Below are 209,817 nucleotides of genomic sequence, written 5' to 3'. Positions count from 1 at the left end.
AAGAGAACAAGTGTTGGTGAGGTCCAATTAAATAAACTGAGCGTCCGGGTTTCGGATTCTGCCGTTTACTCTTTCATTCTCACGAAACAATTCAGTGTTTCCGTTTTAAATTGAATCCAGTCGTCTCGCTCAGCCATCCGAAATCAATACGGACCAACTTTCTACGCTGACTATCTCGAGTGAGCTGCCTCGTGCCCGTCAATACAAGTTACTCCAGCGAAACCTGTGCAGTGCTTAACGGGGAATTACTCTGTGAGGGGTGAAACATTCTAGCTCATTCACACAGTTTGCCCCGAAAGCAGCATTTAAAACGGAGCTGAACGTCTCAAAGACGTGCGGGAGACTGCCTTCGCCCTCCTCATTCCCCCTTCACTGTTGAAATCTTCAAATGGAAAGTGTGCTCAGACAGTCCATCCAGCTGATTAAGCAGTGGAACATTTGTTAATGAAAAGCAAAGACAGGTCGCTGGCGTGAGTGCCAGTTTCACCATTACCCTTATTAAATCTTCTGGGAGCGATGCCAGAACTGTGCAGCCCGGCTCCCTTCTATTGGGACACGTACACACACACACACACACCGTTTCATTGCCTTTAGAGTTACCCTTGACGTAGCAGTGACCACGCAGTGCACAGCCAGCGATTAGTAGCAGCACCACCAGATGAGTCAGAGATGCTGCATCACTAAAGCATGCTGTCTTTTTTTTTTTTTTTTTTTTTTTTTTGTCTTATATGAATTTTATGTCCCGCTGCGACTATTTGCGTTTGCTCCTGCTCGAGGGGGAGAGCAGCGGAGAGAAAACTTTTGACACAATCCAATTATTGAGCCGGAGGAAATTTGGTGATTGCCTCGCGCTCAACTCGATGGCAATAAACTGTAATAGATGAAAGGGCGGCGCAGAGGTAATTCGGCGCGGACATTAGAAGCATGATCGTGTGCAGGAGGCAGCTGAGGAGCAGGAAGTCTAATGAGCCTCACACGTGAAATGTCATAGTCAAATGAACATAGACACGGCAACGCTTTAAGCCAAATGCGAGGATGTGCTTACAGAGGCGACGCGGACGCGTTTAGTTAACGTTTGCCCGATTAGAGCCACAATAGCAGAACTGAGGCTGGAGACAAAACACTTTTTTCCCTCATACTCAACATCTGACATCTAAGAAGGGACCATCCTCTGCTCTTCATTTCTTCCATTTGCTTACATGTATACAGACATAGAGGTAGATGTATGAGTACAGTATATTCCACCAACTATTAACATACTTTTAGTTATCTGTGTACAGATGTATGAATATGTACACAGAGACGGTATTTGCATATAAAATGGTAAAGCCGGCTTCTCCCTTGTGTTTGTTCTCAAATTAATAAAGTGCCTAAAGCTGCAGGAAAACATCATTTTCATCCATCATATATATATCATTTTAGAGGGTTACTGTATGTAGGCTACTTACAGTACATTACACACCAGTGATTTAATAATGGATTTCATAGTGGGGCTTGAAACCTTTTCAGTGCAGGATCTAAATTAGCAAGGAAGTCTCTTTCACCATGACCCTATTGCAGCATGTCAGCATCCAGGGACCAACCAGAAGTAGGCCTGAGACCCATTAATGCTCATAGCCCACAGGTTAAAGCTGCACTATGGAAATGTACCCAAAAAAAAGAAAAAGAAAGAAAGAGTCAGGAAGCATTAACGTATACATGTGAGTTTAAATTAATATAAATGGGCATCAGAATGTGTTGATATGTCTTCACCGCTTTATTATTATTATAAATATTTAAATGCACAGCGTATGAATGGATTTCAGATGTGACACTCACTCCTCCCATTTTCAGTGTCTGCAGATGTCATTACCCAATCGATGCACCAGAGGGGGACAAACTCAAAGATCTTTTCTCGCTCCTGCTGCAGAGCTGGGTCATTCTGCATCAGGCTCTCAGCACTCTTCCTTTCTATTTTGACACAGTAATACCAAGGATGTCCACAACTGGGAATCTCTGTCTCAAAAATCTGATTAAGACAGTCTGGGGACTATTTTAAGATAAGGGAAACACTGCTGCTAATAATTATTTAAAATCCTGGTTGTATTTTCCGAATCCTATCTTCAATTTCTATCTCCCTCTCACAGGTTCGATAACATTTTGTCAGCTGAGCCTCGCGTCCCTAAAATATCCAGAGTGAAATGGCGCACAGAGGCTAATTCTGTCACCCTCCTCGTGAACCCATGCATCTCTGTAACCTGGATATCTCTGGCATCCTGCCTCGTATCACTATGCCAGTAACTCCGAGACCAAATACTTACAAGATCAGTATTATAGGACTGGTATTATTATTATTGAAGTCCTGGCATACTGTGATGCGCTCTCTGGTTCGGTATGAGCCAAATGAATAGTGCTGCTGTCTCCAGATTCTCACTGGTGTTTTGCCAAAAAGCTTCATACATTCAGCAGCTGGATGGGACCGACTGTAGTGAGCGAGTAATAAGATCAGCCTGCCCATACATTAAGTCTCGCCACCGCACTCAGCCCTGTCAAAAACCTACATCTCTCAAACAATGCGTTAACATTTTAATGCGAAAAGATCTTTGAAATGAAATACTCTGTTTAAACTTGCTATAAATCCGAAATGACAGCTTTATAAAATAAAGTGTTCCTTGTTTAAATATATAACTTCGGCATAAACCGAAGCGAAGAAATGCAACATCCGAACAAACTTAACTGCTCTACTTGCACGATAGCCCCCGCTTCACTTCATTTTATTTAGGAAAGGGAATTAAGCACAACAAAAACCTTTTTCCACAAAACAGAAGCCTTTACATGACCTTGACAGTGCACTGAAACTTACAGAAGACGCCGCATTGAAAAAACAAAACCAGAAATTAAGAAGTTTATTGGTATAAACACGTAGATGTTACATGTAGTTCTCCTATGAGGAACAGTAAATTCACGCTGCAGAGTTTTTTTTTGTTGTACACCTACTATGTCGTTAGCCTGACAACTAGTGAGGTACACTATTTGGGTATGTGATAATTTAGTTAACATAGGCAGCACTGTTGGGAAAAAAAAAGCTGATTGTGGACATGGATGTGGACTTCTTATTGTAGTTGTAGGCATAAAGCGGTGATAACAACTGTTCTTCTTAACATATGTCAAAACTACACGGCTTTATGTGGTAGTGTGGTCACCAGCCATATATACATGTTCTTGCAGGAACCCAGCACCTTCCTGTAGAGATGAAGAAACCATTTAACATCTTTTTTTTTTCTCTCAACATTGTGGAAGGCTGTTTTTAGGAACACTAAAAGTGTCACGCACCGTATGCTGCGAAGGCCTCATTCCTTCAGCTCCTAATTTGGGATGGGAACAGATGAACAAATAACAACAACAGGTGTTAAAAGGGAGTCAGAACCTCAGCTGCAAGAAACGACTCAGAATCACATGAGAGGAAATATTACAACTAAACGGACAGTTTTTTTTTTTTTTTTTAAATGCATATGTTAAGAATAAGCTTTGTAAACACTTCAGCGCTGAAGGTTGAAACGACAAATCTTTACACAAATCAAAGCTCCAAAATCTTTAAACGCCACCAGTGTAAAGAGAGAGCAACCTACAAATAAAATGCTGTGCCCCAAAGGAAGCTACTGCTGCTGCTGCTGCTGCTGCTGAGTCGTGGAAATGTGATTAAGGGTCCTAGTCGAGCACACGAGGAGCCATCACAGATTTAATTTATGGGCGCTACCGCTTGGACCCTTCCAGTGGCAGAGGCCAGCTTTTCCAAGTTTAGTGCTCTCCATGTATGGAAAGTAAGTCATGGAGAAAGCAGGTGTCACTTCAGGACTCGTATATATCAACCTCTCCGATAGATCCAGTTTAATTGGTAGAGGCATTCATTTTGCAAAATGTCCAACGACAACTGCGAAGACAAACTGATTCCACAAATAAAGCGACTTTAGCGCATCTAAAAAACGTAAAGTCGATGAAAGTGTTTTGACTTCACAAGGAGAGAAAACACACTCTGTATGACAGATTTTCTGACCTGTGACGATGAGAGTGTTGACCTATTTCTTATCCGCATCTGCAACCGCTGGCTCTGTTTAACAGAAAGACGGGTTATTGATTTTTTTATTTTTTTTTAATCAAACAAGCAAAATGCTACAATGCTACAGCCTTAAACTTACGTTTGACCTCCAGCTTGCAGCTGACAGTTGCTTCTCCGTGATCGTTCTTGGCTCTGCAGGAGTACACGCCTCCGTCAAAGTTACCGGGCTTTCGGATCTCCAGAGAGCAGATGCCCTGGACGCAGATCTGCCTGTACTTGGGGTCGTCTCCGATAATCATCTGGTTCTTCATCCATTGAACCCTGGGCTGTAGAATAACAGATTTGTACGATAAAGATTGAGTTAAAGAAGCAACTACATTAAAAACACAAATATACAAGCAGTGGTGTTTCTGTTTATACTTGCAGAATAAGAATAAGCCCCTTTTTGACTGAAGTGGACATAAAGAACACCATACCATGTGGGTATGGTGGCAGTTTTAATGACACCGACATGCTGGGGACCTGCAGGGAGTGCGACTCATGTGACCTGGTGACCTGTCACCTTCATGGCCTCTCCTCCTCCTCCCCTACTTCAAAGAAGAAGAATACCATTCCTAGCCATCTCATAAAGCCCACTTATGCTACGTGGAGTCGGTGACCCAAAGGATTATGAGCCCAAAGTGGAGATGAGAGGCTCGGATAGCAGGTTAACGTGGGAGGGTGAAGATCCTCTGTATCGTCAGCTCAACGCCAACACACTGACAGATGTGTATAAGCTGCTGCTGCCAATAAACAGTTTAAGTAAAGCTCTGGTCTGTTTACACCACAACCTAATCTGATGCTGAATGCACCTTGCTGCTTCAAGGTTTCAGAAACCAGGACTAGGTCAACTTCCTCATGTTTAAGTTGTAAAAACAAATTATTGATGGTGAATTCAGTGACTCACATTTAAAATGTTGAGATTTGGTGGCTGAAAGATCCTAAATTTAAAAGCTACGGTATCAAGAAACCCATCGTTTTAGCAGGCAGTGGTGCTTTTTTAATAAAAACGTGTTTTCAACAGGAAGACACTGTACGTGTATTATGTGCATGTACTGATTGTGCTGTGTGCTATGAATTCTGTGTCTGTTTCCACTAATCTTTGGCGCAACGGGATGTTACGAGGTATAAGAGATGTCACCGTACTTTTGGGAACCCTCTGACGGAGCAGAGCAGCTTGGTGCTGTAGCCGACGGTGGTGGCTCTGTCGGTCAGAGATGTGGTGAACTTGGGCGCCTCGCTGAAGTCGTGCTCCTTGTACTCAGGGGGCTTGTACTCAATACCTGGGGAATGGAAGAGAAACAGACAGGACTGCAGTGAATACACCTTTGCAGATATCCTGTAAGTTAGCTTCTCGAATTGTTTAGAGAAACTGAAGGGATATCCTGAAAAGTCATGCGATAAAAGGATAATCTGGTCCGAAAACTCTGCTCCTGCAGACTTGCAGTAAGACTTCAGCTTTGTCACTGAAGAGAACTGCTGTATGCCGTGTGAGTTCATGGTAATGTTCTGTTACTAATGGACAAATTTCCTCTACTGCACACAATGCCTTCTGTTGTTGACTGTTTAGTTCCCAAAGGATGAATTCCAATACTCAACTTTAAATCAGTTTCATCTGTTCTGTTGTAATCAGACGACATCAGGGTCCCAGAAATAACATTTAAAACCTCAGGAAAAAATCGATGAGTCACGATGATACTGACAATTGCGATCCTAGGTTTTCCGGGGCCCCAGTTTGGATCGGGCTGATATCACATGTACGTGTCACCACCCCAATCCAAACTAGCAAAATCTGCCACGGTATAGAAGGGGGGTCATAGGGGTGGTTGTGGAGTACCTGTCTTCAGGATCTTGGCCTCCTCCTTGGTAACAGCGGCGCTCTCGCTAATTCCACACTTGTTTTCAGAAAACACTCTGAACTTGTAGGTGTTGCCCATGATGAGGTCAGAGATGGTGGCGTTCAGTCTGTGGTAATGCTCCAACACAGTGAACCAGTCCTGTGAACACACACACACACACACAACAAAGACACGTTGGATCAGCTGATTTGCAGGATGTCATTCATCAGGGGGATCCGTCCGTTAATAAACATTAAGTAGTATTTATGAAGACGTGGCAGCCAGCCACTCTCTGGCGCTGAGAACTTACTCCAGTCTTTTTGTCGGCCTTCTGGATTGTGTAACCCGTGATTTCTGTGTTTCCATTGTCCTTGGGTGGAGTCCACTCCAGAGCAACATTGAAGCCCCAGGTATCTGCAATCTTCACGCTGGCAGGAGGCCCTGGCAGCTCTGTGAGAGAACAAGCACGAGACTGACTGAGTATCAAGTGGCCCCCTTCTAAATGTCAACACATCAGAGTATCAACAAGTTTCGCTCACCAACAATCTGCAGGATGAGGGAGGCCTTGTCCTCAAAGTCGTCCACCTTCACACACATCTCGTACACGCCGGAGTCGTCTCTCTCGGATGTACGGATGAACAGAATGCTGTCTCTGTCTGTGCTGCGGACGTTCACCCTCTTCGTGTCCAGGGGCTGCCCGTTCTTTGTCCAGGAGACAACTGGTTTGGGTTTGCCCTAGTGAAAAAAAAAGAAAAAGGGTCGTGAGTGAATTGGTATGCGTTATTTATCGTCGATGTTGGGCGGCATGAAGAAATCTTTAGCTCACTGTGAAGGGGATGGTCAGGTTGATCTTGTCTCCAACGTAAGCGACGTATCTCTGCCTGAGGAAACGAGGCAAGCGGACCTTAGGACGGTCTAGAGAGAGAACAACAAACAGAGTGATCAGTGATCCATATTCATATGCCACCTATAGAGAGATTCCTTTCAAGGTCTTTTATATTGATCAGTGACAGACTGAAACGGACCTCAAGAGGATTTATTCGATCTATTCAAAGATGTGAGAAGAAAACAAAAACACAGAAGCCCAACAACTCTCAGTATTCAATCCATTGTGAATCATCGGGATGTTTCCAAACTTTAACTGGACCTAAGTTTAAGTCCCGTATCCTCTATGCTCTGTGGTGCACAGCTTTCAATTGTAGGTTATTTTTATTCTCAAGATGTGTTCCACAAAAACAAGTAGGGATTTTGTATTTGATGTGTAGACATAGGACAGACCTGTCAAGATGCAACATAGGTCCGCGACCCCTGCACCATCCAATGCTTTTTTGTTTCCTGTTTTACTGCGTGTTTCGTTTGTGCAATGTCACACACTATAACCTATTACAGGGAAACAAAGAAGTCCCCCCCCCTCATTAATCCCAGTAAAAAAAAATCGAATGTTAGGCTCTTCGAAGTGTTTTGCTCGGGCTCTTTTGTAAATCTGTCTGAGAAGCACCATCTGCTAAACGCAGCACAGCAACATTTGTCAGGACTCTAAATAAAGCTGCTGTACTGTAGTTGGTATATCACCTCTCTGCATGATTTGGAAATTCAGTGATTGGAAACACTCCCACTCACTCACCTACATCACAAGGTATTAAAATTCCAGATGTACAAAGCAGGACGCGGGAACTGTTGGACGGCTCCGAAAAGCAACCAATCCGTAAAGGGAAAGAGAGCAAGATGGGCTGAAATGCATCTGCCTATTAGAACGAATAGACTGCATGTTAAGTGTCTTATCACTTCGTACGGAGAGGATTAATGGACATTCTCTCTGCAAAGTCTTCGGCATGTTTCAAAGTAAACAGTGAATCTCTGGAAGTGTCATGAGATTCGGGCGTCATTCGAGAACTTGGATCCATAGCCTCCACCCCCTCTCTACGCAGAGGCAGCACGCTTTGGAATTTACCAACCTCCCCCTGCCCCCGTCCCCCTTTCCCCTCCCCGCAGCCCCCCACCTGCTTGCAGTCGGATTACTTGACACCATCGATCTTTCGGAAAGGAGCCTGACAACCCCCCCAGCATGAATCCTGTCAGGGATCACGAAGGAATGCCAAACCTTCCAAAGAAAAATCTGCGATAATAACGGCGGACATCCCAGATATTCTCTAATGCTCTGCGACGGTTTAGTCGGAAACCACTCATAAGTTGCTTCTATATGTGGACCACCAGCTATGGCGAACACGATTGGTGGGTGTGAATATCGAAATCCTGCCAGTCCAGCTGGGATCAAGTTGCCTTTCCTCCCTGTCGGACTCTCCATTACGCATAACGAGGATTTGCGAGGGAGCCAACGTCAAGCAGCTCCTCCTTTTAAAGCCCCCAGGGTCCATCACCATTTTACAGCGAAACACTTCAGATATACTCTCCATGATTATCGTCGTAACGTTCACACCATCAGTAAAACCTACTACTTAACAAGTGTGTAATTAGCACGCTGTGGCCAGGCTTGGGGATCAGTGCTTCAACTGAAAGTGGAAACGACGGAGACGACCACAGTTTTATACAATTAACGCCGCAGGTACGCGCCAACTGGACAGCTGAGAAGAAGACGTTGAAGCGAGCTGGTTCTGCTTGACTCCTGCTATTTACAGCTCCCCTCGCTTGAGACGAAAGGCCCTGCAAGTTTAAGGCTAGACCTGTGACACATGATAGGGCCCACATTTGCTTTTAACATACTTTACAAATAGGTTAAGCTCGCACTTACATAATGTTAAGTGGAACATTGGCGCGCATTTGTTGTTTCTTTTGTGCACTAGGTTCTTGGATCTGTCCTCACCTGACGGACTCAGTGAAACAATACAAGAAAGAAAGCGGCCTACTGATGGATCGCCATTTGTGTCTCAGGACACTTTGTTATTCGTACTTATGTATGTATGGCTGGTGTGTTAATTTTTTTCCCCTGTGTTTTATCACTCACAATTGCTGCAAATGTCTGTTCCTGTCGCTTCTGTGACAATTTACCTCAATAAAATTTGTCGAACTGGACGTTTTGGGCAGTTTTAATGGGACTTTCGTGCACTTCTTACCAGCGACCTCCTTCACCAGGACGGGCTCTGGCAGGGTGATGGGGGGGCTGCGGCCGCCGGCGTTCACAGCCACCACGCGGATCTTCAGGCGGTCACCGGTGGTCAGGTTCTTGATAACGTAGCGGCAGGACTTCTGCAGGTCCTCATTGACAGCTTTCCAGTCCTCGGCTGCACGGGAAAGTTACACATTGCAAAGGTTGAGTTGACAGAGTCGCTGTGATTAATGTGTGCAGGATGTGCAAACGGCAGGCCGAGTGGGTGGAACTAATGTCATTCACACAAACAATGAGAATAAATCACGACAGGCAGCGCCGCTTGTTTTGCAGCAATCTCAATTATCCTGTATTAGATGTGAAATTGCCGCGTGCCCATCTGCTAAATCAAGCCTGCACTGAACTGCTGCTGATATTAGCTTAGCGCTGTAAGTCTAAAAAGAGGACCTCCAGCCAGGACCACAGCAGCTCCTGAAATGCCTCTTGCCTTGTAGGGAGAAGTTAGGTAGCAATGATATAACTCTCCCACTGACACTTCAGGGACAGCTGCAACTGATATGGCTGACCCACATTAAAATGGGAATTTAACATTTTCCTCAGTATATTTAGGTGTCATGTCAACGCTGTGTTTCAAACTGAGGTGTAACAACACACATAAACCCAAAATTAGACACCGAAATGAAAGCTTTTCAAAAGCAATTCAAAAGGGCGGCAGACATTTTTGACATGGTGTATTAATACCACTATCTGACCCCTTCTGAACGCATGCCAGTACATGTTGCACCTGGTGCAAAGCGCAGCGGGACTTACTTCCATCCTTGCAGACTTCAATGGTGTATCCGTCCAGGCCGGATATTCCGATGGTCTCTGGCTGGCTCCAGATGATGGTAACTGAAGTGTCATTCTTGTCCTCAATAAACAGATCCAGGGGAGCACTTGTGGGCTCTGCAGGTGCCGCAAAGTAACATACAGTTATTCAGTGGGCATTTGCATGAAGGCGTAAAATCATTAAAGTGCAAGTCCAGATGGGGTGGTCCCGTATTTTAACACTGTTACCAAAAGAGGACAAGCAACGAAAGGAGACTCGTATCACTCTGAGATCAAGTTTTCTCTTTAAAGGTTACCTTTGGGTGGAGGAGGTGGAGGTGAAGGTGCTTTAGGCTCTTCTGGTTCAGGCGCCTCAGCAGCTTCAGCTGATGTTAAACAGGCATTTGCGTTATTGTTGGCGGCATATAATGAGCAGAGCGACAGCATCAAATATAATCCAGTTATGTACTTCACAGCTCTCTGTCTCTTCGGAGGAGGTCAAAAGATTCACATTGCTATTACACTGGGAATATCTTATCTAATTAGTGTCAAATGACAAAATCATCTTGGTCATTGAAGAGAGAGAAGTGAACAGGAACATGTTCTATTTTTGCAGGCTGGTTTACCATCAGCAGGTGCTTCAGAGTCTGCATGGAGCACAGCTTCCTCTGCAGCTGAGGCAGCAGCTTTTTTTTTTTTTTTAGTGAATGTTAGACATTAATAATTAGTGCATCAGGTTGGTGTTGTTGTAGTTGACGGTCTAATATTAGAACAGACAGACTGTAGAAAGTGTTAAAAAGAAGTAAGGTCGTGCTGTTAGCTTTGTCAAAAGGTCAAAGGTTCAAATTTTAATTATAGTCATACTATAAGACAAGTGTTGTAGCTCAAGTTTTACCGTCAGCAGCTGCTGATTCCTCTGGAGCAGCTGATATCAGAGTTTAAAAGTGACCAGCTGGTGCACGAGTTCAAAAAGAAGTTAAAGTGAGTGAACTAGGTGAGTTAGAGGGGAACGGGGAGACTCATCTCAGGCGGTACCATCAGCAGGTTCACCAGTGAGAACAGCTGATGTGGATGTTAGATCAGGTCCAAGTTAAATATTAGAAATTATATATAGGTATTTATTTATTTTTTTGCAGTGAAAGAGATGCAAGTGTGGGTGACACATTTGTTTACAGTGTAAGCACAGCAGTGATTTTTATTTCTAAAGCTTTTAGGTATTTTGCGTTCGTTAATACAGTGCCTTCACAAATTGATTAGCAGTGACCATTCAAAGCACTCAGTCATGCAGTTTGTTTGATTTCAGCGTCTACAGCTCCTCACCAGTAAAACACGGCACCTTCACACCGAGTGCGCACAGGCGCACCTGCGTAAAGTCTAGCGCGCGCTTACCATGAGTCGAACCAAACAACTTCGGCTTTAATTGAAAAGTTAATCAACTTTTGTCAAGGTTCATCCGTCGAGGAAAGAAAATGAATAAATGTGATCTGTATGCAGTAAAAATCGAGGGTGCATCGTGGTTCACGCGCCGCTTGCGCACTGTGCATTACCATCCGCGGGTGGAGGAGTTGGGGGTTTGGGTTCCTCCGCTGCCGGGGCTGCCTCGCCCTCGGCGGGGGCTGCCTCCGGGGCGACCTCAGCGGGTGCGGCCTCTGCGGGAGCAGGCTCCGGGACGGGTTCAGGCGCCGGCTCTGGAGCCTTCTCCTCCTCCTTCTTGGCTGGTTCTTTCTTAGCCGCCTTCTTGATTGGGGCAGGCTTGGACGGCATGTTGGAGGTTGCAGCTAATTCCCAACGGGTTAAGTCCTTCAAACTGTATCCGATGCCATCATTCCTGCGGGGGTGGCAGGCTTATATAAGGCTCAGCAGGTTCTGACACCGCCCCCTAATGAATTGCATGTAATGGATACTGAGCGCCACGCATGACTCAGACCACCGTGTCTGTTTGTATCACTCATTAGCACTCACTGTACATAATTAACTGTTCCATTGCTCTGTGGGGTCAGTAAAGTAGAAACATATGGGAAAACTTTTTTTTTAATCTTAGCTAATGGCATATGTACCACATTTATAATTAATAAATTATCAATTTTAATAAGCTTCATATCACCTCTGAAACATTTCTTTAGGGTGTTGCAAAATGAGCTTAACTGCTGTATGAAAAGATCAACACTCTGTAGTTGGCACACAAAAGGCAACAGAGTAAATATAACATGTATTTTATTAATTCCAACAAATAGTGATAAGTGGATGAAAGCCTTCAGAAGCATGCCTTATCCATGAAGTGGACCCAACTCTGAATGAATATACCTTCCCCTCAAGGACGTTTTGTTTTCCCTCCTCAGTGATTGTTGCCGCATCCAGAATGCCGACCTATTTACAGTCTTTACAATGATGTTCTGTACAAAATAGAGAAATGAAGTTTTACAAAGGATTCCTTAGAAAAAAAAGAAAAGAAATATCAAAGATCTTGAGTATTAAAAAGGAAAACATCATCTAGAATGGGTTTTCTAAACAATACGTTAATGCTAACCTCTTTTTTTCCTCATCACACAGCAAGTTTACATGCATTTACAACACTTAGAAACCCTTAACATTTGCACATCAGCAACATTAGATATAGCATGACACTTTTTTTTTTAAATCTTAGTTTTGTCCACAAGAAGCTTTGCAAAAATATGACTATTCAGCAACCTGTAGTGGCCTAAGATTTGTCTGCTTTCATTCTATTTACGCAAACTGTGAAGTGCTTATTCCTGCTAACTATTTCAGGCTAACGGTTTGATTTTGAATCTTTTCTTTATCGTCATTAGACCATTTACAAGTCCGGTTACTTCTTTTCCCTTTCGGGAAGACGACACACGTCAAATTTCTTTACGAACCCTGTCTTAAATGCCACACCAAACAAATCTCCTTAAGGCTCGGTATCACCCTCTGAAACAAGCTCCCACTTTTACCTCGCGGTGCAGTTTGGCCCAAATTAGGATCTCAAAGACAGACCATAACGCACTGCTTTTGCTGATTGCCAACACCAGTAGAAGTTGCTGCATAGTCCTGACACGCTAGTAAGCAAACACAAATCACAGCTACTACAGAGCAACAGGCACAACAACCAGTGAATGAGATGAGGAGATGGAGCGGATGGCTTTAGTTTAACCTGCAGTAACAGATCAGAGTGTGGCCGGTAATACCTGAAATATTTACAGTAATGGAAGTTATTCTCAGTATATGACACCAGTGACAGAGTCACTAGTGAGCTGACATCTTTTTTTTTCTTTTTTTTGCTCTTTGATGTCTTAAATTCATTCATTTCTCAGTTTGCAGGTGACCAGTCACAGCTGCAGATTAGCTTGAAATTGGTTAACAGCCTTAAGCAAACAGTGCAATACCAAAGCAAGAAGCAGCTCAGAAACTATTTAAAATGTTAAACTTTCTTATTAAGCTGTCATTAAAGTGGTCCGACATTCATTTACAGGATCTGCTTCACGTGAAGGTTAATCCGAGCGGTGAAACTATGACACGGTCTGGGATGAATTATTTCAACACCACTTACACACAACCATATATTTCATCTGTCATTTACTCTCTGCTTTACAAAAATCTACAAAGTATCTTAGAAAGCTTTTTTTTTTAAACTTTTACTTCTTACTCTTTTCCTTGGAATATGTGCTCTCCGTAATGTGTTTCTGTGTCGTGCACCCAAAATGTTCTCAAACATGAATACTGTACGATATCAACATGGGGTTACACCATACAACGTCTCACGTGACTTCACCGTCTCCACATAAAGTCTTCAACACCTCCTACAAAATGTCAGAATCTACCGTCAAAATCTATTTCAAAATTCTCTCGCCTTTTGACAGAAATTACACCAAACTCTTTGCTATCCTAACCTGAACGTCTACAAGATTATTTTATTTTGCACTAAAACAGTTTGGGACTTTTTTTTTGTTTTTTTTTTTAAAAGAGCACCTAAGTGATGATAACAAGCATGAGGACGAGAGATTGCGAATTTTGTGAAGTGCATGAACCGTAGTAAATGAAATGGGGATAGGTAGCTTTAAAGTCACTCTGCTCAGCTATTGTTAAGTGCTGCCATGGAACAGTGATAAGGCTTCCCCTAAAAGCACCTACTAGATGACTCATATAGTTATAAGGTGGTTTTCTTTATAAGCGTTTTCTATACATTCAAAGTTGAACTTAAACCCCTAACTTGACAGTCAATATGCATGATTAAAGTACAGTATTTGGTTCAGTATTAGATATTTGCACCAACTAATGTAGATAAAATAACCGCAGTGTAGCCTGACTGCATGTCCATAATATACATGGTAACTACTTTGAATGTCGGGAGAAAGACTTGAAGCAAACACACTTTTTCCTGAACAAACTTTAAGGAAAAAATCTGAATCTGATTCAAATAGCGTTGGCTCCATCTGTTTTCATCAGAGGATGTTTGTTATGCTATATTGTCCCTGTTTATCTAATACCTGATATATATGGCAACATTGGCAACACTATTATTTAACATAAAGCAGTGGATAAAAAATAAATTAAGTGCATGGAAAAAGCGATGTATGCAGCGCCAAAGTGATGAACTCCCGTAACTGATAAACATGTTTTGTTTTACGTAAAAGAGTATGACAGCAGGTTTAGTGTCTCCAACTTAAAAACCATGAGAAATGAAAATTAGGCTGCAAGAACGTGTATATTGAAAAACCAATCTTATAGTATTGAGCAACTTTTGTTTATGAAAAATAACCACGATTAATTGAGATAAATAATAATAATATGAAGAGCGTAAGGAACTGTTTTAAGATGATATTGATGAAAGCACCAGTATATTCTGCTTCAGTTGAGGTGACATTGAAGTCTTGGCTTTTAAGGCATATATTATTTGTTTCACCTGCTCGGGTTGTAAAGTTCAGGATTGCATATGTATAAGATTTGGCCTTCAGAGACTTATACAGTAGATATGTACCAAAGAACTTTGCGGTAAACAATAGCATCTGTCATGCTGTCATACTCTTTTCCACACTGATTGAGAATAGCGCCATTTTGACGAGCACTACATATCCCAAAAGCACAAAACAGGATGGACAGCGTGTGTTGTTGCAGAAATCCCCTGATTTCATAGCGATCTGTTAGCACCGATCTTAGAGTACTGAGGGCTAACATGGTACTAAAAGGATCTGAAATGTGCGACGTGAATGCTGAATATATATAGTTCACTAACAGATTATAGCTTTTCATTCAATACTTGTGAAAATACTGGATGTGTTAAAATGATTTTGAGTTCACAGGTAAAACGTTTAACCTCCCGCTGCGTGAATGACCGTTTAAAAACACCCAACAACCACTTCTGACGGTCCATTTGTTCCCGAATGTGCACAGCGTGAGTAATGCAAACAGAAATTTGAAGTGCTGTGTGTTAAGTGTAAGCTCTGTGTTCAAAGCTTAGGCAGGCTGGGGTCTTCCTTGTCTGGTGACTCAATGTAATTGGCAGCCTCTTGAAGCTTCAAAAGCATTGCCATCTACAAAGAAGAAGAAGAGAGAGTTGAGAAATCAGAACTTTTGCAAACCATTAACGATTCATCCAATAAAAGAAAATATCTTGACACAGTAGCTCGTACCAGAGGATCAGATTCCATGGAGCTGGGAGGGGTCTCTTTGTGAGGCCTCTCCTCGCTCAGCTGACAGGGGCTACCGGAGCCAATGCTGGGAGGAGGGAGGTGGAACAATTTTGCCTGGTCCTGTTGGGCAGACGGCCATGGCAGAGTGCCCCTCACCCACTCCACTGGGTCCTCCCATACGGCCTTTTGTCCATGGACCTGATGCGTCAAACCATACCAGAAAGTCTTTAGAACACAATGTTTCCTTCGAAAGCGACGTGCCTACTGAGACAAATGAAACTGACAATTGCCAATTGTTTTCCCTCTGCGTCATTGTGCGCTGCACAAAATAGTTGAACTGCGAAAGTGTGATGGAAGTGAAGGGTAGAGTTACTGGTTTTGTTTTTTTTGCTCTGATGATCAAAGCTTAACTTTTTAACAAGAAGTTCCAGTAGTCTCTGAGATCTCACCTTGATACCATCCTTGGCCCCCTCCTGCAGATACGGAATAATGGAGTGATTCCAAAGGTCAATGAACCACGATCGAAACTCATCCACTGTGACCGGACAGGACAGGAAAAAGCAAGGGCCTGAAGAGCAAACGTGAGGAGAAAGAAGAACAGTGAGGACTGAGGAAAACCTCACGAAGTCACAGAACGCTCTGACCTGAACGTTTCATACCGATGAGGAAGTCTGATGTGCTGTGCTTCTCCAGGAAGGTGTGCAAATGATACCACAGTTTAGGAACCCAGTCCAACACCCTGATAAGGTCCTCATTGGTCAAGCTCCTCTCATCTTCTGACTCCATCATCTTCCTGTGCAAATACCGCACGAGGAAGCCATTGGCAGGCTCCACGTTGTTGGAGAAGGTCACCATTCTGAGACGATGGAAAGCGTGTGGAAAAAGTCAGAGCACAAGACAGCCGTCAGTGGGCTAGACTTTTAGACACATAATGCATTAATTATAGTAAATTGTTAGCCCCTTTCTCGATAACAACATTAGATTCATGAGTTTATGTGAACATTTTAATACATATCACTCTATCAAGCTGGGATAGGCTCCAGCAACCCCCGCAACCACTATCAATTTATTATACACATATATATAATAAATTAAAGTGATAGAAATTGATTGGTTAAAGCTACCAATACTTAATATTACGGTTTTCATTTCACAAGGTTATGACTACACTTCTAACCCTTTGTTGCTTTGATAGTATATAAAATATATCTCATCATTAGTGGTTTGGCAACAGTTCATTTACAACCGACCTGAAGCTGAGATGCAGGCCATGGTTTGCTGTCATCTTCACCGGCTGATTGCTCGTTCCAATAATGTAAGGACTACATAGAGAAAAAAGTATGACATAGTTTAGGTTCCATTAAACTCTTACAGAGTATTTTTGCGGTTCATCTTTCAGTGCAGAATTTACCATTTATGATATTTGCAGGTCAGAGCACCGTTGACAAGTTCACTCAAGGAAGGAGTATCATGAATATCATCCAGAATAACTACTAGCGGTATTTCTGATGAACTTGTTTCCCGATCTATTTGGTTAGCCAAGTTAGAAAGATAAAGCTGCAGATCCTGAGGAGAAAGAGAGTAAGAGACGGGGAGATGAGAAAAGGAAACTGATAGATCATGACAGATAAACGCACCACTGTACGGACAGTAACAGTTTATTTTACCTTGCATGACTGGCGGTGCATGTTGAAAGTGACCACAATGCCGACTGTGACTTCGCGGGCGCTGCGGTCCACCAGGTACTCAGCCAGCCGGGAAGCCAGGTAGGACTTACCCGTCCCGCTCGGTCCAGACAGGATGAGACGGCGGTGTTTGAGCAGAAGACTGATGTAGTGTTGCATCATGGGTTTGGGAATGAGAGTTTCAAATACCAGGCTGTCCACACACTTTTCCTTCAAACCTGAGCATAGTGAAGGGAAATTGAGAATCAGCTGTGTGATGATCTGCTGCAAGAAACCACAGAGTATTATCTGCCAATTACCCAGACCAAATTAGAGTTGGTGATACGGTGCAGTTTCACACTGGATATTTAAGTGCTTGATAAGAATTGTGTTAATAACTAGGCCATAAAGAATTTACAGCATAAACTGGAAGGGCTTTAGTAAGAAGATGTTGTGAAGGCAGATTTGCCACCTCGAATGTCCTTCATAAGCAACATTCAGCTCAAGCGTTTCGCTCTGAAAATAGCTTCGCATCAAGCGTAGGGAATATATGCAGCCCCCAACCCCCAGGCAGTGGAAGCCTAGTATTCCTTAACATCTATGGGGCCCATGTGTCTGACGCTGGTGGACCAGCTGGGCCTGGCTGCTCCGAGATCAAGTTACTCAGAGCCCCGTCTGAGCTGCCGCTGCTTTCCCAGCTTTCCGAGCACTTCGCTCCATGAATTCCTACATGCACATGTGCAGAAGGGTTGACTGGCAGAGCAGGACTGCGACTCTTCTCCATGATCACAGGTTTAGAATCGCTGATGAGCTCCACATAGTTACAAACTAAAACAATGTATGGTATCAATGCAATTTACAGCCTATGGAACACTTTCATTCTAATGAGATCATAATGTCATCTCTTCTGCTCTCTTTCAAATCTATGACAAACTCAAATGTTAAAGTTAAAAAGTTTCTTTGTCGACCTTTCAGAGACACAGTGATGCTGCTGGGGCCTCGGGACATGCAGCGAGAAGGCTGAGTCTCAGGAGCTTCTCCTCCCAGGACCCTCTTAATGTGACCCATACTGTAACTGTAGATGGAGTCTGTAGACAAGCCCAGACTGGAGGTGGGGTCCACCTTGGCTATGTACACCTGGCACAAAAAAATAAACAAAATCACTGAAAGAACTGAGTAAAATGATCGAATGTAAATCTGTTGTTTGCAGAGAGAAAATATGTTACAAGAATCAAGAAACAGGCTTTCAGTGATGTTTATGAGCTAGCTTAGCATACATACTCCAGGCTGAATCATATTTCCGTACTAACAATAACTGACAGTGAATGACCTTATCCCACTACAGTAAAGCCGGAAGTTCACAGAGAACGTAAATATAATTTCTGGGTCCTAGTTTTCATCACAGAGCCGCAGATGAACTCTTTCAAGGATTAAGATGCTATATTTAATATGACAGCTGGATCTCAAATGTGTGTTCATGCAAACTGTACATTCAGGTCTAGACCAGGCCACAGTGAATCAAGTTGTCAGAAGGAGGCATTTCACCTTGAATGCCTGACTGACTGCTGAGTCCAGCATGACCCAGTCCATCCTGCCGTTCACCCTGACAGTGCCGACAAAGAAGTCCTGCTGCTTCACCTCCTGCTGAGACAAAGTGAAGTCAATAGGAGATACGACTCATTTAAGAGGAGGAAGGTTTAGAAAAGTTACCGACAAGAAACAATGTTCTTACATCTTTGAAAACATGTAGATCCGCCACACAAACCACAACCCTAACACGGTGATCATCTCTCTGTGAGGAAAGGCTGAGAGAATCTGCAGAGTGGACGTCTGCTGAGGAGTAAATAAGAAAATAGAAACAAAAAAGAAAGAAAGTGGTTTATGAAGCATCTCTAACACAAGTTGCACCAAGCAGTATACAGTATATATATTTCACTACCAAAAATTTATAAATACAAATGTGGATATCTGACCTTCAAATTAAAAGCAGGTAATGTAATTACAATTAATTACTTTCATTTAATTTTCAACACGTCAGACAGTGAACTGTACCTGAGCTGCTCCCTTCACTCAGCCCTCTGCTGTAGCTTTTGGGCATGTGCATGGCTACTGACTGTCGAGGTGATGAACTTCCCAGAGCAGTGAGACCTGAGGACTGGGAAACAGAGCTTGAGGGTCCGGGAGATGGACAGGGAGACAGACTACCTGTCTTCAGCTGGTCATTCTCAGCCTTCAGGTTCTCCACTGTCCTCTACAAACCAAATTGTAAGTGTCACTGCACTGTTCACTAACGAGAAAAAGTGCTCTTTACAAAGTGCTACTGTGCTGCAGATGTTTGTGGGTGTGAGCTGAAGATGTATTTTTATACGTATAATACAAGAGGGAAACAGGACAGGACCAAATCCAACATGCATTCAACTATTTAAACCGGCGAATCTATTACAAGGCAAACCTCCAAATATTTAGGCCTGTTCATTTTTGTGAAAGTGTCAAAAAGTAGCACATTACACGTACCTGCATGTTGTTCATGGCCTCCTGCAGCTGCTCCAGCTGATGTGCAGAGCTCAGAGCCTCCAGGCGGATGTCTGTCAGCTTACGCTCCTTCTCCCACAGCTCCGAACGCAATTCAGTTACAACTTTGTCATCCTCCTCCTCACCCCCTTCACAGAGTCTGTAGACATTCAGTTCATAAGATAAAGCCACAGAAGTGCAGGAAGGATCAGTTGAGTGGCAGAAAGAAAACATTGTATTAAAATTCTAAATAATGGACCACTTCATATACAGATGAATCAGAAAAACAAACAGGTAGAACAATACGCTTATATACAGCATAGTTTGGAAAACATGTATTTACTCAACAGTTTTAGACAGTGATATCAATTTATTCTCGTTACAATGTAACATTAATAATAAGATTTGTTTTTGTGCAGAAAAGTTTACCCAGATGATGATGCAGAGGCGGCAGATTTCATTGACGACGGAGGGTTATCGCCATCATGATGCACCTTGGGAGAGGAAGGTGCTGAGGATTCTGGGGTGGCAATCTCTTCAATGTCAGCATATGGGCCTGTGGGCTTGGAGCCCTTCTTACTAAAAGCCTTGTTGAAGGAGCTCCGCAACTGTTGAGAAAGCAAATATGAACCCAATGATTAACAACAAATTAGCTTAAAAACAGACCAAACTGGTGCTTCTTTTGTTATGGAGTGATGAAATGAATATCCAAAATCCTCACAGTAAGATCTCTAATAGAGAGAACTCCTGTGTTCAGGGTTACATCTGTAAATACACTGGTAGTGTCTTACCCATACATATGGATTATTATATCAAAACACCACATGAATCTACAAATCAACATTGACAGTGTTCACAGTGATTTAGTCAGTTTACAAAAACAAGGATGACGAACTGTTTCCGAACAGGCATGACTCATGAACTGCATGCAGGCTGGAGAGAGTTGAAGGGGTTTAAAGTTTATTTACTATAGCAACATCACTCACCTCAAAGACCTAAAATAAAAAGCAGGGCAGCATGAAGAAGAGACCAGAGTCATACTTATTAACAGAATTGGAATAAGATAGGAGGAGAATCTCGCACACACACTTACATGCAGGGGTATAAAGTAGGACTCAACGGACTATTTTACACATTAAATGCAACATAAACAGAAAGACCACAGTCAGTGGGCACTCTGGGTCAACATTTACACTTCATCTATATCTTTGATGTTTTATGCAATTGGTATATATCTTGATTTCAAACACTTAAGAGTACGCCACCATTTCAATACAGATACTGTATGATGAGTGCGCGTGACATAAAAAACACAATTGCCACCTTGTGGTTGTTTGCCTCCATCAACTAGTAAAGTTGCAGCATCACACATTTATGTGTGCCCAGACTGCTACAGTGTATGTAGTAAAGACTTTGAAGGAATATTTCTGAATTTATGATATTTTGAATTGATGAACATTATGATGTCATAATGAAGTTGGACCTTTAACCTTTTGGATAAGACATGTCTGTTTTTTCCTGTCATATCCTAATGTTGTAAATTTCAGACTTCTTGCCAACTAATTAAATCATACAGAAAGTCACAAATCATTGTGATCATCGTCCTCCATTCCCTCACCCAGCTCTTCTTTTTCTTCTTCTTGGCCTCCTGCTCCTTAAGACTCCCCATACTTGAGTGGCTGGTGGTGCTTGTCAGACTGGAGATGCTTTCTGATGAGTTCTGGCGATTGATCAGCAGCTCTGAATGTCAGAAAGAAACAGTTGTTGAATACTGAGTTTTAGTCTTTTGGGGGTCCTAATTGTATTGCATATTCTCGGCACGTTCTGTACCTTTAGGCGTGATGTCTGGATTACTGAGAGCACCGTGGATGATTTCCTGGGCTTCTGTGTTTTTGACCTTCAGAATCTCAATGGTGTCTTTCAGTTCAGTGAGCTCAGAGTCCTGAAGAAGGGAAACGTCCAAATGTGTCCGTGTTAGCAGACAGGCTGGTAACTGAACCAAGACTCTTCTGAAGCAAGGATGTGGAATGACTATTAGCTTTCACAGGGGATGTCATGTTGTGTTGAGCAGCTGATAACAGCATGGAAATCCCACCATGCAAACCTTTGACCCACATCTCATTTCCAGAACAATTATGTCCCTTGGTAGTGTCTATTACACTGACAAATGCAACAGTAATCATTTTGCATTGTTGCTTATGTAATAACACGGTTTCAGTCTTTATTTAAGGGAATCTGTTAATTTCCACATTATACATAATTGAATAAAACTAATCAGTGACACATCTCAGCAGCAGTGCTGTATTTTAAGTATCATGACATTACCTTTTGCTCTGAGGACACTGACAATGTCTGCAGGCGTGCCGTCATCAGCGCCAGACTCTGTTCGAATGCTGCTACCAGATTAGCCTGTAAGAGAAAGACATGGGGGTAAAAAGTCAGCAAGAGGCAAGAGAGTGTGTGTTGGAGAGGGCGAGGGAGCAGACAGGTATGAGTCACCGACTGAATCAAATTGGTCTGCAGCCTCACACACTCACTGAACGTCAAACAAATGGCTTTCTCCATCTGCTGGGAGAGGAGGGAGGGGATGGGATAGCGGACAGCTGTGGGTGATGTCAGAGATGAAAGAGGACTTTGGAGTAATTGTGGTGACAGAGACCAGCGGAGTGACAAACCTCATCATCCTCATGTAGCATGTTTGACCTTTAGGTGCTTAAGGCATTACTGCCGACAAGTGATAAGTAGTAGTTTGGGGTGATTGCCTATTGTCAACGTTCCTTTATATTATGGTTTACACTTATCTAAAAATAAAATACTATAAGATAAGATATCATTTCACTGTGCCTTTAGTGTTGAATTATCTGTTTTTTTTTGTATTTTTCTCCATTATTACATTTGTCTATGTCCATCCTATGTATTGGAATGTTCAGGATGGTATGGCAACCAAACCTGCAAATTTAAACTGAAATGATCAGGCATGTTTTGATAATTGTTAAACGATTTGACACTTAAGCAAGGGATTTTCTATGAAAAATGAAAAATAAAATAATAGTCTGAGCTCCAGTCAACATGCTTCAGAGTGGAAGGATTGGCCATGACACCCCATAGCGTAAGCACAACACAGAAGATGAGATGATCACTGGTGATCCACCAAGCACCGTGAGAGAACACATGGTTCTCTGGAAGTAACGCTCTAACAAACCTGGCCTAGCTGCTACACCAGACATCCAGAGGTGTGGGTCAGTGGGAGGCAGGCAGGGGGGGCAGCAGTGAATCCAGCAGTCAAAACAGCCAAGAGTGTAAAAGAGAGGGACAATAGTGTTAGGTGTGGGAAAAAACTTCTAATGACAATAAAGAGCTGGGCCTCATATAGTCACTTCACATGTCCAGAACACCCAAGATAGCAGATAGCAAAGCCAGTTGGGAAAAGGTGCAAAAGAAGACTGGTTATCTATGGGATCAGGATCTGTGCTGTTTAGGTAGAGGCTGTGTCAATAAAATGTCCAGATTCATGCATCATAAGCTGCATGATGAGAGCAAACAGGGAGAGGAAAGCTGCAGGTAACACTGATAGAAAGAAAGAGTTATGAGCCAACAGTTAGGTTTAAGGTTAAACAGTACAATACATGTGAAGGTTTTAACGTGTGTGTGTGTGTGTGTGTGTGTGTGTGTGTGTATGCATGAATTGAAGGGAGAGAACTGGAAATATGGCATGGCGCTAGAGTGTTAGTAGGGTGGCAAATCTGAAATTACATTTTATGACTGAGTAGTCCTTTCTTTTGTTCTTTTTTGTTTTCTTTTTTGTTATTTAGTCAAATCCCATAATGTTTCAATACATTAGCATATAAGCTTAGAAAAAAAGAACATGTGGAAGTCATACATACATTGGCAGAAAGCTGCATGGTCAGGTTGGCAACCTTCTCCTGGGACGACTCCAGCTCTCGCCTCAACTTGCGGATTTGCTGCAAAACAAATTACAAATCAAGCCTACGAAGTACTGACATAGTATTACACAGTACGCTGGACAAAAAGCCTCATTTGTTGTGAGAATGATGAAATGGAATGTGTTAAATGCATTGGTTTGATTGGTTATCTGCACAAATGTGAAAACAACAAAACAAATGAAGGTTATGGCTCCACAAACGGTAAATACACTGAAAACCAACAGAAATGGGATGAAAGCCATTTTTTCTCATGCACTGAGAATTATACAATGTCTTTTATGACAGTCTTTATTAAAAGTTAGATGTTGGTGAACACAGACTGTCAGAGATAAAACAAAATGAACTGAGTTACGAGCTCCTTAGATAAAGAGTCATGGTCACAGACTGTCTGGACAGATAACAGCATATGAAGACTGGGTCTGTTTCAACAGGAAATGATGGACAGTGGATGCAGAGGAAAGGCACAATGTGATATGTGATTTGAAGACTTTTGGCACGTTGGCCTTACCTCCCCTTGTATCCTCTCCTCATTCTTAAGGATGCATGGCAAAAGCAAGAAGGATAGGGTAGAGGGTTAACTTTAGAGGGACAGTTGTGAAAACTAAGCACTAACAGTAACAGTTTAGACGACCCTGAAGCCTGTTTGATAAAATACAGTCTTAAAATAGAATACCCACAGGCCATGAAGGGATTTTAATCACCTGGAGAGGAATTAACTTTTTATACAATACATGTCAGGCTCTTTTTCATGTCAAAAAAGTCAGTCATTATAATTAAGGCAGTTAGCAAGGATTTTCAGAAGGTCAAAAGACCATAAAAAGAAGACCTTAAGTTGGTTAACACTGGAATCCATCTCATCGGGCTTAAAGCTCTGCTCATGTGACTGTACTACAGTGGTCGGATCTGTGAGGAATAACTGGCAACTGAGGGTGTGTTTTAGGTCTATGCTAATGGCACAGAGAAATGTTTGTCTATTCAAAAACAACACTGAATGTACCTTTTATGCAAATGTTTGCCTCAAAAAAACATACTTTTTGAAAGTGTGTGTCCTTTGCCAAATAGTTTCCCAGAATGACTTGTCAGAGGTTCAGTCTACTTACCGCGGAATAGCTGGATGAAGCATTGGACGCCAAGGACAAAACAGAGCCATGCACTGAAACGGGATAGGTGAGAGATATGACTTATTATAAATTAGAGTTTCATTCAAAATAGGTTTCATGTATTAACACCATAGCATAACATAAGGGTTTTAAGAAATGTTGGTAATTAATAAATTATCTTTGCCTGCAATTTCTACATGCCCTGTCAAAAATAAATGAAAAGTATTTCAATTTTATGGCTGACAATCCAAAAATCAAACACCTCAAAATTACTGTACATATCTATGATGTTTTTAAGATTGTGAGTTTATTCATTAAAAAATACAGTTTTGATGTATGTGATAAAGATGTACCGAATAGATGTTTTTTCAAACAAAACAAAACATCTATGGCACCGAAATACACTATCTCATCTAAGTGGTAGTTTAGTTCTTTCATCTCTCAATTATCTAAAACCAGGTTTTAAACCATCTGCGCCTCGTTTGGAATGTTTTGACCACAGACAGTGGCTTTAAATCTTTGAATAACTCACTATTAGTCGAAAATACTGCTGCTACAAAGACGCCTCTGCACTTGTCTTGTTCTTAAAAACATATGTCTTTTTGACATTTTGCCCAACAGAGAAAACTTGGGCCAGACTCTGAGGCCATGTTGGGATTTTGCCCTGCAGGGAGACAGGCTCACCATCATCCCCCGGCTCACGGAAAGACCCGGACCGCATCATGCTTTTTGGCCGGTCAGCCAGGGACATACTGCTGCCCAGGGGGGAGGATCCATAGAGATCGCAGGCTGAGTCACTGGGGGGGCCTATGCTGTTGGAGCGGGATATCCTTGGGGTGCCACTGGAAATTGGGGCAACTATGATAAAACACAGACAGAGACAACTGTAGGGTCCATCCAACACATACACACAGTATGCCTTCTCCGTGGTATAGCCCCCTTATTCTGATGACTCAGTGTAATGCAATACTGAGGTTCCACAACAGTCAAAGTGATAAATATAGCCCAGCTTGACCCCATATTGCCTTTATCTTCAGCATATTTCAGTCTAGAACTCAAGTCTAAAAGGTTGTAGACATGGAATAATCATATTCACTTGAATAAATCTCATACTACATTATTTGGCCAAAATTATGCAAACGCAAATTCCCCTATTGATAATCTGTGTCAGCGCCGCTTAACTTTAAAAATGGGACTTTCCTTTAAGTGTGAACTCAATCTCCCTGTCCTAAATAATCCTCGACGATAAGACCGGTGGCTTATAACAGACCGAGTCTCGTTAGCTTCAGACGTGAGAGTTTTTAGAACTTGGCAGCCACATGGAACGAGCAGACTCACCCACGTTAGTGAGAGGAGCCTTGCTGGAGGAGGGGTGGAGAGGGCGGGTGGGAGAAGGCAGCTGAGGGGGGCTATCGCTCTCCGTCATGGCGACTATAGTGTGGGAGTGGCGCCTTCCCGGCTTGCTGCTTTCACTCTCTGACAGGCTTGAGCTGTAACGTCTGAAGAAAAAGAGGTCATTTTATTTTTGGACAATGAGGTTACATTACAGAGTGAGATGTTTGGACAATAATTGTTTTGACGTACTCTAAGCCTTTCTTCGGCAGAGTATTACGGTCTGTTTGCAAGCTGTAGAGAGGCGAGTGAAAACAGAATTAAGGGAATGATAAAACACCATCATTAATATATTTTAGGTTTTGATGTAAGACTTGAATAACACAGGGATAAAATGTTAATCTTATAATCCTTTTTTATACATGTAGTTTATTCAGACACTGGACAGTTTCAGAAAACACTGCGTGGGATTAACTAAATGTACATTTTTTGGCAACAAAATAATCTGGACCATCTCCACCTTGATAAAGTGATTTTTTTTTTTCCATGGATCCAGCTCTTCATCTTCAACGTGAGAGCTAAGACTTTCCGTTCTCAGAGCTGGCACACAGTAGGTGGGTGCGTTGGCTGCCAAGAAATTTACAGTCTAATCTTCACACTAAAACATTGGCTCATCGGGAAATTCCGCTACTTCTACCTTCACTGGTTCATGAAAAGACAAAGGGACATTTTTAATAAATTACTGAATTCCTGGGCAGTGTGCATGTCTTGTTTTGTCAAGGAATCCTTAATTGATGCCCAAAAAGTACCCGTCACAAGGTATTTGTCTTACTTTCACGTCAGATAAGAAAGTCAGATCAAATTTGTGAGTACTTTTTCTTAAAAGGAACCCAGACAAATATTAAATGTGGACACAGAGGACACCGTCTTCAAGACACTTACCTGTCAGTGAGGTTGAGGGATGTCCTACTCCCAGCCCCCCAGGTTCCTGTACCCCTCTCATCCTTATCACGCAGGTCTGTTGTAACAAACCTCGATGCACTGGAGGGCACACTCATCTGTAGGGGCAGAGACTCCAGGCTGCGGTGCATGCCGGATAGTTTGGGGTAGAGGATCGGCGATCCGCTCAGACTCAGGCTTTCACTGGTGTAGGAGCTGGGAGAGTCGATGTGTAGGACAGGCGCCGGGCTGGGGGTGAGACGGGCACCTGTGTGAGAACCGGCCAAGTCTTGAAGCTTGGAGTATGGGGGAACTTTGGGCGGAAGGTCCTGGATGGTCACGCAGGAGTCAAGACTGTTAGAGTTGACCTTATCCAGGTGAGCCAAGCTCGGGGGGCGGCCTAGGGACTTTGTGTTCAGCATCCTAAGAATCAAGCAGAAGAAAAATATGTCAAAAAGATTGAATAGGTAATGATGAGTGATGAAAGCATTACTGATGTGTACTATTCATTTAATTTCAAAGTCTTTCACCGAAATTCCAAAAACAATTGTTGCATTTAAACATTTAGTGCTAATCACCCACACAGTTACGGACGAGAACATTTAGGAAAATTAGAAGTGCTAGATAGCAATCAAGATCGGAAACACGTGTTTTTCTTTTTTGGAATTTGGGTGGATCAGCATTTTGCAGGACTACTTAAACAGAGACCTTGGTGTGGTTGGTGATGACAGTTCAGGGTATTTACTGCTGCTGGTCCGTCTCAGGCCATGCAGCTTCACAGCAGACTCTCCTGCAGTCTTGGACTGGGTGTCGTCCCCTTTCAGAGAAGCACAGTCCATGTCAGCACTCACAGCCTTCGCCTTGGCCCTTTCCTTTTCTTTTTCTCTGTCCGTCTGGTTCACTGGGCCTATACTTGTTCGATTGGTCATTTTACTGCCGCAGCTGCTAGGTTCTTTAACCCTGGGGCCTGTGATTGGTACAGGTTTCAAACTTAACAGACTGGGGTCGATAGTGCTACTGACAGGCCTGTTTGCGGGGCGACCGATCACGCTGAGTGTGCTTGATTTGGCCGGTCGAGGCAAGCTGCGGTACTGAATGCTGTTTCGGGCGTTTGGCCCTAGAAAGCTCTGCTCGCTGCTGGCATCAAAACTGTTCTTTCTGCCGGAGGGTGTTCCTCCGCCCACAGGCTTCACAGGGATGCCAGATGACTTGGGGATTTTCCCTACAGTGGCAGAGCCACTGGAGATGGTGGCGCCCCCTGCTGTCATAACAGTTGCGGTACCGGTGGCGGTCGGTACTTTCTTGTAGCCAAAGGACGCTCCAGCAGTGGGTTTAACTAATCCTGACGGGGGCTTGCGGTGCTCTCCATGATGGTCCCTGCCAGCATCGGAGCGAGACCGTTGTAGACCGGCAGCTTTGATGGAAATTCTGGATTTGTCCAGTGGCTTCTCGCTTTTCGGTGCTAAATAAAGAAGACAGAAAGACAAAAGAATGGCATTATGAAGTGATTAATGACTTCAATAAATATGCGGTAAGAAAGCTCTATGGTCCTGTCTTGATACTAACATGGCCAGACCAGAGGAAATTACTCGAAACCAAAATGGAAGGTTCAAAAACATATTGATAGGCCAGTAAATCCTGTAAACGTAATCTACAGTGACATGTAATTTCTCACATAAAAGTATTATGCCATTATTATTTTGTCCTTCGAAATAAATAAAGTATCTATCTATCTATTCAGATCAGATAAACACAAGCATGCACATCTGTTTTTACTGAAAATTCTTGCGTCACACCAACTGGCTCTGACCGTGAAAGGTCAAAATTTAACTTTTTCAAACTGTGTCGTAAGTCTTATCAATGTAATCAATCAAAGTATGAGAAGAGGCTGGAGGACATTTTAAAAGATGAGGACTTTTTTTAAACTTGGGAATGAGGCTCAAGGTAAAGTTACAGTTACACAACCATCTTAAAAACAAATACAACACATTTTACTTATAAGTCACTGTTAAATATAGTGCAGCTTTAAAATGCATCAGGTATGAGAATGTTTTTTTTTCCTCTAAAATGCGGCCAAAATACATACAGTTGGACATAATTTCACAAAATCGCTTACAGTTTAAGTTAAGATTAAGTCAAAGAAACGACAAAAATCAACAAATTCTACCAAGTTGTTCTTGGAAAGCAAAATTAAGCTATTGTTGAATTATGCTGTGTTTTGTTGGGGATTAGAGGGCATTCAAATAAATGTAGCTGCTGCAGAGGGCAGATAAAGCGTCTCTGCAGACATGTACAGTAACCTGTATTCCTTTAAGTTAATGGAAAAAACATGTGTCTGTGCTTTAAGTGTTTTTTTCCCCTCAATAAGATGGATTCCATGCTCCATTTCTTCTTATGTATATTGTGCTATAAAAATCCCAGTCTGACTTATGGCAGCTAGTACACCTATGTGTTCATCTTGACACCATGCAGATATCTGCCTAGCTGTTATATAAACAGACAGTTTTTTCTACTTGGATTCAGCATACAGTGAGATAATAGATGACATAGATTTTCAACTTAACAATAACAGTGATCCACCAAATTTCTACGTGATAAAAAGGAGAAAGATAAGGACCGAGATTAAAAGAGTTATGGATGAAAAGTGAAACTTTGCTATCAGGTCTCACCTGCTGCAACTTTGAGCATACTCTGTGATGTATGCGTGATTGGAGAAGTCACACCCACAGGAGGATTTCTGCCCTTCCTGAAATTTCCTGGTTGACCCAAGTTTTGTGGTTTCTTAAATTCCCCTTTACTCCCCAATTCTTCACTGAGGCTTGGTGGCTTCTTTCTCCACTTGCTCGGTGCCTCCGTCTTGAGACTCCCAGTATCATAGCTGCAGCTGTTAAACTTATGGCTGGCTTTGCCCTCCTCACTGTACCACGAAAGTCCACTTTCCACCAGGGAGCGCTTCTCTGCATCAGTGCGGAGCTGCGTATATAAGAAGAGGCACAGTGTGGGTAACCAACTGTCAGACATGGTCTTTGTTATCTATGGAAATGGCTGTTCTCTGTAATCTCTGTTCCATCTAAGCTGCATTCCACTGGGAACGAGAAGAGATAATAAGTTGGACCCCAAGCACATATATAAAAAAAAAACATGGAGGAAAACAAAGGAAGGAAATCTAAAATAATGTTTATGGTTTTAACACTTTCAAAGATAAATCATCACATTAGATAATAATCAAGGACACGAACGGTCCGAACAATTATGTTATAATAAAAAAGCTAAAATCATGTGATGCATGAGGTAGCACAGAGGACAAAACTGGGCATGCTGTTTCTTGGCACCCTATTAATACAATAGAGAACGACAGATGGCTCATTGAGTAGCACTAATGTTCTTTCTATTTCTTCCTAGAGAGCATCCTGTAAGATAGAAAAAGTAGGAAATCATTTAAATGTGGAAAAAGTAAAAGCCATTTTTCACATTTGATTAAATCTCCTTCATGCATATGGCATTTCAAGAGATAAACAAATATTAATTCTATCTCTGAATATGTAAATTGTGTACTAGAAGTTTAACTAGACACCTACAGCTTTTCTACATTCGCATATCAGCATCAGCTTGTGTTTACCACCAGCTTTGCTTCTAAGCTAGTTATAATCTTACATATGGTATGTACACATACTGTACATGTATTGACAAGAGATTTAAGGCAACACCACCAGTCAAACTCTGCACATACAGAGGTCAGGTCGGCGGTGTTCTTTGTGGCCTTTGTCAAAACAAAGGACTTGGATTTAACAAAGTAAATCACATAGTGAGGCTTTGGAAATGCTTTGAGTAAAGGCCTAACCTGTAATCTTCAGCAACGATTCTACAAACACAACACGTTAAGGGAAAGAAAAGCTTTGACACATGCTGTATTACAGACCCGTACAGTATCATTTGAGCTCACCATAGCAGAAGAGTTGCGCCTTGATCCCAGGGGTGTACTCGGGAGGGAGTTAAGAGATGAGCTGGCGTTGAACTCCTCCGAACTGAGATTCTCTGACCCATCGCCGTCACCATCGCTGAGCCCACTGCTGATGGAGCTGCTCTCATCCCAACTGAAACAAGACAGGGTGACCATTAAGAAAACATGTGGTAAATAGCAAGAATATGAAAGTACAGTGTGAAAACAAGCAGAACACCGTTTCAATGGGGGGAAATGGTTAAGAGCAGCCTCTGCATGTCCATCTGTCTGCAGAAGAATATCCCCGGAGGTGGCCACATGCTCAAACAAGCAGGTAATTCCAACTTGGCTACAGCTGCTTTGATTCAACTCATTCATCAGAACTCAAAGCCATATGGTGATCAAATCCATGGGAGTGTATCCAAGAGATTTTCTTGAGTCGAGCTTATTGTAAATCAAATAACTCCAACTGTAAGATTTACAACTGAAAGACCAAACACATTTTGATGAAAAGCATTTTTGAGCACGCATCCATTTGTCTAAATGGCCCGTTTCACACAAGTGTGCCAGATTATCAATCAAGACATCACCAAAGTTTCTTAATTTTGTTAAAATATGTCTTTCTTCGCCCAATAAATTCCAATTTCAGAAAGGTGCATAAACCTTACAACATACCACTGCAACCTAAGTGGGAAACTCCCGTCTGGCAGTCATGATAAAATATTCGGTCTGGACAGTTATCTTTACATTATGAAAACATTAAGCATTACTATAATTGAATAAATCTCAAAGACAGCAGAGCTTGCAGTTTTTGAACGCAGACCAACAGATTGCAATCTTTGACTTCAAGGGAAACTTCACAGGATATGCAGATAAATCACAGAAGATAAACCGTGGAGCGACGGACGGTTCAGAGTTTAAGATGTCATGCTCCAAAGGAGCAGGATCAGGGTAATCAGAGTGACAGACTCCTAAACCCTCCATGACCCTTCCCTCTGTCTCTCAATGAAGTTCTGCGTCGCCCTGAAACAGATGCTGCCAGACTGGTCCCCTTTCCATGAAGACAGCAGGGATGTCGGACAGTTGAAGCACAGCCACAGAAGAAAATGCTTACTGGGCATAAGAGCGTTCATACTCGAATTCATTTAAAATCCAGCTCAGTATGTGAAGTTCAACAAGCAGTGTAGCCTATCAGTCACCCAAAAACAAAACAGGAAGATAAATCAGTTCAATGTAAGGGGAGAGGTTTTTATGCGCTTCGAAAGAGCAATAATGTCTTGTTGGATTTAAAAGGGATATATCCAGAGAACTAAATGGGAGTCCAGCACAGCTTTTGCATAATTACGTTCCCCGTCATTACTACTGGCAACCACAGGTGGTGATCAAATTTGTATTGGCACACACAAAATGTGGCACAGTGGAAAAGGTAAATTAATATGAGCCTTTTAAAGCTGAGTCACTGCTTCAGCTGAATCAGTTCTTTTCCCTTTCTTTGGTTTCCCCACTGAGCTGAAAATGCTCTTTGTGGCTCTGCAGTCTGCAATTAGCAGAGGCATGGAACATGGAATTGCACAGAAAAATACAGGGAGACAAAAATGGCTTATACACATTCAAGACTGGATTTAATCACATGGCTAGAGTTGCAGTCACAGTTGTACAACAGAGAAGAAGCGTTCCTCAACACGGGGGTTTTGAGCATTTCGACGGATGAAAAAACAAAAGCGTTGCGGCGACAGATACGTGACTCAGAGGTGGAGTTTGACCAAAGCGGGGTAAACCATAGATACATGTTTGACTTGTGAATCGAAAAGTTGTTTCCAAACACCATCAACAGCGTGAATAGTTGCATGATTTACATTAAGTGCAGATGTTCGTGGTATGTTTGAACAATACCTCTTCTGTCGGGGGCGACAGCGGGGCCATGAATAACCCCACAGGGATGTCAGCCTAAGAAAAGGCAGGAGGGCCTGTGGGCTGTTGATATTACAAGCCAAGCTGTCTGCGCACAGAGGTGAAATCCAGACAGGGAGAGGGTGGGAGTACACCAATGTAGCGCATATTTCATACATAGGGTGGCAATTAACTTTTTGTTTTCCGTGGCACGACTCCAGCCTCTTTCTGATTTGTGCGTCCACCGAGTTGGTGCGAAAATGTTTTGGTTTAAAAAGAATGAGGGGCGGTTGGTGGGCTCATAGCAGGGTGGGGTCGTTGCAATCTCTGTCCGTACTTGGAAGCAGATCTAAGAGCAGCACTGAGGCTGGTTCAGAATCAGAATCAAGATCAGATTTATTGCCACATAAGCCCACACAAGGAATTTTTCCTTGGCGTTTTTCTGAAATATATTCAAAGAATATATAAAAAAAAAAGCCTGATTTGAAACAGAAAAATAAGTGGAGAGATTGTGCTGTGCAAAAAAAAAAAAAAAAAAGTCAGGTAGTGTGCAAATGCAAGTAAGAGAATGTGCAGGCTATACTGTATGTGTGGCTTCATATTATTGTGATGATATACTGAGTCATAGACGTGGATATAAGTCACTATGTTACTGAGACTTTAACAGAGTAGTTATCACTCATTGTTTGAGCTGGTAGCTAGACATTTTTTAACTGAATCTAGAGAATTTGACTCAGGACTTACTGTACTTTTTTATACATCTGTACTATATCATCAGGTGTGTTACCATTATATCTTACAAATTTCTCCATAGTGGAATGATAAAGGATAATCTTATCTCAAGAAATAAAAACAGATGTTTGCATTTCTCAGTTTAAATGAATGCATGACATTATAACTACATTAGTATAAAATGCAGATTAAATAGCACATAGTGAGAATAATGCATTTTACATGCGTCGATTTTCTGCATGAAAGAGAGTGAAGATTAAGCTCCTGGGAGTACACGACTGCAGCTACATCCCTCATTATTACAGATAGCTGTGGTAGCAGCACCGCACTGTCCCCCCCGAAAAATAAAATATGTTTCCACAGATGTTTTCATTTCCGCTGCCAAATCAATGTCAACATAGGTAGATCATATTCAACTTTATGTCACAATAATTCATACGTGAAATTCAGCAGATGGGGGAGAAACGCAGATATTGTTATATAATGACTTTTATAATCGTTTATTCAAGTCGAATTGCTGATGTACAAATTAACATAAAATCAAACTCATCCCTTTTCCCCCCGTTTTTACTCCGCTCATTAAAGACAATGATTTTTTTTTTTAAACAAGGATTTAAATGCATTTTAACTATCAACCCTGAAAGAAAGTGTCTTTAACGTTACACTTGCGAGCAAATAAACAAAGCCAATTAAATATAAGACTTGGAAAAGGTAGAGATAAATATCACCATTAAGTTACCTTGGTGTAAAAAGTAAAGTCCTTCTTGCTCCTTTCGCCGACTGTAGCGGAGGCACTTTGCCGACCAAAACACGACCGCTCATTTGGGACTTTTTGCAGTTCACTACTTCCTTTAATTATCCGCGAGCGTTTTAAATTCATACCATCTGCAAGCAAAAGACCCCCTTTTCTCCTTTTCTCCCGTTCTCCCATTCACCGAGCTAAAAAAAAAAAAACAAAAAAAAACGGAAGAGCAGTGTGGCTCTCAGGACTCAGGCAACACCCCCTCCCAAAAAGACGACAAAAAAAGAAAAGAGATGACGGAACCAGAGAGAGACCCTGATGAGACCAGCTGAGTGGGAGCCATGGCAACAGCCAGCTCTCTGCAATGGAGTAATACGTTACTCAACGGTAAGTAATCTGATTACTTTATCGGATTTATGCTCTTAATCCAGATAACTTTACATCACTATTCTCATAAAAAAGCATTGTAAACTATTTTAATAACGTCGGTTGCGGACATTTCTCTCTAAAATAAGTAGCATATTAGCTTAGCATTAGCCAAACAGATCGCTTAGTTTTCCCAATTAGCTTAGCATTGAAGAACAAAACCGAGATGCTTGCTGGTTTACCGGTTTGTAGTTTCACTTTACAGATGGCTGGGGGCAAAAGCACATTAAAGGGAAGCTCCATCAGCTTCAAAGGCACAACTGAATTTAGTCTGCTTCTTAAATAGAGCCAAAATGAAATCAAAGCTTCCAGGTTTAATTTCAGAAGTATAAACACTTGTATGCAAAATAGCACTGGCACGTGAAGTAATGCAAACAAACACAAAACAAAAGTCCTGGGCCAGAGCCTTTCTTCAAAAAGACACAAAAACTCGAAAGTCCATCTCTTGAACCAGTCAGTGTTTTGTCCACTCTGGGGCACTGTAGAGACAGGACTCCACTGATAATCTGATAAAAACAGCAATACGTGACCATTTGTAGCTGTGTATTGAATGCTGTCTCTGCTAACTCATCCCCCTAAATCCTAAACTCTGGTCTTTTAACAAACACCATTTGCTATAAGCTTATAGCGAACAGAAGAACATTGCTGCATATAAAACAAAATGTACTACTTTCATAGATTAAAAATGAATAACACAAAATGTTTTCCTTGTTTTAAGGTCGAATGGTGCACAGCAGATTTTTTTTTTTTTTTTTTAGCTACACTATCACGAGTGACCACTGGAACAAATTAGTAGCAAGCTACTGTGCCCACAGAAATGTGTGGGGAATTTGTGTGAATAGGGGACATAAGACTTGATGACTCAAGACATAACAAAAAAATAAACAATTTAAATCTCACCTCCTTTTGTGGTTGCCACAGATGAGAATTCAAAATTAGCCATAGTCACGGTGGTAGCCCAGTGGAAACATTCCCGTTATAGCCATAAGAAATACACGACAGTTTAATAGATTTTTCATGAATGTTTCATGAATAAGCGCGGTTTTAAACAGAGCTACTAAATGGAGAAAGAAAATAAAACCTCATACAAATAAACCTTTCTATAGTTGGACCTTCTTTTTGCACTCAAGAGTGGATTACCATGATGGAGTTTGCTAAAAATAAAACATACTCCATCTTCATGCATTACCTTCTTGGGGCCTAGCTGGAAAATCTCAGTCCAAGGTAAGGCCTGAATCACAGGGAATGCAACCACAAAACCACAGATGACACGAGGACCTCCAGTGAGGCATGAGTAGCCTTGGAAAGCCTCCCTCCCTCTTTCATTAGCAGTGGAACAGTCTCATGGTGATGATCTCACCAGATCTCAGCTCTGTGAACCACTCCAGGAGGCCAAAGCTCTGTGGGCTGAGAAGGTCCCACACCCTGTCCCAATGTCAGACAAAATTGGTTCAGTCTGTGTCCAGATGAAATTATTTACATTCAAACCTTAGCAAAAGAACTGTACGTGACTAAACGACATGATCCTAGATCATTGCATTCTCCTTGAGGTCCATTTTAAATCCAGTTCTCAGTCCATTTAAAAAGGCTTTTACAGGCATTCCTCGAAATATCTTTAACACAATGAGATGCTAGTTTGATAAAGCCTTGTTGTGTCTGCCTCCATCCTGTCATATCTGCACTGTCATCATATGAAAAGGAGCAACCATTTTCTTTTCCCCCTTTTGTTTGGCCTCACAAACATAAAACACTGTTTAAATACCTGTTGGTTACTTTAAACCTTTATTTTCCAATACCAATACAGAGAGGAATACATTTTTTTTTCTCCAGAACGGGGAGAGCTCTAAATTGTTTACAGTACAAAAAAAAGAAGTGTGTTGCTCACGTCTCCTGTTTATCTCAAGCAGGCCACAGTGCTACTAAACAAGCCGCCATCCAAAAAGCCTTAAAGCCATGTTTGTACTGTACAGCAACAGCTGTCCTACACTGATAACCAAATGGCCTGTGTCAGAAACATCCTCTGGGTGTTTGCTTAGCCATTGAGTTATGCTCCCATTACTGTGTTTGGGTTGTTTACAGACCATTAAAGCGGAGATTCAACCCATCTGTGAGGAGTCAGAGCACCTTGTTCTTATTGAGACAGACAGACAGACATTTGCAGGATATGACCTTTATTGTTTTTGGTCTTGCGCGGTTGTGCTCTCCCTCTGGTGCAGTAAACTTGGCTGCATCACATGGGCCTAGACATTGAAAAGAAATCAATGCAATACTGGAGGCAGTCAAGGACAGAAAACAGAAATCTCACATTTTTCTAAGGGCCATTTCATTCATTTGACATAATTAGTAAGTGCACACTGGCAATTTGGTAGTAAATTAAATCACAGCTCAACACTGGCTGGATGTCAAAGCGAGCATTTCTATATTTCCATACTGAGCGACAGCGCAAGGCGAATACACTGTCAAATAGATTATAATGTCTAAAATAAGTGGACAAGCAGCTCAGTGACATCCATGTAGGTTTGCTTAAAATTGCTGTAAAATGAATGATATGAAAACGTAGCCCCAATCTTATGAAAAGGATTTCAAAAATATGTGCAAAAAGCTGCTAAAGATGATTAGGGGCGGCGATCTGTGCACATCAGTGTGTGTTTGGGGGTCCTTTCTGTCAGGGGTGTCTCTGTACTTGTGGCCACATTGTGCAATGTTTATCTTCAGTCTCTGGAGGTCATCGATAAACAACAGTATTTCATTATTACTCTTACTCATTCTGCACTGCATCCAATAAAAACTAAAATTAAAACGAATAGTAATTGGAATAAACCTGGATGATTTTCAAATCTGTGTCGAGGTCATGCAGGCTGTTCTCATGTGGTGCAATGACATGAGATATCCTGCAGGAGGCACAATGATTTCAAGCTGTGCCTGCCGCGCCTGCAGTTACATGTACATGCTCTGCAACCGAGCATTAAAATGAGGCACCACTTGACATTTAGAGGAAAAAAAACCTTTTGAACTCTTTGGTGCAGAGAAAGAGCAGACACCCGTCTATTGTGTGCATTCAGTTCAGAGGTACAACGTGGGAAATCGCTTCAGAAAGACGGCATCGGAGCGCCTCAGTGTGTTCGCCGATTTATGTCTGCTTAAATATCTTTCTTTCAGAAAGCCTGGGCACACATCTTTGATCTTCTCAGTGTCTAATTTAGATCTGTATTGAGCCTGACCATAACTAGGCAAATAGGATGGGGCAGCCTTCATCACAGTGCAGTGAAGTAAATGGGTCTGTGGCCGCCCCGTCTCTGCAGAGTCCCAGGAAATGGACTCATCGTCTGATTATTGGACTGGAAAATTAATGCACAGCAACTCTCCATCATCCTCAGGTAGATAACCCCCCCCTCCTCCCCATAGATATAGCCTACACTCTGATGCATACTCATGTGGTGCCACCCTGACAACCGGACTGCCTGGAAATCAGTGCTATTCTGGTATTGTGACGCCGTGTTGTTTCGTGCTGCTGTCCTGATTGATATGGCACTCAGTATCCAACTTGAATTGCTCGCTGTCAGGATGATGCATCCGCATCAGGAGAGTTGAAGCAGAGCCACATTTGACAAAAGCAGTCCATTTTGAAATGCACTGAACCACACAGACTGCATTAGACATACTTAAGACAAATAATCGGACATTTCTGTTGTATCTCCGGCAAACATACAATGACAACGGGAAAGGACGGATTAACGCGCAGCACATGACTCACGCTTTTAACAGAATATCACGAGAAACAGTAGATGCATCACATGTTCCTTGGGTCATACCACTGTCGGAATTCAAGCTGCACACCCAGACGACCACACGCAAACATGATACAGCGATGATTCATGGTCCCTGGGGTGCTGCTGTAATGGTCCATTATTCACATGGCTGAGGATGCTGGTGAAGGTGGAAGCCCATTTGGTGCTGGGGGGGAAACTTTGCAAGTCAGTATTTTACTGACCCTCATTGGGGAATGAGAGCTACATATTGACCACAGATGTGTCTGGGCTGCTGACTGTGGGAGTCTGCGAGCTCTGTGTCTCTGGTTAACATAAACACATGGTACAATGGAGATTCCGTCTTTCATTGTTCCCTCTCTGTCAGCCATTTTGAAGTTAATACAAATGAACGCGAAAGCGCATTTGATTTATGCGTTTGTGTATATATCTTTGTGTACTGCCCAGAATCTTGAAAACAACATCCTTTTTTTTTTACTGAGCTGCATCCCATAAACGACTGACAACCATGCAGCGCCCTCGCTAAACTGTAATCCCGGCAGCCTGTGGAGAACAACGAGGTCAAAGACCAATTTTCGTGCAGGTGGGTTTAAGTGGGTCAGAAAACTTGTGAGGCTTCAACAATCAGGGAAGCACTCAGTGCCTAAAGAAAGGTCCAAGCCACACAGGAAAGGGAAATTGAATGCAGACTGCAAGAGGCACGGGTCCAAGATCAGATGACTGCAGCAAATCCTTTATAGAATGGGTTCGTCGATACACGTACAGTAGTTTCCCTGAGTGAGGCTGTAAAGTATTACGGTATTAAGAAATCTGCAGTCACTTTCATATGGTATTTTCTTTAACATGGACACGCTTTATTATGGTTACCATGGAAATGACATTGCCAGAGAAGCAGATTAAGCCAAAGGCTCATAGTACATACAGTAATGTAGACAGAGACGGCAATGACATGCACTTGCATGCATGAATACTACTATTAAAAAAGGACAGATTCTTGCTGAATCTGTAAACCCCAGCAATCCAAGAAATGGAAATACAACCACAGCTTTATGTGCAAATAGCTTTCCCACTAAAACTATACAACTACAAACCAGTCTAATAAACACATATCATGTCTTCTTCACATCAGCCTCTCTCTTTTCCGCCCATCCGTCTCTCTCTCCATCTCCCACCAACTAGCAGTCGATGCGCACGCACACACACACACACACACACACACACACACACACACACACACACACACACACACACACACACACACACTTCTTCAGAAGGCTATCACACTGACACACAAGGCAGCCCATCAGTGGGTCAGTGGAAGACGGTTGCCATGGCAGCACATCCCGAATCCCGAGCCATGTTGCTGCATGATCAGAGGTGTGATGCTGCTGAACCAGCCCCCTTCCTTTGCTCTGCCATCGCTGCCGTCTGCATGCTGCTATGTAGAAACAGAAGCGGCTGCGGCGTAAATCCCCAGATGTCCACATACTGTACTTGCCCCAAACCCCATGTTACCTTGCGGAGCACAGGACGGAAGCATTTGAAAAGGATGAACCATTTTGTTTCACCTCATTTTTTTTTTCCTCCTCTCAGCGTGCCATCTATATGAAGCTGCTATACTCACACTACGCCTTGTTCCTGTGTAATATGCAAGGCTGTGAAAAGCGTGGTAATGATGTGGTACCGTCTTTAGATTTAATAGATCTGCCTTTTGAATGACCCATGAATAACCCATCCAATTCATATGCATATAAGTATGTACTTGTCAAGAAATATTTGATATCAAACCATGTTCTATATCTTAAATGATGTTATAATAGCTGTATATTTTATGCCAACAGCATCAAACACGCAAATATCATGGCATTAGACATTAGCAGTTACAGGAACACATAGTAGATACACAGATGTTTCAGGAAAAGCTTTACAACAGGTAAATTGAATAAATAATATTATCCTCTATTTGTCATCCCTTAAAAGCTGCTTCAGTCAATATTTCTGTATTAATAATGGATCAAATGACTGTGTGTCATGTGTCATAGTAACAAACTCACAGGGCTTTATCATGTCGTCATTATCCGGCTCAACAGTTTTGGTAACTGCCTCCCATGAAGAAGCTTTGAGGAATCAACTGTACCTGCCCTGCACCAAGCACCAGACAGAACGAAATGATTCTGGTTGACCGGTACATGACTCCGGATGAATGCTAATATCGCACTGTATCAGCTGGAGGTGTAAACCTGCAATGCTTTGCTAACATGTTTGCTGGATCAACTTTATGAAGTGATAATGTATCAATGTCTATCCAGCTGGCTGTTCTGCTCCTGAGAGATCCCGAGTAGCCAAGCGGATTTATAACGCGTGCAAATTGTGGAACATGACAGCAGATCTAAACTTGGCTAGTGCGCCCGCTGCAAAATATAACTTGGACTGTGCGACAAAAGCATGGAGGTAAGTTAATTAAGGAAATCTTTGGCTGAACAAATCAAAGGCAACACATGACTGATTCTTTTGTTCTATTAAGGTATCAAAGCTTTCTAGTATTCTTTTTAGGTTGTAAGAGATGGATTTCTGAATCAAAAACACATTGTGGAACAAAAGGTAACCCTACACTGATGCTTTCCTATTCCTAAGGCACTGCACTCATCAAATGTTTTTTATTACAGCTAAGTGCCTTTCGCTGATTCCCTCCTCAGCCAACCAAAGAGACTGGAACATTTGGAGGCAAACCAACCGCTGAACGAATATTTTTTTGCAGAGGGACGTTCCAATTTTTAGGTTTTCAAACTGCCAAGTAAATACGTAAATCTGTCAGATACAATAAGCATGTCCAGGCAGATGAGCCCCTTGTGAAATTCACATATTCCGTTGCAAACATTATTCTTTCATTCATCCCATCAGCTAAACAACATTGTGGGAAAATAACAAGTTATTTTCCTTGTGAACATCTGTATCAGGCATGAAGAGTGCTTACATACACCGCAGCTGAGCGCCTGCACAAGATCAATCACAACAGTCTTAACACTGAAATGACACTGAATGCTGAATAATAGTCATAAGTTAAACACCAGATATGGAAAAACAGTCAAAAAGAAAAGGTATACAACCAGCAATATGAAGCGATTACTGCTGAGCTTGTAAACCGGCCCCTTAAGTAGGGCTTGCAATAGGATGATATCATTTGAGTGATGGTTAAACTATGCCAGTGCGCTGTGCAGAATGTGACCACAGGAAACATTTATGATTCCAGACGTGGTCAACACTAAATACAGTAGTAATCCACACCAGCGCTTGAGTCACTCACTTAGTGGTGGTAGTCAGTCTGGTAGATGACAAAAGTGCAAAAATGTTTGTCATCTTCACGCAAGCTGACAGTGTCTTCTGAGGACAAGGTTGGAAAATGATGTAGAATTCCAACATTAGACTGTATATAATTCTGTGTAGCTGTAAATGGTAGAAAACCTGCAACACCGTCCAATACAACCAATCAAGAGGCAACTCTGAGGCAATATCCGAGCGTGGGCTTCGTGCTGGATTGCAACCTATTGAAATCTTGATGAACCCACCGCTTAAAGCCTCCGTGCGCAAATGTAATCAGCATAACTTCCAGTTATCAGCAGTGACCAGTTTCCAGCCAGCAACCTCTCATAAACCGCAACCTACCCAGGACCAAACTGCAGACGGACAAACGTGAACAGCTGCTCAGCAAAGTTGCCTCAAATCCAAAATATTTTTCTCAGGACGTGGTGGAGATCAATTCTCAGCCAAAATTAGAGCGAATATTGAACCCGAATCCAAACACCGATGCTGCTCTGTGTCCGCTGGATGGGAGCTTCATGTGCTAGTGATGATTAATGCTGCACTGTGTTGGAATATCTAAATAGGCAACAAATGTTTACACGATGATACCAACAGTGGTGTCAGGCCCCAAAAAGCTTGGTTCAGAGTTCTTCTGCACTGTACAGGATAACTAGTGTATTTACTGAATACGTTTTATTCATTACAGCTGTGTGAGCTGTTAAACACTTGCGACATATCTTGGGAAGGCTGTGTGTAATAGTAATGAAAAGGCTTTTTGTATTCATTCTCATTTAAGTGGGACAGAACAGATTATTATTAAGCGCTTTGTTGCTGTGAGAGACACTATTCCTCTGTGATGGAGAGACGGAGCTGATTCGGAGACTTAAATGTGTGTGGTATCAGGTTATTGATGAGAAAGACACACAGTAGCAGTGATTACTGTCAGTGTGCACACATTTAGCCTTAGATTTCCAGCGCTGTCCGGTTTTGAAGGAATCAATATTCATTACACGCTGAGCAATGTGCTGCAGCTCCATTTTGCTAGACAGTTTCATATAAGGGCTGATGAGCATTCCTAATTATATTATATTGTATTATAAATGTAGATAGTTAAACATCTGGATTGTTTCAAGCATTTTATATTGTATGCTGCACCATCACCATTCAGATGCAGTTAATTATATCAGAGCGGATTTCAGCTCAATGAAATGTGTGAAAATGTAAAACTGGGTCTTTACCAAAAGGGAACAGGAATTGTGCCTCTCCTCACTGTCGATTTTCAGCTGGTTTCCATGGTTACGCAACAGGAGCCTGATCTATTTTCAAGAGCTGGTAGCTAATGGTTTTCAATGAGCTGAACGGTGAGTGTGTGACAGGGGATGTAGTAGAATACTGTAAAAAAAAAAAAGAAAAAAAAAAAGAAAGAAAGCTGGAGCATGTGCTCCTGCGCCCGCTTCAAAAACCGGATTAGCCGGTTATCTACACCAAAGGCTTCCTGCATGTTTATGAGGCAGCATTAATTTGAGATATAGAGCATCCCAGTATTTTTGCATGGGAATCGAGTTTGCTTTCTAGTGCAATGACTGAGAGCGGTTTCAACATTGCTGCGTTTTGTATGCAAACTACTTGAAGTTGGAAAGAAAACAGCAAGCGATAATTCCATATCTTGGTGTGTTTGGACAGGCAAATGACTTGTTATTACAATAGCATGTTTATACGCAAATACACCCATGCTATAAAAATGTTTTGTAGAGACCAATTGTTCCCATCTGGGAGTCGGCTTGTCTGGGGACTGCCTAGTCTCAGGGCCCATCACAGAGCATGATGAGGCATTTTTAAAAACCATTACATAAAATGATCAGCACCTTTGGTCCCTGTGGTGTTGAAAAGCAGATGCAGGTTCCCTGTGTTCACCTCTCTCTTACATCCGAAACAGCACAGCTGAGCCCGTGCAGAGAGGGTCGGTGCAGATTTAAATAGATTTTGAGGAATGGACCCATTCGACCTAATCCCTGTTTAATCCTTACCTTATCGTGATCCTGCTGTCTGATCCTTTTTTACCCATCCCTTTCCAAAAAGTTAAACCTTTCCACGTGCAACTCACCGTCCATACGAATCATCCTAACTCCAGCTAGGACTGAACTCTACTTCGGCTGACCCAGTTCCATTTCACACTTTTTCTTAAACGCTCTAATTCCTAAACTGTGTCTCTTTTTTTCCTCCTTAATGCACATGGTAAGAATGTGACCTGGCATGTGGGGCCTAATGAGCGCTCCAGAGGCTGAGCTTAAATCCCACTGCATGTGTGACTGTGATAAAGCAGCTACACCACACTGCAGAACTGTCCTTGATCTGCTCTCTCCGACTCTGACTCTCACCGTCGGCTGTCAACTTGTGAGTGGGAATGAGATAAAGACACTCAGAATGTGAGGTGACGTGAGCGAAGCAAGGGTAAAGGCAAAGAGTGAGAAGATAAACTGAGAAAAAAAAAATCCAAGGTGCAGCATTTCACATCTGTGACCTAAACTATTTGTTGCAGCCGTACCTGCAGACAACAATCTCAACGAGATTCAAACATCAGTTCGAGGTGAACGTGCAACTGAAAAAACACCTGATGGCATCTCTCCTCAGAGTTTCCACTTGTAGTCAGCAAAAACCGACTCTGGCAATGTCAAAGGCACTTTGGGAAATCCTTCTGGAGCAAGGATTGATGTGTATCTGCAAAGACTGCAGAGGAAAGCTCCGTGGTAGGCCTGACAAATATCAGAAGTTGGCATGACAAATTTCCGCCACGGATGCATTTTGTATTAAATGTGAAGATTCAAATATCGTATAAATTAATGTTAAAATGCAGCCTGAAGCAATGTCCAGCATTTCAGCTCATTGCTCAGTGTGAGTAAAATGCAATTTGACAACAACTTCTCAGTGACCTTTTCAAGTCACGCAGTAGAGGCCGACCTCTACTACGATTGGTTTAGATCGTCAAGGTAACAAGAGGTTTTAAACCCAGAGCTCGTCTTCAGAGACTCTTACCCATTAGCCAGGTTATCGTCGTCATCATCTGGCAAGCTCTTTCCCAGAAGGTCACTGTCGCTCAGGTAACCAGACTTGAGGTCGGTGTCGTCGACATCGAGGCTTTCCATGAGCTCGATGCGAGACGTGCTGCTAAGGCGGCTGGAGCAGCGAGCTGGCATGGTATGGGCTGTGTACTGGGAGCCAGACTTGCTCCCCTGGAATCCACCGCCGGTGGAGGACGGAGCGTCACCCGCCTGAAGACGAGGGCTGGACTGGCCGTGGCGCCAGGAAAGAGGTGATGAGCGGTTGGACAGGCTGGATATGCTGCGAGCGTTGGTCTCATCACTGTCATAGCCCACATTAGTGCTGTCCAGACAGCTAGGGAGACACATGGGTGGAGAGTCAGCGTGTTTTAGAACATTTATTCGAGGCAATTAGATGACCGTCTCGTCTGGAATGACACTGAAGTTCATAAGAATCAAAAGGAGAACAGTGCAAGGCCTCAAAGAAACCCACAGTGGCATTGAGTTGCAGTTGACCTAGATACAGCAGTTGTGTCGTATCATCTTCAGGGACGCTCTAAAGCTAGAAGCGTTGCCTCTCAGAACCCAAAGACAAGCAGAAGAATGGCCTGGTATCTCTGCGTGACAAGTATTTCTTTCCGTCTCCACAAGTTATACATTCACAGACACCATAGATTTCCCATTTTATGACCAAAGACACAAACAAACAAGCAAGCTAAGTATCAGACCACCTCTCATCATTATTCAGTCTGTTTATGTTTTTCCTATTTTTTTTCCCTGTAAGTGGGTCAGGGACGTTAGACACGTCTAACAAATGACTGGGAGCGCCTTCTGTGTCTCTGTTGATTACATAACTACATGAACTGAGTCGCCCAAATAAATATTGCAACATGCCTACGACCACGCTGGTATTTTTATCCATTGTTCATGGATAATTCATCCACGTGGAGCCTAAGATTTCTCTTTTTGCTCTCACCGGTGTGTGGCGGACAGACTCGTTTAAAACACACCTGAACGTGTCTTATCAAAACTGCATGTCAATCCATAAACCTTTAAAGGTTTCTGCTGTAGTGATTTCACACATGATCGAAGGAGTCGGCGTGACGATGGTTTGAAGACTGTAGATGATGACAAACATTATCTGAATATGGTCTTTAAAATGAGACCAAGGTATCGCTCTGACACAAACAGTTTGTATAATAAAATATTGACAATAATACTACAACAACCATCATATTTCAAAAGGGTTGTGCGCTGTAAATACATTACACCTAATGACTTTAGTGCAACATCACTTAATTTCTGCTAACAGATACACAGCGACTTCTACTATATCATCAGTTTATTTAATTATGATGTCGAGTAGTCGGAAAACTACTTTGGTGTTTACTTTGTTATCTTGTCGTCCAGCTGTGATTTTTTATGGCATAACATATTACTAATGCTTTAGTTCTGGATTGGAAATTAAGACTTTTTGTGCTAAGCTTTTCTTCATCTTGTAGCTTTGTCCACAGCTATTTACATCCTGGCATGCTGCTTATTATTATTATTATTATAATTACATCAGAGCAGCGGGGATGCAATAACAGCAGACAGTAACGGTTTACTAAAGGAGGATGGAAAGCTCAACAGTGCTTCAGGAATGAATACAGATTTCCACAGCGCACACAAAATGAAACTCAGTTTCAGTATTCGGTATCAATACGAAAACACTTGCACGCCTCATGATCCGAACCTTGAGGTCAAAAATGAAATTGTCCTGTTATCTCTGAGTGTTTGGTTACATTGTGTTTGCTGAAACAAGTTCATGTCAGGGCCTCTTGTCTCAGAGCCAAACTCAGAGATTCCTAAAATGATGTCATGACCATGAAACAGAGATGGGCCATTTAAGAAGGATGGAAGCCAGATGTGCACCAGGTGGCAACCCTCCAAGCGGCCACGGCGCAACTGTTTACACGTGACTGCGCCGTGCGTCGGTCCGGCGAGCCTGTGTTTGTGTGCTTTAAAAATACATTTAGCAAATGATTTCATCTGATGATTTTATGAACAAAGCACGCGGCGAGGCATGGGCGGTGTGTGACGCCAGCAAGCTGTGATATGTAGACATACGGAACTTACCTATGGCTTAGCTGGGAGCCCCGTAGGCTTGACATAGTATCTTCCAAATTTTGGCGGAGGTCAAGGACATTCTGCACAGTTCGCTTCCTCTGGGATTCAGGGTCTGTGGGTGCAGAGCAAATGGTTATAAAAATATGGAATATCAGTGTTTATATATATATACTGTATATATATGTGTGTGTGTGTGGTCTGTGTATCTGCACACACATGTTAATTGCCTTCATATGGATGTTCACGCTTGCATTATTTGTTACTGGTCTGATTCTGCCTTCTCCATAAGAACACATGTAACATATGTTCACATCATTAGGCAGAGAAATTTCACTCCTTGGGCTTCTTCACCATGGCAACCTTAGCCCAACCCCCCTCCTCTCCACTGACGTGGTACATCTTTAAAATGAAATACTGAAAGGTAGCCTGTAACTCAAATTGCCCACCAGGGGGATTCATGCCACACCAGCACAGCATCCATTTCAGATAAGAGCTTTTGTTTTCTGAGTCATTCAGGTCAAGTCGCTGACCTGCAGCCAGAATCAATGTCACTGCAGGTCAGCTTATTCGGACCGGGCCTTTGTGCGATGTGAAATGCGCAGCCTGTGTGTGGGTCACGGCCGCGACGAATCAATATTACAGTACAATCAGGAGTCTTGTTGTGTTAGCTGCAACAAATGAGAGGAACGTCTCAGAAACACAATGAGCTGAGGTTTTCCACTGCAGCGCTCAGACGAAAACCCTCCGGGAGGAAGAAATTAACATTCACTGCATTAATGGGAAAGGCTGGCCGGAGGAGAGGCGACGATGTCAGGGGACCACGCGTCAAATAATGTGCTGTTCTCATAAGATGTTGAGCTAACATTCGGATGGGTGTACAGGGAGTGTGAATAGCAAAAACATTTACATATAGCTCACATTAAATGACATCTTTTAATACCCTTATATGCACATTAGTAATGTACATATAGGAAACACAAAGCTGGATGAATGGGTATTTATTGAGAAAAGTAAGAGACAAATGTACAGTCCATGTGTTCTGTAACTTAAGCAGCTGGACACAGATCATTTGTTAAACTTTACCATTTAACACTTTGGAGGAGGCTTGAGTGTTAAAGCAGAAGCAAAGTTTGCTGCGAACTATTTAACAGTACTCCAATCAATGGCTTGTTCACCCATTCTATCATCTATATAATGTGACAAAACAGCAGAAATCAGATAATCCATAAAGGAGACAGTGAATCGTGATTTGATCCAAAGAAAATTCCGCGAATCACAGCGGAAAGATAAATCTGTGATGGATACCCCCTATAGGATGACTGTGATAGATGGCCGCCAACATTTGTGAATCTGGTTCTGTCATTAAATATCCTCCCTTTCCTTCAGTAGTCTGTCTCTCTTCAGTCCAGAGGTCTGGCTCCAACCTTCTTGTCCAGCATGTACTTGGAAAGACACCGGTATCGTGTGACCCAAAACAATCCGAAAGAACTGCAGATGACCAAGTTGCAGAGCAAATCAACATCACCGTGATCGATTCCTGGAAATGCACCCAGGAATTCTAGACACACACACACACATGTGAATCTATATTGAGTATAGTGTACACTGTATGTAATAAGGACTGTGCTCTTGTATAGTGACTGACAGTCTTCTGGCACGCTGCATTGCAGTGATGCCTATGTTACAGGAGGAAAACTCGGACAGAATACTGAAGCAGATCTGAATCGGTCCTTCATCCTATGAATGATGCAACGCGTTCTACATTCACATAGCGCAGCGGCAGACTGAAGCATGTGATCCAAAAATTGTGTTATTGGAGCTCAGTGATTAACTGTACAAACACTGATAAATCAAAAATTCCCAAGACATTTCTACAAACTATCAAAAACACTGACAGCCTTTATGTGCATGTTTTATTGGCCAGATTTCACAAGGAGCTTTGAGACAAAACAAGAGGAGGATTTTTGGGCTCAAACGAAGCCTTTTTCCTACAGAAGCATGTGATACAGTGGGAAAATGACAACGTCAAAGATATGAAAACAGTGAGGGATGATGGGAAAGAAAGAGGTTAAAGGATGTTATTCAGAATATCCACAACCAGCAGTTTTCAACTTGTGTTTCTTGGGAAAGAGACCATTTGTTTCACTTTGAGCTGAAACCATAAAACACTGTGCAAGAAAGGCAGCAATTAAAACGGCAAATGTCATTTTTACAATTTAGAAACACAAAGACGACTGAGGTACCTCCAGCTTCGAAAGTGGAGGTTCAAATGCCACAGTTAAACAAATAACCTGAGCATCGTGTTTATCTTATGCAAGGGTTGACATCTGACCCTCGCGTGCTTCTGCGGCTTGAAATAACAACAACTGTGACCGTTGCTTCCCGCGTGCACAGTGACTCTTTCTGATCGCTGCAGGCCACTTGTGGAGATCTGGCATGACGGAGCCCGTACAATTAGGATGAGATGAGGGTTGCTCATCCCCTCAATATCTAGAAAAGACGTCCGAAGTAGTTTGTACTCTTATGCTTTCTTCATGAGTATGAACTCATTTGTAACATCCAAGTAGAATCTGATTGTCATAGTTCATGCTTTACTTCCAGCATGACTTTTCAGTTTATTATACAGCACACTGTACAAACTCCTCTGTGTGGAAAAAGAGGAACTGAATTGTGCAAAAGTTGTCGATGTCTATACTTAAAATCTAGATTTTGATTTTCTTCTCTTCTACAAATCCTAGTCTTGTGATGGTTGGTGCTGTCCCACTGTTATCTAGTACATAGGCTTACATGGTTTAATAAATGGGCCTATTAACAAGTTGAACAGTTTTGATGCCCTGTTGGTAAACAATGAGACCCTCTATTTGAAGACATAGAAGTTTCCTTTCAGGGCGGTTATAATGAGGTATGCTGTTGAAGCTATGCACTGCATTAAACATTAACCAGCCTTGAATGTACTGCAGACTATAAATAAAAACCATCTATTTACAGTAACAAGCATGGCCTCTGCACAATTACAGCAAGGATATGGAAAATGTTTCGGTCAGAAATGCACAAACTAATGCTGCTATAATTAAAGCCTATTGCTCTTTATGGCTTGCAATCAATAAAAAAAATAAATAATTAATGCTGGAATTGTTAATTATGTGTCCATCACTACGTTCCCATTATGGGGGGAGGGCTCTTTTTCCTTTAACAAGCACAAAGCACTCGATACAGGATTATAATTTTAAATGGTTATGAATAAATCATTAAGAGGGTAACACCCTCCTTAAAAAAAATAAATAGTGCAGTTGGCAAATAATAATAATAATAATGTAGCTAGGGTGGAGTGTGAACTTCTACACAGCTCATAGCAATTGCGTTCAGGGTTCCACACTCACTCATACAAATGAGATGCCAGGTGCTGTCTAATGTTCCCTGCGTTGCTTACATGTTTTACTTGTCTGTACAGTAGATTGTCCACACAAGCTAATGAAGCATGAGATCAAATCACCACAGATGTGTTCATTAACATGAAACATGCTCCCCCGATGAGGCTGAGTGAGAACATGTAATGCGTGTTTAAAATGAGTAAAGGGCAATTTCTTCAAATGGCCAATGAATGCAAGTTTTTAAAGGTTAAATAACAATATTAGATGTAACTGCTCCCGAAAAGACTGAGAGTAAGATTATATTTAAAGCCTGATATGCTTTTGGTCATGCTACACCTAAAACACTTCAAATGAAAATACTCTCCTCTTCTCATGTGAATACACGTGACAGTTACAAACATACTGGATGCATGGATTAAAAAAAATAATCACATCACACAATGACAGCACCGTCACGAATTACCAAGCCACTCCAAACACTGAACCTGACCTTGACCCCCATTTTCTTTGCAATTTGCACTGTAGTAGTAGACAGGGTGTAAACCATCTGCCAGAGCTCTGCAGATGAATGGAGCTGGGAGGAGGCTAAACGTGCATGTCTGTTCCTAAAATCAGCCCAATGTGGCACGCTGTCATTCTCATTTCTGGCTTTCGGGAGCCTACGTGGACAAACGGATGGACCTCTGAGTGCATCCACACATGTTGAAGCAAAACCAGCGCTTTTCAAGAGCAGATCAGGTCCGCCCGTGATAATACACAGCCCTCAGGCTTCGTGCAATCAGCCGGGCAGCGTTATGAGCGCAAGCAAGCGCATATCGCATCATGGAAGCCACCAAGCCTCAGACACTGGAGTAAAATATGAACAATAGAGCGATGCGATGATAAGCTAACCATTCAGTGCTATGTAAAAAAATAAATAAAAAATGACAAAGGAGCAACATTCAATAAAATAATATAGCAGCATGCTATATTATTTTTCAGTGAGGCGCGTAAAATCCTTTCTGCAGCAGCAAGTGGTGCCATGTGGTGGCTGTATTAGAGGGGGCGTGCTGCTGCCAGCTAATTATGATTTAAAGTGCAACACCCAAAAATACTGTAGGGGTTCAGCGGTATCAAGGCTACTCTGCTGTACTCACCTAAAATCTGACTGAACAGCAGCTGCTCCAGGTCGCCCAGCACCGTCACCACCAGCTCTGGGTCCACCTTCAGGAAGGGTTTGTCACCCCCTTCCTCTCCTTGGCCTTTCGTACCAGACTCCCCTCCAGCCCCGGCCCCAGCCTTTTTTGCGTTGGCCTTCGCCTTGCTGGAGAGGATCTCATCGTCTGACTTTCCATCCTCTGGTGCCTTGCTCAAAGGCTTCACCTCGGCATAAGGACCACGAGGTATGCGGCTCTGCTTGCTGAGGGCAGAGGGAGCAGCGAGAGGGCTGAAGGGCTTGGGTTTGCCCTGGAACAGCGAGTGTTCAGATTTGGACAGGTTTCGAGAGAGGGGCGCACCCCCTCCAGCACTGTTGCCACCCCCCGCCGTCTTTGGCTTGCCCACCTTGGTCTGCCCTGCTCCAGGCTTGGCCATGTCATCACACCACTTTGGCTCGTAAAGGTGCAACTTCTTCTCAGCATCAGTGAGTACAGCCAGGTTCGTCATAGACCTCTGCTTTCGGAGACTGGAGGACACTGGTAGCCTGCCCTCAGAACTACCTGCCCGGTAAACCTTTAGTTCACCCCGCTGTGTGCTCTGGGGCACTCCAGATTTGGCCCTCTTAGCTGCCATACCAACTCCTTTGCCATCTGCTTGGCCGTATGCCTTTGTGCTATCCGTCCTTTCCATCTTGAAATCTCCTTCTCTTCCTTTCACACTATTTCCAAGCATGCCTCCTGCACGAGACCATATCAGAAAGCATCAGGAGGGCGAAAACGGGCTTCCTTACTCAAAACCTCCTCCTTGTGCAAAAAGCATACATAAATATTCTTCCTTTAAGGCAATCCTGCAGCCTTCTCTCTCCTCCTTTCTTCCCTGACAGGCGGCTGCAGCTGCAGCTGTTGCAGTGCTGCCCAGGCGCTCCCTTTCTCTCCTTCCCTTCCGTCCTCCTTTCCTCTGTTTTTTCCACTCTCCTCCCTTCAGCACACCCTCCTGCCGCTGAACCGCGCAGCAGCAGAATGACAGCGGCGGCAGACGCAACAGCGCTCCCTCCTCCCCCTGCTTTCTGCTGCCTCTCCCTCGCCTCCGCCTTCCCTCCCATCCTCCCTCCTCCCCCTGCTTCCTTCCTTTTTTACCCTTCATTTAAAGATGCTTCGCTACGTCTCAGCAGAATACGTGAAACACAAGAGTCCGATGAGAAAGGCTCGTCCATGGCTTTTAAAACAAGCAGCATTTCTCCTCTATCACACCACGTTTCCCTACCACCTCCTCCGAGTCCTTTGTTCTTCCCCTCCCCCTCTTTCACCTCTGGTGTTCACTGTTCAATACTCTCAAGTGATGCTCGAACTGTGTTAGTGGAAGAGATATCAATGTGTGACGGTATCTACACATTTAGATATGTAATTACATCGCATAGCATGAATTATGATCAATGTCACAACCCCACACAGTGCAACAACTGGAGCATCCAGATTATCTCTTGATCCTGTCTGAGCTTCCTTATCATATCTATTCCAGATCTGGATAAATAATATGCTTAAAAAAAAAAAAAAAACTGCAATGTGGTGCCTTGCTATAAATAGACAACTGTGTCAGTCTAGTCAGTCTATACAAACAACAAGGTAAGAGAATCATGGATAAATGCTAATGAAAATAGATAAAATTATGAAAAAATATAGTATAGTTTTGTTCACTGCTTGGAAAAAAAAAATTAAAACTTGACTTCAAATCCAGTTTATTGGTCAAACGGGTGACTTCACTTTAAAAGGCTGAGCGAGGGACAACGCATGCCAATGTAACACACCCAAAACCACATTTTTTGGAAATAGATTCAAGTCCGTTCAAGATGCTCTTACTCATAAAAACACACAAGGACGCACGTGATTCTGTTCAATTAAGAATCCAGCCGCACTGTTTTGTGCCGAGTTTATTTGCTGACATTCGAGTATGATCATCCTTTTAAGATATTCTTCACAGGCGTCTCAGAGGAGGATTCAGGAGGCTCTGCAGAGCTCGCATGCAGGGCTGCTCCATGGAAACCGCCCTCTCTCATCGCCTGCATGTCATCTGCACCAGACCTCACCGCTCTGCACTGACACAGCTGCCAGAGAAACATTACCTTTTCCATAAACTCATCACCGTGTGGCCGCCTGTGCGATTTCTTTAATCGTACTAAATGCAATGCTTCTGAAGTAGGCTGTCCCGTCTCACACACTGAATAGGGCCGTGTTAGCTGGTGCAAATCCACTGGATATGATTGACTAGTTAGCTACAATGTCCAGAGAGCACCATGCTAACTCTCACAAAGAATTGGCAAAACACTCCACTGCCTATTTTATTTGGCTTTCAGGGCACCTGGGGAGGTTCATGGACCAGAAATGCTGCTTAACCGGGCAATTTGTTCCGGGAAACAATGTCACGTCTTATTCGTCCTCATCACGAGTCCCCTGCTGACTCCAGATCACTTCTTCCCATGATGCAGTGAATAGCTGTATTTGTCTTAATGGATCATAGGGTAAAATTTTCTGTATGCCCTCTATACATGAAGCTCAAATGAGACTGTGACAAATTGAATGGAAAATTAAAGTAGGTCAGACAATCGATTGGCCAGTTTGGCTCCGGATAGAAATATTTTACCAACTATTCAATGAAATTAGAAATTATCCTAGCTTCCAGACGATGAATCATAATGATTTAAGATACCTCTGTGACAACTACTGGAAAGTTTGTACAAACATTCATGTTTTCCTGAATTCTAACTTTACATTTAGCGCTGCGTCAACATTTCCATTTGCTCATTACTTTGATTCTTGACCAAATATATAAACATAGCCCTAATTAGCAAATGTTGGTATGCCAACATAGTGATAGTGAGCACACATGTTAGTGATTAACCTAAGCTTCGTTTAAGGTCTAAACTGATCAGACGTCTAAAGTCTGATCAATCGCCAATAACTGTCATCACAAGAGAACGGACAAACAGAAAACGTAGCCTTCAGTCAGTAAATGTACAAGTGTTCGGTCACCACTAATTCTCAGGAGAAGGGAGGGTGGAGCTGAATCTTTCATTTGGTTTCTTTTACATGTGGGTCTGATTCATTTTCTCCAGCTGGCCATCCATCTGAGTGATTGTTGCTGTGTGTGTGTGTGTGCACACATGGTACAACAGTTACACAGTCTGTTTTGAATTTCCCAAGTCAGCACATGTAATATTTTTTGGGCTGCTCAGCTGCAATGATGCAATGTCCTCAAGAACATCAGGAAGACCTCCACATGTGGTCCAAGGAGGGAAGCGACCAAGAATGGAGAATGTAAACGTGTACACAGAAACATGTGCAAAGGCTTCAGTACTATTAAGAATGGGTCTGAGAATCATGCTAGGAAAAACATCTAACATACTGCCAGAAACATAAAAAGCCATCTCCAGTGACAAGAATAACAAGGAGTCCTGCGATAGGTGGTATTATAGCTTCCACAGAGTCCCAAGCTCAACATTATGGAGTCAGTCTAGGATTACTTGAATAAATGGAGGCAATTGGCAGAGCCTATTTCTGGAGAAGAAGTCTGACAAATTCCTCAAGACGCTCAAAATGCTCAAGACAATACCTTCCACTTGTACCAAGGAGAACTGGTACAACTTAAATGAACTTTCCGTGGAGTTCATTCACGAAATCCGTACTTTAGTTGTAGTACACCACATCCAACTTTTGCACAGGGCTGTAGGTTGACCCACAATGTGTTACAGGCACGTGTAAAGATTCTTTACGAATGGCGCAGGAGTCATGCGGTAATTAATGCAAAACAAAAACATCTAAGAAAAGATCTAATGGAATCATTGTGCTGGCTGGAATGTGAGCAGCCTAAGGGATGAAGACTTATGAGGGTATTTTTTTTTTTCCACCAAAAAAAAAAAAAAAAAAAAAAAAAAAAAAAAAAAAAATCCCCTCATGTGCTGAGAAATAGTTTACGCATGATGAACTCAAGCTGCAGGGAACCATAGCCAAATGAAGAAGCATCTTCTCTATGTTATTTATCAAAGTGATTCATTTGCCTTCTTGTACTGAACCGAGACCATTGAGACGACCGATCCTGAAAGTTGAGTGATTTTAAAAATATGATTTCTCACCAGAAATCCTGACTTGTTCCCACTGAATGGGACAACCATTAAAGCAACCCAATATTTCATCTTCCACCTAACATGTATTTGAAGCCAGACAGCTTACCAGGAGACATCGCTCTGCTCCACAGTCAAAAACCAAATTTAAGCGTCCCCCTGGGTTTGTCCAGTGTGCACGAGAGGAACTCCCAGACAGGAGGCGAAAGCTGATCCTCCCATCAAATCACTCAGTCTCTCATTCCAGCATCTGTCCACCCTCTGCAGAAGACCACTCAGTCGCTGGCCTGTTCAGTCCCATAGGAGGATGGCTGGAGACTCTGACCACTCAAAGTCATTAAGATAATTAAGAACCCAGTTAGACGGTTTCACAATAGCCTAGTGCGATAATGGGGGGTCATTTTTTAAATTCAGAGCATGCTGGGTTATTAGTTGCCAAAGAGATGAATAAATCAACTTTTTGAATAGTACTTTTAAACATTTAAGCTGACAAATGCTAATTGCTAGTAGGTGGGTGGTACATGTCTAAGTGCACATGAATGAATGCCTGGTCCAAAAGTTTCCCAGCAGAACACTGTATTCATACAAGATGGCCAATGTTATTTACTTCTTCTGTCAGTGGTTTCATTGTTGTGGCAGTGTACACTGTGTTGTTTATTCTTTTAGGCCAAACGGATGGTTGGGCGTTTGTCAGTGTCATGCTATGGGTGGATGTCGGTGAACCTAGTTTTTGTACAGATTTGTCAGCAGGTTGACCTTGTTGAAGTGGAAAAAAGGGCAACGGTGAGCGAGATCACTCTGATTGGCTAATCAGTTAATTGTGGCTCGTCTGGTTTTGACTGATGAATACAGACTACTGCCACCTGCTGGTGCTCCCAGTTATTTCCTCTTGTGAAGGCGCAAAACACAATGCCAACTGGCCACTGGCTGTAGATGGATGTATGGTCCAGACACTAGACAACGTGAGGCGTCACCACAGTCATCCCTTATCGCTGGTACATCTTTCATATTGGTCCATGTTGTACATACCCTTAGTCTTCTGTTGGGTGTGTGTGTCTAGCTTAAAAGATGAACAGGTTTATTGCAGTCATATGGTCTGAGGTCTGAACCTTCTCCAGCGGAGGCCAACAATGATGAAATTTCTGAATATGTACCAGTTTCATGAGAAACAGCAGTGTTTGTTCACTTTCCCAACTTCATGGTACTCCTTAAGTTTCCAAGATTAACATAATATTGACAAAGCTTAGAGTCTGTTCTATGGCGCACATACTGTAAGTATTGTTTGTACTACAGTGGAGAGTCGCGCTGACATAAATGATGGAAGTTCGATTATCATGGCACATTCAAGACTCAAAAAACATTTAGAGACAGTGCAGAGTTAACGGCGCCGTGTGACTTGAGAGAAGCACTCTCTGCCAAGAATCTGTTTTCCCACATGCACATAAAGAAAGAAGTGAAGTACTTCAGGAAATCCTGATGCACATAACAGGTGGCACACACAGTATGAGGCTTTCGTTGCGAGTTGGCGAAAGACTCGGTGAGAACAACTGCCACGCTGAACAGAATCCAGTGTCAACAGTCAGACATATTAAAGCTTGGGTGTTACAGGATGCAATATAATACAAATGGAAAAATGTGTTTTGCACAACTGGCTGCCTGACCTCTATTGAACTGTGGGAAAGAGTTTGTTTTTCCCAAGGTTTAAGTAACTTCTAATGATATTACAGATGGATGAGAAGAGTTTTTATGAAATTTAAGAAATAAATTAATTCGGAGTCAAAGAGTGATTTAACACTCTTGTGCGTGCACTCAAACTTTAAGTCTCTGAGAAAGGATATTATCCTCCTTTATAATTTTTTTTTTAGGTGTATTGCAGTGTCTCCAAGCTGGAGACCTCAAGAAGAACAATTTTCAGGATTTGGCAAGACAAGAGCAAAGACCACAGAATATTGAAAAGTCTGTGAGAGGGAGAAAGAAAGAAAGAAAAAATAACTCACCTAGATCATCACAGCAGAGCTCCATAGAGTCAGAGGAGCAGTCACTCAGATCGTCCACGGTGCTGTCAGTGTCTCCATGGACCTGAAACCTACACAAGACAAAAACATGAGAACAAAATACATATTTCGATATGCCAGTACATCTTTTTTTACAAAGACAATTTACCAGACATCTTAAAAGGTGAAACATTGCCTTACCTGAACCTGAAGGGAGCAACAGTAGCCATGTTGACTCTTCCCGGTTCGCTCCCTCTGCGCTGCAGGTTGAATGTCTGACAGGGAGGCTTTGATTTGTTACCGAGCACGTCTCTATCAGAAGACCCCAGATCCTGGTTGGAGATGTTCCTCAACTCTTTTTGGAAGTTCTCCACTCCCGGTGACGACGCGCCTGGAATCTCATTTCCATTTGCACCTTTCGTATAAAGGAGGCGCCCTCGTCCTTGGCCTGACTGAAGATTGGCCGAGTGCCGACGCAAGGCTTCACCTTCTTGTGCATTGTCCACATTTTTTTGACGATACTTCCCAAAGGTCCAATTCTTGTTGGTGTTCCTTCTTAACTGGAGGTCTCTCAGAGCCCTCTGGGTCAGCGTGCTGCTACGGAGGTCTGATGTGTCTTTAGACCGTGGGACTTCCCTCTTTGGTATCTGAGGGCTGCTGTATGCTGAGCATGTGCCATCAGTTCTCTCTGTAGCTGCCGGGCTTCTGTGAGTGTACATGCTGGTCTTCTCCTGCAGCAGGTGGTTCTTCAAAGCTGCACCTCTCAGCAGCTCTGCAGAACCCGGTGAAGCCGACAGTGACGAGTATGAAGGCCGTCGTTTGGCGGCGTGCTGATACTGTATTGTGGGATTGGGGAGGCTGCTGTATTGTTGTTTGGGATCCATCCTTGAGAGAGACATCGTGCTTCGAGGTAAAGGCAGTCTCGAGTTGACACCTGTGTCGCTCTGGCTCTGAGACAGGACTTTGATATTCACTCCACCACTCATGGTTGTTGACAGTCGGTGGATGAGATCTGGAAGACAAAGCAGAAACATCAGATATGGTGCAACGGTCCACATTTTTATGACGTTTCTCAAACTATAAAGGTATAACAACAAGAAGCTTCAGTAACAGTAAAAATAAAAAAAAAATAAAAAACAAGTATGGTATTCCATGTACAAATGTGAAACGTTCAGTGTTTTGAGAAGAAGCAGCAATGCAAAAAATAGATTGGGCGAATGTCTCCTAAATGGTAAGAAGTATCCAAAAGACCATCATGAACCACCCAGTATAGTATGAAGTTTTGAAGAAATGCTACAAAAACCTGATGATTCTCAAGTTTGAAGACACATTACTGATCAAATTCAAGGTCAAGATGTTGGAATCTCTCATCAGAATAATTTCTGTCAGATTGAAGAAATGTTGTCCATGCAATTATAACTAATGAGAGCTACTCTTTGTATGTCATTCATCCTTAACTCATACAGTAGTTTATATCAGGGCTGGCGATTAGTCTATGTCTGGCATGTACATTTAACACGCAAAGTGATATGTAAAAAATATAGTTGTTACTGCTATCAAAGAAGAGTTGACCTACTCATTTTGTGGAAGTATCTTAACTTTTACCATACATACATGAAAGAAGCGTAGTGAAGAATACGATTAAAAAAATAAAAATTTCTGCGAGCCTGTGTTGATCAGATGAAGATGGTGTGCAGGACTTATGTGACGTTTGCTATAGGACTGCTAACAGCCACTATATTGTATATTGCACCAAATACTGTAAAAATAGCTGCACATTCCAGGACGTCTGCTTCACAGCAGGAAAGAGAGATATCTTCTAACCACATGACCTACTGAGTGAATGCAAGCTTGAGTGAGTGGGAAAGACGAAAGAGGAGAAGATGGTTTGAGGGGAAGGTCCATTATACCATTACGTATCAATTACAACTTCAAAAGGAGACTAAAGGTTTGAAAACCATACTAGTCATCAGCCTGGAGAAACTCAGATCACAAAAGCAAAGCTGATGTTGTTTATGTCACCCCCCCACCCCGACTTTTGCACTTTTAAGTTAAGCAGTGAAGCAGCTGATCTCAGACAATACAAAAAAAAAAAAAAATAAACCTTGTAAATAACAATTAAAAAGACCAAAGCTGCCATGTTCAAAGACAGATTAAAGAAACAATCAAACACTAAATCAATCCAAGTAGCGTCCATGTGCATCTCAAAAGGTGCCATATGTTTCAACAGCTTTGCCTAATATATTCGTGGTCCTTTAGCCACAACCTCCAGTGCGAAGCGTGCTGTGAAAGCCAGCGGCAGACTGACACCACTTGGCACGTACAGCAGGAGAATGGCTCCTTTCAGGCCATGCCAACACCGTCTGTTCCCACCAAGGCCTGCAGGCAGCACCTCTCCTCCAAAGACTAAATGTGGGGGCTTCAACTGTCCAACAACCCCCATTCAGCTCCATCAGGTAATCCTCTTGTTTCAAGGACGTAACTGATACAGTTTTAAAAGCTGATGTTTACACATGTAGTTCAGAGTGTGTGTGTGGGGGGGTGGAACTGAAAGGAATGTAATACATTATACATATGAATATCAACATATTAGAAATATAGCCATGGAATATATGAATATATGAAAAGATGACAAAGTGATTTATATGAATAGGAATAAAAAAAAGAGGGATGTGTCTGAAAACAAAAATTTTCCAACTTTACATGTGACAGTGTACAAAGAAGCGCTACCATTAGAGGACTGAAAAGTCTTCAACACACTGGCTACAGTAGAAGAAAGCTGAATACACAGAAAGAGAATAAAAGGCAGGCCTGGTTAGATATTACAAAAACAAAATCAACCAAGAAATGAGTCAACTTTAGCTTCAGATGACGAGTCAAGTCAGCAGTATATATCATATCAATATATATGCGACTATAAACCCCTCCTATTTTGAGGAATGGAAAGGATGGATCTGTTTCTGAAACAAACTTGACTAAACAAATTTTCTCGCCCTATTTTTTTGGTTTTACTTTCAGTAATAGTCTGTGGTTAACAGAACTGAAATTTAAAACAATTACATTTCGCATACATTTGCTTTAATCTTCACAAAAACATGTCTCCTACACATGAATTCTTGAATAAAATCTGACTCAGATGTGCAAATGCATGGACTCACACAAGCAAACACAACGTGGTGCAACATGAATGTACCATATCACAGCCAAGCAGTCAAATGATAATATGCACATTTTGTGAACTTTTACTTACACAACTTAATTCAGTGAAATAAAAGCAGAATGAAATGAAACATCATTGCCTAGTGCTTCCTTCTTACATTTATGACCTCAAACAAAATGAATTCTGCTCGTTTCTGACAGGGTTAAATGAGTTAGGCTGTTTTTCATCTTACCTGAATAGATGCACGTCCAACGTAAGTCATTTTTCCACACAGAGACAGTGAGGAGACAACAGTATGGTGCGGTGCAGGCTAACTTGCTCTCCGCAGAGACAAGCCACACTTAGCAGTATGATGCAGCTTACAGTAATACAATTTAGACCCACGTGCTGCTTTACAGAGAGTGGGGGCAAATGGATGCTGGACGATAACAAGCCAGTCAAGAAACTAGAGGGAAACTACGTGCCTTCATGTCTCCTACAGATTTTCCTTTCTTCCCCGAGGTCAATCTCTCGCAAACATTATGACCAGACTCATATTTCGATCTTTCTCTGGTGACATCATGGGTCTTTTTCCCCCTGGGTCTTATGATTGTCACAGCCCGAACGGGACTTTCAGCTCCTTTTCAGCATGTCAGTCTTTCAGCATGCCTTCATCAAAGCATCAGTGCTACGAAGAGCTAAAGCTGCCCCACTCCACCAAACCTATAATCAGCCTGAGGGCCAGACTAAAGATACTCATACAGACCGACATCATGTCGGCACAGGATCACTTTCCTCTGGTGGAGTCTCCAGACTGCTCACAAACCCTGTGCAGCTGTGCCAGATGGTTTGATAATGTACTCAGAAGACTTCAGAGGAATCAATTTCCATCATACTACCAATCCATTTTGGAAAATAGATGAAATATAGATGACCAAATCTGGAAATAATCAGCATTCAACCAAATACTCACGGGCTTAATGATGCCATTCGTAATAAGCGTTTTATTCTGGGCCCACTGTCGTTTTGTGTTATGTCAACTTATTAAACTGGTAACTGTTTTATTTCACTTTCGAAGGCTTAATTTTGGCCTAGCAGAGTCTCAGACTCTCAAGTTTCTCTTCACCGTAGCCCAGCGCCAACAGATAACAGAGGTGAACGAGTACATCATTACATTATCGACATAATTAAATTTTCTCAGGACTCTCGTATTATCTAGTTTTACAAGGGGCCTGATCCAATTTTTATATATAGCACCGAGTCCCAGATTCCTGTTCACCATTTCCTCTCGTGCCCCAGCTTTGTCAGGGAGAAAATCCGCCGGGAGAAACATGGACGGAGGTCAACTCGCACTGATCAGTGACACACACACACACACCTCCAAGTGTACAAATGAACATAGAAGTAAAGATGTCTCCTCCTTACATTTGGCTGAAGGCACACTGCTAATATTAGTTGACTTCAGTCCAGACATGTGGTGTCGTTGTTTGTGATGCCTAAAAGCCGCATTTTGTGTTGCAGTTCCCCTCAGGTGCAACCATATTTCAGGTACTAACATAATATACTTGGGTTCGGACGTGTTTGTTTGGCTAACAAGGAATCAAACCAGTTATTTATGAGAAAGATTACAGTAATATTAGATTAATCTTGTTTGTTCACTGAAACATGAAAATATCGCAACCACAATCTGATTAAATGAAATGAATGTTGGACCGACATTCATCCTGAAGATTAATCCTAATGACTTTGGTCATCCTCGGATTTTGCAAATCACGTCACTAATATTTTAAGTTCAGATTAAAAACTACAACTGTTCGATGGGTTGCCATTAAATTTGGTAAACACATCAATTTTCCCTTTTGGTTGCTGCACTCCTGACTCTCAAATCTTTTTTGACAAATACTTGCAAAAGGAATGCCTTCCCAACCTACCGTTTAAGTCGATGGTTTGACTACAAAAAAATCTAATTGGTTTATGAAAAGGTATAGCTCTGTGCCTTCTGAGGTCATATCAAAGAATCACAGTCAAAGCAAGGCTGTAGACTAATTCACCTTTTCAGACATAAAGTGCTATGTCGTGCCAGTGATAGCCTGCACGTAGCTAAGTTGGGTTATTATCAAAATGTTAGTCTGGTAACACATAATTTAGATTTTATTGTGAAGCATGTTTCAACTGATACAGAGAAAAATACAGTGCCCCTGCTTGCAACTGGATAGTTCTTCAACCAATCAAAGCAATTTTGCTGTAAACGAATTAAACTGTGCGGCGCTCAGATGACGTGTATGACTATGTTACTATGCCGTTATTCTTCTGCCAATTACCACATAAAGCCCATCCAAAAGATTTAACTGGACAGGCAGACCTTTGCCAGGGGATAACCGACTCCAAACAGAGTGACTTCAGACGCACATTAGCCCACAAAAATGCTGTGGTCGGGGGATGTTCAGGCTGGCTTACTGTAGTAGCGTGAGGCATATGATGGCAAAATTCTGCTGACAATGCAAACTCATACACTATACTGCCAAAAGTATCTGCTCACCTGCCTTTACACACATATGAACTTAAGTGACATACCATTTTTAATCCATAGGGTTTGATGTGACGTTGGACCTTCACAGTTGCAACAGCTTCAACTCTTCTGTGAAGCCTTTCCACAAGGTTTAGGATTGTGTTTACAGGACATTTTAACCATTCATCCACATTTATGAGGTCGAACATTGATGTTGGATGATAAGTCCTGGCTCACGGTCTTCATTCTAATTCATCCCAAACTCCCTCATCCATGTCTTTATGGACCTTGTTTTGTGCTCTGGCGCACAGTCATGCTGGAACAGGAAGGGGCCACCCCCAAACTGTTCCCACAAAGTTGGGTACATGAAATTGTCCAAAATCTCTTGGTATGCTGAAGCATTCGGAGTTCCTTTCCCTGGAACTAAGGGGACAAGCCTAGCTCCTGAAAACCAAGCCTACACCATAATTCTCCCTTCACCGAACTTGCCACAATGCAGTCAGACAAATAACGTTCTCCTGGTAACCTCCAAACCCAGATTGGTCCATCAGATTGCCAGATGGAGAAGCTTAATTTGTCACTCCAGTGTCCAGTGGTGGCGTGCTTTAAACCACTGCACCAGACGCTTTGCATTGCTCTTGGTGATGTTTGGCTTGGACGCAGCTGCTCAGCAATGGATCCCATTCCATGAAGCTCTCCACGCTCTGTTCTTGAGCTAATCTGAAGGCATAACGAAGAGCTAATGTGTCTCAGCATCGGCTGACCCTGCTCTGTCTTTTTACATGCCCTGACACCTCGTGGCTGAGTTGCTGTCGTTCCGAGTTGCTTCCACTTTGTTATGAAACCACTTATAGTTGACTGTTGGAATATTTGGTAAGAAATTTCACGACTGGACTTGTTGCTCAGGTAGCAGCGACAGCGAGCAGTGATTGAAACACCTGAATTCAGTTATATGGATGGACAAGCAAATACTTTGAGCAGTGTAGTGTATCTTTTTGAGTAGTCCCTAATCGCTGGGTTTTCACTTGATAACTAGAGAATTATATGTGAGTTTGCACAGTAATGTTTTGTTGCAGTGTGTCCAGTATCAAATGAAGTGCTTTCCCTAAATCACATCGTCTCTCTAATGTCAGTACTTGAGCTTTCCCTCCTCGATCCTTCACACATCCTAACAATATTACAGCAGTCTGCAGCAGCACTTACTTATAGCGTCTCATGAAGGCCTTATTCAAGTAAACCGCATCGTCTTCTCCTGCCTTGTCATCACCTACAGATCTTACTTAATGCAATTTGTCCTGTGATGTTTCCTGAATGCCAATTAGTATTTAATGGGTTTATGTTAATCTTCCTCTAAACAATTGTTTTTTTCCCCATCAAAGTCAAGTGTACTTTTTATGGCATATGAGATTAGAGTGGGCATTTAAGAGAGAGTGTTAATCTGTCGGCCCATTACAGGGATTTATCCATTCTAAGTCCCTTTGAGTGATTAACCATGGTCAGTAATGCCATGATGTCATCAACACCCTAAATAATACTCAACACTATGTATTAAGGCATTCAAGCTTTGAGTCACACCACATTAAGTGATGTCACAGCAGGTGATTTTTCCCTAGAGTCAAAGACTTCTTTAGATTTATCTGCACCTGCAGATGAAGTAATGTCTCTTCAGTGAAGGTATCTGCAATGACATTTAACCACTGGCCTTGCTTGCACATTTAATATCTCTTAGCTTGAACTTTCAGATTCTCACAGTAGTTTGATGGCAGAGCTGGAGCTCCTTTCCTCAAACAAAGACCACCTCCATCAACATAAAACACAAAAAAATATGTAAAAGCTAAGATGAGTCAGTACAGAATATATAATTATCTAATGAATTAAAATGAGTATTTCGAAATAATTGCAAAATGTATAGTATTTTCACACAACCAAAAACAACAAGGTGGTTGGTATTATTCTATTGTATTTTCATTGTCTTATGCTGATCAAAAAGCATTTGATATGTCTGATGTTATAACGGTGACATTTTATCAGTTTTATCTTGCCTTCATCGTGTTAGAAATAATTTCCAGGCCTCTGAATTTGGTCTCTGCAGGTTTCATTCTAATATGTTGTGAGCATCTGTTTTACACAGGATAACTGGAAATGAACTTAAGTGCAATGAACCAGTTGTGGCAGGTGACCACACTGAAATACATATATAATATAACAGTATGCATACAATATCTTGTTTAGTGCCACCAACATTAAGTTCATCAATAAGTAGGTTGTTTACAGTCTGGTTAATTCAAGTTAACATACAGTAGTAAAGGTATTTCAATAGTCCAATGAGCTAATTTTCTTTTTAATCAAACCTTTATGTTTTAAATAAATGAACTGTAGGGTCTCCAGCTTTATAGCTGAATCAGGGTCAGTGAGGATGTTTAACATTTTAATTCCAAGGTACTTTTCTGCTCTGACTTACATGATTTCATTTATCCGGAACCAGAATCATGGGCCTCGAAGGACCAGAGAACTATTGCGTGCAGTTCAATATGCTGTACCGTAAATTCCTCTATGCGCACTACAACAACCTGCCGCTGCAGTTATGCTGCCGTTATGCAACTGGCACAGTTCTCCAAAGTGAACTGACGCCTGTGTAGAAACAGGACGGCATTTGCACAGCACACTGCAGTGCTGTGATGAGTCAAAGTGTGGGCAGATGTCTGTGGTGGAACATCATTCTTGTGAACTGGGTCATCGGAGCAGGTGAGGAGGAAAAGAACAGACTTTATTGGACGTTGCCGTCGTTTGGAGGGCGAGAGTGATTCCACTCAAGCATGACCAAATAAAAACATGCTTTTTCACTCTCACCCAAAAAAAGACTGGTCAGTAAAAAGCTTCAAGTTTCTGTTCTTTGCCTGCATCTTACTGAACATAGATTTAGCAGATGATCTGATTTAACTAATTTATGAAACGAATAAATGAATTATTTGACATTTACAAGCAACAGCAGAGAAATAACCAATAACACTGTCACGGAAAAAGTATGCATTGTTGTCTCATGTTAATATTATTCATATTTATATAAATAAAAGCTATAAAATCGAATAGTTTATATAGTCTATACCATTGTTTGATGTTGTTAAAGAGGAACGTTTACCGTTTTCATATATGTATAAAATAATATAGTTTTAAATAAAAAAACAAAAAAACAAACAAACAACACTTTCTCACTGGAGTCCTTCCTTCAGCCGTTTATTTGACAGACTGAGCATCTGTTCGCCTCATTCCTGAAAGCCGTCACTACTGTCATCTTGTCACAAGAGTGGCGGATGACAGTAAACACAGGGCTTTTCTTTCTTGCCCCCCTTTCCAGACTAAAGAGCTAAAAAACAAAAAAACCAAAAAAAAACTGAATGGCATGCCGAGGCGTGGCAGTATTGTAGCGCCGTGAGTAGGCTGACAATAGCACCCTGTCAGCCTTAACGGATGGAGTGAAAATCTGCATATGCATATGTCGATGGTCATCTGTTTGGCAGGACTGGACCAGGGCTTGTGTCTCTAGTTTTTGCATCCAACACCGTCACCATTAGTCAGAGCTGCTGGAGGTCTTTTCAGCGGTGGAGTGCATTAGTCAGAGAGATGACTCTGATTGGTCGTTCATCTTAGTGAATCGATGAACGAGCGTACATTAGTTTCTCATTTAAACGTTCAAATAGACGTTTTCAAAAATACGTATTGCGTGTTTGTCACACTTAAATGTTTCAGATCATCAAACTGATTTAAATATCAGTCACAGACACACAAGTAAACACAAAATTCAGTTATTAAATGAATTATTGAGGGAAAACAAAATCCAAAACGCGGTCGTCCATCAGTTCTTTGATGTAGATTTAGTGCATCTGAACCTTCAGGAAGCACTTTGGGCAATTCTAGTTGAATCATCAGCAAACTGGACTGTTCCACAGACATTTAAATGTTTCATGCAAAGCACAGTCAGATAAACCAGTCGTGCTATTTTCTATCATTCAAAGTATACTGTACACATCTGGCTTTCAGACTTTGTGTTCGTTTCCTGGTAAAGGCTGATGCTGTTTAACTTAAAACGCAGTCAGCTGTTTCAGCCACACACCCGACAGTGTAAGATCTCCACTACAGCCGGCCAGATGCTAAACTACTGCACAGACAGCGAGCGAGGTGGCAGATGAGTAAATGTGATTCATAATTTCTGAAACAATGAACATGTTTTTCCACCGACAGCCTCTTGAGTTCTTTCGACAGCTCGGCCTCTGTTCCCTGAGGGGGGGGGGGACTGCACTGAAATGTCAGTTCTCTGAGGAGGTGCAGTGGCTCCAACATGTCATTCAACAGCCGACAAGATGTTCACAGTGACATAAATTGTAACCTGAAGACTTTCCTCAAGGACTACTCTAGATCCAAGACAAAAGACTTCAATGTATATCTGACTACGCTTCGAGCAAAAGATTAACCATGATATATTAACCTGCCACTTGTGACTTTTACTTTGCAAAGCAAGTCATATTTATATAACATTTAAGACATGCTGCTTTATTTTTCTGAACTGACACACAAGTGTAGCAGAACCAAACTACGGCACAAGGTCAGCATCTGACATTTTCCACCAACGACTGCTCATGTGAGACATGTTTGCCTCCGGCGGCCATTGCGGACTTCACATCAAAACAAGATGAAGCCAGACCAAGCTAAACATGGGAGGAGTCACCTGCAAATCATGTCACACCTCGTGCCCATTCTCCCACAAAGATTTATTCTGAACACCCATTATTATACAACAGCTTTATATGGAACATATGAAATATGTACCAGGTTTTCCGAGGCCAGCACATGTGCCATTGCGGGTTAGCCAAGGTGGAACATGTCTGCCACTGGAGCGTGTCTGTGGACAAGACTTTCCAAACCAGACAAACCACATGTGCACGCACGCACGCACGCACGCACGCACGCACGCACGCACGCACGCACGCACGCACGCACGCACGCACGCACGCACGCACACACACACACACGCACACACACACACACACACACACACACACACACACACACACACACACACACACACAGTTGGATTGAGGATGCACCGAGACGTGGCATTTAGACGGGAGCAGTAATCGCCCTTTTAAACACGATGATCTCCAGTAAAAGTGAAATCACTGTGCATGCGTATGTGATTATCCTAATTATTTGGATGCATGTGTAATTTAACATCAGCTACGGATTTACTGTGCAGTAGTGACCGCAACGCCTGCAGTTCACTTCTTTGAAAGAACGATGAAAAGCTACATCTGCAATTGCAGCATGTCTCAAAGTGTCTTGGACATGAGTCACACAAAAGAGACAAAATTATGCCCTATGCAGTTTTTTTTTAAACCAAATAATAAATGCTGTCCTACCACAGGACACTATTTCTGTGTAGTTATACTATAATCCACACTGACATTGAAATTAGTTAAGTTCAAAAGTGCAGTATGTTGTGATAGATCATTCTTATTGACAATGACATCACCTACCATTAGTGGTATTCCCAGGGCCATGCATGAACTCCCAGTGTAGAGTTGAATTACTCTATGGTCTGTATTGTGTGCATTAAGGCACGGACATGGAAGTTCAATAGCTTTTGGCACGGACCATGATGCGTTTGTAGCAACATATCAAAAGTTCTACCGACCGTGAATCATTTTGGCAGGTTATAGTTTACTTATTAGCTCAGACCGTCATGGTTTCAGCAGGACGTATCCCACTGAGTCTGGTCATCCTCTGAACATTTAACATTCAGATTCAATAATCAGATGTCTCCCAAACTAATATGACTCCCGTCAGCCTTGGCTACTCTGCGTGTGTTGATTAGCAAACACTAAACCAAGATTGATGATGTAAACATTCACATATTGGCACTGTTGATACATTTGGTAGCGGCAATATGTGGCTACAATTTCAGATTCAATTTTTACACAATTTTAAATATCTGTTTTTATGAGAAATATGTTATCCTTTGTTCAAGCCAGGTTTGGCCTCCTTGTTTGACAACTGTTTGTCAAAAAAAAAAAAAAAAGTTGTTGAATCTAATTTTTTAAAATTTATCTAAATGCAAGAATCACTCTTCTTCCCTAAGTTCTGTTTTGTTTTCAACCAGCCTACCAAACGCTCCCTGTGTTTACCAGCTAGCTAGCTAGGTTGTGTACAGTGATTTTTATATAGTGCTTTTACAGTGTAGATCCTGACATGTGACAATGAACCAGAACAATAAAGTTGGGAGCTAACCAAAAACGAAAAAAACTGAAAGATGCTAAAATGCTTCATGAGATCAGAGCGCACAGCTTGGAAAAAAAACAAAAAACAAAAAACTTTTTTTTTTTTTTTAAGTAGCGTTTTGTAAGATCCAAAACACAGATTAAAGAAAACATTTCCACGGTCTATGCAAATCACATGCAAGTCTAAATGAAACTTCCTAAAGCCTAAAGCAAACATTTCAAGAGGCGAACTCATTCTGATTCAGTCTTTGATGCAGCCATCAGATGCCAATAGATGGACCCAGTGTATCTCAGTGTAAACCGTGTCGATTAGTAATGTGAAGCATACGCTTAATGCAGAGGACGCCCGAGTCATAAATGGGTGAGTCAGCAGTACATCCCAGGCAATTACTGAGCATGTGACTCCCCAGGATGTTAATTGTTCTGCCTGGGACCGCAAAGTCTTTGCAGGAATTAGTTCAGCAGCCTGAAGGTTTCCCTCAGGTCTCCTTCTCCTCCTGGGGCAATTCAAACGATTGAAATATCTCTTTTAGAAAGACTGCAAAGTCTCTCCGCGCATGATACAAACACTACAGCGGAGTGCACTTGTTGTAGAGGAGTCATTTGACTGAGATGTTTTGCGCACCAAGGTCATGCAAATGGAAAGTTGACATCAATAAAATGATTTTAAAATCAGTTAAATCAATTAAAAAAAATAAATAAACTACTTTGTTTCCTACTGAATATGGATGCAAACTTACCTGAAAATGATTCTGACAAAACTTGGTGCCTGGATGGAAGCTCAAATCATTAGGACACTGAGTGCATCATCTGGGTGTCCATCAGTCCATCCCCACTCTACTGTCCCATAAGCAAATTCCCTGATGGGACACTAAGCAGCAGCCTCCAGCTTCGAAGCATCTCTGCCTCCGTCCAGCGTCTGGATCAAAGTGGGACTGCTCTCCTCCCGCTTGCATAACAACACTCTCGACAGATCCTCTGCTGCAGTTCGCTGCCTGTGGACCAGACTACTTAGCCGGCATGCGCTCTCTCTGCCTCGCAAATGGATCTGGCACCGCTCCAGTCGTAGCCGCTCTGAACAAAAGTGCTCAGCTAAAATTGAGCCATATACCTCGTGAAACGCTCATAAAGCTGCCTCACTTCTGTCCTCCTCCTAGTCTCCGGCGCCCAGTCTCTGTCACTGCCTAGCTTGTGCGGCTTACGTACGCATCTTTTTCCGCCTGCCGCTCACTGTCCTGAGTCACAGCCAGAACCAGCGAACTGGACTAATTTGAATTGTCACTGCATGTTTGTAGCTGGCCGCCTTCGGGGGCACGGGCTCCCTCAGCACGACTCTTTAGGTGGAATCTGGGCCAAAGGAAGTCAACTCAGAGGTGTCAGCTGAGAGGGGGAAAAAATAATGAATGACAAGAGCAATGATGTGGTGGCGGCAAGGGGTTTACACACTTCACCCGTATAATCTTTGAGGTACAGATTACAAACTGTGACTGAGGCAGCCTCCCCCACGTCTGACTGTGGCGAGGACAATCCTTGCAAAATGACTCACACGATTTAACTTAAAAGCAAGAATATGTGCAGGCAAAGGACGTGTGGTGGGTGACCAAATTTAGGGAGCGCTGGGAGCAATGAAACAACACACACACACTGGTGTGAGGACCTCTGAATGGCACGATTCGGGGAGGAGGGGTGTGTTACATTTCTGCAGATTAGTGCAAATTGCCTCCCCTTGAAGTTAAATCGCACGGCAGGACGGCAAAACTTCGCGAGGAGAGATTACAGGAGAAGGCAGTTTGGAAACTAGAGCCCTGCTTCCTCTGCGTTTAGTCGCAGTCAGGAGATAAGTGAGGATTAGAGTCAGATATGAGAGCTGGCTGGATACAGAAACGCTGAAAAACGCGCCAACGCATTTGCCATCCGTCCTTGAGAGATACAAACCGATGTCTGCATTATTAGATCCCTCACATGGGGAGGAACGTAATCACAGCTTAATTAACGGCGGCCAGATAAAGAATCAGGTTCACAGGCAGGTACAAACAGCTCCAGTGAATAGCAAATGATAGCAAAGTCCTTCATCCTTCACCCCGCTATCGCAGCTTATTAAATGTGCACTTCACAGTCGGATGCCTGCACGTTCTGCTTCAGTTAATAAACCTTGTCACCTTGCGCGTCAGTGCAGCTAACGGCAATCAGCACACGCCAAGAGACGGCAAGAGAGAGAAGGGTGTGTCTCAACATCACTAATATAATCTCTGGCCGTATGTGACCTCTACTGACTAATTTGTAAAACTGCATCCTTTCCCACTTGCCTTTACGGCCGCGGCGCTTGCCGCAGAGCAGGAGTCAGCAGAGAGAGAGAGGGAGCGCGTTGAATACAGAGTCAGAAACGGAGACAGCGGTGACATCCTGCCAGGATCCCTCCCCTCTCAACACAATTATCTCATTTCCCCCCCTTGAAATGCATCCGATGATTTTGCTGAATGAATGGGGGTTGTGTTATCCTAATCCATACTAATGGCTTGAATGGAATATTACAAACACTTTTGGCCACTTGTGTTTAAGCAGGGGGCCTTTGGAGCTTAGAACGGACGCACGACAAGAGCTTAAAAAGTTACATTCAGAGGGATTTGGACTTGATTAGTAGCGTCCAATAAACTGGTCAAAGAAAAGGTGAGAATGACTAAAAGCAAAGGTTGACATACTTTGTTGTGTGTTCTGTTAATATCGTTTATGACAAAGATTAATACTAAAATATTCACATTAAATTACTCCTTATGATTTTATCAATTCTCAAAATAGGAGCTAAATTTCTTGATAAATCAGTTTTGCTGCAAAGTTAAAAACACTCGTCTAGAATCTGAAATATTGATTATAATATGGATTATTTTGGCATTAATCACACACACACACACACACACCAACACTAAACCTCACTGTGCACAAAGCCAAACACAATCAACTCAAAACGCATCCTCAGTGTGGAGTCCGCTCACCTCTTTCACCTCTTCCAGCTCTTCCTTCTCACCTGACAACTTGGCAAAGCTTCAGTGGAAGCCGTTGCCAAGAGGAAGACACGGGGAGGAGTCCTGGCTTCGAGGCAGGTCGGCGTAAAAGCCGGATCCCTCCACGGGGCTCCAGCGAGCAATCGCCACCCCTCTGCTCGCTGATGGGTGGATGGACCACAGCCCGGCCCCGTCCCTGACTCTTATCCTCTCCTCTTCCACTGGATTAATCCATCGAGCCTCTGTCAATCCACTCCACCCTCCCTCCCGCCTCCCTCCCCGTTAGGGGGTATAATCACATGTACACATGATGCACAACTAGCCAGGGCGGATGTCCACTGAGCAGAGACAGAGGGCTAGTGTTGGGCGATCACTGGCTATAAATAGGGTTCTTCAGTTCGTCATTGTCTCTTCCTATGATGATGAAGAGCCCTGAGGGCTTGTAGAGAGGGAAGGAGGAGAAACAAGCAGCATCCCTCTCTTCTTTCTTCTTTTACATTCATCCATTCATCGACTATAATCTCTCCCTATCAGTTTCAACTTTATTGGTCCTCCTCTTTTGTAGGGCATCTCTGAAGCAAGAGCTAACATTTATTTTTCTCTCCATTTGTTTTTTTGCTGAATGGCAAAGCAAAACTAAAACAAAACTCTAAAACACAAGAGATATAACTTGGGTCTAATATGTAATGAGAGCCAGGATGTTTTTTATCTGGTAGAACGTGTAGCTTAAAAAGGGAAAGGATGGAAAGGTCACGTGAGATGTTTGTAATAGAGTGTGATAGACGGCGAATGCCTTCCTCCACAACTGTTGAATGTCACAAGATCGCCATCAAAATGTCAGCCGCGCTCTTAATATAGTCGTCGTTTTTGGTGTTGCTCTTTGCAGCACCGCGTGAATTTCTAAAAGCACTGGACATGCGTTTACACGAGTAAATGTGCTGATAAAATGTATCTGTGAATCAAGTCAGAAAAAATGACTTTAGATCAGGGATCTTCAACGTTTTTCAGGCCAAGGATCCCAAACTGATGGAGAGATTAAGTAGGGACCCCCTACCTACTATATGTGTTCTATATTAAACTTGGCCGAGTTCTATTTATAAATATACATTATCATTCTGCATTCAATATTAAACTATTCCAATAATGCACAGGTTAATATTCATTTTTTATTTCAAACGTGCAACAGTAGGGTGGCCTGATACTGCAGCATGCCTCTGGGATTGCAGCTGGGGACTGAATAGGCTCTCTGCAAATTGTGGGGAACCTGACAGAGTCAGTGTGTAATATACGGCCTTGTGAATGGCTCAGCAGCGATGGGGGCGGGGCCTTCTGTGTACAGGAGTCTTTGATTTTTCACTGTGCGAAACAGTGCACTGTTGAGACAGCTCCTGTATCTGAGGTGCTGACTGAAAAATAATGTCTTTCATGCCTCCATTCATCCTTTTACTATGTTGGCTTCCTGTTAGTGTGTATTTAAAGAAATTTTGCAACCACCCCTGCAGTACGTCTGCGTACCCTCTAGTGGTCACGGCCAGAAATAAGGAGAGAGAATAATATTTAAAAGGTTAAACACATACATACATATATGTAAATGTGCAATATTTTATTCGATTTGCCGTTCCAGAAATATACAGATTTTATTTACCGCAATATGTCGTACTGCTCTATTTTCATTATTTAGGCCTACTTTAATTTATTTATTTAGTTATTTATTCTCTTTTAAAAGCCTTTTGGGAAGATGGTATTAAAGACTAGAAACTAATTTGCACACAAATTCCCTTTAGCGTCAACCTCAAGTAAATCAAATACCTAAAACAAGTAATTTGTTTGCTGTAAAGATGCAAATTTGAATCAAGTAATTGATTAATTAAGATGTCAGAAAATTAATTTGCGGCAGTTCTACAAGTGGCTGCTAAAAGGGTTAGCTTTGGTAAAAGATTTGCTGCTTTTCTCAAACACACGACAGGAAAATACACACAGTGGTCAAATGACAAGACATTTATTTATCGATATAAAAAAAATGAAAATCAAAAATCAAAAGTATAATAAAATATGTAATAAAGTATTAGTGTCAGCCCTATAGGAAGCGGGACATCTTTTTGTAAAGTAAATAAGGTGACACTTCAGACCATTTCCCTTACATAAATCAAATACAAAATGGTCTTAAAGTAGCGCTGAGCATCATATGCTGTATCACAATAAATTCCTATTTGAGAATGTTCTGACTCATCACTAAAAGATTTAACCCCAAACAGAGAAGAGACGCTATATGCCACATATTTAAATAACATACACTTGAGAAGTTGCAGATATCAACAACTAGTTCAGACACAAGAAAAATATGTGTCAAGTAAACACGACCACGACCGACCTCTGAGTCACACGGTTTAATTAAGGCCACAACCAGTTCTTTAGAGACGGCCCATGTCTTTAGTAAAAACACCTTGTAAGGCAAGAGTGTTTCCTCTTAGAATGGGAAGATTTATAGACGGCCTCTTTATACCACCGCAGCGCATTTTCCTCCTCTATTTATGGTGGTTGGACAAAGGGAATGCAATCCTTCAGCACACAAAGCCACACAGCGGCTTGATGAGGACATGCTGTACATGAGGACATCTGCACTGCAGGAAATATAAGGATGTGGTGAGAGCAGATATCACGGTCACAATCACTGCCCAGTAAACTAAGACAGTAACCTAACTTAATCCCAATGTGTTTCAATTGAGAAAAAAAAAGACAGTAAAAAAACAGAGTTCATTGAAAAAAGATGGAGAAAACTAGGTAAAAATAAATAAATAAATCTTACATTTACTGTTTAAGCATTGAAAATCAGTTACATCGTGTTGCCACTTGGGGTCAGTAGTTGGTAGAAATACCTCACAGGGTTAAAGTCCATCTGTTACTTTCAAGACCTATTTGTCTTTTACCAAAGGATTTTTAAACACATGCCAACTCCCTCATCAGTGAGATCTTTCACCATCACTCGGTCTCTCCTCCTCCTCCTCTGCTTCTTCCTCCCCGTGCGTCTCCATGTCCTGACTCCTCCCTCAGATCAGCCTGGTGTCCACTCAGCCTCCCTCAGCTTCACTTCATCAGACAAGTGTCTCTTCTCAGCTCAAGTTGTCTCATCGCGTCACCGAGAGAGGAGCAGCCTTTCACCTCGTCACAGGTAAGAGTCCAGTTGAATTTCAACAGCCAACAGAATTTCAACCAAGAGTCTCTACTGTCTTTGAGTTCTACACAAACAGAAATGACTGAAATTGAGAATCCAGGGTGAGGAAATTAAGACAACAATAATGCCGTGGAAAAGTTGTTTTTGATCAGGAGTGACTGGTTAGCATGCGGTCAAGAGAGCTATTTTTAAAGTTGGAAAATATCCTGTTATTGTCTCAGGCAGGAGAAGTTTATCCTGGAAACGCTTTTCTTGAGCATCAGCCGGAAAATCATCAGAGAGGAAATAACTGCTCCTATCTCCAAGCAAACGTAACCACACACAGTGGTACAAACCAGGCTGAAGGGATTAGGGCCTCGTTTCATTTCTCATTACCACAAGTTTGTGAACAATGTTCAGAAAGCTCGTCAGATCTGCCTCACAGTCGGCTGGTGGTGCTGAGGTCGGGGTTGTTAACGTGCGATTGCAAAACGAAATGAAGAGAATTTCCTGTTTATACAGAGCGATCTAGTGGATTATTGCCACAGCCCGAAGCTGATGCGTCTCAGACATTACATGGCGCGGTTTAAATTAAAATATTTGCAATTTATATAACTTAGAACGGATATCAAAGGGGTGTATATACAGAGTCCAACATCATTTTAGTCGGGCAAGTCAGTTTGATGCTATCCGGGCCGTGTCACCAGGTCATTTGCATTTTACAATAAGGTCTGAACGGTCATTTAGATATGCTCGTGAGCCAGCAGGCTCAGTATATCAGAGCAAACTGGTGCTTCTCCTTTTATAGTTATTGTTGCAACAAGCCTCGAGTGCAGCAGATGGCCCCTGTCTGCGGACACACACACACACCGATCCGAGCATCATATATACAGTGAATGAAATGAAATGTACGCAAGCAGCTCTCTCCCGTGTGTTCGCAGAATGCCTTTCGGAGGGGGAAACCTGTGCGGCTGCTGCCACAAACCTGTCTACTTTGCCGAGGAAGTGCAGTGTGAGGGGAAGAGCTGGCACAAATCCTGCTTTCTGTGCAGTAAGTATCAAAGTCCTCAGGTTTCTCCACCGACTCCTTGAACTTATACGAAGTGCCAGGGAGGAATGCAGAGCATTTTGGCACCAGGGCAGGAAAGTGAGCATCCACAAGTTTTCGCTCAGACATCTCGGCCCTTATTAGGATCCAGTGGAAACATGTGACAGAGGCTTGGTCTTCCTTATATGGCAGAGGAAGATACACACGCACAGAAAAGTATTTATCTGCGCTGGTGACTAAGTGCACTGTTACGACATGTCTTTGAAATGTCATGGGTAGTTTGATGTCAACGTCACAGTTAACCATCTGTTTAAAAAAAAAAAAAATGGACTGTTAGTGAAAGATAAACATGTTTGGTTCTCAGGAGATGTTTAAGAACTTTTCCTCTTCCTTCATCTTTGTTGCAAGTGGTGTGTAAGAAGAACTTGGACAGCACAACTGTAGCCGTTCATGTGGACGAGATCTACTGCAAATCATGCTATGGCAAGAAATACGGGCCCAAGGGCTACGGCTTTGGAGGTGGAGCCGGCACGCTGAGCATGGACACGGGAGAGGGACTTGGGATCAGGCCTGAAGTGTGAGCATCACAGTACTCGGCATCTGATATATTTTTGTTTTACATATTCTTTCACCCCCCTCTGTCAATTTTATCTTCAAGCAATAACAAAAATAAACTTTTCTTGACAGACAAGGGCCGCATCGCCCTACAAATAACCCCAACGCCTCCAGGTTTGCCCAGAAAGCAGGAGGCTCAGATTCGTGTCCTCGATGTGGGAATACGGTGTACGCAGCCGAGAAGGTCATCGGGGGAGGCAATGTAAGAAAAACGAACACCGCTGTCGCTTAATGAAAATACCACTGCACCTTTAAAATTGTATGTTTTAGTCTGTATTGTCACTGTGCGTAAAACACATGCTGCTGACCTCTTGGGTCCAGGTCATCCTTGTGAAAGAGATCCTGATCTCAATGGTTTCTTTTTTTTTTTCCCCCATAACGTACGCTTTTTATGAAGAATAAAACTGGATCGGTATCTTTTGTAATTCTTTTTCCTTTCCCATCAGTCGTGGCACAAGGGCTGCTTTCGTTGTGCCAAGTGCGGCAAAGGACTGGAGTCCACAACCGTCGCTGATAGAGACGGGGAGATCTACTGTAAAGGTCAGTGTACATAAACTGGTACTGAAATAACTAGTGGTTGGACAGAAAATCTGATAACAAAACGCTCCCTTGTTTAGATTAGTATGTTTTGCGATGTGCAGGATTACACAAGTCATATATTTCAAAACTCGCTGGTTGTGCCGGGTGGAAACATCTGTCCTAAATTACTTCAGACACAGGCTCGGTGGATAAGCAACCTGTGACCTTTCGCTATATTTATTATGAACACTCTGTATTTACCTTTAGAGCTAAATATAATTAACCAGACTGGTATGTTTTGGAAGATATTCATTTATCACAAATAAGCAAATAGTGTTTTGTTCAATTATTAAAATGAATGTTTGCCTCACATTACATGGTTTGGCCACTAGAGAGCAGTGAAGTACATTTTCTGTCTCAATTATTAAACAGTTAAAATGCAAATACTGATCTGTGTCAGGTTACAAATTCAAACACTGGCACACGTCTGTATTCTTTATATTTCAATCAGTTCTAACTCAAGATGCTCTGATGCCGTGAATAAAGGCAATCAAAAACCAAACAAACAAAAAAAAGCCACAATAAGGCTTCAGTCTTTGTTGGGGTTTAAGAACCACAGCTCTTTAATAAGTAGCTTCTGTTCTCAAGAAAAAAAAGGGGACAGATGTAATTGGAGAACTGACTCAAAACGTGGAGATGTTCCCTCAGTATTTCATGTCAGCTAAAAGGGTGAGGAGATGCATCCAAGTTTTGCATTTGACTTTGGAAAAGTTGAGAGTCGAGACTTATAGCCTACGTTCATTCAACTCTAACTCTGGTCTAATTCCACTGACAGCGTGCTATGCAAAGAACTTTGGGCCCAAGGGCTTTGGCTTCGGTCAAGGCGCAGGAGCTCTGGCTTATTCCCAGTGAAGCCTGAGGCCACAGCCCACCTGAGATTGACATCTAGAGCGCGCCGATATCATATCTCCCCGGCACTGCTGAGTTGACAACCAGCTTATTTGTCTCACTCGCCCCTTCACTCCAGCTACAGGCAATGAGAAATGACAGAAGCACACATCATGCACCAAGCAGATTCTGCTTTTACTCCATGATGCATTGGAGTGTGCGTACGCTAAACATTTACTGACACCGCAATTAAACTCTTTGTAAGGACGAGCACAAAAAAAAAAAAAAAAAAAACTGGCTTGGAAATGAAACACCGATTGAAATAAAAACAGAATTTGGCGAGTGCAGAGTTTGCGTCTGTGAACACGAACAACGCAACTTCTAAATGTTACAAACCAAAATCGTGCTCCAGGAGCCGCCAACACAAGTCCTTCCTTACCGCCTTAAACTTCCAACGTATGTACATATTGTCTACTTTTTCTGCTCGAACACAAAATAAATATAATGCAAACAGCAAACAATGGTCTTCCTCATTCTTGTGACGCCAGCTGTTGTTTTTCTTTCCGTGGTTCTGATCTGATGAAATCGGCGCGTTTGTGTGGCCTTAGGCGTGCTTGTTCCTTGTCGTCTCCGTCAAACTGAGGGGGAAATGTGCTGTGTGGTGAACAACGGAGTTGCAGTGTTCGGGTCCCGTCGCTGGCTGCGCCGAGGAGCTGGCACGCTGGCCAGAAGTGACGAGCATCTGTGGTGGAAGGGGGGGGGGGGGGGGGGGGGCAGCTGTTTGTTTGGACACCAAGCAGAACATGTGTGAGGGGGGCAAAGCGAGAGGAAAAGCCCAAACAGAAACCCATGCAAATGTGAAATGATCACATCTACATGTCTGGCAACAAGTGTGAAAACACTACCTCACTGAAGCACCAGAGGTCAGGAAAGAGCATTACCAAGTAATGCTGCATCAGTCTGTATAATTTTTTCCCCAAACTGTATATCAGCTTTGTAAGTCACCACCACCCAAAAAAAAAAAAAAAAAATAGCATGCACAAAAATATAATTACATCACCTCTACTCAGGCTGGGTATCGTTTAAAAAATGTTGATACCAGTACCCTTAAAACAATACCGACACCAATTGAGTATGTAACACTACTCACTACCCACTACTACAGTAGGTTTGATACTTTTTTCAACTTCATTTGATATTAATCATGTGAAAAGAAAGCTATCGGTTGCGTAAATATCACCACTCGTCCCCATTCAAAAGATTTTTTACACGAGTACATTTTGAAAGTGCTCAAATATTTATTGAATAACTGTACAAACATGTACAACAAAGTATTATTTGGATTGTTTTGTGTTAACACACAAAGGGTGAGTACTGTTAAACTAGTATTAACCTAATATAGTAGTAACCATTTATACATTACCTGAAGTTATCAGCAGTTGCGCCGTGTCCTGTTGAAATGACGACGACGCTGGTGTCGTAGAAGCCGGCTTCTTAAACACAGTGCAATTCTCCACCCTGAAGTTTGTTCCATGCTTGATGAGGTGCTTCATCATGTTGCAAGTATTCCCCATATCCCCGAAATGATCTTGCCGCATTGTAAGCATCTATTTGTACCCGGCACCACAGGCGTGTGTAGTATACGTTTTGCTGCTGACATCTCGGAAAGCTGACTGGGCAACGGCTTCCCGCTTTACCGCCATACAAACCATTGTTGTTGCGGTGGTAGTTGAATCATACAGCGCACTGAATCGAAGAACGCTTGCAATGATTGGCTGTGAGCAAAACCATAGAAAGTCATTTTTTTCCTTGATCTAGGTACAAAAAGAAGCGATTGCAGCTATCGACAGGCGCAGTTTCAATACTACTTGGTGTTATCTTGCTTCGGTCGATACCTGAAAGGTATCAAGTACCGATACCCAGCCCTAGCCTCTACACATGTGTAGCCACAAATTACACAGATGCATGAGGTACAATACATTCAAGCTCTAATGCAGGACGTACCCATTACTTTGGTACTTTTGTTGGTTACGAGTGTTAGGGGGCCCCGTTTGTAAAAAGCATCACATTGAAGATTTAAGTATTTAACTATGCAACGATTACAGTCCCTCTTTGCTGCAGTGGAGTGTGGGGTTATGTTTCTCCATTCTTGCTTTACCAACAACAAAAAAAAAAAAAAAAAAGAACAGTAGGTCTGTCTGCTTTAAAATCAGCTGCAACTGTTAGCATTTCTCACTAGCTTATGACCCACGTTACTAATCAAGCAGCAGCATTCCTTCCTAGGAACGTTTATGTCCACAATAGAGGCCGGAATATGAGGAGTTCACACTGAAGCAACCACAGCCAAACTCAACCTTTACAGTTTTTCTAGGTTTATTAGCTGCAGCCTACGTTGTTCAGCGGACGAAAGTGGTGACAAGAAATTAGCATGCCTCCATCTGCCCGTCCAGTACCTCAAAATGTACTAAATTTCCGCATGAACCTAAACGTGTCACCGTCACCGCTGTAAACTGCGAATGTGCTGTGCAAGCATGAAACTTCACAGGATTAAAACGCCGTTTCGTTCCAACGCGCGATTATAAAACCAATCAATTATAAAACCTGCGCAAATTTGTTTTCACAGCTCCTTCCTTGAACAACACACACGTTACAGGAGAGGGTCTCATCTGGACTCGTCTGCGCTGTAAACCACTTTATAATCCCTTGGCATCTGCGTGTATGAGTCAGTGTGCAGTTTTCCGGAGACAGCGCGACCAACACACACGGAGCACTTCGCTAATCCTCCTTCCATATATACCGTGGAATTATAATCAGCTGCCATGAGTCAGAAACCTGGATCCCATTGTTATAAATCAAATCCTGACTCAGCGAGAGGGGAAACAACTTTAACAGTGCAAAACATTATGAGACTCACGAGATGACAAATCTGCAGACTCATTTGACTACAGAGGCACTGCAAGCAGAATTTGAAGGGTAGCATCTCAATTTTAAGCGCAGACAATGCAGTTCATCTAGAAAGTGCAATAAATAGCATGGTTGGAGGCCCAGCAGGTCATAATGTCACTGCACCTCTCACAAAGCTCATGAGACAGCTCGCTAGTTATCCCACTCCTGCAAATACCACAAGCTCCTGCCAGCCACCGTCTATCCCTCTGCCTGCTGCTCACAGGTTATCCTTCAGAAAGCATTGGCGTCATATGTGGAAACTGAATGTGTTCTGGTCACATGGCAACAAACCGGTGATCTGTCAAAACTACACTTCTGATCGTGCAGATGTCTACACACTGCATGTCTGTGTCTGTGTGTTGGAGGGGAGGGGAGGGAAGGGATTGTGTCGAGATCAAAGCTGCAGCATTGGCGCAAAAAGCGTTGCTAATAATACGAGCAACTGCCAAACTGGCCGTCTAAATCTGTGTCACTGCTGCACAAACTGAAGACTGAATCTGCAACACAAACACAACCCAGACAAACGTGATTAATTAAGGACTTGCTGTCCTCGCATGCGTGGGACCAGGGCAGTTAGAGCTGTGTTCACACAGACACACGCATGCATCTGTATTTACCTTTGGATTTGCACACACAAAGAGTGGCAGCATCACATGGTGCTGCAATTTGTCTATGTTTAGTTGTGGGGCCTTAGCCAAATGCACACTGGAAACTGCATTCCTGCCTTAAAACCACAGCTTAGCATTGTCTGCAGCTATTATCCTAATCAGGCCAAGGGGGCCCTGTAGTCTCAGCGGTGGGTGGTTGGGTGGGTGGGGCATTTCTCCAACATTTATCTCAGTAGCCAGAAAGAAATCACAGAAAATCATCTACAGTAATCAGACTGTTGGCTGCTTTACATTTGGGGGGAAAAGGGAGCGGAACCACAACACAACAACCATCTGTTACAATTAAAAAAGAAAAAAAGAAAAAAAAAAAAAGACTACTGAAAAGACTGAACATTGTTGAGGTGAAAGTCGAAGAGGATGCCGTTTATCCCGTCTTGGCATGCGGACAGGTTCACACACATCATCATAAGAGGACAGGACAGCAGTGTGATCTGTCAGCACAAACACTAGCACCTCAGTCAGTGTTATCCTAAGACCTCCCTCCTCTCGCCACACGCGTGTGTGTCTGTGTTCATGTGTGCCTTTTTCCATTTAAGTCTCCTTGTGATAGAGAGGAGGGACAAAGGGGACCAAGAGATAAATACTCTAGTACGTTCCTCTCGCCATCACTTTGTCAGCCTGCATCCACAGCATCAACACAGAATCAAAAGGTAAGGTCGTGCATCGTTGACACGCTGAATGCTAGCTATTCTCCACAGTCAGTCTTCAGCTGACGGCTGCTTTATACTTTGGATTTTAACATTTGGACTTGGTTTTCGATTCTCAAAACACTGGCAAACCATCTCACCATCATTGCTTTGAGGCTTGCAGCTAACAACTACTTTACATATTGATTCATCTAGACATCGTTTAATATTTGATTGGAAATAGTGTAATGTAGACGAAGTGTATTGTAAAAACAAATTTACATGCACTGACAGAAGATTAAGAAAAATGGATGCCAACAGTGACACCTGAGTAGCTAGAGGCAGCACATTTCTAGGCAAAAACTAAAAATATTAAGGCATTATTCAGTCGCCGTAATGGTAAATTAACTGGTCAGTCATTCTCTAAATCAAGATTAAAATACATGATTGACACATGGCGAAAATTGATAGAATCCTCTCTCTTTACACTTTGATTAAAATTTATCCGTCTATCAAGATTTTAAATCCCACTAATATCATTTTTTTTTTATCTTTTTTTTTCAAAAAAGATAAACAAGTATTGCCTGGAGTCAAGGAAAAGTGAAATATTGCCACCTCACATAAATAAATATCAGCTAATCCTCGACTCATCCCTAAACCAACTGATCATTTCACGTCACATAGCCTACATTGTCATTAGTCTTCTCCCTCTCCTTAAACAGAAAAGGTTTAGGTTGTGAGAGAATTAGGGTGCTGGTCTCTATTTGTGTCTTCATCCAGCAGAAAAGTGGGGGTGAAGGCAGGAAATGTTATCTGTTTGGAATAGCAGCTCTTGCATGCTTTTCCTTGTCTGCCATCACTCTGCTTTTTGGCAGGAGAGTGCGCTATCAGCGCTGGGAGGCGACTTGATGATTGTGTCCAGCAGGCCCAGTCACTACCATGTAACAGTGACTGATAAACGCGAACAAAACAAAACACATGAACATCGACCCCAACCATTTCCTCGAAAACAAATAGTTTTCTAGGAAAAGTCCTTGATTACAGGCCTTAAAGGATCTATACCTGAGTGTACATTTCCAGTCTTGTAATCCTATACAGTTGACTGCAGTGGAATGAATGTATAGTGCGACTAAAATGGAAACTATAGCTAAGACCCAGTGGGGCTCTAGACCCTAGTGGTCCCCACTGTCAAGCACTTCAGAGGCAAAAGGTTTTATTTTTGTCTTCCAGGGGGAATTGAAATAGCCAAGATGCCTGAGAAAGCGTAAGTGTATTGTATTTCTATTGTTGTTTCCATTTTCTAAATGAGCGTATAAGTTTTAAAAGGAGGATAACAGCTGCGATAAGTTACAGTTTAATACAGTTCTTGATAGCGATAACTTAACTCTACATTTAACTTTGTGTCCTCTGTCTCCCTTTCTATCCACAGACTGGAGGTAAGATTTCATTGACTACAAAACCCTATTACTTTTAAGACAGGTCCTCGCATCAGAATTACAGCAGACTAATAAAAGTGTTACACTGTGGTGCTTTTCGCAGAGGAAATCTAAAATCTCAGCCTCACGCAAGCTCATGCTGAAGGTGAGTTATCTGCACCATTTGCACCGACAGCATTTTCGGTCAGACAGACAGTAAATCAAATACTTTAATTTACTTGGTGCGTCAGAGCTTGATGGTTGCAAAGGCCAAGGAGGAGCTGGAGCAGGAAATGGAAGAAAAGGAGGAGCAGAAAGAAAAGTACCTGGAGGAGAAAGCTCCTCCATTACAGACCAGTGGCATGTCCTTAGCAGAGCTGCAGGTACTTCATACATTTACCACCATACTGTTCATACGGACACACCATGACTATCTATTTTTACTAAAACTGTACGAACTAATATTACCTTCAACTTCTCTTTTCTGTGCAGACATTATGTGAAGAGCTGCATGCCAAAATAGATGTGGTGGACGAGGAGCGGTATGATATTGAAGCCAAAGTCTTGCACAACACCAGAGAGGTAAGACGAAAGGAATACGAAAACAACCAACAGCACAGCAGACGGACTTATGCAAAATAAACTAAAAGCCTTCACAATCTTCCTTTCTACTTGCCCCACAGATCAAAGACCTGAACATCAAGGTGCTGGACTTGCGAGGGAAGTTCAAGAGGCCCAACCTGAGAAGGGTGAGGGTCTCAGCAGACGCCATCCTGCGCTCTCTGCTGGGCTCCAAGCACAAGGTCTCTTTGGATTTGCGAGCGAACCTCAAGTCGGTCAAGAAGGAGGACACAGAAAAGGTGGGCTCAAGGTTGAAGCTGCATTTGGGAGATGATTCAGGCCATAAACAATAATTTCTCCACAGTGTACACAAGTTGCAGCTGTGAAAGAGAAGTCTTATATATTTTTACATTAAAGCCTATAGAGCCTTTCATGGCCTACGCCAATGTGACGTCACGGTGTTAGCTGGAGGCAGAACAGAGGGAAGCTTGAAGCTAACACTGTCTCTTTCAACCATGAAAATGTCGCCTTGCTGTATTTTTTGGTGCTATAACCAGAAAATTTAAAAACACTAACTTGAGGTTTTATCACATATGAGCCACTGCCAGTCATAGACAACTTTGGTTTGGCTTTGGCAAGTAAAAGAAAGGATCAGAGTGAGACAATTGCGCACACTTCATATGAGGTCAGATTAATTTGTAATGCATAATCAGTTTGAGCCTGGAAAATGTTATGGGTTAGACTAAATCATGACTGAGTGTGAGTGTATTAGTATGTTCTCCAAAAAATATGTTTTCTTGACCATTCTTGCCAAAACAGTGAAATACGCTAACCACCCTTTGCAGGCTATAGTGACCCCACCCCCAAAAAAACATCACACTGTTTACAAACTGTGAAGGGGTCTGCACTGAGAATAAAGAGACTGATTGATGATCAAATGTTGCATCTTGAGTGCTCAGAATAGAGAAATCAAATATATGGAAGAAATAAATGTCCCTGAACTTGTCGTGACTTTGAAGGTAAAGTAGATTCCCTTCAATATGACTTCTGTGTACTCTGCAGGAGAAGACCGTGGAGGTGAGTGACTGGAGGAAGAATGTGGAGGCCATGTCCGGCATGGAGGGCCGCAAGAAGATGTTTGATGCAGCAAAAGGCCCCACTCAGTGAACTAGTACTTAGGGAACGGCTGACTTTCATTTTATTGCAAACACTTTTACTCCAAAGACAGCTGAACATGGCACACAAACCTAGATCAACATCAACACTCACACAGAATATCTAGGCATTTTATATTTTCTCTATAGTTTTGTTTTATCGCTGAAATAAACTAAATATCAACAATCCTCTCTCCCTGTGACTTTTAAGTTTGATTTGCCTGTTTGTAAGCTTTTTATCACTTTTGAGCAGAGGGCAAAAATATTAAGGTAAGCGAAGACGGACAAATTTGATATCTGCAGCAAAAGGCAATCAATGCGATAACAATATAAGAAGGTATCGCCGGCGATCCGTTACAGCACGCGGTATTTGAATTACGGTAACTCACAATGGTTTGCGCTATTGACAATTTTCAAAGTGTGGCTGAGCACTTGGCAGTTGTCTGCAAGACCGACGTGACATCTCAAGGGTATAACTAACCACGTTTTTCTCAACAAATTCCTCCAAACAACTTCCCAGTGCTCAGCCACACCTTGAATTTGTCTATCGGTGAGTTGATTCGGCAATTCAAATACCGCAGGCGGATGTTTGGATCTTAAAAGGTTAAGCAAAAACTTAAATGCCATCATTACTTTTGACAGACAAACCAGTTCGGTCAAACCAACCTCAAACACCTGGATCACATTAATAGCAATGCAACAGCAAACAAATACAGACACAGCCACACACAATACGCACGCAGGCCCAGGCACCATTCATTCAGTCACTCAGTCACTCACTTAATCACTTACCGTGACTTGTTGAGGGACATGAGCGAGGATTTAATCCTGCATGAGGCCTGCCACGGTCTGCAGCCTAAGGCAGGAAACTCCAGCAAATTCAGCCAACACGAGGTCTCCATTACTGTCTTCACGGACACAAATCTCTCCCGTAACATCACGTCTGGACCTAGTACCGCGTCGAAAAAATAACGCGGACAGCCAAACAGGTGGGCACCTGTAATTTAAATGCCCCGCTTCACTGAAGAGTGCGTTCGATATATGCTGCAACAACGAGTGGAGGATGTCATGTGCGTACTTAGTTGACCAATGGGCTCTGTCTTCAGGGGTTTACGCCTTTCAACACCTCTGATAAAGGTGTCCATTGAACTGTTGTTACACAATATATATAATAATTAAAGGCAGCATAGATGTTAGTTTAGGTTTTCATTTAACACGTTCAAATATGGATATTCTCACTCATTTAAAAAAAAAAAAAGTCTTTTACAGACATGGTTAAACTGTGGAAGGGCTGGGGGCAAGTTAAACCCCAGGATTTTAATTATAATTCTTTATAATCAGTTTAAATAAAACATTCTCACCCAAAGTGTTAAATCATTGTTTGGCCTTTAGGCACCACAGGCAGGCAGAGGTTCAGGATCATCTAGTCATGCTCAGTTTGTTTTGTTTTTTACGAGTATCTTTTGTTGCTAACATGTCTTCACTAGTAGTTGAAAGCTCAGGTGAAACTACCTGCAAGGCATTTCTGCCTGACACACACCCGCCAGTGCTTTTTGGTTCAGCTGCAGGGTCGTCAGCCAGGAGCCACCCTTCACAGATGTTTCGCTCCTTTAATCCCAGAGCATTTGCAGGTGGTGGAGCGGCAGCAGCGACGTCTTCCTGCCACACCCTACAACTGGATTCGGCTCTCCCCTACACCGTGTCCTTCCTGCCGAGCCAGAGTCAAAATCTCCCTTGCTCTGCCTCCTCTGCCAGCTTTGAGGACTCTCTCCAGTTTGGCGCCTCTGATGCCGAGGGTCTTGAGAACTTGTTGGATGGAGGTTCCAGTGAATCCTCTGCAGCCAGCTTCCACTGGGTAGGTGTGTGCTTTCCATTGAGCTTGTCAACATGCAGCTTCCAGTTATGCGTACCTCTCCTTTTTCCTCTTAAATGCAGCCTCCAGCCCAACCTCCCATGGCAAAGTCAGTTTGGCCATGACGACCGCCTTCGTGGTGATGGACCAAATCACGATATCTGGTCGGAGGGAGGTTATTGTGATCTCCTGATCGAACTTCAACCAGCGACCCAGTCAGCTCTAAGGGCCCACTCCTCTCCAGGTGTCAACAAGGACAAGCACACCTCTCTTACTCTGCAGCTGGGTGCCTCTCCACCTAGTCTGACCATCTGATGGATGGATGTTGTGTTGGTGGACTGCCATGGTTCACTTCGAGTCTGGGTGCTTTGATGGCGTCATGCTGCCATCCATAGTGCCCTTGGGTCAGCGCAGTCTTGCAGCCAGCGAGGATGTGCTGGAGGCTGGGACTCTGGTGGACACAAAGGTGGCACAGCTCCTCTGTGCAGTCTTAGTCAAAAACATTATGATAATTACTCAATCAATTAACAATATTTGGCTCTGTATAAAGCAATAAATGTCTCTAACAAAGTTTATTTATCCATTTTAATTGATTCAAACAAACAAACAAAAAAAAAACATTACCCTGCCTGATTCTTCCTTATTTTTTTCTGTGTATGTGTGTTGTGTTGTTGTTTTGTTTCCTGCATTAATAATGCCAGTTTGAAAGGCTACAGTCGTCTAAATGTTATACAGCATTCACTTCACCACCTAACTCAAACCCCGGCCTCCCCTCTCTCTTTCTGTTACTATGAAACAGTCAGACTTTAACATTTCACTTGAGAAAACGTGAAATAAGTGTTAAAGTTAAATATCCTCAGACATTATCAAAGTCTAGTGTCAGTCCATGTACAAGTGAATGCAGGACCTTAACCTGCAGTGGACTTTCACAATGTACAGAAGCACAAAAGAATTAGTGGATGATCTCAGTGTCAGATTTTATTTCTTAAATTTATGGTTTGTGAGCAAGGATCATCATAAATATTTAACGCATCTGACTGTGCACCACCGCCTGACACCCAGACTGTACCCTGTCAGCTCTGGTTTTATCTCTGAATCCAGGCAGACGCTCTGGTCCATCCATGTGTGTTTCCATTTCTCCCATAAGGTGGCAGTATAGGCTCGCATACAGTTTATTAAGATTTTTTAATTTTATTTTTCCAACCAATTGGATTTGACCTGGGAGCTAAACAAGGTTCAAAGTGTCTTTTTTCTGTAATTACTATCATTAGATATATGGAGGGTCTTTTAATTGGTAATACAGTTGGTTTTAAATGAGGCCGGATTGATCTGAGGATCCATGTGTGAACAGGTGCCGCGCAGGCTTCAGTGGGTTCACTTGTTTGTGTTCTCTTGACTCCAGGCGGGTGCCAGACGGGTGGAGTTTGCAACAATACAATCAGGAGGAAAAAGCTTATCCAATCAGAGGAAGTTAGTTCCAATTCAATGCTCAATTGAGCATTGAATTGTAACAATTTTTGTTCAATTTTTCGTGCACTCTTTTCACCGGTTATTACTGAAGTCTCTAAGCAAAAAATATATTTAACTTATCTTATATCGCTCCGCTCTACACAACACTGTCAGAAAAAGCAGGATTTATACAGCAAACATTTCAATGCCGGACTTTAATTAATTATGATATTTCTATGTGTAAATAAACCTTTGTTGCACATCAGATTAGATGCAAACTGTATTTCAGTGGTTCTGTAGTTGTACTCTACATAATAACAATAAAGACGAATCTAAACTAATCAAATCAAATATTTCAGGTATCCAGGTATACACACAGGTGTATGATAAAAGAAAAGACATGCTGATAATGTGTCAACCTTTTACGAAGTAAAAGATGTGCATTAGTTGACATGTATCTTATCTTGATCTACAAAACCAACAGATAATTATTTTTGGCGGACATGTCACTTGAGGTAAGACCTTATACAACCCCAACATCACCACACACATTACACGATACAGAATACAGCAAAGAATACATACATGGATTTCAATGAATGAATTTAAGAGCAACACATACACAAACAATAACCATTTCCCCTACTATTGTTTGTTTACAAAGTCGTTTTTCTGTAAATTCATATGAAACGTCAAATGTTTTGTGGTACCCATATTTATATTATAAAAAAATAAAAAAAATTAACTTCAAGAACTGAGTAGGACAGTAAATCTCCTGCAAACTGAAATGCATTTGTGCCAGCAGTGCTCTGTGAGAATAAACTGTTTGGCAGTGCCAAAGGAAACAAGAGAGGTGATCATAATGAATGCGCGAATGCAATATCAGTGTTTACGACGCACAATTTTCCATTTTGTTTTTACAGACCAGTTGCGTCTTGTCATGACAGGCTATTGATACCCAACTCGGGCTTTGTCTGTGTGGGCCATCTTCATTTAACTCATGTCTCAAGTGTTGAGTTGGAAAAAGCCCAATGGGGGCGAAGGAGGGGTAATGGAGAATAAAAGAAAACGCCAGGAAAGCCACAGAGGTTGCCGCCATCCACTTTTAATTTGACGAAAGTAAATGACGATACTTCTGAAGCGAGGCTTTACAAAAGAGGATTATGCCATGGTATTACAATGTCAGCAAAAATATTGGCACCATGGGATGAATGTTACATTTATGAACAAACAAGTTGTGAGTCGAATCTGTCTGACGTTCAGGTAAACTTGAAAACTTGCCATTCGCAGTCAAGACGAGAAACCTAAGTGGAAATCCATTTGAAGACGTTAATTCTTTCAATTAAAAATGGCAACATGTGTGAATATAGACTAGCTGACAGGACAGGATAGACAGGATAATTAGTTTTCTTCCAATAATGTAACATAATAAGTTGTTTCAAGTTGAAACAAGAAAGGATCATTAGTTCTAACTGTTTTTGAGCTTTCAAGTTGAGTTTTCTTGTAATTTTAAGGTAGCGTGCGTCTTTTTGTTTTTATGTTTTATCGTTAAATGTTTTGCAGTGTTGACGCATAGGGTTAGGCTTCGCTTTGACAAGTTTCGCTTTAAGTGATCTGGACTGACCTGAACCCTGTCAAAGAAGCCTTCAAACATCATCGAATATATCAGTAAACAAAGCCATAGTTTGAATGGAAGGGGAACTCCCAGTCAAAATGCCCCGCAAACTGAGTTACATCTTGGCTTCGGCTCAGAGCTGATGACTCATAATCCATACTGTAGGGTCTAATACAGTATCAGAAGACACGGTAGATTGAAAGCCTTGGCATGGCCAAAAACAGAAACATTGCCACAACTGTTGTTGATAACACGTCGAGGCATGTGAGGGCAGAGGGCACGGATTAGAAGTTAAAGGTGCAGATGATGGAGCTGGAAAAGGGCGTAGGTGTCACGCACTCGCGTCTCTTGGCAACCTACTATGGGAATAACGCTTTGACTCCATAGCTCATCCCATTCATGGAATTAAATGACAAGCAAGGTGTGACAGCGTGGTGTTTATCACAACATGAAGAAATTGTTGTAATGTTTCCTGGGATATCAGAAGACCTCGAGTCTCACCTTTTGTGCGTTTGTGTGCAAGCAGGAACCGGCCAATTATTTATAACCTACCTCATGTCCGGCAGACCTGAGATACCAAAACCTTTTAGGAGCAGTAATCCTGGGCTGTTCGGCTGAGGTTTTGGAAGGTAAATATAGTCAAAGCAAGTCCACAGAGATTGCATGTTTTCCCATTCTAGTTAATGCCATCTGCCATCTGTTTGCAGGTATGTGCCCACCCATTGTAGACATGGGCAGCTTGCCGCCATGTGATCCACTACTGGGTTTAAAAGCTTATGGTCCAGAGAGAAGGACGCAGTATACAATTCCCTTCAGAGTCCCGTCTGAAGCACACATCACACGACCTGGGTAAGTCTGCGCGTTCTCCTTTTACTCTTTTATGGCGATTCTGATATTAAATCTGAGCTATTATTCCTGATTGCAAGACATTTGGGTCCAAACTGTAACGACCGCGTCTTCTCGAGCTGCATGTTGTAGATGCAGAATCACTGTTTCACTCTGTCCCTGCTTTGCTAGAATAAGTTCAGGTGCTGCAAACTCGACATGTCAGACACGGAAGAGGCCACATATGAGTAAGTGATGACTCATTTTCGTTAAAAAAAAAAAAAAATGGTGCCAGCACAGGCTGAATTAACTGTTACAAAATACGTCTGGTCTGTTTTTTTTTTGTTTATTTATTTATTTTTTTTCCATTTTCAGAGAACAACGTGAGTCAGCCACACACTCCAGACAGATAAGTCTTTGTCTGTAGTTTTACTGAAAATTCAGGTAGCTGCATGTTGTCAGCCAGAAAAAAAAAAATACTGCGTAAAAAATAGACTGCAGAAGAACAAAAACCGTGCACGCTGGGATCATGTCGCATGAGTTGTACATTTAAAATGACTGTTAACGGTGAAGCTCATTCTGACCTCTGCTCCGTACATGTCCACGCCGTGTGAAGGCGAGGAAGATGTTGTTGGTATGTACTCTAACGCAAACAACATCTCTGAATACAGCTAGCGCTTCGAAATGCATCTGCGCTTTGCCGCCACTTCGTTACCTGCTTCACACACACTCGAGCCTTGCACTGAAACTTTGTACGTTACTTAACACGCTACATCCGCTAAGCCGCCGGCTTCACTGCTGTATTTTTGGCGTGTTGGTGCCACCGTAAGAGGCAGCTGCTGTCCTTCAGCCTTCCTGCCAGATTGACCTTTGCCCTCCCAGTCATCCCTCTCTGTCTGAGACAAGAGATGGCTCATGGTGCAGGAACCTCCCAGTAGACCCGTCCTTTCAGTCCAAATGGAGGGTCGCCACCAAAGAGATAAAAAAGTGTACCTCTATTTCTGTCTCCTTTGTGGCGCTGTCCACCGTGCAGCTTGACTGTTCCTGAAACTAAGCAGCACCTGTCTCCCTCCGTGCAGAGCACAGTCGCGGTTATTGAGCAATGTAGGTCAGGTCATGTTCTCAATAGAGGACCTCGGGGAAGAGAGCAACAGGAGCACAATACCCACTTTCATTTCCACGCCAGTTAGAGGTTCTCCTAAACGCAGCTTGACTTACCTTCTATGCAGGGGAAGCAGGTCGAGTTTCCCTCTGCGGTGTCAATTATTTCTCCACAGAGGCCCAGTGAGGACAGCAAAACACGCAGCACTGAGAGAAAACTGCTGAGAAAAATGCAAAATGAGTCTGATAATGTATAATGAATTAGACTTGGAATTGGACTTGCTGTTGTTTTTGTTGTCACAGTTTTACATCTCTTGCAGGAATCTGGAAAAAAAAAGAACTTCTAAGATAAATCTCTTTAAATGCAAGAGCATCTTTAAATTCAGCCACAACCCCTAAAGCACCAATAAGCATTAACCAGGTCATCGCTGGGTGGAATGTTAGGAGACTTCAGAATAGGAAAAACGTACTAAACAAATTAAACCTCTTTCCCGACTCGTCCTGATTCTGAAGGCACTGTCAAAAATACACACACGGTTGGCAGAAATGTCACACCGGCTGCTTGCTAACTCTACATGCTTGCTTTACACAGAAGAGGAGGAGGAGGAGGTAGAGGAGGAGGAGGATGAGGAGGAGGAGGAGGAACAGGAGGAGGAAGGTAGTATCGCTGATGCTGATGTGTTTGCATGTCACTTATGCACAGATTTCTTATAACACACTGTTGGCGGCCATGACGTCTAACCACATACAGTAGATTGACAGCGTTGTCAAGATAACAGTTTTATTTTTGTTTGACTTATCTTGTGAGGACAGATTTTCATCGATCAGTGACACAATCCACACGCAAGATGCTTTAAAAGATAGAGGGCGTGTCTGAATTATACTATAGCAGCCCTGCGCTAAATCTGATCTTCATGCAGCTTGTGGTATTTAGCATTTCTTTAAAAAAATAACTGAGAGGGCTGTTGATTCAACAGTGTTTTCATTTTGGAAGCTGTGGTTTCTAGTACTGTCACGAGTGGCATCGCGTTTGTGCTGACACATGTTTCTTTTACTTTGACAACTTCCTTTGAGTCAGTGGGCTATGGGCTGAACGTCAGAAACACTTAAGAATGTGTTTGTTTGAGCTGAGTTTAAGCCACTGTCATTTCCAGAATAGTCAGTGTTTTCTGTGCCGTCTCTCAGCTGATAATGATGAGAGACGGCACAGAAAAGTGTAGTTTACAAAGGTACATTCAAACCCTGTCCAAGTATCCAAAATTATGTAACAAAAAGTTTAAGTTAGACACGACAGCTGAGACTTGGTGAGCGTCTGCGGCAGAAAAGTCATCACCTTTGACTAATTTGAAGCATTTATCTTTTTTTTTCATTTTGCTTTTTCTGCTCTCTCCACTGAGTAATTTTAATTCATTTTAATTAATTTTTGTTTGGAACTAATTCTCTGACACGTTTTTTTTACTATTTAATGGATAAACACTTGATGGCAAAAAAATCTGATAATTGACAAAGAAGTAACACAACTCTGAGAGAAAACCCTATTCTTTGTGTTCTATTGTGTTGGCGTTGTACTATCTGTGATGAAAAACACGTACACCACACATACCTTTTTACGTCCATCAGCACTCACAGGACACGGTCAGCTATGTCTGATCACTCTGTAGCTACAGCATGTGCCTGAGGTCATACCAGGTCCATCATCGCTGACAGCTGTTAAACAACAAGACAACTTTGTGCGCTGACGGACAGTGACACCTAATTTATTTATGTGAAGCCTTGTTGAAAGATTTTTATTTTTTTTATTTTTTAGGGAAATTCCAACATATTAAACCCACTTTAAAGACCATTGACCAGTCTCCTGGGAGAAAAGGCTTTTTGGTTGAAGTAAAATCACAGAGATAAACCCCAATTAAACAATTTTGAGTTTTAAATACAACAAAAATGGCAAATGGAATTTCCTTTAAAAATATTGTCTTTCAACAAGAATGAAGCGTCGCTGGTCGTTAGCACACAAACCTATCCTGGTGCTTAAAGCCTGTCAGCGCCGATGGAGCCGGAACACCTCAGGCGCTTTGTCATCAATCTCTGCTTGTCACTTCTGTCTTTCTGTACCTTTCGCTCATCTACTCACCCAATGTCACTGACCCTCTCATCTTTCAACAGATGGTGCAGAGGAAAATGACGGAGGTGTGGACATATTATTTAGTATATGTGAACAAAAAATAAAGATGTTCCATTTGTTTTTTAATGCAAAAAGAATTCTTCTTTTAATAAGCTGTCCTGTGTTGTTTTTGTTGTTTTTTTATTTATATAACCAATATGCAGAGGACTCAAAGCCCAAGCAAAAGTAAGAACAAATGACTTTTAAGTCAAATAACAGCACAATTCTCTGCAACAAAAAACCCTCAAGTACTCACCTTCCTCAGGTCTGGGTTCATGCCGACTCTGGCACCTCCCAAGATCCCAGATGGAGAGAAAGTGGACTTTGATGTGAGTTCATCTTATTGCTGATCAGACATACACCTGGAAGCTGTTTTTATTTTATTTTTTTTAGCTCACCTTACGATTTCTCTCCATAATGTCAGGACATCCATAGGAAACGAATGGAAAAGGACCTGAATGAGCTCCAGACTCTGATCGAGGCTCACTTTGAGAAGCGCAAGAAGGAAGAAGAAGAGCTTCTCAGCCTCACAGATCGCATTGTATGTTTCTCTGCATGTGCAGCTTCCGGTATTTCCACCTGAAGTGTTTAAGTCTTAAGTTTAAGTCATAATTGTGGGACTGCATGCTTCAAAGTTTCCTTCGTTTTCCACATCAGGAGAAACGCAGATCTGAGAGAGCGGAGCAGATGAAGATCAGGGCAGAGCGAGAAAGAGAAAGACAGAACAAACTTGCTGTGAGTATAAGCAAAAACTTAAAATTATATATGTGGATTATAACTTGCCTAGGAAGTCCCAACCACAGATACTGGTTTAATTACTGGCGTATTTTATTGACCATATGAGTGATCAGAGGTGCCATACTTCTTCCCCACCAGGAAGAAAAAGCAAGAAAAGAAGAAGAAGAAGCCAAGAAGAAAGCAGATGACGACGCCAGGAAGAAGATGATTCTGTCCAACTTGAGTTTCACTGGATACAAGGTGGCAATTCTGTGAATGGGATCATCCCTATGTTCCCCGGGTCTTATGTGACCGGGGAACATAGAACCCTTTTTTTTAACAAAAAAAAAAAAAAAAAAAAAGGGTTAGGGTAAGGGACCCTGGGAACATGGGACCCGAGGAACATAGGTATGCTCCCCTGTAAATCATACGTCTTCAACAGAGGGTTCATGGAGGCACTGCAGGGGGGTTGCAAAATCTTTGGTTGACCAGACATTTATATATGTGTGTGTGTATATATATATATATATATATATATTTTTTTTTTTTCCCACAAATTTAAATTTCTTTAAATACACATTAACATGAATCCAACATATTTTAGTAAAGTGATAAGGGATAGCTTAATATTAAATGCACAATGATAATAATAATGTATATTTAAGAATAGCACTAGGTGAGTTTAATATAGAACAGATATAGTAGGTAGGGGGTTCCTACTTAATCTCTCCACCAGTTTGGGGTCCTTGGCCTGAAAAACGTTGAAGACTCCTGCTGTAAGTCATTTAAAGCTCGTAGGCTGGTAAATGCACAGTGTACAACCGTGCTGCACATAATAATACATCGCAACGTGTTCTTTGTTCCCACGCGCAGACACAAACTGGGCCAAAAAGACAAACGGAAAGAGAGAAGAAGAGGAAGATCCTAAACGATCGGCGCAAAGAGCTGAACATTGATCACCTGAAGGAGGACAAACTCAGGTAGAAGCAGTTCAAATTCAGTTGAAGGTCCAAACTTTTTACCATCCGGACATTTTAAACTGCCTTAACGTTATCGTCTGTGCTGATACAGGGAAAAAGCTAATGAACTGTTGGACTGGATGCGCCAGCTAGAGGCAGAGAAATTTGAACTCCAGTATAAATACACAAAGCAGAAGTACGAGGTAAAGTATCTAGATATTACTGTGGCATCATTCTGCATGCACTCTGGAAACATGTCATTTGAAGGGACAGATTCTAGGACTCGGGCCAAAATACAAGCAAACTGTGACAGAGGGAGAGATTTATGAGAACGTTTATCTTTACTTCATACAATATGTGATGAGCCGCTGCACCCCAAGTGGAACTGTGCCAAAGATCAACGAGAGATAAAGTAGGCAGGAAGAAGTTTAAAAATGAATGGCCTTCACCAGAGAGCAGAGAGAGGTAACAAAGCCATACGGTTCAGGTCAAGTCCGAATATTTAAATTTAATAAAAGACCTTTTTAAGCTTTATTTACAACTCACGTGGAATCAAAGTAAGAGAGTCGGAGGCTGAGATGCAATTACAGCCAGTTATATTGTTATGTAATGGAACACGTTTAGCAGGTAGTATCTTAAAAAAAAAAAAAAAAAAAAAAAAAAAACATGACTTGGATGACTAAGAACCTCCACAGACTTTAGCTAGCAGGTTCTTCAATATTCTGATTGCAGTGATGTGATTGCCTCATAAATGGGACGGATCTTGATCTTGTCACAGCAGGAAAAAAAACACAGGTCTGTTGCTGATGGCTGTATTCCACTAATGGGAGTTTATTCTTTCCTGTTTCCTGATTCACAGCCATCCCAGCCGGCACTTAGCGAACCATGATATCATAAAACACCACGTTACGTAACTGAAGAGTTGTAAATGTAGATACATTTAGTTTCAGCTAAGGCTGAGTATGGTTGCTACCCAACCTGCTAGTTTCAATCAAACACAAGTATTGCTTCAGTGCAGTCCAGTGAATGCAGTTAATGTGCACTCTTCTGGACAAAGTGCACATTTTGACTTTTTTCTGTCTATTGAAACTAGTGCAAAAAAGTCACATTTTTGCTGTTAACTAACATTTTAAACTCCTCTTTGCGCAGGTCACCGTGCTCAGAAACCGAGTCAGTGATCATCAGAAAATGTAAGTGTATCCCATTGCGGTTGCTTTCCAACATTCAGGCTTCCATATTTGTAAAGGAATGCAACATTTTTAGAGAACAGACTTCACCAAAGATGTGTAAAACAGCAAAACCGTGACAAAGCAAGGAATAACCAGTGAATCCCTGCTTCGGCTGTTAGGCCTGCCTAGTTTCCACCTCCTCCCGTTTCAGTGTCCCCTCCACTTTTCTTACTTCGCCGGCCTCCATTAGTTTGAAGCGGCATCAGTAACAGTTGTTTGTGCCCGCTGCACTAAAGCAGGGCCAAAGTCTCTCTGCCAAACAGGCGATAGGTGTTTTAACAAAGGTCAGGCTCAATGACTTACAGCAGAGGAGAGATGGGCTGTGATGGGGCTGCAACAGCTGAGAGATCTCATGACCTCAGCTGCTCTGCGATATCCCCTGGATTAACGCAGCTCACAATAAAAGTGTGACCGGCCCCCGCTGCCATGCAAATAATGTAAATCCCGATTTTGCAAACCAGGAACAAAGTGACAAGTTTGTTGAATACCTTGTTTTCGGGTGGGTAGGTGAAGCTTCAAGGTTTAAAAACATGTGCAGCGACAGCGGATAAAGATAGTCAACTATTTGTTTGCAAATCCCCTTACAACTGAAGACAGCTATGGAAAGCATTCAGTAAATCCAGTTTGTGAGGCCGGCAGCCGCTTTCCGTGGGGATCAGATTCCTGGCAGGAGATAGTTCTTTATGTATAAAACTCTAAAGCATCTTATCCCTGGCTTTTTTTTTTCTTACATTAATAATTTAATAAAAATCACTAAAACTTTCCTTGTGAAAGTGTAATTTTACCCATGTGCGTCTTAAAAAAGACAGAGAATGTTATTTTAAGACAAGGAAAATTAATGTTTCCTGCAACTTAGTGATGCACACGCAGGTCAAGACATGTGGGTGCTGCCTTAAGGACAAAAGCGAATAAAAGGTAGATTGTAAAAATCTGTTTCAAGGGTTCCTTCTATATCTTCTGTTGTTCTATTCAAATTCAGGACAACATACGATGACCATGGTTCTGGACTATGAACATAAATTAGTTAAAAAAGAACAACAACAAACATCTTTTTGATATTAAATCCAAATATTAATAGCCTACAATTTTCTCCAAAAGAGATATAGATATACAAGGATATGGATGACTGCGACTCTCAGAAGTTGTGCTGGCTGATGATTATGATAATGATGATGATAAACCCCTGCTGACTTTCATTTTGTTTTCAGTACAAAGGGCACCAGGAGCAAGCGAGGTCTGAGGAAGTAACACCGGACATCAGCTGGAGGAAAACATCTAGTCGTTGAATGAATTATTAACAATAACACAAGCTGCGTAACAAGGCCTTCTGGGTACTTGAACCAGCGAGAACAACGGTTAAATGCTTAAATGTAGCTCAATCTGCTCTTAAAAATATCGTTGGTGAAAGGAGAGGGATGCAGAAATGTAGCGACTTGCTCTACGTTTATTCAACTGTATTTAACCTGAGAGGACAATAATTCATAACTTAATGTAAATTGTCTCTGATGACCGACTTATTAATTGGTTCTCGTGTGCATTTGAGATTGGGCTGAATAAAAAAAATAAACATAAAAATTAACTGTGTGTTTTTCCTTACTGTGATGTCTTCAGTTCATTCTCTTGTGGAAAGTTATAAACACATGTTTTCCAAATCGGTGCTTGTGCAGTACAAATTAAAAGGGGAGGATATGGCTCAGTTTCACCTGGCTGACATCTGGTTTTCTTACTGGCTTTTTACGTCAGACGCCCAGGCAGGCCTGGTTTGTGGCCATGGCATTACCAGTTTCCGAGAAATGATCAGATACGAGCTCATGAATCTATCAGTGCAAAATGAGGTGATTACGAAAACAATCAGAAGCGTGTAAATGAGAGCAGCAACAGCTGTCAGGCCTGGTTCTAAAAGCTTGTTTTGAGGCATCAGGGGATGAATCAAAAGGGTGGAGTAAGCAGAATTTGGAAGACGTGCCGTGAATCTTCCCAGCAGCATTTCGAATTCTGCAGCCAAAACCTAAAGACGAGATGTGACCAACGATAACCGAGTGATTCATCCAAATCCCGGTGGCTTTCATTTGTCACCAGAGCAGATTTCTCTCCGCTTTATTGCCAGTATTTCAAGAACGTATACATCATGAGAAAATACGGATACACCACCGACAAAATGTTTACAAAATGGAAATATGTAGCTCTGCTTAAGTCAGAATAATAGCCCTACAGCTACTTCCTGAACTCTGTTATGCACGTTCATTCTACGTAATCAAAATCCACTTTTTCAATTCCAAAGTAAAACCAATATTTCAGTGCAAAATAAAATCCTCATCCTTATGTTTTAATTACTAATGAAGCCCTTTTCTTTTTTAAGACTGATAGCAGGTTAAAAAAAAAAAGTATACACTATAAAAGACATTCAACATCGTTAAAAATGAGAAAAAACTTTGGTGCTTTCGTGTACATGTGAACCTTCATCTTTGAATCAGCGGTAACTTAAAGCACAGTCAGGGCTGCGTGATGATTTGTTAGTGCCTGTCATGTTATGTAGAATTCATGAGATGTTCTCTGAAAAAGCCGGAAAAAGTCTAAGGTTGTTGCTGAGCCATGGCGTGTTTCCATCCGGCTAATGTGCAGAGCTGTTGCAGGTGAGTTACTTCAGGAAATGGCTGTCTGATCCTCTTAATCGACAACTTGGACCGATCTGTGCGCCGCCATGGTGGTGTCGTTCACGAAGGAGGACTTAGTCATCCCTCGCTGCGGGACAAACAGTGAAACTTACATCAGTGTTCCACCTCGGTAATTACGCATGACTCACAGCGATTGACACATGGACAAATTCAATTCCGTGCTAGTGGCACATTCTTCACATTTTGAGTTAAAATGCACGCTTACCCTGGAAAGTGCTAGACTATGCATGATGCTAATGTGCAGTCGCACGCGTGCGAATCCTGCAAGGGGTGCACTCAACCCTGGGCTGTTAGATTCCTCAGCCGTATCAGGTTAGCGCCTTTTACCGGGCATTTCCTCACAACACTGCCTAATTCTCCAACCTCTCTCCCTCCATTTCTCACAAATACCTGAGAGAGGTGTGGACTGCTGAGTCTAAGGAGAGACAATCGAGAGGACACACCCAAGCCCTGACAGATCTTGGCAACCGGGGTTAAGCCTCAACTCACCTTTTTCACAAAGCTTTGCAGGTCTTTGTCTGACCAGAGCTTGTAGAGAAGCAGAGATGCAGCTTTGCTCGATTTGGGGAAATATCTAAAAACAAAAAAAAGTGGAAAAACAGCAAATAAAATAAGGAATCCTGAGCAAGATGCCGTATACCATACTGTACTGTAAGCACTGCATACACCTTGCATAACCTTGTATCCTTACATGTTTTGGCTGAGATCAGTCAGCGATTTTATCAGGTTGTTGTTCAACAAGTTCTTGCTCATCTCTGGTTTGCTCAAGAGCAGGGTGCCCGCAGTCCGGCAGGCCACGGCAAGGGTGTCATCAGACTCATTACCTTCTGAGGTGCCTTTGGTGATGAGACCCAGCAGGTCTGGGAGAGCTTTACGAGCTTCGGTAACAAGGGAAACAAAGGCAACGGGCTATTACACACAAGCAAAGACTTGCAAAACTCCACATGGTTGGTTGGGATAGTGATTGATATGTTTACCTAAAACGAACATAGTGAAATGTGCATTTTAACCAAAGTCATTGCATTTACTGTGTAAAATAAGCAGATGACATAATTCAGCCTCATTCTTACCGATGGCACTGTGTAGGTTTGGGTTCTTGGTCAAGTTTCCTACCAAAGACACAGCGCTCCTCTGCAAGTTGACTTTGTCTGACTTCAAAAGGGGAGTTAGAACACGCAGGCCGTTCAGTTTCTGCACAATGGTCTGGCTCATTACATCAGAGACCTGTGAATACAGAGAACCGGATCAGCTCCTAATCTGAGGAAACACACGCTCCGTGTACAGAACATACCAAAAAACAAAACAAAAAAAGAAAACAACCAAAAAAACACACACTTGCAATTTTATTACCAGTTTAATATGCTCATTGTGCGACACTGTTAACACGTGTTTGCTTACAATGCCTTCATTTGTGGTGAGATTCTGCAGTGCCCCGCAGCAGGCTTCCTGTGTTTCTTCTCGCTTGCTAGAGCCGAGCAAAGACAGGTAAGTCTGCAGGGTTTTGGAGTGGATCAGCCAGCCTGCCCCGCTCGGCTGTGGATCCTCGACGACGGGGAAGTCAAAGGTACGCTGGACAAGAAACAGAACAGATCATCAGCGTGTCTCCTTTCACCGATCCCTGTATACAGTCACTGCCTTCTCTACCACATCGTCTTCTACGCATACATTTGAATGTTTGCCTTAAGGCTTTTAGTTTGCCTTACACCTATGACGTGTATTTCACATGTGTACATACAAGTTGTACAGCTTCCCTACACACTATTACACACTTAAATACATTTATTTATCTAACACTCCCACTACAGTTCTTTGGAATTTTTGAATGTAATTATAATTTATCTCATGCAACTGGCAGGTTATATTGAGACAAGGTGACACACTGTCTACAAGTATGTCTAGAGCTGTGACTTTTAGAATGATCCAGTGGCCTCCAGCCAACTTCGGTGTAGCTTTGTATTTGAGGGAAAAAAAAAAAAAAAAAAGTCTCACCTCCTGTTCTGGAGATTTGTTTTGTGAACTGAAGCAGCCGATGGGGCTGATTTCTCCCTGGCTCTGGTTACTGTTGACGGTCTGGACCAAAGCCGTGATCCTGTTGAACAGAGCTGGAGCCTCGGCCTGCAGCTGGAACGTCAGATTGTGCAGGATGCACACGCAGTTTTCTACAGACTGTTCCAACGGAAGGAAAAAAAAGACAAATTTAAGACTCACAAGTGCATACTCAGTGTAATGCAATGGGAAAGCTACAGTTGTAAAGATTGTGGTTATTACATTTTATCAAGGTGCCGAAGCTTGTAAACTGAGATATTTATCTAATAAATAAACTGTGATTTCATCAGCAATTTCAATCCAGTGCTATATATCATCTGGTAGTTGTGAGTAATGTAATGTATGTAATAATAAACTGCAATACAGTATCAAACAAAGTAGTTATTCTGCTCAGGAAGACACATGAAGGTGGAACAGGCCACACACAATGACAAACAGATAATATACAGGACACCAAATAAAGAAGGTATTTATCCTTTGCTTACGTCACCGTCTGTGTCTTCTGCTTCCAGGCTGTCTTTAAGGTAAGCGACCAAAGAGTCGACCAGACCTCGACATTTTCTCAGCGTCTGCCTGTTGCTTTGCTTTGAGCTGCTGAGGTTTCTGTTGGTACATTACAAATAGACGCATTAATCAGTACTCGCACGGGCAGTGTAATTTATGAGATGGGACAAATCACCTCAAGGCCTCACAGCAATCCTTTCAAGACGAAACGCAAAAGAAACCCATATTTGAGATGAGTCACACCTTTCGCTTACGGTAAACAATATTCAATCTTGCACAATTAAGGATATTAAAAGATCCAGGAAGTCAGTGAAATGTTTGCAGCTGTGTGTGTGTTTGCCGATGTGGTCAATAAGATAAATGCTGCTGTTATGTGGCTGCAGGTGGCTGAATGAACTCTTTCAAAAGCAGCGGCTAAGGACGGAAAAGTTCAGGAAGAGAATTCTGACTGGTCTGGTCTGCCAGAAGATCATTTACAGGAAAAGAAAAAGAAAAAAAAAAGCTTTTAAACAAATCTCACCTAATCAAAACATGTACTTTAACGAGGGCAGTTAACCAGAATCAACTATTATCCACAAGGTAACTTAACATTCATCCCATGAAACCCACCAAATACTGGGAAAAGCATTGTTTAACTTTGTAAAAAAAAACACTGGCTGATTGACAGTCTGTGCGACCAAGTTGTAGAACTACTATTAACCATTACTAGTTTTCAGTGTTAATAAGTGTCCTGCCACTTGCACTGATCAGGCATAACATTATGACCACCTTCCTAATATTGTGTATCAGAATCAGAATCAGAATTACTTTATTGATCCCAGGGGGAAATTACTTTTCGTTACAGCGGCTCCAACCCAAAGTGCACCAGTGTTTAGAACAAAGAGCAATCAGAATAAGTAAGAGACAATAAGAATAAGTAAGAGAATGTAAAAAATATAGGATATATATATATATAACAATATGTACAAGTATAAGTGAAGTGAACCTGTGTTCTGAGTTATTGCTCTACAGAGAAAAAATTATTGCACATGGTGAGAAATATATAAGGAAATATATACAAGTGTATGAAAATAATGAAGTTATGCAGGTGTTATTGCATAATCTCGGGGTCAGTATAGTTATAAACATGGATTATAGTTATAAACATTATTGCACGTAGTAAGACCAGAGTAGACAGGGAATGTGTACTGGTATATGAGATGAGGGCTCCCGTTTACCTTCAAAACAGTTGTGATTCGTCAGAGAATGAACAGGGGCCTTCTGAGGGTGTCCTGTGGTGTCTGGTAACAGGATGTTGCTAGTGGGGAGGGAGGGCTTTGGGTCCTGTGGGTGAGGGGAGGGGCCTCTGGGGGTCAGGCTTGTTCCAATGCATCCCACAGATACTGTTTTTTTTGTGTGTGTGTCTGTGTCAGGTTGCATGCTGCCGGGGGTGGCTGCTGCCATTGCTATGGGGTGGGTTAGTCTGGTCTGGGTCTGGGTGGGTGGTACATGTCTAAGCAACGTCCACATTAATGCCAGGTCCAGATGTTTCCCAGCAGAACATATGTCTCCTGTCAGTGGTCATAATGTTGTGGCTGATCGAATCTTTCCTTATGACTAATTCAAGCTAGTTGTATGAGACCAAACAATTTTATTTTATTTTTTTACTGACTTCTGAAAATGATAATTATCTCACACATATGATGATCCTCAAAACAAACTAAATCTCTGTCACAGGAGCGGTACAGCTCTAAGACGTTTACATGACTCCATAAATCCAGAAATAAAATAAAATAAAGCATCATGCTTGGTCCAAAGCCAACCAGTAGATTCCTACACCTCTTGAGTGCCACAAAAAAAGCGCATGTCATGATATGTTGCTGAATCCTTCGCTTACCTCAGACACGCCGTGGTGTGTAAGAAGACGTCAGATTCTTGGCTGTTGCCGTTGCTCTCGTCGGGACCTGTTGCGCGAGGCAGGATCACACTCTCCATTAAGACGGGAAGAGCGTTTTTCAGCAGGTCTGCCTTCAGGTTGTCTGCGGAAGATAAATTCCACAGAAGACCTGGAGAGAAAAGGAAAAATCCCATCCCTTTTAAAACCTAAGTGTGAATCAAATGGCTGCGCGAAAATGTTTCATGTTCGTTTCATGTTGATTTTATAGGTTCGTGATTTAAGGTTTTGATAATGAAACGAATGAAAGGAAAACTGCTTTGATCTCGTGTCATAACAGGCGTCCGCGATGTTCACATTGATCCCGGGGTGCTTCAATTTAACAGGCTTGCTTTTTTCATGTTGACTGCTATATCTGAAGTAGGAGAATAACCTTCAGGTGGATTCTGGCAGTTGAAATAATTATCATAATCGTTATCCTTTGCAGCAGTGACTTGTGACTGACAGCAGGATCTAAACAGGATTATGTGACAGTCTACTCCGACAAGCAGGTCCCCGTCTGACTTGGCAGGCGCGCGTTTGGATTTGTGCAGCGTCGTGACGCGTTACCTGTTAGCTGCTTGCGCAGCTCCGCGGAGTCTGTGTCTCTGAGCAGGGCCGAGGCCTCTGTGACGCCCATGCAGCGTTGGATCTCCTCTTTGTTCTTGTCACTTTTGTAGGACAGGTTGCGCAGGGCGGCGGAGGCTGTTAGGCTGACTTGTAAACTGGGGCTGCGCAGGAGGCCCACCAAAGGAGGGATGCCATTGAGCTTTAAGACCTGACGGAGAAGACATTTTCAGGATTAGCGGAGCTCAGAAGAAACAACCCTCCATCACAACAATTCTGTTCTATTTTCTGAGACTGATCGCAAATGGTAGCAGTAAACAGTCGGAGCAAGTTTGTGGACGTTCAGCCCCAGCGGGTGGATCAAAATCCTGCTTTTGATCCAGAGTCAGAGTCAGCAGTTTTCAGCGTGACGCTCTCTGATTGTAGTAGTCAGCCATTCAGGCACTGGATTCAAATTACCTTCCGAGGAATCGCAGGAAATCACTCATTATCAGCCCCGCTGTTAAACATTCACTCTTCCCCCACGGCGTATCACAGCTGTGTCAAATTTCCCGCTGATTTAAATACATCCTAATACCGCCCTTCTGTTCGCCTCCGCTGCTCACTGTTTGATCTAGTTTTAAGTCGCACTTACTGTTACCACAGTAACCACAAGTGTCACTGACTAAACCAGAGCTAATGTCTTTAGGATTTCATTGTTATTTGGTTATAGCAATTTGACAATAATCAGGACAAGATAAGCAGGCCCTGGGGCAGTTTTTCACATATCTTCTGAGGTTGTCTTTCAGTTACGCATGGGTGGGGTCTCTCTGACAGGCTAATCCTGACAAATATTCACCGACTACAGTGAACTGTCCGCTTTGTCTGGTGGCACAGTCTGGAACGCAGTGTCCACCGCTGACTGAGGTTAATGTTCAGCAGGAATTTATAAACCTTCCAACGCTAGAACAAGATAAGACCATGACATAATAAAGGCAAGGCAAGCTCTTACTGAAGTATAGAGAACTAATTACCCCATGTAGCCTACCACTTAGGAATGCATGATCTGGAAAGCGTGTGTAATTACATTGTTTAGTGGAGTATTCGAGGAGAGTAATAACATACATCGATCAGCCACAACATTATGACCACTGACAGGAAACAGAAATAACTTTGACTATCTTGTGACAGCACACTGTTCTGCTGGGAAACTTCTGGACTTGGCAATGTACCACCAACCTAGACCAGACCAGCTGGATCCACAGAGGCCCCTCCCCTCAACTTATAGGACCCAAAGGCCCCACGCTAACAATATTCTGTTACCAGGGACCACAGGACACCCTCAGAAGACCCATGTCCATTCGCTGATGAGTTTTTGAGTTTTGAAGGCACTAAATATTACTAAGATTTTCAATGGCTAAATAGACAAAACAGGAACTTGACAGCACAATGTACGTTGGTTTGAGGTTTTCCAGGAACTCGAAGTGGGCAGAGTCTCCCTGACAGGCTAATCCCAACATTAATAATATTCAGAGTTTGGACTAACCTAGGGCCAGAAGACAATGAGCAAATGTTCACACATGTTTGCAGAACAGTCCGGAACGGCCCTTTCTAAAAATATCCACCCTGATGTGACAAAGTAAGATAAACACCTGCTCTTTGGCTTTGTCATCAATGAACGTGTTGTGCTGGATGTAGGAAGCGCCACAGTGCTGATATGTCTCGTCCTTACTGGCAAGGTACTCCACGGCCTCCTTCATAGTGAGATCAGCGACTGTGCTGTTTCTATTTGACCTGTGGAGTAAACAAAAAAAACACACACAGTCGTTTTATATCTAGCGTGTTTGTCCATCCAAAACAACATACGCATACATGATCAGGAGAAAAAGGAGCACACGTTTTCATTTGCGCACTTACTCCAAATTTAATTTGCTCCTGGATGTGGACTCAGTGACGAGGGGCTTCAAGGGCGATTTGGGCACTTCGATTGTGCTGTATATGAACTGGCTCTTTGCTCTGGCCTGACCTGTACCATTCACAGCGTACATAGACGGAGACAGAGGAGGCGCTGTGGTGCCGTTTAGAAACTGACTGGTGCTCCGTTGTGTCCTGTACATGCCCTTGCTGGAGACGATGCTCTGCTGTGTGACAGAAGGTTTTTGCACGGAGCGAAGCCAGGCCACGTCAGGCTCACTGCGGCTGGTGTTCTTCAGGCCGACCTTCGTGGTGCCGGCCGGGGCGTAACCCCTCTCATAGTAATAGGTAGAAGCGATGGTGCTCCCCTTTGCAGCTGATCTTTTGGAGCTGGTGACTGTTTGTCGGTTCATGTTTTTCTCCAGGCTGAGCTGTGGAGCCAAAATACACATGTGTTCATAATTAAAGATGATACTAGCTCATGGAGGCTCACTTCTCCGGCATGGGGAAGAAGAGATTCAGATGGAGCTGCCAACAGAAAATCTAATTGTGGTGCACAACCCTGCCATGCAATGCTTGGAGAGCACTACCACAGATTACTGTGCAAGGATTTAAAATGGCTCTGGAAGAATTTGAAAATGTGTTTTTGAAGCACAAATGGGAGGAAAGTTGACCGGACACAAGAAATCTGAGGCACTGGATTTTTTATTTATTTTTATTTTTTTTGGGATGGCAAAAAATAAATAAATATATATAAAAAATACAGATGGGTGTTTTTTGTGGTAATTTTACAAAAAATATGCACCAAATAGGGGTGAAATGCAACACGTGTTACCTTGATTTAGTGGGAGTATACTAGTTGTCAGTGCTCCACAGGGGCGTCACTAGGTTTTAAGGACAGGGGAGGCTTAGCCCCCAGGAGATGCACAAATAGCCAACAAAGACAGAGGATTTAATTATTGGTATCATTTCAGTTCATTTTTAAACACATTGCAACAACAAGGGCAGGTTAAAACAGTAATAATGCATGGCTTTCACTCACAACACAATAATTGTTTGCCCTCAAATATTTTTAAGTCACACAGATTATATATGTACTTAATTGGTTGCAATTTCAAGCCCAAAAAATATTTCTTAATTACTTGAATTAAATTAATATTAATGAGTGGTGGATTGGATAAGCACACACCGAAGGGGATCGAGCGATTTGTCAGCACTTTTCTGCAATAGATAAATAAATAAATAAACACCAAATTACTTAGGGGGGCTTAAGGATATTTCACGGGGTCATTTTCACCCCCTCAAAAATGGGACTAATGATACCAATGGTGCTTCCTCAAGTGACCATTGGTGGGACTTTGGAAATACTGAGAAATATATATATTTTTATTTTTTTCACATTAAATCTATTTCATTGGATTGTTTGGTGGACAACTTTGACACTATTTTAATAATTAATTGTTGAATTCATATATATATATATGCAAAAAAATAAATATATCTTCTTTTCCAGTTTTTCAAATATAAAGACTTGCTACCTTTCTTTGCCATATATAACAGAGTGATAATACATTTAAAGACCGAATAAGCAATTGAAAGACACTTTTTCATTCATTATTCTGTAACTAAAGATAATAACCTTGAGTTTATCTTGCATGTTACTGGTGAAAAATGAAAGAAACAAGAATCATAAAAAAAGATCCATATTTACTCACACTTTGAGAAAAGCCATTCCCAAAGAAGACACTTCCATTAGTCGTGCCTGAATGCAACTTCAAACCATCTACGACCATGGTTTCGCTCAAAGGGCCTGAGAAGACACGTTGAAGGTTATCAGTTTCGTCGTAAGCACAATACCCAGATGATTTACAACTGCCGATATGCTGCACTGACCCGCGGAGAGAAAGGGAACTCCCAGTGTTTGGTTTAGCGGCACGTCTGTGCTACCATTTATGTTTAAAGATAATAGTGCTCAAATCACCTGAAAGAACAACTGAAGTCCAAATACAATATAAATGTTACCCAATATCCAACACTGTGGTTCCAGACAGAGAGAAGTGGACCAAAGTGGGAACATTAAATAGACGGAAATATGGATTTGTGCCCATTACAGGTGTAAAGCTCACACTGCAACAAGTTCAGTCAGAAATCAACTATGTTTAAATGATATGACATGAAACGGCTCCATATCAGGTAGAGCCAATCCTCACTTTTCAATAGTCTCCTTCATTTTGTTCAATCTGCAGCAGTCCTATGTTAGTAGGCTATGTGATTTATAGATTCATACATGTGTATGCGAGGGTTGTAACAAGGATATCAGACAAACTGAAGCAACAAGAGCCACTAACTACCTTACATCGCAATCAACAAACCAAGTTGTCTACAATTGTTTTATTAATAAGACCTTTTGCATTTTTATATTTTGAGTCATCTGTTCCTTTAGACTTCCTGTAAATTGTATTCACCAGTCTAAATGGCGTTGCGGCCTTTAAGCCATTCTTTTGTTATTTTTGATGGATTAAAAGTATTTACAATACAAAATAAAGAAAATACTGAGACAGTTTTTAAAGTACCAGCATTGTGCAGTTTTTTTTTTTGTTTGTTTTGTTTTTGTTTTTTTTAATTAATTTATTTTTTTGATTGTTAATAAAACTCAGGACATCTTTTATCGTTTCCTTTTCGGTTTGTATTTAAAGCAGCACTTCTTTAGATGAACCCCTGTTCAAATCACCTTCAACTTCTGCTATTTCTGCACAAGGCTATACACGTCCACTCTGAAACCTAATTAAATGAATTTCCAACGCAAAATTATTTTTAGGACTAGAGGTTCTAAGTTTGTATTCTGTGCAGACCGCAAAATCCCTTGAACTTTTAAGTTGTTTTTGTAATGCGTCAAACCACAAAAAAACAAAAACAAAAAAAAAACTCCCGAATCCTTCAGGAAACCCCACCGAGTGCAATCTGTGGCCTTAGGCGCGTCACGGCTACGCTTACTTGTCGGGGACAGAGACGTGGATCCGCTCCTGCTGCTCAGGTGCCTCGACTTCGTCCTCCTCATAGTTTGGACTTGCTCCAGGACGCGCTGCTCTCCCGATCGGCACTGGCCAGCGGTCGGCAGAGCCAGCGACGTGTCGTCCACATTCCCGATGGAAATGGCCGATTTCAGTGGTTCCAGGTTCGTCATTTTATTTTCTCGACATCCAGCAGTGGAGGGAAGGCCGTCGGCTGCACAGAGTCAGTGCTGCTGCTGCTGTTGCTGCGTGAAGCAATAAAAGCGCACCTTGCCCTGCCCTACCCTGCACCAGACCGCGCCCATACAGATACAATAGACGTGCGAGACGGTACTCTTGACGTTTACTCTTACTTTCTCCCTTCGTCTTGACAAACACTCCCCCCATTACACTGCACTTTTACTTTACATAGCCTCTGTGTATTTACATTTCGTGCAGCCTCGTGATATTTGCAGAGATGTTTATTGAAAATTTTTTTTTTTTTTTTTTTGCTCAGGTACAAATAGCCTGGATCTGTTTGCTTCCTGATACAATTCTAATTTTATTCATTATAACTTTACTAAACAACGTGTTGTGGACACAAACTACATATTAATGACATCAGGACACAAGCTACAAATACAGAATGTAAAAATATTCCACACAAGAAGCGATGGATTTCTTCTTGTGGTGGAATATCTGTTAAATATTTTATATATAGTAGATATATTATCAAAAACCTGGGCAGAATTTATTGGAAAATAAAAATTCATAACAAACAACCCTGTAACAGGTATTATGACAGTAGTTAAGAGTTTACCACTGGAGCTGAAACTGCACCAATCAGTCATACAACATTATGACCTGGTCAAGTGACCACTTATTACTTCCTGACTATCATGCCACCTGTCAGTGGGTGGCACATGCAAACACGATTTTCTCAAAATGCGCATGTTGGAACCAGGAATAAAATTGTAAAGTGGAAGGATTTAAGAGACTCTGACAAGAGCCAAAAACCTGATGGTTCAAAGACACAGTTTTGGAAGGTTACAGGTGCTACACGTAGCACCAGGAGGCAGGGAACGCCTCCTCACTATGGCCATCGGGGTGTTCTTGGTCTGCAGCGATGTTCAGATGTTCAGGTAAGAATCAAAGTGATATCCACATGAATTTCAAGTTGCAGGTTTCTCAGAAGAACATTACAGCAACAACAAGACTATCACTTCACCACAGGGCGGTTTTAATATTATGGTTGATCGGTATATATTACTGTAGTAGAATATTTCCCTTACAAATGGCTGTAAATGTGAAGAATGAAATAATAAAGTACACAAATACAATTGTAAATATTTCCAAACTATTTGAGGGTTTAAAGTATCTTAAAGGGTTTTAATTATGTAGTGGAGCAAAATGTCACTTCAATTCCCCCACTGTGGAATAAATAAAAGGAATATTTAAAGGATTATCCTATTATCTTAATAACAATTCAAATTGTGCCAAGACATTTGAGACCAGACGGCTCAGAGCCTGAAACCCCCAGAGCAAAAACTGAGGTATGTTGGATAGGAAAAAAAAAAAAAAAACACTTTTTAACAAGAAGCTATGAGCTAATTTATGTACAGACCTGATACATAATCACAGGCTGCAACATTTTCTATTATTTATTTTAATAACATAAAAGTGAATTTATGATTAATAAAAAGCAAAATTAAAAAAGTGACTGATTGATTGAATATCAAATTTGAAACAAGAATAAATAGATTAGATTTACAGACCTGTTCACTGAGCATTACTCCTCCTTACCTGGGATCAGTGCAACAATAGGAAAAAGGATCCAACACTGCAAGCTCCTGCAAGTCAAACAATAAATGAATGAAACAAAAACAACAGGGAATTAGTTCATTATCTTTTTCTTTTCCAAAATGTGCCAAAACAAAATAAAATAAAATAACCACTATTAGGGTTTGATGTGTCTCCCTGTATTGGAGACATTCACCTTGTGTGTTATTTTATTTTGAAATATCAAACAAGTTAAAGACTTTTGGATCTTAAGATATATTATATTTAAGGGTCCTGACATGCAATCAGAAATACTAAACCCATTTAAAGGTTTTACGAGCATTTTTTTGTACCACGTGAAATCAATAAATTCAGTCGCACAGGGAAAAAAAACGAAAACTCTGCATGCACCACACCCAAAGGTGCCCTTACCTTCTGGGCATACAAGTGCAAGCTGGCAAATTTGGCACTGATCAGCTCTCACATGCTCCATTGTCTTGTAATTGCTGCCAGGCAGGTGGTTTGATGATTCATGTGCAGAAAGAGGTGTTTTCATTTTGAAAGGTCACATACACTTAGGTTGCCCTCTAGTGGTGACTGTGTGGATCTCAGTGAACATCGTCTCCATTAACAAGAGGCACAGAAGTCCAGAAACGTGCATACAAAGTCTTTATTTATTGCTTTCCAGATCATGCCCATTACAACATTCAGTTAGAATTAAAATCAGGTGTCATTTGAAATTCTATACACATTAATGAAATTAAAACGAATCAAGTATTTTTTTTCCAACATTAAGATGACTTAAGATTTTTAAATAATGAAAATCAGCATTCATTAAGCTTGTGTTGAGTCTCATCATGGTTTCACACTAATATCACACATAACTAATCTCGTAGCATACACATACGGAAGTGCTTGATCTGGTTAATCAATCAAGAGTGCACTGCACACTTAAGACATTAGTTTTGTTTTAAGTATCCATTGTGCATGGTGCTTTGTAAAAGTGATTCATAAGATCATATTAGGTCAAAGGTAAAAGGTAAAAGCAGAACATTTGAATGTATTCCATAGTTTGAACTGTGGTAGGGGAGGAGTGCAGGATTGTCTCTAAAGATACCAAAGTACAAAATAGTGAGCATGAGAACAGACACAGGTGGATCGTGTGTCTCGTTTCTTACAGTACAGTGAGAAGTCTTCACAGTGACCTCTACAGTGCCACCGGAAGCTCTCGGCATCTTTTGTGCGGAAGAAAAATGTATTACTGACCAAAATGTAAACCTGTAACATTTGCTGCCTGCTCAGTGGAGACCGCAGGGACGCTTCCTTCCTGAAAATATCTAAGCACATCGAGTGAATTCGCCACAACATCTGAGGAGCGGATTCTTCAAACCACAAAGAGGAGCATGAAACTAAAAACAGAAACAACTGGTCCCATTCAAACTACTGGTGGGTGGAATGCAAGTCGGACCTGAGGATTAAATTCATGCAGTCGCTTTTATGACCTTTAAGCACAGCAGTAACACAGATGTATCTCTACCGTGTGACGTGAAGCAACTTTATGTACTACAGGTGCACAGACTGAACTCTAGAATGAATCAAACCCTACAGATGACTATATAAAAAGTATAAAAAGGTCAAAGCGTGTGTCCTGCACTACTTTCAAATATGTCCTTCAGTTATAGTTCATTCTGGTCTATGAAACTAAATCTCAAGCGCATATAACACAATCAGAAGAGCGTTCATCTTTAAGCTGACTTCAAAGGCTTCTCTCCGTGAGCTCACTTTGACCCACTTCAGCTGCAGCTTTATTCCTCTGGGGCGAAGGCACCGGGCTCTCGACCCTCCGGAGGCCCCCGCAGGGCACTGTGAGGCTGAGCCACAGGAAAACCCCTGAGCTTCTCTTGCAGGCTACCTAGAGCCAGCCTCATTTGGTCCTCGGCCCCCTGCAGGGACTTCAGCTCCATGGTGTAAAAGACGTACAGCAGGAAAGTGGTGAGCAGGATGGCGAAGCACAGCGCGGCCAGCAGGTAGAAGGAGGTACGGGGGAAAGGCTGTTCTGCTCCCAGAGCCAGCCAGGGCACCGCCGCGATGGCCAGCTCCAAGAACAGCAGAGCCAGACCCATCACCCCGGTGCGTGCTGATGTGTAGCGCATCCTCTCAGCACAGTGAATGCCCACCTTGACTTCCGTCCGGGCCTCTGTCACAATGTCAACTAACTCAGCCAGCTTTCCTACAGCGATGGAAAAGAGAAGAGACAAACAAGCAGTGAAGACCCGTTTCATACAGGTGGAGTGTGACAGTCTGGCAGTAACACGAGCAGCTGCTCTGTGGAGCTGCGCGAGCCCCAGATTGAGACCGGATTAATATTAAAACATAGCATTAAATATTCACGGCACTCTTCATTAATTTAGATCATTATTCCGGAGAGCTTTTGTTACAACATGTGACCTTGGACAGGCATGGAAGAAAGAGACACACCTGAAGCTGGCACTACAACAGCCCATAGGACTTCTGAAGGAGGGCTTTCCCAATAACTACGGTATTCGTTCCCAAATATGTCCACATTACCCACAGACTGTCAGCACAGGAGAACTTAAGTGCATGTAAACACGGAGTTCTCATTATTCGATTGATACGCCCAGATAATGCGATTGGAATCTGAGTTTTCAATGGGATAATGCGTGTGCGCATGCTCCACAACCGCTGCGCTGGCATGTGACCCCGGAACAAAAGTGTCCAAGAAAGCCAGTCGCAGAAGAAGAAGAAGAGAAACGGAGCCGTCTGAGGGATAGCGTGGATCTTACCTGCATCAGAAGTAGCGCGAACATTACGTACAGGATTAAAAAATGTACTATTATCCGTCTGGTTGTTGTTTGAAATGCTGGTCTGCTGCAAGAACGACTCTTGTTTATTATATCACGTAATAGGTCAACCAGAAATCGGGCCGTATAAACGTGGTATTAACCCACTGAAAAGACATGTATCGCCACCTAGTGTGGAGGAGGAGAACAGTTATTCGATTTTCTTGTGCTGCATGTAAACTGTAGTCAGAAAGTCGAATTTTGAGCATAGCTGGATTAAGCTCTGCATGTAAACGCAATGCGTGACAGACTCTACGCTAAAAAGTCTTTCATTTGTAGGTTTTTGGTCATGAACTAAAAGAGTGGATCAGCTACCTGCGGCAGAGTCCTTATTCTTTGCTTGTCCGTCATCTGCAGTGTCAGCTGTGACGTGGGATCCCAGCCTTAGTTCAGCAGTAAGAGCCTCGTGGTCAGAATATGGGAAGGGAGAGTCAGCAACCGAGCCTTTGGTGGTGCGCATGACATCACAATGAATACTGGTTTTGGAAGAACCCTGGGGAGAACAAAAAAAAATGGCAAAAGTGCTTTAGGAGATAAACAAAATCATCTCAAAAACTTGCTTTGCGCACAACACAGCAGGTTTGACGTTGCACGGCTTTCACCCACCTTGATGAGGATGTAGTCGATACGAATCCCCTTGTCAAAGGGGACGAGCTCCTTTTTGCTGGTGAAGGGGTTGTCCGCTATTAACGTTATTCCATCCTCACATCCCTGCAACAGAAACGGCATGTTTTAATTTAATTTACGTGATGCCAGCCGCCAACTAACAGGAAGTAACTTTTGTTTTTGCTTCTATTTCTGTGAAATATCGTGACCTGTTATTTTCTGTATCAGATCATGAGATACGTGGCCACAATGACACTGAGCTTTGCAAATTTTGCTGAGCTGCTTCCTGCCTAAGGCCGATGCACTTCTAAATCCCGTGTAGCTGCTTGTAAAACTCTCCTATCAGTTCTGTCCTGTCTACCACGGTCACGCTCCAGACTTCACCGAGAAGGAGGCAAAATGTAAAACACTAAAAAGTAACAAGAAAGGGACATTTTCATGTCTTTCATTTAATAACTATCACACCTTTTTTTCCTGATGCCTCACATTTAATTTCCAACTAACCATGTAAACTATGGACAAATATTGCAATTTAACATTAAAACCAATTGACAGTCCTATTATTAACTGTTTCCCACTGTTCGTACTACGTACATCAAATTTAGCAGTTTCTAAATAACAGTCTCGCAGTCCAGTGTAAGTCCTCAGCAGTCTGTTGCCGAGATCCTGAGGGTGCATGTTGAGGTCCCCACCGAGAATGATCACATCTGCTCCAGCTGAGGTGTGACTAAAAAAAAAAACAAAAAAAAAGAAAATAACAATGACACGCCTTTATAAGACAAAATGTCACGTTGCATTAAATATTCACCAACTAAATGCAAACAAGAGAAAAAATATGCAAACACACCACAGTCTAAACAAATGGGGTCTTCTAGGAGCAAAATACATAAGCAAAAACACACTACCGGATGAACTGCTGCAGCTCCCAGGCCTGAACCACCCTGTGAGGTAGATAGGAGTCCTTCTCCCTGCAGTACTCCGCATGCAGCTAAAGTAGATACACAGCATCAGTGACAGATTCCTATATGCAGGTAGGTGGTGAGAACTGATTTAATGAAACCGTACATGAGTGACATAGACGTGTGCAGTCAGGCTGCCGAGGTTTAAGATGGCCATCCCCACGGCTTTACCTCCAAACCAGTCTCCATGATGAGCCTGAATAAAAGGGCAGAAGGTATCAGGATTAATACTGCAATCAACAACTTATTGGGTATTCACAATTACTAGTTCTTTAGCTTATTTATTTAATTCCTTTAAAGGTACAGGCACACAAACCCGATGTCAGAGAACTACATGCCACAAAAGGCAGACTGTGATGTCGCCTGTACCTGGGCCAAAAAGGAATTGCATTTGAACACACTGCCAACACATGCCTATGAGACTACAGCCAACAGCCAGTGGGCATATAAGTTCGGCACCCACATGAAAAGAAACACCTCTTCCAAAAAAGAAACAACAAAAAACAGAGTAGCTACTGTTGGGACACATCACGCTCGGTGCCTTAAATCACGTGTATATCATTACGCTAAAGTCCCTATGGGAAGACACTGAGCACAGTGTGTCTGGTAACTTCTGGCCGTAAACAGAAAGGCGACTATACAAGAACACTGGTATCAATCACAACCTGTCTACAAAATTAAATTTACTGACAGACATATCAGTCTAAGATTGAATTTTCTGCAGATTGAATTTCTTAATAAATTACTTAAAATCACTCGGTCGTCAACTGTTTACCCAAAAAATGCTGCTCACTAATGCATGTGTGATAATTTCATAACATATTTACAATGAAAGGCATTTTGGATAAACGGATGCTTTTGTAATCTATAATTGCAATGTTATACTTCTCTAATTTGGAATTCTTCTGCTTTTGTACGCATTTCAAGCGCTCCAGACTCACCATGTAAGGGTAACCATTCAGTGAGTAGCGAAAAAGAAATGTGTCCTGGATCCTGTGTTTGGAGAACATGGCCAGGCCGCTGCCTATGACTCCACTGCAGAATGAGAGGAAAAGCAAAGCATGAGCACATGTAGAAAGGAACTCTCAATCCCAGCTCCCATGTAGATCTGCATTATGCCACTGTGAGTTCATTTTATCTGCGGGAGACGTGAGAATTCGGCAACTAAAAATGACATTTTTGTGAGGTACAGAAGGAATTAAAAAGGCAGGACTCTGTGGTCAACAAATAATTAAAAGAGTTTTTTTTTCTTGAATTTTAAAAACATAAAGATTAGTTAACACAGAGTGTGGGAGAAAATAGAAACGTTACCTTTTGAAGTAGTGAGAGTGGGGATGACTACAGGCAAGCTTCTTCTTCAAGTTGAGATAGTCTTTCTCACTCCACACCTGAATAAATGAATCTAAATGTCACTTAAAGAATGATATTATAATCATAATCATATGATATCATCATAATTAGTACTGTTCATATCAGTCAACACAGGAATTCACTAGATGTAACAAAGTGCACAAGCTGAAAAACTCTATTAGACTCTGTGAAACGTTTCCCACCGACCTCCTGCAGTAAGACGATATCATGTTCCTCCTTACACAACATTTCTCCAATCATGGCATAGCGCTGAGGACAGTGTTTGCTTAGATAGCGGATCCCCCTACAAAAACAAACAGTTTGTACAGATTACTTTTATATATATAACACACAAAGCCACGTTTCAGTTCAGATTCAGATTCAGTGAGAATCTCTGCAAACCACAGTCACTGACCAGCAGTTCAGAGAGAAGACCCTCAGGCTGACGAGGTCTGTGTTGGCCATGCTGGCAGATCAGTGGTGAGGGAGTTTCAGGTCGGATGGCTCGGGTCGGGTTCAGGTGATCCTAATGTGTCACACAGAGAAACAGATTCACTGCTGTTATTTTCTGTGTGCATAAAAAAATCTAGTTATTTGCTTTATGCGTGGGGTGGGGGGCTTCATTGCTTGTGTCGCTGGTTTGGCATGGGGGCAGAACTACTGGCCTTTATGGTCCCAAAGCTGTTTTTCTTACCACTAGACAAAAACTATCAATATACACACACATGAGGACTTCAATAAATGGGATTAACTGATCTATGAGAGAAATATTGTACTGTTTATGCCACTGGTTTCACATGAAACACATCACAATATACACCTGCTCAACCATAATGTGATGCAGATGTTTATTGTGATTTTTCATAGATTTGATACTTTGTTATGATCCTTCAGTTGTTTATTTTCTTCCTTGATTTTCTTCTCCTTCAACACTTCTTCCCAGTCATCTTCAAGCATCTTCTTCTTCTTCTTCCCTTTGCCTTTTCTCCTCCAGGGCGCTATATTTTAACCTCCAGGCCTCGCCTTTTTAAAGACTTTCAGTGAATCTAACAGAGAGTCCCACCTTCTCCTTGATGACTTCCTGGATTTTGCTCTGGCAGAGCTGATCCTTCAGCTCCTTCAACGGAAGCTGGTGCTAACTAGAGTTATTCTCGGCCTGTAAACAGATTTCGTGCCAAGAAATGTTTGAATGAATTCTCATACTCCTCCGGAAGTTTCTCTTGCACGCATACTGTTTTTCGGGTTGCGTGCGGTCGCTCACAGTGATTGTTATTGACGTTTTGCGATCCGTTTCTGTCCTGCTTCGATTGATAACCGTCATTTTTCGCCCAAACAGTGTTTGTTTCACGTTAGAATCATTGATGGATGATGAGCACTGGGAAGAAACGGCCTGCTGGGCCCAGGAGCTCCACCTTTGCAAGCCCAGCAGGGTCTAGGAGGATCACTCTGAGACACCCACTTCGGTTTCGAGAGCACTGGCACTGGCAAATGCCCTTCTCGGATCATGAGTATATCCCATATACTAACCTCTATGTCCCTGACCTTTGAGCATGAATGCGCCTCTAAGGAACAAGACACAAAACGGCACAATAAGCAATAAAAGTGCAGACATCAGTACTCCATTTTTGGTTCAAAAACACACTAAGCTTTTCTGACTATTACAACTAGATGAATTTGAATCGACCATATGGGATGTAGTACTCTGTACATTGTGTGTGTAAATGTGTCTTTATGGTTAAGTAGTTTTTTTTTGTGTTTGTTTGTTTTTTGTATCAGCATCTGTAAAGATGTAAATATCTGTGTGTTTAACAGTGTGATATAGACTGAGCTGACCCAGACAGGCCCCACTATGTCAGACAGTAGGCCAATTTTGCGGATATTTTTTTACTGGGAGAGCAACAAAACACTGGTCCCAAACAGTGCTGACATGGCTCTGTGCTGGCTGGCAAGAAAAGGGGGAAGCTGCAATGAAATAGAAAAAAAGGGGTCTACGGTGTTTTTTAGCATCATCAAAAATTATTGAATGTGAAGAAATACTGTAAAAGCTGATCTAATAGGTGAATTAAAAAGAAAAATCATGCCCAGTAGTCCTATTAACCTGTGTGTTTGTTAAGTGTTGTTGCGGGGATGCTACATTAGCGACAAAGCTGTAAACAAGCAGTAACTTGCCAGGTTACAGCTGATTCCCTTTTATTGACTCGTGTTAGAAAGCGGGGCTGGAGTTTTGTCAGCGTGTGTCCTGATAACGCAGTCAAATTAGTCGGGTTTATGATGCCAGTTGTTAGGATGTTAAAACCAGGGTTAGCTAGAGTAACGTTAGCATGAACTCAGAGGATTAAGTTTTTGCTAAGGCAAATACTTCCACTGTTTACATATGTCAACACCCTGAACGCTTTTTTTTTTTTTTTTTTTTTTTTTTTTTATTATTATTATTTAATTTCGACTACAAGGTGGATGCACGCGGTTGTACTTATAAAACGGAAGCTTTAATCACTGACCTGTAACAGCATTTAACTAGTTAGCGGCAAACGGTGCTAAAATATCCCATCCAGCTGTTTTGTAGTCTTTGTAGCCGTGACGTTGGCCCCGGTGTCCCGGTGTTGACTGGACCCGTTTATTCATTAAATTTGACTCACCTCGTGAACCTGTTGACGTCAGCTGAAGTTAACGGGGACCCACCGCTGATGTGCACGGCGGTGTCGTAATGCCGCTCGTCTTGGCTGAAGACCCAAAAACACTTCCTGTTGGCGAGGCAGCTAACAACCCACTGCACTCCGAGTTAATTATTATTAAGCAGACACATTGTTCAGTGGCCGGTCAGCATCCCAGATGACGAGCAGCACCGACTTGGTTGCGCAGATCGCTTCCATTGCTGCGTGCGTGCCCTGTCGGCGTAAAGTCAGCTGGGTTAAAAAAAATAAGTGTTACGACCTCCGGTTTTGTTTTATTCCTCTAAATAAAAGGGGGACTTCTGTTTTTGTTTCTGCGACGCGATACGCTGACGACACGTGTATAATCACGTCACAGCGAGAATGCAATAAGAATTACAAAAAGCAATTTCTAACTCAAAGAAACACTTTTATTTTTTTATTAGCTTCGTTTCCGGCTTGAGGAAGTAATGGCATCATGGGAAGTGAAGTTCTTAAAGCCAAACGGCCCCTACTGGCAGCCGTGTGATACGGGTACAGATCAGTAACTTACGTTACGAAAAACATCCCACAATTCCCCTCATTTTATTCAGTAATTGTGTTTTTATTACAGAGGACAGTATTTTGGCACATTCACTGATCAGCCTCAACATTAGAGTAAATAACACTGACCACCTTGTGACAATACAGTGTTCTACTGGGAAACTTCTGGACCTGGCTTTCGTGTGGATGTTACTTAGACATGTACCACCCACTGAGACCAGGCAGGCACCCCCAGGCAGCCAGACATATGGGCACACCCAAAAAACGGTTTAGGAACAACTCAACAAACATGAAAAACAGCACAAGATCTTAACCTGGCTTCAATTCTCTAGAACCCAAATTGATCCAAGTATCTGTGCCCACTAACAACATGTTACTAGACACCCTCAGAAGGCCCATGTCCAATCTCTGATTTGTCACAACTGTTTTGGAGGCACAAGGGAGACCTACACAAGATTAGGAAGGTGGTCATAATGTTATGCCTGTAGTTCGGTTGAACTCTAGCGTTAGAATTTAGGACTAAAATGTTCTACAGTATCCCTATCTTATGAAGGGGTTTCACATTTCTGCTTTCTTTTATAGGCACATTTATAGGAACATTTTTCATTTGGAAAAACACATCACACGTACATTTCATTACTCTCACAGTGCTGACAGAATTATCTTCAGGTAGACTACTTGTTCAAATGTTAAGGCCAAAGCAAATTTCAGTGAACGTGGCACAGTGTGCACGTTCAAAAACAAAATATTAGCTGTTGAATGCCTCTGCTCTGTAATGTTGGAAAAGAACAATCATAGATAAAACAAATTTACAGACATGTTTAAAGAGTTTGCTGGGGAAAATGGCCCCAAAGGCACCATGCGTCTTTTATTGTTAGATACATTTGTTGATTACATAGTCCAACCTCTACTTTAAAGTATAAAATTGCAATGGACAATGGTAACAAAGACATAGTAAACCACCTTAAACCAAAAACAAAAAAAAGACAAAACAAAAACTGCCCACACCATTCTGAATATGATACATTAGATATCTCATTATTAATTATCAATACCAGCTCAATCACACATTATTTTCAGTGAAGCATATGGCGAACACTGAAAGTCAAAAGTCAACAGAATCAAAACGAAACATTAATCTTGATAATGGCAAAAAAAAAAAAAAATGTCTGTATAAAAGTTAAACTGAGAGGCCTGCTAGAGGAGGAGTGTTATTGTATCTAGCTTGTGAAATATGGCATTCAAAGCTAGGTGCAATTACGCCACCGTACAATTTATTAAATTTGAACCCTAATAGCAAAATTGTCCAGTGAACCACACAGAGTAGACACTTGTCCAGCAGCACCCGAGGGTTGACAGTTAATCCTGTCTCTACTACGAGTCCTGCAATACTTTTAACATCTCCATCAGAATGGAAAATTATCAGCACATCTCCAGTACCCCAACCTGTCCTCCCGCTACGTCTCTTCCAACCCTATAAATAACAATCAATGGTCATACTCCACAGCACAGAGACAACAGCTCTCATTCAAGACAATTATCTAGACTGATTTCAAAATTATTTCACGTGTACTGTCAGTAAAAATAAAACAGACTGTCTTAAATATGACCTTTTTGTCAATCAATGCAGCTTCCCCAACACATTACACGGAGGAGGGTGAAGCAAACGAGCCAACTTCACAGCATACAATCTCTTTTTTAAACAAAAGAAACAGTGATTAACTTCTCTCCGCTTTAACCGTGGTCTCTGTGCTGAGTTACTTGATCACAAATATGAACATAAAACCCCCACAAAATACTCCTATGTAACACGTATTCCTTTAGCATCCGCTGACTCACAGTACAGAAACTTTTTTTTCTTTTTTTATAGTTACGCTACATACGTCAAGGCAGAAAATAAGCACTGCTGTTGCGGCACCCCCTTCCCCCCAATTCTTGATCTGTTAAGTGCAACCAAGCACACGTCTTCGAACAGAGAGAAATAACAGGGGGGTCTCGTAAGTAAGGCAAAAGCCCTGGCTTTATGTCAGGATAAAAAAAAAAAAAAAAAAACAATACAAGACATCCCTAGTGTCCAAAGTCAGTTACAGATGATGCTTGTAAGACCTGATTTTTTTTAATTTGTTTCATTTCTGTAATAAAATAGAAAAAAAAATAAAAGCAGAACCTTAATAACACGGTAACACAACAGACCTTCTCCCTGTACACTTGGACAGTAGAATGTGGGACAATTTTGTACGTAAAACAGGCAACATGATAATGAGTTCTTCTGTGTGCCTGAAAAACTGGATGTGTCTGAGGTTTCTCTCCAATTGTTTGTTGTGGGTGTATGTGTGTGTGTGTGTGTGTGTGTGTGTGTGTTTTTTTATTTTCTATTTTTAACAAAATACACGTGTATGACTATTTTCTGCTCATTTAAAAATAAGAGGTAGTAAAAAAAAGGCAATCCAAAGTGGCAGGCAATGATATAATCTTTGGAGAAAAGGCACTTGCTTTCCTAACAAACCTACTGCAACAACACCACTTGGCTCTGGTATCCTCCCTTCCCGTGGTCCAATTCTCTCCTCTTCTTCAGTCCTATATACACCTTCCTTGTTGCTCAGAGTGTGTTCCCTTGAATACTATAAGAGTCTTTTCAATCATAAACACATTCTCATTCCCTCATCAAAACATTTCATGCTCCATCAAGTACCTTGGCAAAAGTGACCCACTTCATCTGAATCATGTTTAGACACATGGAAAATAGCTGGTTGTCGGCAAATCTTCAAAATTCTCTCTGCGAAATGGCACTTTTTTTTTTTTTTAATCATTGCTTTTTTTCCTCTTGCATACTTTTACTTAAAGCATAAAATGTGTCCGTGTTAGTTCGGTGTAGCACTGTTTGAATGTTTCTTTTTTTGTTTGTTCTCTTTTTCCTGGATGGTTGTTGAGCTGGTCGAAGAGAGATTGTGTCACGCTTTTGTCTGGCTTTTCCAAAAAACCTCCCTGAAGAGTTAGTCTTTAACAAGTCTGTAGACGTGATACTGAGCTCCATGTTCACTCGTGGAAACCTCAAAAACAAATGCTATACAGAGCAAGGTCTCCTGCGTGTCGCGGTTCGTCACCACCTGAGGGGCGAAAAGACAGAAAGTGAGGAAAAAGAAATGAGACGTGAAATATGGCTGCCGCAGTCACTTAATCCTTTAATTGGTGAAAGTAACTACTTCTTGGAAAACTAAGTAGGTAGATATCGACCGCTACATTGGCCGGCCGATATATTGGGGCGATATTTTCGTTTTTTACTGGTATCAGTACTGGCTACACACACATAAATATGTTTATAGACTTTTTTTTCCCCCGGCAAGATTTACAAACAGGCGCATCCACAGGCAGCCCTGTGCTGCTCAAGATGCTGTGGACCCGTGCAGCCCATATTTTACACCCTGTTGTTGTTGACTTTGCTAGCTGAAGTTTTTTTTCTCTGTCTGTAATAGCGCAGGCTGTCAATCAACCACTGTCCACAGTTTAGATTGAAGCTGTTGTGTTGGCTCTGACCCTAGAATTGTTTTTGGTTATATTGAGGCCTTTAACATTTGTTACCATTGTGTCATTTTTATCATTTAAAAAAAGCAGTATCCTCTCCAAATGTTGGCTCAGAAAAATCGGCATCAGGTATCAGCCATCGGCCAATGCTGATATAAAAAAAATCAGTGTCGGCCCTAAAAAATCGATATCGGTGGATCTCTATAATTTGTAGACTGATTTTCACATCTGTAAGTTAAGGTACCAAAAGTGGACTGGACTTAAGTTTGTCTCAGTTTAAAGGTCACAAAATCCTACTTCTTGCACCTCTTAGGCTCACTGATAATACCACTGAAGTTATTTCAACCTAACCACCTCCACACTGTACCGTTGGACTGATCTTTTACATCAGTGTAAGGAAGATGGCACAGTTCTCTACATTTACCAAAAGTCAGCAACTGAACATATTGTTGAGTATGTTACCTGTAGGATAGTGAAGTTTTCAAGAACACTGTTCATCATGTATTTTTCGGGCAAGTGTTTGAGCTTGTGGATAAAGTTGATCATGTATTCGCACATAGGAGAGCGGTGAATCCTGTAAACACACTTTCCTCCCTCTGGGCGGGCGTACTCCGTCTGCAGCGGAGAACAGGGAGAGTCAGAAATACTCAGCGATGATATGCATCGGACTAATGTTTGAGAAAACAGTTGATGCGCAGCACGCGCCTACCTCCACTTTCTCAACCACCTGCTTGCCGAATGAGCAGACTTTGGTTGAAACAGTGATCGTCATGTTCTCAGCGCTGCTGTACTGGCTGCTGACGCCGTAGAATGAACCCGGGCCGTCCGGCATCCCGCTACTGTTCAGGTCAGCCTACAGAGTGCAGAGATTTCAACATCGTGACATGCAGTTGTATGATTTTTATGTGTATGCATGAACTGCGCCAGTCTGGAAGACACATGCGCATTAAAAATAATACTGTTATTGTAAGACTTTAATAACAACCCACCCAAAATTTTACTAGAAAGAAAGCATTCTGTGGGCCTTTCTCATAAAGCTCTTTGAGGCCCCCCTTCTTCTCAGGGAACTTGTCGTAGATCTGCCGGATGTCCACAGCCTCGAGGAGCGGATCGCTGTAGGAGGGATTGGTCTGTCCAATGTGGACAAACAGGTGTTTGCTGTACTGCAATGGACAAAGACAGACAAGACTGTCAGCTGGAAAACGTTACGACAGTCCAGGAAATATGGTGTTCGCCATCAGATGAGACACAGACTTAAATATTTTGTCACACTTTCACAACTCACATTGTCTGGGTCTCTTTGGACCTCCATGAAGGCCGAGTACTCCAGCATCCGCAGCTTAGAGGAAGCAATGGTCCGATCCTGCCACACTGGCACTGCAGTAGCAGTCGGTGCAGGAGGGGGCGCCAAGGGCTCATAACCTACATATGCAAACGCACACATCATAAGCATTGACAAAAACCAAACGGATCGGTTTTTATTTTTCAAAATATGTCCGCACGATGTCACTTCATACTTACTTGGTATGGATTGTGGTACAGGACCTGGTAGGCTTGGGTATGGGGGCTGTGCAAAAGGTTTGATACTGAAAGACAATGAATGACGCAGTGAGACTAAAACCTCGACACAGATGTTCGTGCGTCCTACTAAGTTTGTATTTCTGATAAACGTCCTTGCTGTGCAAACTTGTTAGTGTTAGCATGTGTTGCTGCACCAGCTAGGCGTAAGTCCACCTGCTTCATTGCTTCGTCATGATGCCAAACAGCATGAGTTAGTTACACTTTCTCTGACAAATCTTTGCAAATGAACGGAAATACTTTGATTCTCCAGTGAACACAAGTCATCAAACACTCCGGGGACTCATTTGGCCCAATCCTCTTTTTTTCTCAATCAAATCTGAAGCAGTTAATTTGCCCGGTGGTGGTTTACATCAGTGCAGGAAACATACAGTACAATACAGTGCAGAAGAGGAGTTAGTGCCACTTTGTGCTCACAGTTGGACTTTTGCTATTGGGGGAACTTACGCATGGCTGGTGCGGCAAAACCCAGGGGTCCTTCCCGGGTTGAGATCTAGAACCAGCCTGGTGTGCAAAAATGTGATTCATTAAACATTCCCTGCATTACCCACCTGTCACAAAACCCTACTTCCTCCCTGACTCACTCATTCATGAGTCTCCTTATCTCTAACACCAAGTTCTCTCCTCAGAATTTGCGCCCTGATGCGGTTTACTTACTCCTGAGAGGGTCCAGGCTGTCCTGGGATCGGGGCAGGCCAAAACTGGAGAGCAAGGAAAAAAGATAAATGAAGACTGCGGCAAAAGATGTAATGTGATGCAGTTGCACATGAAATGAATGGATGTCTCACTCTGGTAGGTTGGTAAGGGGCAGGAGGCAGTGGTGGAAGATGATTCTTTATCATACTCGGGGAGACGATCTGCGCAGACGAGAGTGCTGCCATGTTCTGCAGGGCTTTGTCTTTAGATGCCTGATCCTACGTGTCGACAGGAAGAAACCGGGGACGTCAACCACAAGGTGGCAGCATAATCTTAATCTACTGCTGTATGTGCTCTGAATGTTCGTAACACAAAATAGTGCCACTCTTGTTGTATCTTTGTAACAAAACAAAAAAAATACTAAATTCAGTACCTGTAACTGTTGAAATTAGCATAAGTATTAGCTCACAGTCAGTGTAAGTGTAAGTCCAGTATTGTTGCAGTGTTTGTTTTGAAAGAGCAGCTTGACAGAATAAGCAGAGGAGAGAAATTTAAGCAGCGTTGCTCTGACAAATTGAAAGTCAGTGTGTTATTGAGCTCACCAGAGAGAAAAGGGAATCAAGAGTTGCCTTGTCTGAGAGTGAACATGAATGAACAAATTTTGCTGTGTTTTTTTCCCCACAGTTTTGCTGTGAGTAACCGAAATCAGACGACCAATTTGCATCCAATTCACAGTGAGAATATTTATTTTGAATTTTACATACCATCAAAAGACAGCTCAAAATGTATGTTCTTGCTTTGTTTTCTTTCTTTTTTTCTTCTTTAGTTTGCCAAAGAATTAACGTCAGACAATAAGCCCTGACTTTACAAATAGCGGAAAGATGCCTCGGGAGCAAGACCCATAGAAGTCAAAGACGACACCTTATGCAAAGCAAGCAAGATTTGACTTTTGGCAGAGACTATATGCTATCAGGCAGGGTGTGCAGCAGTGTTGCAGTGTTCGAAGCGCGTTGTCTCCTGAGCATTGCTTCATTGTGGGATAGCAACGGGGCGGGATGCCATGCCTGCAGAGGGCCATAGCAAAGGGACAGTGCACTGGTGCCGCCAAACAAAGGGGAGGAGGGAAGCATATTGCACAAGTCAGATTCACTTACCAAATTCATGGCCTGAATCAAAAGAGAGAGAAACCATTAGTGCTGCGCAGTTCTAAGAGATGAATTAAGATCTTTTAATTTAAATCCAAGGCCATAATTACTTGTTTCATTTTCTGTGCATGTTGTACAGCAATTAAAAATCCCATCTTAAAACCCCACAAACTGAAGTTGGGCATACAAGTTAGAAAGTTCAGTGGGGATTTGGGGAAACGCAAGATAGTAATATTATGTAAAGTGCAGAAAAGCGTCCAATAAGTCTAAAGATAAAGAAAAATATGTAATCAGTGGATAAATGGGGTTCAAAAAATGTCCTCCCTGCTAGTAAATCAACAAAGTGAAAATCTGAAGAAGGTCAGATTCAAGCAGAGATGTGCGAGCCTCGAGCTGATATTCACTGTCAGTATCCGTCCAGCTTTTACACTTTTTACTTTCAGTTGATGCTACAATATAACTTCATTCCAAGGAACCCACCCTCTGACTTTATGAGAGTGTTTTTCTGTCACAAATACTTGGACTCGGTAAGTCTCGATGAGCCCTTGAAAGTCATCAGCTGCAGCTGTGCACGGACACTGAGAGTGATTCAGTGTTTGAAAGCTACAACAGCCTTAACAACCCCGTCAAGTGCGATAAAATGACAAAAATCGTCAAAGCTACGAAGCTAAATTACTGAATTTAGTAAGAAATGGTTTGTGAATGGGTTTTAAAAGTACACATAAGCATGTAAAATAATACATTTGTGAAATCAGTTGTACTACTAAAGTGAAACAGGGTTTGTACAATAGGCAACTTGTGTTTTCTTATTAAAACTGTAGAAATTGACGTATTGTATTTCAGAATTAGCCTATAGCATGTAGCATTATCAACCCCATCATGCAGGGAGGATATTAATTCTCATGTATTTCAAGGCTTTTAAAAAACTGCCATTAAACTGCGACATGTGGGTTCATTTTTAGACACAACAGAAAAAATGGGCAGTAATTCTAAGCTAGGTGGACATTTCTGAAATTTCCTTTGGTGCCTTCATGTAAGATAACAGGTGAGCTTCTCGACAAACCGCACGGAAGGGAGGGAGCACATTTATAAATCATGAGATGTACCATCTTCTTTTCATTATACCTATTTAGTATTTAAGACACATTTGGGATTCATATTAAAAGCAGCTGCTGGGTTGACTGCACAGCCCACTACTACAAATCTGACTTAATTTAATAGAAAACATGGCCACGGTGGAGGCTGGGTTTCCCTTTAGGATTAGTCTGCATTAAAGGGTTAATTCAGAGTTCAAGTTAGCACTACAGAGTGACACAGTATCTTTAGTGTTTAACAGTGTCTGCATCATCTACACACATACTGTATGTCAATACACATAAACAGTAAAAAAAAAAAAAGAGTACAAAGAGACCAGAGGGACTGGAAGGACTACAAGACAGGTCAAATGGAGGTACAAGATGACAGCAGTGAAAGACTAATTTTTTTGTCCTCTAAAACAGACACAGTAGAAACTAAAGATATTAAAGTAAAGACAGTTTTAGGGGAGAAAGAAGTCTGAGGACTGGAGGACAGCTTGTTGAAGAAACATGGCCGGGACAGAAGACAGATTCATGGCTGGAGCAACATGCAGCTAAAAGTCCTTTGACTGGGCTTGTCATAACAGTTTGTCTAGCATTCACTTAAAGCAGAGGCTATAGAGCCAGATGTTACATTTTAATTCTGGTGATAAGATTATTTTGATGCCTACTACAGCTCAGGCCTACGGTAAAAGGTAAAAAGGCTGTGGTGCACTGCATGCATAGTACAGAAGCAAGACCGAGAGATCGTTTTATTTCATGGAATTAGCTACTTATTGTTAGTGTTTAGAGTAACGAGGCTGTATCCATTTCAGTGGCCAGAACGGTCCTAACATCAAAGCGAGGATCGATAATCATATTCACAAGTCAGCTGGTTAGTGCAAAGCCAAGCCTTTACCAGCCCCGCCGAGGCCGCGGTGAAGCGCATACCTTTAGCTTTGACTGGATCTCGCGAGATTTTCTCCGGGCGAGAACCTGCAAGTGGCTAGAAACCTGCACAGAAGAATAGCCGAGAAGAGGGAAGAGAAAAGAAGACAGGGAGAGAAGAAGACAAGGGAAGAGAGAGAGAAGCCGTAACCAAAGAGGAAAGAGACGCCCAGTCAGTGTTGCCGAGGCAGGCTGGCGGCACCTACCTTTATACCCGCCTGGTATTCGCGAACTTTCTTCCGTGCTAACACCTGTATGTGACTAGACACCTAAAGGGGTGTGAAACAGTTTTTGAGCATAAAAATAACATGCACTCACATTCATGCACACACACACACGCACACGTCCATGCAAATGCAGACATGTACAATAAACACACAATCGTTGCATTAACAATGAACAGGCATCAAAACCGTGGATTTAAAGGATAAGGTGGGTGATGTTAGGGTAATCAACTTCCTCGCTTTCAAACTGAGCTAATTTTACTCATCTGTTTAATGTGAAAACTGATGGACACACAATCCCTACCCTTAATGCACTGCTGCTGCTTTAATAACAAATCAAACCTTACCCTACTGAACACCTTAATATGTACATTCACCTGCCAATTTATTAGGAAACTGTAAATGTAATGTATTATAATACAACAGCCCTGAACTTATAACTGAATTAATAACATCATTTTGGAGGCTGGGGTTTGAAGTTCTATTGAATTGTATTGTGTACAATACAGTAACTGTTTCTATTATTTCTGACAGCCTTATTTTACTCAGTGAGCAAAATACCGCTATCGCTTTTTATTCAATATAGTTTCACAGCACCACAAAATACATCTACCAAGCTTCTTTAGTAACGCTTGATATAAGTCCCTTTCGCTAACAACTCAATATGTTTCAGAGCACAGCAACCTGCTGTAGAGTGAAAAGTGTAAAGTTGCAGTTCGTAGTTTCTTACTCTATTTCAGCATAAACTCAGCAGGGCTGTTATATTAGAATGCATATGTCTTCAGCAGTGCACCTAATGAACTGATATGCAGATATGCATGTTCACAAGCACACACAGGTGTGACTTGCAGCTTTGTAACTTAACTAAGAGGAACAACGATGCCAGACCAAAAAATCAGCCCAGTGTTGATAAAACAGAAGTAGTCACGGAGCGCATGAGGAAGAGCTGATAGGAAGAGCAAACACACTACAAAAAAAAACTTGCCACACTGAAGAAAAAAGCCTGTCTCCTCGCCTTGTATGTGTAGTACCATGTCACACATTACACTGAAAAAATAAATTCCTGGACAGGCTGCAGTATAACGTGGTGTCTGCTAAATCTAATCTTAAAGCTACAATCATTGAACTTGATAAAGGTCTTTGTTGGGAAATAATAATAAAAAAAAATATATTTAAGATAACAGTAACAAGATATGTGAAACAAACATCCTACTTGGGGTCCAGAATTACAATTTTCTTTTAGTCTGCAGTGCAAATAAAGTCTGATGCTGTATGTGGACACACTTTTGCACAAGAGCGCTTAATCATTACATTAACAACAATTAAGCAGCTAAACGTGTGTTGCTAATCCAAAGCGATATTTCCCAATCCTATTCCATATATGTCTTATTAATATTCTACAAACAAGTATTGAATTGGTTCAACAGCTATAGTTTAAAATGTGTCCAGCGTCAATCATACGAGCACCATCCTGCAAATACTAAAAGCCCACATGTGTACAAATCTAAAAATAGCTCCTTGTTGTTAGCAATTAAACTACGTATGTGTATTGTTTTGGGACACTACTAAGCTCCTTTTTTTCTTTTTTCTTTTTAAATGGAGCTTTAACTCTGTAATGTAACGTTACCAGAGTGTGCGACTGACAGTTTAGAGAAGTGAAAGCAGTGAGATAATGACTAATCTACCGCTTTAAAACATGGATAGGGATAATAAAACCAGACTTATCCTTTAAAGAACTCGCAATCCACTTCTCTGTGATTAATTACATTTCTGGGGAGTATGACTCAATAGTTCACTGACGTAATGAATCCTTTTTTTCCTGTTCTGGTTATACAGTTGTTATGTATTGCAGGTCAGTAACTAAAACCAAAACCATGCATATTTTTGTAATGTAAAGGTCAAAGTTATTAAAAGTTGTTTACCTGTTTTCTTGTCCGGGTTTTCCCTGTCCTCAGCTTGATGTACCGTGCTATTAATTCATTGCGACCTGCAAAAAAAAAAGAAAAAAAGAAAGGCAAGGTCACGAAAAGAAATTACTCAATACGAGTACATGTACTACCCTAAACTGGGCAGAAGGTGTCGCTCTTGTCATTATTTGACTTCAGATCTCACGTCAGAAGAAGTGACCTTTCTCAGAGCTCATCAGACCCAGGGAAAACACACTTTTGTCCGGGGTCACAGGTCACAATCACACTTTTGTTTCCTACGTGACACTTGTTAAATGTTAAATTAGGCAGATATTAAAAAAGTAGGTTCACTTGTTTCACCCTTAAGTTTTCATTAACTTGTTTCACACCTCCTTAGTGTCTGCTCACGTGGCCCCGTAGCCTAATTACAAAGAGCGCTTAGAAAACAGAACCGCGTTTTTCATAACATAACGTCTACGCTCGACATTCTGCACAAACAGGTCGGGCAGGGAACGGGCGTCTATTCTGGGCTTGCAGGGTCCCCTTTACATCCAGATCTGTGCGTGAGGTTTAACAAACGCTCCTGTTTTTCCAGCAAACTGCAGCTAGGATCAGGCAAAAATCATCTCTGGTGTATGAGAAGTGCTATAGGCATTATTATGTTGTCTAGAGGGAAAATCAGTGTTTTGCAGTGCTCTGCCAAGTCACGCTTACTGGGATACTGTGGCTGAAATTTTGGGCCAAAGGGAGAGGTTGAACCGCTGGATCATTATGAATAATGACCTCAAGTCTTCTAAACTTGCTGACAGAAATTTACACCAACAAAACTGGTCAAGATGTGCTCTTAAACGTGTTCTTAAGCGCACACACTGCAGACACACACAATAGGCCATGTGTCTGAGAGGTTTAACAGCTTTCCAGAGACATAATGACAGGAGGAACAAGTCCTGTTTGTTCACACACTCTTTAGCACTTGGCGTCCAGAAGGCCCTGGTTAGTGCAATTACCATAAAAGTACTGCAGGCCATCTCCAGCAGCCGTGCAGCACTCACCGTGCTAGCCAACCAGTCAGTCCGGCGGTCGGCCAGCAGAGCAGAGCTGAACTGTCTGCCGATACTGATGTAGCCCCTCCCCCACCCCTGCCCCGAGCCAAGGATGGACACACCCGCTCCAGCGCCTCCGCATTCCTAGCATTCCTCTAGGCCTGTCACATCTGTGCTAGCCAGTCTGATTGGCCTGGGCCTGCGAACACAGCCAGAGCTGGGTGAACACACACATGCTCCTATACTCTTCCAGCTCAGGGAGAACCAGGGGTTACAGCAGGGGTTAGGGCAATTAGATTGGAGTAGGGGGTGGCTGCTCGGAGGGGGCGAACGGGGCAGCTGAAAAGGGCAGTAACTCTTAAAGGAAACACAAAGCCATAACTGTCTCTGCCAACAACTGCCACCTGGCAGCAAAGCAGCCCCTTTCCCAAAACAACACCACAGTGTGACCCCTCAGTCAACGGACAGCAGCACCTGCTGCCGACCGTCCCGGCAGAGGATGGCAGAGAAAGAACAATGCCAGCTCGACCCCCACCCAACTGTCACTCTCAATCTCTTCAGCTGGAGGCAGGGGGAGAAAAAAAACATCGCACGGCCCCGACCACATATTTCCGACATGAATTTCACAGATATCTTGTTGCAAATTACTGTATAGCGAGACACCGTAGGAGCACAGTGCCACAGGTCTGACAGAGAGACAAGTATGAGAATGGCAGAGTGGACTCAGCACTGTGCAAAGCAGATATTCCCGACTCCCCAGCTGAGGTTGAAAAAATTAAAGTGATTACGGAAATGATTTTCACAGACCGTAAACACGCTCTGTAATTACTACAGTGTTAAGAGAGGTAATGGCTAAGGCACTGTGTGACAAAAAACTGTTTTAGTTCTTTGATTTCGCCGACAATACTTCACATACATTGTGACTAGACTACTCACCTGCAATATGACGACTATTGTCACTGACGCAGTTTTAACACGTGTGCTTCTTTTTATTCTCACAACAGAAACTTTCTCCAAAATAAACACTTTTATTGCTGGCTCTAGCCATTTTGTATTCATTACATGTCTCCCATGTATCGTGTTTATGTCCTGCGTATCCAGATGCACGTATGAACATATCTGATAGCTTGCTGCCCTCTCCTCCCTTCCCTTCTGTCCCAACTCTTTCTATTTCTGTCTTTCTATTCTCAAGCAGGAGGCTCCCCCCATATGAGCTGGAGTTCTGCTCAAGGTCTCTTGCCACTGTCGCCTTAGTGCTGGCTCTGGGGGATTTACGGCTTTAAGTTTCTGTAAAGATGCCGTATAAAAAAAATGTCCGTGAGCTGACGAGACACTTTAAGTTTTTTCTAAAACATCATTCTAAAACTGGCTATGGAAGCGACTCCAGTATTTGATTTCTATTAAGCGTTTGTAAAACTGAATGTTATGATGACTTGAAAATGAAACTTCAAGACACTCCCGTCTGAAACAAGACAAACTAGATTACGATGCCATCCTGACACGGTGACCGGAATCAAGATTTTTACAGCAAGGATTTTTTATAGAATAGAACAGAAAAAACTCTATTTGTCCCCACAATGGGGAAATTACAGGGACAGAAGTAATACGCCCCGTCTCCTTTATCAAGCTGTTCACATAAGATTTTGAAAACCACAGCTTACAATGATTTTTAAGTGCTAACACAATCTCTCAGAAGACCTGCGTTAGCTCCTCAAGCCAAACACGAATTTGGCTTAATCAACCCGGTATGCATCACTAAGGTCAGGAGGACGAGTTTCTGGCAAGAGAAGCAAAACCTGTAGCTACAGACGTCATCTGCTTAATAATTAAAATAATAATAATAAAAATCCAAAACAAATATTAATAAGCTCCCACAACTGCCAGAAACTGCCAGAACTTCGAGATGCCAGCTGCATGATATGCAGACACAAGTTCTGTGGCTAATTAGTATGTCTGCTGAGAGCCAGTAGAACTGGATATATTAGCTCAGGACGCGCTGCTTCCTCAAACTTCGACACAGAAAATCTAGAGAATTACGGAGTCGTGAGCCGTGGCAGCCAACATCTGCTCGGACTCGACACGGTCGGAGGGTATCATGACAGGTGCATACAAACAGACACGCACTTGTGCGATCGCACGCACGGCCTCACTGTCCTCTGCCTCTAGTTTCCCCACATTCGCGCCTTCCATCTCTCTGCCCCCTTTCGAACCGCTTATGACTCCCTTGCTGATTGCTCAACACCCACTCAAAACGCTGCAGGCTTCCATTCTTAACCTCTTCCCTGACAGGACACGCCTATCTTTTTTCTTTTACTACATGACCACTGGAATTTTCCACTTCCACGCTAAGATACTGGGCAAAAAGGTAATCTCTCTTCACTCCCCACATCCCCCCCACCTCCTTCCCTCCTTCCCTCCCTCCCTCTCTGCCTCTGCCACACTGTCTCTCCCCTGAACCCTTTCTACGCCCATATTCTCTTCCCTCCTCCCTTCTCATAACATTGAGGTAATCCTAAATTGCTAACATACTGCTCAGCCATGACTGAAAACATTCCTAACATCTCAGTGAGGGGGCTGACAGGGAAGCACCAGGCCTGCTCAGTCATCATTACACACTGCTCGGCCCCCTTCGTATACCTTCACGCATCATATTGTCTCCTGAGTGTTCCCGCTGCCGATTCAAATGCAGCCTGTCGAAAAAGGCCAGAACGCACACAGGCCTCTGGACCTTCTTTTTTTTGCCGTACACAGAATGATTAGCAGTGATGACAGCTGCAGGGCTGAGAGGGAAAAAAAAAAGGTGTGCTCAGGGTTTGTCACACCTGACGAGGCCAGAAGACGTAGGTGAACAAATGTCAGCAAAGCCCCAAGGCGAAACAAGACTGGCAACATTTTTTTCTGTGTCTTATTGAGATACTTCCTCTGAACTCCAAGTGTTTAATGTGTCAGCTATTTAGGTGGAATCTCAACACGTCTCAACTATGCTCTAGATGTTGTGCATTTTGATTTTCCTCAATTATTTTTCACAAGTTATCAAAGGTTTGACATCATGGGAAATAAGTGTTTTAAGCCTGGTTCCACTCTCACATCTGTTATAAATAAGGCTGAAGGCAGAAGCTCTTTAGCATAGTTTAGCATAATACTGTAAACAAGGTAGGCGGGGAGCTGCGTGCTTTCCTCTGGTAGCACACTCAACCAAACAATAGCTCTATATTTGGGAATATACATAACTATGTACAGTATAACAATACATTTTTTTAGACAGAGTCAGCTTAGCTGTTTCACTTTATTTCAAGCCTTCGTGCTAAGCTAAGCTATCTGCTGGCTGCAGCCTTGAAACAAAACCATGTACATTAAAAATGACTGCAAATTATTACCAATCCGCACCATTTAATGGAGAATCTTATTGGTTTAAAACTGCAAAGAAAAGTGCATATTAAAGACACAACAGCAAAAAAAATAGTGAGTGGTAGAGTTAAATTAATTGGGCCACTTTGCGCTACTCCTGATTAAGGACTTGAAGTTGCGCTCAAGCGACGTCCTTCCTGTTATCTGAGCAGCTGTTTAAGCAATGCACGGTTTCATTATAACAAATGTGTGTGTGCGTGTGTGTGTTGACATTTTTTGAAAAGGGCCCATGTTATGGTATGGCTGTTTCTGCACATCTGAGTCACTGCTGCAACTGTGTAATCACTTCTGCTCCTTTGAGGTTGCTCGTGCTTTCACTGTAGTCTCTTTAACCAGCATCGACAACAACTGAAAAATAACATAATTATAATAAGATCTTGCGATTACTATTTAGATTCAATTACTATTTTAATATTATTGCATAATTTAACTTAATACTGTTTTAGTGTACATTATTTTTATGTGCACATGGTGGAAAAAAGAAGAAAATAAAATTGTTTAAATAGCCAATGTTTGGGATCTCAGATACAGTAAAAGCTAAGTGCTAAGTATTCTAAGTGTAATCGCATCGTAAATTAGAGATTAGTTTCCTTAAGTAGCCTTCATGTTCTGCAAGTGGAGTGATTATTAACATGTGTGAATCGAGTGTTATGCTTCTTTAAACTCTTTGTCACCCCTGAGCTATGTAAATGACTGGAAATGCTATTGGAAAGTCTAGACAGGCTTGAGGAGCAGAGAACACACATGTATAAAACGGTTCCCTAGCTAATGGAAATTTGCAAAAAGTTTCCCACCAAATGAGAAAAAAAAACTGGCAGAAAAAGTGGAATTCCCAATGGGAGGGATGACTTGCTGCTTTTTAGAGGCCACTGGGAGTCTGAGACTGCAAGGTAGACAGTATTACATACAGTGCAATCGTTAACATTCCCTCAACCTCACGTCAGGGCAGCTTTTAGATGTCTGAGGTAATCACCTTGGGAGAAGGCTTCTTCTGGGGCATGCCTTGGCTCTGCCAGCAAAGCCTCAGATGACTTATTGTAAATGGAGATGGTGTTTAGTGCTCTAGAAAAAAACAGGCCTCTAAAAGGGGTCCTGACAGTTTGTTGCTAAGGGGGCAGGTTTGTGCAAGGTCTGGCTCTTTGTTGACGTTCTCATGACAGATGCATGGGGCCGGGGACACAACACTGTCCTGCTAAACAGGAGGGTAGGGCTATTTTGTTAAAGACGGTTTAGGAGGTTTAACACTTCGAGCCCGTACATAAAAGTCTGTAATTTGTAATCTAGCTGTGTCATGTCACCCAACATATCTTATATCTATGTTTCAATTGAAAAAACAAAAAAAAACAGCCTACATACATATAGACACTTCAGTACTACACACTTTATGCAAAGCCTTTCAAAATGTGTCTAAATGTTGTACATGAACACGTGATTTTTGTGGAATATTAGCTACGTACATTCTCTTGTTCTTCATCCTGTTAAAGTTATGTTTTAAACGTCTCTGCAGAAACTGCACAGCTGCTTTATTTAAAATCATACGTTTTGCGTATGTCTTTTTTCTTTGCGCCATATGCAACATGCAACATTTACATTATTAGCCTTATCAGTTCAGCTGTTTGCGTGTCTATTAATCTGCATCTAATCACAATACAATTCATAATTATTATTTATTATATTTATTTATGTGATAAAAATGCCAGGAGTACGAGTTTTTACTAATTCGTGAACAACTGTGTCAAACCCCTAAAGTATTTAATTCACAGTGCTCCAAAAGCAAGCAGGGAGTGCATGCTGAAACAAACAAATAAAAGCTGATTAAGTATCTCCTGACTAATAATTTAAACCACTACTGTTTTCCTCACTACTTTGCTCCTTTAAGGCAGGGTGAGAATAACAACAGAAGCTGCAACAGTAGCTGAGTAATCTCAGGTATGTGCGTGCACAATATCTAAATGCGCCTGAAAAAAATGAGCAGATGAGATTCCATCTTGCGTGAATCACGGCAAAAGAATCTCATCTGACGTCAAAAAAGAAAAGAAAAAAAAAAAAAAACGCCACCCAAAAACCAGCACTTTAAAAACAAACACCAACGCTTCTAAAATACACGGCCTGTCTGAGACTTTGGTGGCAAAGATTGATGGTTTCTTTGGTTTTGTACCGAAGCCGGAATCAATTTCAGCTTTTTTTTTTTTTTCTTTACGGGATGATGGACATTAATTAAAGGCCAGGAAATTCTTACAAAACATGACTTGGAGGAGTTGAGTTACAATGGTTAAAAGAACATAACTTTGCAAAACCAGAAGGGGGGTTTGTTGAGGGCGACGCCAAGTAAAACAATAAAGATCGCAGCAGAGTTCCTGTCAATCAGCATTTATTGCTATTCAGCAAAATGTCCAACTTGAAATGCTGAATCTAATTAAGCGAGTGCTGTCTCAATAATGGGAACGGGAAAGTGGGATCAAAGTAATGAAAGGCAAGTGTGTTCAATTTCCTACACCTGGATGTCCGTGATTCTACCAAACAGCCTTGCAAACATCTCCATCTGGACTTTTTCAAGACACTACAGGCTCAACACCTGCAATTTAATGAACACGCTGCAGGAAACAGCATAACTATTCAGAAACCATATGGATGTTTAAGATCTCGGACAGAACAGCATGCCAATGTGATGTTCTTGTTCCTGAGTCTCGATTCACGCTGCGCTAATTATTGTTAACGTAACCGTAGCCATCCAGCATCAAACATAGCACTTCCCCGGAAAACCAGCTTCAGTCAGTCACCTACAGGCAAAAACTCTCCCAGTCACACCGCGTGTAGGCAGAAACCAGCACATGAAGCTTGAATTAAAAAACAAAAAAACAAAACAAAACCGAAAAAAAAAGCAGGTTTAGCGGCTGAAAGGGGGAAGAGAAGAGGCCGTAAAACAGTGGGCAGGAAAACCAGGCTGTAAAGAAAAACACTCTGAAGTAGAAGACAAGTGTAAATCAAGGGGAGAGGAGCCGAGTTGCTCTCAGGACAGCAATAATCAGCTCTGAGCGCGCTGGTGCGACTGGAAGAACCTGCCCCTGGGTCACAGCTCTACAGGTACAGACTTGTTAAAGACGGCTCAGTGTGGAAAGAAAACATTCACCTCCGTGTCGAAGTCGTGACACAAGCTCAAGAGGTAGAAAAAGATTTTTCTCATTTCTTTTTGGAGCATATACACATATATGTATGTGTACATATGTGTGTGTGTGTGTGTGTGTGTGTGTGTGTGTGTGTATATATATAAAGTAGATGTTTGTTTTCTTTAAGCCACGCATCTCTGCAGAATTAATTGGTTTCCTCATTTTTTGCGAACTCATTTCCATATTTCCATGTTGTTCTTTTGCTCTGGCTGTTGGCCAGAATACTCACCGTACATCTTCCCCTCGTCTGACAGGATGATTTTCCTTCTGCCACAGGGAGGGTAGATGGCGAGGGCTTCCTGGAAGCTCTGCTCAATATCTGGGCTCCACACGCCCTCGGCGTCCCCGTCCATGGCCTTGTCCTCGTTGTCACCGTCCAGCCCATCTTCTGGGCTACCGTTGGCGCTCCACTCGTTGGACGCAATGGTGGCGGCTCCCCCTGGGCCCGACCACGAGCCCCAATATCAAAGGATCTGTAGGAGATCTGCGGAATAAAACAGCAATGGTTGTTTTTATGCAGCACTGATTAAATTTGACCATTTCACCTTTCCTTAAAGAGCAACTCAAACAGTACTGAAATACATGCAGACAGGAAGAAAAAAGGTTTAAATTAAAAACAAATACGAATGAACATGATGTCATTTAACACAACATTTCAACCTAAATCTAGTCCATGAGTTTTGTTGCCAGCATTTTTTTTTTTTTTTTTTCCAAATTATGAATACAGCTAAAAATGGTATCAATTTCTAGTGGAAACAGTTTGAAGTGTATGTCATGTGAGGCCATGTGGCAAAAAAGAAAATCCAATTCAAACCATCACACACAATGAAAACTGACTCTTTGATTGGGTGTAACATATAATTACAAGCCATCGTTTGTCTTGCCAGCATTTTATTTTTGTGACATTTGTGTGAGGAGGCAAACAGCCAGTTGGGCAAGTATTTTGAAGACAGGAAACCCTTTTGATGTTCGTGCTGGAAGCGGGGGGTTTTAATGAATTTCCGCGTTAACCAGCAGAAAAACAGGTTGGCTCACTTAGCTCCTTATTTTAGATTTATGACCCATTGTTGCCGATCATCACAAAACAAATTCAAACCTAGTTACTACTGGATCAATGAGATGCAGTAGAACATTAAGTGTGTTTTTTTTCTTAGTCATCTACATTACAGGAATCATTCAAGTGCACAGATCTGGAGCTGCGCAAGATTATGTAGGGCATTAGAGGACATGCACTTCAATCAGGAATGTCATTCATCTATAGGGCCCTAAATACTTTGACATTTTCTTTATTACAGTCATTAAATTTGTATGAATAAACAATGCAAACCGTAATTATTACTATAATTTCCTTGATTTTATTTCCCTGAAATGGCCAAATGAATTCAAGATATTCCATAAAACGAAGTTTAAAGACCTCACTAATCAGCGCTGGCCTCAAAGAATTCTTGTGGTCTGGGAACTGTGTCCCGATGTGGTTGGCTTATGGTTGACTGCAGGCAAAGATCTTAAGTATTTTTCAAGCTGCCTTTTCAGCAATGTATTGTTTCTCAAATGGACGTCTATGAGGTAACCATAATCCTCCCAGGATGCTTGTGTTTCTGCCTTAGCATTTCTGCAGATACCGACGAATATAAAGAATAATGGATAAATACGCTCTGCGCCAAAACGAGCGCTCCTACGGGACAACTAAAACGATGAAATTATAAGAAGATTCGGGGTTTATTTGACAAAATGCAAAAAGAGTAAAGCACATTTTTCAATATAAGCCAATTTTTCATGCTTTTTCTGAGGCTTAGTTCAGTCAGAAGGTCAGAACACACAGTAGTGGGATAATATTCGTAGCGTTAACGTTTCAGTCATTAAATCTGATTTGTGTGTGTAACAAAACGTGACTGAAAATCTTTGTAAGTTAGTAAAACCCTTGTTTTTCTCTCTTGTCTTATCTACATGATTGTATATAGTATAATTACACCTAGTCTGAGAGATGAGAAATTTATATTTGTGGTGGGAAACTACGTCTGCAATATAGCACATAAAATGTATAATAGCCAAGAAATCTTCCCCAGGCCCTCTGTTTATCTCGCCGTCATTTGAAATATAGACACTTTATAATTACTGCAGTTATATCAAATCATCTGAGAACCGCAAAACCTGGTAAAAAGCAGAGGTGGAGGATTAGCGATGCTCCCGTTCCCTTCCCACCATCGTTTAAAAGGAATTACAGATGATCAAAGGGGAGCAGACGGTGGCAGAGCGGCTCCCGCCATGATCTTCTGCCACACGCAACAAAATTTATGGATGTCACCGAACCCAAACTAGAGTTTGACAAATATCCACAAGTCGAACGGCTAATTTTAGCCTAGAGGGTACTGTTTATGGTAGACCCTATGCAACAGGGCCACAGCGTTAAAACTCAACACTGAAACTGAGCACTCATCAGCAGCTCAAATGAAACCATTTCAGTCCTCACAGATCACACGGCTGGATGGCTCCCAGTAACCACCACAGTTAGTTTAATCATATCCCGGCCTGCCGGTTTGTGTTCACGAAGTTCACGATACTGTGTATAAATCAGCATCCCCAAGAGAGCGGAAAATACAGACGAGCACCTTATGAATTAATTGATTAAACCATGCGACGGCTTGTTAATGTGTCAAGTAGTTCTTTGACAAAATATCAATCTGAAACTTGTTCCAAGGAATCTGGTCCCAGCATCAGCTTTTGATTGTTAATAAGACAAAAGAAGAAGTTCAGTGCTGCGACCAAACTTTGATTCACTGATTAATCGCTTGTCTATAAATTGGCAAAGACATGTGAATAGATTTGTGAATAAAAAGCCTTGTTATTCACATATCTTTGGCACCATCTGCTCGTAAAAAACAGTGACAGGAATCCTTTCAACTATTTTAGTCTCGATTCACAGAGAAAAGAATTCAGCAGTTATTAAAATAATTAGTGTTCGCTGCCCCAAATGGATTTTAATTATTGTTATAATCAGCCTTTAACAAAATGCACATGCTAGTAGCTCAAATTTTTACAGCAGCCATTGAGTATTGTTGAACGGCGGCTCAAATGAAAGATGTCCATTAAGATGTGCAAATGTCCATTAACTTTTAAAACTACTGCAACCCTTAAATACACTTCTGTCTCAGCCTGAACTATTACAGCTGTTGGCTGCGTGCTCTGGTGTGAAAACATCCCAAAGTATATCATTAATGAATGCACAGGTGCTGCGGGGTGACAGCTTGAGCAAAGCCGGGGCCACCAATCAAAGCCTGGTGGCACGGAGGGGGAGGCAGAGGGGAAGAGGTGGCCGGTCTATTGTTTCTCTCCAATTATAGCAGAGAAAACACCGCAAACCTCCTCCTGCCCTGCGAAACTGTGAAGAGCAGCAAACAGGGCTCGACGCAACAACAGATCTGTCGACCTCGGTGGAGCTCCAAGTGCTCACAAGGGTGCGTTCATGTGAGGTGCCGCGAAAAGAGAGGCTCTTCACCGAGAGAGGGGCCTGAATTCCAGACATGTCCTTATTAAGAAAGGGCTGCGAGCGCTCACTGTTTCTCCTCCTGCCTCCCTTGTGTCAACCCAACGCCCTCCCTCCCTCTCCCGCCGCCCCCTCCCCTCCACCGAGCGCTCAGAACGTCTCTACCCAAATAAGGACAGGAGACCAGGGGATGCGTGTATGGGAGGAGTGGGTGGTGGGTAGGTTGGGTGATTGGTTGGAGAGCAGAGGGGGGAAAAGGGGTGTGTATGGGAGGGGGGGAAAGGGACGGCTGGAAGTGGGGGGAGTCGGCGGAGGGGGGTGGGGTGGTTGGGGGGGGTGTTGTCCAATTTAGGCGTCCACTTTGGAGTCTGGAAAACAGTGGGATTGTTCCAGCTGGAATGCAACATCAGCAGTGAACACGCTCCCGCTTCGTGTCACTCAGGGCTCAGGCTAGAGGGAAGGCATTGTCAGCCAGGCCATTTTAAAAAAAAAAAAAGAAGAAAAAAAACATCATCTGGTGCGGTGACAGGATTTCAGTCAGGACAATACTCATGACTTTATGACTTAAAAGTCAGACAGTTTTATTAACTCCAATGCAACAGCTAGTTTCTCAGTTAGTCGCAGACAGTTCCAAGAAGAGAGACCTTTGGGACTGGGTCCAACGTGATTTACTGTCAGTGCGTCACCGCGAAAGAAACGCTGCAGCAATTAACATATTGATTATATTAGATGAGTTGTTCTAACCAACACAGTGTAATGTCCCTTAGAGTCAGTTTGAGCGAGAAGCTCCACAACATAGTAATGACTCAAGCAACCAAATGAAATGCAGATACACAAAGCAGAGCATGCGCACATGCACTACAGTAAGAAAAAAAAAAAACAGGCCCCTGCAACAGCAAAACTGAGTGATTAGTCACTGACTGATATTGCAACTATTTTGATTAGCAATGTATTGTCCAAATATATTTTTCTAGCAAAAGGTCAAATTACACAGTGTTTTAGACAAACTGCGTAGCTGCTACCAAACACTGAGGATAACTAGCGCCTCTCCTGCACAAACCCGTGTGTGAGGCTGGCTTTTACCAGGTGGGAAGGTTTATTAGTGTCCTGATTGAATGACACACTGCTCTCTCTTTTTACACAAAAATCAGGGCCACGCCTCCCCCTCTCTCTTTCTGGGAGTCAGGCCATGGGACTCTGAGACCAACATGCTACAGAATTCCAATGTGCAGCAGGAATGTAAATAACGCTGCAAAGCTATGCACCGCGCACATTCATTGAAACGGCACCATTCATGCACCAGAATCCCTCTTCCCATTTTCCCAGCCACGGAACGGAGCGATCACATTGCAGTCTGTTTTTCAGCAATCGGCTTATCTCTGCCCCGGCTCCATCTACGAGCCCAGCAGAGTTTACTGGCACTGCGCTGTGCTTCTTCTTCTTTCTAGACAGGGCTGTGTGCTGTGAAATGTACCAGTGAATTCCAGTAATTCTAGTGAGTCACTCTCAGGCTGCACTGAGGAAAGCTGACAAATCAGCCTAAATCTGACGAGGGATTCCGTCGAACACACTTTTTTTTAAATGTGTCACCGCATGTAGGAAATCCCCTACAAACACCTACAGGCAGGAAAACAAACAATCTGTGGGTTTGAGTGACGGGAAACAGACAGCGTGACCATCGGCAGCTGGCAACACTTATTGAATCAAACTTTCTGCATCCTCGGTTTTATCTTCAGCTGAACATGAGATCATCTCGCTGCTCTCAAATGGACCAACCAGATGGGTTTCTCCTTACGCAGCGGAATTCAAAGACTACAGTGAGGCTAGACATTGAGTCAAAATTACTCTGTCATGTCCGATTTTTATGGCCTGATGGCAACATCTCCTCTCAGTGGTGGGAAAAGAGCGTCTGTCGAGCCGGCAGATGTCCGAGACTAAAACAGAATGGATCATAGAAATACATTTTAGCAGAGACTAAACATCCCACCATGAGGGCCATGTGAGCCCATTGAGCTCGGGCAACAATATTAATACAATATGAGCACATGATGTGTCCGACAGGCTATGGTAAAGTTTCAAATTTTGCGCTGCGCACCGCTGACAGCTTATTTTGACTTAGGAAGGGCCCAGAGTTAGATGCATGAAGATGTGAACTAGTTCTGATGTCGGTGGTTACACACGCTAAAAACAAATCTGTGCAAGGCAGAAAGGCTGGCGCAGAAAGCGTACATTTTTATTGCGTTGTGAAATTTAAGCCGGAGTAATTAAAACGAAAACTTAAAAGGTTAATTCATGCACCTGATCCACCAGACTTAAGTGCTACATGACATTTGAACTTTGTCATAAATAGAAAGACTATCTATCCATCTATCCATCTATCTATCTATCCATCTATCCATCTATCCATCTATCAACAATAAGCTTATTAATAAGTCTTTAAAAAAACGTTTTGAGCACCGTATAATAAAAAAGAAATTACTTTGTGGAGGTGAAAATCGTTTCTAGTATTTATTTGTTTTGAGGTAAATTACAAAGACACACTTTGTGAGGCCTCCTTCTGCCATCGACATCTCTGTACACCCTCGTTAACATGACTCAGTGCTGCTGACTCATGTCCCAAAGCAGATTGTTAACAGATTCGCTCCAAATCTGTCTCTTCCACTGTTGATCCATCACGCCCGATGTGTTTGCACATCTCTCCATCATTGCCCACTGTCAAGACCGTATAGGCCCACTTCTGTTTGCTAACCCTACGAGATTTGTTCCTCCCTTTAAAAAAAAAAAAAAAAAAGCGCAGCCTTTGCTTAGTGGCTGAAAGAGTTGGGACATGTGCTGGTAGCCAAACCCCCCCCACCCCCACCCCCTCCGCGCTTAGGTGGGAGTAAAACACACCTCCAGCGAACTTTCGGCTTGTACAGAGTAGCAAATCACAGCCCAAAACTCCTCCACATGAGAACCATCTTGTTAAGGTTGAAGGGTACTCACAGATGTAGAGTTGGTGCTCTCTGTCACAGTGAGACCCCTCCACGCACACCAACAGCCACACAAACACACACACTTGACAGGGGAAACAACAGGTCTTGGCGGCAGAAGGAGCAGCTGCTCTCTAAGGTCAGATTACAGATAAAGAAAACATTTTAGGTCCCAGGCCAGGAACGCTGCTCTCTGACAAGAGCTAGAAACAAAGCCCCATACGCTCTGACACACGGCGCATTTACGGCAAATGCGCATGTTTGACTGTAGGACTGCTCCTTCATTTTGGGGGATAATTCGAAGGTGATGAGCTGGCGCGCGCCTCGCGCTGTCTGTTCTGCCTTTGGGGCCGACGCTACTGCCTTTTTCAGACACATGAAAGCCCCATCTCCAAAAAGAAGAAAAAAATTTGAGTCACCAGCCTCCCCTCTCCCTCCTGTGTCTGTGTTTGGCCCTAATAAATTCTCTCCAGCTCCTCCAATAACTTCCTCCTACTTCCTATCTGGCACGGCGCTCAGGAAACAATCAGAGCTGAGAGTGAGAGGAGGGCCGGACAGCCAACAGCTCACACGGCAAGAGAGGCAGAGGGAAAAGTTGAGACAAACACACACACACCGACACACACACACACGCCATATGCACCCCTTGTCAAGTCAAACATTTGCAGTTTGATACCAGCTGCAGGCCCAAGGAAAACAATAACGCTCAGAATACGGTCTTGCACGCAAGAATGAACATCCACAGTTTCGGTGTGAAAATGATCTGAGCCGCTTGAGTCCGACACACATTTCTAAACATTTACGCCATGAAAAATGTTATTCCTACTCATCCCTTTCCCCTAAACAAATCACACAGCGCAGAAGCAGGCTGCGAGGAAGAAGATGATACCAGTTTCCATAAATTACGTACCGAGGAGACTGATAAATGAGTCAAAACAGAGCATTAACACAGGGCCAGATTCATTCATTCATTGTTCTGTTTTAATGCTGGATGTTGCTCACTACGTCGTCTACCTTGAGCTGTCACCCGTTCAGAAAATCCAGCCTTAATCTAACTGAGGAGGAAAAGACTGACACAAAGCGGGGCGAGAGAGAAGCCAGAGTGCTTTTCCCTTTTTTCTTTTTTTTTTTTTTTCTTCTTAACAGTCTGAATCAGCATTTTAATCGGAAATTTTCCAGGGAACGCAGCGGAGAAGCCATTCTAGCCTGAATTGGTCATTTTGTGGCGAGGGGAGCGGTTTGAAGCCATAATCTGTGAAACCCTTAAGACACGCATAACTCTGCAGCAGAATGCACCAGCCAATAATTCATCTGACCATATAAATCGTGGCACAAGGCACTAAAAGCTGCCACGGCTTTGATCAAGAGGAAAAAACTGCAGGCAGACATAAAAAGCAGACAAAGAGATTAAACTTATGGCACATTTGAAGTCTGCACAAAGGCCTGGTCATCCAAAAAAAAATGGCTTGGACGTCGGTGGAGTTTTATATTAGGGGCGAGCGAAACGAATAATGCCGGGCTCTGGGAGGAGATCATCCCCGCCAACCCAAAACACAGCGAGCAGCCGGATTAAAGGAGTTTCACATGAGTGCCCTTGGGTCACTGGAGCTCCAGTGCGACACGCAGGCCACACACATTTATGAAACACCAGACAGGGCTCAGTGTGGGAGTGAGCCTCCTGTTATCTGTAATGGAGGCCGGAGTGGCCACAGACACTGGCACAGGCGTTTCTTTCCGAGCTCTTCCTCTTTCAATATGTGGAACATCTCAACAACAGTTGGTCGCAACAGAAAGAACAACTAAAACGTTTAGCAACTTGGGGACAACTGACACAAAGAGTACACTGTTCTAGGCCACTCCCCTGTTCCTCCCCTGAGCGGCTCGAACAGGAGGCCAGAAAGCTTATCTGTAAAAACCTCATGGTTTGGAGGATATGTAAACATGTGCACTGCATTAATATGAATACAATGTTGATGAATTGTGTTACTGGGGGGACCGCGAGAGCAAAGTGGCCGGTCTATGTTTAAAGATTGGCCACAATGAAATTGAAATGTTGCACCTTTCTTTTTTTTTTTTTTTGCCCGCTGAAATAAATAGCACGTTATGTTCTTCATCAGCACAACTGCACTCTATAACCCCTGCTATTGCTAGTTAGTGTCAAACTGCACATTGTATTCCAGATTGTCATTAATGCCCTTCTGCTGAGAGCTGCAGGCTTTTTCTATGAGGCCCTCTGTGTCCCCGCCACACAGACATAAGTGGTATTTGTTCAGATCTGGGTTGACAGAGGGGTAAGTGTCCACCATTTGGACGAGCACTTCTGGGGATGGTGCTAAAAAGCAACCAATGGTGTGCACAAATGGGCAAAAGCTCATTAGCCGGGCTCGCGTGGGTTTAACACAAACGGGTGAAGCCGCTACTGACAAACGGTCAACAGACCTGCATCCAAAGTAAACACTCTGCAGCGCAAACATAGGATGCACTTCAGGACGGGAGCGAGCCACAGGACGCACTGGACGGCCGTCCTTTACGGTTTCTGATCAAGCGCAGGTTGAGAAAAATCATCAGATTTAATTTTAAACCTAATGAAGGGAACACATGCTCATTAACTCTTCCCTCAGCCTGAAGGCACACAGCTGGAGAGTTAAAAAAAGAGAGAGAGAGAGAGAGAGAGAGAGAGAGAAAACAACCACTTTAAGGCGATACCACCCCAAATAATCTAATTGACCTCCGTGACATGGGTGAAGTTGTAAAACTTTCCCCTCGCATTTAACTCTTGCACATCTAGACGTTAAATCCACAGCGGCTGAGGGACATAAAGTGCATTCAGGGAGAAAAAATAAAAAGACCACACTGAACACTGGGAAGCCCGATGCATTCAAGCCGCTAAAAACAATGAAGGGGGAATCTGTCGGAACAGCAGAATGCCTAATCTTTTCCAGATTTATCCATCAGCATCGAAATCTATTATTAGGCATCTTGGCGTGTCTCATTTACTAAGGACACATTGTTTGGTTGTTCTGGTTGGTTGTTTCATTTCAGAACATCATTTCCACATGTTAATAGAAGGTGGTTCTTGAGAAGGGCTTTAACGGTAGATCTGGCCTCTCGACCGTAACGCAGCAGGCCCCGAAAAAACAAGACGACAACAACAAGAAAAATAAATAAAATAAAACAAGTACGGTATCTGATCACCCTCTTTATCAGGGCTCTATCGGCGCATTGTGGAGAAGCAGAGCTTCAAAAGTCACAACAAAACACTGCTTTATTCCCACACAAAGGTGTGGAACAAATATTTAGAGACACATGAAGAAATATGAAAAGAAAATATTATAGTCTTAAGAAATGGCGGTGCCGTAAAAACAGACAGCAGCTAGCAGGTTTTTCCACTCGCTGCGACCAACCTGACAAACTGCATTCTGCTGTTAAGTCAAACCTGTTGACCTGTTGTCAGTGATTTAACTGCTCCTGCGACTGCTTGAATTTAGGGTGAGCGAAGGCGGTCACAATACATTTCTAGCCAGCAGAAACCAAAACCTGTCAGAATAAAAAATGCCAGAGTCTGAGCTCACAGATCTCCGACACTGAGAGCAGGTGTCGCCAGAGGTGGCAGCCATATAATTATACAATTAGCTCACTACACATCCACGCGTCTCAAATCTTCACCTATGAATTATGTACTTAGTGGGACTTTGCAGAGTATCATCACATTCCCTGTGGATGAACAGATAGATAGATAGATAGATAGATAGATAGATAGATAGATAGATAGATAGATAGATAGATAGATAAACTGTCAAGTACAATGTAATGCTATCAAATACATTTAGGAAATTATTCCCCCTGCGTTGTAATTCAAAGAAACCTCAAATAGAAGCCGGGGTCTTATCCGTGTAATTTTTATTTCTTTCTGACAGCCCACTGCCTGTCGCTCATTTCTTATGGCTTCATATTTTCTTCTAAATTTCCTAATGCGGGTTTTAATTTTATTTTTGGGATCTGCTAATAAACTAGCACAGAAGGCTAGATATTTCAAAATAAAATCCTTTCCCTATATTTGGTAAGCACCCGTGTGGCTCAAGGTTGGTAAAAACACTGTCAATCGTTTTTCATTAGTGTATCAGTTGGTGTATATATAGTGTATAAATTCGCTGCCATTATGCGGCAATACATTTATACTATTATTGCCAATTAGCTGTGCATGTTCACAAATTAAATCTTTTTTTTATTATTATTATTTTGAGTGTTTGTCTGTTTAGTTTTCAAATCTTAAACTGTAAAGTAAAAAAGCTTCTTGGTTCAGGTTTTGGTCTAAAATGAACCAAAACATAATAATAAAAGACATAATGCAATGTTGAACGTCTACTTTCCTTCTAGGTCTCTAAGCAGCCGGGCCAGAAACTAAAGAGAAAGTACATGCATGTCATCAGTCAGTGTCTTCTTTTACTTGTATGATGTTGGTGTGTTTTGCAGGAAACAACTCAACTTATTTGTACTTGTTTGTAAATAAATCGGGTCAGGATCGCGCCTATTATTGAACTGCTGACAAGTCAAGAAGTTGTCTTACCTTTGGGATGCAGAGGTCCAAACCAGACTGAAGTTGTGTATTCCTCCAAATCGTTTTTTTTTTTTTTTTTTTTGTGCGTGTGTGTGTTCCTCTGTCTGCGAGTGCTGAAGTAAACTGCTGGGATTCCTGTTGAGGTTGAAGTGTTGAATCCAGGTATGAACTGTGCGAGACAGAAAACAAACATGTTGGCTCGAGTCTCTTCAGTCAAAGCGTTTTTCTTTCGCTCTTTCCTTTTTGTTCTTTCTTTCTGTAATGTAGTGTGTGGCAATGCGCGGGCTACCGGTGGATAATATGATTGAACACAGCCTGTCAAAAGATATCCCTGCACACTGGCGAAAGTCAAACACAATAGAGTATCAATGTGCAAATGTTTTCTTCCCTCCCAACGCAGGCAGCTCCGCGGAAAAATGTAAAAAATGACAATGATCTGAAAACTTCACCGAGACAAGCGGCGTGGAAAAAACTCCCCAGAAAAAAAGGCTCTAAACAGAAAGAGAGAACATTTGTTGGAGGACTTACCTTTCTTTTTTTTTTTTTTTAATCTGGCAATCACCTTTATTCTTCTCGGGGAGAGCGGCTGGTCAGTTTAGTTACTTTGTTATAATTTGGCGCCTTGTTGTTTTCCGTAATATTTCTCACAGGTTTGACAGTATAAGTGGAATGTTAAGTATGACTTTGGTATGAAATCAACGCACTACACTGGAAAACGAAGGAGGAGGGGGAAAAAAAAGGCTTTCAAGGAGGAGCCACTGGTGCGCGTCAATCAACAGGCAGAGGGGGCGTGGCCGTTGCAGAAGTCCACGCCCCCCGAAATCCATGAACACAGTTTCCTGTCCTGAAAACCAGTCTGACAGTAAAGCGCACACTACTATTCATATTCAAACCCCAAGAGGAGATTGCAGATACTGAAACTCCACTTTATGTGATAAAGCTACTAAGCCTTTCTTTACTTTAAAGTCAAAGAAGAATGGCGCCCATTTTAAAGACAAACATAAGCAGAAAATGATCAGAATTGTGAAAAAAAAACAGAAATGCTCCTTAAGCTCTGTTTATTCTGAGACAAGATAAATAATGACTAAACGGGATGGCATGCTACACTCTAACAGTCATGTGTACGAGTGCAGAGATGCACCAAGACATAATCATGAGTGGATATAGTAAAAACACTCTCACTTGCCACTTGTGTTTAAACGTGTTTAAAATAAAAGAGAGATCCAACTGCGTTTTCACTTTGGAGGCCGTGATTTACAGTACTATTGAGCTACACGGTCTTGTACCGACACATGTTCCTGTTTTTTTCATTTTCTAGTCAGTGGGTTATACGAAATCCCAGAAACACTTAAGCGTTTAATACGATCGAGTTTAGCAGCATCGCAGGCTGCATCCTCCACAAGGATCATGCAGTTGAATAGGTACCTTTGTGGTGGTGTTGCAACATTAACTAAACATTAGAGTAAACATTACAGTTACATTAGAGTGCATTTGTTTGTAGTGTATCTAATGAACTGTGGAGTGAGTGTATCTCCACCTTCTCTGCCGCAAGTAATGTTGCACCTCATAGACGGACATTTTTCAATCCCTTTTCATTGTGACGTAGTTAATGCTGGTTGTACATAGTTACACATCAGTTTTCATTTTATTGCATTGTGCTTTTAAATTGCCTTCTATTGGCACCACTCTGTCTCTGCTACGGAGTACAGAAATGTTTCAGTCTGAGCCATCTGTAAGCCTCACATTTTCTTCTCTTTCATAGAGCATATCCATGTCAACATTACGCTAAAACAAAGGCAAGCGGAGTTGGAGTTGTGGAGTTTTCTTCAAGTTGGCCTCTTGAGTTGTGAATGACTGGTGGGGAGTTAAGGTTTTCATGTGGGAGCAGCAGCATCTCCCAAATAAAGACCTACATGAATCCAATCTGATAACAAGCCAATACCCAATACATGCAATTAAAGGAATTTGGTCCCCCCTCACAATTTTGTAACAAGCAGCGAATGGTGAGAAACTCCAGACTCAAGGTGTGAATGTGGGTGTTGTTGATTCTTGGATATATGAAGCCAAATCTTGTTGATGTAACACACAATAAAACTTGCAATAAAATAAAGCCTACACTGTCATAGTATTATTCTCTAAAGACTGCAGAGATTTGTTTGGAGACCGACATGCAAACCTGCAAAAGTTTCAAACAGGTCTTCTGTTATTTTTGTTTATTTTTTTTTCTCATCTGTTGATGTTTGGTTCCTCCTCCTCAGATTGTATCATCCATCATTTCTGGTTGGAATTAGATGTCATAATATAAACTATATAACATGACTGTGAATCTTTTGTGCGGGTTTAACTATAGATTGGTCTTTATTATATTGTATCTCGGAGTACGGTGTGACCGCTAAGGAGGGCTCTTCTCATGGGGAGTGACAGTGCTCGCAAATGGATTTTAAGGGTTTATCTTCAGTGTAGAAAACAAATATTTCTTGACTTTGCTTGCAAAATAGAAAACATTTAAGATAAAAGTTAAGATTAAGACCCCTTAAAAAATAGTGACAGGTACAAAATAGATGTCTTATTGCAGATGTTTCATTTTAATGGCTCTATATTAAGATATAGATATTTGTCAGTGTTTCCTATAATAAATAATACCCTTGTCTACATAACTTGCCAGTAACCTTGTAAAATGTAACAGCACTAGTGCATTTTCAGCAATAAGTAACATGTTAAGTTTTACTGCTGCACAGTTTGGCCCTAAAGAAATAAATTAAATGCACTGTGCAGTGATAATTCAAAGGGAAATGCTGAGAAAAATGTTGCTCTTAAAAAAATTCAAGCACTGACAGTGTGTGAATACAAACGGAGCCTCAGCATACTTTCATCCAGCAACAGCTCCTTCTGTTGGTCAACACCAAAGTTGCAACAAGATCATTCATTAATCCACCAGTAAGACGCAAACGCAGAGATACTACTCGCACAAATGGCTGAGAGAATTAGTGCATGACAATGACAATGATTTGGTGCTAAGAGAAAAAAAGTACAATGAGGGAGGGAGAACTCACCTTACAGCATCTGTCCAGAAGAACCGCCAGCTTCAAGCTTCATTTAATGTGCGAGTTTGGACAACTGCCTGAGCAGGTTCAGGCAGAAAACACACCTTCTCACTTACTCTCAAGGCCTCGGCTCAAACAGGTTTTTCATCCTGAGCGAAGCTCCTCTCGACATGTCAGGCAGCTACTGAAGAAAAAAGCGTGGGTGTTTCTAAAACTTGCAACTGGAATCTGTCTGATTATCTGCCAGCTATCCTCTCACAGCAGATGAGAGGGTCATAAAACAAATTTTATGACGACTCCAGCAGCTTACAGAAACCTACAGTTTGAAGATTTCAAGAGGGGATAGGTGTGACTTACTCACAATATAGGAGTTTGTCATTCCAAGTTGCTAAATCCACTAGTGTTAATTATACAAATCGTATATTTTAGCTGGGGAGCAAAAGACAAGATTGACAAAAACAGTAACTTATACGACGTAAGTTGATTTCAAATACATTTAATTCACATGCATTATTACAATGAGCCTAAAAATGCAACAAAGGCAGTGTTCAGGAAAATTAACAGATTTTACAAAATGCTGGAAACAAAAAACACGTGAATAGAAAAAGCTACAGGAGGAAACTCAGACTGAATCTAAACTAAACTAAAGACACTTCTCTTAACAAATGTTACAGTCCTACATATATGTTAACTTAACAATACCTGATACCTTAATTGTTTATGGACGGTACACTGTGTAAGACGGCTGTTTTTCAGGGATTTCATAAGCTTCAAATAATAATAGTCTTAACTCTCATGCTAACAGAGTTAGAAATTGTTGATATGTCACAGGAAGTATCTCTTCCTATTAAAATTATTGTTGTCATCCTGATTTGCATTTCTCAGTCACATTTGACACAAGACAATAGGGACCTGTTGATATTCTCTCCGTCGAAACACAAGGGACTTTGTCACCATATGGTGATGTTAAAAGTCTTTAAACACATTACTCACTGATAACGTGTGAACTCTCCAGTCACTGCAGTCCTTCGACGGGATGTGTGACTTTCTGTCATACGCAGACATCAAGATTTTTCACAGAACTCTCCTGGGCCTGTGCCATGCAAGATTAGGTGATAACGGGATTTTGTTTTACTCGCACGCCCATAAAGGCGCCGGTGTGGCACCAAGCGGGCATTGTTACGTTCAAGGAGCCTATCGCTGGTTATCAGAGCCTAACACGGCGAGCGTAGGCGAGTCCGAGGTGGTTCATTGGGGTGATGTCAGTGCGGACTTGTCGGATCCTTGGTTCAGCAACGGTAGACAGGCGAGGACCCCTGCATCATTCACAAGCAATTTTACCATCAAAGCTGGAGAGGGCAATGGCAAAGGCCTGCACGGCACACAGCGGGTAGTTGAAATCCAGAGTGAAAATGTCATCAGCTATTCGTCCGAACTGCATCACAATGTAGTCCACTGCAACAAACAGAGAGTTGTGTATATGGGGTGGTAGAGAAATATTTTAATTGTGAATATTGATTTTGTACATAAACACTCTTTGACAACAATAAGCTGTCACTTTTCTGTCAGCTTCTAATTTATGTATTTTTATTGTGATTTGTTGTTATGAAAAATGTTAAATTCTTTAAAAAAAAAAAGGGTTTAGTTTTAGTTCTGTGGCTAAGCATTGTGCAAACAATAGTTTCTAAAATCCTTAAACTGGTTGTTAATGGTCTATGTGTTGACTTCACTGTCACACAATAAAACTAATCTAACCAATCTTTGCTATTTTATGTCTTCTTTTGTCTGGCGAGTACAAACTGCACTGCGGGTCACATGGAGCTGTGAACAATCAGGAGTGCTTTCTTCCGTAGATGGACGTATAAACATTACTCACGGTCCTTGTTGTGGACTATCTGGAAGTTCTTGATGGAAGCCTGGGTGACTCTGCCGTTGAAGTTCAGCACGTGAGACGCGGTTTCTTCGTTCCACACAGGCGTCTTGTTGTGGAGCTCGATCAGATTTTCCGTCCTTCTGTTCTGGTATCTTATCAAAAGTCCGTCACAGTCCTACACAAAACAGAAGTCAGTTAACATCGACAAGGTTTTGAATGGCTTTATAAAATTATTCTCTGACGGTTTGCCTTGTGTGGCTTTCATAGTAAACTGAGTTTGAGTCAAACTGTGAGAAGATTTGTTGACGTTCTGCTTTGGTTAACATCCTGAGACCCGAGATTTTTTTTGCTATGCATTTTTAATTTCTCCAAGGTATTGGGGATCAGAAGTATAACAACTAAGCATCATCTTTCAACAGTAGTAGTTTTTGAAAAAAAAAAATAATAATGTCCTCATATGTGGACACTGGGATTCTTTCATTATTTATATTATAATAAAGTCACCAATTTTAAATATAAAACTGCATCTTAATACCTGAACATGGTTGAGAAACAACAATCCCAATGTCCTCAAACAAGAACTTGGTAATTAGCGAGGTTGTAGGTTGTTGCTATTATAAAATTGGTTAAATTTGCACGTCGTATCAAACTTTAATAAGCATTAAAAAAATGTTTTTAACCATAGAATTTGATGAGGTTTTGGTCCTCGTCCACTGTAGAATGAATCCGATGAAATGCTCGCTATCATGTTTTTACCAACTAGTGTACTGACCCTTTGCTACCACTAGCAGACGAAAGTGTCCACTAACGAGGACAACAGGTTTAAATGAAGCAGAATAAGGTGAAATAAAATCTGAAACTTAATGACGACGCAAGGTCTCAGGTGGTTAAGGAAGACATGGAATATTTCCATATGGAGAAGGATATTGTGTACTGTTTGGTTTCCATCGAGAAACCTGTAGCGTAAGAATAAACAGAGTAAACCGAACCTTATTCTGTATGAACGTACAGCTGCAAGGAAACTTTGGGACATCTCCAAAAATACAACCAAATAGAAGCGGCAATATCTTAACTTTTGCAACAAAATTTTCTTTAACATGCTTTAACATTTTAAGAAAGGTTCCTCAAGTCAGTTTTCTGCAGGGTTAATCTGTCTAGTTAATCTATCTCTATTTATGTTGCATTTACATTTCTTGGTCGAAGTGGTACTCTCTCGTTGTCTTTGTTCATTCCCGGGATGATGACTGTCATCCGTCTGGGTCCTTTCATCCCTAAGACATTAGTTTCCTGAAATCAGAAATACAATTTATTTTAAAAAAAAAATCAGGGCTTTCCACTTCTGTTTTTAATCAAATTATGCTACACATACATTTCTATAAAATGACTTACATAGATGATGCCAGCTAACTCTTGCCGTGCGTTAGACATGTCCGGAAGAGCTCTTTCAGGATTCAGAGCGTTGTCAAACACGGTGAACTTAGTCCCCATTAAATTTGATCTAGTGAAATAACACAAAGAGAAGCAAATGCATTCTTATTTTTTTAACCAATGTTGCATATTCACTTTTGGAGCTTTTGAATTCAGTTCAGGGTACCTCAGTTTTCCGACAAAATTCTCTCCACCTCTTGATAAGTCTGTGGCATCGATGGAGATGAGGTAATTTGATGTTGCGCTTTTCTTTCTTTTCCTTCCAGCCAACAGGAACGTCTACAAAGACAGAGAAAGGCAATCTGGTTAGAGTAATATCTAATGTCTTACCCCTAAATATGTCCATGATAATATTCATTTTAATAATGAGATAAAGGGACGTCCTGAAAGAAGTGCTATTGCACGTTGTTTGTTTTGGTTCAAGTCTTTCTACTCGTTTATACGTGATACTGTTAAAATTAAAAGCTGTACAACGTCTGACCTTCTTTTCATTGTCTAAGTGAAGGTAATACAGAGGGTAGAGGCTCTTGTCCATCCCTCTCTGATCCCGAGTCACTCTGCATTTGACAGTCACACCCTGCGGAGCCGGCTGCAGCACAAACGCCTCCAAGTTGTCAAACTCAATCTCGGGTGAGGGAGCTCTCTCCTGATGAAGAAAGACGAGGAACATTTTGTGTTTCACTAAATGATATGGTTCCTCACTTGCGTTTGATATTGAGGTTGAATTGTGAGAATTTAAGGTACCTTTTTCTTCTTCCCTTTTCCTTTCTTTTTTTTAGATTTTTCTTCCTTTTCTGACTCTGAGTCGTCGCTCTCTTCTGCCTTTCCTGAAACACAAAACAGATTTGTTAAATACTCGACGGCGACTCAAACGGGGGAAGAATTGAGCGGTACGCTTACCCTTTTTCTTTGTCTTCTTGTCTTTGTCCTTATCAGCGGATGTTTGGAACATGGATGCTGAGCCAGCGGTGGATTTCTTCTTTGATTTGGTGGACTTTGCCTCCTCTTCGCTGTCATCACTGTCTGATTTGGCAGCTGCTCAATAAATATGTAAGGATTTTGAATTGAATTTCATTACATTACATTTTTTTATTCTAACATCCAACTTCATAATGTTCGGTCAAACATACGAGGTCTCAGTCACAGCAGAGGAGCTTACAGCAAATGAAAACATGACAAACGTATTCACCTTTCTTTTTGCTTTTGGAGTCTTTGTCTCCATTTATCTGGAACATCGAGGCCGGTTCTTTCTTCTTGTCTTTTTCCTTCGTCTTGGACTTTTTTTCTTTTCCATCAGAATCTTTGTCGTCTGAGAAATTAAAAACAAGCAGAATTAAGAAAAAGAAAAAAAAACAGTGTTATCTGTCTCAAAATGTGTTACACTGGAGAATGGTGTGAACACGCAGTGAGGGATGGAAGCTGGATTTCAAAAGGAAAATAATATTGAAAACTCATGCTTTTTATGTACAGAGAGTTTGAAGGGAGTGCCAGACAGATCCAAACTGTAATCACTTAACCAGCAGCATCTGAGCGTGTGACAGATGTCTGACAGCTGATGTGAGTCTGTGATATGAAATCTGCTCTTTACTCTCCTTCCCGTTGTGTTGTCAGATTGTTAGGTTTCTATAAGTGTCGCACCTTCCGCAGGCCTTATCAAAAAGTTGATGAACCACGCTGGGAAGTAGAAATGAAATGGCACTGGATATATTTCTCTCCTTTTTAAAGTATGCAAACAATCCAAACCGCTAAAACTCAGAGTGCATAACTTGAATAACATGGAGGTGAAGAATGCCAAATTCCTCTCCCAGATTAGTCTCGTCTTCTCAAAACCTCGATTACACTCACAACGCTGTCAACGCTCGCGCTTGAGACTTGTTCCACGATGATGAATCTGTCCAAACATGCCCTTATATCAAGATGTGCTCATTAATGACTGCTCAAGCTCCCTCTGTATTTTTGCCAATAATGAACTCCAGCGATTGAAAGAGAGTCACGAGTCAAGAGAGTGTGGCATTTCTTCGCTAAACCATTTTGCCATCTAAATACATAGTGTAACTAATGATTAAAAACAATACACCACAGGGACAATCCTTTATAAATAAATAAATAAATAAAATCTGCATTAACTGTATTGGTCACTTGGGGCAGCAGAGACAATCTGCGACCAAGACCACACAAAACCAACATTGTCAGCGTTTAACTACAAGTACAAAGTAGAAGTGAAAAAACAAACACACTCAACACATGCAGAGCAGTGTTAGCATTCACTTTTGAGTTGAATCTCTGTCCACTTTCACTTCCCTGTCACACTCACTCTACATATCTGTATATATCTATACATATCTATATATATAGGAGTGTCACTCCCAGCGCTCTGGGGAGACGAAACCATCTTTCATTTCCACATTTGACCACATTACTCCTCCTTTCATTTTGACCCCTCTCCTCCCTCCATCAGTTTCCCCATCAGGCCCTGCCAACCAATACATTTACTTTCATCAATTAAGTTCCTGTTAGTAAACTGTGGCTGTTTGTGGCTGGACATTCAACATTCAATCTGTTTTCAAGCTCATCCACCGCAGGTAAAAGAAACCTAAACAATGAGATGATGAGAGAAACACTATAATGCTCTATAGAGCCTGGTTCAGATGAAATATATATGTAGCAAGTGATCCTTTTCACAAACATGTCCTCATGTATTCAGTTCCAAATACAGAAATATTGGCCGTAGCTACTTTAACAAACATCTTTTGGTCTATTTCCAGGCTTACTATAAACAGGTCCTTCACTTTCCTTCACTCTGCAGGAAGAGCACACAAACACAAGTTGGCACAGGTTTTACTGAAGCGGCTGATCTGAGATAGAAGCTTGACTAAGATACGAGGCAAGAGCACTGGACTTGATCCAACCTAAATAATAGAAATGAGCAAGAACACTCCGGGGAGGTTTTATGTAATAACGACGTGACAATTACGCCACTTTCAGGTGAAACGTCCTTTATTCAAAACACTTGAAAAACAAAAGTAAAACTTTTTGCAGCTCTGAGCAAAGTCTCGACAAATGGGACAGTCTGAATCTTATAAAAGAAATAAATGGTCCCTTTATAGCGAACGTGTATTTGTTCGAGTGCTCTGGGTTAATAAATGGAGTTCAGGGGCTAAAGCGTTTGCAGACTTTGTGAGCTGTTCTGTGAGCCTGAACTTAAGTTCAGTTAGTCTGCAAATGTGTTCACAATTATAATGTTAACACGCTAATACCAGGAACTGGACAGCCAACTGGAGTTTCATGAAGATGTGTCACCTCTCGTCCAAGCGCATTTCTGGATGTACCAAAACCCCCAGAGGAGTCTAAAGAGGCTCACAGTGTGTGGGATCTCCACAGTTACAAAGTTAATTACTTATGAGCAAACTACTCACTTAACTGTTGTGTTTTTAGCCTCTGCTGCCAAGTCAGTGTTTCCACTAACTCACCATTACACAATAAAATCATCTAATCCTCTTAACTACAATCTGGCGCTATACCTTTCCAGCTCATACCTTTAGATTTAGTTTTCTTCTCTTTGGCAGAACTTTCAGATGGAGTGCTGTCCTTTGCTGTTTTTTTCTTAGTTTTCTTTTTGGGGGTGTCGTCTTCATCTTCGTCGTCGTCTTCTGTGTCCGAGCCTGTGGTTATGCCAGACATATTCATTAAACCGACGCAATTTAATCAAAGTCACGCGCATCTGTAAAATCTGAATTCTTGCCCGCTCACCTTTCTTCTTCTTCGGAGCACTTTTGGCTTTCTTCTTTGTCTCTTTCTCCTTTTCCTTCTCTGGTTCTTCTTTATCTTTGTCTGGTTTCTTTTTCTTTACCTTCTTTCCGTCTATAATGCCGATAAGGAAACACAAGTGTAACCACCGTGGTTAGATCAAGGTCGGGATAGTCAGGTCAAGATAAACATTCAAACTATCTCCGTTCGCCATCTCATTTCTCTGTAGGAAATGTCACAGTCTCTTTGAAGTTGCTCACTCTGGATGGCAGAACTGTCCTCCTCGGCTACATCTTCGCTCTTCTTCGTCTTGGTTTTTTTGGGTTTGGCCTCAGTTCCATTCAGCTTGGCTTCTGCGGTGCTGTTGGCCTCCTCTTTCTTCTTCTTCGGCTTCTATATGGATTTACTGTCAAGATACACAAGCGATTAGAGGTGGGACTCGAGGAAAGGACCAGTGAAAACACCTGGGCAACTTAAAGGCTGTGACACACATAAAGTATCTTGGAGGTTTTAGCCAAGATTACTAATAAAAACAACTTACCATTAAAAGTCAGATCGGGAGGGAAGCAGGGTGTTCAAAAAGAATAAAAAAGAGATTAAGAAAAATAATATAACTACTTCAGACAGACTTTAAACCTCTTTAGTGTTATTATAAAGCAGTAATTCTGAATTTGTTTACATTGCATAAGGCGCACTGGAATAGCAAACAGGTTCTAGCAGAGCTGCATGTTGAGATATGAGCTTCTATATTTGTTAAAGGACCAAGAAAGACGCTTTCTAGAATCGACTGATCTATTTTGACTATACAGTTTTGTAACAGACACACATTTAAAAGCAGAAGGAAGAGGTTTTGTAACCATTTTATGTAACGTGCCCAGGCCTCCTCCTGATTACCAAGACACCATCAGCAGAACATTTAAATGAAAAAAACCCTCATCAAGTATCAGACTTGGAGAAGAGAGTAACTCGGTTTCTGACAGATATAATGACACCTGCTGAAGTGCCCTGGGATAATATAAGGTGAGCCAAAGTAAGTTTGAAAGTATTTTAAAGTCAAGTTGACATCCATGAGCTTCCACCTGGGGGGACTAGACACGAGGTAAACCGCAAAGTCAGAAGGTGGCTCTAACGCCCTGACCATCAGTACATTTATGTGTCGAAGTGATGATGTTCACCTGACATAATTTTCACAACAGTGAAATGGTTTCACATTACAACAAGAAAGGGACTTTTACCAAGCATTTCATAAGCGTGCCGAACCCAAGGACTAAACAAAGTGAACACGAACAGCACGTCACCATCCCAAGTCACAGAGAACGAGGTCAGTGCGATCGCACCCAGCGGAGACAGTAAAGGTAATCCTATTACATGTAGATCCTGCATCGATGGACGCCTATTTGTGTCCTCACAGAATCCACACCTCAGAGGAGTGGCAGCACATTCAACACTTTTTCCTGCATGGTGATGAATATTAAACTTTGCCACCCTTGGTCTATTTGATCTGTTGTAGAACAGATGACGATGGTCAAACCTTTTAGGGGTTCATTTGCTCATCTGTAGATTGCTAAGGAAATACTGTTGCAGTAGCTTTTGGTTTGGACGTCACTACAGTAGCATTATAAGTGGTTTGGGTTGCTGGATTACTGCCTTCGATCCCGCATGCATGCTTGTGCAGATGTATTGCCCGGCAGATGAGCTCCAAAACTTTGGACAGTTTTATTCAAGATGCAACTCGATGCCAGATATGAAGGCGACTCAGTGGCTACTCTAATGGTACAGTGTACTTCCAATGCTGGAATTTGTATACAGCACAGTTATCTCACATGTAAATCAGATTAATTCCACATAAGCTCTCTTTTAAAAGTATTTTTTGATTTAAACAACAACAAACAAAGTTGTGACACCAGAAACCGCTCCAGAAAAACACTGCACCCCAACTTTAAACTTCAGTCCAACCATAAATAATGTCAAAAGAAAAGCAAAAGTGTTAAATGACTCTCATAAAAAATAATTTGTGTGATCCCTTGCATCCAACTCTCCAAGTATAATTACATGTCATCACTGAGCAGCTGAATGAACACGTAAATAAGCTCACTTGAAAATCAATAAAAAAAAAAGAAAAAAAAACACACAAAACCACAACCCCACCCTTTTTACCTTCTCTGCAGACATGGCGTGGCCTCCAAATTCAGCTCTACCGCTGCCTTTTTTTTCAGAGGTTAGAAAATAAAAAAGCAGGCTTCTCAAGGGAGATAATGAAAGAGTGAGAAAGCCCTGTACTCACTGCGTCTCCATCAGCAGAAAGTTGTTAATAGGATTTATGTGTAAAGCCATCTGCTCTGCAGAAACACGTCAACGGGAGAGCACAAGAAAGGATTGGGAGGAGGGAGAAGATTTGTTTGTCATGTGTCCACTATTCAGGGAGCGAGATCTAGTTTGGTTTCTTATGCCAGCGCTCATGCCAATGCCAGCTTCAGCATGTCTGTCACAAGATGCTGACCCTTCCTGACCTCCTTCCTGCCAGCAGCACACTCGCTCTGCCTGCACGTACCTGTAGCTGTGGGACAGAACCAGAAGAAGACTCTTCATCCTCCTGTGTGCTGGGGAAAAAATGTAAAAAAAAAAAAGAAAAAGAAAAACACCTGCTATTAACACAACTGGATCATCTCGACAAAAGGTTCATTTCTGATTTAAATCACTTTTACACATGTGACCTGAAATAGCTTTGCAGCTTTTTTGCTTTATAATCAGTTGGTTTCCTAAATATATATATAAATCCCAATCTCCAACAGTTAAAGGCTTAAGTAGATTTAATTTAATATGATAAAATAGTAAGAAAAGACCTTGAGGAAAGAGAATTAACCAGTGAATCTTTTGCATCTTTGTTTAAAAGGCAGACTTACACAATTAATCAAGCTGCCAGAACCTTGTCCCCTTGCCATCGCATGGCAACATTGCCAGCCTTACGTTATTGGGTAAGAGAGAATGGGAATTGGGCCTAAGTAGGTCCGCCTGACAGCAACATATAAAGCTTTCCTTTGCTACTTATTGGTTTAGCACCACTTGGCCTCTACGAGCGGAAAGTGGGTGTGGTGAAGGAGTAATAATCATTGAAGAAAGAAAAAAAAAACAGTTAGAAGGATGAAGAGAAGGCACAAGGAGACCTGACACATGTGAAAAGTGATTACATGACTAATACATTAGCAATATTGCTGAATGAGAACGTCGACCTACTGTACCTGTCATGTGTCCAGGCCTCTTTCACAGTGTGATTGTGGAGAGGCATGTTTGATGCGTAGCAGAAGTCGTGTCCGGATTTTGTTCACCTGAACTTACACCTAGATTCAACGGTATTTTAGTATTTAATGTCTCTGATTTAACCACATTTCTCAGCAGGTGAGTGGCAGCTTTTCTAGAAAGCAGTGTAGTGGCCTCCATCCAGGTTGTGAATGCCCACAAGGCTCCACGCACAAACACCCCAAAGGCCACAGAGGGGTCACATGACCCACCTTCTAAGAGGATTTCAAACAAAGCAACAGGTCCCCTCAATGACTACCACACAACTAGGATGCCCTGACCATTCGAGTGGGATTACACTAATCAGCTGTTCACCATCTGTGAGCATTTCTAGGATTTTTACAGGAAATCTATGGAGGTTTCCAAAGAAAAGTAACATTACATGCTAAAGTAAATGAGATTAAATGTATAGTTTTAGGTCACACGTGAAGAACAGCACAGAGAAACCATATTACAATTAAAATATCAACCAAAGACGATGGTTTATAACTTGTAGCCATCTGGTTTCCATCACAGCTGGTAAAATGCCTCTGATTGGAGCTGATCTGCACTGTAACTGACAACAATGTTAATGTGAAGCAGGATGATGGCGGGAAAAATAACGTCTTGGGCTTCCTCCCTTACTTCACCTTATCAACAGAGGTTAGAAGATGTCAATATTAAAAACAAGGTGTGATTTCCACATTCAACCCCTAGAGGCCGCTGTAACTCCAAGAGACAAAAAAAACAAAGCTGTACGCGAAGCAGCTTCAAGGCACCAGGGGGCACATGGAGACAGTTATTTAATTCACTCTTACAAACCATAAATATTCACGCGTTGAACCTTTAATTAAAATAATATTTGGAAAAAAAAAAAAAAAAAAAGAAAGAAATGCATATAAAAGTGTTTTGGGCTATGAACAAAAATAGTTTTCCTACATCCTCATTCAGGTTCTGCCTGGCGCAGTATGAGAGCTCCCATATGAGATGGGAGGAGTAATCACAGCTGTAGCGGACAAAACACACGTGATAGGAAATAAAGAGAGTCTTGTAGTTTTGGACCCTTTTGTTTCCCCACATTGCCGTGCTGCTCACGCTGACCGGTCTGCTTACTGCTGAAAAGGGTCTAGACTAAAGGCCCGCTGGCATTTCAGCAAAGGCTTGACAATAACATGGAGGTTGGCATGCAGCCTAAGGAGGGCCAGTGACCTCAAGGGAGCAGCAGAGAAGCCATCATGATCTTAAAGAGACAGAAACCACAGTGTGTCTCCCCACTCCGTTTTCGTGCCAGTTGTGTTTCATTACTGAGACCATGATGGCAAGCACTGTCGAAGCAGCGAGAAGCAGAGTAGACCAGCGCGGCCGTAAAACCAGCTCTTACTATACCAGCAACTGTAACAACAAGCCCGAATGAAATGGAAACACATTAATCAAAGTTATGGTGAAATAGGGACCAGTCCGAGCAGTTGTGCAAACACTAAGCCGGGAAGAATTATGTTAAATACATAAAGGTAGAGCTTCCACTGGGAGTGACTTGTGTTCGAAGAGGGGGGCACGATTATGATATTTTAGTTGACCCACGGGTTTGGTGCGAAAAAAGCAGCGCGGTGTCGAGGACATGAACCCAGTGGCACCGTAAAGCCGGGTGAATCATCAACTCAGAGTGGACTCATATCTGAGGAAGCACAAACAATGAAGACGAAACAGGAAAACCTGGGAAAATTAATACATCCCCAAAGGAGAGATTGGAAGGGTAGAAAAGAAGACAATGGCAGGAGTCTCTTTAAGTCATTGGGAACGGAAAGATGCTATTCATGATCAAAAATAGTCGTTCGGAGTGAGCATCGGTTGAAACCCACAAACACATCCTGTTTCCTACCACATAGTTTACCGAGTGATAGTTAATATGAACCACTTACAAACACACAGAGGGGTCGCTGGTACAGGGAAGCTACTTAAAAGGTGATGTGTTCTACTACTAATAAAAACCAATGAGGTCGTGAAATAATCACATGGCATCCTGATCAAACTCAACTACTTTCTTGAAACTGACGCTTGGTTTGTACATGTGTGATAAATCAATGCAGAGTCATTCGCAGTGTGTCAAGTCCTCTATAGTGTTAGTTGGTAGTGTGATTTCTGTGCCACTGTGTTACATTTAGTTTACTTCAGTGGGCCGCAACAGTGCGGCTCTTGTTGGAGCTGGAGCTAATAAATGTTGGAGCAGCTAAAATCACTGCTGCTAGAAAACAGCGGAGAGGTCTGAGGAGGAGTGTATTTTCTGTGCTTGAGTGACGTGGATGAAGAAACGCATTAGAGACCAATCACACTTGTGTCTCTGCCATGAGTGGATATTTCTCAAGTCATGCGTCTCCGCTGTTTGTAATTAGAGCACAGACCTGAAGCATAAATCTAGTTTAACTGTCTCCATCTGAGAGCCACGGGCCGTGGTGTTACCTGCAACGGTGAAGGAGCACGAAACATTTGAACCACAGCTTCGCTGAACACACGCTAGAAAAAACAGCCAAACGGTATCTATAATAATATAATGCAATATTGAACAATATGACAACATTCGCGTTGGCACGGCTCACAGAAGATGCATAAAATTATATAATACGAGTTGTGCCAAGTAGTTCACATGCAGCTGGTTACTGTAATGTGCTGCGTAAGCCGTTATTACATAATGCCAAAGCTGACAATAATAAAATGCTTTAAAACAAATTTTTGTCATAAACAGAGTGGTTTGTGAAATTTTTAAAAGGGTAGTACCGACAGATGAGGAGTCAGCGCGTCAGGGAAACCTTTAGGATTCATCCTGAGTGCAGTTTTAAAAACATTTTGACCAAAACATTTAAACTTCCACAGTGCAATCGACACAATAAACCAGCCAGCATGTGCTTTTTGTCATCTCCTTACTTGTTTTGGTGAGGACAGTGCTTTGAAACATAAGTTTGCCTTGAAGGCAGCAGCAATGTGCTAAATAATCACACAAATAGAGAAATCAAAGGCTCATCTGGTTACTATTTCTAGCAACCAAACAAAAAAAAAACAATCATCTGAGATAGATAATAAAGGATCATATTGTGGCTATTCAAAATACTTGGACCTGATGACCCTTAAGGGACAGTCGGAGGAGGACCTATCAAAATGTGCAGTGACGTGCACAGTTTATGGCCTGTAGTTGATAACAAGCAAAAGGCAGACTCTCAAATAGTAGTTGATGACTGAGATGAAGATGCACACGTTTACACACTTAACATGCATGGCTCTGCACTGGTAAGTTTTTTTCTGGAACATAATAAGGTTTTCAGGGATCTGTGAACGGTTAATCTATACATCTTGCATGCAGCCATAATCTTTGTCTTTGAGTCCAGAATAGAAGAATGTTTAAATGGATTTAGACTTCATATTCAGTGGAAAGTCTGTTATTTAACTTTTAATCACAGAAGCACAGTGCATAACTCACAGAGGACACTGTCCTCAATATGTCAGCTGTACAAAGATACTTTCCAGTAAAGGAGAAAACCAAGGAAATTGATATTGAAGGTGAAGAAAATAAGGTTAAAATGCGGATACTGAGTGTAACCACTGACTGATTAACATCAGTGTATTCTGCACACTTCCTACCATGGAGTGTCTGTATTAAATATGCAGAAAAAACACAGTTGGAGTTGCCATAGAGTGTTGAGAAGGAAGCAACGTGGAAGTTTAGATGAGCTACTCAGAGCAGGAAAAAAAAAAAAAAAAAAAAGGCAAAGCAGCCAGAGTGTTGTATGTAACTGTAATGCTAGCGGAGCTGAGCCTCGTGAGAGCTTGACACACATCTGAAATGGAAGACTCAGTATCCAGGAAGTAGTGCTGTTGCTTGCATTTCCTTCTCTCTGGGTGTTAGTGATAGAAACCAGGCTATCTGGGGCGATCCGAACTGCAATGGATTTCTAACAGATGATCTGATGCCGTCAGGACTGAGCTGGCACTGGGGCTGATGGTATCCTGAGAGCAGAGTTAAAGTCCTGAGAGCGGTCACTGCCCCGAATCCCCAAGAGAGAAAAAGAAACGGTGGTGGGAGAGAGTGCAAAAAGCCAGCGCTCCCCTCACAGACTTGTCCCGTCCATTTTTCTGAAACAGGCAGCGCTCTTTTGAAACGGTGCCAATGGAGGCTGGACCAAATCCTTTGCAGCTGAAAGTTTTACAAGCTCAGTGTTCGCGAGCAGGAAGAGAAAGACACACAATCTGATTTGTAAAGGGAGTTTGAAGCTCCTCTCCTCTCCTCGTCTCTCCTCTCCTGTTCTTTAGCCCGTCTGACATGTCAACAAAATGATTTGTGCTTTTTTTTGTGAATTTAACACACAGACTCTTCAAGAATATCACCAGAAATGCTCCAGAGAGATGAAGGCATGGGGAGAGAGTGGATTTAAAGTAAATTTTAAGAAAACAGTCGCTTGAAAAAAGAAAAAGAAAAAAAAATGAAGAGTGAGTGACGTCACACAGGAAGCTGTCTTGGATATTGCCTGAGAAAAGATGCTGATGATTGTCTCTGGCAGTCTGGGGCACTTGAACACTAAAACTCTGAGCTGTGTTATGGACTTACAACACTGGATTATTTGAGGGATTTTCATTTCCCGGTGACGAGCCACGTGTAGAATGATTCTGGACTTGCTTGCCTGCCCTTATTTTCGCTTCAGTGCACCATGACACAGTTTGTTAATTGAGGATGTGTTGTGGTAAACATCCCAGACCACTCGTTCGGTCTGTTGACAGAAAACTGTGGTTTCCATTCACAGCTACAGTCAAATTAGATCATAACCTTAGGGCTGATCCTTCTCGCCCTGTGCTGTGTAACAAATCCAAATAAAACCGCAGGCAGGTGCAGAACAACTAAAGACGTCCGGGGGTGACTACCGAAAATGGGAACTATGAGGCATGTACTACCTGGGAGTGAAGCCAACTGCTGACAAAAGGCTTTAATGCACGGCTCTGAGAGAAGCCTTTTGCTCTGAAACGCTTCAGGAATCATCTGGCGCCGAGTTGTTTGTCCAACTAGAGATAAATCTGTCAATCACATTGGCTTTGTTACAAGTCAGCATGTAAGTACTCAGTTCTGATTTCTTAGCTCTATGTCTCTCTCTTCTCCCTTTCTCCCATCCCAGCCACTATTCCCACAGTCAAGTGAGCATTTGATGACACATGATCCACAGTTCACATGACTGCTCCCCTTAAAAGTGTCAAGTTTGCTTGGTGCGACTCTGATTTGCCTCAGAGCAAAGATCTGTCTTAGTCTGAGCATATTCCACGCAGGTTACTTGTATTTAGCGGGGGCATGTAAGCAAAAAAAAAAATTCAGTGACTTTCTTTTCCTGACTCTTTCTCTCCGTGCCGTCTCTCCCTCTTGGCAGACGGGTAAAAGTGGGCAGGGAGAGAGAAGGGCATGGCCCAAAGGCTGCTCTCAAGCCCCAGCCCCTGTTCGAGTGGGGTTGGTTGCTGGTACAGTACTCAGCCTTTCCCTCGTCTTGCAGGCGAAAGAGAGGGATGTGGAAATGCATTCTTTTCTCTTTTCTAACCCGCCTTTTTTTTTTTTTTTTTTTTTTCTTTCGTCGCCACCATGGCCTTATTGTCTGCGGGTGAACACTAGCCTGATCTTGACAAAAAACTCAGGTATTTCTTATTTTTGATTCTGCTTCTGTTTGGGCGTTGATATTCCTCTTTGTGCTCAAGTCTCCCTTATCCCTATCCGTGTCTGCTGCAGTTTTACACTTCTTTTACTGTCACCTTCCACACTGTACACGTGTCTCCTTTGCTTGAACCGAACACAATGCCTAAACCTCCACCGTCTCACACTCTCAAACAAACCCACTGGGATTTTATTTTTTTATTTTTTCATTTTTTTGAATAATGCGTGTGTATAAATGACCAAAGCCTTTTTGTTTTTTCTTTTTTTTTGTAGTTGCTGTAGTGATAAGTCAGGGGTTTTTTTTTTTTTTTTGCATTAAATGTCTGGCTAAAAGTCCTGTTAGTTAAAACAAACACTAACGGTGGTGTTACAGCCTCCGAAATTCTGCCGTGAAAATCAACATTTTGGCACAATTTACCGAAAGTCACAGCGTAAAGGCACAGGGCTGAGGAAACAAAGCTCTCCGCATCAAGAGTGATAAACCCCTCCGAAATTTCAAACGGGAAATTATCGCGATTAAAGACGATTTTATTAAGCCCTTTGGTTTCTGTGTTGCAGGAGTGCTACGTAGGTGCACAAAATCTGCAACCAGAGGCAACATCAAATATCCCCCTCAGCTGTACTGTGGCTTCCGTTCGCCATTTATTCTACCACAAAAAGTCCCTCACATGGGTGGAATATGCACCTAAAAAATATGTGGTTGTCACGTGTTAGAGTCGAACCGGATCGTTCCTGAAGGTTTCTCGAATGCTGCTGTTTAATAGACCTGTTCAAAAAGAAAAAAAAAAAACCTCAGAGAGAACCAGATCCCTCTGTTGTAAGCACTGTTCTATACATGAAGGGGCTTGCATTGTCAAATTACAAGGTCACGGTTTATATTCAAAACTATTTGGTTTGTGGGTTTTTAAAACCACAAATGTCGTAAAACAACAACAAAAAAATTAATAAAAAAAAAGTTAATGTTCAAAATTGTTAACTTTTTCCTGACTAAACAGGTTACACTTGATGCGGACTAACAGTGTAAACAGTTTTGCATAATCCTGCTTGGTGTGCAGATGCGTGTTGTTATGTTTGCATGCAGTCAAGCCAGGCTTTGGTTTGGGTTTGAGTGTGTAAAAACAACAGATTATTGCATACAGTACTGTATGGGAAGGGTGAATGAAGGAAAAAAAGTGGGAGGGCCCAGAGAGGATGGGCAGAGAGAGAAAAATGAACCCCCCTCCCTCCCGAGTTCTCCTCAGATGAACTTGCTATGCTGCTTGATGACATGTTGTTTGGAAAGTCATATCCTCCGCTTTTTGTGTTCCTATCCTCCCAGTGATTGGAGTGACTCTGCGGTTTACAGGATCAAAGTCTCATTTTGGTTGGTTCTATCAGGTCACGGTGCATAAACACATTTAGCTCTTCCTGTTAGCAAAACAGTTTTTTCAGCTATAAATAGGCACTCGATTCAACTTTTTACGTAGACCACCACTTCACACCATTCTAAATTTGAGCGAAAGCCTCGAGGGAGATCTTTTCTGGACCTTTTTTTTTTTTTTTTTTAGGACGTTAGACTCTCTAGGATCGAGCTACGTACGACACTAGCTTTCAAACCCGGTCTTGCAACCGTCTAGAGTTTCAAACGCTCTCTGCTGATGTCGCGTGGCTAACTTTGAGTAAAACAAACCATTAAAAAGTACTTGCAAATACTTTATTCACCCAGGTCTCTTGAGAATGTCACTGTGTGTATATATAAAGATCCATCTGTCATACTTCACTGAGTGGTAAGTACAGCAGAAAACGAATATGGCACACGGGCCTATAGAGTGAGAACTTCCGAAGCCCAAACAAAGTGTGAACCACAAACAACAGTTCAGCCTCCTCACTGTAATAAAACACCAGGAAATAAACAAAGTTGTCGGCATCCGCCTAAGCAGCGGTGTAAAAGCGTATTTTACTCTCTAATTAATGCTCAGAATTCCCTGAGGGGAAAGTGTTTAGCGTAACTAGCATACCAGATGAAATAACCATGCCTAAAACCAACAGTGTACTTTGAAGGTACTGCCTTCCTGAAACGCCGTACTTTGATCAGTACACAATAAAATCACGTCATAATAATAAACATTTATATTAGCAGAAATTCAAATGCCACAAGCCTCTTATCATAAACGCCCAAAACAACAAAAATATGCAGTCGAGTGCCATTTTCAAAAGACCTGGAATTTAACTTTTAATGGTCGATCTGCTATCGCATCAGATAAATCACTCAGCCAAATGTTTTGTTTTGTCAGCCTAAGTGAAGAGCATTCCTAATGGCCACCATCTCTGGAGTAGGGGTATTTTTTAATGTCAGTTCTTAGTCCTTTATTCAAGTCAATAGGGCGGCAGTTGTGCTTGCTGCACTAAAAGTAGCATGGTAAATCTGATTTAGTCTCAAACCAAGTTTACTTTACATACTGTATGGGTACATTCTGTTCAATAAGCAGTTTGGATGAGACTCAAAAACCAAAGCCAGTCCATCTAATGACTCTCTCGCACACTGCAGGGGGGAATTTGCTCTCCAATTAGGGCCAGATATTGAATTGTGTTTTCCAGTGGTTCACAGTCTGGGATCTGGATCCCCACAATGTGTCATTCATTTAATCCAAGGTGTTGCACGATTGTTCTAGGGGTAAGAACTAAGAAAAAAAATATCTGCCACATACAATTAGTCTCCTATTTTTGTACAGTTATCTTTTGAACATTTATAGTTTGTTATTTTTTTGCAAACCCCACCCAGAAATCTAGGGATTGTGTAAAAGAGCCAAGAAGACCGCACACACTAAAGTGTTAGAAGCATTAAAAGACACGCCACACTCAGGATCAGTGTATCTTTAAAGGTTCTTACCTGAAACATAAAAAGGAAAATAGAACTGAGCCACTAGAGTGAATGTAGTGTGCTTGTTATTTACACTACCGGTTAAAAGTATGGACACACTTTGTCATTCAAGTCAATGGGAAAGTGTGTGCAGTCTTTTGACTGACAGTGTGTGTATCTCATAAAAGCTGAAAACTGATAAACTGAAATCACAACTTACAAACTCTAGGGGATTTGATAGTTTAAGGACCTGACTTCCACATCATATTGATACTGTGACTGATAATCGTCGCAACAACAGTGTTATTTTTCACTGTGTTCCTGAAGCTGATCTCCGAAAGCCATTGTTATTCCAGGAACCAGTGACACAACTGATTCTCAGAAGAACTGAAAAAACGTTTATCAGCCTGCATTTCTTGTCTTCGTCTCTGGGACGTGGGGCAAGCGTGTTCTCGACACCATTTAAACTTGAGAGTCGCACTTGCAAACTAATTACTTTGCCAATGAAAATTATGAATGAATGCATTATTTAAATTATGTCCAGAGGATGTTTATAGGGGAAACTTTTTACAGTGCATTGGCTGGTGACTGCGTGATTACTGGCGCCATATATTTTTAAATTCCCTGTGACTTCAATGTAATGAGAACCAATGAACCTCAGTGTAAAGGATCTAATTACATTTATAGTTGCAGTTAACAAGCATTTTTGTAAGAAATTCAGAAGGCAACTTGGTTAGGTTATGCGCCACTGGCTGGAAAAATAATAAGTATAATGAGTACGTTCTAAATGCATGCTGATGCAGTCCACCAGTTGGATATAAACTCCTCTGAACGGGCTTTAATAAGGATCAGGACTCCTTACAAATGATGAGACTGAAATTTCAGGTTCATACAAAAACATCACCACTTGTCCGACATATGGAAAAAGTCTGCTCACGGAACAATGGACGTCTCTCTCCACGTGTGAACACCTCGCTCACACAACATCGAGCATCTGGCAGCAATCTCCGCCGCCATGCGTGTGGTATCATAGCCCATTTCTGACATGGCATCGTCTCATTGCTCGGCTGCCAACACTCTCCTCCCCCCCATCAGCGGTGGGCTTCTGCCATGCTGCAACCACGGCATCACCCACTTTTGTCTCATTGAGATTCGCCTTGGCAGCCAGACAATGCCCGTTTCTTGGCACCAAATATTGGAGAGAGCCGCACCAGTGTTTTCTGTCACAGTCGTCCCCGGTATACCGCCGATCATCGCGGACCAGCGCCAGTTTGTGATGGGTATTTTTATGCCTTCATTTGCCACACACTCAGCTGAGCTTTTCACAGCGCAGATATCTTTAATAAGCTGGACGTTTAACACTGGAACGCGAGCCATGTCGGTGTGCTGATTATTCTGAGTCTTTGGGGAAAGTCATGGATCAACAACAGAGTTGCCATTTTCCATCATTGGAAGCCTCTGGACAGACATGTCCAGCCATCACTTCCGGGTTTGGCAAAAATAAACATTTTTGAAAAATTAAAGCATGTGTTCACACGCTGACTAAATGCACCTAGCATGACACGAGCATGTGCAATATTTAAGTAAGAAGCAATTTTTAATCCATACGGCCTCTGTCCCCGTTGCTGATTAAAATGCTGACAGTTATGTTAATCGCGCATCACAATTGTAAGTCAAACAAAATTTTTTTAATTTCTGGTACGAAAAGTCGTATCGCTTCCTGCTTCCACTCTGCTCCTTCTGCACCGGCCAGTCAGTTTGGAGAGTTTGGTGCCGTTTACCGTCTAATCAATTCAACATCTCAGTTAAGGCCTCCCACTGTCTGATGCCCCAGTGCCTTTTCATTCTGCCCCAGTGAGTATGCCCTGCCACCACAGACGCACAGGCTGCCAAAACATTTCAATCACTGTCGACATTAATTGGGCCAAAGAGGAATTCAGAATGTTAATGAACAACCTAGCAGCTTCTCGACCACGTTTCACATGCAAATATATGCAAAGCGTCCCCGGCTTTGCATGGGTCGACCGACTGTCCTTGTCTACCATAACAGTGTCTGGTCTCAGTCACGGTTCTGTCTGGACTTGGACAGCTCGGCGCAGCTTGTGTCCCAGACTCTAGCGGGCACAGTAAACAGACCTCTTTTTCAATGGACTTGAAGTGGCTTTCACACGCAGCAAAAAGGGCAATTTTCAGAAGTCAACCCTTCAGTTCCTCTATTAAAAAAATCTCAGGCAAAACCAAAACTGAATGTTTACGTTAGGGAAACAGTTGAGAAGCTATCTGAATTAATTTACACAGAGGCATTGTTCAAAACGAGTCTCAACATTCCTTTTAACTATTATTAGGGGAAAAATAAAGAATCTACACGTCGGGGACGGTAAAGACAATGAGCTTAACACTTTGCACTGCAGAGTTTGGGTACTAGGTTCCAAGCAACTGCCTCCAAATGGCCGAGGTACAGCCATTTTCTATTTTTTGCTTATTTGTTACTTTGCTGTTGTAGAAACCGAGTGGACCAAACTAGGAGTTAAAAGGTTAAACTTAACTCGTTTTTCATGCACTTAAATTTTAACCTGTCTCAGGAAATTATTGAAAAGACATTTTAGACGGTTGAACCTTCACATCTTTCCCTCTGCGCAGACTAAAATGTATTTTTCAGCTGTTGTCTGAACCAAATGAATAATGACAATCAGGAACTCACTTATTCTCTCTCTTGTCTCGCAGTTTGACCTTCAGGTTTCCACGGCTACCTGCAAAAACTTATCTGTCCTTAAGGCTGAGGTAGTAGATTGAATAGTTGTGGGGTTTACATCCTCCTTTTGAGATAACTATACAATCTACTGTCTTTCCGAAGGAAACAGGTTAATCTGCTGTGATGCTGAAGACTCCGTCCACCTGGGAAGCTCCGTAGATAAAGGACCTCGTGGACTGAGAACCCTTCCCACACATGTGGAGAGACAAACCGCAGAGGCTCTGGCAATATTGTCTGAAGTTGGTACATAATGACAAAAGTTTGGTTTTAAGGAGATTTGTTTGTGCCTGAAATTGAGCCTAGCAAGGTGAGGTAGTAGGTTGTATAGTTTGTGGGATGGAGTAAATCCTACTCGGGTGATAACTATACAGTCTATTACCTTCCTTGAGGGGTACAATGAGTGCGTGGAATGAGGCTCGCTCACTGCCACATAAGACGAGATAGTCACTCTGATGTCATCTTGTGGACAAAGTCTGATATTACTCTGTGAATGCTGTAAACCTGGGGGACCTCTACTGTGTGCATCTGGAGTTTTCTGGGACAAATAATTTAATAAATATAATTTATTAAAATTATATTTTATATTTTAAATATGTTTTTAAGCAATTGGAAAAAAATTATAAATTTCCTTCTGCTTTGATGAGGTAGCAACTAAACTTTGAATGTTATTCAGCGTAAATAAACAATGATTTACAACATACTTCATTTATAAATGCATCTGGGTGTAAATTCTTTGAGCGAAATGTGACCTACAGAGTTTGCTGCTTCGACCTTTACAGGCTTGTCACAAGTTCCCTTACAGAATATGTTTTCCGAAATGTGTCATTATATATACAATCTGATTAAAAGCCTGAGAAGAGATTAGTTCGATAGTGCTGACAAGAAGACCACAGTCAGAGTAGACACTGTTTAAAGATTTTATGTTTGAAAGTGCAGTCCATTAGCACAGGACAGACAGAAACTGTTTTTTAACACACGTCAGAGGATTATAGTGGCTTTTAAATTTACATAAACTGTTTAATGCAGGCTGCAAGCAATACTGCCTAAAAGGCAGCATAAAACATCAAACACAATTTACTCAAACTTCAGTAACACAAATGTGTTGTGTATAAAGAAAAAAACCCACAGCACATAGCTGTGAAGAAGAAAAAAAAATGTCAAATCTTACCACACATTTGCTCACACGCACATGAGAGATAGAATGACACAGTAGAAAAACAACAGTGAGAAACTTCAACTGAGTCTCTCAAAATGCATATTAAATCACGTTTAACCAAAAAATAATGATGATAATTTACAGGATGATGAAACAGAATATAATACAAGTAAAACACAAATGCTACAAAAAAGGTGACATTGCACGAAAAAATAAAAAAGTTGCAAAACCATTGTCTTGAGAAATGTGTTCCTTCTGCAGACTTTTACCGCTGGTTGCAGCAGAAAACAAACTCGTTCTGATCTCCATTATTTTACGAAAGATTATGAATCACAGTTCTGCAAAAAGAAGTTTGTCTAAAAGTGCTTTACAGATGAAAAATCTATTAATGGCACTAGTGAAGGACTGAGACACAGTTTCAACATGGGTTTCATGTTTGTCGAGTCAGAGATGAGCTGACTCACTGGCTTTTGTGGTGTGGCTGTTACACCAGGCAGCAGATATAATGGAGCGCAGCAACAGAGCGAACTGTAGAGCTGTAGGTTTTCCAAGGACGCTCAGTTTCATCGTAATACGAGATAAATCATTCAGCATCACAGGCCTGGTTTGTTTACTGCCATGTATGTTTTTAAGGAATAAAGTCAGAGCGGAAGCTGCTGAAATGAACATGAAGAACTGGAACCTGAACTGGAACAGCAAAAGCCCTGATGTGAAACTTCAGCGTAAAAATAAAACTTTTGGTTACAAGTGGGGATTTTACGTTTTCTCTGTGACACAGAAACACGTGCATGTTCACCATCTGTCCTGAACGTAACAGTTCATTCAGTGCTCATACCAATACAACCTGATTCAAAGAAATTGTAGCTTTTGGAGTTAAATACATATTCACATGTGACATGTTTTACCATGTTTAACTATAATGGTTATTCAGACCATCATAGATCTGCCTTCAGTCATTGTTTGTCACAATGACAACGTTACTGCTGGGACAGCTGTCTGTTGTCTGAATAGTTGAAGATTTCTGTTTTTCTGCTGTGCACGGACTACACCGTCTCCAAATATCCAGATAGCCAGCCCTGATCTTCTGTATTTTGAACGCATACACAACTGGGTTGACGGCAGAGTTAGCATGAGAAAGCAAAATGCCTACATAGAAAGCTGTAACTGGTACATCAGTCGGACTGCCAAAGTACACAATACAGTTCATTATGTGGAGCGGGAGCCAGGACAGGGCAAACAGAACCAAGACCAGGCATAGAGATCCTGCCAGCTGTTTCTCTTTCTTCAGGTACATCAGAGACTGGTTTTGGTTTTGGGCTCTGTTGCCTGGTTTTTCTCGAAGGTTTCCACGAATGCTGCAGAATATATAACTGTACAGCCCAGTCATGACTAACAGAGGTGTCAAGGTACAGAGAAAAAAATTGAAGTAAACCAGGTAAGACATGGGGATCACAGAGACAAACTGGCAGACAATTGTAGAATTGGACTGAGACAGGTTTGTGTGGTTGTACCATCCAAGCATGGGCGCAAAACTCAGTGGTGTTGCAACAAGCCAACATACTGCTACCACAAGGAAAGAGTGTCTCTGTGTTACAGTCCTTTTGTACCTACAAAGAAAATCATTTGTTATGAGTAAGATAATTTGTGCATCTGACCAGAATGCTAACTACAGTTAAAAATAATAGTTGGTAATAATTTTTAATAATTTTATTTGCACAACAATCAATAAAAGTTCTTACCTTAGAGGAATATACACCCGGAGGAAACGGTCCACTGCAATAGCCAGCAGAGTCAGAACTGAAACCAGAGTCAAGAGGACGACCACACAGCAGATGAAAAGACAGGTGTTGAATGAAGTCTGCACCCGTCCGTCCACCACCACAGCCATCGGTATGGCCACACAACCAACCATAAAGTCAGCTACAGCCAGAGACACGATCAGGCAGAAGGTAGGCTGCTTAATGTTCTTACTGACCCACAGTGCCAAAATGACCAGCAGGTTACCCAGACAGCAGCTAACAGCGATCAGCACTTCTGCCACTGTGTAGAACATCGTTTCCATATCCATTGCGGTTCGTATCCAGCTGACACTCAAAAGTCAAGGGTGTACTATACCAGAAACCCGAGTGTGCATGCGCTGTTATCATTCATCACACTCTTGTGAAGATTTTGAGGAAGTCTTTTTTTTTTTTTTGAGGTGTTGGTGTTGTCACTGTAATGTTTCCAGAAAGCTTTGCTTGAGGTTTTGGTTGCATGTTACGTATATTTGTACGACTTTTAATGCCTTTGTTTTCACAATGAAAAACTTCCTTCAAACTGAAGGGAGGTTGCAACTGATTTCTGGTGGGAGGCAATGAGATAATTTTGAGTTCAGCAAACCCAAATTAAGTGTCATTCATTTTTAGGAAACCACTTTGACAGCTTACAGTAACCTTTGCTGCACATGCTAGTTTTGAGCTGTTATTAATTTTTCGTTCCTGTGAGGGATGTCTTTGACTGTTTCCACAAAGCTACCGGACACCCAATTTCCCACCTATCTCTCTGTATCTCTGGGATCATTTTTATTCAAAGCAGAATTATCTTCCGGAAAATATAATCTCACAAATGTGTGTATTACTCTTTTGTTACCTCAATCTTATTGACGTGGCCTGGCCTGAAGCCTGATTTAGATTTTTTTTTCAAGCTACAACACAACATGTGCTGGGTAAAGGACATGTTGGCAATATAATGCCTTTTTGGGGTTTTGTGCATTAGGGACATGAACAAGTTAAATTTGCTCAACAGGTATTTGCGACCAGTGACACCAATAAAACAATTTTAACCTTTTGTTTACAGGCTCATCAATTTCGCTTCCTTTGTAAGAATGATGGGGTGTGGGATGTTGCTTGCCTGGCAAAAAAACAAAAAACAAAAACACTGCAATGATGATTTTGCAGAACCACTGGGAACTAGGTCGTTTTTGCTAAAAATGCTATTATGTAACAACTTAATCAGCATTTACCAAAAATAGGACCGCATGATACTTTATTCATGCAAACACTGGCTTTTTTCCAGTTAGACTTAATCATCATTCTGAAAAAAATCATCTGCATAAGTTGCGTGAGTAACTGAGGACACAGAGTCTGAAGGTTTTGCCAAAGCTATTAGCATAGCATTAGCTAGTCGTGACGACGGTATGGAAAAAAACTTTTTGCGTCTTTTGATAGCACAGGATTTATGGATGAAGATACTTTTGACAGTATAGTGACTAACTTAAACAGACAGTCATTCATTCATTTTCTGTAACTGCTTGTACTCTGGGGGGTCGAGGGGGGGCTGGAGGCTATCCCAGCTGCTCCCAGCTGGACGAGAGGCGGGGTACACCCTGGAGAGGACGCCAGGACTAACACCGAAAGACAGACAATCATTCACACTCACACCTACGGTCAATTTAGAATCACCAGCGAGAGGAAATCTTGGTACCCGGAGAGAACCCACGCAGACGCAGGGGTACGTACAAACTCCACACAGAAAGGCCCCAGGCAGCTAGAACCTTCTTGCTGTGAGGCATCAGCGCTAACCTCACAACTGTGTCGCCCTGAACAGACTGTCAGGGTATTTCACTCTTGTGGCAGAGAGAGCAGGAAGCAATCCACTGGAGAGATGCTGAGGCTGCAGCTGCACTGTGTGTGAGGTTGAGCCCATAAAGGTCCCCAGAAATTCAACAGAAAATCAGCTTTCGCTATCAACACCGACCGGATATCCACATAGAAAGTGGTCAGTTTTCTCCTTAAACCACACATGAATCATCGTGAAGAACTTCCTCATCTCTGCATGTCACACATGATATACATATATATATGTATATGTATATATATATATATATATATATATGTGTGTGTGTGTGTATATGTATATGTATATATATATATATGTATATGTATATATAGATGTATATACACATATACAGTATGTTACATTTAACAAGCTGTTATTTGGCAAACCCATGCTATTTTTTTACTGGCAAGTCAAAAAGATTTTGATTTGGTAATAAAAATGAGAGTGAGAATAATTTTCTCTCAAAAAGATGGATAATACCGTCATATCACAGCAGGGCCTTAATGGGTTAGTCTCAACCACGTATCACTGAGTTAACCAACAAAACAACAATCCGACAGCAACACATCATAGTAATCTCATAGTAATCTGGTTACTCTTCATTCAGCAAAATACTCACTCCCTTTTGGAAAACTCTTGAGGTCGACTGATGAACCCGTACAGGGACAGAGCAACAGAATCATTGTGACAGGGTGAAAAAAGCACTACATTAAAATGAGATGCTCTCCGAGGACGTAATAATTTTGTTAACTGGAACCGGTAATAGAAGCAGTGCTGTCATGTAATGCTGGGCGCACATGCACAAGCGGATCCCTGGAAGACCATAATCAAATTCATTACTGCTCTTTAGAATAAATTATGGTGTGTGATGAAGGAATATAAGAGAGAGAAGTTAGGAGCGAAAAGTAATGTAAGAAGTGTTATGTTCAACCACCAGAACAGATTTAATTAATTTACTGCTTGTTTGTTTGTTTAGTTTGATGGTGGTGGTGGGGAGGTGTTACATATTGTAAGCCCTTATGCCGAAATAAACATTCGGCAAACATGGTAATGTGTGTGCAGATTTCAAAAATTAATAATTCATGGTACGAAAGAAAGTAATTTAAGCAAATAGTCATGTTACAGTGAGTATTAAAGAACCGCATTTTGCATTACTGGATTGATCCTTAGGAGAAAAATAGAAGCAACGATGCTGCAACGAATAAACTGTAATGGTTGTAATGTAAAGAAACGCTTTAATAAAGTGGTTCAGTACATACGGCAGCAATGTGTTGATGTTTTTTTTTTTGTTTTTCAGTGACAATGCATGTAGACTGCCACTGAGATGACACTAATAAAACATATTCACTGTCTGCTCATGAACACGCTAATACATGAACACGCTAATACATGCGCCAAAGCTAGAGAGTGTAGGCAACGTCCCAAAACGACAGCCAGAGTCATTGCCCCCTATAGCTGAAGTGATCGAGCTGAATGTATTCGCAGGCAGATACTGAATCTGCTTCCTTAAGCAACTAAAGACCATCTTGGTGATTGCTTACTCAGTGCTACTCGCTGCCAAAGTCTCTTCATCCCAGAGTGGACAATTAAATTAAGTTTTTGGAAGTAACTGAACTGATGTCTGCTGCAGTCATTGTTAAAAAAATATAAAATAAAACTGATACAAATGAATTAAAATATGAAACAGGAAATATGTGTATTACTTGTTTAAATAAGAACCTCTTTAATGCATTAAAACAATAAAGGTGCTTATTATTTAATCTGTCGCATTTTATCTATTACCAGTCACCCATGTATCATCCATGACCAAGTAACATGTAGTCTTATTTGCATTCTGTACATATTCCGCGGGTACGCTTTATCAGACGCATGTACGAGTTTATCTGGTCGCTTCTGCTGCTCTCTTATCGTCTTGCGGCGTCCTCATCTTCAACCAGCATTTAGAAGTTTTGCAACTGTTTCAGGTGAACGTATCACTGTCAATAAAACAGCATTGGCAGTTACGAGACAGGCCATCCGATCGCCCGCCTTTGTGGCTTCTTGGAGCCCTATTGTCCACAGGGGAGTCGGAACATTTCAGTCTCAAAAGTGAGGTAATGTTGTTGGAAAGAGGCCATCTTCATAAAGCCACCTGAAGCTTGCGTATACATATCCTGAGCACCACATTGCACCATTGAAATGTAAACTATATGCCAAACACTACACTTTCATCCTCTCACTTGGCGGATTGTAAAATGGATAAACTTGTAATTAGATTTAATCTGCTCTAATGCATGTCCATCTTGTAACATTTAGCTCCCTTATCAAAATGCTTCCTGCCAGTTATTACAAACCGCAGATCCTCTCAAAAACCGCAAACACACATACACACTTAATGAGAGCAGAACACTTGCTGCAGGGTGCTGCAGATATTAAAGTCCCTCCCCTTGATTTTACGACTCGTGTTTATAGAACAGTGAGTGGGTAAGTAAGAGGGAGCAGGAGAGCAAGGATGTAGAAGAGGTGGTGCACTGGTACCCAGACCTGTGTGGAGCTCCAGTAACATGCTGAGGATTATTTGTTCAGCGTGCCTTTGTGTGGGAAACTCACTGTGTAAATGTGACAAACTTGTCTGAGCTAGAGAGCACAGATAATGGGAGGTGCTTTAACTGGAAAGAACAGTGAAAAAGTTTCAACAGGCAATTTTTAATTTGAATCCAGTGAAGGTAAGTGAGATCCGTGAAGAGCGAAAATGTCTTCGTTTCCTGGCATCCAGGCTCGAGGACATGTGGACATGGTGTACATTTCCATAGAGACAGCTATAGCCCTGGCGTCCGTGACGGGGAATGTACTGGTGGTGCTGGTGGTGTGCGTGAACCGGAGCCTCCGAAACACCACCTTCTCCTTCATCGTGTCTCTGGCCGTGGCTGACATCGTCGTGGGAGTTCTGGTCATACCTCTGGCTATCATCATCAGTCTGGAAATGGAAACTCAGTTCTACACCTGCCTCTTCCTCTCCTGCCTGCTGCTGATCATCACCCAGACCTCAATCCTTTCCCTGCTGGCTATAGCCATCGACAGATATCTCAGAATCAAGATTCCCACCAGGTGAGGAAGTACTTGGCTTTTTTTTTTTTTTTTGTTTTCAAAAAAACAAAAAAACAAAAAACAAAAAAAACAAAACTAATTTTTAAACGGATAAAAGGAAGGGTACAGATATGTGGTCGAAGAGGTGTTAGATGATGTGTCAGTGGTGGTAGGAAAGATTGCAGCAATAATAAAGTGATTAATGATCTGTTTACGGTAAGAATGATAAAATATTCATTAGACAGAGCAATAGGATGTGGGTGTCAGCATCATTCTTCTAATTGCGTGTCCCAGCTCATTGCAGCTTTATTGATAAAATCATGCGGAAATATGCTGTGTGACAAAGTGTAAGTGCAATTCCACCAGCCTAAAACGACATCTGGCCTGCACCAAATATGTGTGACACTGCACTGTGCGGCAGGCATCCGTTTCTTTGTTTGCATTGTTTGCTGAACCACCGCGTTGGTAACAGTCACTGAACTGAACATCAAATGGTGAAACCCTTCCATTTACTGATAATACCATTAGGAAGGCATATTTATGGGCATTGCACTCATGTCCCCGTTTTTTTATTGTCTTCAGCGTCAGTGAGCTTAAAGCATGCATTTATCCTCACAGAGTCAGTTCAGAGGAGAAGGAGGTTACCAGCGTTGATGTCTAGTATATAGTACCATCATATATCAATGCCTGGTTTAATGTAAATCAATGGGCTGGACATCAAAAGCTTTTAAGCAAATGAAAACGTTCCCTGTCTACCTAAATAATGGACAGGAGTGCAGTTTGTTAGGGGGATTTGGCAGTCGCCCATATGCTACTTTTTGTTTATCAGCTGGATCCTGATGTCTTAAGCAAGCACTTGAGAAAAAATATTTGATTGGCATTTGTTTAAAGATATGCAATAGTACTCCTGTGTGCATTAAGGCTGATTGAAAACCTGTCATTTCTTTTCTACTTACGCTGCTCAGGTACAACACTGTGGTGACCCAGGGGAGAGCGTACGTGGCAGTTTGTCTGTGTTGGATCCTTTCTTTCCTCTCGGGACTCGTTCCGATGATTGGCTGGAATAACCGCGATGCCCAGGCAAACCTCAGCAGCTCCAGTGAGATCATCTGCAAGTTCACCACTGTCATAAGGATGGACTACATGGTGTACTTTAATTTCTTCGGCTGGGTGGTCGTACCTCTGATCATAATGATCACTCTGTATTTGGAGATTTTTAGGGTGATCCGACGGCAGCTTAACCGCCGAGCTGAGGCCACTTGTGATGGGGAAAGGTATTACCGGAAGGAGCTGAAGCTCGCCAAATCATTGGCCTTAGTGGTCTTCCTCTTTGCTGTGTGCTGGCTGCCAATACACATCATGAACTCCATCCAGTTTTTCTGCGAGTGCGAAATACCCAAGATTGCCTTGTATATAGGGATTTTCATGTCCCATGTGAACTCAGCCCTCAACCCGATGGTTTATGCATTCAGGATAAAACGTTTCCGTGTGACGCTGATCCAAATCACTCGCCGTTGCATGTTATGTAAACCCGCAGAGCCCACGCCATATCCAGTCAGCACTCCGTGTGTGACTGAGAAAGTGGGTGTAGACATGTAAAAAAAAAAAAAAAAAAAGACTGCAGTTTTCCATTGTTCACGGCCTCGAGAGGGAGCGCATCAATCAACCCTTGAGAAGACACCGCAAAACTCTTCAATGAATTCCAGGACTTGTGTATCTCCGACCCATTCCCATTCCGTTGAGTCAGATCTTGATTAAAATGAGCCTACAATTATGGGATTAAAATAATACCATCCATCACTCAACGTGCATCATTCTATTCTCATTTAATTGATTCATGTTGAATTGTCTATGTATTTGGCAACATCAGTGCAACAAACATCTCACGTTCAAAAAGCTTGTTGTTCATTTCACCAGAATAAAACACTGGCTGTCGTCCCCACATGGTATTTGACAGTTCTAATTTGCATTAACAAGTTCCATTTTAAAGACACCTTAAGCTAGGTTTACGCTTCTGTGTTAGATCTACATATGAATGCCGAGGCTCCTAGTGTGCACCTCCCCAGAAATACAGCCCAACTGGTCCAAAATGCATTCCCTCGTCCACATCTCTCAGTGATCACACAAGTTTGGAAAATTCTTCCTCCTTCTGTCTCCTGCACACCATCTATTCAGATGTCTTCTTTTGTTTTGCAGACACTCCAGTTAAATTAAACTGTTCAATAATTATTCAACTCCAACATGAACTGCTCACCTCCAATCGCCAGTGTTAAAAGTTCACACAAGTCAACACTATCTGACTTCATGAACTGTGGTGACATATCAGCGTGTGAGTATAAATGCCCACAAGATCCTTTGCACAGATTCTAACAGAAGCTCTGCACAGATCTCTTGAAGAAGTGAAACCCTGGTCTGTGAGTGTGCTGAGCTAAATGCGAACCCGTAATAACCGACAGCGCTAACATGCTAAGAAGGTACACTGTTTACCAAAGCTATCATGGCAGTCTTTGACATGACAACATTAGCATTAGATATTTGCTCAAAAACATAAATGAAATGCTCAAAGAGTGCTGGAGGAAACGTCAGAGATAGAAAAAGATTTTTCGGTGTCGGCAAAAGCAGTTGGCAGATGGGAAATTACAAGTCCAAATTAGATTTAATACGAAGTATTAAAAGACAAATACATGCATGGAGAAAAGCAGGAGAGTCAGAAGAAGATTCATTTGAGTAATATCAGTAGATAATAAAGTACGTTTTCATTCTGGCAACATTCACTCTGGCATTGTTAAAGCAGTTCCCTGAAAACAATTTTATCATAGGATGGAGGCAGCTCATCTAATTCAGCTAGTTTAAGCCATTTTTTAAAAGCTCTGGCAGAATAGTAAAAAGGCTCAGAAGCATTTGAGAAAATTACCCACGAAGCATTATGCTGACGTGATTTATTACAACTCTAAAGCTAAGGTCTCTGCCAGAGCTACATCAGTTCTGCTTTGTCATCAAATGGTCTCGTGCTTCATTTCACTTACGCAACATACACTTAGTATTTAATACATAAAAATGATCTGATAAGATTTAAAACAAACTCCTTTTCATGATTTGTCACTGGACACATTTAAGTCCCCTCTAAATACTTACAGTGAGCTCCAGTGAGTTCAAATTAATTTATGAACGCATGAAACCTTCACCCTCTATCTCCGTTTGTCCCTTAATCACAAACACATCAATACGTGTATTACCATCTGTCACCTTCATCCTCACTGAGGGATTTGAAACTGCTGAGTGTGGTCTAATCCCAAGCCCTCGTCTTAGTGAGGTAGCTACCGCACAACCAACTTGGCATTTACAGGCTCTGCACCTAACACTCTTGTGGTCAGCGGCCTAACAAATGCTCAAGGAGTGTTAGGATGATCTAAATGCAGAGACAAAAATTTCCCAATTTCTGTGCAATCAAAAGAATAATCTTCCCTAAGGTAAGAAGAAGTTTTATGGGGCTTCTGTAAAACACTAATTTACTTTTATAAGTCTGATATCTTGTTTTTATAATGCCCTCAGACAGCCTAAGGAAACATATTCGCAGCGCTGTAAGATGGCTGACGCTGACGAAGCAGAGGGCAGCCAAGACCTGGAGGCTCCAGAGGAAGAAACTGAGGACGAACAACAAGTCTTGATACGTTTCAGCAAACACAGCGAAGCTCGCCGTGCGCTGCCGTGGGAACAGTGGACCTCCAGCGAAAAGAGAAACTACTATATGGACCGCATGTTCCTCGGGTTCCTTGTCATTTTTGCCCTCATGTTACTGGGAGAGTGTGCCTATAAAGTGTGGTATGTGACAAACGTGAAGCAGATTGCAGAGTTTGTGTCAGATTCAGTTGTCCTTCTGTTTACCTGGCTCTTCACACAGGAGAGACAGGAGGAGCTGGCTGAATTGTAGGTGGCTCAAAGAGAGTGCTTCAACGTTTCAGGCACATGTGGTATAAAACAAATCCTCAGCAAAGAATCCATTTGTTACTAAACTACAGACAATGTGATGATAATTGCATTATTTCTGATTTCTTATTTTGAATCAATGGAAATAAATTTTGTCTTGTTGCCCTGTCCCACAGTATCACACTGCTGTTGTTGCATTTTTATTTATTTATTTATTTATATTAAATTGCAGAATTAAGTATTTGACAGTTGATTTCAGTGTTAATTGTTAAAATACATAAAGGAGAGCAGCTATAATCATCCCAGACAATTAGTAGCGTTTGTAGTCAATGCTATTTCAATGGCAAATTTAAAGCAATTTATTTTCAGATGACTCCTGACAACTTTCCTCCTCAAATCAGGTCCTGCATACCTACTTTACATCCATGGTTGTGGTTTATGATTTGGTATACAAACAGTGGACATTAATACTGCTACAACAATTAAGCACTATGTAAAGAATCATGCAGAAAGAAGATAGTAAGAATTCCATAATACTGTATATCTAATCAGTACTGGTATTTCATTACTTATAGCACCTAATACTGGTAATACATCTGATCATCATCTATCATGAAAAAATTACTCACAATCATAATTAAAAACATATTTTATCAACTAAAATAAGGTTGTTGTAATTTTAATGTTGTACGTGAAGTGGCAGTAAATAACTGGATCAAATGAGCAGGTTACGTTCATGTGCAGCTGGAACACAGACGGACTTGTCACTTATCCAGTCGGACCAATCAAATCGACGCACTTAAGCACATACGACTTCCGGTACCGCCCCTCTTTCTCTTCCGGTTTTTCTGGCGTGACCGACGTTTCGTGTCTGTTTAGACTTAAAAGTAAGTCAACATTTCTGTAACGTAATAAAGATTTTATTGGTTCCCTTTTATTCTCGTCGCGCATGTAACATGTCACATACCCGACGGTTGCTTTTAATGAGCCATACATGTGTTGTCAAGGGCCGTCGTGTTCTGTCAGAAATGGAGGACAGTCAACAAACACCGGGCGCCATGCTACTTGTGTTAGAAATGCATCACATGTAGTCCCACGTTTAAGGCAGCTGGTTGTTAAAACACCTGGTTAAAACAAAAAGTGCTTTCTCAGATTTATGTAAAAGAGAATGTTAAGGGTAGAAGCGATGGAGACTGCGTCCCATCATGATCCAGAGCCCGAGTTGACATATCACGACTGCCAATCCAATCAACCAGAGACGAATACCGATTCATTTGTTCTCATGAATTAATCGTGTTCTGTTGCTCTAAACCATAGTATTTACTATTTTTCTGGTAGAGGCAGAAAAAACCCATGCAGGTTTAACTGAAAATATATTTCATTTTCAATTACATTTTCAATCTGAATTAGAAAACCTTTATTTGTCCCACAATGGGGAAATTTCGGATTGCAACAGCACACATACGAGGCAGAAAAATAACAAAAATTAAGAGTGGACTGTGTAAAAGATAAATAATAAGATAAAAGATATAATAAACAATATACAAGTATTGGCATATATACAAAAAGTATTGAATTGCAACAAAAAGTATTGAACATATTAAAGCTTCCTTGTTGAGGCTTTCTGTTGTTTGACAGAGTTGACATCAGTGTTGCATAACTTCACATACAGATTGTTCACCTGTCATTTTCTGTCTCCTCTACAGAATGCGTTACGTGGCCGCTTACCTCCTAGCTGTGCTCGGTGGAAACACCAGCCCCTCGGCAAAGGACATCAAGGCCATCTTGGGCAGCGTAGGAATTGAGGCAGATGACGAACGCTTAAATAAGGTATACTGCTTAGTAACTGTGTTACTGTAGAATTCCAAAACCTCTTGACTCTCCCCCTCTGAAGCCGCTGTGTTGTATCTCTGCAGGTCATTAGCGAGCTGAATGGAAAAGACATCAATGAAGTCATGAACTCAGGTACAGGAACTTCAGTGAATACAATTTAAGAGTGCAAGATGTTCTGCATGGAAGTAATCTAAAAATAGCATGTCTGCCCTTTTCCCCACAGGCCTCTCTAAGTTAGCCTCCGTACCAGCAGGTGGTGCTGTGGCGGCACCTGCCGCTGCTGCTGGTGCCGCTGGAGCTGGGGCTGCGCCTGCTGCTGGTGTGTATACTTCCATTGTATTGGCTCGAAGTGCCAGCTGGCATCAGTTAAGTCGATTGTGGTGGTTACCGCTGTTGCTAGCATTGACTGTTGTCTTTATTCTCATTTCCAGCGGAAGAGAAAAAGGAAGAGAAGAAAGAAGAATCAGAGGAGTCAGACGAAGACATGGGCTTTGGACTCTTTGATTAATCTGCCTTCTCTGTGTTTAAAAAGCAATAAAAATGTAAAAGGTTTACACAAAATGCAATGCATTTTTGTCTTTCATCACTGTGCATATGTAATTATTCCCAAAGGTTATCAGGTTACATTTGTCCCAGAAATGTATTGTCTGGGGATCAGTGATTAAAGCTGTTTTGCTGTCTGTTAAAAATAGCTGCAGTCCAGACTGAGGTCACTTTGTTGTGTTGTTGGTCAGATATCGGGAACCACATAATTGCACAGACATGAAGGCATAAGCAGTGAACCAAATACAGTTAACAAATAGAGTTAGCCACTGCTCATTTTCAAAAGAGGATTTGTGCTGTTTTTCAGAATTAGTTGTCATCTCAACAGTGGAGGCTTTGTGCCGGGTTGGTTTACATTCTGACCTGCAGTTAAGACACATTTTAAATTAAAAAAGCAAAATGCAGATTTTGTTTTTCAATTCTTAAGTCCTGTTAATTCCCTAAGTTTAGACTTGTCAAGGAGATTAAGTGAGTTACTAAGGAACTGGTGAAACTGGTCCGACATCTTAAAGTGAAGTAGGTCAACCTAAAAATCATGATCCTTGAAAGTGTAGTCACGTCCCATCACTTCTTACCTGCTGTTGGCTAGGCTAGTTAGCTGGTGGCTTTTAGTGTTCTACTTTCGTTCTTAGACAGAGGGAGAAGTGTTGGTTGAAGTGTAGTCGCATGTCCCATCACTTCCTACCTGCTGCTGTTGGCTAGAGTAGTTAGCTGGTGTCTTGTTGGTTGCTGACTGGTAGCCTGCTGGTTGGCTTTTCAGTCGGCCTGGGCTTCTAAATGTGTTTTACCTCAGATCGTGGCACAAGGGATTGTAACATCTTATCCTGTGTATTTATGAATGCTTAAACACGATGTGTTATCTACAGTGTACACGAGATACTACAGTGTGTGAGAAATGCCACATAGTAAAAAACTGTGGAAATAATATTTATTATAGCTGATACTAGTTCTGTCAAAGTTGTTTTTATGATCTTGTGTACTTTCCCCGCTATGAGCCAAGACTTCGCTGCAAATCAAACGTGAGTCACTACACTGCTTTACAATTGTCAATTCATTTATATTTCATCTCTGATAGTGTGACAGCTTTAGTCACCGAATACACAGTCACTGTTGAGTAATCATTAAGAAAAACGGGCTGTAATTTTTCCACTACATCCTTTCTTTCACGTCCTCTTTTTGTCTTACCTTACAGTCACCTGGATTTGTGTCAACAAAGTCGTCAAGAAGCTCTCAATGGAACGCTCACACAAAACCAGTTACGTTTCACATAGGTTTGTGTCACGTAGCAGTTAATCCGGACCCCTGGTGTACGTGAAAACATGAGTTGCATAGCACTAGTACTAGATGCACAAAACTCCCTTGTGAGTCTGTTATTTCTGGCAGACCTGTTGCACGGGTGCAAGCTGTCACTGCACATTCAGACCTGTTGCTGACAGACTGTTACACCCTAACTCTCCCTGACCTGGGATCTTCTTTTGTGGATTCTTCCAAGAAACATCCACGCAATGAACACAATTTTTATCAGCGCAAAACAATTCCATGATCTGAATGTGTAGATGATGTGGCTCATTTGAACATTTAGCCAAACATTTCATGAGTTGCTGCAGTTGCTGCCATGACATGTTCACCCTATTAGGCTGGAATGTACCAATTTAAAATGCTTCAGGCTCAGGAGTTCAGATGAAGGTGTGGCTGAGTCAGTCTTGTTAACTGCTCCACTTTTTATGATTCTTGGATTACTGCTCCCCGAATGATTTGGCCTGTGGCCCCTTAAAATAAAGCAATGTCTACGTGCGATCCTTGTCACCTGTTGTACGTGTCTGTCAGTAGTTAACCTGTCTGTGTTTGACAGCCTGATTCCTCTTGGGAACAAAAAGGGTTATTCTCAACCAAATGTTTTTAAGACTTATATAAGTCTATGCAGTGACAAATCACCCTCGAGTTGTTTTGAGTCACTCTATTAGACTTCACTTTCCTCCACTAAGTGGAACAGGAGTAATGAATAATCATTTTCAGGATTATTATTTTCTGACACCTTACATCAAGAAGACGTTTGCATGTTCTCCTTGTGTCTGCGTGGGTTCCTCCCACAAAGGCATGGTTGTCAGACCTATGGCCAGTTCTAGATTGGCCATAGGTCTGAGTGTAGTTGTCTGTTTCTCTGTGTTAGCCCTGTAATAGACTGGTGACCTGTCCAGGGTGTACCCGGCCTCCCGCCTAATGGCAGCTGAGTCAGGCTCCAGCAACCCCACGACAAGTAGTCACAGAAAATGAATGAATGAGACAAATGTTAACAAGTATATTTTGTTTATACTTTTATTTATTGCACTGTTACAGAAATATAACCCAAATGAACAAAGAATGAAGCTCGACAGTAATATATACTGTTACAAAAACTTTGTAATGTTAAAAATACACATTACAACGTTAAATTAAATATCTCTTATTTGAGTAGGTAATATGAATGCCAGCATTCATAGTCACATTTCAGAGCTAGATACCAGAAATGGTATCAGAAAAATATTGCACAAAGTTCCCTAGCTTATAAACAGTACCACAGTACAACAATTGGAGGAGCTGACTTTGTATTATTCTGAATCAATGTTCACAGTTTCTTTTGGCAAAACAGAAATTCTTTCATAGTGTTAGTTGTAGAGATGCTTATTTTTCTGCAGTTTTTCTTTGGAAGTGCAGTTTCTAAGCCGATCCAAAATTTAAAAAAAATTACACAGAAATGGTAAAAAAAAACAAAAAAAACAAATATGGCAACATTTTTGAGGGGCTTTTTAAGGCCTTACAATGTGTGTTAGGAGGAGGCAGCTTGTGGTAAAAAATGTATTTGTAAAGAGGAACTCCTACTTGCAACACATCCTTCACAGCATCTGTGGCATTTACAAAAGTTAAAAAGATTTCACTTGCAGTTTTCTTTTTGCACGCCTCCATCTAGTCATCGCTGTCGGATCATGGGTGATCAGTGCATGCCTGCAAGAGACAACAGAAGTTTTAATTTAAACCTCTCACTATGGCAGCGTCTACTCTGTCACAGTTGTGCTCTAAATACACTTCACAGACAGAAACTAAACTTAGGCAAAGAACCGATGCGTTTGTATTAAACTACACGATTTAAAAGAAGAACACCACACTTACCTGTTTGTACTCAAATCGGTCCTTCAGGTAACGGTTCCCGAGACCGGTGATGTGTCCTATATTCTGTCTGGAGAGGCCGGCTATCCTGGCCGTGAAGTCGAGCGTGAAGGCCAGTTTGACCAACTCCGGTGCAGTCGGTAGGACGGCGGGAGGAGTGTTGGTCGGCGTCGCTTCTTTCTCCAGATACGCATCAGCCATCTTCCGGAAGGCTGAGTACGACATCCCTTGGAAAAAGTTGGCCAGGGTGGGGTTATCTTTCAGCTGTAAAGGAAAAGAGCTCAGTCAGAAACAGACACATTCGCATGCTTTTGACCTTTGACTTACTGGGCATTTTTGATTCAGAAATGATAAATATACATCATTACAATTTTAAAACAGCTATGTGGCAAACACATTGGGAAATTATTAGTGATAGTAACTTGTAATAGTTATAGTCATCTTTATTACGGCTGCGGCTGGTGATTAATTCTGTTATTAATTACTCTTCCATTTGTTTTCTCGTCGTACCGATTGCTTAGCCTATGAAGCGTTCACCTCAGTCCTCTAAAGCCCACAATGACACGGCTGCAAATTGTTTTGTGCAACCAATTACAGTCCCTTTCACAATCACATAAAACAAAGTAAAGCAGCTAATCCGCATATTTAAGAACCTAATTTGGTGTCAGTCCAGATTGACTGATCATTTTACGCCACATCTTCTGTGTGAAATATGAGCTTGACGAAAAACACAAGTTTCAGCGTGCGGATTAGTCACATGCTCTGTTTAGCATAGCAGGTTTTATGACTGTACATGTTACTCACTAAACTTCTTCCCCCCTTTTCGCTTTGCTGCTGTTAAAATCTCATAAACAGAAATGGTTGAACAGCTGTGAAGGATGGTTGAAGAAGCCACTAAACACCGCCCACCGACACCATCGCCTTACCACAAAGTCGTATCAATGTGATTGTACACAGTATCTTTCTGTAATTTATTGGTTTGTTGAACGTGAGGCCTACATGTGTTTTTTTTTTTTAACTCAAAATAGCTTTAAATACCAACCTTGTCATCTATAGCATCACCCTGCTCCTTTGTCAAAGCAATGATCCTGTTGATTACTTCCTCTGAGACCAAAGACAAAAAAGGGGAAGTATGAGGCACAGAGAAGTCATCATGCCACGACCTATTTTTAATCTTACAAAAGCAGGGTCAGCGTAACTTTCTCTGTCAGTTCTTTGAAGCCATTGTGGATTTCACGTCGATTTATCCAAATTTGCTGGCAATATCGTTTCAGGTAATATAGACACTGCCCGCTGCTTGACCCTCACATTTGAATGGCAGCTCATATCAGTGAAATGAAAGAGAAACCAGTTCTCACCATCTGAGAGACGCTCAACTTCCTCCTGCACTTGGACCTCGTGGACGATTTTCTCAAGCTCTTCCGACACCTTCTCATAGTAGGATAATGTTGGTTCAACGCTGACAACAGCTGCAAAGAAATTGTGGTTATTTGTAATGGAACTTGTGCAAAGAGAGGTGTACACACATGGAGAAGTCATGCAACAGCAATGCCATTGTGGTACCATGTAAACAAAGAATCCCAACGCAAATAAACTTACATTCAACTCCGGTGATGTCTGCAGGGTTGAGATCTTTACCAGGTTTGTTTATTTTGATCAGAGACAGATTTCTTTTTGAGAGCCTTCTCTTTAAGGACTTTCTCCTCGAGGATTTCTTCTGTAAAGTGGCTGCAGGCGTCGGCAGGCAGGTGATCGTAGAGCCAGAGGGCTCGGGTGTCTGTGATGTGGCGTCCTGCTCTTCGTCCTCGTTACTCTTCCGAGAGAAAAAGCTCATTACGTTTTTCCAAAACGAGGGCTTCTTGATCTTCTTTAATTTTTTGGTGGGTTTCTCAGGTTCTTCAGGAGCTGCCTCAGGCTGGCTGGTCGGAGGCTCAATGGGATCACACACGGCAAGATCGCTCACATTAAATCCGTTGGCCAAGTGAAGGGAGGGGTCGCTGGAGTGTCGTCTAATCCTCAGTGGCGTGGTCACCCACTTCTCTTTCCTCTCAGCGGACCTAACCCCCAGCGCGCCATCGTTGAGGCTGAGGCTGCGTTTGACGTAAACCTCCAGCAGACGGATTGTATCCTTGTGAGGCACAGAAATCAGCTGGCCGTTAGCAGGCCAATATTTTTCCTGTGTTTGCATGGTGACCTCTGAGGAGAGGAGAACAGAACCACAGCGGTTTATTTTGCATGACAGACACCTGACATCATCAGGAGGATGCTTCAGCGAAAATCATATAAAAACACTGACAAAACTAAAACAATGTCCAGTTTGACCCCATTTATTTACAATTATTGACCCAATAATTAATGAAAAAAGTAATGAAAACTATCATTATTCAACTAGTATCATCATGTCAACTAGTTTTACTTTAACTGGTACACAACACACAATCATCTGCTGTTCAATTTAAAAATAAAAACATTAAGTAAACATGATTACAGTCTGACATATGTTAACGCCTCATTTGTCTCATGAACAGTACAAGCCTGAAGGCAAAGCCGGACGGAACAGCTACAACATTTATACTTGAGAAGCTGTAAGTCTATATAAGTTATAATACAAATTCAGAAAAAAAAGGTCATAGATTTTACATCTCTAGAAGCAGTCTAGGCACATTTAAATGTAGGTCAAAAGTCTGAGGAAGTGAGACGCGTTAAGCAGAACAAGAATGTGTGTACTGTACCTATTTAATGCGACAAGATGTTTCTGTAAACTCACCTTCTCTCGCAGCAAAGCCCTTTAAGTCCCCGCTAAAGATGCGCGTTAAGTGACCGACTAATCGCGGCAGGTACTAAATGGTTGTGTGGCTCGTGAAGGGACAGAGTCCAGACTGTTTCTACCTGCGCGGAGCGGCTCTCACTCCACCCATGTTTAGACTCGTCGCTCCCCCTCCTGCTCCTCCCTCCCTGCCATCACCTACATTCAGTGGGCGGAGGACTGAGATGAGACAAACATCACCTGTCCTCCTACTTTGCGTGCACGAAAGAAGACGTCACACTCGACGCTTGTTTACGGTTTCGTTGTCACTCTCTGCCCGGCTTCTGCAGAAGTCCCCCCTCCACGTAGCTTCACACACGACGGCTCGGCCACGCTTTACAGGAAGTAACAGCTTCAATTCACTTCCTTTCAGAGGAGGACTCAGAGGAAATGGTGTTTACTTCAAGCATTCATAGAAACATACATAGATTATGAGATCACATCTTTCCCAGTTTTAAATTTGTTCTAGCAATTATTGGAAATGGTAGTCTATAAAAATACACACAGTTGTAAAAATAACTGCTATCTATCAATCTTATCTATCTGCCTGCTCTGATGAGTCTCAATGGACACTTGCAGCAGGCTGTTTTAAAAAGCGACAACCATCTCCGACGTTCCCCGATCATAAAAATGAGGTCACTGCACTCAAGAGGCCTCCACCCTGACCAGTTATCAATCCACTAAAGCGTGCGTGACATGCGGCGGAAAACTGCACTCTGGATGTGCAGCAATTAGTTCCCGAAGACAAAAGGGGGTCACATCGGGCACTAGCCAGGGTTACCTAATGAAGTGGCCAGTGATGGCATCTATCTAATATCCACAGGACCTCTCCTCATAGGGTTCAGTTTGCTGATTCCTCTGGGTCATGCAAATCATGTTACAGGCCTGAAAAAATTATCTTTCGATAAAAGGGCAATTATTATCTAACAAATAAGATAAGACATACCTTTATTCATCCCAGTGAGGAAATTATCATTGTTAATGATTGCGGATTGTCTGTGATTGTCTGTGAATCAAAGACAGTGCACACAGTGCACATATGGGTGGACTAAAGAATAAAATATAAGGATAAAATATAAGAATATATATATAAATTACAAACAAACCAGGCAGTGATCCAAAGACATGCTTATAAGGCTAATTAGCAACCCCTGCGACCCTGGTGAATATAAGCGGTAGTACAAGATGAGATGTGATATATGTAAATTCGCACATCTACCATTGAGAAGGATGCAGGAGGAAGAAAAAAAAATCATTTTGTAAAGAAGAATTATGTTTTCATATCTTAAAAATCTAGTTTGGTTATGTTTGATATGACTTCCCCCCAAGTAGAAGATATAATTTACGTATTTTATAATACGGGTGTAACATTTACAGGAGCCTCATAATAGTAACAACAATGGCTACAGTAATAAACTAATATGGTGGCAGCTGACTATTATTTTCATCACTGGCTTCTTAACCTCTGATTACTTTCATCATTAACAGATGCAACAATTGCAGAAAAAGACCTATAAACATTAATTTCTGTTTAAGAAACAGCCCCACTCCCCTAAAAGATGTATCTGTAGTGAAACAGTGAAACAGGAACAGCACATCACCACATCTGAGTTAGAGTTCTAGAGAGTTAGAACGAGAGACATAAATTATATTACGTAAATTATTACTTTAATCGCTCAGTCTGCAAATATTCCGCCAATTAGTTTGTTACAACCTGTTCATAGGTCATTACTCAGCGGGCCTATCGGTTTATCCTTATCATCTGACACACAAAGTCTGAAAACGTCCCTCCCACGTCTGCATTCTCCCACAGCATATATCAAACCATTTTAATTTTTGAAAAGCGGTCAACCATTTGCCACGTAATGTTGCGACCAGCCTTCCGCTATGACTTCACATGAGACAGTTCCTGGTTTTGTAATCTCTACATTTACCTTACAGCTTGATAAGAGAGCAACAATGAATATTACGGTCACAGTTTTCCAGGAAGAGGTCGTGTTTACAGTCAGACTATTGCCATGTTCATAGAGAGCCCTGTCCAGCACTTATTTCCTTATTGACCAGGGGTTTTTACAACAGGTGAAACTGACTTTATCAGAAGTCTGTTATCTGTCCAGTTTACTGGAAACAGTGGATCTGCAAACAACAGTCTATTTATTATACAGACAGGCAGAGGTAGTTTAATTATTTATCTGACTGCAACAAGTATTATTACTACTACTATTGTTCATTATTATTATAGAAATATTGTTTTTATGCGAGAAGAAAAAATTGTTTTGTCATAATTGCTTGTACACGTGAAAAGTTCAGACTGCACAAACTCTACTATAATAAAAGATGAGGATGTGCACTCCACAGGAATAAAATGAACTGAATCCTAATCATGTATCCTATAAATACAAATTAATAATCAAATGCTGAGTTAAATTAATCTATAGAAAGTGCATTGTGATGCCAGTTTATTAGATACACAACAAAATCTTACATAGTCTGATACAGCGGCCCTGCCTTTTAAGTGTTACATTTGTTAACTAGTGTAGCAGGTACACAGTTTTTATTTAAACAAATTTAAAAAACATAAACTTGGTTTCTGAAATATATTACATCATACATGATTATTTATTTCTTTTTTTACAGCTGTCTCACATAATAAGCTTTAGCCACACACTTTCCATCACAGTTTCGTCATTTATTCAGTTTCTGGTCATAAAACTTACTGTACTGTACTAAACTGTATGCAGCATCACAAAAAGGCCACAAGGTGTCACACTAAACGCTGTGATGCAGCTTCTTGGTTTTTCTGTATGGTGCTGGTACTGCTGTGTTTTAATCCAGTGCTACTCTCCATTGACATATTTGTGACAGCTGTAAATTTCTCAGTTTTCTTCACCAGATTATGAATTTTAGCCGATTTACACAACGGTGCTTTTTATCCTGTACGTGCTTGTGACGACCACACACCACCACAGCTGCATGCTGCTACACGACATCCAGTGTGAAATAACCTACCACAAGTCCTGTGCATCATTTTAAACTAATTGTGGTACATTTAACATTTCTCATTGGATTGCTTAGAATTTAAAACCATTTCCTTTGAGCACAATGCTTCATTAAAAAATAACTGCAGTTTAGAGATGGATCAAGAACAGGATCCAATAGATGCAGCGATTAAGACGTCAAAAACCCATCATCAGCTGTCCTGCAGCGAATTTAGAAACCTGACAGTCAGTCAGCAACAATATTTATGCGTATAAATAATACTAACAATAATCCTTTCCAATGATAATACAGTTAAAATACTACCTTTGCACTGTTTCAACGTGAACCAAACATTAGAACAGTCATGCAGGAGGAGGATTGTTGCTATTATAATGCATTAATCTTCCCTAATGTTTTGGCAAGTGAGTGTATAAAGACAGAACACAGATGGTGTTCAACCATTTTGGTGCCCACTGAATACTTGTAAACTTTATGTACATATTGCTGATAATGTTACTTTCACTTAAATAAGGTTAAATATAGAACTGTAATTGTAAAAATAAAGTATTTTTAAATGCTGGTATTGCTAATTTCACTTAAATTTTTTAACAGATCTGGGAACTTCTTCGACCGGTCCTGCCGGTTCGTTACAAAACACCCATGTGTTCTTGTGTAGGCAGCCGTGGGAAGTACTTTCCAGTATTGCCCAAATACAACATACATGTACTTAACTTGAGGCTTTAAAGTTAGACTTCTGTATTGTTCAGTGGGAATTGTTGCTCTTTTAGCTGCTTTACAGATTTTACAACACATATGATCATCTTTAACTTTGCACTTAGCTCGACTTTTAGTACTTTGAGTGTGGCCGGCCTGTGATTTTTATCCATTTTATTTATGTGACGTTTTCATGCAGGACTTTAAGATGCATTTGGGTCTTTTTATAGGGCAGTATTTCACAATAACATCTGACTGCTTCTTCCACTACTGGCTGCAGATTGAGTGCTTTGCTCAGCACAGTAAATATGTCTGTGCCCCATTTCCCAGACAACCGAACAAACTCTCCAAACAATCTATACATCTGTTCATTTTTTGATTCTATAATTTGTTGAGAATGTTGTAAGATTTTTTTTTTTAATTGTTCTTAATAATTGCACACTCCATGACACCACTACTTTACACAGCCACTACATATAAAATCTAAACACTGCTCTCTACTAACAGTGGTGTATATACTGTTCATAATCTGTATACATTTACTGTACTTTTAATCTATTTAAACGCGTCTATCCGATGTCACACACTTCACTCTGTATATTATATACAACCTTTTTAGGCATTACTCCCACTGAAAACCATGTACATGCTGTTCATGTTCTATAAACACAGAGTTGAACACCTGTCATAACACACACTGTCATTTTTGAATCCAAATGAATGGGCCTTTCTTTAAACAAGCTGCTCTCTACTGCACTACAGGCTTGATGAGCAGCAGTATCAGCTCTCTAATCAGACTTTCTAAACATTCCTGGCTGCTGCAGATGTGGAAAGCACCCTCCGGTCGTCTGAAGGCAACCACACTGTCTACTGTCTCGTCCCCAGGTGATACTTTAGGTCACCTTCTTCATTTTTTATAGGCGCTAAGCTGGACAAATGTCGGACTCACATTTCGTCCCTCAAGGTCTGGTCATTGACCTCCAGGGCTGACGCACTGCAGCGGAGGAGTCACCGTGCATTTACCTGTCGTAAATCTTTATCTCCTTTGAATCATTGCTCGCCCTTTCTCCGCCTGGGGAGTCCGCTCTCCGATCTTAAAATGACAGGCGGCCATTAGTTCACCCAGACAAGGCAAAACAGAGACAAACAAACGGGCACTGGAGAACACAAGAACTCCACTAACGTTCACATGAGAATGACAAATCACCCGTGCATATAATATGCCTTAAACGCTTTACTGATTTACTGCAACGCAAGTTCCAGAGGATTTTTTTTTTACTGTATTGAAAGCTCGTAAGCATAAACTTTTCCCCGGAGTCTGAATTATTTAAGTGGATCAAAATGTCATTTGAATTATTGAACACTTCTTCTCAATCGGGATCACATGAGTGTCATATCACTCAAGGGAAAATACAGGAGAGAATCTGTTAATGTGTAACACCGTTTTATATTTCCTAGCACCTCATGAAACGTGTCTATAAACCCATAGATTAGCAGCTTGAGGAATCCAATTATGTTTAAATGGTTGAGAGAGTGTCGATATAAGTTAATTATTTGCCGTATATATTCTGACACGCTGCTTTGTGGTTATCGTCAAAGTTAATCAGCGCCTTTCTACCTCTTAAACCTGTCTTTAACATTTAGTCACGCTGGTTACTACTGGAGACGAGCATTTTTTTTAACAACAGCTCATAAATATGATCAGGACATTCACTTCAAAATAAATGCTCTGCGACTTCTTTAAACAAGCGGGACTATAGTTTTTAGCGAACACTACAGAATTTTAAGCAAATTATGAATTAGTTTCACTTGGAGATACGTACACACTTTCAACAACTGTGTGAAAGGGTTGCTTGCACCTGTAAATAAAAGAAAATGTTGAAATTTAGTCTCTGGATGTTGGTATAGAATTATTAACAAGGTCTGCGCTGTTCATTTACCAGTTCGTTAAATATGTTCGTAATATAAGCTAACAAGTAACTTATGTTACAGTAGACAGTGGAACTTTTGTTAGCTTGATTGAGCTTATAGGGGTGCAAAGACAAACTATCTTTACTTCCATAAATTTAATACTGGGCTGGGTTCTTTGTAGGTCTATGAACAATTTGTTATTGGGGCTATGCGTCTCATCCTACAACATCTACAGCCCGGTGCCTTTCATTCAAAATTTTTATATTCTGCCAGGACAGAACAAATTACTTTCATTGCCGGCTCACTTGTGTGCCTAATATGTAAAGATAAATTAGCATGCTACCAAAAATGCAATGCTGAAAGCCATTTCCTAAATAAGAACAGAGCATCTGCATAAGTACATGAGAGCAACTTCACAAACAAAGAAAAACTGTTGCTGTCTGCAAAGTCGGCCAAGGACAAGGCCATTGAAAACTTTACAAGCTGTGTTATCTTTACAGTCAATTACGTTTTGTGGCAAATTTTATTTGGAGACGGGGCAGATTAGACCATTTACCAAAAGTGTCTCTTTTCATAGCAAAGGTTACAGACCTCTGGGCTAGATTGACCGAGCTAACGTATCAACCGTAACGTTACTATGTCAGCTGTTACAGCACGGTGCTAGCAGACTGTTTGTTAGTGCAGGACTGAAAAGTTAAACAAAAAAAAAAAAGTTCAGTGGTGATTTGGAAAGTCTGGATGTGCTTGTCTGATCTAAAGGTATCTACTGCTGGATGGGTTGCATGAGATTATATCAAAATCAGTTACAGTGCCCTCACTCATAGTAACAAATTTTCACTGATACAACAAACAGAGATCTGTGATACGAAGAAACATGATATACCAGGTTGTGCTTGCACAGAAATCATTGTTGATTGTATGATATCAAGTTCATTGTTATTTTCATAGAATATGATGATAAAAGAACATTTAAGGGCACATGTTGTAGTTTTTACGCATGCAGTCGTATTTTGTGCAGTTCTGTATTAGGAAGACTCACAGCGTCTGTTAGACAGAGTAATGTGAGCTCTATGTTCTGGTGTTGTTTGAGATCATTGTGGTCAGTCGCTTGTTAAGTCTGTGCAATTAAACAACAGGTGTGGCCAAAGAGACAAACTATCTGTCTCTGTTTTCCTGTCATTGTCCACGTACCTATATTACCAAGAATTATAAGTTATTACGTGACATATTACTGAAACAGATTCATTTGATACTGTCAGTTTGGGATTCTTTTAAAAACAAGGATTTCCATCGACAGTGAAGCGAACCAAACAAAATGATATTTAAGAAAATTACTTCCCAAACAAGCTCCCTCTGTGCTTTTTTTTTTTCGGATGCCCGAACCCGACCCCACTAAGATGCAGAGTGTCTCCACCTGTCCTTCCTGCATCTTAGTGCTGAGAGAGCAGATGGCAACCCTTGCAAGATTAGTTTGCCAAAAGAAAAAATATGCTTTGTATTTCTTTTAATACAGCACGTCTACGTTTTTGTTTTTTGTCGTATTAGCCCCGCAGTTAATGAAGTAGCTATGAAAGTAATGTGAGACCCACGTCTGGATGTTCTTGGTCAGCAAAGTCAAGGCACAAATCAATGGCTCAAAGTAATACTGTAGGTGAGCACAGCACAGCTGAGCTCGGATCAATAATAAAACCACAAGGACTGCTTTGCCACTCCACGTTACACCTGCTGTCCTCCAAATCCGAACCGTGCCCACACTTTGATTACAAACACAAGGTCACGCTGTCTGACGCTGCTGTCGTCTCTGTCGCAGAGGGTTAAAATCCACTGGAAGAAACTGGAGACTTTTAAAGAATTTAATGCAAACACAAGACGCAGAGCTCCAAGTGACTTTGCCCTCTGTGGCGCGCAAACTTCAGCACACGGGCTGCTGTCTCTGCAGCTCTGAAATTGGCTGCTGACAGAACAGTAACCCAATCTACTGATGTGAGACTCGCTGTCTGAGCTTTTGCGTGAGACTCGGCCATTGTTTCCCTCAACGCGCTGGGTTGCTGCCGCTTGCCACCAGCTTCACAGAGTAAAAGGAACAGAGTCATGCAACAGTGATATTTTTAGATCCATTAAGGGTTGCAGAACAGTCTGCTATGTCACGGTGACTGGGCCATCTGCTTCTCTTTCAATGGATTTCTTGGGGTGAATCTGCATCAAAGGCAGGACGGATGTGATCTCTTCATGGAACACCCGATGAATTATAAATGACAGCCTCACATTGGCTTTGACCTTGCCAGAGCCAACTGTGTGTTAAACGCTAAAATGCTATCAGGCCTTGTCTTTGGGATATCACTGTGCGATCAGTGATCAGCGGGGCAAAAACAGCCGGCCTGCTGACCTGAGCGTTAACTAGCGAGGGCGCGAACATCCGTCCGAGCAGATGGCAAGAACACAGTCGGGAGTCAGGAGGCCGCGACAGCTTTGTCTCACCGAGGCACAAATAAGAAAGTCAGTACGGAAAATCTTCACGCGTACGGACGCTGAGAATGCGTCCTTGACGCAACTGTATGGGACAGTCAAGTGAAACTGCTAGATCTCAGCCTAGGAGGCCAAGAAAGTTAATCTTATAAATGATTCATCAGGTCTGCATATTTAATTTGGAGCTTTTGCTTTTGGAGGGATCCCAGTCAACAGCATTGTCAAGCAAACAGCACTAGAATTTCCTCACGTGGTGAGGAGTTGACACTAATGTGACTATTACATAATTTTGATAAATATCACAGATGGCAATACAATTTTACTTCTTTTCTTTTCATATTTTTAGCTTTATTCACATCACTTGTTCATTAGCTAACTGGCTTGTTAGAATTCACAGTCTGCCATCTACGCCATTACAACAAAAATAAATATTTCGATAAATAAACGAAATATGGCTCCTTTTTTCCCCCGTCTTGTGATGTGACACGTTCTCAGGCAGAAGTTTTTTTTTTCAGATGCAGAGGGGGATGCCAGTATGATATCAGTACCGAGAAGGAGCAGCGAGGAGGCGTTAATAACAGCCAAGAGGCGATAATGAGCGTTCAGCCCCCGAAGCCTTGCACCGACACTCACGCCTCCATTCATCACCGTCATTATCAATATCATTGAACACGCGAGGCTTTAAAAGCTTTAAATTCGCGTGATCACTTGCACATTTCATCCCAGACATGAAATCAGCGCAGGGAAACGTCACACATTCAGGATACATGTTTAATGAAAGGCACTCTTTGCAGGATGAATAAAACATAGCAAATTATGACACTGTCTACTGTACAGTGTTGACACATACAGCAACAGTCCCCACATATTAAGAGCTTCATAACATAGTAAAGTGCTGGGTATCCAAGTGACCAACTCGTGTCACCTTATTGCATTTCATTTTAAATACAGGTAACTGCTCTCGGGTGCAAAAACGCATAGGTCTACTTGTGTGCACCCACACGCCATCTTCGTTGCAAGGATTATTAGGAAGGCATTGCCTGAGTTACAACTAGATCCACTGATAATCAATACAAGCTGTGTTTACATGTATAATAAACTCACATACAGTACATTTTCAAGGTTGAAATGTGGCATGCATATATAGTACTCTTTTTGTCGTGCCCATCTCACAAATCCGGTGAAGGTATTGGCTTTCCCATTCACGTGGAATATAATGACAGTCGCTATATGATTAAAATAAGAAAATAAAAATACATTCAGCCAAATGTCAAACTTTCATTTACTGATCAGAAGAGTTGGACCTCCTTTCGGCACACTTTGCCATGCAACGATAAAAGAGAGGACTAATGAAGAGAGGTTCGTCTATATATCTTGTCTCACGTTCCTGTACACTCTACCAAATATATCTTCCCTGCCAATTGTGGATGACGTAAAGCTCCAAAGTGCTCAAGAGATATGTGGAGCAAAGCTCGTAGTGCAATGAAGTGATATGGTTTTTTAAAGGGTAAATTCACATTATAATGGACACATATGCAGCTAAATCTGCATTCTTTTGAGCGAAATGCCAAACAACTGATGGTAGCCATGGAAACAATCTGTGATTTAAAGAGCTGCATGCAACTACTTCATGCACCGTCATACAGGAAGCGGGTTTAATTCATATTTTGTAGCCATTCCACAAGATTAATAGCAGATGTGCTAACGTGTCAACTATTTATCACACGGATATCGCTGCGCTGTGTCATATGGAGAAGTGCTGCTGGCGGAGCGTTCACAGCCATAGATTTGCTGATACGACAGTGTACACGCCGATGTCCTCTTGTCTTACACTGGACGCATTCGCCTGTCCTTGAAAGTCATGCCAAGTCCCTATCTACATTTCGCTGAATATAATGAAGCGTAGGCTAACATGGAACCGTGAAGTAATATGAGTATACATCCAGTTAGAGGACTACTATTATGAAAACTGTTGTGGATTTATTTTCTTCCGTGGGATAAACTTACTCTGCTAATACAGACCAGAGTACAACTTACATAACCTTTCATGCTTATACTGTTTTATTATTTTTTTTAACCATCTATATTCTCAAGGTGAAACGTTTGTCTCTAGCACAAACACACATTTTTCTTCAAATTGCACTGGATGAAAGACAATTATACCTTCCAGATGCTCTCTCCCAAGTTAACCGACCTAGTAGCTGCTGAGTTGTGTTAATTGCACTTTGACACATCTGCATGCAGGTAGACAACTTGTGTAAATGCTGTCTCACCGCACAGTTGCCGCTAATACTGTAATTATCTGCACAAATGCTGCTGCTGTGTTTGGAGTACAAAACAGTGAGAAAGATGAACTGATCACCAGGTGTATCTCACTAACGGATATGTTTGATTTGTCCGCATGTGCTCTTCATGTGTTCTTCCGTGAGAACACATACTGTGTCAGTACACGCCGTTCTTCTCGTTTTGCCAGGTGCCGTTGCTTTTGTTTAGCGAAAGTGTGCTGCCACACTTGTTAGCAGCTGCCGTTTTCTGGGCAGCCTCTCCTGCTGCATCCATCACCAGTTTCTCCTCTTGCTCAGTCTCACGGTGGTAGAAATAGTTAAAGTTGGAGACGATGACGGGCACGGGCAAGGCGATGGTCAGGACACCAGCAATGGCGCAGAGGGTGCCAACCATTTTGCCGCCCATGGTGATGGGGCACATGTCTCCGTAACCCACGGTGGTCATCGTCACTACTGCCCACCAGAAGCCGTCGGGGATGCTAACAAACTGTGTCTGGGGCTCATCCACTTCTGCAAAGTAGATGGCACTTGAGAACAGGATGACTCCTATAAAAAGGAAGAAGATTAGCAGCCCAAGTTCCCTCATGCTGGCCTTCAAGGTCTGCCCCAATATCTGAAGCCCCTTTGAGTGTCGGGAGAGCTTAAAAATTCTGAAGACCCTCACTAGTCGGATGATTCTTAGGGTTGCCAAAGACATGTTCTGACCAGAGTTCACATCGTCATCAGGTGTCGTAGCGAGCTCTGTTGCAAGGGTCACAAAGTAGGGAAATATAGACACAATGTCGATGATGTTCATGATGTTATTGAAGAAATCACTTTTGCTGGGACACACCACGAAGCGAACGCCGAGTTCAAAGCAGAACCAAATGATACAGATAGTCTCCACAATGAAAAAGGGGTCTGTGAAATACGTCACCAGGTCTTTAGCTGTGGGATAAGAGGCTGAACTGCCTTGTGTGCCATTAATAACTTGGGTTACGCCTGTGACAATGTCACCGTCGTCCCTGAACACCGGCAGAGTCTCCAGGCAGAAGATGAAGATGGAAATGACAATAACAAGCACAGAAACCACCGCTACAGACCTGGCTGCGCTGGAGCTCTCGGGGTATTCAAACAGGAGCCAGAACTGTCGCTTGAGTTCATTGGTGGGCAAAAGGACTTCGGGCTCCTTGATAAATCCTTCGTCTTCACGGAACTGCTCCATCGCCTCATGACCCAACTCATAGAAAACTATTTCATTAGCAAAAACGTCTAGGGGGACGTTAGCTGGTCTGCGGATTCTCCCTCCTGACTGATAGAAGTAGAGGATCCCATCAAAAGATGGACGGTTTCTGTCAAAGAAGTATTCATTCCTCATTGGGTCGAAGTAGCTAATCCTCTTCATGGGGTCACCGAGCAGCGTCTCTGGGAACTTACTCAGGGTGCTGAGCTGGGTCTCAAACATCAGTCCCGAAATATTAATAACAACTTTCTCATCTTTTTCCTCCATGCAGTGCTTTTCAAACAAATCTTCATTCTCATAAAAATCCTTTGCCATCTTGCTGAAGACGCTGTCGGTGGGAGACTCGCTGTTGATCAGGAGCTTCAGATTAGAGATCAAGCTGCCACTGCTGGAGTTTGCTTTAGTGGTCAGGGTCGGAGGAGTGGAGGGTGACAAACCCTCTTGTGCAGAGTGATGCCCACGTCGTCCTCTCTGTGGCGACTGGTGAGGGGACGTCAAGCGCCGCGTTAGAAGACTCGGATCGGGGGCCTCCGAGGGGGGTGAGGTTGGGTACCCAGAGTCGTTCGGGTCCCCCAGGTTGATGCCAACATCGTCCATGTTTTCAAAATTAACAAGTGGCACCTCCATCGCCTGTCTTGTGGCTAACCACACGTCCGTCTATCAGCCTGGTTCAGGAGACAGAGGAGACACTGCAACCAGTGCCACGCTGAAGATCCTGAGAGGGCCTCCCTCCTCCTGGTTATCATTCAGGCTACTATGCACTATTTCTGGATTCAGTCCCGTGAGTACTCTGCAAAATAGTAGAAAGAATGTTGTTATATTTTGCTAAATGCTGCAATTCAGTTTTGTTGGTAAAGAGGTTTTTCTGTCACCTCCTGTTTGCATCAGCAGAGAACATGCCATATAATACTCTGCTTGTACAGTTATTTCCTACCCCCTCTAATTCTTTCCCATGACCTAAACAAAAAACACATACTCTGCTAGTTCGGCTGCAAAACTGCTTACACAGAGCGTGGGATAGTATTGTTGCTGATCACGAGCAGCAAAACTGTTTCATTTCCTCAAGGAAAAACATCTGAACTTTCACCAAAGACTGACGCAGAAACTCATCAAAACAAAACACATTCATACATTTCTCCATCTCCAGTGTTTGAGTTTAAGTTTCTAGCCAACGGCGGTTTGGTTCATCTAACCCCGTTCAGGTTCAGGATAGCCCATCCGCACCGCATTTACTCTCTAAGTAGCAGTTTATCATTCTATTTGTTTGGTTTGGACAGGTAACCAAACCCTGACACACACTTTAGGCAGCAACCTCTGTGTCCACTTGACACAGAGGTTGTCCTTGCCAGACTCGGATTCATGTGGCTCCATTTCCATTTGCGCGGCGGCGGATAATGTAACACTTCAGGATATAGAACTGTTTCTTCTTATGTAAAGATATCATATGCGCCTTATGCAAAAAATAAGTGTATTGATTGTGTCATGTCAGCAGATAGAGGTTGTTGAGTGCAAAGGGGGGAAAAGGACAGATGAAGATCCAGAGAAGTGTACAATGCTGTCAGTTTAGCATCCATGCATCTCAGACACATTTCATAATTTCTGAAAACAGTGTTTACTTCTAAAATGTTGGGACTGGATAAATTTAGCTTTTCACGACACTGAGCCGACATCGGAAGACAACTGATAAACTGACAATGCCAGGCTGATCAGATCAAAGTGTCAAAGTGCACTAAATTACATGCAAATGTGCTTTTATGAAAAAAACAACAACTTTAAATCCAGCTGCGCGCAGATGTCTGCATCACTCACCCGCGTCCCCAGCTCTGCAGAAATTGTTGTGCCCTCTCTATCCAGCTCCACTCTGCTTCCCCCTTCACTCTGCCTCATCCAGACTCACAATCAAGAGTGTCTGTAGCTCTATTAAAGCTCCCACAGGGTAATTTAACACCGTATACGAAACCAGAGATGCCAGAGGTACCCACACATACTCACAAAGTTACACAGGTAGGTGCGCACACAGAAACACAGAAAAAAAAAAAAAAAAAAAACACAAAAACACACTCGTAGGCAATTCCCTGTATTTTGAGTGTGGGGGTCACCTGGCTTTGTTCTCCCTGCTCTCTCTCCCGTCAGTGGGGACGCTGCAGGTAAGCTCTGTGATAGGAGATTTACCCTGCAGGAGCCAATCGCTGTTTGATGAGGCAGAGGGAGTGTGGGACCCACTCTTTTCCCCCCCTTTCCTGCAGAGTAAGCATCCACATGCAGGATCCTCCAATCCCTCTCACCTTGGGGATTAAGCCGTATTCTCTCCCCGTTATAGAACTTGTCATAGCACTCAATACCTGCAGCAGAGCACATCTGCCCAGGGACTTTAAGGTTGCTCTTGTTTACGTCCTTAGTAAGACATACTGACATTAGGAGTTTTTTCATCTGACATCTGTATTCCTTGAAACTACACTGACTGAGCTAAGTGTTTCTACTTTTCTTTTTTTTTTTTTTAGATAATCCTGCAGTCCTTTCCTGATCCAAATCTATACCCAGCTGCACTTTGGAAAAGACATCAGTTAAGTAGAGCAGAGTCAATTTCACTGACACATCCTTATTTTCACATGGATTTGGAGTCTATTCCACTTAGAGGCGTTAAATATAGGTTTATAAAAGGGCTAATAATTGATTGAC

General features: G+C 41.9%; 14 protein-coding genes and 2 long non-coding RNA genes across 43 annotated transcripts; 7 read left to right on the top strand and 9 right to left on the bottom strand.

Moving 5' to 3' along the window:
- Positions 1-2,869: 2,869 nt before the first annotated feature.
- Positions 2,870-11,620, bottom strand: mybphb (myosin binding protein Hb). 3 transcript variants are annotated; one of them, XR_007112581.1, is made up of 13 exons: positions 11,332-11,620; positions 10,102-10,170; positions 9,788-9,922; positions 8,985-9,152; positions 6,740-6,828; positions 6,453-6,648; positions 6,224-6,363; positions 5,913-6,072; positions 5,222-5,358; positions 4,176-4,362; positions 4,034-4,087; positions 3,313-3,344; positions 2,870-3,222 (listed from the first exon to the last, which is right to left on the bottom strand). XR_007112581.1 is itself a non-coding variant. In XM_047582403.1 (12 exons), exons 1-11 carry the CDS (start codon positions 11,546-11,548, stop codon positions 4,056-4,058), a joined length of 1,530 nt encoding a protein of 509 aa, XP_047438359.1. In that variant the 5' UTR covers positions 11,549-11,620; the 3' UTR covers positions 3,312-3,344; positions 4,034-4,055. The 3 variants fall into 3 exon arrangements, 1 of the variants encoding a protein (XP_047438359.1); XR_007112582.1 differs by lacking the exon at positions 10,102-10,170; XM_047582403.1 differs by lacking the exon at positions 2,870-3,222 and having other exon boundaries at positions 3,312-3,344.
- Positions 11,621-11,981: 361 nt separating this feature from the next.
- On the bottom strand, positions 11,982-70,700 carry nav1b (neuron navigator 1b). 13 transcript variants are annotated; one of them, XM_047582401.1, is made up of 34 exons: positions 70,122-70,695; positions 57,663-58,473; positions 57,465-57,553; positions 51,353-52,090; positions 46,855-46,957; positions 44,732-45,091; positions 30,845-30,995; positions 29,571-29,874; positions 27,610-28,363; positions 26,905-27,324; positions 26,215-26,256; positions 25,969-26,129; positions 25,315-25,488; positions 24,631-24,683; positions 24,039-24,062; positions 23,471-23,548; positions 22,789-22,797; positions 21,912-21,995; positions 21,417-21,528; positions 21,205-21,326; positions 20,573-20,581; positions 20,016-20,194; positions 19,590-19,746; positions 19,128-19,326; positions 18,808-18,905; positions 18,621-18,716; positions 18,044-18,212; positions 17,079-17,314; positions 16,823-16,977; positions 16,662-16,733; positions 16,071-16,267; positions 15,861-15,979; positions 15,412-15,609; positions 11,982-15,312 (listed from the first exon to the last, which is right to left on the bottom strand). In XM_047582401.1, exons 2-34 carry the CDS (start codon positions 58,445-58,447, stop codon positions 15,229-15,231), a joined length of 6,531 nt encoding a protein of 2,176 aa, XP_047438357.1. In that variant the 5' UTR covers positions 58,448-58,473; positions 70,122-70,695; the 3' UTR covers positions 11,982-15,228. The 13 variants fall into 13 exon arrangements, with proteins under 13 accessions (XP_047438357.1, XP_047438353.1, XP_047438355.1 ...); XM_047582397.1 differs by lacking the exon at positions 51,353-52,090 and having other exon boundaries at positions 18,621-18,719; positions 18,808-18,908; positions 19,128-19,230; positions 22,789-22,800; positions 70,122-70,700; XM_047582399.1 differs by lacking the exon at positions 51,353-52,090 and having other exon boundaries at positions 18,621-18,719; positions 19,128-19,230; positions 22,789-22,800; positions 70,122-70,699.
- A 4,610-nt stretch (positions 70,701-75,310) lies between these two features.
- Positions 75,311-79,119, top strand: csrp1b (cysteine and glycine-rich protein 1b). Of its 2 annotated transcripts, none has more exons than XM_047583940.1 (6): positions 75,311-75,549; positions 76,473-76,582; positions 76,988-77,156; positions 77,267-77,396; positions 77,641-77,734; positions 78,549-79,119. In XM_047583940.1, exons 1-6 carry the CDS (start codon positions 75,326-75,328, stop codon positions 78,623-78,625), a joined length of 804 nt encoding a protein of 267 aa, XP_047439896.1. In that variant the 5' UTR covers positions 75,311-75,325; the 3' UTR covers positions 78,626-79,119. The 2 variants fall into 2 exon arrangements, with proteins under 2 accessions (XP_047439896.1, XP_047439895.1); XM_047583939.1 differs by having other exon boundaries at positions 75,445-75,549; positions 76,452-76,582.
- Positions 79,120-82,460: 3,341 nt separating this feature from the next.
- On the top strand, positions 82,461-86,158 carry tnni1b (troponin I type 1b (skeletal, slow)). The gene is made up of 8 exons (XM_047583941.1): positions 82,461-82,865; positions 84,072-84,105; positions 84,271-84,277; positions 84,381-84,422; positions 84,508-84,639; positions 84,749-84,838; positions 84,940-85,116; positions 85,880-86,158. The coding sequence occupies exons 2-8, from the start codon at positions 84,092-84,094 to the stop codon at positions 85,982-85,984; spliced, it is 567 nt and encodes a 188-aa protein (XP_047439897.1). The 5' UTR covers positions 82,461-82,865; positions 84,072-84,091; the 3' UTR covers positions 85,985-86,158.
- Positions 86,159-91,676: 5,518 nt separating this feature from the next.
- On the top strand, positions 91,677-99,443 carry tnnt2b (troponin T type 2b (cardiac)). 3 transcript variants are annotated; one of them, XM_047583736.1, is made up of 14 exons: positions 91,677-91,736; positions 91,905-91,960; positions 92,088-92,095; positions 92,329-92,346; positions 94,974-94,997; positions 95,136-95,157; positions 95,237-95,300; positions 95,396-95,512; positions 95,629-95,706; positions 95,848-95,949; positions 96,562-96,668; positions 96,760-96,850; positions 97,797-97,837; positions 99,085-99,443. In XM_047583736.1, exons 2-14 carry the CDS (start codon positions 91,932-91,934, stop codon positions 99,122-99,124), a joined length of 741 nt encoding a protein of 246 aa, XP_047439692.1. In that variant the 5' UTR covers positions 91,677-91,736; positions 91,905-91,931; the 3' UTR covers positions 99,125-99,443. The 3 variants fall into 3 exon arrangements, with proteins under 3 accessions (XP_047439692.1, XP_047439693.1, XP_047439690.1); XM_047583737.1 differs by lacking the exon at positions 92,329-92,346 and having other exon boundaries at positions 91,679-91,736; XM_047583734.1 differs by lacking the exons at positions 91,677-91,736; positions 91,905-91,960; positions 92,088-92,095; positions 92,329-92,346 and adding an exon at positions 92,420-93,471.
- Positions 99,444-99,957: 514 nt separating this feature from the next.
- Positions 99,958-110,762, bottom strand: pkp1b (plakophilin 1b). 2 transcript variants are annotated; one of them, XM_047583732.1, is made up of 13 exons: positions 110,468-110,762; positions 109,189-109,283; positions 107,477-107,904; positions 107,212-107,353; positions 105,584-105,791; positions 104,978-105,146; positions 103,083-103,200; positions 102,541-102,717; positions 101,950-102,120; positions 101,622-101,775; positions 101,243-101,429; positions 101,041-101,125; positions 99,958-100,618 (listed from the first exon to the last, which is right to left on the bottom strand). In XM_047583732.1, exons 1-13 carry the CDS (start codon positions 110,655-110,657, stop codon positions 100,544-100,546), a joined length of 2,199 nt encoding a protein of 732 aa, XP_047439688.1. In that variant the 5' UTR covers positions 110,658-110,762; the 3' UTR covers positions 99,958-100,543. The 2 variants fall into 2 exon arrangements, with proteins under 2 accessions (XP_047439688.1, XP_047439689.1); XM_047583733.1 differs by lacking the exons at positions 109,189-109,283; positions 110,468-110,762 and adding an exon at positions 108,309-109,156.
- Positions 110,763-112,894: 2,132 nt separating this feature from the next.
- smpd2b (sphingomyelin phosphodiesterase 2b) lies at positions 112,895-121,033 on the bottom strand. Of its 2 annotated transcripts, none has more exons than XM_047581989.1 (11): positions 120,655-121,033; positions 118,434-118,544; positions 118,226-118,322; positions 117,980-118,056; positions 117,610-117,703; positions 116,775-116,864; positions 116,615-116,697; positions 116,304-116,436; positions 115,710-115,814; positions 115,419-115,596; positions 112,895-114,472 (listed from the first exon to the last, which is right to left on the bottom strand). In XM_047581989.1, the coding sequence occupies exons 2-11, from the start codon at positions 118,481-118,483 to the stop codon at positions 114,048-114,050; spliced, it is 1,332 nt and encodes a 443-aa protein (XP_047437945.1). In that variant the 5' UTR covers positions 118,484-118,544; positions 120,655-121,033; the 3' UTR covers positions 112,895-114,047. The 2 variants fall into 2 exon arrangements, with proteins under 2 accessions (XP_047437945.1, XP_047437946.1); XM_047581990.1 differs by lacking the exon at positions 120,655-121,033 and adding an exon at positions 120,517-120,648.
- A 996-nt stretch (positions 121,034-122,029) lies between these two features.
- On the bottom strand, positions 122,030-151,582 carry tead3b (TEA domain family member 3 b). Of its 8 annotated transcripts, XM_047581980.1 has the most exons (16): positions 151,385-151,582; positions 150,866-151,025; positions 140,072-140,326; positions 132,240-132,304; positions 130,300-130,362; positions 130,097-130,159; positions 128,100-128,111; positions 127,098-127,223; positions 126,967-127,010; positions 126,757-126,813; positions 126,253-126,317; positions 126,017-126,153; positions 125,721-125,894; positions 125,441-125,584; positions 125,194-125,346; positions 122,030-124,316 (listed from the first exon to the last, which is right to left on the bottom strand). In XM_047581980.1, exons 3-16 carry the CDS (start codon positions 140,193-140,195, stop codon positions 124,203-124,205), a joined length of 1,341 nt encoding a protein of 446 aa, XP_047437936.1. In that variant the 5' UTR covers positions 140,196-140,326; positions 150,866-151,025; positions 151,385-151,582; the 3' UTR covers positions 122,030-124,202. The 8 variants fall into 8 exon arrangements, with proteins under 8 accessions (XP_047437936.1, XP_047437938.1, XP_047437937.1 ...); XM_047581982.1 differs by lacking the exon at positions 126,757-126,813; XM_047581981.1 differs by lacking the exon at positions 128,100-128,111.
- Positions 151,583-154,380: 2,798 nt separating this feature from the next.
- LOC125007282 (tubby-related protein 1-like) lies at positions 154,381-164,375 on the bottom strand. 2 transcript variants are annotated; one of them, XM_047584002.1, is made up of 14 exons: positions 164,188-164,375; positions 163,500-163,548; positions 161,209-161,341; positions 160,952-161,062; positions 160,738-160,863; positions 158,391-158,510; positions 158,102-158,236; positions 157,946-158,028; positions 157,683-157,847; positions 157,368-157,480; positions 157,163-157,271; positions 156,962-157,060; positions 155,777-155,948; positions 154,381-155,355 (listed from the first exon to the last, which is right to left on the bottom strand). In XM_047584002.1, the coding sequence occupies exons 1-14, from the start codon at positions 164,232-164,234 to the stop codon at positions 155,222-155,224; spliced, it is 1,596 nt and encodes a 531-aa protein (XP_047439958.1). In that variant the 5' UTR covers positions 164,235-164,375; the 3' UTR covers positions 154,381-155,221. The 2 variants fall into 2 exon arrangements, with proteins under 2 accessions (XP_047439958.1, XP_047439959.1); XM_047584003.1 differs by lacking the exons at positions 163,500-163,548; positions 164,188-164,375 and adding an exon at positions 163,106-163,488.
- A 4,962-nt stretch (positions 164,376-169,337) lies between these two features.
- On the top strand, positions 169,338-176,189 carry LOC125007284. The gene is made up of 3 exons (XR_007112668.1): positions 169,338-169,882; positions 175,462-175,518; positions 175,592-176,189. It is a non-coding gene; the product is annotated as an uncharacterized LOC125007284 (long non-coding RNA).
- Positions 176,190-176,392: 203 nt separating this feature from the next.
- On the bottom strand, positions 176,393-178,813 carry LOC125007283 (adenosine receptor A1-like). Its single transcript, XM_047584004.1, has 2 exons — positions 178,385-178,813; positions 176,393-178,252 (listed from the first exon to the last, which is right to left on the bottom strand). Exons 1-2 carry the CDS (start codon positions 178,711-178,713, stop codon positions 177,595-177,597), a joined length of 987 nt encoding a protein of 328 aa, XP_047439960.1. The 5' UTR covers positions 178,714-178,813; the 3' UTR covers positions 176,393-177,594.
- Positions 178,814-182,722: 3,909 nt separating this feature from the next.
- LOC125006929 (adenosine receptor A1) lies at positions 182,723-185,377 on the top strand. The gene is made up of 2 exons (XM_047583447.1): positions 182,723-183,329; positions 184,274-185,377. The coding sequence occupies exons 1-2, from the start codon at positions 182,974-182,976 to the stop codon at positions 184,905-184,907; spliced, it is 990 nt and encodes a 329-aa protein (XP_047439403.1). The 5' UTR covers positions 182,723-182,973; the 3' UTR covers positions 184,908-185,377.
- A 260-nt stretch (positions 185,378-185,637) lies between these two features.
- LOC125006129 lies at positions 185,638-187,413 on the top strand. Its single transcript, XR_007112538.1, has 2 exons — positions 185,638-186,778; positions 186,861-187,413. It is a non-coding gene; the product is annotated as an uncharacterized LOC125006129 (long non-coding RNA).
- A 566-nt stretch (positions 187,414-187,979) lies between these two features.
- rplp2 (ribosomal protein, large P2) lies at positions 187,980-189,629 on the top strand. The gene is made up of 5 exons (XM_047581885.1): positions 187,980-188,122; positions 188,942-189,065; positions 189,152-189,200; positions 189,292-189,387; positions 189,500-189,629. Exons 2-5 carry the CDS (start codon positions 188,943-188,945, stop codon positions 189,574-189,576), a joined length of 345 nt encoding a protein of 114 aa, XP_047437841.1. The 5' UTR covers positions 187,980-188,122; position 188,942; the 3' UTR covers positions 189,577-189,629.
- Positions 189,630-191,901: 2,272 nt separating this feature from the next.
- LOC125006163 lies at positions 191,902-195,852 on the bottom strand. Its single transcript, XM_047581939.1, has 6 exons — positions 195,523-195,852; positions 194,355-194,951; positions 194,114-194,224; positions 193,798-193,859; positions 192,759-193,019; positions 191,902-192,593 (listed from the first exon to the last, which is right to left on the bottom strand). The coding sequence occupies exons 2-6, from the start codon at positions 194,941-194,943 to the stop codon at positions 192,573-192,575; spliced, it is 1,044 nt and encodes a 347-aa protein (XP_047437895.1). The 5' UTR covers positions 194,944-194,951; positions 195,523-195,852; the 3' UTR covers positions 191,902-192,572.
- An 8,532-nt stretch (positions 195,853-204,384) lies between these two features.
- On the bottom strand, positions 204,385-209,512 carry LOC125006194 (potassium voltage-gated channel subfamily A member 10). Its single transcript, XM_047582011.1, has 2 exons — positions 208,948-209,512; positions 204,385-207,928 (listed from the first exon to the last, which is right to left on the bottom strand). The coding sequence occupies exon 2, from the start codon at positions 207,763-207,765 to the stop codon at positions 206,074-206,076; it is 1,692 nt and encodes a 563-aa protein (XP_047437967.1). The 5' UTR covers positions 207,766-207,928; positions 208,948-209,512; the 3' UTR covers positions 204,385-206,073.
- Positions 209,513-209,817: the final 305 nt, after the last annotated feature.

Source organism: Mugil cephalus, chromosome 4, assembly GCF_022458985.1.
Source record: "Mugil cephalus isolate CIBA_MC_2020 chromosome 4, CIBA_Mcephalus_1.1, whole genome shotgun sequence".
In the NCBI taxonomy this organism is placed as follows: Eukaryota; Metazoa; Chordata; class Actinopteri; order Mugiliformes; family Mugilidae; genus Mugil; species Mugil cephalus.
Note: the sequence above shows the minus strand (reverse complement) of the source record. Positions and strands in the feature narration are given on the sequence as shown.

Bases quoted from the DNA above. Each gene is read 5' to 3' on its own strand.
- smpd2b (XM_047581989.1), bottom strand. From the start codon at position 118,483: ATGGCCAACACAGACCTCGTCAGCCTGAGGGTCTTCTCTCTGAACTGC. The intron at 118,323-118,433 runs GTCAGTGACTGT...TTGTTTTTGTAG, and splicing joins GTCTTCTCTCTGAACTGCTG to GGGGATCCGCTATCTAAGCA. The intron at 116,865-117,609 runs GTGAGTCTGGAG...CCTTTTATTCAG, and splicing joins TGAATGGTTACCCTTACATG to GCTCATCATGGAGACTGGTT.
- mybphb (XM_047582403.1), bottom strand. From the start codon at position 11,548: ATGCCGTCCAAGCCTGCCCCAATCAAGAAGGCGGCTAAGAAAGAACCA. The intron at 10,171-11,331 runs GTAATGCACAGT...GTTTAACATCAG, and splicing joins AACTCCTCCACCCGCGGATG to CTGAAGCTGCTGAGGCGCCT. The intron at 4,088-4,175 runs GTAAGTTTAAGG...TCTGTTAAACAG, and splicing joins CTGCAAGCTGGAGGTCAAAC to AGCCAGCGGTTGCAGATGCG.
- tnnt2b (XM_047583734.1), top strand. From the start codon at position 93,360: ATGTCACACCGGCTGCTTGCTAACTCTACATGCTTGCTTTACACAGAA. The intron at 95,707-95,847 runs GTGAGTATAAGC...CTTCCCCACCAG, and splicing joins AAAGACAGAACAAACTTGCT to GAAGAAAAAGCAAGAAAAGA. The intron at 95,950-96,561 runs GTGGCAATTCTG...TCCCACGCGCAG, and splicing joins TGAGTTTCACTGGATACAAG to ACACAAACTGGGCCAAAAAG.
- nav1b (XM_047582401.1), bottom strand. From the start codon at position 58,447: ATGAGTGGTGGAGTGAATATCAAAGTCCTGTCTCAGAGCCAGAGCGAC. The intron at 30,996-44,731 runs GTAAGAGTCTCT...GTCTTGTTTCAG, and splicing joins GACGATAACCTGGCTAATGG to TTGGGATGAGAGCAGCTCCA. The intron at 24,684-25,314 runs GTGAGCCTGTCT...ATCCCGTTTCAG, and splicing joins CCGTGAGCCGGGGGATGATG to TGCATGGCTCTGTTTTGTCC.
- LOC125006929 (XM_047583447.1), top strand. From the start codon at position 182,974: ATGTCTTCGTTTCCTGGCATCCAGGCTCGAGGACATGTGGACATGGTG. The intron at 183,330-184,273 runs GTGAGGAAGTAC...TACGCTGCTCAG, and splicing joins AGAATCAAGATTCCCACCAG to GTACAACACTGTGGTGACCC.
- rplp2 (XM_047581885.1), top strand. From the start codon at position 188,943: ATGCGTTACGTGGCCGCTTACCTCCTAGCTGTGCTCGGTGGAAACACC. The intron at 189,201-189,291 runs GTACAGGAACTT...TTTTCCCCACAG, and splicing joins CAATGAAGTCATGAACTCAG to GCCTCTCTAAGTTAGCCTCC. The intron at 189,388-189,499 runs GTGTGTATACTT...TCTCATTTCCAG, and splicing joins TGGGGCTGCGCCTGCTGCTG to CGGAAGAGAAAAAGGAAGAG.
- LOC125007283 (XM_047584004.1), bottom strand. From the start codon at position 178,713: ATGGATATGGAAACGATGTTCTACACAGTGGCAGAAGTGCTGATCGCT. The intron at 178,253-178,384 runs GTAAGAACTTTT...TTTTCTTTGTAG, and splicing joins CGGGTGTATATTCCTCTAAG to GTACAAAAGGACTGTAACAC.
- csrp1b (XM_047583940.1), top strand. From the start codon at position 75,326: ATGCCAACTCCCTCATCAGTGAGATCTTTCACCATCACTCGGTCTCTC. The intron at 75,550-76,472 runs GTAAGAGTCCAG...GTGTGTTCGCAG, and splicing joins AGCCTTTCACCTCGTCACAG to AATGCCTTTCGGAGGGGGAA. The intron at 77,397-77,640 runs GTAAGAAAAACG...CTTTCCCATCAG, and splicing joins AGGTCATCGGGGGAGGCAAT to TCGTGGCACAAGGGCTGCTT.
- tead3b (XM_047581980.1), bottom strand. From the start codon at position 140,195: ATGGACGGGGACGCCGAGGGCGTGTGGAGCCCAGATATTGAGCAGAGC. The intron at 130,160-130,299 runs GTAGGTGCCGCC...TCTTCTGTGCAG, and splicing joins AATACCAGGCGGGTATAAAG to GTTTCTAGCCACTTGCAGGT. The intron at 126,154-126,252 runs GTAAGTATGAAG...TTGCATATGTAG, and splicing joins TGTACCACAATCCATACCAA to GTTATGAGCCCTTGGCGCCC.
- LOC125006163 (XM_047581939.1), bottom strand. From the start codon at position 194,943: ATGCAAACACAGGAAAAATATTGGCCTGCTAACGGCCAGCTGATTTCT. The intron at 193,860-194,113 runs GTGAGAACTGGT...CTTTGGTCTCAG, and splicing joins AGTTGAGCGTCTCTCAGATG to AGGAAGTAATCAACAGGATC. The intron at 193,020-193,797 runs GTTGGTATTTAA...TTTCCTTTACAG, and splicing joins GTGATGCTATAGATGACAAG to CTGAAAGATAACCCCACCCT.
- LOC125007282 (XM_047584002.1), bottom strand. From the start codon at position 164,234: ATGCCTCTCCACAATCACACTGTGAAAGAGGCCTGGACACATGACAG. The intron at 158,029-158,101 runs GTAAGCGTACCG...TTTGTGTTTCAG, and splicing joins CAAGAAGACAAAGAAAAAGG to GAAAGGCAGAAGAGAGCGAC. The intron at 157,848-157,945 runs GTACCTTAAATT...TTTCTTCATCAG, and splicing joins GAAAAGGGAAGAAGAAAAAG to GAGAGAGCTCCCTCACCCGA.
- tnni1b (XM_047583941.1), top strand. The intron at 84,640-84,748 runs GTACTTCATACA...TTTTCTGTGCAG, and splicing joins TGTCCTTAGCAGAGCTGCAG to ACATTATGTGAAGAGCTGCA. The intron at 85,117-85,879 runs GTGGGCTCAAGG...TGTACTCTGCAG, and splicing joins AGAAGGAGGACACAGAAAAG to GAGAAGACCGTGGAGGTGAG.
- LOC125006194 (XM_047582011.1), bottom strand. From the start codon at position 207,765: ATGGAGGTGCCACTTGTTAATTTTGAAAACATGGACGATGTTGGCATC.
- pkp1b (XM_047583732.1), bottom strand. From the start codon at position 110,657: ATGACGAACCTGGAACCACTGAAATCGGCCATTTCCATCGGGAATGTG. The intron at 102,121-102,540 runs GTGAGACTTTTT...TTTCTTGTCCAG, and splicing joins ACAAATCTCCAGAACAGGAG to CGTACCTTTGACTTCCCCGT. The intron at 100,619-101,040 runs GTGAGTTGAGGC...TTTGTCCCGCAG, and splicing joins TGCAAAGCTTTGTGAAAAAG to CGAGGGATGACTAAGTCCTC.